The 288358-nt window shown below is 37.8% G+C and overlaps 3 protein-coding genes, 2 long non-coding RNA genes and 1 pseudogene across 6 annotated transcripts; 3 read left to right on the top strand and 3 right to left on the bottom strand.

Moving 5' to 3' along the window:
* Positions 1 to 18817: 18817 nt before the first annotated feature.
* On the bottom strand, positions 18818 to 19163 carry LOC106558205 (annotated as a pseudogene).
* An 18577-nt stretch (positions 19164 to 37740) lies between these two features.
* TMEM207 (transmembrane protein 207) lies at positions 37741 to 58878 on the top strand. The gene is made up of 5 exons (XM_038583272.1): positions 37741 to 37922; positions 39800 to 39837; positions 44856 to 44900; positions 45753 to 45895; positions 55319 to 58878. The coding sequence occupies exons 1-5, from the start codon at positions 37848 to 37850 to the stop codon at positions 55453 to 55455; spliced, it is 438 nt and encodes a 145-aa protein (XP_038439200.1). The 5' UTR covers positions 37741 to 37847; the 3' UTR covers positions 55456 to 58878.
* Positions 58879 to 65877: 6999 nt separating this feature from the next.
* CLDN16 (claudin 16) lies at positions 65878 to 139994 on the bottom strand. 2 transcript variants are annotated; one of them, XM_038583270.1, is made up of 6 exons: positions 139762 to 139994; positions 87592 to 87804; positions 75765 to 75867; positions 71793 to 71957; positions 68910 to 69101; positions 65878 to 68159 (listed from the first exon to the last, which is right to left on the bottom strand). In XM_038583270.1, exons 2-6 carry the CDS (start codon positions 87703 to 87705, stop codon positions 68026 to 68028), a joined length of 708 nt encoding a protein of 235 aa, XP_038439198.1. In that variant the 5' UTR covers positions 87706 to 87804; positions 139762 to 139994; the 3' UTR covers positions 65878 to 68025. The 2 variants fall into 2 exon arrangements, with proteins under 2 accessions (XP_038439198.1, XP_038439199.1); XM_038583271.1 differs by lacking the exon at positions 139762 to 139994 and having other exon boundaries at positions 71793 to 71918; positions 87592 to 88059.
* A 20777-nt stretch (positions 139995 to 160771) lies between these two features.
* On the top strand, positions 160772 to 176863 carry CLDN1 (claudin 1). The gene is made up of 4 exons (XM_038583693.1): positions 160772 to 161142; positions 170114 to 170278; positions 172441 to 172525; positions 174196 to 176863. The coding sequence occupies exons 1-4, from the start codon at positions 160920 to 160922 to the stop codon at positions 174356 to 174358; spliced, it is 636 nt and encodes a 211-aa protein (XP_038439621.1). The 5' UTR covers positions 160772 to 160919; the 3' UTR covers positions 174359 to 176863.
* Positions 176864 to 180277: 3414 nt separating this feature from the next.
* On the bottom strand, positions 180278 to 222134 carry LOC111093933. Its single transcript, XR_005383904.1, has 4 exons — positions 222016 to 222134; positions 192196 to 192273; positions 181822 to 181931; positions 180278 to 181499 (listed from the first exon to the last, which is right to left on the bottom strand). It is a non-coding gene; the product is annotated as an uncharacterized LOC111093933 (long non-coding RNA).
* Positions 222135 to 238972: 16838 nt separating this feature from the next.
* Positions 238973 to 288092, top strand: LOC119867446. The gene is made up of 5 exons (XR_005383555.1): positions 238973 to 239037; positions 241550 to 241615; positions 248443 to 248569; positions 286567 to 286625; positions 287223 to 288092. It is a non-coding gene; the product is annotated as an uncharacterized LOC119867446 (long non-coding RNA).
* The last annotated feature ends 266 nt before the right edge of the window (positions 288093 to 288358 follow it).

Below are 288358 nucleotides of genomic sequence, written 5' to 3'. Positions count from 1 at the left end.
CTCTCTCTCTCAAATAAATAAATATTGAAAAAATAATTAAAAATGAGAATGTAAATGGATCAAATCATTCATTGCATTAAGCTGTCCAAGTGATTTCCTTTCACGCACTGTAGCTAAAATCCAAATTTCTGCGTGTAACTTCAACCTCATGCCCTTAACTCACAAAGCACCAGCTCATATTGGTCTTTACTCAGTTCTTCTGCACCAAGTTCTTTCTTTCCCTGCCCTCCTTCCCCATTCTCCACTTCTCACCTACCCTGCACCCCTCCCCCAGAGCTTTTGCACCAGCAGTTCCTTCTCCCTAGAACACATTTCACATGAGTAGCACCTTCTTGGCCGTTGTACCTTTTTGGCCTCAGAAAGCTCTCCTCTTTGTTCTTAAAACCACGCTCCCCCTCTCCTTGTTATTCTGTCTAAGGTACATGTTTATTTCTTACCATAATTTGTCATTTGGGTGCTTTTGTTTGTCTCTTTTCCCATCTAATCTATAAACTATACAATCAGGGGCCAGATCTGTTTAGTCCAATAATTTATTCCATAAACCATAATAGCCATAAACCATATTGGGAGCTTAATAAGTATTTGATGAATTGATATATTTTGAGGTTTTCCTATTATTTTATTAACACATTCCTTGGGCAGGTTTTTGGCCTCAGTTTTACAACCTCATCCTGGATGCCACACTATGGAGTCCATAGAGTCCATACGGAAACATCCATGAATGCCTAAACTGCAGACGCTGCTTTGCAGCTAGTGTCAATGATAGAATCTCATTGAGTGGGCCTCTGTGTTCTGCTCAAGTGGAGTAAAAATAGGCACTGCTTAGCAACCAGCATTTCGTACTGAGCTCTCTCCTCAAGGAAGGCAGAGTAATGCTAGGGCTAAAACGGTGAGGGGATTTAGGAACTAGTAAGTATATTAAACAATTAGGGAAAAGTGCTTTTGAGAAAATGTTCTGAACAGTTGCTCCAGAAAATAACACAAACCTGACAGGTTCATGATGAATAGACCCCTTTTTACAGTAAACCTTTGCATCATCTAAATTAGGGAGTACACTCGGGTCAGATTACAAAAGGTTCTTCACATAAACCGAAATAGAACCATAGCACACAAATCTTCCCTAACTCTCCTGTTTAACTTGATTCATTGCTCCTATTACCACATACCCACCAACCATGGAGATAAAGTTAAAACCAAATTAAAAACTGAGCTTTGCTTATCTGGGGCTTTTACTTTGGGTTTGACTATTAATTCTAATCAGCCAGCTGGTATATCCAAGTCACAATTTTGTTTCTGCCACTTCATCTCTGTACAAACTTGAGTAAGTCACTTTTGTGCTCTGAGACCCATTTTCCTCAACTGTCAGGGGTCGTGATTCAGTGACCTCCAAAGCCTCTTTGACATCTAAAGGTAAGTGATGGAATTATCTTATTTTTTGTCAACAATCTAGCTTCCATAAGGAGCTATTAACATGTAATTTATTTTTAAAAATGTAATGATTTCAAGAGATATAGAATGAATACAATACATTTACATTTTCAGTACCAGGCACTCTCACTTATACATCTCTTTTAATTCTTCCAACAGTCTTTTTTTTTTCTTCCAACAGTCTTTTGAGGAAGTTTGCAGACAAGAAAACTAAAGCTTGGGAAAGCAAAATGTATAGACTTAAATCATATAGAGCTAACATCTATAAGTAAAACTAGTATTTTAATCCTGATTGCTTGATTCTTATGTATAGGGAACTTTCTCTCATATTACACCTAATTTACAGTAAAATTAGGAAAATAAGTTAGTAATTTATTGTCTTTCTGCTCCAAATGTATCCTTCAAAACATACTCTGATCAACACTGAAATTTTTATGATCATTTCTCCTTAAAAGTGAACACCAAGATTTCTCAGTAGCTCAGTAGAGGGCGCTAGTGGGACATTGGAGAAGGAAGAGGCCTCATCTGCTGATTGGGGATCTGCAAAGCAGGTGTGAAAACAGTCCTCAGCCATGACCCCATAAGACAGTCTCTCTGGGATCCTGGAGCCTCTGTCTGAGGGTAACCCTCTCTCAGACACCTGCCCAGATTCTGGGTGAGTCCTAACCTCCTGGGGCCCAGAGGCTCACACACCCAGCAGTGGTCGCATCTGTAAAGTGCTTCCCATCCTCAGCATGGCCTGCCCAGCTCTGAAGCTCGTCTGCCCTGGTAGTGCCCCTACACCACAGATTGCTGACTTCCTGCAGCTCACCTGTAAGCAGAGGATTGTCTATTGTTCGCCCTGCATCTTCAGCCCAGTTCCAGCTGTCTCTTTTTTTTTTTTTTTTTTTTTTTATTTATTTATTTATGATAGTCATAGAGAGAGAGAGGCAGAGACACAGGCAGAGGGAGAAGCAGGCTCCATGCACCGGGAGCCCGATGTGGGATTCGATCCCGAGTCTCCAGGATCGCACCCTGGGCCAAAGGCAGGCGCCAAACCGCTGCGCCACCCAGGGATCCCGCCAGCTGTCTCTTATCCTGTGGCTGAGCCATACCTTCTTCAGCGAGGTCTGAACTTGTTCCAAGTATGTGCTTTCTTGGCACCCCATCAGCCTCAGGGTACCATATAGAGTTTCCTTATATCTTGCACTTATTCCCTTATAGTGATTAATTATTTTTTATATTCGACTGCTCTTGTTTAATCTAAGTGGTTTCTATTTATCTCTTGACTGGACCCAGACTGCTCCCAGTGGAATTAATTGTGATACATTTCAGTGGAGTATTGTATTTACTGGAGAGAGGATGAAGCTCTCAATTATTTTAAAAAATAGCATCTTAGAGAATATCATAGTTTAGAAAAGATAACTTTCAATAAATATTGATCTCAGGCTCATACTAATGGAATTAATGGCGTAAAGAGAGAAGATTGTCAATGACAGGTCTAGCAACCAACACTAAGGAAGGGTTGAGAAGCAATTCGGGTCATTGAAATATGCATATTCAATTTGGTTCCAAAGCTCTGTCCCTTTGCCCCCTACTTTTAATATGGTGAAACCATTTTTAAAAGGAGGGTAGGAAGTATCAATACAATTAGGAGTGAAGTTGACTCCTCATCATCTTTAGGAAGTTTCTGTCTGGATATTTCTATCTTTTAGGAACTTGTATCTAACTCAACTGGAGAGAAGGTTCTGGTGGAGTGACACAGAAATCCATCTTGTGTCTAATTTGGTTCAATGTTTCTGCTACTGGATTAAAAATAAACGGGAAAGATTTGTTAAACTTTCAAATAACAGATGCTGGGAGGAATAATAGATGTATAGGTGTAGAATAAAGAACCACAAAGATCTGTGTGGAGTTGAAGCTAAGTACTCTAACAGTGCTAAATGAAAGCTAAGTCTTCTGTAGATTCATATTTTAAGACAAGTTCCTAAAAAATTTTTTAAGATTTTATTTATTTATTTGAGAAAGAGAGCACAAGCAGGGAAAGAGGTGGAGAGAGGGGGAGAAGCAGGCTCCCCACTGAACAGGGAGCCCAATGTGCGGCTCAGTCCCAGGACACTGGAATCATGACCTGAGCCAAAGGCAGACACTTAACTGCCTGAGCCACCCAGCTGCCCCAAGTTCCTAAAATTTTATGACTCTCCCCAAAGAGAGAAAGTTTACTATTTTCTCAATAAGAAATAATGTGTATTGCCTGTCTCTGCTGATTGCTTTTGGTAAATGTGAAACCCTTGATGAATTTTCAGAAAGATTCATAAATGTAAAGAATTCACGGTCCTGATCTTGTTTTCTTTTATCAGTTCCTAAGGATCAGACATAGATTGTGCCTACCCAAAACCATAAATCTGGTCAATTCAGGTTGAAAAGAAAAGCAAGTCAAATGAGTGGGAAATAAATCAAGGAGATATCAGTTAGAAAACAACTGACATCAGATGATTCAGTTTTTCAGTTTCCGTGTCCATATGAATGTCTCATGCAGTATGTGTAACCACAGACCATCTGAGGTGTGTTAATGGAAGCTATAAGAAGATAATATTAGTCCATAAGCAAAAATGAGCTACCATATGTATGTGCCTTAGATCAAGTCACCTTAAAGGATTTATAATAATTGAGAATAAGTGTAATAATAAGAATTGCTCATAATTACTGAGAGCACTCTATTTTCCAAGTACTATGGTAAACAATGTACTTGTCTTAAAGATTAAGTAATTTGTTAAGTTCATACAGATGTTGGCTTAAAGCTACTTTTCTGCACTGCCAGAGGTGAAGGGAGACTGGAGGTCATTTGGTCCACACCTCATTTTGTGGGAGAAATATTTCTGAAAGGAACAATGATGTGTACGACATGGACTCAGAATCAGAACTCAAGTCTATGTCTCCTGACTCCTTGTCTGTTACATTTTTGTTACATTTTCCATCACACAAAGCTCATAAGGGACATCAGATCCTCCTTGATGCTACAGAGTATGTATTTCTGAATCTGCCTATATACAGAGTAGGATAGGATGGAGGTGGGAGTGGGGGAAAAGAGGCAATTATTGAATGAATTTCAATCAGAGCCTATGGAGTTGATAATGTTCAGATATGGATAAGTAGTTCAATACATATCTTTATGCTTACTACAGGACAGTGACTGTGCCAGGTGCCATAGGAGAGCAATAAATCAATCAGATCTCAATCTTCCCTTCAAAAGAATTATATAAGGTATTTTAGCAGAAGAATATGCATCGATAAACTATTTTAATACAGGCAGCCTTGCTTAAGCCCACAAGAAATTTCTTTAGAAGAGTATTGGCTTGGGCAATTAACTATACTGTAAGTTCCATGACTAAAAGCCCAGTCTTTGAATTATGCTGCCCCCTGAGTTTGAATCCCAGATATTAAACTAGTCAGAGAAAGGCAAGAAGGAAGAAAGGAAGGAGAGAGGAAGAGAAGAAGGGAGTAAGGGAAGGAAACAAATGCCATCCAGTACAGAAGAGATACTAATTGATTCCAATGTATAAAGTACTCCTTGTCCCCAGGAAAGTCATGGAAGGCATCTGAACTAAGCTTGGAAGACTTTATAGAGTTTCAGTATGTGAGTAGGATCATCAAGTTCAAATTCTGTCTTATTCTCAGAGTTGTAAGAAATTTATAAAAATGAAAAGTCAATTGAAAATTTCTCTCTTTTCACCATTCTAGGTGGGTAGGTAAGACTTTGTATCTATCCTAAAGTCTAGGGCTGAGGGCACCAACTTCCAGCCTGTGGGCCAAATTTGGTCACAGATATATTTTATCTGGTCCATAAAGGGTTTTTAGACACTTAAAATTATTTGCCAACCTTTAAAAATCATTTCATACATTTTCATAAATGTAAACACAGCATTTTCTGTATCTCTAATTGTGGTAGAAACAGATATGCATGATTAAGATAATATAGAAATTATTGTCTAAGTTTTCTGGAATCTATAAGCCCTCCCAGATTCCTGCATGATCCTGAAAGAAGGAGGTGACCCAGCTGCCCCTCTAAAAATAGTGACTGAGATAACATTTCCTGTCAGTTTTTCTGGGCAGACACAAATCTGGATATACACCATTCAGGATAATTTAGTTTTTTGGCATAAAACCAAAAAAAAAAGAAAAAATCCTATCACAGGTATAGATGGAAGTAGAAGGAAGCATACTAGTTTGAGAGAATAGGCAACAGCTCAAAATGTGCTCAGTGAAAGTAAATAGGTAAGGAACAATTCTGTGGGGGTGGGATAGGTGATGGTAAAGGGAGAAATGAAGTGAGAAATGGAGAACTTGGTAGATATGTGTGGTCACATCACAGAAGCTCTGGAATGCCAAAGTATGGAATGTCTTCTAAGCTCTTTTCCCCTTCCTTATTCTTTTTTGAGAAGAAATTTCAAAAATGTACTATAACAATTTGAACAAAAAATAAAGTTAAAGAAAAAATATTCGATCATAATCCCATTTTCAATGAGAATTTTTCCCCGTAAGTTCTTGTCCATCATTTATTACAATCCCTAAATATTTTCTAAAATACATCTGTAAGGAGGGATGCAATGTGGATGAACAATTCAATCCCACAATTACCTCATGGTCAAATAGTGTTTTAGTGCTTGACTTTCCAAGTGCTTCCATACACATTATCATTCAAGTCTCACAACAATGAAAGGTAGGTGAAATTATATTTCCTACTAGATGGAGCTAAATCTCGCGTTTTGTGTCTCTAGGTCCATGTGTTATAATTCCCAGTTAACACCGTGGGACATTTGATCTTAATGCTCTGGGTAGCTCTGGGCACAGAAAGGCTATACTCCACGGTATAGGGCTTATGAGGACAGACTAACCTAGAACCAGGTGTGTTAACCAAGATGGGGCAGAAATTGAGCATTGGCAGTAGGCTAGGAGGGACCAGCCTGCAAATACAAGCCTTATATTTTAGGAGGGAAATGGGACAAGAGTGAGATATGCTCAGGAGTCCCACCTCTGTAGGGCGGAGGAGGTTACTGAGCAGACCCGTAGTCTATGTAGGAACCACCCACAAAGAGTAAGGAAAATTCTATATCTACAGCCCCTTGGGTATATGAGGAACACACGGATTCAGAATTGTAATAAAGATTTCAGGAAAAAGAGAGAGTCAAGAGTATTTCAAATGGCAATGCTTCTCAACTTTTCAGGTGCATTAGAATCACCTGGAGGTGTTTCAAAAATGCTGATTCTGATTGAATAGGTCTGGGATAGGACCTGAGATCCTGCAGCTCTCAGAAGCTCTCAAATATTGTGGATGAGGATGGTTCTCTGCTGAGTAGCAAAGCTCTAAAGCAAAACAGTCCGGACAGATCAGCTGCCAGGGGCCCTAGAGCTGTCTTAGGTAAGGATCCCTCCTGAAAACTCCAATGTCTAAACTAGCAAGTGGGGCTCATTCAGCCTCTGCTAGAATGAAAGAGCTCAACACAAGGCTAAGCTTGACCCAGCTCCCCGGGCTCTGTATGCTGACAGTTGTGATGGAGAAGAGTCTCAATTCAACAGGGAAGCACTCCTCGGAGCCACACAAGCCATGCAGGGCCATTCCAAAGTAGCCATTTGACATATAAATACTTTTAAAACAGGCTCTCATATCTTTGCAGAAGAACTGGAGTCAGTCATTTTAGACCCTGCTCTGGGTCAGGGGGAGATACTAAGTATGAGATTTTTATCGTTTAAATCCTGGCAGTAAATATGGGAGTATAGCTCAGCTTCCATAGCCTCCCCAAGAGAGCTGAAAATAGGATTCATTGGGAGAGAATATCATCTGCTGTGTTTGAGATTGAAACAAAAGCCAGATGGGCCCCAAAGGTAGAAGAGGTGGGGCAGATAGGAAATGCCCACCACGGGCTATATAAAAAGCAGGATAAGAGACTTATATTTTACCCTTTGAAACAAAAGGGTGTCAGGGAAGTATTCACCTTGAAATGTGGTGGTCAGCTGTCTAATGTCAAAAATAAAGCTAGATACCAGTTAAAACAGCAAGGACAGATCTTAATCAGTAATATACTATTGCAGTGACGAAAAAGTCCAGTGTGAAATGAATTCAACTTTGATTTGCAGAGAAGTGACTGGGCATTTAAAGAGATAATGGGGGTGGGGGGGGGGGCGTGGGGAAACGCCTGAGTGGCTCAGTGGTTGAGTGTCTGCCTTTGGATCAGGTCATGATCCTAGGGTCCTGGGATCAAGTCCTGCTTTGGGATCCCTGCAGGGAACCTACTTCTCCCTCTGCCTGTGTATCTGCTTCTCTCTGTGTGTCTCTCATTAATAAATAAATAAAATATTTTAAAAATAAATTTAAAAAAAGAGACAATGAGGAAATAAGAAGGGCTCAGCAGAGTCATGGAAGTAAAAAAAAAAAAAAAAATTACAAAAAGCAGGAAGGGGAGAGTGGTCCCTGTGGAACCCATCTGGATTTGTTAGCTGGTGCTTATCAGACTTAGACTCTTGGTTTCCAATACAGGCTGGGAGACAGGGGCCCTATTTCAGATGTTGGCCGGAACAAGCTATAAATTCTTTTGGCCAAGGCCTTAGTTTCCTTCAAGAGGACTTAGGGTCCTCCTAGGGAGAGAGACTTACGTTCCTAGAAACTCTGACAGTATTTTGTTCAAGTCCTTGCAGGCCAACGTTGAGGCCTAGGCAAGAAGAGGGCTCAGAGGAGCCTGGCTGGAGCTGGGTCAGGAGAAAATCTTTGTCACTAAATACTGTGACACTGGGGGTTTCGGGGAAGTTCCTAAATGGCTCCACCTTCGGGAAATTCTGAAGCCTGGATAATATGCCCACATTCAGCCCTTTGATATATGATATAATCAGAGCACCAAGCATACTATAAAAAAAGAATCACCAGCCAAATTAATAATAGCAAAGTAAATCCACAAAAGATTAGTGCTGGAAGGAGTCAAAGTGTCCATCAACACAGTCGCATCCTCACCATCCCCATCTCTGGTGCATTTCACAAATGTGGACAATGTGATTCAAGAAAAGGTCCATGTCATTCCCAAGATCATGCTTCGCTAGGGAGAGAGTCAGATATTTGTCAGAGATGTTTTAGGTAAGAAAAAAAAAAAGAGCTGCTGAAGCAGCGTGAGGAATTTGGTTTCACAAATACTAGGACTCTCCCCTCCTAAATGGAGCTTGCACTGCCTCCCCAGCCCTCCCCACACCCACATCCCCACGCATCCTCCTGCAGCATCCACAGCCTCAGGTGTGGTGGGAGGCATGAGTCCCGATGCCATCTGTGCTGCTAGGATGCCCTGGTATTTCCACCCTCCACCCCCTGCGTCTCATCTCCACCTCAAGATTTTCTGCTTAGAAAAATATGCACTAGAAGCAAAGAAGTGTTTGAGCTCATCTCTCTCCCCCTTTCCCTCCCTCGCTACACACACAAACACACATTTCTCCCTTGAGTCGGTTTGTCAAACCTTTTGTTGTTTACCCTTTCGTGTCACAAATAAGTCTGGTCTTGCCAACATGAACCACATTGCGGTATTATTTATATAGCAGCAATTGCTTCCTGCATCTGTGATTATAACCTAGGGGAAAGAACTAGAGCACCGGCTGGTCTTTCAAGTGTTTCCTTTTTGCTTAAGTCATTAATGTTCCAACATTTGGAGCAGGTTGTCCGCCTTGGCTTTTAGCCGCTAAACTAACGTTACATTAAAGTGATAAATGATGCTATAAAAATGAGGAACCCCAGCTGAGGGATTAATGTGAGGTGCCCTTTAAAAAGGATTTAGATTGTGTATTTTGAATGTATTTGTGATGAGATTTCTTGAGCATTTCAGTAATACACCAGCTTTAAACGCTTGCATTCTCATGTTGTCTGTTTAAACAATGTCAGATCAACTCTCGCTTCATAGCCACCAAAGATAAATCTTCTCATTAAATGAAGCCCTTTTGGTCCGATCCAGATAGAAGCCCATGGTAGGCAAATGATTAAGCGGCTCCTCTGAACTCATTACCATTCATTCTGTCCACACTGCCTTCCTCTTCCTAATCTCTTCCTTTCTCTTTCCCTCCATGCGAGCCAGCCTGCTTTTTCACACCAAGTGGGTGAAGCCTTGCTCTGACATCCTATCACAGGAGGGTGGTCAAGCAGAGGATAAAAAACTCTTCATTGTTGAGCACTCTGCTATCCAGTCTTCCTCCTAAAACAGGGCCATTTTAAACACAGGACTTGAATCCACAACCCTGAGATCAAGAGTCAGATGCTTAACAGACTGAGCCACCTAGGCAACCCCTGAAACAGGGCTGTTTTATGTTATCCTTATGTTATTCTGGACCACTTAGGGGTTAGTTAAATAAAAGCTCAGACATTTTTCCGGTTTTGTCATAGGTGGATTTATTATTTTTACATTTGTGGGAAGCTTTTAAAGTAAAACTCTTGCTCCACCCATCCCCCAAGTACAAGCTGTTATAGTCAATGCATCATAAGACATATGTGGTAATATTTGCTAGGAAGATAATTATGTTTCCATTAACTAAAATACTGACATCAAATTATTAGTTTTTTCTATTTTTTTTTAAGTAGCCTCCACATCCAGCATAGAGCCCAACATAGGGCTTGAACTCATGACCCTGAGATCAAGACCTGAGCTGAGATCAAGAGTCAGATGCTCAACTGATTGAGCCACCCAGGTGCTCCGACATTAAATTACTTCTTAGTGTCACCTTTAGTGAGTAGATCTTTTCCCCCTCATACCTTTAATCTTAGGTCATTATCCTTTTCTTTTACTAGCACTCAAAAACAGTTATGATACAGGATGACGTAGGTATAAGAGGTGTCATAGCAACCAGAAGAAGCTGTAATTATTCTGCAGTGCTATCAGTTTGGTTTTGCAAGGAGTTATGTTCTTTTTAAAAGAAAAAAAAAGTGTACTTTCTTTTTAAGTTAAGGCAATTAAAAATCTGTGCAGATTGGCTATTACATGGAACTTTCAAAAGCACATCTGAGCCCAGTTTCTCAGCTTCTTATCTGCAACACAGGTAAAGAAAAGTGGGGACTCAAGGGTTCTATTGCTAATTCAAGTCAAAAATGCTTTCAGTGATCCTTCTGTCTTTTATTTTTTCATTAACATTTTAAATGAAGGACTGAAGTCTTCTCAAACTTATCAGTTCTTCTTACCTCTCGAGCTTCCTTTCGTTCCTTTTAGATCAGAGTTGATTCACAACCTGGAAGATCATATGTCTTTGGGTACACACAAGACACAGGGGAAACTGTGTTCTTAAAAATTACATCCAAAAAATAAGTCATAATATTAATTCAAAGATGGCTCTTTGTCTACAGTAGGCAGACTTTTATCCTCTGCTTGACCACCCTCCAGTAGGCAAAATCGTTTTCCTGTATTAAAGACCCCAACTGAAAAAACCCATACAATGAGTAGGAATACAGCAGAAATACTGGAATCTGAGTTTTGCTTTTTGTGGATGGCCATTGTCAACTCCCCATTTCTCATCAATCACCAAAACCTTGTTTGAATTCACTACTGTCTAAAACCAAGAAGTCTCTACTCTAAGTAAACCTTTATTATACAACTATTTGCATCTTGTTTTTACCTTTCATATTTTAAAAAATACTGTATTACCACCTTCATTTTCCCCTTCTTTTCCATTCCCTACCTTAAAAGACTTCTAAGAAACCCTTAATTATGGAAATTATTTCTCAACAGTAAGATGTAATTCTCTTTTTTTTAAAGATTTTATTTATTTATTAAGCGAGAGAGCATGTGCAAGTGGGAGAAAAGGCAGAGGGAGAGAGAGAGTGTCAAGCAGATTCCACACTGAGTGTGGAGCCCCATGTAGGCCTCAATTTCACAACACTGACATCAAGAGCTGAGCTGAAATCAAGAGTCAGGCTCTTAACCGACTGAGCCAACTCAGGTGCCCCAAGATGTAATTCTTCAGATTATGAGATCTTCATTCTGGCCAAACCTATTTTCTTCCAGGGCTTTCCTTAGCCATCTTCTGAACTAGCTTTGGTTAGATCACTAGATCTAGGGATCAGATGTACTAATCCTTACATCCATCTATAGAGAACTATGCTCAATTCCCCTGGAATAGACAAGATGTAGATAGAATATAATAGAGGAAGGTAAAAGAATTTTATGAAGATTATTTATTGTATCAATAGTCACCGTTTTTCCCACAACTACTTATTTCTCCCCTACAATACTCTAATAGCTTCCTTCCTGGTTTCAGTCCCCCACAAAATAAAATAAAACTTTAGAAATTCCCTATTTAAAAAAATCTCATCAAAGGTTTTTTAAGGTGTGATCTTTGAACTCTTTAATTAAGGATTGTTTATAAGAAAGGTAGATTCCTAGTCTCTTCCCCAAGCTAGTGATTCAGAATCTTTATACCTTTCCAACACGCCCTGTTGGTAATTCTTAATCCATCAGCTATTAGTATAGAGAGAGAGCCTAAAATACCCAGCTTGCCCTGAGACATTCTCTAAAATGTGGCCTAATTGCTCACTAGTTTCCTTAGTCTCTGGATTAGCCAGCTTCTTTAGATTTGAGAATCTGAGACTCTTTCCAGGTTAGGTTTATAAGAAGGACATGTCAAGAACTGAGGTAACCCTAGGGACAAACCACTCTCTGACTCTAATAAGAACCCCATGGTTTCTCTTCATGGGGCTTCTAGCCCCTCAGAATGTTAATTTACCATGGCTTTCATTCTACCTTATAGATTTTCTTTCTATATCTTCTCTTCTAGCTTTATCTTCCACTGAAACATTGTGTTTCTAAGTTCAAATAGAAGGCATGTGATTGGCCTTATTCGTCTTTTTGACTAAGCCAATATATAGGTTTCTGACAAACCTGTGGAATAGGCATTGGAAACAAGATGGCATGGTAATGATCATGGCTACTTACGAGAAGAAGAGGCTGTATATGGTCAAGCACTGCACCCTCTGTTTCCTACCCTAAATAGACAGTGTATTTCCTAAAAACCACACCAGATTCTGCCTTTGTGTGTATATTCCTTTCTATCTGAAATGACCTACTTTTCCAATGTACATCTACTGAAGTCTTACTATTCTTTCAAGGTCCTTTCTCAAAGTGATTTCATGGAGGTTGCCTGAACTCTCTAAGCAGAAGTAAACTCTTCATGGTCTATTTTCTCTATACCTCTCCAAAATGCTTTTTTTTTTTTTTTTTTTTTTTTTTTTTTTTTTTGCTTAGGGCCTATATATGTTGCCTATAATTAATCTATTAGGGTAACTGTGAGCCACTGGAGGTCAAGAACTTTGTACCTTGCAATCATTGATGATTCTTCTGCAGAGTTAATCTCAGTGCCTGTAAGCAGTGAGCATCAAAATGGTGTTTTTGAATTTTATTTAATAATGTGGCTAATCCAAAATTATAAAGTTCAAACCATTATTTTGGGCTTTGGCTATGACTTAACATTCACTGTCATAGGTTCAGTTATATAATGTCAAAAAATATTTTCTCATATTATGTGAAAAGAGTCACAAAAACAATGCCTGTGATGTATGTTCCTTCAAAAAACATGGAGCTTCACAGAGATATTATGTACCTTATAGTTTATCAGATAAATCAATTAACATTGTAAACATCAAGCTTCATTACTTAGCTACTCTGGGTCTTATTTTCCCATTTATAAAATAAAGGAGTTTGTCTGGATTGTCTCTAAAATACCTTTCAGGGGTGCCTGGGTGGCTCAGTGGTTGAGCGTCTGCTTTGGCTCAGCGTGTGATCCCAGGGTCCTGGGAAAGAGTCCTGCATTGGGCTTCCCACAGGGAGCTTGCTTCTCCCTCTGCCTTTGTCTCTGCCTGGCTCTCTGTCTTTCATAAAGTAATTAATTAATTAATTAATTAATTAATTAATTTAAAAAATCTTAAAAAAAAATAAAATACTTTTCAGGTCTGACATCCTGTAATGTTAGGGGCTTCTTATATCACTACCAATATCGTTCAATATCAGTCAATATCAATGACCTTCCCTGGCATTCTTCTCCTTTTATTTCCCCATCCACTAAAATATTTTTTGCCCTTTTTCTTATTCCTCATGTCTAAAAATACAACGGAGACTTCCAAATTCATGGCCTGTGCAATAATCAGAGTCTACTTGTTCTTCACCTTCCTTGGGTTCATAATGGGACTTTCCTACTGACCCTATTATCTTCCATTTCAAGCTACATTGGAAGAAATGCTCCACACCGCAGATCCTTTTTAGTTTAATTTCCTTCAATCTAATCTTAATTAAGATGTTTAGAATATTTTGTGTAAGTACACAATCTAATTGTCACTACAAAATGCACAGGGACCTCCTGGAAGTTGGCTGGAGCACACACCCTGGGGATTCTCTCCTCTCCCGCCTCTCCTCAGGGAGCCCCAGCTGGTGAGTCAGGGCTGTGCTGACAGAACCCTTGAAAGAGCCTGAAAAATAAAATTCTTGAGAAGGGCAGATTCCTCTTCTCAGTGGAAAATGCCAGGTTGTAAAAACAGAGGCCGAATGACTGAATTTACAGCAGTAATTATCTCAGAACGATAATTAACTATTTTCTTCAAGTTTTCAGCGATTTAAAGCCTCCCACTTTGCTTTAACTGGATCTGTGTTAGTATGAGTGTGTTTGGATTTTCTGCTTGGATTCTAGAGAATGATTGAAAACTTGTTTTCCTCTTTCTTCCTAGGGTTTTTGCACTCATTCCCCACTTGCTCTCGTAGTCTATGATTGGAATTACTTCTGTGGAACTAGTTTGTTGTTGTTGTTTGTGCTTCTTTCAATTTAAATGACCACCAGTGAATGTATCCATCCTTAGACCTAAGCATTAAAATAATTGTTAGACATACTGGGACAGTCAAGCTCTCAAGCTTTTTGCATCAGATAGATTTGGTCTAGTTTGATTCCTGCCACACAGTGGTATATAAGCGGTGGGGTGGCAAGGGTGTCTACCTCAGGTGCAGGCACTAAGAGTGCATTGTTGGTAGTGAATTTATAAACAATAATAAAACTGACTATAATTCAGTCTGATTTTTATTACCACCATGTGCAGGCACTTCTAAAAAAGTGTCGGTAATAAAATACTCTTCCTTGAAAAAATTCTTTTTTGGTCCAAGTTCTAAACCAATGGTTCTCAAAGTATACTTTGACCTAAGACTATTGGAAATACTAGAGACCCTTTCAGGGAATCTGTAGGTCAAAACTATTTTTATAATAACACTAAAATATCATTTTCCTTTTTCTCTCCTATTCTCTGGAATATACGGTGAAGTTTCCAGAAGCTATAATATGACAGTACAACTGGATGATGAAGCGAATAGGAGTGTTTAACACTAGTGAAAATGTAAGGCAATGTACTTCCAAGGTAATTTTAATGTAGTTTTTAATTAAAAATATGCCCTTGTCATGTAATACTTTTATTGTTATTTTTAAATGAGTTATAACTACATACTTAAGTGTTTTCCAGTCTAATTTCTAATATGGTAAATATCACTATATATCACACAAACATAAAACATGTTTCATATCTCAAATGATTCTTAATAGTTTAAGAGATCCTGAAACCAAAAAGTTTGAAAATCACTGTTCTAAACAACTGCTGTGGTTAATTTTCTTTTTGAGAGCTGTGGAATATTCCCCTGGAAGGATGAAATATGTATTTAAGATATAATATAAATATACACAATTAACAAGTAATCAATTGCCGAACATTATTTCTAATCTTTACTATTATTAACAGATCCACAATTAATATACTTACGTACAATTACTCTTACACTTTACCTACATCTATATAATATATCATCCTGTGAGGACATCTTTGAGACTGGAAAGGTAGGGATATTTGTGATTGTTTTGGGACAAAACAAGTCTAAGCCAGGACTATATCCCAGTCAAACTGAGATGCATCATCACTCCACTTCTACGGCACCTACTATGTGGCAAGCGTTTGACATATATTACTAAGTTTCATAATCATGGCAACCCCATGAGATACTTGCTATTATCCCCATTAAACAAATTAGAAAACTCCAACATAAGGCATACCAAATAATTTCCCCAACACCACACACTTAATAAATACAAAACCAGGATTGAAATCCAAACAGTGTGACTCCAGCATCTATTCTGTTAACTTCCACAGTATGTTGTCTCTCTTTGAGCCATGTAGGAAATTACCAAAGCATAAATTCCTAGAATCATAATTGTGAGTAAAAATGTATGTGAATATTTATGTTAATAAATACTGCCAAATATCTCCACATAGGGTTGATCCAATATTCACTAACCAAGAATGCATAAGATTATTTTCACAAATTCTCACCAACATTGTGTACTATCAATTTTTATAAAAAATACTCACCATTCTGATATGAGAATAATTGTATTTCAGTGTGTTTGCCTTGCTTTTATGTGTCAACTTGACTGAGCTAAGGAACACCCAGGTAGTTGGTGAAACATTAGTGGGTGTGTCTGTGAGGGTGTCTCTGGAAGTGATTTGCATTAGCATTGGTAGACTTAGTAAAGAAGATCTCCCTCACCAATGCTGGTAGGCATTATCCAATCCACTGACAACCTCAGTGGAAAAAAAGATGGAAGAGGAGTGAATTTCCTCTCCTTTTGAGCTGAGACATCCATCTTCTGCCCTTAGATACTGACGCTTCTGGTTCTCTGGCTTTCAAACTCAGACCAGGGCTTAACCATTGACCCACTGCTTCTCTGGCCTTCAGACTCAGACTGAATTACACCAACAGCTTTCCTGATTCTCCTGCTTGCAGATGGCAAATTGTGGGACATTTTGGCCTCTAAAATCATGAAAGTCAATTCCTATAGTAAATCTCCTTTTATCTGTATCTATATATCTATCTCTCTTTCTACCTACCTACCTACTATCCTATTGGTTCTATATCTCTGGAGAATGTTGAATAATACACATGTACTCACATTTCTGTTTATAATTATTGCATTTTTTGGTTACATTGTTCATCTTTTGCATATTGATTTGTGGGAGCACTGTATTAAAGAAATCAGACCGATTATCTGCCATATATATTTCAAGTGCCTTCCCTCTTCTTTTCCCCATGCTTATATTACTTTGCCACGTAGATTCTTAAAAATGTATTTGTATAACTAAATTCAATACTCTCTTCTTTCCTAGTTTTTTAATTGTCTTTTATACTCAAATGGACAGCCTTACTCCATTTCTGGCTGTGTATTTATATATGTGTGTTTAACTTTCAGAGTTTCTTCTTGGTTCTTTTATAGCTTAATTTTCATATTTCAATCTGTGAATTACATGCCATGTGTAGGTAGGTGGTCACCTTTATTTTTATATTCTAACATTTTTGATTATTATATTGCCATAATATAAATTATATATGATGATGTTAGTTACCTTCTTATTTCTCTGCTTTTTCAAAAATATCCTGGATATTTTCTTGTCTAGTTTTCCACATGAATATTAGAAATCATTAATCTAATAATAAAATTAGAATTCCATTCATGCTGTTAATTGATTTCTCTATTATTCTAATTTATATAGATTTAAATTTTATAATAGTTCACTTGAAGAAACTGGAATTCTTTTTCATTATTTCAAGTCTTATTTGAGTTGCTCAATAGTTTCAAACTCATCTTCACATAGATCTTGTTTGAATATAAGAGGAATCGTTATTTTTACATAAGAATTTTGTGCATCGGAAACATTGAATTATAACACTGCAGTCAAATATGAATGCACAAACAATGATCAAATATAAAATAAATCTTTCAAAATGGAAGAGTAGAACAAAGTAAGCATAAAAGAGAAAAGATATCACTGAAGCTAACACAGATAATTCACGAAAAAAACTTCATATAAAAACAACACTAATCAGAGCCTTGGAGAGATTAGAAAAAATATTTCATAAATAAAACAAAAACAGAATACAATGGAAAATGGACAAATAAGTACAAAATTTCTTGGATTTTAAAATAACTTCACAGTTCAGCAGTTCAAGAATAGTGCTGAAAGACGAATTCAAGGTAGTCTCCCAGTTTTATGCAAACTTAATAACATTATTTTGGAAGGAAGGGATTTTGTTGGTGTTACATCTCTATATGTTGCATTTAGTTTTCTAATTCTAGTTTAACCTAACTGAAATAGGCAAAGAAATTTTTCAATATTATTGTAGGCCAAATAGGTTCTGCTTTGTTTTGGTTTGCTGTATGAAATCTTAGTTCTGACTTTGGCTTCACACTGATACTTTTTTCTCATATTCTTTTCAAGTACATTGTATTGTATTATGAAGTATCTATTTATACCTCTCTTTCACTATTAAGCTGGGAATTCCTAGAGAATAAAGACTTCCTGCTTAGACTCTTTCACACACATTCTGAAGAGAGCACTGCAAACATGATGGACACTAAGGATTGACATTGAATGAAAATGCAGTTTCACAAATGTTGACTGACCCTGCGGCAGACATGACACTACATATTATACAGAATCCCAGGTAAGCCCCAGTCCATGATACTTTCAATGTCACTGAAAGTAGAGAAGATAAAAAAGAAAACTAACAAGCTACAAACTAAAACTGGGTGTCTCCTTCTCAATCCCAACAGTGTTGATATTTTGGGCCAAATAGCTTCTTATTGCAAACTGCTCTGAGCGTTTTAGAATGCTTAGCATTCTTTTTTTTTTTTAAGATTTTACTTATTTATTCATGAGAGACACAATGAGAGAGGCAGAGATATAGGCAGAAGGAGAAACAAGCTTCCTGCTGTGAGCCCGATTCAGGACTCCATCCCAGGACCCCTGGATCACTACCTGAGCCAAAGGCAGATGCTCACACACTAAGCCACCCATGTGTCCTGCTTAGCATTGTTTCTGGCCTTGACCTACCACAAGACCCCCTCACAGTCATGACCCCCAGAGTTGTAACAGCCAAAGATGTCACCAGGCATTGCCAAATGTTCCCTGGTGGGGAATGATGCCCTGGCTGAGAACCACCAAGTTAATGTAAGACATGTTCAGTAAAGTAAGCACTTTGGAGAATCAAAATGAGAGACATACTTGTTAGAAAAATCAAGAAGGTTTTCATGAATACATTGTTTAAGATGAAACATTATTAGCATTATGTCCAAGGCATGTTTGAAATTTTAGCTAAAATGTTTATTCCTTGAGCTCTGAATAAGTATGATTTGTTAATTTTGAGTATGAATGTTAGCAAAGGGTATTTATAAAGTTGGAGGAAAATTAGGCTATGAATATTTCCTGATACATAAATACCAAGGAGATAATGTTATTCTTTATCTGATTCTGTGTGTGTGTGTGTATGTGTGTGTGTTCAAAATAAGCTCTGGCCAATACAATGAAAGAAAAATTTTGTGTGACTTACTTTTCACCAGTCTGTTCTGGCAAGTTTCTAATGTTATCAGAATCACCTGAATCAATGATAGCCAACGTACATACTCTGTAATATTTCCTACACACTGAGCTCAATTCAATATTATTGCCACTGTGGTGACGGACACCAGTTTGGGCCATCATAGGAAAAGTATTCTATTTCAGATTTTCTTGAGGCTTGGCAGTTGTTGGCAAGGATGACCAGTTTGGCTTGCCATATCTGATCATTTTCAGAGTCGGCTTATACCCAGCACATGCTTTCCACTTTCATAATGAGTCGGATCCTAGAGCTGATTGACTCCAGTGACTTTCTTGTCTTCTTTGCAGCCACCATCCTCCTGCCCTAGGTGCAGGATGGCCCCAAACAAAAGCAGCTGCCAAAATGGGTGGGAGAGAGGAAAGAAAGTAGCTGATTTTTTTGTATGTATATTTTCCAAGTAAATCGTTAGATTTGCAGGTTTTTTGCTTTCATCTTAAAAATGCAATTTAATAGTACTTTCTATTTTCTTGATAAATTATTCCTGTTTCATCATATAATGACCCTCTTATTTCCTAGTAAGACTTTTTTGCCTTAATCCCTATTTTTTTGTTAATGTAAACTAAGCATTTCTTTGGTTAGACATTGATATCTTTTCCCAGCTTCATAATTTCATTATTAATTATTTTATTACTTATCATGTAAGGCTTTTCTTCTGTAAATAGCATATTTTGGTGGTGTGGGTTTTTAATCCATTTTGAAAGTCTTTTAATAGGCAATATCATACCATTTATGTTTAACTGTCAATCTTAAACCATTTACATGTTATTTAGTGATGACTTTAGATTTATTTCACCATCTTAATTTTGTATATAGAAAAACTATAGTGGTAACAGAATGGACTCCAGACCCAGACTCTCTTGAGTTAGCTGTGGGAGTTTAAGCAAACTATTTAAGTCATTTGCATGCCAGTTTCATAATCTGTAAAATGACATGCTTATGATGCTTGTTGCCTGACATCATTGTAAGAATTAAATGTAAAAACACGTCTAATACACTTACAATGCTGCTTAATTTTTCTATAAGCACTCAATGGCTTTATTTGCATATGTAATTTTGTACTTTCCATAGTATGCCTTCTTCTTTACACTTTTTCTCTTTTCTGTTCTTCCATTAGATTAATCTTAGTGTAATATAACTTATTTCTTGTTCTTGTCCCTACTAATTTCAGTTTTACAGTGTCATTTATATTCTTCTGTGGTTACTTTTAACTTCTAAATTTTAAAGTTTAATCAATAGCTTTGCTTTCTGCACAAACAATACAAAAATTATACAATTATTTACTCACATATTTCCTAATATTTTCTTGCATCCCACTTGATTTAAAATCTTTCTTCCTGAAAAAGGAGCCTGTCAGAAGAAAATTCTCTCAGTCTTGTTTATCTGAAATTTGCTTCATATGACCCTCATTCTTGAGAGATTAGCTGACAGAGAATTATAGGTTGACAGCTATTCCCTTTCCACACTGTAAAGGTATTATTCCATAGTCCTGATTCCTATTGTTTTTGTTGAGCTATCTATAGTCAGTCTAATTACAGTTCTTTTTATGTAATGTCTTCTCTATTTCAGTTGTATTTTACATGTTCTCTTTGATTTAATGTTCTGAAGTTTTAATAAAATATGTCTAAGTGTGGAATTATTTATTTTTTATGGAGTTTACGCTTCTCGAAAATGAACAATTTTAATTCTGAAAATTCTAAACTATGTTGTTTTCCAATAACCATGTTGTTACTTTCTATATTGTTGGCTCTTGGAACTCCTATTTAATGTGTGTTGGGCATTGATTCAGTCTATTCTCTCTGTTTCTGACTTGGCTTCCAGGTTTCTATCTCATTGTCTCTGTGCTGCATTCCACATTTTCTCCAATTTATCTTTCAATGCTCTGATCGACTCTTCAGTTCTTAATAACCTCCCACAAACTATTTTAATTTGCAATATTTTGATAGATGTTCTTGTTATCCAATGGTGGAATGTCTCTTTAGAATATTTTTATATTTGCTTTGTTAGGTAGTCACAGATTTGGAATCAAATTTTATCTTAATTATTGAGATGAGAATCTCTCTATTGTATTTATTGGCAATTTAGACGCTAATATTCAAAGACTTGGGTTCAGGTTTCCAAGTTCTCCTTTTTCTTTTTTTTTTTTTTTTCCATCCAGAATCTAGGCAGGGAGAAGCTTCATTGCTATCTATCTGCTTCCTATGTCAGTGTACAGATTTTATTCTACTTTATTTTTTCACTGAGGTTTCAATTCCCTTAGGCCCTCAGTTATATGAATCAACTCATCTGTCCAACTTCTTACATAAATGAATTAAAGTTTGGTCATTAAAATCCAAGAACTAGAAACACTGAGTCTGATACTCATTGCTTTTATTTATTGTGTCCTATGGTTTCCAGAGATTCAATCCATGAACTTACCACTTTTCATTTCTACCACCTGGGGATTTGTATTCCATCTTGTTAGTTCAGCCACACATTTCATGTATTGTTGTATTAAATCCAACATCTCTTGTTGTTCATTGTGGGAAGAATTTTATACTACTTTAGCCTACCATTTTACCAGGATCAGACGGGCTAGCCCTGTCTATCAATTACAATTTGTATATGGAATGCTCACTGTGCACAAGACACTACAGGAAAGTACAATAATATTTTCAAAGAGCTTTTAATTCAAATCTCTGTAAATGGTAACGGCAACAAGATTTCTCTGTTTTCCAGTGATAGGAAAGCAGAAGGTTACTTGGTTTATTAAAACCATTCAGCTAACCTTACAACAGAAACCCAGACAGTTCTTCTGGCTTCACTTCTAGGACACTTCCTATTTCAAAGAGCAAAGGCGAATATGTAAGTCATAGTAACATAACAAATCATGCATTTTGGTTCTAGAGATGTTAATGCCACTAAAAAAAGAATTATGAGTAAAACATAAAGGTGGTGAAATTATACTAAAACTAGAGTTATTGAATATCTAAAATAAAAAGGAAAATAAATTATTCACAGCCATTGAAATTCTGAGGTTCTCAATAATAATTTTTGGTATTTATCATGCTTCATTCATATATACCACCTAAACATGAAATTTCAAATATACCATGCATTAATTAATTATCTTAAAGCAGAATATATTTTAATATTCATTGCTAAATGGCTTTGCCAAAGAAGTTGATCAGATAATGCTTCATGTAAAGTGCCAGGTATTATCATGAAATTTCAAATTCCAGCCTAAAAACTATACCAATACTTTTAAAATGGGGTAAAATACAACTTTTATATTTTTAAAAGTCATTTGCTTCCTCTCCCATTCTTTCCTTCCTAAGATTAAGTAAACTTAAAGCTTAAATCCCAAATAAATTATTTTAATCATAGCTTTTTACCTATATGCCAGTCACAAGTAATATCTGAATGCAAATTCTAATGAACAAATGGGTATGTTTTGAGGAATAAAATATAAAATAACTGCATGAAGGAGCAAATGTAATTTAAAAAATTGCTCCTTATTCATTTACTGAAGAGTAAAAAGCTTATTAAAATCAAAAATTATAGTCACCATGGTTTAAGTCTTAAATCCATAAATTTCAGATGTGTTTTATTGCTTAGCTATTCTTCTAAGTGATGAGAACCATAAAGAGCCTTCAGACAGCCTCTCTTACTGCAGGCTCATCATATTCTTAATTGCTTTCTCTAAAAAAATGAAGCTGATCTATAAGTTAATAAGCAGATAGGATAATTTCTAATTTAGATCCCTAATTCCAAGCCTGCCTGAAAACTAAGCAAAGAAAAATATGCTCAGAGGACATGATGGATCAGCAGACGGTGATTATTTCAGCTTCAACTAATGGGGCGGCAACATTGTAGACTAAGTCACAGATCAAAACCCAGTCTCTGCATGCTACTTAGGTTTCTCTTTGACTTTGGAAAAATGCTAAAATGCTTCTTAATAATCAAACATGCTAAACAAAATTATCTATTAAGAAAGCTGTGTCAGGATTCTGAGTATAATAACCCCTTATTTTCTGTAGATATGTAGAGTTTGTAAAGGATTTCTGCAAGGAGGTCTGGTAATACATTCTTAGCTAAATTGATGCTCTGAAGAGCAAAATGAGTTTCCCAAGCACAAACAACTAATTAATTTCAAATAAGAATACAATTCAGGCTTTCTTTCCTCTATACCATGAGGTAATCCCACCTAAAGTGTAGGATTAATAATTGAATAGTGCTTCTTTTGTCACACCCTTTCTCCTCTATAATCAGAACTATAATTCCCTCTGGAATATATGACCAAAAAAATGGGGCAGAACACTTGAAAAAAAACAATTATGTAAATTCCAGGTCTGGTATAGTTACATGAGCTTCCAACAGCCAAACCCTACTGTTGATAAAAGCTATAAAATCTAGGCAAAACAAACAAGCAAATCAAAGGAAAACAACTATAGACTATAGAAAGGAGTCCTGGTATGGAGAAGCAACACTATGGGGGTGAGTTTTTAGGTTTTTTTTTTTTTTTAGATGTATTTGAAGGTAAACTTTTTTTTTTTTTTTTTTAGATCTTGTTTATTCATGAGAGGCTCAGAGAAAGAGGTAGAGACATAGGCAGGATCCCTGTTGGGAGTCTGATGGAAGGACTCGATCCCAGGATCCCTAGGATCACTACCTGAGCCAAAGGCAGATGCTGAGCCACCCAGGTGGCCGTAGAAGTATTTGAAGGTAAACCACAACTTCAGATTGATACAGTGTGGAAGTTCCAATAACTTTTTTCTGTTCACAGGAAAGAAAAAAAGAAAACAGGTGGGCTGGGGATGTGAGCAAATGGCAGAGAGCAAAGGAAAGAACTGTTAATTCTGGGAATAAATTCTCATAAGTCTCAGCCCAACTAAGTACAGAACTGACTCAAACAAGGGAGTAACATTTTAAGAAACTGATCTGAAACTTGAGTCATCATCCTCAGAAAATGAGATAGAATTTATAATCTAAATATAATTGGATTGATTGATGAAAAGAGAGCAAAAATGTTTTCCAAAGAAATAGAGCAGAATCCACAGTATAAAAATTAAGCATCACAGTTTTCCTGACATGATCCAAAATTAACGGACATACACGGAATTAGGAATTGTGAAGTTTTCTAAGAGAAAGGCGATCAACAGATAACAACCTAAAATGATATTGATATGGAAATGATCAAATAGAATGTTAAAGTAGTATTATACTGAGCTTCACAGAGAAAAGAAATATATCAGAAAAGATAGGAAATCTCTGTAAAGAAAAAAAAAACAAAGAAATTTTAGACTTAGCAGGATGGAAATGAAAGAGGAAAATGTTAGTGAACTTGAACATAGACCAATAGAAATCACCAATTTGAGGAGAAAAAATAAGATTGAAAAAAATGAGTAAGTTCTCAAAGACCTTTGGGACAATCTTAAAAGGCTTAACATATGCATAATTGGTGCCCAGAAGGAAAAGAGGAGTAAAGACAGAAAAAAAAAAAAAGAAGATTAAAAAATGACCCAATCCCTTAAAATTTTAGATAAAGGCTATATATTTACAGGTTCAAGAAGGGCAATAACTCCCAAGACAAGCAAGACAAACCAAAAGAAACCCATGAGTATACAAATTATAATCAACCTAACAAGCAAAGATAGTGAGAATATCTTGGAAACAGAAAAAAATGACACATCACATATAAGATAACAATTTAAATGTCTGCATATTTCTTGGTACCATATGGATGAATTAACTTAAAATGAGTAGCAACAAAGTGCAGGAGTTAAAACTATAAAACTCTTAGAAAAAAACTATGTATAAACTTTGTATCTTTGAATTAGGCAATGCATTTTTTTTAGGGATGAAAACTAAAACACAAGTAACCATAGAGTAAAGATAAATTGGGATTCACTAAAGTTAAAAAATTTTGTAATTAATTTTTTTAACTTTATTTTTAAGTAATCTCTACATTCAATGTGGGGCTCACACAACTTTGAGATCAAGAGTCACATGTTCTTCCAATTGCACCAGCCAGGCACCCCATAAAATTTGTTTGTACTTCAAAGAACACTATCAACAAAATAAAAGAGGCAACCAACACAATGGAAGAATATGCTAGCAAATCATATACCTCATTTGGGAGCTAAGTAGCTAGAATATATAAAAACTCATATAGTAAAAAGGCAAATAAATTTTTAAAATGGGCAGACAATGGATTTGAGTAGATATTTCTCCCAAGAAGATACACAAATGACCAGTAAGCACAAGAGAAGATGCTAGAAGTCATTGGTCATTAGGAAAGCACTTCTCAAAACCACAAGACAATACTACCTCACACGCAATAGAATAGTTAGAATAAAAAACCCAAGATAAAAAAAAAAATTTTTAAACCCAAGATAATAACAAATGTTGGCAAGTATATGGAAGAGTCAGAACCCTTGTTCACTGCTGATGAGAATGTAAAACAGTACAGCTGCTTTAGAAAACAGTATGACATTTTCTCAAAAAGTTAAATATAAAGTTACCATTTGATCCAAGAATTCCAATCCTATGTATATACCCAACAGAAATTAAAACATATGTCCACGAAAGAATCTGTATATGAATGTTCACTGCAGCATTATTCGCAAGAGCCAAAAGGTGGAAGCCATCCAAATGTCCATCAACTGATGACTGGATAAACACAATGAGGCATAGCTCTACAATGGAGTATTATGTGGCCATAAAAAGTAGAGAAGTGATAATATTGCTAACATATTCATAAACCTTGAAAACATTATGTGAAGTCAAAGAAGCCAATCTCAAGGACTACATATGCTACAATTCCATATATATTATATGTTCAGAATAGAGAAATCTATGGCGATGGAGAGCAGATTGTGGTTTCCTAGAATAGAGGAGTTGGAGGGTTAGGAAATGATAGCTAAAGAGTGCAGAGTTTCTTTTGGGAGTAATAAAAATATCCTGAAATTGGTCATGATGATAGTTGCACAGCTCCGTTAATATATTAAAAAGTATTGAGTTTTACACTTTAAATGGTGACATATGATATGTGAGTTTTATCTCCATAAAGCTGTTACAAAAAAGAAAAGGATAATTGTTAAGACCAGTTAGAGATTACCCCAGAAAAGTTTGGTTTAACATTCAAAAATCAAACAACAGAGTGACATCAGCAAACTGGCATAATAGGAGATTCCAGTCCTCAAACTCCCACAGAAATACCAATTTTAACAGCCACCCAGCCACCCACAGATGAGAATACCTTTATGGGAGCATGGGAGTCTGGCTGATAGGTTCCAGCTCTCGTATAGCAAGAAATCCAAGAGTAGACGCATTGAAGAGAGTAAGAACAGTTTTACTATAGCTTTGTCGCCTCTTGTGTGGGAGAGGGGAGAAAAGGAGATAAGCAAGGAATGAGAATTATGCTATCTGAGGACATCTATGTTTCGGCCTCTAGTAATGGAATGGATGGAGAAATAACAGGGAGGATACAGAATAAATACCAGCTTGATATAAGATGATGTATTGTGGCTATGGTAGGAGTGGATATGTGTAGCTGGAAGAATAGATAGAAGTTCTAGGTAGAGGCCTCTATGGAGCCATTGAATATAAAGGTCTGCAGTTCAGAGTTTTCAGCTACAGCTGGAAACATTTCACATATAGATGATAGTTGAAGCCAAAAAACAAGATGCTGTATACAGGGCCCCTTTAGTGAACAAAGCAAAGGGCTGAGGATGGGCTCCTGGGAACACTGAAATCAAAGGGGTTAGTATTAAAAATTTTAAAAAAAGAATCCAGAGAAAAGTCAGGAGATTCTGAGAGGCAAGAAGAAAGCCAGAGAGAGAGATATTGTAGAAGCTCAGATAGGAAACACAACGAGAAGCTACAGTGGCCATTTTCCAATAGCAATTTGGGATCACCACATTTCAGGGGAAGCAACTAAAGTATTTCATCCAGAGAAGATAAAACCACAAGATAGAAGCAGAAATAAATGCAGAATTGGTTCTCTGATATATGCAGACTAATGATACATAAAATGGAGTAGCTTTCTGTGGGGGTTGGGGGTGGGGGAGTCAAAAGCCAGAACTGGAACCAATGTGTAGAAGGTTCAGAAAGAAAGATCTCAGCTCAGTTTAGGGGGGGAAAATCTGCATTTTGTGAGAATTATCCAAACGTAAAATGAGCTGCCCCAGTGGAGGTTGTTAGTGTTAGACTGATGGGCCTAGCACTAACCACCTGTTAGAGTATCAGGGTCCACGTAGAGAGATACCATATATCTGTCACCATTATCCAGAAGTATTTACTAAACAATGAGTTGAATAACATGTAATTGCTAATGTTTAGCTGTTTTTAACCAATAGAAATTATAATTTTATTTGGTTCAATTTAGAATTTACTGGATGAAAAAATGATTGAATAAATAAAGAATGAATGAATGAATGAATGCATATTGGACTAGGAAGTCCTTTTGATTTTCAGTGAATAGAAATGCAGATGCTTGGTTCTAAAAACACTAAGTATTTCCTGGAAATAACACAAATTGACTATAGAGTGTGCCAGACTAAAGAAACATGTTTCTTTCCACCTTCATGCAGATATTTTTTAAGGGGTCCAAAAGCAATATTTTAATTAAGTATTATGTATATATTTATTTGAGTAATTTTGAGTACATTTGCTCCGAAATATTGCATTGAATGTCCATTTTATAGACCAAACAGCAAAATTATTACTTTATTATCATTATTATTGTTCTTGATAATACCAAAAAAGAAAAAAAAGTTATCTCATAAATATGCCTCTGAATCAAGAAGTTCAATAGCAGAATTTAATATTTTTTTAAAAGGAGAATATACTATTTAAGAATTCAGCTTAGAGTATTCAATTTCCATTGGCTTTTATCATGTATTTGTAAAGATCTTTAAGCTATTCAGAAAGAAAGAAATTGCTAGTTGTTGATTTTTTTTTAATGACTCCAAGTTACTATGAGTATAATTTCCTCATGTTGTTGCTTGGGAGTCATAAATGTCACCACAAGTACAAGTTTTTGTTCTTATTTTGATTTCTATTGACTAAGCCTTTCCCTTTTCAGCCACTTAGTGTCACCCTATCACAACCCAAATTATAGTCTAAATTATAAAGACAAAGTGCTCCTTCCCTCAGCCACAGTGGAATGCAGACTCCATGGAGCATAAATTGTTCCCTAGGGCATGCAGTAGTCAATCCTTCATTTTCTTTCACAATCCTCATTCTAGAGAATTTCTGGCAAAATTACATGATAGGAAAATGAATATTTTGCTTCCTTGACGTTTTGGTACAATTTGCACATTTATAGTCTAAATTATTTTCATCCTGCTAGGAATCTGATTAATGATTAGCATGCCTAACTTCTGAATAAAAGCTAATTAAATGCAAGATTAATTATTAATAATATCCTGAAGTACAAGTAGCCACTTTCTGGATCTAGATCTTAATAACCACAAACACTTCAGTTGACATTTTCTCCAGTCAGAGTCATCTCTAGATGAGACACTGATCATAGTATTGTCCTGCTCAAAAATATTCTAAGCAGTTTTATTTCCTGAAGGTAAGAATTTGCACAATCTCTTTAATATTTAAGGCCTCCCCGATCTGGCCCTGCATCACTGGTTCTAGCCACATTGGAGTCTCTGGTTGCCAATCCCCAAATGAGTCTTACACAATCTTGACTATATACCTCTGCTCACTCTGTTGTTTCCACTGAGATGCCTTTGTACTATTTACCACTATGTGTTTTTCCAAATCCATCTCCAATATTGTCTCCTCCATGAAGTCTGCTATGACACAGACATAACATTTTAAACACAAAATATCCAAAGTCAGAAAGGTTTTATCATTCTCTGATTAATATTTTATAAGTGTGGAGAAGCATTTCCTATAATTCATGTCCTCTACAGCACATTGCCTTTCAGATCTCATTGTCTACAGCTGGGTCACATACCATGCCTAAACTAAATATTAATAAGGTGAATGAATGGATATTGCATATGGTCCAGCCATCCATGGGGATAGAAGAATGAAAAGCTCAAGAAAGCTAGTGTTATAAGAAGGGAGGCACAGATTTTGGATAGACTGTCATTGTTTTCAGTTCTTTTCAACATGAAATTAATTGCTGTGTCTATAAATTCCAATAGCATTTTCTTTATACAGTTATCAAAGAAAACCTATTCCAATCAGCCTGTGTTACAGATGAGAAACGAGACTAGAGATTTCATCTCTTTATCCCAGTATCTGGTACAATTGGGTACCAACAAAGTTCATTGGAAGTAAATCTTATTTAAGTGACCATTGCTGGTATTCCTCAGTAATATAACGATGACTCTGTACCCCATGTTTAGAAGGCAGTAATTCGGAATAAAAAGAAGAAGAACATTTGTATATTCATATTGCTGGTGGTTACAGTTGTCTGTTCTTAATCCTATCTGTTATTTCCTAGCTGTGTGAACTTTGGCAAGTTACATAAGCTTCATAGCTTTACTTTTTCCATGCATAAAGTGGAATGATTTTACATGAAAATACTTAAGTGAATTAATGTTTGTAAATTGCTCATCACAGTGACAGAGACTTAGTAATTAATGGTTGGTAATCTCCATGGACCACAAAGTTATGGCTATTTTGGTCAGTGCAAAGTATGGCAATAAAATAAGATACCTGGAGCATGTATCTATTCTATAAACCAAATTGAGCCAATTTCCATATAGATAAATGTGGCTAGCAAGACACATTTGCCTTTTACCAACTGTCATGGCAACAAATTCAGCAACACTGATAAACTGAATTTTCTCATTACCTTTTCTGTATTTAAAATAACACAACAGTTCAAACGTCTTTTTAATTACTCTTTTGATAGAAATATTGACTCTCATTTTTATATGAAAATAGAGAAAACCAAGCACCCCAAAATGAAGGTATAAGTAACATGAGATACTGTCACCGGTAGACCCCAAGACCTGAACTTTACTGCACACCTGCTGGTACTCACCAACTTTTGTCTTACATTTTTCCTTAAGCTCTTCTTTCTGGCTTACCTCTTAACTCAGGGAAATGAAACCTGAAACCATACCTCAGATGAGGTATAACAAGATCTCCCATAAGAACAAGACCCTGACAAGACCTCCCTCCAGTCCAGACTACCCAGATCATCTGAGCTAAACCCCTGACTTCTATCTGCACATAGACCATGAAGTAACCCCCTTGAAAAACCAGCAATTGCCTTTACCTCATTATAATATTAAAATAAAATCTCCACCCAAGGAGGGGCCTCCGTCTCATTTACATAACGTACAAGGTAGTTTAGGCATGTTTTCTTAAGGCGCGTGCGTGACCTTATGCCTGCCTATAGGTAAGATGACAAGGCTTCCCTCAATATTCAAAACCCTAAGCAAAAGTTACCCATTCACCCTCTCCGGGAGTCACAGCTGTGGAGGCCATTCCTCGTGATCTCCTTATTTGCTGCAAATAAAGTTTATTTTGTGTGACAACTCCACCTGGTATCTGTGACTCACAAAGGAGTAAACTCCTGGTTCAGTTAGTTTGAAAGGAAAACAAAAACTATCCCTCATGCATTCACAATGTTTTTGAGTAATGCTTTTTAAAAATAAAATTCAGAAGTTAGAATCCTAAACTTTTAATATCTGACAAGAAAAAAATTCCATTGAAGTTGATGAAACTAAGTAGAGTTTAATATCTGTCACATTACATTTACAAAGCAATAAACCCAGCTATTTAGCAACTGCAATGTTTATTCAATTGTTTTTAAAACACGACCAGAATTTGCAATTTTCAAGAATTCAATAATGTTAGCGGTTAATAAAACAACTCTCACTCACATCTAACCTAAGCATGGTTTGTCAATTATTACCATAAACAGTGGCACTTACAGCAAATGTTTAACTCCAAGTTATGTCAAAGCACTTTTCAGAGTGATATAATTTGTGTTAAATCTGCAAAGGACTATATTTAATGGTCCATTTCAGACATGGCCTCTTAGTTGCTGGTACAATCTAATAATGAATGTAGAACAAACCAATGTCAAGTTTTTTTCCATTCAAAAAGCAGCAGAGACACTATCTCCCCAAGCTGAACTTAAATTCATCCAATAACTGCATTTGTGGAAATTCTGTTTCTCTTTTTCCCCTCTGCATTGTTTTTCCTGGTTAATACCTTTTTAAATTTTTTTTTATTTATGATAGTCACAGAGAGAGAGAGAGAGAGAGAGAGGCAGAGACACAGGCCGAGGGAGAAGCAGGCTCCATGCACCGGGAGCCCGACGTGGGATTCGATCCCGGGTCTCCAGGATCGCCCCTGGGCCAAAGGCAGGCGCTAAACCGCTGCGCCACCCAGGGATCCCACCTTTTTATATTTATGTGACACTAGCTTGGTCAGTTAAATTCCAGCAAAAGTGACTTTGATGTGTGCTTATTTCCCGCCCCCCACCCCCGTTAGATCTGGAAGGTGCCTTCACTGTCGAATGTCTGGCCTTCTCCTACAAGCAGCTTCTGTCAGCCAGCTGTTTCTGATTCTCTGAGCTGGCTCATTCACTCACCACTTAACCAGTGGATTAGCTCCCTTATTCAACGCATATTTATTGTGTGCTTACTATGTGAAAGGCGCTGCGGTAGGTACTAGAGATATACTGAACAAAATAGCAATAGGCAAATTTCCTTCCTGTAAACAGAAAGAGTTATGGATTTAGAGTAAAAGAAAGACATGAGGGGCACCTGGATGGTTTTGGCTCAGGTCCTGATCCCAGAGTCCTGGGATGGAGTCCTGCATCAGGCATCCTGAGGGGAGCCTGCTTCTCCCTCCACCTATGTCTCTGGCTCTCTCTGTGTGTTTCTTTAGATAGATAGATGATAGATAGATAGATAGATGATAGATAGATAGATGATAGATAGATAATAAAATGATACAGCTTTCTTGACACAAGAGATGCTATTTTTGCACCCCCACCCCACTCCCAAGTATTTTCTGTGATCCAGGCTTTACCAGCTCTCCTTGCCTTAGCACACTTCTTGCAGAACTTCCTAGGAAGCCTCAGAACTACAAAGAAATGCAAAACTTTCAGTAGTTAAGGATTTTCAAGGAACAAAGGAAATGCACAAACTAACAGGTCTCTAGCCTAACCACATCAGAGACCATAAATCAGTGGTAAAAACTTCCAGGGTTGCTAGAAAAGCAAGCAAGGCCCTGCATTCCTTACCAGAAATAAGGAGCCCAGAGCCCCATCCAGTTTGTACTGGCTCCCAGAGCACAGGCACACCTTCAGTTAACTTTTGCTTCATTGTAATGTTAAAGTCTCTGCCTGAGGAGGAGCACAAGCTTCATTAACACAACATAGGATGCATTTATAGGCACATTTTTTAAATAAGCCCATACAACCTTTGCCAGCCTTTACAGATGATGACAAAGCTCTCCTTTCTGAATATTTATCCTAACCCTGAATAGATGGAACCCGCTCACCCCTACTCTCGGAAATACATGGCTGGAAGTATTCTCTATGATCCCCTCCCCCCCCCCTTTTTTTTTTGCTGCAAATCAAGTTTCCTTGTGTGACAACTCCACCTGGTGTAGTCTCTACCTGTAACTCACCAAGAAGTGAACTCATGTTAGTTCCATTACATTTGCTCTTGAAGGTTTCACTTCAGAGGAGGGAGAGAAACAATAGCATGACAAGTAGGCCTTTCCAAAAATTCTCTGGAAAACGTAAATTACAGAAAGAGTAGATAGGGAATGTTGGCTGGGGACAAAGTTGTCATAATATCAAATATAGCGGTTGAGGAAAGCGTCAATGAAAATGTGGCATTTGGGCCAAGAGCTTGAGGAGGTGAGGAAATAAGCCACAGGAGTAAATGAGATAGGTGCCTTCAAGGCTGAGGGAAGAACAAATGCAACTGCCCTGAGGCAGGAGAATGCCTGGGAAGTTCAAAGAACAGCCTGAAGTCCAGTGTGCTGGGAACAGATGAGTCAAGAAGAGACCTGGCCTGAAAGGGAAGAGAGAACAGGCTTTGAGAGGTTTTTATAAACTATTGCAAGGATTTGTTTTTTTTCACTTTGAGAGAAATAGGAAGCCACTCAAGAGTTTTGTGCAGAAGAGTGACAGGATCCAACTTATAATTAAAAGAATCACTGTGGTTGCTGTATCCAGACGAGAGTAGACAGTAGGCAGACAAGTGTAAGAACAGAAGGACCTACTAAGATGCCATCAAAATAATTCAGGGGACACGTGATAGTAATTTGGGTGATAAGTCACTGAAGGAGCTAATGAAAGTGATAGGGGTCTATATATACTTTGAAAGCAGAGATTACGGGATTTGCTGATTGACTGCAGATGGTATATGGAAGAAAGAACTAAAAAATGTTTTCAAGTCTTTTTAGCCTGAACAACCAAAAGGAAACAGTTGTAATGTACTGGTATAGATAGGAAAGGTGGATGGGAATGAAAGAGTAGAGGAGAGGTCGGGAAAATCAGAAGCTAGATTTGGGGCAAGTTTATTTGCTGAAGCCTAGTAGACATCCAAAATGGTGATATGGAGTTGGCAGTTGGTTCTACAAGTTCAGGGAAGAGACTTGGATTGGAGAGATGAATTCTGGAGTCCTCAGTTTGTGGAGGATGATCTATGAAACTGAATGAGATTCCTGAAGATGTGCATGTAAAGAGAAAAGGAAGAGGCCTGAGGCTCAGCCTTAGGGCATCTCCAACATGTCCAGTCTGGATAGACGAGGAAAAATCGGCAAAGGAGATAGAGAGAAGCAGTCAATAAAATGGGAAGCAAATCAGGAAATGTACTGTTCTGGAAGCCAGGTGAAGAAAGCATTTAAAAGAAAAAGTGATTGCCCCGTAAAGTTACTTGCCAATTAGGTCAAGAAAGATAAAGACTGAAAATTGACCTTGGTTTAGCAATCTGGTCAGTATTTCTTCTCAGTGTGGAGAAGAACCAAATGATGAAATCGGACAACCAGACATGCTGCCTCATTCAAAGTCCTCCTTGCATAACCCTGGATCCCATAGTTTCCATGAACTGATTTTTGAATTTATTTTATTCTATTATTCTCCAATCATCAATTCCTTATATCTATGCCTGGTCTGATTTTATGATTTCATGTTGGTATTTTCAAGTTGATTTCTTTTAAAAAATTATGTGAAAGAGACAAATTAATATTATTATCATTGTCTTATAGGAAAAACAGTTTTAAGAGAAGATAAATGTTTTATTGTTACACTTCTGGTTAGTGGCAAGGTAGTGACTTTAGCTCAGGCCTTCTGACTTCTAGAAGTTTCTCTTGCTCCATTAATTCCTATAAAGAACGTGATTGATGCCTCCTTCCTTTTCCTTTGGACCTTCCTTTACGCATTGCCCACTTCTTTTCATAACTTCTGTTTACTCTTACTTAATCCCTTGATTTTGGGTCCTTCAATTTTTTTGAACACCTGCATGCCATGACCTTTAAGGACAAATATCGATAGAACTTTAGAGCATCAGGGAATTTGGACATCTGCCAGGCTGCAAATCCAGATAATAGTTTCATACCACCTCATGACCATCCTTTCCTGCAGGATTTACTTACTTCTATTACCCAGCATCAAAGAAAGGCTGGGTAAATGACCAGCACTCTACCATTGAACATATATCTATCCATTCTCTTCTTACAAAGATAATGATTATCTAGTTCAACATCCAAGTACTCCATAAATATTGTATGATCTTATATACTCTTTCTTCCCAATTCTTTCCAAGGGTTTTCCTCCCTTCCATGCTTATATCAAATATAAGTCCATAGAATCTTAACAACATAAGACATCATGTTATGAGTAGCAGACAACCATCTTCAACTTGACTTCCTAGTGACAGCAACTCGCTAACATCCACACACATATGCTTGCATTTGGAAAAAAAATACTGGTTTATTCACAAGTTTTAGGCAATAAAACATAAACTACAAAAACCGTACAGGCAGTGGATTGTATCAGTATCAATTTCCTGGTTGTGGTATTATATAAGGCAACATGTTTCTGTTAGAGAAAACTGGGTAAAGGGTATTTGAGACTCCTGTTTTATCTCTTCAAACTGTATGTGAATTTATAATTCCCTCAAAATAAAAAGCTTAAAATTAATAAAGGTGAAAGGACATTCATGGGCAGACTTCATTTTCTAAGACCTTCAAACTGTCATAATGCTGAGAAGGGAAGGCACAAGGGGAACTGCTGTCTTAGGCAAAATCTCCCATGCTGGCCTTTGGAAGTGGTAGAAAAAGTCACAGAAGCCAACAGATAAATAGCAATCTGGCAAAGAGAGATGGTGATGAATGTGAATTTTTATTTTAGCTCCAAATATAGTCATGGTGTTTGCAGTATTATTGTTAGTATAGATTCCACCTCCAATCAGCTGCCATACTCCCAGTCAGCCACCTGCTGTGAAATCATGTGTTTTTTTTTTTTTTTTTTTTTTTTCACAAGAATGATTTAATCTATGTATCTGGCTGGTCATAGTTCCAGTTTCCAAAGCTATACCAGACATGTTGTCCTCATTTCCACTTCATCTCTTTTCTAGTCTTCTGGTTTTCCGTTTCCCTTCCCAGGATTTCTTAAGATCATTGACTCCACTGACGGAAGTCAGGCTTCTGACCGCCTAATAAATGAGTTCACCAGTGAAGAGCCTATTTTTCCTCCTGTTTAATTACAGGCTTCAGAGACACTCAAAATGGAGGGTGTCCTAGGGACAAATAATACTGTAGGCTTGGTTTACTTATCTCCTGTTGGCATTGGCACCAAGCCCTTCCTCTGCTTTGAAATTCATGGCTGTGTCTGTGGCTGCATGCTAAACAGAGGCCACCACACAGCCTGCTCAGTCTGTCCAGATGCAGCTCAACTAATCCATATACCTTAATGGCCAGTTCAGAACAGCAGTTTAGATAGCTAACACTGCTGGTTTGTTTCTACTGCAATCTAGGTATGCCATCATAAATAAATTCACGTATTATCCTTTGAATTGGATATGGTGAACTATCCAGGGACTTGAACGATCACATGCTTGGTTTGCATTCTGGACGATTGGCTTCAAAATTGACCCCTAAAGATGTACATACGTATAGAATGATTAGAATGACAGATTTAAGAATACAATCAAATATACAAGAAACTGAAAAGTAAATTTCCCTCCTACTCTTGTTTCCTTGGACTCTCATTCCCCTTATACTGAAAAACTCACTGTTGATAGTTTTAAGCAGAGACATTCTATGCACATATGAGTATATGTGTGTATCTTTCATGGAGAGAAAATACTACAGCTATATTTCCCTAATTATTACAGAAAAACTAGCAGGATGTACACAGTGTCCCACAATTTATTCCTTTTACTTAATGATAACTCTTGGGAGCTTTCATGTGCAGCATTGCAAACTGGTACCACTGCTTGGGTGCGTCGGGGCGGGCGGTGGGTATTGGAGGTAGTTGGGCGGTGGCGTTGGTCTGACGGGGTGCATGGTTGGTATGGCGGGCTTGCGGTAGTGAGTCTATTGTTTTGTGGAGGATGGGGGGAGCGGAGGTTGTTAGTATGAGTGAAAACATCACTCACGACGACACCCTTTCTGTAGTGCACGCCACGCTCACTTCCCTCTTCTTCTTTCACTTCCTTCCTTTCATTTAGGTAAGCTCTATATCCAACGTGAGGCTTGAACTCAACAATCCTGTGATCAAGAGTTGCGTGCTCTGTTGATTGAGTCAACCAGATGCCACTGCCACACCTTTTTAAACAGCTGCTTAGTATTTGTTGAGCGGATATAATCCTTTTGTATTTAAATAAACAGCCTCATTTTGATGGACATTTGCTGTTTCAAATATTTTATTATCAACATTGTTTTGGTGAACATCATTGCAGGTAATTATTTGTGCTACCTATATAGTATCTGTAGGATTTATTCCTGGAAAGAAGATTCCTGACCAACAGATATATTCAATTTTTAGGTTAATATGTGTTGCCTAACTGTCTTCCAAAGAGGCTGGACAGTATTCCCAACCATGTCAGAGAGGACTTGCTTCCCCATAGCTATCGAGATCTCTTTACTATCATTTTTTTTTTTCAATTTGCCATTCTAATTGGAAGCTATATTTTTTTAATTATGAGTGCGGTTAAGCACCTTACAAACAAGTTGCTACATTCTTTCCACCCAACCACTCAGTGCTTCATCATTCCCTGAATAATGTCCCTTCCTCACTGGCTTGAAGTGGCAGCTGAAATCTTTGTTTATTTTAATCTGTTTCTGAATTCTGTTCTATTATATTTGTCTTACTGCTTTATGTGTCTCTGTACCAATTGTAAATTTATATACTTTTCTAATAAGTCTTAATATAAAGTAACTTTGTGCCACTTTATTGTTCTTTTTCAGAATGTCCCTGGATATTTTTGCAAACTTTTATTTTTATTTTTTGGCAGCTGTGTTGGAGTTGTTTCATTAAACTTTGAAATATGCACTGTTTAAAAGTAGGACGCAATCATTATGAGACAAGGAAAGCTTTATGCCCAAGGTTGAGTTGGGCCGGGGACTGAAAATGATATATAGGGAAAGAAGAGCTAAAAGGGCCAAAAAAGGGAAGAAAACTAAATGAACATTCTGAGTACCAGGTTCTATATAAAACTCAGAAATGCCCTGGAATAAAACATGCTCTTGAATGTCCTGAGTTATTTAAGCAGCCAGCTAGTTTTCAGGTCAGCGTGTACAACCCTTGCTTCTCATGGCTTGACAAACACTGCCAGGGTTCTGACCTTACACTGAAATTCCTTGAACTCTGGGTACCTGTGAGCATGCACCCCGCATGCCTGCCCCCTGCGTGCACATTACCAATCACAAGGAGCATCATTAACGAGCAGTCTGGTAGGAAGCATAACTTAGAGGCTAACAAGTTCTAGAGAAAGAAGGAGATCAACGCAGAGGGCAAACCACTAGCTTCGAGCAGCTTGTTCCTTAAGTATGTTGGGATCCAGACCTTTTAGTTTTACTTCGGTGATCTCAAAAACAGGAACCTCATGTTTGCCGCTATTCCAGGTAACCATCTCTTTTTCTGGGAAAAGATTTTCGAAGGTACTCTAAGAGCCTGACTTGTCATAGATTTGTTCTTTGAGTAACTTAACTACTTTCACATTTAACAGATTTCCTTTAAGAGAATGCTCCCAGCGTCTTATGACTTATTATATTTATTGGTGAGGAATACAGATGACGAAATGGTCCACTTCATTAGTCTTATGTCTTCTTCATTAGTTCTATTGCTATTGAAGTAATATGACACAATTCAATCTTTGCTTAACTTTACTAGGCTGTAATTTTTCTTTTGGCTGTAATTCTTTTAAGATAAAAAAATGCTATTGATATATCAAAATGATGCAAGATTAATTTAAGACATGTTTACTGTTGCCTGCCACCATACTTGAAGCTAGATTGTTTTTGATGGAGACAGAACCATCTCAGAGTTTATTTTGGTTCCTCTGCTTTAGCATCTCATTCAGACTAATAACCTGCATCTCTGTATCTGTGTTACTTGAGTGCAGTGTATCCGAAAGATATCAGTCTTGCTCACCATTTCATGATAACCCCGAAGTCTGTTGGCTAGTGCATTGGCAGGGAGGTGGGAATAATGGAAGACTGTGGACTCCTTGCTAGGTAGGGGGTAGCATGTAAGATTAGGGGGGACTTGAAAGTGAAACGCGTGCTTTATTTGTTTATCAGTTAAGCTGGATCCCAAATGACTTCATCTACTCATAAATAAACTTTCTTTATGGACAAAATTTGAATGTTCATTTTCCTCTCAGTTAGTATGCAAATCTATTTGCAGCATTCTAGCAAAAGAGAGTGCAACTCATTTTCTGTGCTTATAAATTGTTCATTACCATGCTCTCTGATGGCCAATTCATGGCTCCATCTGCAACTCCACAAATCTCTTTGCCCAGATAAACTTGGTGGAGTAAATATGAGGTGCTCAAGAGGATGCATTAGGGATTAAAGGAGGAAAAAGACATATCTCACAAAAATTCCCAAGCCTATCATTTTAAATTTTGTAATTTCACACTTGTATTCATATTTGTATACTCCAGGAAAATAAATACTTCACTGATCTCATTAACCCAAGTTTTAGGACTACATATAAATGACATGTAAAGATTTTCTTGTTGTATATGAAAAGAGTCTCAGTTCAAGGGAAAAACAAACCTACCAACAAAACCTCTGGAATGGAGGGAATACTTTCCTCTGTGAGGTGAGTTATTGTAACCTGTAAGGCTCCACACGGACTACTAGGATAATTATATTGAAATGCTTACGGTTTGGGTCGTTTAAAACAAAGCAATCAAGGTTATTACTTTTTTCTCTCTTCTTTGATAAAGAGAGAAATGTAAATCTCAACAGGAATGTCATGCAATTTTAAATCGACCTTCGCCTTAGTGCAAGTTAAAGTCACTCCTTCATGCATATATTTAACACCCATTAATGCTAATGGTATAGACTTCTGTTTTCACATAGGGATCTTGATTTCTTTCTGTGAAAATAATACTCTCAAATAATGAACTTTCTTCGCTTAGCTAAAATGTGAAAACAAAGAAAAAATACAAGGTGCAAGAAAAGTCCCAAGAACAAGAAAAATCTGCCTATAGAAAGAACAAAAGACATTTTCACATCCATCTACGTGAGTGTGTAGGATAGGAATCTGGCTCACAACATATATCTCCTGTCACAGCTGAGGTAGAGAATCTACCAGGAGATTTTTTTTCAATTAAAATTCTGTGCACCAATAATAGACACTGCTACGGAGCTTTTAATTAAAAAAAAAAAAAAGGAAATGATATAAACCCACATTGTCTCTCAGCGCTGTTTTATTAAAGGATTAGACTGATGAGATGTTTGGATTTTATTGTTCTAAATATGTGTTTCAGTTGGTGCTCTCGGACCCACCATGTGAAGAAAATGAAATGTAAGTAAATAGCAAAAGGCTCCATGTTTTTATTTAGCATTTTCAAAATTCAAAGAATAAAAAAAGGCTCCAGTCATTTGAGAAGCCCCAAATGAGTCTCAAATGATGATTATAATCATGCAAGAAAAGTAAGAGCAAATTGTTTTTAAATGCAAATGGCTCAATTTTTCTAAAAGCAGGAAAAAGATGCTTTCATTATGATTAGCTTTGGTAAATATAAGGGGCCTCATTGATTTCTAGGTATTTTTGTTCCTGCTTTCTCCACCATAGTGGCGTCAAGGGTTCTTTAGGTTCATGAAAGCATCACAATGTCATTTCTGGCTGCGTCCACACTCATAAATCACAGTGTTGGTGGGCCACCGTTTTCTGAATATTCAGTTTGAAATATAAGCAAACTGACCAAGAGTCTCACCTGTATTATGTGTACCTTTCAAAGTGCGTTTGATATAAATTATATGAATAATGCCTTAATTTTTTCACTTTTTGGGCTATAGACTTAATCGTCCCCAGAATTATATTCAGGAGATGGGGAGAAGGTGTCATTAATAATGCTGCTGCTAAAAAAAAAAAAATAAAAAAAAAAAAATAATGCTGCTGCTGATTAATTAGAGCTGTAATGCCCTGCGACTTAGTACAGGTGTCAGAAAAGCATGTCTGCCAAGCGTGGTCTTCTCCTGGGTGCAGCCCTGACTGCCACCTGACTGTTTTCAATTATTATTGCCTGTTACCCTCAAGGCCAGGGTCTCAAGGCCTGGGCACTGCCTCCAGATTAAGAGGCCATGCTATGTGGAATGCTTTCCTTGGTGCTGGAACCACTCACCTGATTTGGTGGATCATACAAATAAATCATAAATATGATCATACATACACAGGCTTCTGTAAATTAATTGCATTCATAGATTCCTAATATATTATTGTCTTACCTGGCTTGAGAAAGTGACGTGTTTTGCTCAAGATTAAACAAGTAGGGATCCCTGGGTGGCGCAGCGGTTTGGCGCCTGCCTTTGGCCCAGGGCGCGATCCTGAAGACCCGGGATCGAATCCCACATCGGGCTCCCGGTGCACGGAGCCTGCTTCTCCCTCTGCCTGTGTCTCTGCCTCTCTCTCTCTCTCTGTGACTATCATGAATAAATAAATAAAATCTTTAAAAAAAAAAAAAAGATTAAACAAGTAAAAATGCAGAGCTTGAAGTATTTGGAACCAGGACTGACTTCCCGGGCCAGAATTTTATACTACAAAGTATGTGTATGTACCATACATATATGTGTACTAAATGTACTGCTACACTACTATATATGTATTACAATTTTGACTATGAAGTCATATTGTATGTCCAGTATTAAATAAAATTATACACTGGGTGAAATACCTGACAGACATATAGTTCATCTATTCTTCTAGATACTATACAACTTACCTCGGATTAATTAGGTCAAGGCACCAGTCTCTGGGTGATATGATAGAGCACCCGTCTCTCTCCCAGATTATTGTAGCTAAATTGCACTATTGCCTACCCTAAGGGATGCTTTAAAAAAGAGAAAGACCCATGAAATTTGTTATTGCATTTATTCTAAGAGCATATGAAAAACATCATCCCTATTGCCAACAGTATCCTCTTCGTAAAGCCCCATAGTTTGAATTCTTCTCTGGTGCCTACTCCAGGAATAGTTGTGCATCTGGTGAGTAATGCTGCATGATTTCGTTAATTTTAGAGGATGCTATATAACCAAATCTCTCTCTCATCTTATTAACTGCTAGAAGACCTAAGCCAGATCTCGAGTTGGGTTAAATTTTGCATATGGGGTTTACTCCATTCAGTTTTAAAACTGATCTCATTCTTGGCTTATTCTCTTTGTGTGATCTCCTCCATGCTTTCACTTCCATTATTTTTTGTATTTCTAATATTTTAAAGCATTTTAGAATACAGATATTGAATGCATTCAGGTAGTACTCCACATACTAATGTGAGGCCAGAGCTGGCTTTTACTGTTCCCAGTGCCCAGTGGTGGTGCTGCATGGTGGTAAGAGACACAGGCTCTGCAGCCACACCATTTGGGTGTGAAACCTGACTCTGTCACTTGTAGCTTTGTTATCTTGGGCAAGCTACTTCATGCCTGAATTTTCCCAATTTTACAATGAGGATTATAATATTGTGATCTCACCTCATACCATTGTGAATTTGAAAGTGAGTTAATTCCCATGCAGTTATATAACTGGTTTAGAAGAGTTCCTGGCACAGGAAGTTCTGGGTGATTCTAGCAAAGGGGACACTGGAGCAACTCTGCAGTTTTCTTCTTGAATTGATCAAGTTAAAGAATTTGTAGTTAATCCTAGATCCACAGGATCTCACCACCGAGAAGAATAATAAAGATCAACCAGGCTAATAATCCTTGTAGAGGAAGAATCGTAGGACAGTAGTCTTCTAGTAAAGATAGCAAAAATCCTGCAGTAACCACTTCCAGAGAACTGGTGGTGATTAGGAATGTGTCTCCCTTAGGCATCATAGTTGGTTCTCAGGTCTCCTGAATGTCTTTCATTTTTGGCATTATCCCAGTTTGACCAATTGTATATAAATCTCTGAGGAATAACTTCATTTTTTTAAAAAAGTAACTTTTCCTACACCGAACATCTTGCATCTAAAATCTGAGCAATTAAAAAAAATAAAATAAAATAAATTATAAATAAAGTCTGAGCAATTAGAAAGTTATTATCATTCAGATACTGGTTTTTTGTTTTTGTTTTTGTTTTTTTTTTTTAGACTTAAAGAACTGTTTAAGGGGCATCTGGCTGGCTCAGTTGGTAGAGCATGTGACTCCTGATCTCAGGGTCATGAGTTTAAGCCCCACGTTGGGTGTGGAGCCTACTTCAAAGAAAAAAAAAATGAATCTTTAAAAATTGACCTGGAGAAACACATGGAAATAATGGTAGGAGAGGAGGAAGCCTACAGTGAGAAGACTTGTAATCTGGTTTAAATTCTTTGACTAGCTAGTGACTTCCCCACCAACTTTCTTACTCTGGGTTTCAGTTGTAGAGTGTGTGTATTCCTGAGTGAACTAAATGATTCCAAAGGTGCCTGCAATTTGGAAATTACATGATCACTTTGCATTTATCCAGCTAACTCCTTCTTGGCCATTTTATTTATTGCATATCAGAAACTCTACCAGTGAGCACATAGGATCAGAAAGAGAAAGTGAAATAAGTCAATTTGGATATAACTGGCAAAAAATACAGAGCGTCTTAAAAATTAAAGAACTGAGAAACAAATTGAGGTAGTTAATCTTTAGAATTGACATTATGATGAGGATATGGTCTATTTTTAAATGTAGAGAGGGTAAGCAGAGATTTATAAAGGAGGGAGATGAAGCAATCCCCACCCCCCAGATTATGCACTTACATTTCAAGATTCCAGATAGGAACATTCTGCTCTTTTATTGGACTAGGACACCAAGAGAATTTCCCTACATCCATGTTTAAGGTAAGACATTGTCTGTTTAAGATTTATATATTTTAATATACTATTTAAAAATTTTATGACTATAAAGTGATGCGTTGTACAATCAAACAATATGGAAATAGGGAAAAGATAAAGTGCCTCATGATACCACCTCCAAGAGAAGTAAGCATTCTTGCAACTTGGTGTATATGAGTACACTACTACATAACGCCTATTTAGTGAAAGCATTTCATTTATGTAAAATAAAATATACAAACTAAGCCCTTTATATTATTTTCCTTCACAAAGCTTTTAATTATAAATATGAATCTACATTCTTTTTGATGACTGGATAATATTCCTTTATAAGGACATGCCATTAATTACTTTTAAAATCCTTTATTGATGATTGCTTGTCTTAGGATGCTTTTTAAAGGTATACTTCAACTGCCACTTTTTTTCCCAGCCATTTGTACCTGTGTCTTTAAATGAATCCACACACACACACACACACACACACACACACACATACACACAAAACAAAACAAAACTTGTTCTCTGGATTAACTTTCCTTTTAAATGTTTGAGGTAAAATTTTTACTTTGATGCCTCACATATGTTAAAAAGTCACTTCTGACTTATCTAATGATAAACATGATACACTGCCTCCTTGGAGATACTTGGAGCAATAAATGAGCTGACAGTTATGAGTGCTGTCAAGCTGAAAAGTACTGAGTGTTATTTTAACAAAGGCTGAAGTAGCTATGATTAAGTACAGCTCCAACTCAGAGGCTTATCGGGCTGTGGTGAACAGGTTTCCACTGTCTAATCCCAGAATGCTTCAACAATGGCTCATGCACTGAAGTAAGAAACAAGTCTATCAGCAAAATGTGTATTCCCTGTGCCTGACATAGTGAGGGACTCTGCAGGGAATGGCACGTAAGTGTCTACACCCAGGGAGTTACACCTCCTGAAAATCACACAACAAATTTTGTTTTCATGTGAGGATGCTTTTCAAAACTTATCCCAGGAATGATTGAATCATGGCTAGGCACACAAATGATTTGACCAGCCTGACGCAAGAAATCATCCTCTCTCTCCTTTGGTAAATGGCGCGTGTGGTCACATTCATTCCTTTCCCCTTTTCCCTGACCTCTTCCCTCTAACCAGGTCTGCTGCCTGCTACTCTCTGCCAAGTTATCAAAGGTTAACAGGGATCCTAAACCTTCCCCAGTGAATCTGCATTTTAAAGAACGCTAATGCCTAATATCTATGACACATTAGTCCTAAAAAGGTAGTCACCAGGCTCTCAATACACAACCGCATTTGTGACTCTAGAATCAAACCTATTACAGTGCAGTTATCTACGTACATTGTCTGACAGTCCCACATTTACCTCTATTCTCAGTGTCCTAAATGAAGTGGGCATACCTTAAACATTTGCTTCATTGTGCTGGGGGTGGTTTGCAGTGAATACATGATCGTTTTGGGGAAACAGGAATGGTCAGAACAAACATTATGGTTCAAGAGAATAGGCTTTGGTCATCTAGAGGCCCAGCATTAACTATTCTTCTTTTACCACCAGGTGTGTAAACTATAAAGATCAATACACAAACGGCTGGTATATCTGGTAAGGACATCCTCAATTTGTTATAAAACCTTCGGTGGTACATATACACTCTATTTCCTAAATAACTGAAATAATAATTCATTTCCTAAATAATATGAAATCATTCAGTTAAGGAAATTATAGGGATCATGCAATATACGTGGAAACATCACTTTCTGGTTATGGCTAGTGTTTACTTATGTACTTCCAGTGACAGGGACCGTAACTGTTTTTAGGGATAATAATTTACTCCCAAAATAGAGAAATTTAACAGTAAAATAAATGTTCTTTCTTTTGAAATCTCCTTAAATGTCTCTACTACTTATTTCAAAAGTCTTAAAAACCTTCAAAATAAGACTGCTACCTTTTTTAAGCTAGTCCTTCAGAAATTATAAGACAGTCATTATACACTCCCTACATCATGACTTCTGTATTTTTTTTAACTAAACATTATTAGTTCTCTCAATTAGGTGGTTAGCTCCTGTCTTGTCTACTTTTCAACCCCCAACCCCCACATCTAAAATCTGTTCAGTTGCTCACATACTGGTTGAATACATGGCTGGCTGAAAAGTAGGGATAGTAGATGAATGAATTAAGGGACAACGACACTGCTCCTCAGAACAACCCTCCAAGTTCCAGAGGAAATGATCATCATCACCTGGCAAGATTGACCCACACTGAGCAAAGCAAACATTCCAGGTTTACTGAGAATGTATGAATTGTGGTGGGGGGTTGCTTAAGGAGTTGGGCCGGACAGATTTCTTGCATCCTGTCTCGTGGAGCTTTTGCCCTCTTTCCAGGAAGCAGCAGGAATTCTTTCGGAACCCCCCTGGATGCTCCACCTCACTCCTTTACTGCTTCTTCTGGCATCAGGTTCTTGCTGCTGATTTTCCTGGTGGCTCTTCTCTGTGGAGTAGTGTTCCTCTGCCTCCACTGCTGGCTGAGGAGACCCCGAATGGATTCTCCAAGACGCACTATGGCTGTTTTTGCTGTTGGAGACTTGGATCCTGTTTATGGTGAGCTGTCTGAACACTTCCAGACTTCCTGTTTGGAACCTTGTGGTTTGTGGTGAATTGAAAAACTAACCTCTGGAAAGCAGATTTGTGAACTGAGAACAAGGCATAGTTTATTGGAGACTCAAAGGCATGCAGTGGGGAGAGAGACCAAGTGAGAAAACTTCAGAAGAAAGGAGACCTCAAAAGAAAAATATATATCTTAGGGAAATGACCCATAGTTGAGTAGGGGGATAGAACCTCAACATTTTGCTCAGTCAACATGCAAAAGAGAAGAGCTATACAGGGCCGGTCACTCCAAGTGAGTGGTAGGGTGTCAGGTATGCAAGAACCTCTCTGGGCCTTTAATAGCAGAATATCCCGCCCCCGTGCTCACAGTCTCATTTACTAAGTTCTCTATGCCTCATATATTTGCAATAACATTGAACCACAGTTTCCAGATTGTCAGCTACCAATGCACATGCCTGAAATACTTGGAATTGGGCAGGCGGATGTCAATATTCATGTCCTTTCTCCTCAGATACACGATTAGCAACCCCATCCTGCCTGCTTCTAACCCCCACCCCCACCCCAAACCATGCCCATCCTGTTATTTTCTAGTCTGCATGAGAGAGTAAGGAATGGAGGAAATCCAGATTTTAGAGTTATTTGTAACTACCAGCCTCGGCTGTAAGTAACAAAATTATCACTTACTGATTTCCGGGAGATCACAGATCATAGATTATTTCTTTGTGTTAAGCACTGTTCTCAAGCAGACCATCTGTTATGAAACTTTCCCTCTGAGGTGCTGTCTTGTACACCGTAATAGTGGCCTCAAGAGGGCTTGGTAGAGATTAACAGCTGCCCTTCAGGAACTTGGGTCAGCATAGATTTTCAATAGATGGAGCAAGGCATGCTCTGGGAAAACCAACAGCTAAATAAAAAGTAGGGTAAAAAAGAAAAAAAAAAACTTAAATGTTTTAATGTCAAAACTCGGTACTCTAAGATTTAGTGATTATATTTACTATTGGCTTTTTAAAAAGTCATTATTTAACAAAAGAAACACATGTCAATTTGAGAAATGGTTATTTGGGGAAGGATAATTAAAGTCTCCAATGAAAAAATAATCTTTCTCCTAAAATCGAACACTTTCTATTGAGCATAGGACGAAATAGGGTCACTGACATTCTAATAAATTATATTAGTCAAAAGGGTCCACATGGTCACATTAGTCTATTTTTCTTTATTTAACTGGAGGTAGTTAACAAATAAATGTAATTGTGATTTCTCCAGCTTGACTCAAGTTTCCAAGGAGGAAAATCCACTCTAGTCTTCTTAGCCCTTTACGTACTCTGAAGAAGACTCTTTTACTAACTATCCTAATCTTTAAAAACTTCTCTTCTTAATTTTAAGTAAACTATTAAGTTTTACTGTCACCATTTTTAAGGCAACCTATGTGCCACAGTTATATCCCTATTTATCTAATGTTTTTATATTTCCTGCATGGTGATCTATACAAATGCTTTTGAATGTGCCAGACAAGCCTGAACAGGTATGACTGGGAGAGAAGATGTCAAACGTGATAGATTACTGCAATAATCTGCGTGTAATCATCCCAAATGCACGGCATTAGAATCACATTCTCTATATTACACTGAAGTCACTGTGGACTGGAGAAGAATATACTTGGGAAGAAATTATTTAAAAAAATATAGTCACATTTTTTTCCCCATCTACCAAGAGCTAGGCACTAGATTAGAAGCTTCTCAGATATGATTTCTAGTTACTAAATATCAACCAGGAAATTTGGCTACTATTCCTCTCAAAAGATGTTATCTACTTTTCTCACTGTGCTAGATAAATATACCACATAGATCTTTGCTGCAAGCCAACAAACAGCCTTCAAATCATCTGCAATTGAGGATAAGGAGCAGGTGAAAACTTGGGCAGGGTACTCATGGCTTAGTCACCTCCTCTCCTACCCTAAGTATAACTTTTGTATCTCAAACCTCAGACATTTCCATTGGATGGTTCCTCAAAGGTAGGGATTCCTCTCCAGAATCCTCATTCCTTTTCTCATTCTATTGGTTCCTCCCTAATCCCACTGATATGCTCTGAATCTTATTTTGCTCAAATAAACATTGAAACTCTCTCCCAGCTTAAGTTGTATTACAAAACTCAGTTTTGTTGCTTTCTGTCTTAGGGCCAAGCCTCAGTTTCCCGTATTTATTTTTTAATCAATCTATCTATCTATCTATCTATCTATCTATCTATCTATCTATCTATCTTTCTCTTGCCTAGTTGGCTGTTAGTCTGTCCTGCCCACCATCCATCTGCCATCCTGTCCCAGGGATGTTCAGAAGAGCTATACGGCATTCTGATATGAATGTGTCTCCCAGAGTTGTGCTTCCTGACATTCCCATTTTTCCTCTCCAAAACAAAATATAACAGAGTAATTTAGGAAGTGGTATTCTCTGTGATCTTTAGTGACTAGCAATTTCTGGAAGTAAATTCTGGGGAGTCAATATTTTAAGGCAATCTGAAGCCCAGAGCCAAACTGGATTTCTTTTCCCCACTGGATCCCCATGACACTTTCATTTCTCCCAACAATTGATTCTTCTTCCCTAATATTTCTGTAAAAGGACCTTTTCTCCAAAAGGGAAGTGAGGGAAGCACTACAGGATCTTTTTTTTTAATGGCTACGGGGGAGGTAAGAGCCAAAATTTCCACTGTACCACACAAAGTATGTGCTCTTAGCTTCAAATTGAGTCCAGTCACTGCTGGATTCACACACCCACACTGCTGGTTGTGGGTTGTACCTCTGAGTCTTCCTCATGGTCACAGTTCAGAGGGGAGAGGAAAATGAGAACTCGCTTGAAAGACACTGGTGACATTAGAATATGAAATATGGTTTCTGGACTCCTTGCCACCCTTTGAGCACAAAGATAGGACATTCCCTCCTGAATACAGAATGTAGTAAATGGGTCATTTAAAGCATTTTAATGGAGAGACTGGATTTGCTTTATTAACCTTGGGGTTCTTCCTTGACCTTTATTTTATTTCTTCAAAAATTATTCCACACTATTGCCACTATTTGTCGAATCTATTAGTTGAAATAGCTCTGCTCTTCTGACCTGTGGGTCCAAGGTTTGACTCTCACAGTCCCATGGAAGCTGCCCTCACATGAAGAACCAAGAGGAGAATTTTGACAGAATTTAGGAAGCCAGGGTGGATTAAACTTTACTGCTGTTAAAGTCTATAAAATAGGAAAGTTCTTCCACTAGCAATACCAGGCAGTATTATTATGACTCAGGTTGTCAATTATCTTGATTAGAAATATTCAAGAGAGAAAGGTGAACACACGGCTTGGGATCCTCATAAACGGTGTGTAAAGAAGGCCTTGCCAGCCCAGCACATCTAACGCACGATGAGATTTCTATCTGGGAAGCGTCCTTGGGAATCTCATGCAAACACCCAGACCCTGGTTCCATCTAGTGGGCCAGTTGTCATGCCTTCTCACAATTCTCTGTTGACCCAGTGCTCAGATTTCTCAGGCTTCCTTCCCCTCTCATGGGATCTATAGTTCCATGTCCATAAGAAGTCACAGTGAAGCTCTTCATGCACCAAAAAGGGAACAAAAATGCCTTCAATACCCCCATGGAGGGTAAGGAGGAAGACGGTTACTTCTAGAGAAAAAGGGAAGGAAGACAGGAAAGTGGAGGGAAAGGGGAAGGGTGAAGGGCAAGACGAGAAGGAATCTACAGTTGGAGGCTGGAGGTATTTTGAGGAATTAAATTGGTAACTATTTATTTTATAAAAGCCCCAAAGTCATGTTACTTTGTTCTGTCTCGGGCCCACTTCTTCCTGGGCCCAGCCTCAGGGGCGGCCTCCCAGATAGTCCTTTCTTCCATTATCACCCTGTCTGCCTTCCCCACCCCAGACTCATCTCCTGGATCCAGTTGTCCCTTAGCATCCCTGCTGTCCCCCAGAAAGGACCTGTCCAGCCCTACACCTTCCTGAGTGGGGTTTTCTGTGAAGTGCTCTCTGAGGCTTCTTACCTCTTCTCTCAAGCCATCAGACCCTAACAATTCTAGAATAACTCCACACTTGGATTAGGAGCAAACATTTCTCTTCCGATATTTTCTTAGAACTTATATTACCTATTTTAATGATGCTTTTAGGATCCCTTTTATCTGAGAAATCCATAGAAAACAGGAGATTTGCAGGGCTCTCCTCCCTCAATGTATAAATGGAGAGAACACACACTGGGCCACAGAAAGTGAATTTTTAAAATAATGTATGCAAATTTTTAGTAAAGGTGGGAAAGAAGAGAACATTGTTAAAACTCTCTATACTCATCTGTACCCCAAATCGAATTCAATGCCCCCACTTTATAAGATCCAGGACTGTGAGGCAGGGTGAATAAGTAGAAAATACAAGTGACCTAAAAAAAGCAAAAGAAAAAGTTTTGATTTTGTTAGTTTAATGGTTTTATGTGTTAAATCTGTATTTGAAAAAAAATCAGTAATGACAAAGGAGTTGTAAAGTTGGCTATAAACAAAAAAGGTCTTTTGTTAATTTACTGAAAATAGGTTTTCATTGAAAATAAGGTTGTGATGCCGAATAAAAGCACTTATTTAGGAGATCCCTGGGTGGCACAGCGGTTTGGCGCCTGCCTTTGGCCCAGGGCGCGATCCTGGAGACCCGGAATCGAATCCCACGTCGGGCTCCCGGTGCATGGAGCCTGCTTCTCCCTCGGCCTGTATCTCTGCCTCTCTCTCTCTCTCTCTGTGACTATCATAAATAAATAAAAAAAAATTGAAAAAAAATATTAAAAAGCACTTATTTATGAGAAAATAAGGCATTTAAGGATAACGAAAAGCAAAAAGTTTGGGGTCTGGTAGGTGAGAGAAGGACAAAGGGCTTGAGGCAGAAAAAACAATCTAGTGTTCATAGAAAAGAATTTGAGAGCATAGAGGAGACATCTCCCCAATTATCTGTCCATACTCTTTAATAAAAATAATAAATTACTATATAATCTACATTGACTCATTTTCCATCCTATTAGCCTTACCAGGGCAGCAAACAGTTTCCATGCCATTCCTGAGAATTCCAGAGATACCCCTCCTGAGGCCACTACTCATCTTGGGGGCTGATCTCCTTGATAATGCTGCCTTTCAGAGATTCAATCTTCCTGACCCCATTTCTTCTTCAATTTCAGAGATAATCTTCCCTTTTTCTTACTTCAGGGTAAATAGAAATACTAGTCTTTCAGCAATGATGAAATGTCAGGGCTCTGAATTGGGAAGGGGAAGGAGGTGTGGATAGGGACAAAGAACCAGGCCTTTACTAGCTCCTTTCTCCCCCACCTCTCCAGGATCCTGTCTTATTTTAGGATCATTTCTGAAGTGTTATTTTTCTATACTTTAAGTTCTTTATGTAAATAGTCTGTGACTCATTTTAGGTAGGGAAAGAGGGAGCATTTCATTCACATACTTTCCTTTCAGGGCATGATAGTAGTAACAGCTCAACATTAATTGAGCATGTACCATATGCCATGCTCTGTGCTAACACCTGACATCTCTAGTCTCATTTCTTTTTCCCTACAATGGGAGGAGGGGTTCCCTATTATTCTGAACCCTCCAAAGATGAGGGAAGCAAGGCACCTAGAAATTAAACAGTTAGCCCATGGTAGAACTGTGAGTCATATTCAGGCACTGTTAACCACTCTCACAGAGAGGAAGGAATTAGATAAAGAAATGAAAAGAGGAGAAAGAGGCGGAAGGGCCATGTTCAAATAAGGGCCGGTCTATTGGACTGATCTTAATGATGTGGGAAATCTGAACTCTGGCTATAAAAACTCGGCAGTGAGTATATTGGTTTCACAAAATTAAACAACAAATTCATACCTTCGCCAACATTTCTGTCAAAACCATCGAATTCTTGCAGGCATTTGAACTGCATTTTTCCATGTTCTTAATTTGTCAAAAGATAAAAATAATGTCTGTTCACCCCACCACCGCCACCAATCACACGATACAGGTTTCCCCCTCTATCCAAAAGCAAGCCTTTCATAACCTAGAATGGCATAAAGTGGAGAATTAATTACTATTAATTTATACGGAAAATTTTTTGAGCGTTTCCAGACCTCAAAAATAACCTCTCTGTGGCTTTTGGGATTCCTAAGGACACATCTTGCTACTGGTGAACAAAGTAAGTCGAGATAAAGCACAGATAGATGCTCACAGATGCACTTGAAAGCCATGGAGCCTTGATGCTGAGATGCTGATCCAGTGGCCAGGGTAGGAGCTGAGTGGGGCCACTCTCCAGAGCAGGTGCACGCTGCCTCTATAGTGGCTGACTGCAAAACAAATACTGAATACTCGTCACTTTTCACCCTTTTTGGTAAAAGCAAAATCCTCTTCAAATTTCTTTTGGCTAGCAAAAACCAGTACTAATGTCAGTCTTTCATGAAAACGAAGTGAAGTAATGTGAACTTTCAAAAAGTGGGGGATACTTGTAATGCATGTAAACCTGTTTTGAAAAAAAAAAAAGAAAACTAAATAAATGTTTGATTTCACAAAAGCTTTCTGAACACATTTGGCTAGTTATGTTTATCGAATGAATGCCCTGTGGTTTTCCCAGCAGGCTTAAGAGCAATTGGCCAAATTTGTAGTAAGGTGATAACATAAAACTTTTCTACCACAGAGAGCAATTGCTAATATCCTCTTGCCAGGAGCACAATATTGATAATAGCAGCAGAAATAAATTTCAGCTAATAATTTTGTGTCGAGTCAATCTAATCAACCACTCCTGGCAGAATGATAACTAAATTGCCATTGACTTTGTACTGGATATACCAAGAGTAGGCCACCTAGGACAATGTCCAGGACCAGTATCCACAGTGGAGGGAAGTGCTGGGGCACATACACTATGCCCATGTTAGCTGTTTTATCAAATGCCTCAGACTTATCTTATGTGATCCTAAACTTACTAACTGCCAAGGGCTCTAAATCCACAAGCTATTTTGTTTAATAATCTCTATTATAATGTGGATAATGATGATTAAATAACTACTTAACCATTAATATAAAACAAATTAGAAAATAAAATTGTAAATAAAAGAAAATGCATGCATATTCTTAGCATAGAGTGGAGTTCTTGAAATATAGCACTGTTACTACTACAATAATAATAATAATGCTAAGTAGCTATTAATAGGTAATTACTGTGTACCCGGTTTTGTTTTAAGCACTCTACATTCATTTAGCCTTGCTTTTACAGACATAGTAATATCATTATGCTTTTATTGCATAGGAGAAAAATTGACGTACAAAATGTTATATATTAGCCTAGGAGTAGACTATTCAATTAAATAAATAACTCCTTAAGAAAAGTGCTGAACCAGTCTTCTAGTCAAAATTCTCTACCCTTCACAGATTATATTAATATTTGATTTATTAGACTTAGGTCTGCCAACTAGTGAATACAAATACAAATGTATGAAAATTCATGATTCCAAATAAACATTGTCCATTCCAACATAAAGATTCTAAGTAATCTACATATGGATTCCAGGGATATGGCCATTGCCTAACATCTAACTGTTTCTTGAATTGTTTTGATAATTGTGTCATTTTCTTTAGAATCTCTTTGGCGGTATCAAATCTTAATCCTTCAATAAGAGGTCACTAAACTTTTCTATTAAGGGTCAGATAGGGGGATCCCTGGGTGGCTCAGTGGTTTAGCACCTGCCTTCAGCCCAGGGTGTGATCCTGGAGTCCCAGGATCAAGTCCTCGGGCTCCCTGCATGGAGCCTGCTTCTCCCTCTGCCTGTGTCTCTACCTCACTCTCTCTTTCTCTGTGTGTGTGTGTGTGTGTGTGTGTGTGTCTCATAAATAAATAAATAAAATCTTTAGGAGAAAAAAAAGGTCAGTTAGGAAATAGGTTTTACAGGCCATTGGTCCTTCTGGGGGCTACTCCTTTCTGCAATAGTAGTGCAAAAAGACAATATGTAAATGAATAACAGGGCTGAATCCCAATTAAATTTAATATACAAAAACAGTCAGAGAAGGCAGCCCGGGTTGCTCAGCCGGGAGCCTTCAGCCCAGAGCCTGATCCTAGAGACCTGGGATCGAGTCCCACCTCAGGCTCCCTGCATGGAGCCTGCTTCTCCCTCTGCTTGTGTCTCTGCCTCTCTCTCTCTCTCTCTCTCTGTGTGTCTCTCATTAATAAATAAATAAAATCTAAAAAAAAAAAAAAACAGTCAGAGAACTAGATTTAGTTCAGGGGCTTATTTTTTTTTTTTTTAAAGGTGTATTTTTTTTTAAGATTTATTTATTTATTTATTTATTTATTTATTTATTTATTTATTTGAGAGAGACAGACAGAGAGTATGTGAGTGGGGAAGGGCAGAGGGAGAAGGAGAATCTCAAGCAGACTCAGAGTCTGAATGTAGAGCCTCTGGAGGGGCTCGATCCCAGGTCACTGAGATCATGACCTGAGATGAACCCAAGAGTCACTTCAGAGGCTTAACCAACTGACCCACCAGGCGCCCCTCTTTAAAGGTGAATTTAGAGTTGTTACTAGGACTCATAGCTGCCATTGTTTTGAAACAAAGCAATCAAATCATTTCAAGACAGCCAAAGACTAAGGTAGGAAAAAAAATATTTATATATATATAGAGAGGGAGAGAGAGGATTGTGGCTATGAAATATTACTGTTGATTCCTGTTGTAACTCAAAAACAGTAACAGTCTTTCAAGGAAATACTACAGATTTCCAAAAGAGCTGTGGGAATAAGTACATAGGTTCTCAAAGCATCAGTTTGGGGGGAAAAATGCTTGTTTTTGATATTTAGTGACTTGTGGTGTGCCTAATTGAGAAGTCAAATTTTTATTTCAAAGCATTTTTTTAAATTTGATGATTTTTTTCTTTATCACGTGTGTGTACTTTAAATGCAAACTTTTCACAAGTTAACATTTTTACTACTTATCATAAAGAAATATTTAATTAATTACCTTAGTTGTGGTTTGCAGAGCATAAATATAAAATAATGAAGTTCAGACATTATATTTAAATATTTCTATTAAAATTTCCATTTTCCATGATAGAAACATTAGCTAAAATACCATGAGTATTTATAGGAATCTTGCTTTCCAATCTACCAAAAAGGGCATTCCTCCTACTTTCAGCTGCTAAATTGTAAATGTTTCTTGATGGGTTAGTCAGTGATGATATAATCTGCTCATGAGAGCAAATTTTCTTGCTATCATGACTAAACTATCACTGCAGAGAGAGTAGGATGATTGTAATTTTTTTCTCAAGGGTACAAATAATTTTCTGTTGCTCCAGTGATCCAAGAAATGCCAGATTTTATTAGGCAGTTCATATACTTCCGTTTTATGCTGACTAGAAAGATTACAAGTCCTCATTTTTCTCTTTCCAGGGACAGAAGTGGCTGTGAATCCAACTGTTGGAATTCACCTTCACACTCAAAACCCTGAACTGTACCCTGCTCCATGTTTTGGTACTGTAGGCCCCCCACCTCCATATGAAGAAATTCTGAAATCAAGCCAATTTTAGTTCTGGATTATCAACTGGCAACATTAGAAATATTTTTCAAATTCTAAAACATCAAATTTGGGAACAAGTCTTGTTTTAGTGGGAATTCCCAGAATCGATTAATATAGTCTGTAAAGGGACAAATAGACAAAAGGATGTGAACATATAGAATTTTGGTCAGGGAGATGTTTTAGTAGTAAATTACTAGACCTTTAATGTACCATTGCTGTGTTATATTTTGTGCTACACACCCAAGTCAATGTTTCTCCGTCAATATTCAAAGGGACAGTCATTAACACATGGCGAGGTCTCCAGTAAGTTTAGGATTCCACTCCAGGACTCCAGGTACACATTGAAGCCTTCTCTGCCTTATTATCTCTGTGTTAATCTGATATCCCCCTTGTATAGAGTTAACAAGAAATATCATAACTTAACAATGGCTCAAGTGGAGATTCAGATGTGTCCAAACCCAGATTAGAATATTTTAATTAGGGTAAAAAGGCAAGAGTAGAAACCAGGGGTACTGAGAGTTTAAGGGTGAAGGGTGAATGAAGAGATTAAAAGTCCCAGTCAAAAAAGTTGCCTGTTTCAGCCTGAGGAGAGAGAAGTGTAGATAGAAGCTGAAGGAGCTCCCCTAAGCTGTGGGGCTTGTGTAATAGCAGAGTGTGGAGAAGGAGGCTCCCGTTTTGTATGGATAGATGTGGACTCTTGAGCCCACAGCCTTTCACTCTGGTACCTGGAGACTTGGCATTTCTTGGAGAACCACAATAAGAACCTTTGGCATAGATGTCAATGTTCTTATGGAGAACTCTGACTACATAATGAGCTACGAGACATTTGCAGCATTTTTGCAGTGGCCATGAGCAAAGGGGGCAGACAAAGACATCCATGGTAGATGCCCAGTGGTATTGAGTTGACAGAAAATTATTTCTATCCCTGTAGGATCAATACCTTTGCTCAAGTCTCCTTTCCTATGACTCTTGCCCTTACTTATTTGTTCTAGGAACACTGTTATCAGACCTAGCAGGTGTTAACCTTCCTGCATCTGTCCTTTAGGGTCTAGAACTTGCTATTTCTTTTGCCTGCAACACTCTTCCCCCAAATACCAACAGTTTCACCCTTTCACTTCCTTAAATTATCTGTCCCAATGTCATCTTCTTCATGAAACCCACCCCGATTACTCTACTTTAAATTGCAACCTCTCCCAGCTCCGAAACTCCCACCTCTTTGCCTCAAGTACATCTTTTCCACAGAACTTATCACCTACTCTACTACATAGTTGACTTCTATTTACAAACTGTGTTCATCTTCCCTTGCTGGAATGAAGATCCATAGGGGAAGGATCTTTGTGTTAATCACTAATTTATATCCAAGAGTCTAAAGGATTCTGGTGCTTAGTATATATTCAATCAAATTTTGTAAACAATATTACCTAGCTCTGGAAAGTCCCAAAAATAACTGGGTGAGATTTGATGGGGATAAGGGTTTATGACTGTGAATGTGAAAAAGAGCCAGAGACAGAAGGCTTCGTGCTTCTAAAATAATCTTATTAGTATCCACTGATGAAAAAAGCCCAGGGAAACTCATTTAATGTACTCTAATAATCCCAGGTAGGTAAGCTGGGTTTAGGGTATACAAACTTCTTTCAAATGTTTTTCTCATGACAATTTTGTGAACTACCTATTCCTAACTTCAAGTTATAAATGGTAAATTCAACATATCTGCTCCTTTCTGAAATCCACTAAGATTATAGTAAAAGAATAAAAATGTTTTTAATTTACAAGAACAAAGAGTGGCAAGAAGATGACAAAATCAACAAGATTTTCGTAAATGCATAGAGAGATATCTGAGATGGATGCAGATGGATATATCATAATTCACTGAGGTTTCAAGTTTCTCCATTTTGCTAAGTGTCTTCAGGGATAAAACTGAGAATAATCGAGCAAATTCGTGGTGTAGCAATATAGAGATCCCCAAGGATTAGAGGTAGGAGAGGCAAAGAGACTCTGGAAATGATGATGAACATGATCTACAGGAAGACAGTAACCCGTGGAAGAGCCAGTTCCAGTCAGAACATGATAGCAAATAGCTGTAGGATGATAAGAGGGATTACATTAAAAATGTAATGATAAATTAACAATTGGTAAATGGAAAGTGAAGGAACTGAAAAGACGACAGCAATTACAAATCTATGAAAAACAGAAGTTGGATTAACTCCTCCCGGCCTGAAATGGTTAAGCTATGAATAACGTAAACAATTAGTATTGAGTTTTACATTGGGCATTAGTCATATTGGCAAGCTAGAAAGAGAGAAGTATTTATAAGGAAAGGTGGCAGGGTTTAATAAGAAAGTGAAATCCTTATCAGATTGTGGGAAGTCAATGAATAATATCTAAAATTAAAAGAAAAATTTTTAAAAATGATAAAGTATATAATTTGGAAATTAGGCCATAAGTATCTGAAGCAAAATACTAAAACAATTGAAAATTATTGCCGGGATCCCTGGGTGGCGCAGCGGTTTGGCGCCTGCCTTTGCCCCAGGGCGCGATCCTGGAAACCCGGGATCGAATCCCACATCGGGCTCCCTGTGCTTGGAGCCTGCTTCTCCCTCTGCCTGTGTCTCTGCCTCTCTCTCTCTCTCTCTGTGACTATCATAAATAATAAATAAATAAAAAAAAGAAAAAAAATTAAAAAAAAAAGAAAGAAAATTATTGCCTCAAGAAATAAGCTTAGAGATAATGCTATGTGGGACTGGGTAGAGCAGAGAAGTGCTGGCTTTTATCATGAGCTTATGGTACTATTTGACTTAAAACTAAATGCATATGTGACTTTAATTCTTTCTCTCTCTGCATCTGTATATCTATATATCTATATCACTGCCTCATTTAACAGAGTAGAAAATTTGGATTCTGGAAGGGTAACTGACTTGCCCAATGTGCAGAGCTAATTAGCATGAGTGACAAAACCAGAGACTGAGCATTTTGCTCTTTCAATCCCTATTCTAGGTATTTTTCCACAATGATGGTCTAAAAGTGGCTACAAGGGGCACCCAGGTGGCTCAGTTGGTTGAGCGCTGGGCTTTTGATTTTGGCTCAGATCATGATCTCTGGGTTGTGAGATCCAGCCCCAGGTGGGGCTCCTTGCCCAGCAGGGAGTTTCTCTGACATTCTCTTCCTCCGTCTTTGCCCAGCTCCATGCTCACATGGGCTCTCTCTCTCTTTCACTCTCTCTCTCTCTGTCTCTCAAAGATTTAGAACTTCTAGCAGAAGCACTTTATGGTCCACTGAAAACTACTGAAAATAATAAACTAACTTGGATTATATGATTATTGTAACATTTAAAAGGGAAATTTAAAACTATAAACCTGTATTTTTTCTGTCATCTCACCTCTGAAAATCTTTACACATCTTAGTTCACCAATAAATTGTTAAAAATTCTATTTAACCTGGTGTCTTAGATTTTAATTCTAATAGGACTAGTTTTTTTTTTTTTTTCCCTTCTTATGTTAAAGAGCATTCATTTTTTAAATGAGACTTTTCTTGACTGCTAAAGGGTTTTTCCTTGAGCATCCAGCAGAGGGCATGAAAGCCTACCTATGTTTTTAACCCAATGCTAGATTTGATTTAATGATTAGATGAAACCATGAAGCTGGTTACTACTGATACCAGATTTTTTACAAACCTGAAAAGAATGGAATAATAATGATGTTCAAATTTGCAAAGAGGATTCTATTACCTCAGCTCATATTGCTCAAAATGAAGCTGAACATCAGGCAAGACACTTGGCATCAGAGACTAGAAAATCTGATGTATACTCCAGCTTCTGAGGATGAGACCTATGAATTTTAGTTGCCCACAAAGGCAGGCTAATGCATGTACACGATGCTCACATGGTAGGTAGCATCTACAGCACCGACCCCACAGGTCCAGCCTATTTTTTTTTATATCTGACCACATGTTCCCCTTTCATTTTCAGTTTTGTAGTTGCAAATTTGTTTCATCTGTGTTAGGAGCACAACTTTTATAAAAGACAACTTTAAAATTCAATATCTTTCACAGAAATGAAATAGAGTTGGGATAGAACTGAATATCATTCATGTGGACAATGAAATGAAACTCCAGCAGAATATTATATCTAAGGCAAAATGTGAAATACGTCAGGATCGTGTAAGAAAAAAATGAAACAATGAAAATGTGCTGGCTATGAGACCCTGCTTTCGACAGAGAATGATTTTTTTTTAAATTAGAACAACAACAAAAAAGAAAATATAATATACCTCTCAAAGGAATCTGTTACTTTTAAATTCATTTTGCTTTGTGATTTTGTGCAAAATAACTCTATACAGGTGAGTTTTTTCTTTCACATTTAAAGCCAGATCCTGGAAAAGCATATAAATTGCTTTGTTATTTTTACTAATTGTATTACTAGGAAGATGAAATTAAGTAATATCCCTTTACAAAATGGAATCATTTGGTGGTAAACAAAATGTAATTTAAAGTTGTGTATTTGGATAATAGTTCTTGGTTTCCTCCAAAATTATGTCAGTCTCCGCCTATCTAACTCATAAAGCAAATAAAGCATATCAATCAAGATGGCAGATTTTTATATTAAAAAGATGAAAAATGGTATTGCTCAGAAGCACTTAAATTTTCAATAAACTCAGGTTTCTTATTTTCATTAATTTGTTTATTGGAGAAGCCTTCCTTTTTGGAAAAATCTATTTGTGGAATGCAACAAACAAAACTAAAGAAACATTTTTTTTTTCTCTAGCAACTAATGAAATGATGTCTGTCTTTATATTTAATAGTTTTTCTTTTTCTCATTGCATATGAAAACTGAAATGTAAATTCAGATTATTTTCTCTTTTATGTATCTAAATCTGGGTAAATTTCTAATGTTAAAGAGTCTTAGGTACCACTAACTAATTGCCTTCTAGATTTACCTATTGTTTTTTCTTGAAGAATATTGAGAGACACAAAATAAGAAAGTCTAAGGATATATTTTATTTTATTTATTTATTTTTTAAGGAAGTCTAAGGATATATTTTAAATAATCAGTGAACAATTGTATACTTATCTGATGTCGTGGGGAATATTTGTTCACATGTAAATTGACCAAAAAAAAAAAAAAAAAAAAGAGCAATGCTATGAGAATATTGGATGAAGGGATGAGATACCAATCTCTTAAAGATCCCAAAGCATTACTGGGGAATGTTCTGCTAAGCTGCTAAGTGTAAGAGACAGCTACCCATGGGACACACTCAAGTGATAAGAAATGGTCACTAAAAAGGGTGAAGTTGAACCATAGGGCTTCTGCTTTGCTGCTTGACGTATACAGGTTCTTTTCAGTTCAGAACTAAACTGTGTAAGGCTTTAGAAGAGAGTTTGTTTACTTTAAAAATACATTTTCTTTTACACTGATTTTATTAGCGTAAGTAAAGGATTCCATGGAGGAAGGATCAAGAATTGACATATGCTCAGAACAGCCATTAATGGAACATTAATTCCATGTGATTAAGCCTCCATTATGTTCCTAGCTTCTGATTTTTATTCTCCGATAACGCATTTTTTTTCTTAGTTTCCCCTCATCTTTGTTTCTGACAAGGTTTGCTGACTGCTTCCGTTTCTGCTAGATTAACCACATTAGCTTGTTTCCTTGTTATTTACTAATCTCAAAGCTTTTCCTTCTCTAATAAAATAAAGTTACCTCCGATTTCCTCTTCTAACCAATACTTTCCATCCAATAGCTTTAGAAAAGAAAGGCATGGTATAGTGTTTGTAGTAATTTAGTAAGAGAGAAACTACGTTTTGCAAATAAAACATATCTCAACTCCTTCCCCTTAGCTCTCTGGGTTATGTAGGCTTAGTTTTGCATATAATAATGTAATTTTAAAAACAGTAGAGCAATTTGAGGTTTCAACAACCCTCAGTTTTTCTTCCACATCCAGCAAACTCCGGAAGATAATTCTAGAACCAGGTTTATTTGGCTTCATGTCCCTTTATACATATGAAGTAAAGCCTGTATCACAAAAGCATTCTTCTTTCAAACTTCCAATTTCCTTTTTGACTCTGGTTTTTCTTTTTCCTCCTGCTAAATATTAGCAACAAAAATTTAAGCTGTCAGTTTTGTGGAAGCAGTCAAGTTTTTGCAAAGGAAAACTTAAGGTACTAACATTTTTCAAAAATCTCCTAAACCTTGGGATCCCTGGGTGGCTCACCGGTTTGCTGCCTGCCTTTGGCCCAGGGCATGATCCTGGAGTCCTGGGATTGAGTCCCACATCGGGCTCCCTGCATGGAGCCTGCTTCTCCCTCTGCCTGTGTCTCTGCCTCTCTCCCATGAATAAATTTTAAAAATCTTTAAAAAAAAGTTTCCTAAACCTTGATACAAGTGGAGATTACAGAAATTAAAATCACAGTATTTTATTTGAGTTATATCAACAGCAAAGTGTGAACAATTTTGGGTTTGGAATTGGACCCAATCAAAAAATATTTTTTAGACAGTCACAACAAAAAATATCTTGAAGAATTTGATGCTAAGGAGTTGTTAATTGTTGATGTTGTTGACTAATGATAATAGTATTGTGGTTATGTTGTTTAAAAAGTCTTTATCTGTTATGCGTATATAATGAATTATTTATGAGTGGAATAATATGATCGCTGAGATTTGCTTTAAATAGCCAAAATAATAAATATTATTTTCTTATTTTTTGGCTCTGGAAATATCCTATATGTTGAAAAACCGCAGGCCCAATACGGTGGTTGACAGAGGTTCCTAAACTGGGGCTTACACAAAGGTTTCCAAACTAGGGGCTTAATGCCCAATCTAATTACAGTTTCAACCTCCTCTGAAATGCATCCTCAGTGGGTCAGTCATGAGCTATTTTTTTCCATCACATCTGGGTCCTCTCCAGCCCCCAAAGAAAGATGAGGTAATTAGCATGATGACACCATGCAAACAGCCTCCGCAAGACCCATCCTTTCCTTTTGCTAATAACTTCCTTGTCCCACCCCTTCCATTTATGAAACGCTTCCATTTTGTACAACTCCTCAAAGTGCCTCTCTACTTGCTGGATCTGGTGCTTCCTGATCCGTGAATTGTTCAATAAGTCAATTAGATCTTCAAATTTCCTTGGTTGAATTTTGTTATATAACAGAGCATATGTCCATTCTTCATTTGCTAACTCTAATCCTAGCTTGTGGCTTTACTTTGCATGAGCAAGTATGTTTAATAAGTTGTTTTATCTTTTGCTTAGAGTATATTCTATTCTAAGAATACTACATTGATTAAACCATTGTATACCAAAATTCATTCCCTAAATTTGGACCTTCTCATTTTTTGATTACCTGAAAAGTGTTTGTACTTATATTTTTATTTAATGTATTTTAAACCAACTCAGTTTCAAACTTAAATGTATTTTTAATGGAAACTTCAAATTGTGTTGTAAGTGGAAGATGTGCTTTTTGAAATCCATATAAAAATAGATGGCTATAAAATAAAACTATTTAATGTACCACCGAAATTTTTCAAATACCCTTGTTAGTAAGTTTAATATACTTTGATAAGCTCACCAATATATGCTTTGAAATATGGTATACACCATTACATGGGACTAAAAACCAAAAAGCTTATAATTTCCATTTACAGAAATATTCAAACAATAATAGGTGATTATTTAAAAAGTTGATCAACTGTGATCAATTTTGTTAAATAAATGCAAACCAAGGAACCAATATGATCTCATTTTTTACGCATAATATCGGTAGCAATATTAAAGATTACTAACATCTTGCATTGGCAACACTGTAGGGAAACAAGCGTTTTTATATACTGCTGGTGAAAGTGTAAATCTGTATATTTTTGGAGACCAATTTGGCTATAGGAAACAAAAATGTAAATATACTCACATAAATTCAGCATTTCTACTTTTAGACATAGAATGTAATGCTATAGTTACAATCCTGTAGGAAGGCAAAGGTATTTTTAAAAGAGTATTCATTTCCACGTTGCTAACAATAGCAAAAATGAAGATGTTGAAAGGAATAAATTAGATAATAATGGTTCATATGTACAATGAACTATGCAGCTACTGAAATTAATGAGGCGATATGGAAAATGCCAATAAATATATTTAACTATTGATTTTATTTTTAAAGGGAAAATATTGAGTAACAGTATGGTGTATACATTTTCAAAGGATCTATACACACCATAAATTGTAATTTTTTTGTTTGCTTGTTTGAAAGGATATAATAAATAATGAGAAGTGCACCTCTTAGAAGAGAGGTTGTAAGGGAGTTCCATGGAGGTGGGTAAGAGGGACATTAATATTTATATTTCTGTACCATTATATTTTGGAAAAATCTTATGTATATATAATTTTCTCTATGTCAACTCTCTTCTAGGTGTTGGAATAATTGTGTTTTTTATTTGTTTTCTTCCTTATCCTTTTTTATTTTAAACAAATAAAATTATTTCAATAAAAACATTAAGTGACAAATGACTAGGTTTCTTTTTAATGGAAACAGGGTAACCAATATCAAATTGTGCAATATATTGCTTTCAATTAATTGCTGCATATCAGGGGCTAATGTTATTTACTTGAGAACAATTACTTCTGAGCTCAAAAGCTGCAAAACTTGCTCCAAGAGTTATTTTTCTACCTAATTCTCATTTTATCTCCTTAAAATAAGATTGGAACTATTCTTTCCAGTATGAGAATGTTGAAACAAAGAAACAAAACCAAAAAAGTAAACAACTGACTTGAAAGAAGATTAAAGTGTAAAGGAAAAGATATGATGGGACGATTAACTGGGAATCAGAATTACACCTGTGATGGTGAAAACTGTCTTAATAAGACTTTACTGCATAGATGATTCCTCAAAGAAGCTGACTGTATTAAGGAAAACAGGCCAAATAAAACTAGCACCTTCTACATATAGGTTGTATATCTAATGATGGCACTGAGAGTTTTTAGCAAATATCTTCCCTTCGATTTTCCTATCTTAGAAAGAGGGGGAAATGTTATCTTTTTGTATTTTTCATTTTAAAATAATTTGTGAATATCAAAACCTCCTCCTCCCAGTTATGCTCTAAGAGCATGGAACTGTTTGTCTTTTTTAGCACATCAGTGGCCTTTTTTTGATCCTCTGTGCACATTGTTCTTTGTATAGAATTCTTTTTCCTCACTTGTTTTTGTCGAAAATCTTCCTCTTCTGCAGATTGGTTATGGTAACTACACAGACTAAAGTAAGGAGAGGTAGGCTTATTTTACAAATTTCTACTGCAGTTGTAAATAAAATATAATTAGAAAATCATCCTTCTAGAAACCCTAACCAATTATTGATTCAGATAAGGATTCTCAATTGTTAAAGGTGTTATTTTAAAATTATTATTATGGTTGATGGAGAATGGAATATTCCTACAGTTTCTAAAATCACTTGTTTTTGTCACTAAATGACAAATATATATAACTGAAGAATGGATGGATTAGATTGCCATCACCCTAATCCAGTGAACAATTTTAGCATAATTGAGGCTGAATCAACGAGATATTAAGTCTCCATATATGCTATCACATCACTATAGTGTGTTCTAAAAACTTTTTAATTTGAGCCCATCAAGTCTCTAAATTTCAATTTCAATTTGCTGGAAATACAAGGCATAGAGAAACAAGCTAAATAACATTACCAAACTAAATCCAAAAGGTAGAATATTATTAAAGAAAACTTGTACCCTTGTTTTATTTTTTTTTTTCATGGTCAGTGAATTAAAGAGATTTAAGAGGCATAACAACTAGAGAAATGCAGATTCTGGTTTGGACCAGCCAGCTGTCTAGTGCATTTTGAAATACTTAGGGAAATTTCAACATGGGTAATTAGATATAAATGAAAATTTTTTGCTACAAAAAGGCAGAGATATTACTGGGAAAAAAGTAGCTTACAAAGCAACATACGTGAAATTATCTCTTAAAAAGAAATATATGCATATGTGTGTCTTTGCATATATGTGTATAAATATAGATTATCTAGAAGGATATGCAGATATTTTATTTATTTATTTTTTTTTTATGATAGTCACAGAGAGAGAGACAGAGGCAGAGACATAGGCAGAGGGAGAAGCAGGCTCCATGCACCAGGAGCCCGAAGTGGGATTCGATCCCGGGTCTCCAGGATTACGCCCTGGGCCAAAGGCAGGCGCCAAACCGCTGCACCACCCAGGGATCCCAGATATGCAGATATTGAATGAGGTTTTAGGAATATTGATGCTCTTGATAGAGAGAACATCATGCCTTACTGTAAAATATGGAAGATAACTTTTTAATTATTTTTGTTCTTCACCTTTCTACAATGCACATATAAAACATCTATAGCAACAAAAGTCTAATTTCAATTAAAAACATCATGATATTGGAAAGTAAGAGTTAATGAAGAGAAACAAAGAAAATTGTAGTTTTTTACGTTTTATTTTTTCTTGTTGCAAGTAACAGGATATGATCAAATTTTGGCATCCAGAATTTAGTGAGCTATTTCAATATTTCAACCTAGTAATCTTGTGTGTATACCTTGGGCGTACCTTAATTCTTCTTTCTGGGCATGTTGAGTTGCCATCATGCCAATTATTACTTCTTCACTAATATTCCTTTTGTTGTCACTAGTTGCTATACAAAATGTATTTTTTGTTATGCTTTATTTTGGGAGGCTTCATTAAATAATAGTGAATGAGGAATAAACATTCCCAAAGAAATTTTTTAAAAAACTTAACATATCTCCCAGGATATACGGAACATTTTTATTGAGAAAAATTTCAAAACATTCACGATGTCAGTTATCACCAGAATCCTCTGAAATATTTCCTCATACAAAAGAAGTCTTAAAGGAAGGAAAATTTATATCTCTAAAATCTAGTGAGTTATTTCATTAATTTTACCCTGCTTTTCCCAATAATTTCAAGAGACTAATTAGAATATATAAAATATGACAGACAACATATCATAAAAGTGGAAATAAAAATGTTAAAAACCAAGGTTGTGAAAAAAGAACAATACAAAAGAGGTTTTAAGCTACATAAAATAATACCAGTATAACAAGTAAACATGATCTACAAATAATTTTTTAAATATCAATTACATGGTTAGTAATATCCATGAAATAAAAGTGAATCAGTTACTTTTAATTCTAAGATCCGATTAGAATTTCTCCTGAGAATACTGGTAGACAAATACCATGTGAAGTCATGAACACCATTCTCAACAAAATAAATACACATATTAGGCTTTCCTCATCTCATTTTCACATGATTTTAACTCTAATTTTAAAACACTTCTTTTGGGGGTCTTTGGAAAGTCACAACTAAATCTCTATTTTCCAAAGAACTAATTTCTAGTTCAGTGGATAGTCTGTTAAGGTACTGCAGGAGTATTTATGCTATTCATGTGATTTACAAGAAATCAGAAAACCCGAGATTAAATTATGTAACTTTTAAAAAACCCTATCATTTAAAAATTTAAGATGATTACATTATGAATATGACTAAAATCTCCATTAGCAATCATTCACTGATTTTTTAAGTGTATAATTAAACATATAGTTCTATTTTTTTCTAAAAAGTACACATTTTATGAGAAAAATTGATCCTATTTTCAGTAAAGAGTTGTGAGCCTTTATTTCTTCCAATCAAAAACTATTTGTCAAACGTTAACATCTGTCAGATATTTTGCTGGGTGCTGAGGATCCAGTGGTGTGAGGACACCTGAATCAATGAATTCTAATATGGTGCATTCTTGAAACATTTTTGAATGTCCAATCAATAAATGAATTGAATGAACTTCCTAGTTTAGCTATTGCTGCAGAAGTCTAACAACTTGGCAATATATAGGCAAGTTTACAGCAATGATAAAATAATACACAGATCTCTTATGTCGTTAATGAGAAAGAAAGCCACCACTGCTCTGGTATTAATTTAGCAGTGACTTTTGACATTCTAAGTGTGGAGGGGAAGAAACTTCTTATCGTTAGGTTCCACCAGTGGCTGGTATATGAAACTGTTACTTTATTTTTTTCTATTTTAATAGAGTCAGAGTAATGGTAGGGTTTGATATACCAGTTTAAATTTGGAAGAATCATCTTTTTCCAAGTTAGCAAATAACTCACTCGAATGAGAACACAAAGAATGAATCAAAAAGCCAGCGAAGGAGCTAAGAGACTGTCAATTCCTTTAAAGATTAGAATCTCCGGCCTCTTTCAAAGGTTGCTTTCTAGTCTTAAAGTGTCATTTTACTTGAATATCACCATGTCACAATCTCTAAGAGCAGTATAGAAATCACAAACAAACATTGGTATATCCTAGCAACCTTATCTGAAAATACAGGGAAAGTGTGTGTGGGCATGTGCAACAGGAGGGTAGAAAGGAGGGGGGCATATAAGAATAACAGAAAAGTAGCAGTGATACCAGAATCAAACTTCTTGATTAAGCTGAGCAATTAATTTAGGTGAACAAACATGAGGTCTAAATAAATGTTCCTGGATTAACCCGAGCATATTGAGCATTGATTGATGATTTCAGTAACATATATGCAGAGTGACTAGTGGCACTTTACACCCTCGTGTCCACAGCATACATTTTGGCGGTCTCTGTTCGAGGGGCTGCATATGACTTGGCCATGGAAGCAGCTGCTGTTGAATAGGCTTTCCTCATGGAATATGGATAATTCCTCTCAAGTCCAACATCTGTTGGAAAGAGATAAATGTAGTGATATAAAAATAATTAAGACTCAGCAAACTTTGGGGAGAAAATGTCATTTTACACATTCTTCTCATAAAGAGGCAAGAATATAAATATTCTAAGAAGGAATCTTCTAAGAAGAACCCTAGAAGAAAATCTGAGATTTTCAACTCGAAAGTTATTTTTAGATTGAAAACTTAGGTAATTTCCTATTCTTTCTCTCTTTATTTCTTTGTATCTCTTTTCCTTCATCCCTTTGTTCCTTTTTTCCTTTCTTTCCTTCTTTTCTTCTTTTCTTTCTAATGAAGAGATGGATTCTCTTGCTTTTTAAGTTATATTTTTAAAAACCCAATAATTACACATTACATTTTTGACAACAAATATTTGACTTGGATTTCAGTCTATATATTTAACTCTAGGTACAAATTTAGTAGATTGAATGAAGATATATATATATAAATCATATATATATATATGAAATCATGAACACATTGAAATCATCATATATTTAGAATGGATAGAGCTATAACTGTGGGTTTGTTTGTTTTTTTCTCCCAATATAACACTAACAAGGTAATAAGGCTTAAATATTGCAAATCAGTTGTTCTTGAACAACAGAAATTTTTAATGTGTCATTTATTTAATAGGTAGGGATCAAGTATTGCAACATTATTTTGTGCTAGTAAGATGTTTCCACAAGGCTGGGCAGATTGTTACAGGAGGCAAGGAAGTATGCTATTTTATTTTGTTCTTACCTTTGAAGAGGTATAAGCAGCATGTCAGGACAGCACCAGCCAAAAAGCAACCCAGAGACCCAGCCATTCCAAGCCAACAAGACCAACCAAATTTATATTGGATGCCAAGAAATATATTGTGCAAAACCAAAGAAGAACGTTCCACATAAACATCAACCGCATACCACACTGAACCAATGATTCCCGGGGCACCTGAAAGAAAGGAAAGTTGCTAAAAATAATGCAGGCCTTTTCAAATTTAAATTCAAAGAGATATAGCTGCTACCCAAAATGCATGGCATAATTTAGAGGGATAATAGTGATGCGATGGATTCAAGGACAACTCAATTTTTTTTTTTTTGACAACTCAGATTTTGTATACCTCTTCTATGTCTTCCTTTTGCTTCCTATTGTGTATTTATTCCAAACTATGTATCAGTTTATATACAGAGTAAACAATGCAGTGTTTCTCTGTTTGTTTGAACATAAAATGATCACTGTGGTTTTCTTTAATTTTCCTCTTTCCAAATTTTAAGTGCTGTATAAAACAAAATATGAAAAACAAAAGAAAAAAGGAAAGAACACTAAATCGAAGACACATAATACACAGCATATGTTCATTCTCTACTGATTTTCTAATTAAAAACACATATCTTTAAGAATATTCTATTGATGCTTTGCCCCCCCCCCCCCCCACCTAGACCCACAGTTAAAGCTGTATTAGCTACATAATCAGCTCCCATAAGGAAACTATGTTTTTGAAGTCAATAGCTTTAGTGTGTTTGGGTCAAAAAACAAATAAATGGAGTAAAAACTGTCTTTATTTTAAAATAAATTCTTGGGACTCCTGGGTGGCTCAGCAGTAGAGCCTTTGGCCCAGGGCATGATCTTAGGCCCTGCAGGGAGCCAGTTTCTCCCTCTGCCTGTATCTCTGCCTCTCTCTGTGTCTCTCATGAATAAATAAATAAAATCTTTAAAAAATAAAAATAAAAAAATAAATTCTTATCTACCACCCTCATACCATGTAAGAGTAAATTAAGAAATTTAGTCCATCTGTCAATTTGACTGGCTTGAAATGATACCAATAGAGTCCTTTCACATTTAAACATATAAACTGCACGTCATTGCTTAGAGGCAAGGAAAAAAGGTGAGGAACTCTGGGACAAATTATGTGAAAATGGTGTTCAGCATTTCATTGCATTCTTTTCCCAATTGTTTAATGCAAGAAGTTTAAGAAGGGCCAGATCGTGAACCTATAACCTTCAGGTAACAGGGTATAAATTGCTACATATTTTTTATAATATTGTAATCTATAAGTTTAAGATGGCTTTAGTATTTTATACATAAAATTATTATTTTATATAATTATATAAGGCATACTAATTTCAAATGATGGTTCCAAGCCTTTGGCCATCTCTGGAAATTTACTTTTGTCATTTCTTAATCCATTCCTGCAGGGATTTTTTTTCCCAGCAACTCATTGTTTCTTGGTTTTTGTTTTTAATTTAGTTTATTTTGTTGTTGTTGTTTTTTATCAAAAATGGTGAATCTGGTGATATTCCAAAGTATTCTGGAGCAAAAATGTATAGCATTACATGGTGTTTAAATTTGTTCAATAAGACACAGTAATACATACAAAATGTTATCACTAGGCTGGACATGGGAATAAACGTCTTAAAAAGGAAAACTTACTAAGTTCTTGTGACTTTTTAATACAGCCTAAGGATCATCAGGCCTTGACTCTGTGTGTGTGTAAAACTTCAGGAAGTCCCCTAGTTTTGAGTGCGTGATGGGTTAGGCTCTCTGCTATGGGCTTACTCTACCCACACTGGATCTTCATGACAGCATTTGAGTAGATTTTATTACTAGGGCTTCACCTTATTTTGCAGATCAAGAAAAGGAGACCAGTTAAGTAACTTGGCCTAAGCTCACATATCACACATTTATCTCCAAGTGTTTGTTTTTATTTTTTTAAGTAAATTCTAACACCAAGGTAGGGCTCCAACTCACCACTCCAAGGTCAAGATCACATGCTCTACCGACTGCGTCAGCCAGGTACCCCTACAAGCACTTTTGATCTAAAACCTTTATCTCTTCATCTTGTACTGCCTGATGAAGTTCCCAGTTACATTTGCTTTGCTAATTTTTGGTTGCTACCATCAAGAAAAAAAAAAGTTGTTTTTTTTTCTCTGAGGGGGTATGCTCATTGGTTTTTTATCTTCCTGCACTTTGAGTGCTTCAACAGTGTATTTTTTTCCCAACTTGCATTAAGATCCTAAGAAGACATCATGTTGTGACAGAGGAAGACTAAAGTGAGTTTAATGACAGACCTGCATGAAATATCACTTTTGCTCTTTCATCAATAAACACCATGTAAAGTGCTTTTTGACTGTTTATTAGTCATGCTTGATTTATTAGCCTTCAGGACTCCATTTATCCATCTAGTTCTTAAGTAGGGAGATAATCTGCTTATTGTTACATTTATGATCAAATAAATGGCTTGGCACATGAGAAAAGTCTCACATAGGACTTGGCACTATTTAGTTCATTGTTAAAAAGAAGTGGTGGGAGTGGGTACAAGTAAGGAAGTGGTGGTTTGGGACTTACTTTGGGACTTCGTGAATAATAAAAAAATAAATTATTTGAAAATTTTAAAGCATTACATAATTTTTTAAAAAGTAGTTTGAGGACTTAATAAACTTTGATCTGGGATATTATCAAAAATCAATTATCTGATTCCACAGCTGAAGAAAGTAAGGTTGGTGGATGTGCTCTTTGGTCCTTCAAACTAGAAAAACAAGTCACATATGTTCCTAAAATGAACTTTTTGACAACAAACACCCTTCTCTTCATCTCAAGATCACGGATGAGCATCCCTACCCCCATCACTAGTGCAGAGAGTACCTGCTATTAGTAACATGGTTCCAGCAACAAAGCAGATGCGGACTTTGATGTATGGCTCATCAGGGAGGAATTTCACACAGTCGAGACCAAGAAGCAGGGTGATGAATCCAAATCCAGCTAGAATATCTGCAGTAATCATCAATGCCCGAGTTACCACCAGCTTCACTGGAAGATCAGGGCATGTGGTTACATCATGGTCAGAGGAAGGAAACATGTTAAGGTACAGAGGTACACCCCAAAACAGATACTCACATATATTAATATATGCCCACTGAAAGAATTAGACTTCAAATTTGTGTGAATGTGGAATGTTTTCATAAAATGCAAAAATATCATGAGATGATTATTGATATGATTATTTGTTTAAGCACGAATTATTACTTAGTCTTGATGCCCCCCCCCCCCCCAGGAAAATGCCTGGCATATAGTGAGGACTAAGTAACTGTTTCCTTGTCTGTTTTCTGTTTGGGAATAAATCTTGTTCACAAGTATTATAGGTGAATATTGAATTGAAAGTGGAGTATCTATTCTGCAGAACTTACCCCAATAAACATTTAAGAACTTAACAATCACTACATTTGTTTGAAGTTCTATTGAAAAAATATATTTATTATAACTGGTTAAAATTTGGTATCGAGGAGTAGGATAAAATATTTCAAGATGTCACTTGCCAATTCAGGCTGGTGGGAGCCATTAGCAGGTTTTTAGAAGGAGAAGGAACTTCTGTTATATAGTAGAAAACTATGTGCAGAAACCAGATCATATTCTCTTTCATTGCTTAGGTGATGAGTCTTGGCCAACATTCCATATTAACCCTTTAACCTTGCACTGTCAACTGAGCAAAACTGAAAACTATAGCCATATGGGAATATATGGTAGAAGGTCCAAGGAAGAAGATATCAGGTAAACAAAATGAAATAGTAACAATCACTCTCTGCAGTGGAAGCATTCTCAACTATGAAACCTCTTGAGCTATGAATTCCAGTTATGTTAAATTAAAAATAGGAAAATTTTGTTTCAAATAGAGGGTTAATTATCTGATGTCAATGCTACTTTTATTTTAGCCACCTAATGATACAGTATTTTCTTTGTTTTATTTTCATAGTGATTGGGGTCTCCTTGTATTTTAAATAATTTTTCCTCAATGGTGAGATACATTTAGGGCTTATTTAGTAATAGTTTGCTTGTAAAATGTGGCCAATTTATTTAAATAAAAAAGCACTACTATAATCCATTTAAGAGAGTAAATCAATGCATAAAATCAGCTTCTGATTTTTTTTTTTTTTAAGTAGGCTTCATGCCCAGTGTAGAGCCCAACATGGGGCTTGAACTCACAACCCTAGATCAAGACCTGAGTTGAGATCAAGAGTTGATCACTTACCTGACTGAGCCACCCAGCACCCCACATTCTACCTAATCAATAGGTGATTATTTAAGATCTTAAAATGTGGCATTATTTCAAAATACTTAGACCTAACTTTCTAATTTAGGCCAAATCTGACGTCCATTTTTCTCAAAATTCAGGAAGGAGAAAAATGTGTAACTAAGTGGTATCAGTTTTCACATTTCAACAATCTTCTTGAAACTCAAGTAACATATTCAAGCGGGTCTCCAACTCAGCAGCCCAAGCCAAGAAGTCTCTCAATTTGGAATGCCTTCCTTAAATATTTTTAAGTCCCCTTTTGGAACCTGTGTCAAACAAGGCCAGAATTTCCACCTGAATGGGATGCCTTAATATCATGGCCCTGGTTTTCCCCTCTCCAACCCTCGCTACCACATGGAGTGTGATTTTTTTTTTTTTTAAGATTTATTTATTTATTTGTTTGAGAGAGAGAGAGAATGAGGGAAGGCAGAAGAAGAGGGATAGAGAAACTTGAACAGACTCCTCGCTGGGCTCAGAGCTTAATGTGAGGCTCAGTCCCACCACCCTGAGATCAAGACCTGAGCTTATGCCAAGGATCCAACCTTTAACTGACTGAGCCATCCAGGGACCCCCAGAGTATGATTTCTGATGCTCTGTAGGACCCCTGGAGTCAAGCCTATGGCGTCATCCAATCAGTCCCATGTCCAGCCCAGATCCAAGATGGCAGCTCTGCAGGGAGATGGCTAATGCTAACCAGTCAGGAATTTCTTTCTGGGAATTTCTTACTGGGAATTATCTGAGATCTGGCTTCTAGAGTAATGTTAAATATTCTGATTTGGGGAGGGGTTATTCAACAAGAGTCCTAAAAAAAATTGTCTGAGTCTGTATACCCTAGGTCTACAGGACCATGGAAAAGGTTATCTAATTGTGATTCTATAAAAGATATCAAAGACTAAAAATAAAATGTCATAAGTAATATGCTAACTTGGTATAATTATGTCATTTTCTAAGAATGCATTTTCATCTCTGTTGTCCCTAAACATAGGATAGAATTTTTAAAATAAAAGTAATGAATCTTTAGGATAGTGTTTGAAATTAATAGGTAAGAATAGATTTTAAAATGTGAGACCATATAGGCAAATGATTTAAAAAGAAATATTAAAATATAAACAGTAATTTTCTCTGTGCAGTAAGCTTCTGGGTGATTTTCTGTTATTCTTGCATAAATGTACATAACAGTATTTAGAAGTTTGAAGTATTTTATCTTTTTTTTCCTCCACTCTCATCATCATACTACATTTCTGGAATAGTCTAGTGTCCACATAAATTTACATTCCTACTGACCAAATCATGCTTCTTTGTAGGTAGAATTAGGTTAGCATAAGGAGGGAAAAAGAGAACGAATTAAGAGGCCTTAAAAAAATGAATTATGGGCCTTAGGAATTAAGTTAAAAAAACACTCAAATCCTGAATAGCGGATGTTTTAGACCACTGCTCCTTTTAAGTGCTTATCCCTGGACTGAAATAGCTGTCCAGGGGAAAAGTCACATTCCGAGGGTTTGCTTTTCATCTATCTTGAGAAAAGAAGTTGCTGTTCCCTACTGCACCCCATCATCAGCTTTGAAAGAGACCAAAACCAATTAGCTTTAACAACAGAACTGGTATTTCTTGGCATGATTGGATGTTCTAAATAAATAAATAAATGCTATGGAGAAAAACTGAGAGAATCAATAATAACTTTTTTTTAATCTATGAAATCTCTTTATTCATGGAAACGTGGGCCTTGCTAACACCTCTAAAATTTAAGCCTAAAGGTCAGGAAGATGAAGGAGCTGGCTTTACCATCCCTGCAAACCATGTGTCATCACCTACACAGATTTTCTTCATTCCCTAATCCCTGTCCGTGTGTCTGTCTTTGCCTACCTATCTCCATGTGTTTTTCTGTCTGCCTCTGCCCGTCTACTTCCACCTTCTCTCTTTCTCAGCAAACCTCCAGTTGAATTACTGTAAATCTATTTGACTTACGTCACAGCTAAAAGACATCTCTGAAATACTTTTCGTCTAATCTGTCGATTCTAATCCTTGAATCACAGCACCCTGAAGAATTCATTTCAATTTAAAAAATGTTTAAGTCTACGGTGTGTAAGATGCTTTTCCAGGCTCTTTGGGGGAGCAGAGATGAATAAATTATATTTTTACCCTGAAGGAATGTATAAATACATGGAACATGATAAAATGAGCTCAAAATGTTTCAATTCACATTTCCAAAATAAATTTCTAATGGAAACATATTTAAAATTAGACACAACTTGACAATAGTAATGTAGAAAAAGCACACACAGGGGTGCCTGGGTGGCTCAGTCAGTTGTCTGCCTTCAGCTCAGGTCATGATCCTGGGGTCCTGAGGTCGAGCCCACCTGGGGCTCCCAGCTCAGTGGGGAGTCGGCTTCTCCCTCTCCCCTCTGCTCATGCTATCTCTTGCTATCTCTCTCTCTCTCAAATAAGTAAAATCCTTAAAACAAAACAAAACAAAAACACACAATGGAAACCCAAGTTCAGCGTTGCTTGGTAGCCCCTCCCTGGCAAGGTGTCATCTAAGGTATACATACGGGGGTGTTCGGCAAGTATAGAATCGTACTCATCACAGGTGCGAATCCCATCAAAAGCATTCGTGACACACTCCCACCAGAGGCCTCGGCATTTTGTGCTCACCTAGATGTTGGAGAAGACACTGTGTGAAACAACTCAACGCAGACACACTTCAGTTCCCCTCGATCAAAGGAAATCTTTGACTGTTGTGCTTTTGATAGTAAAGTACAGTGGTTGTAAGCGTGACCAGAATTTCATTTGCAACAAACACAATGCATTTTAGAGTATTTTCCCTTAAGCACTAACAACTGAAGGCTTTCTCCACCAGGAAATGAATTCACTTCCTGATGGGGGGCAGGGGGTAGGAAGGAGTGGTACCTAACATAGGTAAAATCACAATTACGTATATGCAAATGCTTATGGCTGGTTCCATCATGGAGTCATAGTTTTGCATAGAGGCAATTCATTTTGCTTTCCTGTGCTGATATTTGATCATCAAAAAAGAGAAAAACATAAAAAAAATCACGTAACAATGGATGATAACTGTTGACATCCTGAGTCTGTTAAGAATGTACATTAATTTTTGCCCATCATAAACAATGAATTCCATGAAGAAAACTGTTATTATATACGAGGTTCATGAACTCACAATAATTGCCAAAGAAAGCTACAACTAAGGAAAACAATACATGAAATCTAAAGATGCACAACTTCTTCCTCCTTGCCCCACTGACACACTACAAGGATTTAAGCTATGATATGGATAGGAGCAAACTGAGCCTTAACTTCACTCAACCTGATGGCTGTAAACCATTCTTCCTTAGAAACTCTGTGCAGGTGATTCTAAGAGTCCACCTAGAGTTAAAAGATACCAGTGACCTGAGCCTTTCCCTACTTTTTCTATAAGCTGCAAGTCACAATAGATTTCTTAAAACTGTAAACATGCCAACAGAAAATAGTTTCAAATATTCTTGACACAGCTCATGCATATGGAGCAGAGCTAATATGACTGTTTGTCTTGACTCAATTACAGATTCACATTACCTAGGAATTCTGGGAATAGTTTAGTAAAATTTAACCAAGAATTATCTTGGAAAATAAAAACTTAAATTTTTCCTTAAAGAAAGAATAAACAAAGCGGGAAGAGAAATGAAAAAGCTGGGAGATCATAACTGGTGTGAAGAAGAAAGGAAGGAACATAAAACACTTTGATCTGCAAAAGCAAACCATATCTGGGAATATTTGTGCTTTGAAACGCTCTGCCCCACATTCTGCCTCGAAGCTTTGTTGTGAGCCAAATACAACTGTACCACTTGCCACTCCACCACAAATTTCAAAGTTGTGCTTCCATTATCACTTTACATATAAAATATTCCTAATTGGTAATAATTTTAAAAATCTACATCAAGTCTATACTATGAAGCAGTTACTATTTAAGGATATTATACTCTCAGTTATTTCTTAAAGGATCCTGTGAGATATCAATTATTATCAGTTATCTTACAAATAAGGAGAATGAGACTTGGGAAAGGTAAGTGATAAACCCAAGAAAGCATAGTGAGTAAGTGGAGGAGATAGGACTCCAATACAGCAGTCTGTGTGGCACTGCAGGATACTTAAAACCCACTTAAAAAAAATTCTAAATCCATTTCAGGCTAGCATTGGAAATTGGAAGACAGCTTTGAGGGATGTGTTCAGCCCTAACTTTAATATCATCATGTGGCTACTAGTCTGCAGAGCCTCACTTTGGCTTACTCTTCCTAAGGTCACATATGAAGGGATGTTTGGAATTTGGGAATATTATCTGCCTAAGGACTCACAGGGACCAAAAATTTAACTGAGAAGGTCTACCTTGTGAAATCTGACTTATCAATTTCTTATCAGTTTCTAAATAAGGACGTGGACATCTCAAGTTAGATGTGATTTAAGCTACGTTAAAAAAGTACAGACTTTAAATCTAAGTTGATACTTATTATTAGGTGTGTTGTATCCTTGGGCAAGATCTTACCTTTTTTGAGCCTCAATCGTATTGGTATAAAGGAGATGGTGCAAGGAGAGTTAGAAGAATTTATTTATTTATTTATTTTTTAATTTGTTATTTATTTATGATAGTCACACAGAGAGAGAGAGAGGCAGAGACACAGTCAGAGGGAGAAGCAGGCTCCATGCACCGGGAGCCCGACGTGGGATTAGATCCCGGGTCTCCAGGATCGTGCCCTGGGCCAAAGGCAGGCGCTAAACCGCTGCGCCACCCAGGGATCCCAAGTTAGAAGAATTTAAAACTACAAACACATGATATAAATGATTTGCTCATAAATGATCTTAGTAAAGTACTTGAATATCATAACAACCTCAGTAGTGTCTGTGTTCAACAGGACTAACAGTAATATAACAGAAGAAAGGTAGACATAATGGGTTGAATGATGGCCCCTCAAAAGATGTCCATGTCCTAAGCCCCAGAACCTATGGATGTGACCTTATTTAGAAAAAGGGACTTTGCATATGTTATAAAGCTAAGGATCTTGAGCTAAGGAGACCTTGGATTATTAAGGTGGGCCCAAAATCTGAAGACAAGTGTCTTGGTGAAAGACACGTAGAGCAGAAGGTGATGTGACCACAGAGGCAGAGATTGAAGTGATGTGGCCATAAATCAAGGAATGCCAATGGCCACCAGAAGCTGGAAGACACAAGGGATGGATTCTCCCATAGAACCTTCAGAAGGAGTGTGGCCTGTCAAGACCTTGATTTCAAACCTCAGGCCTCCAGAACTTCAAAAGAATAAATTTTTCTGGTGTTAAGCCACCAAATTTTGGTAATTTGTTATGGCAGCCCTAGGAAATAAATACAGTAGAGATTATTGGTGCGAACTATTATAGAAAACAGACCTTCTCATAGCTTATTGCCATTCAGTCTCTCAATTAACAGGAACATACTGCATCCAGTTTGTTCCAACTCGAGCTAGGTTGTGTGGATTCGAAGTCACCATTCTACAATCAGACAGTGATTGTCCATAGTTCCTGCTAATAGCCACTAAAACCAAACAAACAAACAAGCCCATTGTGGTATTTCTTGTTATACATGAGCTTACTTAGGAAGGAACCTGAGATATAGATGTGAGAATACTCATTTTACACTGAAAAAGAGTCTCTTGGCAAAATAATCCAACAGTGGTGTCATTTTCAAGGCTATTGATCATTTACCTGCAATGACCATATTTAGAAAAGCAATGAGCTCATTAGAGGAAACAAGGAATCCAATTTCATTAGGTATTAATGCTCAGGGGCACACTATGAGATTGCTTGGTATTCACACTTGGTTAAGGTACGTGAGAATAGTGGCTGTAATTAACTAAACTTCTGTGTTAATATAGCACTTACTGGAGACACCCTTAAAGGTGCCTTTGTGCACAAAACACAAGGTTAAAAGATTTTATGTTATTTGTCATATTTTGGAAAGCCCCTCCTTGTCTAACATATAATCTTCACTTACTGATCCCTATGTTATACAACGGCTTATTAAAGAACTTCCTAAAAGGCAAGTAAATCTAAATTCTGAAAAGTTTTAAGACAAAGTTCTGTTTAAAAAGCAGACTGAGGCTTAAAATATTATGGTTAACCTTTCTTAAAGGGCAAAAATGCAAAATGTTAACTAATAATTCTTATCTTACAGGGTCATTCAAAATAGAAGATGCCAAATTTAAGCTTACTCTTTTAACATGCAATTTATATACTAATAAATGTAGATAATGATACAAGAGGAATTATTTCAATGAATATCTATTAATCCTGAAGTGAAGAGCAGATTAACTCTTTAATGGGGAGAACTTAGTTTATCCAAGATGTAACAATAAAAGTACAAGTCACAAACATGAGGCCAGCATAAATCTCCTAATATTAATTAATTGAAATAATAAAACATAGAGATCTTACAGAACAGTCCAGATTTCTGGCTTCTGTTGGAAACTTGGTCATTCTGGCCACCTAGACTCCTCAATGCCATGTATCAATAAGTAGCATCAGCTGAGTGACTGCTCCCATGAGGTGGGGCTTCTGCTGATGGGTTCCTCACCCCCCAACCCAGTCTGCGTCTCTCATGGATGTTGACTTTCGGGTTCATTTTGTGCTCCTAACAGACTGTACAGACTGTACATTTTCTGCTCCTGGTTTATAATAAAATTCCTACCCATCATTCAAGTCTCACTTCACAGATACTCCTTCTTCCATGACATTCTCACAGTTTCTCCAGCTGGAGTTAATTTCTTTTTAGATCATTCCATAATTTGTCCATCGTCTATAGCATTTACAATATTGCATTATTATTTTTATGTGCCTTTATGTACATCTATCTCCCAAGTCTGTCTCTTGTCATCTCTCAAAGTTTATTCATTGAATGCCTGTCATGTATTAGTCAACAAACTAGCGAAATTCTGGGATACAGCAATGACCAAGACAGGTATGGCACCTTGCTTTCAAGGAGCTTACAGAGTCTTCTTCTTGAAACATAGTAGATACTCAATAGATATTTATTGAGAAAAAAAATTGATCAAGTTTTCAAATCCACACATATTAACTTTTATTTGAACTCTGGCATAGATAATGGTTACTGATACACTCTATGCATAGTTGATGCTTAATATGCACTTTTAACTTGACCAGATAAACAAAACAGCTGAATCTGGGAGTCAAAGAACTATGACTTAGACTCCAGAGTTTATACTGATTTGGTGTCAGCCTGGACCCTATCTACACAAGTGGCTCTGGGAAGTGTTTCCCATAGGACTCAGGCTGAGCAGGATACCACTCAGAAAAAGCCTTAGGAAACTGTATTGACCATGACTCTTCCCCATTGAATTTATAGTATCTTAATTTATTTCCTTAATCTTGGGATTTCTTACACTGATCTCTTTAGGAGTATTCCATTAAGGCCTCTCTACTCCAGTCTTTGCTAATTTTTCTTTCCTTATCATTCAGGAAATGTCTACAAGCAGCAACACACAATTTTGCCTACCTTGTCTTGTTTCCTCTAGTTCTGGATGTGTTTGTCTTGCCTCCAAGTATTTTATATATCTTTTGAGAATTAGAGAAACTTAAAAATACTTTAATTCATTGGCATTTATTTTTCTCCAGCTACATGTGAGGAAAAAATACACACACACACACACACACACACACACACACACACGTACACAATACGCTTAGCAAATATTTATTGTGGACTGACCACTATCAAATAAGATTTTCTTTGTCAATATGCATTAGATTATAAATGCCTATGCAGTGTGATGTATATGTAAATACAATACATATAGGAGGAAGTGTTCATAAATCAAAAGAAGAGTAAATCATGAAGATGTATTGTTTTAAAAACCACCTTGCATACACATATTATAGGAATTTATACTTTTCACATCACCTTACCATTCTTGTGCTAATGTACTTGAACACTGACAATACAACTTACCTGTTTTCAGTATCTAATTAAGTATATGTATTAAGATACAAAAGTTGTAATAATACTATAGTAAATAGCATGTTTTAATACTAAGACTTAAAACAATTTTGATTTTAACATGCAATGCATTTGAATTTTTTGGATTAGGATTATGAAGTTTTATTTGAATAATTTATATTATTCTGTTTACTATACTGGGCTAAAAAAATACAAAAAAGGTATTTATAAGGATAAGGAAGCAAAATTAAGATAAACATATTAGGTGTTACCTTTCCGTTCTTCTCCATTTAGATGCCATGAATTTATCTGCTAACATACATTTGGTTTAGCTCTATTTACTTACTTGTGGAAAACTGGCTAAAGGTATAAATGGCAAGAATGATATAATGCATTCTTAGTAGATAGAATAATAACTTTTGTGGCCTTCATGGTTATATTACCTAATTTATATATTTGAACTACTAAAGATTTCAGATTTAACATTTCTTGCTTAACTTCTTTAAGCCACATGTTTAATCATTTTAGAATGCTTATGAAAGCATAGTACCACAACTTTGCAATGACTGCCACATCAGTTGTGACATATCACAATACACATTGAGTGCATGACAATAAAATATCAATTCACTTTTTTCTCTCTCCCTTTCTTCATTCTCATCTTTATGTGAAACACCAGGCAAAAAAGCTATATTCTCTGGACCAGAATACCCTCTTCGCCAACCTTATTATACATCCCAGAGAATTAGATTTTTAGTCCCATGTTATTAAAAAGAGGAACCAAACCTATATCTTGAAGTTTAAATTGTAGTAAGATAAGAAATCTTGCCTAGGAAAAGGTGGTAGTCTCCCTACTGAGATACTTCTCACTTATGGCTCAGTGTGTGATTTCCAAAGATCACCTCACGTTATAATTCACTCACTTATTCATTATTTTCATAGATATGCCAAGTATCTTAATAAGTGCCCAATAAATTCATGTGAATCATGAGTTCCCATGATTTGGAAGTTGGTGCTATGTGCAGTAGGAGATCATGAGATGAACAAGAGAATATTTGCGACAATATTGTTGTCACAGGTGTGTGCTGAAGGAGTCTGCAATGAATTAGAAGGTAACACTAGTATATGAACAAGCAGACTACGTGCTAGGTATAATAATTTTTATACTTATTTCATTTCTGAAGCAACTGTAGCATCATTAATGTGATTAGAAATCCCAGGAGAGAACATGATTATGGGGATAAAATAAATCCAAGTATAAGACACTTTCATTTAAGATAATAAAATTCTAATCATAATAGTGTTTGGTATATAACAAGTTCTCAGTAAATAATTAACACAAGATTAACTGAAAAATGGATTAATCTTGTGAAAACATTCTTTCCTTCTGATAACTGAAAGACCAGTAACTTTGTGAAGAAACTATTTTTTATTTCAGTATCCTTAATGAAGAATTATGTAACTTCCAATTTAGTTCATATTAATAATATTATTTATTCATGATTTCTTTTTCTTTTTGAAATGTATTTAATGAATAACTAATGCTATTTTCTCTCTATTGTCTGCCTTATTCCCTGGTTAAACAAGAAGGAAGCAGTCATAAGTAAAAAAAAATGGGCAAACCACAGCTCAGCCAAGTAAACAAAATTTCTCCAAGAGAATCAATAGCGAAAACAGGAATAGAACTTAAATCTCATATCTCTCCCTTCAGTGAACATTATACAAAATGTAATCTCCTCCTCCAGAACAAAAACAAAACAATAAACTGCAAATAGACAATAATGTATCTCTCATTTATTGACTGATTTGTATTTGCCTGGTACTGTGGTAAATGCTTTAGGTACACAAGCTCATTTAATCCTCACAAGACACTTATGATGTGCATATTATTCTTTTACAGAAGAGGAAATGTGCTTTATAGCAATTTAAATGTCTGCAATTTAAATATATGTAAGTATTGCCTGGCAGTGTGGGATTTAATCTCAGGTCCTCTACCATCAAGTCCAACCTGTAAACTTCCTCACCATAAAGCCTTGTATTCCCAGTCGCCTTGAGGTGCTATATAAAAATCTAAATGAGGACCAAATAGTGAGGTGGTCCAGGCATATTGCTGCTTGATATCTTGTGTATAGAGACTAGTTTTTCTCCATTTACTCTCTTGGTAAGTGACTCTGCCATTCTTCCAATTGCCTAAAAACAATAAAATGGATTTGCACCCTGACTTCTCCCTAGAATCAGCTCCTTTCCCCACATGCAATCATCAACCCTATTGATTAGAGTTCTTTAGAGCTTCCCATATCTTTACATGCCTCTCCATGCTTGCTGCCTTGATAGGCCAGACCACCGTGGCTTCCTTTCTGTTCTATGGCAAAGACCTGCCAATTAGTCTCCCTACACTTCATTTTACCCTTTCTAACCATACCTCACAAGTAGCCAGAATAACCAATCTATGTGAAACACATGCATGCTTTACAGCAAAGGACCTTTCTCCACTGTGTAAGATCTGTTTTACGTGAGCACAAAGCCTTTGATGACCAAGCTCCTATATTCTCTTCCCTACATTGGAAATTCTTACCGTGCTGAGATGGCCCAAAGCCACAGATATTGCTCTCATACCTGGATCATTGCCCATACTCTTTCCTGTGCTTGGAATACTCGCTACTTCTCCCTCCCTCATCTGGTCTTCAAGTCTCAATTTAGGTATTTCTTCTTCCAAGTTGCCTTTACTCGTTAGCCAAGATTGGGCAAGCTGGCTGCTTGGAGTTATTTGTTATGATGGCACTTGCCACACCATACTGTAACTATGAGTTCTCTTGTCTGTCTCCCTCAGTAAGCTGGGAGCAACCTAAGGTAGATCCAGTTTGCATCTTCTTTCCTAACTGGTACCCATCACAGCACAGGGGAGACCGAGGTATCAAATGGTATTTCTGGAATGAAGGGAGAGAAAAAGGAAAGAAAAGGGAAAGAGAGAGAAAGGGAAGGAAACAGATGAAGGAAAGACTAGCAGAAAGAAAAGGAATGAGAGGAAAAGCATAAGAGATGGAAGAGAGAGGGAAGGGAAAAGGCAAAAAGGAAGGAGGGAAGGGATAAAAGAAGATGAAGGGAAGGACAGGAAGAAGAAATTCGTAAGGAGACAAGGAGGATGGAAGAAAGGAAGGGTGTATGAAGTTACGGAGAAATGGAGAACGTGCGCACTAGGTTCTTAGCGGAAGTTTTGAGGGGAGAGGCTGTGGTCACCATGGATTCTTCAGTGACCCTGAAGTGACAGTCATAGCCAAGGAGTCCTGGGGTTAAAGAATGTGAAGACTGAGGAAAAAAAAAAACAACAACTTTAAAACAATGCAGTTTGCTTTGTTTTGTAGTTGAAGAAGCTGACCTGAAGGCTGAGCCAGGGCTTGCACGAAGGAAGACAGGAAAGATGTGAACATGGCCTGGATTAATCTTAAAGCCCAAGTTCTGTCCACCGTGTGGGTTTTCCCAGAGACACAGAAAAATCAGTGATGATGGAGTAGAATGGGGACTTAGAGCCACTGGTCCCTGGTTTGGGGTTGTGCACAGTGCCATTTGTAGGCCATTTCTTTTTTTTCCAAACATTTTTACTTCATGCAAAGGACTTCTCTCTTCAAGGGAGGCATGAGGAAGGCAATATAATATGTTACACAATTTTGAGTATTCTCCAGTAAGACAAAAGAATATTTGAGCTCTTTCTGTCTCTTGGCCCCGCTTATTCACCTTAATCCTCTAACAAGCCCTGACCTTCTCTCATTCTCTACGTTTGCCATGTGTCCTCTGGTCTGGAAATCCCCTGCTGCCATCTCTACCTTTTGAAATCCTTTGTGTCTTCTGGAGGCTTTGCTCAAATGCCTTTTCCTCCCTGAGGCCTGCTGCAACAAGAGATAATCATTCTACCTTCTTTGCTCCGATGGCATATTGTTCATTTCTTTCTCAAATATGAACTGGCCTGTGCCTTTCATTATAGTTTCGTGGGTATCTTTTTTCTTCACTAAATGCCTACTCCTGGAAGACAGGACTCACTCAAGCTTTATCTTTGCCTCCTCTGGTAAGATCAGCACAGTACTCTTTATATCCATACATTTCATATTTGTTATGTTGAATTGAACTGCAGAATCTATTTTCCAACTCTGATGCCTACATCCCCCTATAAGATTCACAAAGCCAACGAAGCTAAAAATTCATAATACTGCTTTGTGTTTAAATACTCCAGAGGTTAAAAAAAATACTCCATAGGTAAGTGTTTTAAAGCACTTTTGTTGCATCAACTCTTGTCCAGTAGTGGTTTAAAGTGAGCTGTTAATATGGACCAAAGATGATACACCCATAAGGAAGGAAGCAAGGAGAAAGAAGAGTAGAATTGAGACAGTGAGTATCAGAACCCCCAAATCTATGGATAATTATACACCTTTATATACTGGCCAACTGACAGAGAAATTATGAGAGATCTCTGTCCTTTTAAAAATATTAATAAATAAAGAGATTGTTGGAGACAAGAGATCTCATTTGTCCCAGGGATTTTGTTGTAATGTGGAGGCTTCTTGGGAAATGTTTGTGTAATACATTTCAAGTATGAGAAATAAGAAAGAAGCTAAGAAATACTAACTATTGTCCAAGGTTAGCAAAGATTTACTTGGGGTGAATAAGCGGGGCTGCTCATTCCATTCATTTTAACTAGCAATGTTCTTGCACAGAGCAGATGGCAAATTGGTTGGATGCTGAAATCAAAGCAAGAAGGCGCTTTAAATGCCAGGACTCTCAATCTCTCTCAGCAAGGTCTGACCCTTCCTAAACTTCCATTTCTTATCTAGTGAACTTAGTAATGTTGTCAGCTTAGGCAGAAAGATTTTCAAATTGTTTTAGAAAATATTTTAATAGTGCTTTTAGATAAGATTTTACATATTTGTAAAAAAAAAATGATTTCTACTTTGCTGGAGCCCAGCACATTTGGAAATTAATCTCCTACTACTGGTAATCCCGATTCTGGTGAGCTAAGGGCAAAAGACATTTTTATCTGTGCTTTTCTCTGAGCGCTGTTCAAAGAGCGTTCTTTTTTCATTCACCATTTATAGGCACAGCCAGATAAAATACATCACTGGACTCAGATATAGCAGATATCCTTTGCAGTATTTCAATTCTGTCACAATTTTGAGAAACATAATTTTCTGGTGCTAAAGAAGTATTTATAACTAACTCTGTTGGTTTTGAAATGCCATGTAGAAGTCGGAGGAAAATTAAAGGCCAAAATAATAATAATAATAAACGCAAAAATAATACACAGCAAAATGGAAAGGTTATTACTTTTCATTTCTGCCTCCAGCTTGAGAGTCTAATAAATAAAATCAGGAGAAGAATACATAAACTAGCACTTGGGTAGCTTTCCTAAGTCATAACGGTGACAGTAGAGCATTTGTAAGAACTAAGTGTTCCCCTCAGGATGTACATGAGAGAGCCAGTTGGGTTGCTATAGTCTTTTAGTTCCTGATACATTGTCTCTTTTTCTTACCTACACTTTCTGGAGCCTTATTAATGAATAGGAGCTGATTTTTTTTTATTTTTTTTTTATTTTTCTTTTTCTTTTTTTTTTTTTTTAGGAGCTGATTTTGAAGATCGGATGTTTTTACTCAGTTCTACCTCTCTCAGATTCCTAGAGCCACAAGAAATAACTGTAAACTTCAAAATTGCTTCTTCTGAGCTTCTGCAGTAAGAAAAATAAAATGCTTCAAATGTGAACCACTCACTCATTTCTTACCTAACAGTTGACTTCCAAGAACAACTTATATGTGAGAGGGTTTTGTAAATCCACATCCGCCCCCTGTACCTCAGGACACACTGCAAAGAGTTGTCCTCCCTCAGAGTACTTGTTCCTACTCAGAGACTCCTTAAAAATAATAGTTTTCTCTTGCACAGTAATTGGGTAAGTTTGATATACCTTGAGTTTGATTACTCAGTTTCTTAAATTATCACTTAAGAGAGGGCTCTCGTGTTACTCATAATGTTCTCCTCAAGATTAGAAAGTGTTTGGTTGCCAGAAAGGATGTCACGGGAATGTTATTCAATTTAGTATACGCAGCAGTGGAAGAGATGAATTTCTGGGGGACTCAGTGGCAGGGGTTATGTAATTACCCTTGTGTGAACTTATCCTCACGAAAATAGAGGGATTATTCAGTTACCTCATCTATAAAATGGGATAACACCACCACCTACCTCATAGATCAGCTGTGATGATGGAATGAGCTAAGGTAAGACTCAGTAAGTAGTAAGGAAAAGTCCATCCATGTTGGCTATTATTTCTTTCATTAATCCTGATAAAATTTCCTGAGACAGTGGGACTAAGAGAAACTTTGCACAGCCTTGGGTCAGAGAAAGAAGGCGTTGACTTCTTACCTCCAGGGAATCGTCAGCATTCACCATCCAACAGTCTGTCCAGGTGGCCACGACCAAGAACCCAGTAGAGAAAAAGGCAAAGAAGCAGGCGGTGTACTGGAGAAGACCTCTCATGTTGGCGAGCAGCCTGTCTGGAAGGGACACATGGGCAGCTGTCAGCCCTGGGCCCCCTCAGGTAGCTGGAACGCTGTCCGTCTTCTGAGCTGCTGGTACCTGGGGATGTGAAAACACCAGGCTTTTACTTTTCCTCCCACCCCACTGCAGACGTCTTAAGTTGTAGTGAGAGTAATGCGAACAGGCTGTAACCCTCGGAGGGGTCCTGGAGGTCATTATCCAAAGCACCCAGCCTCCAATCAGAAGCCAGGGCAGAGAAAGGGCTGAGTGTGTTCTGGGTGGGGGAGAAAAGGAGCCCTGGTAACATGTTCTGCCCAGACTGAGGGCTGATGGGAGATGATGGTCACCTGGGGCACGTGGCAATGCCAAGATGGGGAGAAGGAAGAAGGGTCACACCCCATGCTGACGCCTGTAAACTGATCTTTCTCAAGCCCTCCAGGGAAAGTGAGTTATTCTCCTCCCTCCTCGGTAAGGAGGCTACACGGTTGACTGCGTGCTATTTTATTATGAGGACCATTTTAATATGCGTTGACTACCTTAGACAGACAGGCCACTGGTGCAACTATGCTAAATAAGTGGTAGCTCCAGGGAGTTTGCATTCCACAGTGCTGGACAGGACGGCCCCTTGAAGGGGTTCCAGTACCTGGCCCCAGGTGGAGCCCAGCTCCTGACCTTTGGGCACTGCAGAGTGGGAAGCCACCCGCATTCACATCCACTCACCTCTGCGTGGAAAGCCTGGCTCTGAAGCTGAGGGGCTGAGGGCACCTGCGCTTTGCTCTCTGTAAAACTGGAGGTACTAATGCCATCTTCATGAGCTGTTTGTGAGAATTGACATTGTGTCTGTATATCATTTAGAAGAGTAGTTGACAAAAGTAGCTGAATGGTAAACATTAGCATGACCAAGAATTCTCTATAGGATTATTTTTCTCCCATGGACCACTGAATGAATATATTTCAAAAAAATCCACCTGCTTATATTAGAAAAAAATATTTTTAAAAAAGATTTTATTTACTTATTCATGAGAGACACACAGGGTGAGGCAGAGACATAAGCAGAGGGAGAAGCAGGCTCCATGCAGGGAGCCCCATGCAGGACTCGATCCCGGGACCCCAGGATCATGACCTGAGCTGAAGGCAGATGTTCAACCACTGAGCCATCCAGGCGTCCCTAGGAGAAAGGATTAAAAAAAAAAAGTTTTTGATACAGCAGCAGCAACTGGAGTTTTACCTATATCTGAGTGCATAGTCTTATTGAGTATAAATACTTGCAAAAGCATACAGGTGCCCATTTTATCATCACCAGACTCCTCTAAACTAACACCCAAAATTGAAGTGATAATAATGAAAACTATTTTATATGGTTCTTAATCCGAGAGAGAGAGAGAGAGAGAGAGAAGGAGTTGGTGAGGAACAGAAGAAGAATTACAAATAGGTCATTACTTTGGGAAAAATCAGCAGAGAGTTATTTTAGGAATAGCTCAAGGAAGGATTACTTTCTTTTCCCAACTTAAAAATAATTGGGTTATACTATTTCAGGTAAAAGGCTAAAATCAGTATTGATACAATGTCCTTGGAGGATATATTAAAATAATAAGCTTTTATGACTAAAGTTTGTATTTTCTCATCTTAACTCATTTGTATTCAAATATATAAAGTGTAAATTTAAAAGTGACCTGAAACGTAAAGATATAAAACCATATGTGGAATATAAACCTAGTTGTCACCATAAACAAGGTTAGGATATATATGTTTTATATATATAAATATATATATATATACACACATATATATTTGTTTTGTATATATATTATATAATATAATTTAAATATATATTTGTTTTATATATATTTGTTAAGGTAGTTATCATTAATTTGTAAGGTGCATTAGAGATGCTTTTAATTTTACTTATTTTATTGACTTATTTTACTTGACAATTGGGAAAAATAATGTTTGTTTTTTAAAGCGCTCATTGAAAGAATGGAATTATCTATGGTGAAAGGCAGCCACAATGCACACATGCTACTTTGGTGAGTCACAAATCTTTCCCTGTGCCCTAAAATCTAAAATGTTCACGCTCTATTGATCTGGGAGAGGAAACCCATTCCAAAAGCACATAACCCATTACAGGAAAAGTCCCGGACTTAGCAGTGAGCTTTCCACCCAGGGACTTTTCCCAATGACTATTCCTGCTAGGAGCACACCCAGGGCAATGGTTCTCAAACTTCAGTGCACACTGGAATCTCTAAAGCCATTTCTTATAAGTGCAGAAGTAGGAGTTCCATCCTCAAAGATTTGAGTTCAAGAAACTGGGCATGGGGACCAGGTGTTAACATGTTATAAATGTCTTGTATAAAATTCTGATTCTGAAACACATGACCATGCTTTGAGAGACTCAGAAGGACAGAAGAAAAATCAACATTAAAACCAGAATATGATTTTTCGGAGTCAAATACTATAGATCACAAAGAGAAATATCAGAATTGTATTTTTGGTGCTATCACTTCCCTAATAAGTACCAATATCAGGTCCCAGATCCCAGTAACAGGATTTTTTTTTAAGATTTTATTTATTGATTTGAGAAGAAGAGAGAGAGAGAGAGAGTGTGTGTGTGTGTGTGAGAGAGAGAGAGAGAGAGAGAGAGAGAGAGAGGGCATGAGCAGGGGCAGAAGCAGAGGGAGAAGCAGACTCCCTGCTGAGCAGGGAGCTCATAGGGCTCAATCCCAGGACCCTGGAATCATGACCTGAGCTGAAGGCAGATGCTTAACTGACTGAACCACCCAGGCGGCCCCAACTGTCAAGACTTCCTGGAGAGGATGAAACGAGGGAGAAAATCCTGAGCACACATATGATTTTACATGCAAACACAAACATGTTTTGTCTCTCATGAAATCAGAGACTCTTCCCCAAGAAAGGTATAGACGGTAACTTAATTTATTTAATTCCCCAAGTTATACTGGACATTGCATATGGTTGAAGCTAGAAGTACTATTCCTGCAACTATAAGAGCATTCCAGAATCAAAAGTTTAACACCTTTAGAGAATAACCTAAGACAATCAGGTTTAAATATTTTTTCTGGGGCTGAGGCCATAATATGAATGGGGATCTAAGAAAAGAAGAGCCATATTGATTAACAGAGTCGGAAGGACTTCATGGTGGAATGTGTGTGCATTTCTAAGGAAGGTTTAACTGTGCAGGCAGCTGCCAGGATGGAGGGTGTAGAAGCAGCACGAATCACTCGCAGTGATGTACAGGCATATCCCTTTTGCTCTGGACTGCAATAATTAACTTCATCAACTCAATCCCAGTTCGGTTCCGCTCCGCACAGCACACATTCATGGACAGCCTACTCTGACTTCAGTTCTGTGCTCGGTTCTGGGGACACAGCTCAGATGGAAGATGGAAGACCTAGTCCCCGACTTTGAGAAGCTGCAGGGAGTGGCCCAGAGCCAGGCTCATGGTGGGAAGGGAACAAGTCCATCAGGTAACTCTGAATTCAGCCTTAAGTTACAGTTCCACTTCCAAAATCAGGGCCCAGCACATGAGCTAGAAACACACAGGGCTTCCCAATGTAGTATAAGCACAAAGGACAATTCTGGCCACGCATGTGGCACAGCAGTGTTGACAAAATATTTTCAAACACATTATCTCATCTGAGCTTCCTGAAGACAGCTTTGTTTTGTTCACCAGTGCATCCCGAGTGATAAAGATCCTGTCTGGCAGCCAGTAGGTCTTAACAAATCTAAGCTGAATTTAATTGACTCCTCCCAGCTCCCACATTTTACAGAAGAGGAAGTAAGGTTGGACTTGCTCTTTGTGAACCATCCAGGGACCCCCAGGATCAGTGCTGGGCTGGCCGGAGCGATGCTATGATTTTTGCAACTCCGGAGCTCTCAGTTTTGCAGGAGCCCTAGGGTATTTTGGTGCATTCATCCATAGTCTGGGTCCCCCTGGGCCCACACTTCTGCTGGTTGAAGCTTTAGAGCCACCTGGTGAGGTGAGGGCCTCCCCTGCCTTGCAGCTGGGCAGCCCGTCTGTGAAAGGAGCTCATTGTACCAAGGGAAAGACTGCATTTGTCCCGTTGGCCTGTAGGTGGAAGCAGCTCTGCATTGGGTTGAGAAAGCCAGCAACGTGTTTTCCTCTTAACTCTGTTGTTCCTGTTAGTGTCACAAACTGTTCCTTCTAGCTATGCTCTTTATAATGACACAAGTCCTTAGACGAATAGTTGATTTATACCACAGCTTATGAATGATTTCCTCATTCCTTTTTAATTGCCCAGTACCCACTGGAAAAACCTAGACAATAAAACCAGTTGTTGCTGCCAAAGGCCATGCCAACTACAAGGAATAGCAAAAGACGTCGGTGGTTAAAAGCTTAGACCTCAGAGTCAGGCAAACCCGAGTTCAGGCTAAGCTACTTAACACATGTGAGTTCCTGGGCAAGCTACTTAATTGCTTGCTCAATAAAATGAGAATTATGAATTCTGCCTAAGATGGCTGTGAGGAATAAATAACATTTTTCAAGGTCTTAATACAGTGCCTGGGAAGTAAGAAACAATCAATGAATTATGATTTCAGAGTAGATGAGACGAATGCCCTTTCCCTAGGCTTAGAGTGAGGTGTGGGAACGCTCACCCTTCTCCGTGGTGACAGGGAAGTGGGACTTAATACATACCGCTGGCTGTCTCCAAAAATATCTCCTAATAATTTATCTCCCTTCTTGCCATTCACTGGGTATGGTGCTGGGAGTTGGGGTTGGGGGGCGGTGAGGAGGCAGGGCTGAGATACCTGGGCCACTACGAGTCGTGAAACAGGTTCTAAGACACCTCTTTTGCAACTTCTGCCTGGGGTCTCTCTTCTCATCGTGGAATGTGGTCCTTATTGTCTAGTGACCTCAGCTGAAACTGAGACTACAATTGAAAAAGCTAGTATACAGCCTTATGTGATATTAGGCTGATTTCTAGTATTTATCCTGGCTAGATCATGCTTGGATTTGTTGTGTTTACTTCTGGATACCACCTTTTAAAGTAAACTGGAGCCCTCTTCTAGAGGAGAAGCTTCTAGTTATTGAAGTTAGTGAGGAAGTTGGTAAGCATCTCCTAGTAGGTATGCCTGCAGAGCATTAGGGTGAAGAGGGCATTTTAAATCTAAATAAAGGAGACAGCAAACATGATAGTGGGCTTTAAATAATAGGAGGAGGGGATCCCTGGGTGGCTCAGCGGTTTGGCGCCTGCCTTTGGCCCAGGGCATGATCCTGGAGTCCCGGGATCGAGTCCCACGTCAGGCTCCCGGCATGGAGCCTGCTTCTCTCTCCTCCTGTGCCTGTGCCTCTCTTTCTCTCTCTACATCTATCATGAATAAATAAATAAATCTTAAAAAATTTTTGAAAATATATTAAAAAATAATAATAAGAAGATTTCCACTTGAGAAAGAAATGATGATCTTTCCAGGAGGCCAGGAGGCTTCAGAGAACATAACTAAATATATATATATATATATATATCCTGCATAGAAAGGCAGGATTATATTTGATTGAGGGCAAAAATTACAACAATTAAAACTCACTGAAGGAAAGTGGTCTGGTCTGGTAGGTTTCCTGACATTGGAGATATTCAAATCGAGGAGGGATTACCACTGTATAGAGTTCATGCATCAGTTTATGATGGGATACTTGAACTTTCCAATTTGGAGAATTCTTGGGAGAGCATGAAGTCCTGGAAATTTTATGTTCTTGATTTATCTCTTACCTTACATAGAATGTGAGTCTTACTTAAGCCAAGTCTCAGAGGTGACACAGTGAATCATTCATCAAAATTCACACCTCAGTTCAGCAGCAATGCATACATCACTACTCATTCTGTAACTTATTTCACCTAGAAAAACAAGACTTCCATCATGGTACGGTGCAATTCAGCTTCCAAGGGTGCTTTGGGTGAACCATGCTGGAATAAACCTGGTGTCAAAGGTTAGCATTTTACTCCCTCTGAACTTAACACATCACTCACAAAAGCCATCCCAACATGAAACTCTTGTCTTGAATGGCCCACACCCCTCCATATACATCCTTATGTTCAGTATCAAATTGATATTATGTGAATCTCACAAGGTGAACTTTTTTTCAACTCACTCAAACACATTCAATTTGCTATTACTAATGTTTTCTCACCATTTTTTATTTCCGTCTTGCTTTATCAGCACATATATAAGTGTTCACTTACAGAATCAGTCTCAGCTCCTCTTTTTAAATTGCAATGGCTGTGTGAATGGCGACTGTGCAGTGTGCCCTTAACCTGTGCTGGGCAAGGAAACACTGACATTGTCAGGGAACTGTAGGAGATGCTTTTATAAACTGTCAGGCTGTGTCCTTATCACTGCCCTTGTGCCCACATTTACAATCCACTGGGCTCAATTAATATAGCCTTTGTTCAACATTCTGGAGGGACAATTGCATAAAGAAAGTTCCTATCAAGACAGTGGATTGCTAACTTCAATTTCGTTCGATACACTGGTGCTAAATGACATCAGTGATAATACAATGTTATCAAGGGTCTAGAGGTAGAAGAAAAGGTATAAGATGAAGAAATAGCCAGCGCTCTGCTATATTCATAGTTCAGTATATGTTTAGGACAAGAGAGAAAAATGAAGCTGGAGGGGCAGATTATAGTCACATTGTGGAACATATTCAATTCCAGATTGAGGAGCATGGATTAATTTACTGTTTATTGAGTCAATGAAAGTTTTAGACAAGAAAGAAAGAGTGACCAATTAGCAGGGAGATCAGAGAACATCCCTTTTTACTGCTACCTGGAAACTTAAATCCTATCTGCCCTATCCTTTGGCCTTTAAACCACAGTGACCACCAACTAGGTCTGGGGAAGCATATATAAACAATGCCTAGTCAATTAATTATATTTTAGGAAATTACCTTCACTTTTTCCCTTGCTCTTTGCCCTACATCACCCAGTACCTGTGCTTCGTCTTCCAATGGCTTTTGGATTCAGTCCAATGGATTCAGTCCAATGGCTTTTGGACTTTATCTGTCATTTAAATCCCACTACTGATCCCTTGAACTTGCAAAGTGACCAGATGCCCTAGTTTTTACATTTGGTTGTCCCTAGGACCTGGCTTGTACTCCCCCCTCCCGGCCTGTCTGAATAATCTCTCCTCCATCCTGCTCAACTATGGTCCCTGGAACCCCAACTTGTATTGTTCATTTGTAAACCAGTTTCCTTCTGCCCACCAAGGAGAAACAACTCCAAGCTTGCTTGGCCCTCTGATTCCTTGGCATGTGACTTAAAACCCTACTGATTTAGAAACAAATTCATCAGCCTTGTTCTTTTTTTAGATTTTTTTTTTTTAATTCATAGAGACAGAGAGAGAGAGAGAGAAAGAGGCAGAGACACAGGCAGAGGGAGAAGCAGGCTCCATGCAGGGAGCCCAACGTGGGACTCGATCCAGGGTCTCCAGGATCAGGCCCTGGGCTGCAGGCGGCGCTAAAACGTCGAGCCACCTGGGTTGACCCCTCGTTCTTTTTTTAATCTCCATAATTTGTCTATACTTTTTTATGTCCAGTATTATTTTCACAGTCAGCCTTGTGCTGGAGAAACAGTATGAAGTGAACAGAGAACAGAAATGCAAATGACTTGATTTTTGTTTTTCAACCCCTCTATCCCTAGAATAACCCTGAGTTGTAATAGTTTTTCTCTTTCATAGAGAACATGGAGACCTAAGTGTTTTGGTAACCAATCAAGCCACAGGAATGTTTTATTAGTTAGAAATAGATATAACACAATGTCCTCCAGCACCCTGGAGGATTGCTCGGGGCAGGGCGGAGGAGCGAAGTATGGTGGGAGCATTTTGCTATTCCCTCTCCATATCCTATGCTTCATGTGAGTGAACCATTTCTGGAACCACAAGTACCCTGACCTTTCCTAACTTGTATCTTTGCTCATATTGCTTTGTCTCCAGGAATGATCCCCACTAAAGCCCCCATTCCACTAACCCCAAACCTATGTATCCTTCAGGATGCCTTTTTCAGAAAACCTGTTATTAATAACATGGAACAAAACTTTTCTTTCCTAATATTTTCTCTGTACATCTTGTGATGGTTAACTTTATGTTATCAACTTGAGTGGGTCACAGGTGCCCAAGAGGTTTAGGAAAACATTATTCTGGGTGCCTCTGTGAGGATATTTGGAGTGAGGTTAACATTTAAAGCAGTTTACTAAGTAGATTGTCCTCCTTAATGTGGGTGGGTCTCATTCAATCCTCTGAAGGCCTGAATAGAACAAAGCTAAACTTCCTCCCAGAAAGACAGAATTTTTCCATCAGACTGCCTCTGAACTGAGACCTTCGCTTTTCTCTTCCCCTCAGACTTAAACTGAAACATTTGCTCTTCTTAGGTCTGGAGACTGCCAACCTTCAGATGAGAACTGTATCATTGGTTCTCAGACTTGCAGACTTTGGACCAATTCTTCTGGGTCTCCATCTTAAATATATATATATATATATATATATATATATATATATATATACACATATCTCCCACATCCTATTAGTTCTGTTTCTCTATAGAACCCTGACTACTAATATACTTCTCATAAGACAACAATTTATATTACCCCTACTTTGCTTGCTCAGTTCTTATCAATGCAACTCCCAGTCTAGTCATTATAGAAGTTTTTTTTCTTAACCTCTGGCTATTTCTGTCTCTGAATATATGGTTATGCTCTTTCTTCTGGCTGGGATGCTTTTTATTTTTCCTTCCATTTATTATAATTTTAATAATCATTAGCTTCATGAAGCCTGACTTGATATGGTTAGCTCACTCTCCTCTCTATCCATTGGACTTGTAATCAATAGCCACATAGTATAGCATGTCATTGTTTCAAGTTTTCTATATGTAAGTTTGATGTCTCCAGATGATGTTTAACAGAACAAAACTCTCCAGTAGATAGTGGGTGTTAGGCATAAGATTAGGCTTGATATCCAAACATCAATAAAACATCATTCAAGAAATTTGCAGTCAAATGGGAAAATAAAGAGAAGAAGATGATAGATTGATCGCAGGATCTTGTGTTGAAATATATGTTTCTGAAAAATGTTTTACGAGCATGAATGATGGAGTGATTAATATCTCTAGGCAATCATTACTAATTCTTTATGGAAGAGAGCATTGTTGATTTAGTACTCAAACAACAAGAATTCGCTGAGCTCAAAGATGGAAAAATAGTGTTACTATCAAGAGAACAAAAGCCCAAAGGTGCATCACATTATTGAGGAATGAGTTTGTGACAACCATCCTATAAGCAAATGGGGCAGATATTTTTTGTTTGTTTGTTTGTTTGTTTGTTTTTTGCCTATGCTTTAGATGCTCAAAATGTAGGGTGCCTGGGTGGCTCAGTTGGTTAAGAATCAGACTCTTGGTTTTGGCTCAGATCATGATTTTAGGGTCATGAGTTTCAGCCCCACATCGGGCTCCACACTCAGTGCAGAATCTGCTTGTTTTTCTCCCTCTGTTCCTTCCCCTGCTCATGCTTTCTCTATCAAATAAATAAATAAATAAATAAATAAATAAATAAATAAATATTAAAAAATAAATAAATGTATGACAATGCTGAGTACTGTATTCTACAATCTCACATGTTGGGGTTGTTTGTTCAAGAATATAAGCTTCCTGGAAATATAAATTGTACCTACTTTTATTGAATTCCAGGGTTCAATAAATATATGTTGAGTGAATGAATAGAGTAATAAATGAGTTCCACGTGAAGGCATCGTGTTGGAAACTCATCATATAACAAAATATTCCAGTGGGGGAAGAATATTCACTAACATTTAGACTCTTAACAGATATTTACTAACTTTCAGAAAAAGATACAAGTTTACTGTGCACATTCTAAATAGATCCTTCCACAGTGACCTGGTCATAGTATAGTTTATTTAGAATATATTTTACATTTAAAAGGCAGGTCATTTTAATAGGAGATATTAGAATTCCATATATTTGGTTCAGTCCCTTTGCACTTTAGATTTCCTTAGCTTTTATGATAATGAGGAGCTTTAATAATTGTCCAGTAAATTCGATCATTGTAGATAGTCAATTTATGTAACTGAGATACAAAACAAAATTAAGTAAATTTCTTTACCTATGCTTCAAATTAATAAAAGGTTTATCTATATACCAGTTTTTAAAGAATTAATGGAAAGAACTCTGTATCGACTTAACTTAGTTATATTTAACTGGAGTTCATGACCATTTTCACTCACATTATTTCATTTTGTATTTAAGATGTAATGAGAAAGGCGTTGTATCACCATTTTGCAGATGAGGAAAACGAGGACCATGTGTCAAATGACTTAACCAAACTGACAGAACCAGAAAGGTGCAGAATCAGAGTTTGGATCTCAGACAATCAAAGTGGAACACAGGCAAGTGTCCAATGGAAACTATGAAAGCCAACGGAGATGAGTCAGGGAAATGGAAGTCCTTCCGAGGAGATTAAGGCCTACTCACAGCTGGCAAATATTCAGGGATGCTTCTACTCCACCTGGTATCTATCCAAAATCCTGACTCCATAAAATCCTAAGGCGGGATTCAGATGTTAGATCAATGTAATATTGAATAGGGTACAATTCAGGTCTGGCACTCATAATATTTGGATTATCATCTTGGTACTGCATAAGCTCTCTACTGAAACTATGAAGCAAGTCACGTTACTCATTTGAATTTATCAGTGAAATAGTTTCAACCAATCTGCCCTCAGGGTAGCAGGGAAATTGAGTGACATCACTCATGAAAGGTGGAAGGTTCTATTGTACATTGTATCCTGTTTCATACATACGTAGAAACTTTGTATAGAAACATTGTAAAGTTCCACCCTCCTTTAGAAAGACCTTCCCCTGCCACTCAGGCCTTTTCCCTCTCTCCCAAACCAACCCACTGAAATCATCTTCATCTTTAAGGAACTTCTCAAATGCTATCTTCTCATGAATACACTGTGAGGTCCCCATTTGTGTGTACTCTCTCCTTTGAATTAATATTAACTCTTGGCTTATAATGATAATATATATGACATATAATGATAGTAATAATAACAATTATTATTATTATCATTACAAACATTTATTGAGGGCTTATTACATGACACAGACTGAGCTCATTGCTTTTCAAATATCATGTATTTTCATTCTCCCAGAGATCAGAAGAGGCCATTGCTATTATAAACACACATTATGGATGAAGAAATAGGTGACTAGAGTGATATTTTAACCTATCCCAATTTTTACAACTGCTAAATAATGGACCTGTGATCCCAGATCAGACCAACTCCAGAGAACATGGTGCTAATACCACTATGTGATATAGACTTCCACTTTGCATTAGAACCGTACTTTTTCATACTAGATCACTGACAACCCATGGTTAAAAGCAGAAGGAGACCTTAGAGATGATCTTGTTTAGCCAGGTCATTTTACAGTTGAAGAAAAGGAGATTCCAGGAAAGTATCTTACCTAAGGTGACACAACTGTTAACGAGACAAGACCAAAATCTCTTCCACTTTTCCCTTTCCACCATGTCTGTAAGATTTGTAAGGGCATAGAGGTCACCTTCTTCATCCTCTTGCCACCTGCAGCATTGCACACACAGCTTCCTACAGCAAATGCTTGAAAATGATTTTTTTTATTTGTTTCTATAATCAAAGATCACTAATTAGAACACACAGGGATATCAGAGCATGTTATGTTTGTTAATGGCATACATTAAATGCAAACTACTGAGTAATGTTCTTGCAAATATAAGAAGATTTAAACAGATGATCAAAACTTTGGTGAATAATGTTTTGTTTTTGTTTGTTTGACTTTATTTTTTGTCAGAGATCAACTAAAGATCAACCAAATTCTATTAAGCCAAACAGATTTACAGGGATGAAACTAGCTAAAAGTGATAAAGCCAAAAGTGGGGCCTAGAAGTGAAAGTTCTTATGATTAGAAGAAGACAATCCTGTGACCTTCCATTTTAGTGAAATGTTCCAACCACCAAGTTGAAACACTGAAAAAAAAAATTTCCTTGAGGATCAAATGCATTAGCAGGAATTTCTTTGTACCTCCTTTACCACATTGTACTCCTCTACCCTTTTAAAGGCTCCCATTATTATCAAGAGAATATACAAAGAATTTAGCATGCATGCAAGAACTTTCCCCATCTGACCCTTTTCTACTTCTCTAGATCCACCTGTTATGACTCCTTAACATGCATGCAGTTCCTTTGAACAAGTAACATTCTCTGGCATCTGGACAAGGCCTTTTCCTCTGTCTGGAAGATCCCTGCCCTTCCCCTCTCCTTGCCACTTAAAGGACTCCTCTTCCTTCTTCTAGATGCAGGTTTTATTATTTCATAAGTTATGGACTTTTAAAACTGTTTGATCATCAAACAGTCTCCATCAACCTGAGGAGTTGTTATCAAAAGGCAGATAGCTACAGAGATTGTGATTTCCAGGCATCAAAATTTCTTAAAAGATCTTTGGAAGATTCTGGGATATCACTGCCTTAGACTCCTCAGAGCCTATCCCTTCCAATGACATCAGTTATCAGACTGTAATTGTGTGTCTCCTCCCAACATGGTTGGGAGCTCCTTATTGGCAGAGATGAGCCTTCTATTTCTCTAATGCCACCTAGCATTAGGTCATTAATCAAAGTTGTATAAATAAATGAAGTTGGTAAATCATCAGCTCTTTTCTCAAATTGTTTCCTCTGCCTACAATATAAGCATATTCATTCTTTTATTTTCTGATAAGCTTTTCAGATCCTCTTGGTTAAAGTTGATATCTTCTAACTGTATATTATCACTGTAGATGTTTTTGTTTATTGTTCTTTTGCAACACTTTTTAGCCTGACCTACATTTATGTGTTTGGGCATCTCTCCCATTAAGCTCTGAGCTTCTGAAGTCAGAGTTAGCCTTTTCAATTCTGTGATTCTTTCAATAATCACCAACACACCCCATTCGTACTTGTTGAATTAAAACAAAATTGTATATTTCTTAAATTTTCTAATCTCTCCTATCACTGAGGTTCCCAGAATAAAATCCTTATGCCCACATAACATTCCACAGAAATACATCTAATAATCTTGAGTTGATCTGATATGTAAAAGCTTTTGATTCTCAAGCGAAAATCTAGGACCATACTAGTGTGTGTGTGTGTGTGTGTGTGTGTGTACCCAACAGGAAGAGAGATGAGTTTTGAGAATGTGGGAGTACAACATAATTAGGACAAAGACATAATCTTCATCATAAATAAATCTGTAATCGCTTTCAGAGAAATTTATTCTGAAGTCAGTGATGGGGTTAGTTTGTAAATTGTGCCTCAATCACCCAACTCCAATGTCCCTTCAATTCCGAGCTCTTTCCAGTGGGACTTGTCAGGAAAAAGCAGTGCATGGGAATGGATGTGATGCTTAACAACATTAAAGAGGTGGTTACTGGAATTATTATTCCCAAAGTGATGATGTGAAATCCAGTTGCAGGGATAACAGAGAGAAATTTAAAGCTAGGTAACTAACAGGAAGAAGAATAAGAATAAGAATAAGAATAAGAAGAAGAAGAAGAAGAAGAAGAAGGAGAAGGAGAAGGAGAAGGAGAAGGAGAAGGAGGAGAAGGAGAAGGAAGGAGAAGGAGAAGAAAAAGAAGAAGGAGGAGGAGGAGGAGGGAAGGGAGGGAAGGAGGAAGGGAGGAATAAAGGGAGGAGGAAGGAGAGGAGGAGGGTGAGCAGGGAAGAAGAAATGGACAAGGATTAGAGAAGGCAGGTGACCAGAGGAAGATAACATTAAATTAGAAAAGCTAATACTTCTAGAAATGGAAAACCTATTGAGTACTCATTTTGAATTAATCCACAAATACTTTGTTGGGTAGAAGAAAGACTCTTGAAATAAATAAATTGGAATCAACTGTATACACTGCACACATCACATAAATGATGAATGAACAAATGCACAAAAGAACACCTGGATCAATTTATGTCTATAATCTTAAGTAGTGCCATCATTCTTTATTCTTTCAACCATCTGCCATCTTCTTTGGCCAGAAATATCTAATTCTCTCAAATGTAATGGGCTCCAGCACACACACACACACACACACACACACACACACCCCTAGTTTCTTCCTTTATGAGTCACATTTATGTCTAAAACATTCCCTCTCTCCCACCATGTGGGTCTTTCAGCTGAGCTTTGCAATGGTCAATGGCTTTCTCTAGTAGAACCCAACTCAGATCTATAATGAGGCTATGCTCATAGCTCTGACATTCCCAAGAGCCCAGGAGTTGAAGCAAATTAAATGCCAAGTCCGTAAAACAAAATGAAACAGCCTAAATCCCCTTGGTCAGTTAACATTTGCAAAAATGCTGTAAGTTATTAAGCAAACACTACTTATTTGACCTTCAGGAACTGTATGTGGAAGGCAAAGGTAGGACTTATCATTTATCCTAAAATGCATCTCACTACCTGGAGTTTGAGCATCCTTTCTGAATATATAAAAATGACAAGGGTTAGTGTAGGAAGGAAAGAAACAAATACAGTCCTTCACAATAAGACATATGATATCTTTGAAGGTTTTTAAGCATATGCCCCTCTTTTATAAATATATATAGTCCAAAGACCTATAAATCTAATGCTCTCGAAATTTATTTAACTATATCCTACTCTGCTACACTCAATTTGAAGATGTCAAATGCTAAGATAGACCTAATTTATCTTTGCTAATATTCCTAGTAATGATGCTTAAAATTAAAGCAAATATAGTATTAGAACTCAGCATATATGTAATTTTTTTAAAAAGTTCTTCTAGCTATTGCCTTTAAACAAAAAAAGACTTTTCTGTTTAACAACTGGTATTACTTTTTGTTTTTTATTTATTTTTTGTTTGTTTTTTAAATAAGTATCAACTGAAAAATTAAGTCTAGTAAGTGATATGCCTGGATCTAGCTAGATAGTTAGTATCTGAATGTGGGAGTGAATTCACAGATCTTACATGCAGAACTTCATGTGCTGCACGTATTAGGTTCAACCACAAGAGGATTGTTTTCCAAACAGATGGCCAAAAACGCGTCCAGTCCTGTAGAGTGAATGAAGAATGGAGTGTTTCACAGTGTTAGAAAGGTCAGGAAGAGAGGGAAGTAAACAGTCGGTTTGCCACTCCTTTAGATGGCATCCTCCATAAGCTGCCAACTTTATCTGAGCTAAAGCAATTCATAATACTCATTGATAATTTACACATTTGGCCTTGTACACATTAAAGATCTCTAACTCTGCCAAAGTAGAAACTACAAAAAGAAAGAAAGAAAGAAAGAAAGAAAGAAAGAAAGAAAGAAAGAAAGAAAGAAAAAATAAAAGAAGAAGAAGAAAAAGCTATTTTCAATGTTGGAGGGAAAATAGAGAAATTTTGCTGCTCCAAGTGATTCATGGCCCCACCCCTCGTATGGTAGACCAGACTAGAGTTTTGGTATCTGGAGATTTTTACTTGCTTTTTGATCTCTCTAAAACCTTCCTATGTCTGCATTCCATGATTCTATGAGATACATCCTAAGAAGATTCACTTCTGCTGCCTAAAATCCTTCCTCTTAACTTTTATCATCCATAAGGGAAGATAAGCATCTGAGACAGCCCCTGAGAAGTTTCTTCTTACAAAAAGAAAAGAAAGGAGGCAGTCAGGGGTTTCCTAGCAAGTTCCTAATTCCTGGAGAAATGTTTAAGGATCTCTCAAATCCTGTACCAGACTACCGAGGAAATATTATGCCTGTCTTATAGTTTTAATGTATGGGAGCATTATGGATTGTCATGTATGTTCTATGTCATGGATTGATTCTGAAGAACAAGGAACATATTTTCTATATCGCTTCTTGGTGCTGAAGAATTTATTCATAAGTGATCCCTGGGTGGCGCAGCGGTTTGGCGCCTGCCTTTGGCCCAGGGCGCGATCCTGGAGACCCGGGATCGAATCCCACGTCGGGCTCTCGGTGCATGGAGCCTGCTTCTCCCTCTGCCTATGTCTCTGCCTCTCTCTCTCTCTCTCTCTGTGACTATCATAAATAAATAAAAATTAAAAAAAAGAAAAGAAAAGAAAACATGTTGCCTGAGCACTGTACTAGATATTAAATAATCAAAGGTGACTAAGAATCTGTTTTCTAGGGATTCACAATCCACTCTGAGCAAAATAGCTTTAGGGCAATGTAAAGTAGTTAAATACCAGGCATTACAGCTATATTTGAAGCCTATCTACTCCCCACACTTAGGAAGTTCAGAAAAGGAGAGTCTTCCTTAGAACTTTATGCTGAAAAACAGAATAAGGTCAACATTTCTCTCCTTAAGCTTGTCAAGCGGATTAGGAATTGGGGACTGCATTTCTTTTTCCTAAATAAGTCACTCCTAAAAATACAACACGTTCTTAAGCCCATATGCTTAATGGAATAATTCTTAAAATGTTTCTTTTATCGTAACTATGAAGTGAGAATTTGCCGGCTAATAGGCTCAGTGACCTTCTAGAAATAGAGGTAGGTTATGGATGAGGAATAAGGAACAAGATGCATAAAGTCTCTCAAAAACCCAGGTGTTAGCCCCAACTCAGACATACAATCATTATTTTAGGAAAAAGTATTTCACTACTTTCATTTTCAAAGCATGGGGAGGAAAATCAGGGATCTCTCAGCTTCTTAAAAATCTTATTTTAAGTTGGATTTCCTAATCCCTCCAGATGCCAAGGAGAGAACACTAAGAAATAGAAAGAGTTGGGCTGATAATGTCAGGGATGAGAGGATGGAACAAACCAAGGGTTACATTTTGAGATTCCAGCAGATATCAGCACACACAGTAAGGTCTGAGGTGAGGGTAGAAGCACTAGTGGTAAGAAGGCCAATGCTAATAATCAGAAGTAGGAGCTGGCAGGATGGGGCAGGAGGCAGGCCCTGGCAAGCCATCAGGTACAGGTTGGGTAGACCTTGATCCCCAAGGCAGACCTTTGCCAATCCCAGCCTTTCTGTTTCCCTTGAAGGAAAGCAATGGAGGAAAGCTAATTTGCAGATAATTGTTACATGCCAAGGGCCATATTAAATGCACTTCCACAAACTCTTGCTCTTTAATTCCACTTTGCTTTTGAGGAAACAGATTCAGAGAATGTTAGTAAGTTGCTCCAGGTGTAGGGAACATGAAGGAGCTTGATACCCATCCTGCAAGGATCTGAGGATGAGCCCTTCAGCTGACAATGAGCCCTGCCTGTTTTTATAAAGCTTTTCAATTCTTTGGGTTCAAAATGAAAAAAAAATCTCCAAATGCTGTCCAAATGCAAAATCTTTCATTAACAGGCTTCAAGTACAATAAGCACTGTTAGGCTATGGGCTACCTGGGAACTGAGGAAGCCTGAGATGTAGGGCCTGGGACCTAGAGATGAGATGGATGTATTTCACACTAGAGCAGGTGCTCAGAGCCAAACTAAGCCTCTGAGAGGTCAGGGCAAACAGCTCAGGAGGTAGCACAGAAACAAAAGACTATGGTGACCATAGGCAACAGCCCAGCCAGAGGGATGTTCAACTACCTAGGGCAGCAGGCCTGTGGGCTCCAGGGTCAGAGAGTCTGGAAGTTGGCAACATAGACAACAAAGGAAAATGGCGGAAGGTTTAGGGCAGATGTCTGGGTGCCTGACCTCAAACCAGGGTTCAGGAGTAAGCAAAACCCTGCTGCCAGTTGAACTGGACAGAATTGAAGAGTGCTCTATTCAGTAATCAATAAATCAATAATTACTTCTTTTGCACCTACTGAATTTGAGGCTTTGTTCTGGTCTAGAATTATGTCAGTGAAAATAGCAGACAAGACTGCCTACCTTCACAGAATTTACTTCCTATTAGAAGAAGGAAACTAGCTAGTAATTCAGGTTTTAAGGAACAAGGCATGAGCGTAGCTTCAAGAACAGGTATTAGCAGGCAAACGGAGAACATCAAAGAGTCTGACTCAATTCTCTCTGCCTGAACTATTAGCTTATGATTTATCAGCTTTCTTTGTAATGGAGAAACACTTCATCTCAAAGCCTGGAGTGGTATTGAACCTGCAAATTGGCTAGTTTGGAGGGATAGAATAGAAGAGTGGCTAATAGTGTCAGAGGCTGTATTAAGGAAATTCTCATGGGCAAAGGTTACCCTCCCATATATAGCTTATTCATATCTAGCTGATTGCCTGTATGAGAATTCTCATGGTCACAACAGAAGTGTATGCAGATTGCACATTACATAAACCTTGCTTAGCGTTCATATCATAGTCTTTGTGATTATATCCCTGCAGATAGTAGGGCACAACTTGAACAGTCAGATCTAGCAGCCCTAAACTTTTACCAAGAGAGGTAATGATTGATATTAACTTGGTAGTGGTGTTAACCAAGGTGTTTGACACTAAAATCATTCATTAAAATTAGGTTTCAAAATAATCAGTCAAATTAATCCTTTTAAATTAACTAGCATGTTCAAAAGCAAATAGCTTAAGATACAGCATACAGAAAATTTCATAGTTATTCTTTCTTCTACTTAAAGGAGGAACTTTGGGACAAAATAAATACAACCAAACAAGCAAGATCTCCACATGACTCTCTATGTGTTTTGTTTTTTAAAAACTTATCTATCTTTCCACTTAATCTGAAAAGTTTATAAAATAGCAAAGATAGAATATCTCTAAGAGATTTCTCAAAAGGGAAACAGACCCTCCCAAAGTTATGTAAGTACAAGCACAGTCCTAGATTTGGAAGCCAGGTTTCCTGGAAGGCGCATTTACTGCTCCGTCCATCTCTACCACACTGTCATGCTTCCATATAGAAGAGTATCAGCAGTGTTGGGTGAAGTGAAACATTCTCTGTATGCCTCTAGTTTTCTCAGAATATTAAATTTGCTTTGAACCTTTGTCCCAATTCTGACTCAGTTAACAGAACATTTGCAGGTTTCGTCTACCCACACCTACTTTTATTTGAGCAAGGGCAAATAACATTTAGTTTTTCCTTCCAACAAACAAGTCTCAACAAAGCCAAAGTTGGTTTAGTCATTTTCCTAACCATTCTTTCATAAGATTTTGTTTATCATAACAAGCCTGAGTCACCATTTTCCCTAAAGACAGGCAGAAAGAAAGAAAGGATAGAATGATTATTATGACATAGAACTCAATAAACAAATTAGCATATTTATTTTTATCAACATGAAGAGATATTCATGATACATTTTTTAAAGATTTTTTATTTATTCATTCATGAGAGACAGAGAGAGAGAGAGAAAGAGAGAGGCAGAGACACAGGCAGAGGGAGAAGCAGGCTTCCTGCAGGAAGCCAGACATGGGACTTGATCCTGGGACTCCGGGATCATGCCATGAGTCAAAGGCAGATGCGTAACCGCTAAGCCACCAAGGCGTCCCTCATGATACATTTTTAAAAGATAAGAAGCTAACTAATAAACAGTAGGGACTCATTTTGTATGTACTTTTTATTAGAAAAAGGCTTGAATAAGTTACATCAAAATTTATAGCCAAAAATAGTCACAAATTTCCTCTGATGGATGTATTTCAAATTATTTTAATGGAGAAAGTGGTTTGCTTATCTAGATTTTCTCATTTCTCTACAATAAATATTTATATTTATATAAATATATATAACAAACATGATAGAATGATCAAATTATAGCAATTTTTCACTTCATATTTCCCTACAAACATAGAACTATAGTTAAAGAAGACTTTTACAGGGGTCTGGGTGGCTCAGTCGGTTGAGCATCTGCCTTAGGCTCAGGTCATGATCCTGGGATCAAGTTCCACATCTGTTTCTCCACCTGCCCCTCCCCCATTCATGTTTGCTCTCTCTCTCTCTCTCTCTCTCTCTCTCTCTCTCTCAAATAAATAAAATCCAAAGAAAAATAAATAAAGATCACTTGTATGGATCCAACATCCATTTACTGAGCATCTACTATAAAAATGAGACCTATACACAATTTCACCCGAACCTCATCATATCTTTGTGACTCAGTTTTAACTGACTTTTAAGATGTGCCAGCATTGGGATCTTAGTATTCATCACCAGAAAGAAAGGCAAAGGTACTGTCAGGTAGAATGAGCCAGTAGAATTGGCCTGACTTTGGGACTGGCTCCTCTAAGGCAATCATTCTCTGGGGGTGGGGTCTAAATTAGAGAGTAGCATATGGCAGGAGGATTTGCTACCCAGTAGAGGCAATCTAAATGAAGAGAACAACAGTGTTATAAAGAAAGGAGTTCATCTGTCAAGACTCAAGATGGTATAATCAAGAGAGAGGGAAAGGATAATTAATCAGGTTTTCAAGATCTATGACCAGGTGCTTGAGATCCGTAGAATCAAGGGTATTTTACAAGATTGTTCTTTGTTCTGTAAGAATACAATATAAGCAAAGATGACTGTTAAGATTTAAAGGCATAATTTCTGCCTGTAGATACACTGGGGTTTGTTGGTTTTATGTTTGTTTTTGGTTCTTTTGCTAGCAAGTGACAGAAAAATCAAGCTAGTTTAAACAACAAAAGGGTTCGGTTGGCTTGCATAAGTGAAAAGGCATAGAAGCTTCTGGCTCTTTTCTCCTCAATTCTTTATGTTCTACTCTCTTCAAGAATGGCAGCTTTGTCTTCCAGCTGGTTTTCCTCATCCTGACAGACTGGCTCCAACACTCACATACACACATTTCACTATCTAGGAGATAGGAAACTATCGATGTACTAAAACCCCCACTAAAAGTCCTGGAAGCTATTCTGAATGGGCTCACTTAGGTCAAATGTCCTACTCTATTCCTATTACTGTGGCAAAAATAATCAAATGCACTGATTGGCTTAAATTATTGCAGTAGGTATTTGCTGCTGTATAATAAATGATACCAAAACTTAGTAGCTTCAAACAAACAAATGTTTGTTTCCATGGGTCAGGAGCACAGGGTCAGCTTAGTTGGGTGGTTCTGACTCAGGGTCTCTCGTGAAGTCAAACTGTTGAACGGAGCCACAGTCTCATGATGGCACAACTTGGGGAGGACGTGCTCCCACTCCACTGTTGTTGGCAGGCCCCAGTTCCTCACGGGTTATTGGCTGATCACTTCAGATCCTCATTATTAGGGGCCTGTATTATTATTGCCAATTGTTCTCATGACATGGCAGCTGACTTCCCACAGACTGAATGGTCAGAGAGTCAGAGAGTGCACTCCCAAGAAAAAAGCTGCAATCCTTTTATAACCTAATATGAAAAATACTATTAATTCTGCCAAATTCTATTGGTCACACTGACCAAGTAAAATGCAAGGGACTACACAAATTATGAATACAAGGAAGAGCAAGAATTTTAAGGATTATTTTGGAGGCTGGCGACCACAGACAGCCCTGTTGATAACTTTGCAGCCATGAGCTGTATCAGCTTCCCTAACATTGCATGAAAACCTGACATAAATTAAATTCTACTGTGTTCCCATGAAACATAAATTCTAACAAATTATAAAAAGTTCCACACGAAAGTGCATTTGGTGGCCAGAAAATTTCTGGCAATAAAACAAAACTAACAAGCTTCTTTTTGGATAATAGAATTCTTTCAGAACAAAGCATTTTGTATGTCCTGTTTTCTGAAGAATACTCTGGCAAATATTATTTGGACATTTGGAGAAAATTTTCACCTTGATCCTCCTCTAATCCTAATGTTGACTCCTTGCTTAGTCAACAAGCATGTACTAAATGTCCTCATGGAGAAATTCACATTGGAGTAGTGATTTTGAGTCTCTGGTTCACTGGGCGAATTTCCTTGTTCAATAGGTTTCAACTGGTGTGTGGTTAAATTTCTGAGGGAAGATACTTTATGCTATAATTTCAAGTCTTAAGCATCATCAATTTTCCAAAAGGTCACAGGATAGAAAGATTGTCTTATGGAAGTAATAATGATATATATTATCTTGCTTTCTATCACACTCTACATTTTCACCATGCACTTTTATATCCATTTTCAAATATAAACTTTTGTAGTTATCAGGGCAGAAAGTATTATTCTATCATAAAAGAAAAAAGGAAAAAAAAAAAACCTTTTCTTTCATAATGACAAATGAATCTTTCTACTCAAAAGGAAGCAGGATATGAAAGATAGTCTTCACTAAAGATAAGGACTTAAAAATAACCCACGTTTTCAAATTTTGAGTTCAAATGATAATTTTGGATGCTTATATTTGTCCTGTTCCTTGAACACTCCCACATCCTGCTCTGGAGCAATTATAAGGCTTTGGAAACCCTGAGACATTCTTATTTTTGGAGGCTTCAGCTTACATCACATTAAATATAGTGGAAGCTGTGGTATGTTGTCCAAATTCTCCTGAAGAATAAGTCATTCATTCTCCCAAGAGTCTGGGAGTGTCAGATACTGGTGGATCACAGTTGAGACCATCTTCCAAGTACTGCTTTCAGTTATAGGGAACTTTCCACCCAAGCATATACTCCCTCCTGAGAAATAACTCATATCTCAGAATGTAGAGAAACAAGTCCTGGCTCTCTTTCCCAATATGGGATAACTCTGAAGAGTCATTTTAAATCAAAAGCTCTACATGGGATTGACTAAATATTTGTTGCAAGTGCATCACAGTTCACCTTCTCTCTGTGTCCAATCTTGTCCCTTCACCCTCTTACAGATGTGTTCCAATGAGCACTTAGGAATAAATCTGTTTCCAAATCTCCATCTCAGAATCTTTTTTCCAGGGAACTTGACTTAAGACCTTTGATATCCTAAGAAATAGATTTTAAAGTGGGAGTTGGAAGCCAGATCATTTACCAGTGGAGTATTCATAGCCACTGATGTGCTATATTAGTGAAAGTATTAAAATTTTCACTGGTGAATAATTCGAAAGGAATAATATTGGAATGGAATATCCCAATGGTGCAATATATCAGATATTGGGGAAAAAGAATAAAAGACTTAAGGTTATAATATCCTATTTAAATAATCAATTTAAGATAAAAGTGGCAACATATAAAGTTTTTTTTTAAAGATTTTATTTATTTATTCATGATAGTCACACAGAGAGAAAGAGAGAGAGGCAGAGACACAGGCAGAGGGAGAAGCAGGCTCCATGCACCGGGATGCCCGACGTGGGATTCGATCCCGGGTCTCCAGGATCGCGCCCCAGGCCAAAGGCAGGCGCCAAACCACTGCGCCACCCAGGGATCCCTGTATAAAGATCTTTATCTCCCATAGCTGGAGAGCCAGTCCCAGGACTCAAGAGCTCTATAGAAAGTCCTGAATTGCTATCTGACATGTCTCCTATAACAAAGTCAAAGCACTGATTGAAAAGGAGTCATATCCTTTGGCTTGCAATGAGAGACAGGAGTTGGGAGAGTACGTAGAGGACTAAGACTTAAGAGTGCTAAATGAAAGAAAGTAGTCAGTACTCAAAGCTGTGTAAGGAAGAGTTGATTGATATGGGATCACTCTTCTGTAATACAAGATTTAATACTCAACCAAGAACTCTGGTAGAGAGTATTAATAGGCTTCTAGAATGGGTCTTAGTAGCTCAGAGAGAGATAGCCCATATTAGGTGAAGTGGAAATCCCAGAACTCTTATGAAGGATGGTAACAGGAGATACCAAAATGCTCAAAGAAGTGAGCATGTCTGAATGGTTATACTACCTAAGACTGGAAGCCCACCAGACAATTACTTGCTATGGAAGAGCCCAAAAGATGCTCCATTTACCAATACAATAAAGAATGCAATGGTGAATTCTGGGGTATCAGTATGGTTGAAAAGATCATTCATGGCTATTATCAGTAGACCAAAGCTGATGGCAAAAGAGGCTGTTATAGAATAATGGAGGTTCCCAGAAGAACATAAGCCTTGCTCCAGATGACAATTCATCATCTGAAGGAAGGAGATGTGATTACTGTAAAGGTCAGGGTGGCAGCTACGGGACAAGAGAAATGTGCATACTTATGGTGATAGTTAATAGATCATAGCATTCTCAGGCATGATATAGATGGACAGCCGTAAAGAGTGTTGCTTAATAGACACAATAAAAATAAACCAAGGACGGAGAAACAGGAGCCAGTGGGGATAAATGTCCCAGTAAAAATTCTAGTTTCCAGATCTGAGTCATTTTCTAAAGCCTGAACCCATTGGCTAAAGAAAAAAAAAAAAAATGAGAGCCGAGGTCCCAGTGGGGAAAAAAAAAAAAACTAAAAATATTTGGAGACCTGGGCAGCCCGGGTGGCTCAGCGGCTTAGCGCCACCTTCAGTTCAGGGTGTGGTCCTGGAGACCCGGGATGGAGTCCTAGGTCGGGCTCCCTGCATGGAATGGAGCCTGCTTCTCCCTCTGCCTTTCTCTCTCTCTCTCTCTCTCTCTCTGTGTGATGAATAAATAAATAAAATTTTAAAAAAATACTTGGAGACCTGTCACATCAGTGAGGTTCTGAGGGATTCTGTAGTGTGTAACTTACTAATACTCCTCACAAACAAATACTGGATGGGCCTCTTTGAAAGTGGCATACTTCACATTTGAGAATACTTTTACTTACTTACCAAGCAACACACAAGGCTGCCAACTTTGAGGGGTCCTAGGACACTGCTGTGGATAAATCTAATATAGTGCAGGCAGCCTTGCCACTTGAGCCATATGACCAAGTAAATTCTAAGATTACTTAAAGTATGATTATGTCCCAGCAAAAGAATCACAATATAAATCCCGAGATTTATGAAGCAAGTTCTAATGCAAGGCCATTCATAGCATCTATGGCAGAGAAGTTAGCAGCATTTGAAAAATAGTCCCTGACATGTTACTGGGGCCTGGTAGAGATAGAGTATCTATCCATAGGACAACAAAAAAACACCTGGTCAGAGCTATCCATCATCAAATATATTCTATCAGAACCACAAAGTCATAAGATCCAGCATGTCCACAGCAATTTATTATTAGATAAAAGAGGTACATTAATACGGTATAAACAGAGCCAGCTGGTCTAGACTCCTAAGTCATACTTGCCTGTCATACTGGTCCCTCTCAGCCAAAACCATGTTCATGTGGGGGTTTCTTTATATCTGGCTGGATGAAACAGGAGAAAGAAAAGACACACTTGGTTTATAGATAGTTTGGCTCAATGTGTGGTAAAAGCTAAAGATGGACCATTTCACACCACAGCCTCACTTAGCACAGCACTAAAATGAGAAGAAATCCTCCTACCAGTCAGAACTTCTAGTGGGACAACTGATCACTCACTGGGTGTGGTAAGAGAAATAACTCTTGGTAAGAATATTCACAAACTCAAGGACAGTGGCAAACATTTGACCAGGAGACTAGAAGAAAGATTCAATGTAGGAAAAGGAGGTCTAGGACAGAGACATGCAGATGGGTCTATGGGGCTGGTACAAAGTGTGGTGTTTGGATCACATGTTAATGTCCAGCAGAGAGTATCCACTACTAAAAAAAAACACTAATCAATGAAATCAGAGTTGAAACCAACCAGTAAGTATAATTTATTTGTAGATGTAGCACCAGTTCAACCTAATTCTTAGAGAAATGTAACTCATCAGCACTGCATCCTAATAGCCAGATGGAAAAGAAACAAAACAAAAAGATTATACTTTGATCTTCATTGTCTTTTTCATTCACAACATATGAAATATAAGTAAAAAATAATTTAAAGATATAAAACAAGAGAGAAATTGAGTGGGAAATATCAGAGAGGGTGACAGAACATGAGAGACTCCTAACTCTGGGAAACGAACAAGGGGTAGTGGAAGGGGAGGTGAGTGGGGGGTTGGGGTGACTGAGTGATGGGTACCCAGGGGGGCACTTGACAGGATGAGCACTGGGTGTTATACTATATGTTGGCAAATAGAACTCCATTAAAAATATAAAATAAAATAAAATAAAATAATAAAATAAAATAAAATAAAATAAAATAAAATAAAATATATAAAACAGTCAATGAAGTAAAAACTTATGACTAACAAACTAAAGAAGATATGGTTTACAGAAGACCTCCCACAAATGGCACAGACCTAATCAGTGGAATTAGCAAAGACTTTAAAGTAACAATTAGAAATATGCCAAAGTCTTTAGAGGTAAAGATAAATATAATGAGAGAAAGATAAATGCAAATTCTAGAAGGAACCAAATGGAAAGTCTATAACAGAAAAAAACAATATCTGAAATTACAATATTAATTGCATGAGCTCAATAGGAAATGAGACAGCAAAAGAAAAAATATTAGTGAGCTTTAAGATAAGTCAATGAAGCACCTAATCTGAAATAGAGAGAGAAAAAAATGATGGAGGTAAGGATTAGTGACCTGTGGGTTAATATCAAATGATGTAACATGGATGTAACTGGAGTCTCAGAAGGAAAAGAAAGAGAAATTGGAAGACAAATATACATTTTAAAATTATTGCTCTATTTTTTAAATTTGATTTTTTAAAAATTTGATTCAATAAAATCCATTTACAAATCCAACAATTCTAATAAACCCAGGCAGGAAAAATACAAATAAAAGCACATGTAGACACTTTATCAGTGAAAGCCAAAAATAAATGGAAATCTTTGAAAAAAGTCAAGGGCAAAGAAAACAAAAAATAAAACAAATAATAAAAATAAAATAAAAATAAACATAAATAAAATAAAGAAAAAACAACATATAATGAATAGGGAATCAGAAATGCAAGAATGACTGATTTCTCATGAAAAACAATGCAAGTTTGAAGACAATAGGACAATTAAAAAACTCAAAATAAAAGGAAACAAATCAAAACAAAAAGTCAATGTATAATTCTGTATCCAATGAAAGAATCCTTCAAGACTGAGGTTAAAATAACGATTAAATGAAATAATACATACTTACATGCTCAATTGACAATGGATATTTCACAGATAGTACAAAGACTGTGAGTTGTCATTGTCTATTAAGTAACTTGCATGTAGTGGACACTCATTAAATGTTGGCTGAATGAAAGAATAAAATAATCTCATACATTTAAGTGTTTAATATTTATATAATTATAATAATAGATGTGTGCTCAAAAAAAGTGAAACAAAGGTTTTTCAGATAAACAGACATTAAGAGAATTAGTTTCCCTCCTAAAAGCCACACTAAACATGATTCCTTATTTTTTTTTAAAAAATGATTTATTTAGAAAGCATTTGATTATTTAAAGCAAGAAAAGTGACAATGTATTGCACATTTTGATGATTCACATGGTTTATCACATTTGAAAATAGTGCAAAGAGCAGAAAGGATAAATATATTTTTGTAAAGGTCTTCTTTTATAAGTGAAGTGATATAATATTATTCAAGGTTAGATGATGGTAATTTAAGGATGCATATTTTAATCCCTAGAATAACCACTAAAAATAAATAAATAATAAAGGAGAGATAATCAACATGGCAATAGAGGAAATTAAATTGAACTGTAAGGGAAAAAATAGGTTTATCTAAAAAAAGCAGAAAAGGTGGAACAAAGGAATGAAACACAGAATGGGGAAAAAAAAACAAGACAATAGGCTTAATTCCAACAATAGGCATTAATTCCATTAAATAGGCTTAATTCCAACAATAGGCATTAATTCCATTAAATATTAATGGACTCAAACTCTAGCTATATTTTGTTCTTACCTTACCTGAACTTTCTATTTCCTCTTTCTTATTATACCAGTTCAGTTTCTTATTATCTCCATTTTAATGATTGAAAAGGCTTTCTAAAATGATCTTCCTGCTTCAACTTCCTCACATGTCACACCAATACCAGATAAATCTTTGCCATATGAAGCCTTATCACAGAACTCAGCTCATGCAATCCTTATTATTGCCTTACTCATTCCTTTTCAACCTAGATGTAAGGTTCCAGGTCTCTTATCTACAAAAGAGGGCCTGGAGCTGACTATTGGAATCCAAGGAAATGTCCCTATTGACCTCCCTAGAAATAATGTACACCATTTTAGGGCATTTTGCAGACCCTCTCCCTTGGACTAAATTTCTGACTCTTGGCTCTGGTTCTTTAAGCATCTATACTTGGTTTACAGGGTTTCTTTGTTTCTTGTTTACTTTGTCCTAAATATTGTGGTCAGTTTCTTCTTTGTTCCACAATTTACAGGCCAATGTTCAGCCAAGTCACAATCCCAGCTCAACCTAATCCAACATAGGCCAGCCCAGCCCAGTTAAGAATCTCAGCCTTTGTTAGAGACATTGGTTTGTCCAGAAGGGGTATTCAAACACTTAGCACTGTCAAAACTTGAGCGTACAATTGTCTTTTGGTTCCTGGGCCCAATCCCAATGCGTATATGAAGTCGTCCTCACATCAACAAATAATTCTCAGATATCAGCAGGTTTCAATTCAACTCAATTCTGATACTAGCCAGAGATAATAGATGAGCAGATTCCACAGGTAAGAGAGTTACCATCAGAATCTCACAAGACTGGGATCCCTGGGTGGCGCAGCGGTTTAGCGCCTGCCTTTGGCCCAGGGCGCGATCCTGGAGACCCGGAATCGAATCCCACATCAGGCTCCCGGTGCGTGGAGCCTGCTTCTCCCTCTGCCTGTGTCTCTGCCTCTCTCTCTCTCTCTGTGTGACTACCATAAATAAATAAAAAAAAATAAAAATAAAAATAAAAGATTCTCACAAGACTGCCCTCTACCTCAGATGCCAATCACCTGTACTTCTGACTAACTGGCTATAAATCAGAGATTCCCACAATCCTCTCTTTGGGTGTGACTAATTCGCTAGAAAAGCTCACAGAACTCAAGAAACCTGTTTACACTAGATTATGGATTTGTCACACAGGATGTTAAAGGCTATGAATCAACAGCCAGATGAAGAGATACATAGAGTGAGGTCCAGATCAAAGGAACTTCTGTTCCATGGAGTTTGGGGCCCAGCTTGGTGGCACATGGAAGTGTACTGGTTCCCCAACCGGGAAGCTTTCTAAGCCCACTCCTTTTGGGTTTTTATGTATGCTTCATTATGTAGGCATAATTGATTAATTCATTGGCCATTGGAGATTGATTCCACCTCTAGACCCTCTTCCTTCCCCATAAATCAGGTAGTAGGATGGTAAGTTCCAGCCCTCTATTTGATGTTGCATCCCCTGGCAATTAGACCCCATAGTTAGGTGCTTTCCAAAAATCATTTTGTGGAATGCCTGGGTGGCTCAGTGGTTGAGTGTCTGCCTTTGGCTTAGGTCATGGTCCTGGGGTCCTGGAATCAAGTCTCACATCGGGCTCCCCACAGGGAACTTGCTTCTCCCTATGCCTATGTCTCTGCCTCTCTCTGTGTGTCTCTTATGAAAAAGTAAATAAAATCTTCTTTAAAAAATCATTTGTCAACATAAACCCAGTAGTAATGAAAAGGAGCTTGTTACCCAGAAAAGACACCTATTTCAACTTTATGGCCCTCAAGTATCATCAGGAACTGAGGATAAAAGACCAAACATTATAAGAAAAAATGTCCTAATTGCTCCTATAGTTCCAAAAATTCTAGGGATTTTGAGCTTGTGAGCCAGGAACTGTGAATAAAGCACACACACACACACACACATATATATATATATATATATATATATATATATATATATATATATATATCAGTCATCTGAATGGTCAAAGGTATATATTTCTTATAAATCACAGTATTGCAGATTTCCTTCACATCAAGCCCCACAGCTCCTTCTTAAGCCATAGGTTACAGCTATCCCCAAAATTTCAGAAATTTCCTAGACATGCCTTTCTCTATCATTTGTTATTTTATCCCTCCCTTTTTCTTTCTGAAATACCCTATTTTCTCTGCTTTCAGAACTCTTACTCATCCTTTAAAACCTGGCTCAAATCTCAGAGACTGTGAGAAATGTTTCCCAAGTAGAACTAGCCTGTTTCCTGTTCCTCAGTGGCCTCAGTCTACTTTGAACCAGCACAGATCACAGTGAGTTATAAATACTGTGCTTGCTCCAACTATTTATCTGTGAGGAACAAGCTTTTATCATTGTAAGAATGTAGTCACACTGAAACAGTGACATAGGTTATTCATGAGTTTGAAATAACCTTCACAGGAAGAAAACTAAAGAGTATTTAAAAACAAAACACACTGAGAATCCTAAAACATGAGACTGAGGCTGAAGCATCCCCCTGCATCTCAGCCACCAAGACAGACTGCATTAGAAGGGCAAGAGAAATAGCCCTGTTGATCATAGTGCCCCTTTCCCATGCCAGTGCAGCTTCCCTGCTCTAAAGAGCACAGAGAATAGGTTTCCCTAGTTTCCCTAGTAAGGAAGAACTTACTGAGGTACAACCAGCCTCCCCATATAGCATAGAGTTGTTTAGTGAGAATCCTTACTCTGATCTCACATCATAGGAATTGCAGGGGAATCTGTAGACCTCAACCACTGAGAATCTGACTATAATAGAGCAGGTGGGTAGGGTTTGCAACAACCAGCACACAGATCTTGGCAGACAGTTCATATATGCCGTGTCCAAGTAACGCCAGTCAATGGTTTTGTTCATCTGCAGACCGAAGTCAGGAGTATACTTGACCAAGAAACTCAGCAGGGTGCAGATCTGCCAAATTTGGATCCTCAAACAAGAAATTCTGCTAGCTGTAGGGTCTGATTTGCTTGTCCACACCAAGGCAGAAGTTGAATCATAGCTCCACCTGCTATGGAGAATGTTTTCTACCTCCATCTGACCAGAAGGGCTGGCCACAACTCCTGGAAACAATGGGGCCCAGTGGTGCTTGAGCCAAGAAGCAGGCAGGCAAAGTTGTCACCAGAATAAACTCAGTACTGGGCATGGAGTGTTCCCATGCTATGCACAGGTAGGAGAATTGATTCTTAGTTAAAGCTGAAGATAGCTCCTGACACTTTCTAAACAGAGAGCCCATTTGGAAAACTGAGGGCAGCCTATAACAATCCTTTTCTATTCCACTTAAGCAAGGAAGCTGAGAGACAGTCCCACTGTAACTGAATTATACAAGAATTCATCAATCCAATGTGCAGCAAGCCAATGGAAAAAAAAAAACAACTAACATTGAGTTTCTTCAGGAAGAAAAATAGGCTAATTATTGGTGTGGTACCACCTAGGATAATGAAAAGCTAGAGCTCAAAGTCCTGAACTCCCCAATGACTTACAAGTAAGGGTTCTGAAAGACAAAAATTATTTTGGGTCTCTGGGTAGAGTAGCATTTAATGATTGGTGGAAATTAAATCATATTCTTTAGATGTTATTTGACATCCAGCATGTCTGGTTGTGAGGAGGTTTGTTCCACTTCAAAGACTATAACTTCAAAATATCTCTATTCTTCATTAGTGAGTTAATAAAATATAATGTATTGGGTCATTACATTTTATGATTCTTATCAATAGTAATCTATTATATTTAAGTGATTGTATAAGGATTCTCTAACTATTTAGGAGTACATTTATGCTAAACAACATAGACCTAAAATTCTACCACAGTTATCAATGGTGGGCTACATGTAGTTTAACAAATGCAACCTGTGTTCTGTTATCTACTAATATTTTTCCCAGATGGTTTTGTCATCAGCTGTGAAGAAAATCTTGTGCTATGTGACCAGAAGGGCTCAAGACAACTCCTGGAAGCAGTATGACTCAGCAGCTCAAGTGAAAATCCTTTAGTAATTACAGAAAAGAACATAGTGAAAAATTAAAAGCATACTGATACTAGAAGACACCAAAACACACAAAAAAAGATAGCAGGATGAGAAATAAAAAACAGCAGATCTACAAAACATCCAGGAAACAATTAACAAAGTTTGTATGATTACAAAGCAACACACAAGCAGTCCCAAACTCTTGTTACAAGGCTAGAATTACTCTGATAACAAAACCCAAAAAGAACATTACTGGAAAGAAAACTACAGGCCAATATCCCTGATAAATATAGATGCACGAAAGCTTGATAAAATATTAACTAATAACTCAGCAATAGAGTAAAAAGATCATTCACCATGATCAAGTGTGATTTATCCATGGAATGTAAGGATGGTTCAATATATGCAAACCAATGGATGTGTACACTACATTAATAGAATGAAAGAAAAGACTTCTGTGGTAATCTTAAAAAATGCAGAAAAGTTCAACATCCATTTGTGATAAAAACTCTTACCAAATCAGGCATAGAAGAAATATAGCTCAACATAATAAAGCACATAAATGACAGGCCTGCAACTAATATCATACTCAATAATGAAAAGTTGAAAGCTTATACTTTGAGATCAGAAATCAGGCCAAAGACCCCACTTTTACCACTCACTCCTAGTCAAGATAGTACTAGAAGTTCTAGCTGGAATAATCAGACAACGAAAAGATATAAAAACTATCAGAATTTGAAAAAAAAGCAGTAAAATTCTCTTTATTTACAGATGACATGATCTTATAATATAGAAAATCTTAAAGATTCAACTAAAAATTGGTAAAACTAATCAATGAATTCAGTAAAGTTGCAGGATGCAAAATTAAAATGCAATAATCAGTAGAGTTTCCATACTATGACAATTAATTTTCTGGAAAACAAATAAAGAAATTCATCTCATTTAAAATGGCATCAAAAACAATAAAACATTTTGGAATAGATTTAGCCAAAGAGGTGAATGAGTTCCACTCTGAAAACTTCAACACATTGATGAAAAAAAGGGAAGAAGTTACAAATAAATGGAAAAATATCCTGTGTTCATTGATTGGAAGAATTAATATTATTAAAATGTCATTACTAAAAAAAATAAAATAAAATAAAATAAAATGTCATTACTATCAGAAGCCATCTATAGATTCAATGGAGTCCCTATAAAGATTCCAATGGTGTTTTTTATAGTAGAAAAACACTCCCAAAATGTATTTGGAACAACAAAAGATCCTAAATAGCCAAAGAAACTGTGAAAAAGAAGAAAGCAAGAAGTATCACAATTACTGATTTCAAGCTATATTATAAAGCTTTAGTCATCAAAATGATATGGTATTGGGATTAAAAGTATACAAAATGACTAATGGAACAGAATTGGGAGTCCAGAAATAAACCCAGCCATATAGGGTCAACTAATATTTGACAAGGAAGCCATGAATACTGAATAGAGAAAAGAAAGCCTCTTTATTAAATGGTGTTGGAATAACTGGATATTCACATACAAGAGAATGAAACTGGACCCATATCTTATACCACTAACAAAAATTAACTCAAAATGAATTAGAAACTTAAAAATAATATCTGAAACCATAAAACTCCTAGAAGAAAACATAGGAATGGGTCATAGTAATGATTTTTTAAGTATAACATCTAAAGCACAAGCAACATAATAAAAATTAAACAGTTGGGGGTACTTCAAGACAAAAAGCCTCCGCACAACATAAGAAACCATCAACAAAGTGAAAAAACCTACAAAATGGAAAAAAATACTTGCAAATCACATATCTGATAAGGAGTTAACATTCAAGATATATAAGGAACTCATACAACTCAATAGTAAAGAATAAATGATCAGTAAAAACAAAACAAAACAAAAAAAGAACAAAGGATCTGAGTGGACTTTTCTCCAAAAGAGATAAATGAAAGGCCAAGAGATACACAAAAATATGTTCCACATCACCAGTCATTAGAGTAGTGCAAATTAAAACAAGATGTCACCTCATACCTGTTAGAATGCTTAACACCAAAAAGACAAGAGATAACAAATGCTGGCATGGATATAGAGGAAAGGGAACCCTGTATAGTGTTGGTGGGACTGCATATTGGTATAGCCACTACAGAAAATAGTATGAAGGATCCTCAAATTAAAAATAGAACTACCAAATGATCAAATAATTCCACTTCCATTAATATATCCAAAGGAAATAAAAACATTAAACTGAAAAGGTATCTACCCCCACCATGTTCATAGCAGCATTACTTATAATAGCTAAGACATGGAAACAACCTAAGTGTCCATTGATGGATGAATGGATAAAGAAGCTGTGAGATATATATGTCATATATATCATAATATAACGGAATATTATTATACATTGTGAGATATATAATAGATGTGTAATATAATCATATATAATATACAATTTACATAATGGAATAATATAAATTGTGAGATATATATATATAATAGAATATTATTCAGCCATAAAAATGAATAAATCCTATCATTTGTGACAACATGCATGAACCTTGAATGCATTGTACTAAGTGAAATAAGTCAGAGAAAGAGAAATACTGTATGATCTCAATTATATGTGGAATCTAACAAAACAAACTCATAGAAAAAGAGGTCAGACTTAAGGTTATCAGAAGCAGAGGGTGGAGGCGGGGGGAGTTGGAGGAAGGCCATCAAAAGGTACAAACTTCCAGCTGTAAGACAAAAAAGTACCAGGGACATAATATACAACATGATAACCAGAGCTAATGCTGCTGGTTTTCCCTATGATTACATAGGGAAATTTTTGAGAGTAAATCCTAAGAATTCTCATCACAAGGAGAACATTTTTTTCCTTTTTCCTTTCTTATCTTTTTATTGTATCTATATGAGAAGATGGATGTTAGCTGAACCTGTTATGGCTATAATTCTACAACATATGTATATCAAACCATCATACTGTATACCTTAAATATATACACTGATGCATGTCAATTATTTGTCAATAAAACTGAGAAAGATTGTCAAATAAGAAAAGATCATTGTATCATCCTTTTGCACTTAGTACTAATGCTGATATTTAAAAGATTTTCAGTAAGTGATATATTTAAGAGAACACATGGTTCATTAAAATCTAGAACGAGAAACCTATCCAAAAAAAGTTTGGAGATTTATACTCTTTCACTGGTTAGAATCAAATATAGGATTACAATAAAGTTGCACTGGATTTACTCATTTAATCCAACTGGAATTTACTAAGAACTTACAAAGTGTTAGAGCTAAAGAGTACGTGCAAAGAACATATGGTTAATAATATTGAAGAGGTAGAAGGAGCAGGTCAAATTTGGGAGTCCTTCATGCAAGGTGGGTGAAGTCTGAACTTAATTTAAATGTTAGAGCTGTTTGTTCAGGAGCAAAATTTTTGATAATCTTCAGCAAAATTTTTGCAGAGATAAGGCAAATTTCAGTACGAACAAGATGGAAAGCACTGCTTAAAACACTTGAATTACCAAATTCTAGCACTTTACAAGTACACAATTATATTCAGCAAATTGAGAGCTTGATTACACATCATACTACTGTGTTATAAGAAAAGTTCCAAAAGTATATTAATTAACTTGAGTAAATAATATCCATCAAAACAATAGAATATTAGAAAGTTAGCCCAGAATGAGACCATCATCAATTTGTAAAGTTTCATCCTTAAAAAATTAATAGTAATAAATTAGTTTTCAGTAATGCCTTAGATCATGAATATTGTTCAAAGCCATAAGGTCTCTTATTTAGGCAAATTTACCTCCTAAATTAACTATAAATTTCAATAACTACTGAAGTATCTCCAAGAATGACAACTGGAAGAAAAAAAGATGATCTGCAGCAGAATTGGATTTAATTAAAAGACTATGCCCATTGAATTTCAATATAAGCAGGCCAATACAATGGGTCAGAGCATCATCTGTTTTTTGTTTTGTTTTGTTTTAATGCAATCTTCACTTGCTGAAGTCTTGAGCAATGGATTTGTATTTGAATTTTCCAGGAAAAAGTCACTGTAGGTACTAATTATGACATCCTGAGAATAAGCAGCTAGCTCTCATTTCAAAGCCCCACACAACTTACAATCATATTACAAATGCTACCATTCCTGGAGGTGCTCCTACTTTCTATCCTTAGAGATATTTATGGGTGAGGTTCTGTGCCTGGCTGACCCATTTGTTTGTAATCAGAAGGAGTTCCCCGATTTTTATTCTACCTTATGTATTCAGTTCTATGTGGCATTTCTGCTTTGAAAGCTGCTGAACAGGAGAAATGAGTGCATTAATGGTTGAATATCCTTTTTATAGTGTGAGAGAAAACATGTTTTGTAAATCATACTTTATTTCTGGTTTATCTTTATAGCATCTCTCAGTGGCCCTTGTTATGTTATAAAATGCACAGAGCTACACTATAGGCTTACAAAACAGGAATTTGGCAGGAAGAAAATAATGTTTTCCCTCATCACAAAGAAAATTATATGCAATATCATTTGTAGCAGAAATGTAAAGATGAGAGAATCCAGGAAACAAAGTTCAAAATCTGATTCCCAATCTACAGCTTTCAGGTCTCTGTACTGCTTCCTAGGACTCAGGGAAGATGCAAACTTGATCTTGAGAAGATGTGAGCCTTGTATCAGAGAGGTAAAGTAATGCTGATGTGAATTAAAGTTTAATAAGAGCCATGAGACTAGTGTAAAGTGCTGTAAGATCATGGAGAAGGAAACGTAAGTTCTGGGAGACTCAAAGATGGCTTGGAGCAGATGGAGATGTTTGAACTGGATTTTAAAGTCAAAGAATTGCAAATGGTAAGAAAGAGAGACTTGTGATCCAAACTGACAGAGAACCATGAGTAAAGCCTCAGAACAGGAAAATTTAAAATGTCATTCACATACCAAGGAAAATAAGTTTTGTTCATGTTTGTGAAGCACTTTGAGTGTAATGTGAAGAAATTGGACTTTAGCCTTTAGGAAATCAGAGGCCCTTGAAGTTCATGCTTGGAATTTTAAAAGATCCCTCTAGAAAAGTGTGAAAAAAAAATAACTGGAATGAGAAAAGGAAAACAAAAACAAAACAGGGCAAGGAAAATAAGGGCTTGTTGTTTTAGTAAGCAAAGATAAAGAGCAATTGCATAGCACAGGAAGTTCTAACCATAGAAATGAGGCAAGAAAAAATATAATAGAAGGCAATCATATTGGAAGGAAAGAGGTAAAATCATCTCTGTTTGCAGGTGATATGGCCTTATATGTAGAAAACCTTAATGGTTGCACACACGCACAAACACAGAACTAATAAATGATTTCAGTAAACAGCAGGACACAAAATCAACACATAAAAATGAGGTGCATTTCTCTATGCCCAAAACGAACAATCTGAAAAAGGGAATTACAAAAACAATTCCATTTACAATAGCATCAAAAAGAGCAAAATACTTAGAAATTAACCAAGAAGGTGAAAGACTTAAATAATGAAAACGATAAAACATTGCTAAAAGAAATTAAAGAAGACATAAATAAATGGAAACACATCCTATGTTCATAGAATAGAAAACTTAATAATGTTAAATATCAATATTACCTAAAGTGATCTACAGATTCAATGCAATTCCCATTAAAATCCCAATGATGTGTTTTGTACGAAGACGAAAAAACCCTAAAATTCATATAGAATCTCTATGGACCCCAAATAGCCAAAACAGTCTTGTAAAAGAACAAAACTGGAGGACTTGCCACAAAGCTACAGTAATCAAAACAGTGGGTACTGGGAATAAAGACAGACATATAAATTGATAGAATAGAAGAGAGAGCCCAGAAATAAACCCTCACGTATACATATGGTCAAATGATTTTTTACAAGGGTGCCGAGACTATTCAATGGGGAGAAAGCAGTCTTTTCAACAAATGATGCTGGGAAAACTAGGTATGCACATGCAAAAGAATGAAGTTGGATTCTTACTTAACACCACGTACAAAAAAATAACTCAGAATGGGTCTAAGTTCTAAATTTAAGACCTCTAACAGTAAAGTTCTTTGAAAAAAAAAAAGCATAAGGTTAAATCTTCACGGCATTGGATTTAGCAATGATTTTTTGGATATGACACCAAAGGCATAGGTAACAAAAGAAAAAATAGACAAATTGGACCTCATAAATATTTAAAAATTTGTGCATCAATAGACACTATCAGAGTAAAAAGGCAGACATCAGAATGGGAGAAAATATTTGTAAACCACATATCAGATAAGAGACTAATATCCAGACTTTATAAAGAACTCCTGCAAATAAAGAAAAATAAAACAAACATCCCAATTCAAAAATGGGCAAATGACTTGAATATACATTTCTCCAAAAAGATATGCAAATGGCTAACAAGCACATGAAAAGATGGTAGATGTCTTAATCATCATGGAAATGCAAATCAAAACTACAATGAGATACCACCTCATACTCATTAGATGGCTACCATTAAAACAATAGAAAACAAGTATTAGCAAGGATGTAGAAAAACTGAAGCCCTCACGTACTATTGGTGGGAATGAAAAATTATACAGCCCCCATGGAAAACGGTATGGTGTTTCTCAAAACAGCAGGATTACCCACTAAAAGTAGGATTACTATATGATACAGCAATTTCACTACTGGGTATATCCCCCCAAAAATTGAAAGTAGGGTCTCGAAGAATATTTGTTCACCCATGTTCATAGCAGCATTACTCACAATAGCTGAAACATGGAAACAGTCCCAATGCCCAACAAGGAATGAATGGATAAGCAAAATGTAGTTTATACATACAATGACATATTATTCAGCCTGAAGAAAGAAAAAAAATTGACACATGCTACAACATAAATGAAACTTGAGGACATTATGGTAAAGGTAGCAAGCGAGTCTCAAAAAGACAGATACTGAATGTGAGATAATCAAGTAAATGCATATTGGTCTTTGCTGTTCCTGATACAGGGCTCTGAAAACCATTGTAAATTCCTAAGTGATAAGAGCATTAAAAGTATCTCTTGTGCTAATATTCGTCTTTCATTCCATCCCTGACACAGGACTCTTAAGAGCCTTGTAAATTCTTAAGTGATAAGAGCATCTAGCAGCATCTTTTGTTTGAATGAGTTGACTCCAGGTGCTCCACTGGATGGCTCCTGAATGGCACTGATCATCACAAATGCAGCGCCATGATTGGAAGCTTGGAATTTTCGGCCCTATCCTCCATGCTCCAGAGACAAGAAGAGGGGCTGAAATTGGAATTAATAATTGATCAAGTCTACATGAGAAAGCCTCCATAAAATCTCAATAGTACAGGGTTCAGGGGGCTTCCAGGTGGCCAAAGACATCAACCATGTTCATCACCTCCATGTAATGAACACCACAGCAATGCTGACAGAAGCCCCAGCACGGGGGACCCTCCTAAACCTTACCCTCTGTGACACTTCATCTGGCTGTTCATCAGTAACCTTCATCATCACTTTTAATAAACTGATACATATGTTTCCCTTAGTTCTGTAAGGTGCTCTAGAAAATTAATTAAACCTAAGAAGGGGGTCACTGGAACCTCCAATCTTTCTGGTTGGTCAGAAGCACAGTTGATAAGCACAGGTATCTGAAGTATATGTTAAGGGGGGTGAGGTGATGAGTGCTCTGGGGCTGCACCCTTAACCTGTGAAATCTGATGCCATCTCTAGGTAGGTATTCTCAAAATGAGTTAAACTGTAGGACACCCCCCCATGGGGGTCACAGAGAATTGCTTGGTGGATGTGCAGGGACCCCCATCCCACCCTCACTGCCACATTGCAAATGGGTTTTAGAACCTTAGAACAACATGACTTCAGTTATGTGAGGTACTTAGAGTAATTAAAATCAGAGACAGAAAGTAGAACTCTGGGTGCTAGGGGCTGGGGGGAAAGGTGACACGGAGAGTTATTATTTAGTGGATATAGTTGCAGTTTTGCAAGATGAAAAGAGTCCTGGAAATGTACTATGGTGATGGTTGCACAATATTATGACTATATTTAATCCTACTGTCCTGTACACTTAAAAATGGTTACGATGGCAAATTGTATGTCACATGTATTTTACCACAATTAAAATATTTTTTGATGATAAAGAGCACTTGAACTAAAGTGTTGGCTGTGAGGAAAAAGAAGAGGCAATGAATGTGAACAAAATGTTTAGATACACAATTCAGGGAAGTTAATCATTATGGCTTAATGATTAAGTAGAGTCAAGGTTATCTTGGTTCTAATCCCAGCTCTGCTCTTGACTAGCTGCATAGTCTTGGAGAAGTTTCATGTCTTAGAAGTACATTTCCAGAATTCTGCCAAAATTTGACGTTGGGACATACCCCATGAAAGGGTATTCACTCCATATGAACATCTTCTGTAAAAACAGAAGCAATTTCTTTTTAAGTTAGAAAAAAAGGGGGAGGGTTATGTTTAGGTTGAATGTCTTTAAAGTAGATACATTAAAAATAACTTTGCATAAATCAGTAGGCATTTTTATAATATGAAACATTAATTTTATCTTTGAGAAAATAAGATCCAAGACTATGTATAATATAGCATAGAGAATCCGATCCTAGCTACACTAATAGCCTTCTATATTAATCCACAGAAGATAAATTCTCAATTTGGATGCAATATTGTATAACATGCTGCATGATTGAATGATAAAATATTTTCAACCTTAGTGATGAATATTATCTGCAATCATTAAAATTTAAAATTATATAAATGATTCATAGTTGTAATGATAATTATTGTTTTCTTTTGTAGCACTGAATATTTCAGCAAGACTTTGGTGTAAAGGAAAGCTATAACTATGTTCTTCAAATCAAAGAGCCATCTCCATACCACTTATAGAATATCATATCCCTACTGCTTTTAAATGCCAGCTCTGTAACAAAATAAATTATTTTATATGTGTAAGTATGAATAACATTGGGTTTTAGTGAGACTAGGAAAGGGTTATCTAATTATTTTGGATAAACACGCTTTTGGTTTACCACAGATAGGTAATTTACTACAGTGTTATTTGTGCATGGCAGTTAAAAATTTCCATCAAGATGTACATTAGTCTGAAAATGTACATATTCACAGACATGATGTAGCTAATGCTCCCTGTATACAAACATTTTGTTACAAATATAATCATCTAAATTTGAAAGTTAGTATACCTTCAAGATCACAGTATATTTACTTTAACAGTATTTTATCAACAATCAAAGGAGAGAAATTTAAAAAAGGAAGAAACACATTCAAGCTTGTTGTTTGCTAATTTCATAAACTGCCCTTATAATGATAGCCTAAAGATGTAATTATTAATTTTTTGCACTTGTTTGTTACAAGAACTTGTACAGAAAAATGATTTCAAATGCCCAGCGCACCAAGATGGTTTTTGCTATTATTTTCTGCAAAAATCATATTGATTTTCCCTTCGATTTCTTTAGGGTCAGTTTACAAACCTGAAGGTCTTCTTGTGAAAGATCCTAAAAGGTAAAAATTGAGGAACTCCAGATGTCCCTCAAATATATATATATAGTTTAGTGGGTATAGTTGCAGTTTTGCAAGATGAAAAGAGTCCTGGAAATATATATATACATTTACTATTTACATTTACTATATACTATTACTTGTCTCTGTTTCTCCCTATCTGTTGGCTTCATTTTTTAATGGCAGAAACTCCATAAGGCCTGAGATTATATATATATATATATATATATATATATATATATATATATACACATATGCAAAGGGAGAAGCAGGCTCCATGCAGGGAGCATTATATTATATTATATAATTATAAAAAATTGGAAGTCTAATGATGGACCTGGATATTGCTCCACTCATTTTTGTTTGTTTTCATAACTAAGCTACAGCAATGATTTATTATATTCCAATTTTCCCTTTATATGAGTGATTTCCTGGCATGGAAGATGTGCATGCCACTGGGATATTAATGAATGTGAACACTATTTTAAAATGGTCTCTATTGATTCTCACGGGATTGTAAGGAATTTTTTCTTTAGAAAAATTATAACAGGGCAGCCCGGGTGGCTCAGCGGTTGAGCGTCTGCCTTCGGTTCAGGGCATGATCCCGGAGTTCCGGGATCAAGCCCCACGTCGGGCTCCCTGCGTGGAGCCTGCTTCTCCCTCTCCCTGTGTCTCTGCCTGTCTCTCTCTCTGTTTCTCATAAATAAATAACATCTTTTTTAAAAATTATGACAGTACACATATTTACTATTAAATTCCTGGATAACGATATGTAAATCCCACAAATTACCCATTTTTCTAATATTCTGAGATCTGATGTGTTCCTTTAAATTATTATTTTTAAATTGTCCCAGAGAAAAGGTGTAGATTGCTATATAATTATTTCTTGGGACTCTCAGGACACCTGGATGGATCAGTGGTTGAGTGTCTGCCTTTGGCTCAGGCAATGATCCCAGGGTCCTGGGATCGAGTTCCACATCAGGCTCCCTGCATGGAGCCTGCTTCTCCCTCTGCCTATCTCTCTGCCTCTCTGTGTGTCTCTCATGAATAAATAAATAAAATATTTTTTAAAATATTTTTCAAGTAGTTTTCATTAGAAAATTTTCAAAAACTAATGAGTAAACAGAAGCACATAAGCACATTGCCCTTCTATCCCTAAATCAAAAGTTTAAAGCATTAGGACTTGATAGTTTCAACAAGTCAGTAAGTCTTTTAGTGTTTGACTTAAGTGGGGTAAAGAAAGATCACAGAAATCAATTTACTGGTAAAAATAAAAAATACAAAAACAACAAAATGAAAGGCATCAACAAGTCAAAAGCAAGTGAGTCTGAGTCTAGCCATGGCAATCCCTATTTATCATAGACATGTAATTACCTCTAAACATGTAATGACGATGTGAGAAAGTGAAGCCAGATTACTAGAGGTTTTTTGCATGGAAGAGTAAGGTTAACACAAAAGAGTTCTAAAAATAATTTCATAATGATTTATATATGTTTGAGATTCTTTTAGTTTCTTTTCTGCAGGGAAAAATAATAGTATACCTTCCCCCAACAAATACAAGACATTTGGAATAATGCTTATTTATTGAACAACTACGTGAACACCTTCTGTGAACCAGTCTACTTTGTTAAGTACCCCAGATGTGTTCAAGCAGAACTCTGCAAAATGTATGGAAATCCAATTATCCACTCCAAAGAGAAGATTTAATGAGCTGACATGAAAAAGTTTCAGAAGGGGCATGGATAGATCTAGTTTTGGGGACATCCAAATCCGGGGTAATAAATCCTTGAAAATTTCCCATCTCTTCTGTTTCTCCCTATTTATTGGCTTCATTCCTTAATGGCAGAAACTCCATAAGGCTTGACTTACCATTTCAAGTAATCTGAGGCTTATGTCCTCCACAATCTCAGTTAAAGAAGATAAAATAGCTCTCTACTGGCATCGTTTTTAAAAAGTAGAAAGGGCTCTTATTTCCCAATTTTGTTTGTTTTTGAAGATGTCATTGGTTTTATTAAGCATTTCATGAATTGGGCAGCATCCTATCTAACGAGTAGAAAAATGGGAAACTAAGAGCTGCGAAGCTCTTAGTTTCTCAGCTTTAGTCACATGCCAGCACAGACTATGGCCTCGGCATCAGGGTACAATGATTGGTCCACTTGTCTTGCCATCATGGGAATAAGAAGCCTTGATGGTCAACACAAAACACATGGAGAATCGTTTCCCAAAGAAAAAAATGTGTGTTATCATCAGAAGTGAAGATGTCCACCACAAGGGGGGAATGAGACAATGATAAAATGTAGCGGCCTTACAGCCTCACAACCAAGTACTAAATTCAATAAAAACGTACTATGATAATGTGATAAATGTGCTATACCAAAGGAACATGCAACGGCCTGTTGGAAAGAGATGTGACAAATTTCAGCCATACTAAAAATGGTAGTTGGCTGAAAAGGATTCCCAAAGAGGTCAGAACTGGTTCTTGATTAATAAGAGGGAACTTAGCAAGTGAAGGGAAACAGGGCATTCTTAGAGAAGCTGTTGAACTAGAGTTTTAGAAAATATGGAAAATAAAACTCTACATTTGGATATCAGGGAGTGTTCCATCATTGTTTGAATAAATGGGTCACAAAGATGGGAGGTGGATAGGGAGAGTGTTCCAAAAATAGGTTGAAATCACATTGTAGAGGTCCTTAAATGTCATGGTAATGATTTCAGATACTGCTAGATCTGCCAGACATCCTAGTTTTAGGTCAACTAGCCAGAAGTCAAACATGAGTAAGCAAAGTACCCTAAGATGAATAAATTGGGAGGCCCACAAGGCCAAGGGGGTGACAGTGGTACTGCCTCTCATTTATTTACATTGAGAATATAGCCACATATTGCCATTGGCATGTATCCATATCAATGAACAACTTTGTCTAGTTTTAGCTATCCTAATTCTCACAAAAGGCTTTATGCTGCTATTCTACTACTAGTTCTTGGTTTAACTAACAATGTACCACCAAGCAGATGGCTTAGAACAACACCTGTTTATTGCTTATTATCTCACAGTCTTCATGGGTCAGGAGTCTGTGTATGGGTTAGATGGATCTTTTGCTCTGGTGTCTACACCAGATGGCTACAATCAAAGTGGAGACTGGGGCTTCCCTCCTTTGGGAGCCTTACTGTTTTCTTCCAAACTCTTTCAAGTTGTTGGCAGGATTCAATTGCTTTTAGTTGTAGAACTCATGGCAGCTTCCATCTTCTTCAAGACCAGCAAGAGAAAATCTCTCTCAAGCTTCAGAGTGCTTCCTCTTTAAGAGCTGCTGCCTGGTTAAGTCGGGGCTATCCAGATAGTCCTCCTTTTGATTAACTCAAAATAATCAGATTTGGGACCTTAATGAGCAGCTTCAAAATCCATTTGCCATGTAAGAAAATAGAATTACGGGAATGAAGTCCAAATTATAGTTCCATCTATACTTAAGGGGAAGGATTTACACAAGGCATGTGTACCAGGGAATGGGAATTTTAGGAGCCATTTCAGAATTCTTGCCTATCCAGGCTTGTTAAACATATCCGCAAAGAAACTGGGGTAGGCTGAATAATGTGCTCCCTCTCTACCCCCAAGATACCTATGTCCCAATCTCTGAAACCTGTGACTGTTACCTTATATGGGGGTGGGAGGAATAAAGGACTTTGCGGCTGTGGTTAAGGATTTTTTTTTTCTTTCTTTCTTTTCTTTTCTTTTCTTTTCTTTTCTTTTCTTTTCTTTTTTTTTTTTTTTGTGGTTAAGGATTTTGAGATAAGTAAATTATCTGGAATCATCAGGGTGGGCCCTAAATGCAATCACATGTATCGTAATAAAAGCGGGTTGGAGGAAAATTTGATACAGACAGAAGAGAAGGCAATGTCATCATAAAAGCAGAGAATTTGTGATCATGAACCAAGTATTGCCAGCAGCCAGCAGAAGCTAGAAGAGGCGAGGAAAGGACTGTCCTCCAGAGCATGCTTCCAGAGGGAGTTGCAGCCCTTGCCAACACCTTGATTTCAGCCCAGTGAAAATATTTTCAGACATCTGGCCTCCAGAATTGTGAGAAAATAAATTCCTATCCTTTTAAGCCACCAAGTTTCGGGTAGTTTGTTGCAGCAGCCATAGGAGACCAACACAGCAGGGCTGTCACCTTTAATATGAGAACTGGCTCTTTATCAGCAACTTTGTAAATTAAAATGCAAGCAGGTCTGGTAGAGTCAAACCAAAAAAAGTAAAAAAAAAAGACATATCAAGAGGACTACTTGATACTTCAAATATTGAATGGACTTTATTCTATGCACACATCTTGGCATGAATATTACAACAGACCCACTATGTTTAGCAAAACCTTTTAAACTAGCGTACATTTCATCTTGATCAGATTTTTTTTAAGGTTTATTTTTAGGTGTTTGTAATGTAAGTAGTATGACATCTTAGTGGTCCATGGATATTATAAATAAGTAATTGTACATATTTTTGAGGTACATATTTAATTTTTTAATTTTTATTTTATTTTATCTTTTTACTGTTAGGTGTTTGAAGGCCATATCCATAAAAGATGAGACATTCATGGAGGTCACAGGCTTGTCATGATAAATAGAAAAGTAACATGGCAGTACTGTGGAAAGTAGGGGTTGAAGATTAAAAGCAGGGAGACTTCCACTACGTGACCCAGTTACGGGTGTTATGAGTTAAGGATCAAGGTAACACATCTTATGTTTAATATCACTAATAACATAATAATAAGCAACTTATAGTATTGCCAAATATGGGGCAATCTGTGTGCCTTTGTATGATTCCTTGTGGTAATTCTTTGGGGTACCTGCTGTGTTGATTTCATTTTATAAAATCATTTACTCAACAAATATTATTGAGCATTTACTATGGGCTTAGTACTTTATTAAGGATTGAGGAGGAAATCTAGATGAAGTTGGGGTCAAGGACCCTTCTTAGGCCACATAACTTCTATATGCTGAGCCGGGACCACACTCAGGTCTGTCTGACAACTATTTTTGAAGGACAGAGAGAAGGGCAGAAGAAAGAGGAAAGCAGATCAGGAAATAACAGCATTACCATAACTTTAAAACCAATGATCTACCTATTGCCTGGAGGCAGTTGTTATGAGAAAAACAGCAAAGTCCTGATGAACTCTTAAAAGATGCTCACTGGAGGTCCCAAACTATTCTGAAAGCAATAGAGCATTTCAAGGTCTTTTAGATGTCCTGGAATTATAGCCTTCACTTATACCAATGAGCCACTAAAAGAAGAAAGAAAGAAAGAAAGAAAGAAAGAAAGAAAGAAAGAAAGAAAGAAAGAAAGAAAGAAAGAAAGAAAGAAAGAAAGAAAGAAAGAAAGGAAGGGAGAAAGAAAGAAAAAAAGAAAGAAAGAAAGAAGAAAGGAAGGAAGGAAGGAAGGAAGGAAGGAAGGAAGGAAGAAAGAAAGAAAGAAAGAAAGAAAGAAAGAAAGAAAGAAAGAAAGAGAAAGCAACCAAGCCATCACATTCAAATATAGCAGTTTTTTGTGCAACTTTTCTCAACCATAGCTAATTTGATTTCTAATTATATGATTAGAAGCTAACCTGATTAGCTCTTTCTGGGATAAGTAATTTAAACAGCACTTTGCTACATAAAATGGAATTTACGGTTGGATTAAACATTCCAAAATAGTGTCATAAATATTCCTAAAGCTGGGAATGACCTTGAATGTTCAACTTGTTCATCATTCTGCTTTCATCCTTCCACCTAGATTTGTAGGGCGGATCTGCATAAAGATTATCCCAATCCTGTACTCTATATATGAAATATTCCAACATAATTAAATGCAACATATTTATTGAGAATTAATGTACTAGGCACGATGTCTAAAAAAAGAAAAACTAAACTCCCTTGGTAATCCTTTCTTATTCTTTAAACATATTTAATTACGTTTGACATAGAAAGAAGTGATCCTGAACTCTTTTATTAAGTTTTATTAAGTTATTTTCTTTGAGGAAAAAAACCTCACTCCTTCAGTTGCCCTCCATTTTCAGTTTCAGACAAATAATGTTAAGTAAATCATGATCCCAAATTGTAATCACTGTCAAATGAAGATCATTAATTACCTGTGTGCTCTCAACCTAAGCAAAATACAGAATGTAGGTAATTATCGGGATAATTCAAGCCAAGAAAAATATTTTGCTGCATTTGCGAGACCTCTCCCTGACACGCTGATTTATATTTGGGAGAAGATAGCCCGGTTTAACCTGAGTGCTCTTGAATTTTTCCATAATCAAAGAGCATTGAATCTCCAGTGGCTCTGTAACACCAAAGCCAGGTTACTTCACCCTGGGATCGAATACCATCTTTCACTTTAGATGGCCATTAGATAAAATAGCCTGAGGCCTTGATGATTTTTTTGAACTTTTATATTTGTGTTAATTGTACATATAGCTTGTTTCCATTTTTCATTTATTTTATATCTATTTCTTCCTAGTAGTCCTCAGCCCAAGATGTGCTAATGTGTTTCATGTTTCTGACTCAAGAAATAATAACCACCCCTTAAGGAGTAATAATAATAATGACATGAATAATGAAAGGTTGCATTAGTTAATTCAACCTTTATAAAAGCCTATCAGTGTACAATTTTGTTTTAAACTTATTGGTTCCTTTAAACCTTATTATAATACTATGGAATAGGTTCTCTTTTACAAGTGAGGAGATTGAGACTCAGGGAGGCCAGAGCGTTATTCTGGGGTCTTTAAGAAGTGGCTGCCAAGACGCTATTAAATGTGCAAAATATTTACTAGAGAAAATGTTTGTGTGGAAGAAAATACTGAGGGAGATGAAGGAGGCAGACCATAATACAAGTTAGACTCAGAATGAAGGAGGTGATGAGGTGGGAGTAGGGGTTGGGTGAGTAGGGGTTGACTAGGGGTTCATCCTAGCTTGCCTGAAGTTTAAGGAAGTTTTGGCAAAATTGTTGAGAGCCCTTGAGCCAAAGTGATTGACAAAAGAGAAAGGGTTAGCCAAGTATGTTTGCCATTCTCAGTCATTGGCCTGAGCAGCCCATGGAAGGCATGGCTTCAACCCAAACATGAGAAAGGATTTCAATCCAGTAGCCAGAGCCATTAGTAAGCTATGCTCCCTGTAATTTCAGGAGGTGTGTTCTCATGGTGGCCACAGCTAAGTAAGCAGAGAAGCTGAAATTCAATCTGGTATATCTCTGACTCCAGACACCATCTCCTTTACTATTAGGCTTATTATATTTTTCATGACCATTGAATGGGTCTCTCAATTTTCTACTACTTTTTTCAACATTTAAAATTGGAATTAACAATTCTGGGTTGCTTTTAGAAATAGGCTTTGCCATTTTTCTTTTTTAACATTGAGTAAATTGTTTCCAATATCTTTAAGAAGGTAAGTAATTTAATAATGTAATCCAACATCTATAATTCAGTTTATTTGTCATCATAAATGATGATTCGTAAACACCAAGCACTGCCCTCATGTAGAAAAGCTTAATCATTTTACCCTAGACCTTGGGTTAATTTAGCAGGCTTCATACAGGGAATAAGATGAATCATTTCTCAAAAGTATGTTCCTTTCTAAACCAACTCTGCAGATATTTCTACTGGACTCTTAGGACTTCTATGAAATATTGTGGATGTTGGAGATGACTAACTGCTTTTTCCATGCCCTTCCCTGACTCACCGATCAGTACCTCATTATCCTATAGCTTGTCCAACCAGGTCACCACTTCAAATACTGGTGAATCAGTAGCTATTGCAGTGTATCAAACCATCCTACAACTGAACAGTTTTAACACCAAACCTTTGTTTTCTAACTACTATGCCTGTGAGTTGACAGGGCTGGACTCATTTGTATACCTGCAGCTTAGCCAGGGTCCTTTGCTCTGGGATGGGCTTGATGGGGCATCATAATAGAGCAGCTGTGCTCTATGTATTTCTTTTTCCTTCTTCCTGGGTCTAGCTAGGGCATGTCTTTCTCAGATGATGGCAGATATGGAAGAGTCTAAGAAGAGACACACATTCACATTCACACTCAGAACTGGCACACTCTTAGTTTACCTCATGCCACTGGCCAATGCTAGCCACACAGTCAAACAAACCCTATGAAATTCAAGGGTTGGGAATTCATACTATATTACTTTCATGCAAAAACCAGTAAAGTCACATAGCCAAGGATGTAAACTCAGGAAAAAAAAAAAGAAGAACTTTATACCATTGATGAAAAATACCACAAATGGGGGTCCTATCTTGTCTTTGTTCTACTATTATCTTTCATCTATCTGAAATTAATATGTTGAATATTTATAGATATAATTTTGTACAAGACACTTTTTGGCACTTTGTGGGCACTTTCAATTTAATAGGGGAAGTAGACATGAAGGTATATTATTTCCTATTTTATGGTCTGACTGCCTCTTCTTCATGAGACATATAATGGTAAGCCTTTCTTTGGCCTCAGTCTGCTTTCTCTCCCCTCTCTCTGTTAGTGTCCCCATTCTCATGGCTTTATGTTATTCCCAAAGATACACACATACACACACACACACACACACACACACGGGCACACATACACACACACAATTTTAAGAATTCCTACAGACCTTGATGTATTGGCCTCATCTCCATTATCCTCCCTCACTCCTTTGATACCCTATGCTTCGACCATGCTGACTTTCTTTCTGTTCCTCACAAACTACAAAAACATTTTTGCTTCTGGGTTTTTGTACACTTAGGCCCATGAAGTCAGCTCCTGTACATTACCTCCTCAGAGAAACCTACTTTTTTTAAAAGATTTTATTTATTCATTCATGAGACACAGAGAGAGAGAGAGAGAGAGGCAGAGACACAGGCAGAGGGAGAAGCAGGCTCCATGCAGGGAGCCCAACGTGGGACTCGATCCCGGGTCTCCAGGATCAGGCCCTGGGCTGAAGGTGGTGCTAAACCACTGAGCCACCAGTGCTGCCTGAGAAACCAACTTTAATCATTTAAATTGAAGAAAGTAAACTGTACCAATCATAAATCTTTGTATTACTTGTTTTTATTGTCTACACTTCACTGATTTCTATTTGAAATTGTCTTATTTACTTTTGCTGTTTATTGTCTGTCTCCCCCATTAAGAATGACATTTCCATGAGAGCAGGAACTTTGTCTTTTGTCCTAGCTGTGTCCTTGCTGTCTATAATGGTGACTACACTTGTTAGATACTCATAAATATTTGATAAGTGATGAAGGAATGATTCTATTTTTTGATGATCTAGCCCAAATCTTTCTCTTGGACTCTAGATAGTTATATCCATCTACAATCAGATGCCCCATGGGTACCACACTCAACATTGACAACCCTGAATCTATCCGTTTTTCTCTCCAAACCTACCCTTTGGCCGGTGCTCTCTCTGGTTTGTAAATGATAGAAATTCCATTCAGTTGCTCATGTCAGCAACTTGTAGTTTTTCTTTACTCCTTCCTCTTATTTATTCCTCACATCAAACCTTTAACATATATTATTCATTCTAATTTTAAAATAATTATCATGATGTGCCTGAGTGGCTCAGTTGGTTAAGCAACCAACTCTTGATTTTGGCTCAGGTCATGATCTCAGGGTCATGGGATCTAGTCCTAAATTAAGCTCTCCACCTCCTCCTCTCCCCCCCACCCACCAACCTGCTCAGGCTTTTTTTCTCACTCTCTCTCAAATAGTTAAATAAATCTAATAAATCCTAAAAATATTTATCAGAATGATCCACATTTCCAGTCTCACTACTATCACCCCCATCACTTTGCAATAGTTTCCTTACTGGGATCTCCTTGCCCACCCACCTTGGTCACATATTGACTTTGTGACCTTATACATGTTTCTTAACTTCACAGTGCCTCGGTTTCCTGGTGTCCCAAATTGGGTTAACCTTTCACAGTTGCTGTGGTAGCTTAGATAAAAATAAATTCATATGGATTCAGAATTGCAGAATGGGATCATTTGGAAATAGTTTTGGCAGATGTAATCAAGATCAGGTCACACTAGATTAGTGTGCATCTGATAACAAGGGAAATTTGTTTATTTATAAAATATTTATTTATTTGAGAGAGAGAGAGAGAGAGAGAGAGAAAGAGACAAAAAGTGAGGGGGGAGGCAAATGGGTGGGGGAGAAGCAAACTCCCCCACTGAGCCTGATGCCTGGCTCAAGACTCTATTCCTTGACCTTGAGACCACGACCTGAGCTGAAACCAAGAGTCAGAGGTTTAACAGACTGAGACACCCAGGTGTCCCAACAAAGAGTGAAATTTAGATGCAAAGGGACAGAGGGAAGAAGATGTGAGACACATAAGAGAGGGCCATGTGAAGATGAAGGCAGAGATTAGTGAATCTACAAGTGAAGGAATACCAAGGATTGTCAGCCACCACCGAAAGCTAGGAAGAAGCAAAGAAGGGTTCTCCCCTAGATTCTGTAAACAGAGCATGACTTTGTCAATATCCTGTTCTCAGACTTCTAGCCTCTGGAACTGTGAAAGAATAAATTTCTGTTATTCTAAACCATTCATTTTGTGACAATTCATTGCAGCAGCCCTAGGAAACTAATATGGTCATTTTGAGAATTAAGTTAGATAATTTACAGCTGTGCCTATAGTAAGCATGCAGTAAAAATTATTTTATTTATATATATATTTATATATTTTTATTTATTATTTTATTTATATTATTTTATTTATATTATCATTATGAATCTAGATTGAAACTCTTAAAAATGTAGATATAAGCAGGGACTGTCCCTACTTAAAACTTTGCAAAGGCTCTTTGTTGCTCACAGGATAGAGTTCAAAACTTTAAGGTCATTCAGAATGCCCTGAACAAAATCTAACCACGTACCTACCTCTATTTCCTTCTTGCTTCTATATTCTTTCTTCTCCAGCTATCCAGACTTTCTTTCAAATCCTTATTCTCTCTCGTCTCCAGGCATTCTAAGATGTTATTCCTTGTCTGGAGTATTCTTCGTTTCCCTTCCCAGGATCCTCTCCTTTGGGACTCTGTCTGAAGTTCTTTAAGGAAGGCTTCCCTGATGAGGAGACACTCCTCTGTCTTGCATCCCTGAGTACCCTCTACTTGTATCTTCTGCTACCTTCATCACACTTGTGAATGTTCATTTGTAGTCCTAGTTATACAGTAAGCTCTAAAAGGACTGACCACGATTGTCCTGCTCTTTGAGCTGAGCCAGTACCTGGCATATAGTCAGCACTATCTTAATAAATATGTATTACCTAAATAAATGAATGAGGTTATTTAAATACAGTGCCACAAATATAATAACAAACATAAAATCATGATCCATAAAGGATGAATAGATGGATCCACTATCAGAACTATTAGGGTGAACTAAGTGTCCTAGAACTTTACAGATAGGAAAGTTGCTAATGTGCATTTATTTCAGCCTCTTCCTATAGTTCACAAATGAGTAACCAGAAGCCCAGAGAGATAAAATATTTGCCCAAAGCTGAACAGCCACCATTGGCAAAACCAGAACCAGAATTCTTTTTCCCTTCCAAAGAGTTCTTCCAAGGCATTCTGCTGCTTTCATTAAAGAGAGACAGGAACAGGACATTTAAAAAATAAATGAAGGAGAGAGAACAGAACTGAGGGAATGGACTTGGGGAGAATGCTAGATTTGTTTTCAGAGGACAGGAATAGTGATGAGAGGAGAGTATGTTCAAAAGATTTGCCAAATAGGGTGATTAAAAAATGATAGGAAGTAACTGGAATTCCTTAAGTGCAGTGAGAGAATGTGTAACTAAGGGAGGAGAAATTAAATTCCTGCAGTGCAATGAGTATGTAATCTCAGGAAGAAGAGAAGAAGAGAAATTTCCTAAATTGAGATACACCACAGAAGGAACAGAGAATTTGCAAAGGACCTGTTTTCTAGTAGTATCCACCCTGGGTGCCTGCAGAGTGGGTAGGAGAACAAGAGACTGGAACTGACAGTGCGGTTTCACCTGGATAACAGCAGGTGTGTGTGCCTGGGCAAGGAGGGATGTCCTTAGATTCCTTTACCCACCAAATAAATCCACAAATTCCAGGGTCGACACTGGCATTGGGTTAACTTTTCCTCAGAACCTACAATTCTGCCTATTTTTCCTATATTCTTTTCTCAGCAAAAGCCAATCTTCCTCTTCCTATTTACTCTACTTACAGTTCTGGGTAAGTTGAATTATATCCAATCAGTCAACCAAACTGGAAAACTCACAGTAACCTAGATTCTCTGCTATATTCAATCAGCCACTAAGTTCCAATGACATTTCTAGCATAGACAATAAGGCTTTCATAGCTTAGTTAGCTATCCTACAACCCTCTCTTTAGACGTTTATCCTCATACCCACCATACCTTAGAGCCACCCTGTTTTCCGAAATCTTCAGGTATTTGTTTACATTTTCATATTTTTGCTTATTACTCATTTCTAGAGGAGCAAAAGATAACCTAGTCATTTAATTCTTTATTTTGCCAAAATAAATACTTGGGCTAAGATGAGATATTCATATGCAATTTCAACATATAATTTTAATATATTTTATATTTTCACATATACAGAATACATAATATGTAATAAAATATATGGTTTGTGTAATTATGAAGTCTACATACATAGCCTATATTCATTACTCCACTATACTTATATAAAAATTTAGAGTTAGCAATTATATACACATTAAACTCATCAAATGCCAATGACTGTTCAAATAATATTTAATAGCAAGTTCTTTGTAATTCTTTTAACACCAGTAGTGATGGTGATTAAGATAATTAAACAGCCTCTGGGAGATGAATGCTAAATATCCACGTACGGCTTTTGAGGTAATTTTAAGGAGTTACTCAGATTTGTTTGGGTAATGTAACAATTTCTTTGAAGATGTGTTTAGCTATAGAAATTAGGCAATTTTGTACTTTATAACCTTAGAACGATGGCTATCCCTTTTTATGCACTTTCACAGTCTCTTGCCTAGAACTCTAGTATAATACTCATTTTGTTTTGCCTTGTATAATAACTATCAGAACAGGCATGATATTCCATTAAGACCACAAGCTCCTAGAGGATAAGAGTAAATTTATCTGAAGAACACAGTTATTATTTACCGAATTCATAAGACAATATATGTGGTTTTAGTTCTCTCAGTGTTAGGACATTTTCATCTCTAAACCAATTTTACTGCCTTGCTGTCTCTCAAACATACCCCCAAAATGCTATCTCCATGAATACTGAAGTTTGAACACTTTCAATTACATTCTGGATTATTACAATAACCTATAAACTGCTTTTTTTTTTTCAATCTCTCCTCCATACTGCTGCCAGATGGACCTTTCCAACATAAACCTGATCAGATGACTCCCTGCTTGTCCCCATCTAATTTGTCAGGATTGCGACAAGAAATTAATGTCACAGAAATGGGGGAATTGAGAAGAATTAAATGAAGGGACTGTTTGCAAAGAGGTGAACAAGACTGAGGGAATGGGAAAGACCCCAGGACTATCAACAGGAAAAAAGCCACCAGCATGAGGCATATCCTACTGGAAAAGGGGAAAAAGCCTTTTATTAAACTCCAGCAAGAGGCTGCAGCTACGGGAAATGACAGCCAGAGGAAACTGTGGTCCTTAGTAGAGGGATGAGCCATCAGCACAGCCATCAAATCTGGTAGCCTAGAAGCAGAGGTAAGACACAGAGTCCGCGCAAGTGATTTATGAGGGAGTACTCAGTTGAAATCTGGGAGGGAGTAAGAAGAGGGAGAGAAGGCTAAAGGCAGAGCTTGTCAAAAATCCGATTTCAGGACGAGTTAGGCTCACTCTAATCCCACAGGAGGCTGTACGTAGAACAGATTGTAGCCAGAGGTGTTCCTGCCCAAAAGAGGAGGGCTGCATTGATGTGTGCATTAGTCAGACATTAGCTATTGGTTGACCCAAGGGGGAGGAGACCATTTAACTTCTCAGAAATCGCTGGGTGTGGCAGCTTCCTGGGGCAATTCCCCAGAGTAACAGGCCAGTTTGAGCAGTTCAGCTAAAACCTGCAGCCACTGGGGTGTGAGTGCACTGGCTCAGCAAAAGGGCATCGGGAGAGGTCCCATAGCTTTTGCTACAGCCCATCACTTGTACTTCTCAGATACATGTGCTTCTCACAATTAGCATTTCCCATCTCTTCTCAGCCTCTTCATAGTTTGGGTTGGTCTCAAGTTCTAGGGAAACTTGGAAGAGGAGCATTAGCAGGATGAATTACTGCCTCCTTTGCCGGTATTAGTTTCAAGTTTGTAAGTGATACTCATCATTTCCTTCTCCTCCCCTTCTAAATTCCTCTTATTCCCACCTAGAACGTCAGATGGCCTAAGGTACCTTGTTTGGTGAGATGACTCAGACTCTCACCCCTGAGCGTTGATACCCTGGCTACCATTCCTTTACCGTGATTGGTGCACTTTCCTTTATAATTAAAGTTCATCCTGGAAGTACCAAGAGATATCCTGTAGTTCACCTTAGCACCCAACATATTCCTCTTGTTAAGTAGCAGCAACCCTACCTCCTTAGGATAATCGGGTTAAGATACCCCAGTGTGTATTCAAATACCCCAGTGTATACAATTGTGTGAGTATACTAACTCCTTGTTTTGCTTGTTGGTCTATTTGAAGAGCTTGAAGTGATTAGATATCAACCATAACTAAGTTGAGTGGCACTTCTGGCATGTCTCTGAGTAGAAGAACCCCTTCTCTTAGAAAAAGAATCTCTAGATCTATAGGATCTAAAGTAGAAGAGACAGGAAATACAAATTCTTTCAGGTAAGCCCTGGAATGATGGCTAATTGGGGTCATGCCTTCCTCCATCTCTTCATTTCTGAACTCATGTATTCTATCTCTTTGGGACACAGTACCATGTAATGGCCTTGGTTTAGGACAAATGTAGTCCTTTCTGAGGACTAGTGGCCCTAATACAGGGTATCATCTCTAAGCTGGTCCTGAAAGCTATACCTTAAAATGGGCATCTCCATCCTCTGTCAAGTCAGCAGCCTCTAAATCATTGACTATATGGAAGTACCAGGAGGATTCTTTTGCCATGTTCCCACTACCACACCCCCTTTGCAATAAAGAGGATGTCTTGGTCTGAGGTGATATTATGTGGAATCCGATCCAGTAGACCACTCCGTGAGCTCTTGCGTGTGGTTCTGACTGGGATATTGCTGACAGATAAGGTAAATACATACTCAGACTAGGTGTCACTTTGTTCACAAGTTACTACCCTTGATGGGGTGAGAAGGGTCCAGTATTATAAGCTTGCCTTCAAGTGTCCACTCGATTCCCTCAAAGGATGGTATCATATCAAGGGCTCAGAATCAGAATTTGTTTCTGGATAGGTTCAATGTTTAGCTATGGCACGAGCTGGATCAGCTTCCATGAGAAAATGGAGTCCATGCTATTGGGTCTATAGATAATCCCCATCACTGTCACCATGACTACTCCATTCATGAGTCCTTTGAGTAAGCACAGAGGTTGATTTATAATCTATCAGACCAGTCATCCTCTGTACCTTGTGGTTTTATGTCTCTTCAATAGTGGATGCTCTCTGAACTGTGTTAACATATGCTGGTAAATTCCTCCCACTTTGTGCCTATTCCCATATGTCTATTTGCATTCTTCTTCCCTGTACCTCCATGTCCTGAATATGCCAGTTTTTCTCCCTACATATCTCCAGCAAATGAGCCAAGGCATTCACCACTGTCCATAAATCTGTTATGTTTACTTTGAGACATGTGTTGCTCAACAAAATTGGATAATACTGAACAAAACTCCACCTACTTTTTCCTTATTACTACTATCTTTCACGGCTGTCCATGAGTAAGGTTATATTGTAACAGCAGTGGATTTGGGGCCCACATTAAAATACAAAGCAGAATCATCTAAGGATGTGTTCTTCTTCTAGTGAGAATTCACCCAACAGGTCACATTTGTGAGCTGTATGACTGGTATCTGTTGAGACTGTGTTAGGTGACATGAAAGTGTGGGGCACTTGTTTGTCCAGCTTACTTATGCCCTTTGGATCTGCTTAAGGCTCATCCAAGGTGCAATCTTTCCACTTTAAGAATAATTTTTTAGAGCTGCTAAAATGTATGTGTTGGTCAGCCAGACAGCTACCAGTTCACAATGAGAAGCCCTGGTGTCTTGGTTACTTGATGTCCTTTGGCCAATATTTAATATCCCTGTGATCCCTACTACCAAGGAGAAATTGGACCACTACTCCACAATGGAAGTAAGGAAGAGTATGCCTGGAATACAGGAGATTCTGTAGGGCATCTCTTATCATTACCATGCCTTGTGATTAAGGTCAATAGAAAATTACAAGTCATTCCAGGTAGGACTATTAACAGCCCAGACTCTTCAGGAATGAAGGTTTGGGTCACCCTGCCAGGTAAAGAACCATGACCACCTGAGGTGTTCATTGAAGGCAAAGGGAATACAGAATGGGTGGTAGAAGAAGGGTGTTATAAATACCAGTTATGACCACATGATCAGCATCAGAAATAAGGCATAGAACTATCATGAGAGTATCCTCCTAATTTTTTTATGAATAAGTTTCTCTGTATATATACACATATTAAGCAAATATCCTTGTTTTCTTTCATCTCATATTTCCCTGTTATATAACATAGAATTTATTGACTTTACATCAGTATTTAAGTATTATTAATTTTATAATATTTCAGTTATGGGATGTGAGGAGAAGAGTATACATCACTCAAGGACTTCATCTCTTCTGGAGAAGGGATTGGGCATTTTCAGTTATATACAGAATAGTTATATCATGTAAGGTGGAATTATGACCTTCTTAATGTTTTTATTTGGAGATTAAATATACTTCAAGAACATGCATACAAATGCCAAGTTGACAAGAGGTAAGCCTGTGATGAATAATTTTATATGTCAATTTGACTAATTTAAGGGATGCCCAGATAGCTGGTAAAATATTATTTATGGGTATGTCTGTGAGGGTGCCTCTGGAAGAAATTAGCATTTGATCAGTAAACTGAGGAAAGAAGATCTCCCTCACCAATGGATGTGGGCATCATCCAAAACATTAAGGGCCTACATAGAACAAAAACGCAAAGGAAGGGTGAATTTGTTCAATGCACCTAGGACATTGGTGCTCCTGGTTCTCTAGCCACTGGACTTGGAATGAGTTATACCACCAGATTTTCTGGGTCTCCAGCTTATAGTTGGCAGATCATAGGATTTCTCTCCCTCCATAATTGTATGAGCCAATTCCCTTTATAAATATGAATAAAATTCATATATTTTACTAATAAATAACTTTTTAAAAAGATTTTATTTACTTGAGAGAGAGAATGAACAAGTGCAGGAGGAGGGAGAAGCAGACTCCCCACTGAGCAGGGAGCCCTACTTGGGGCTCAATCCCAGGAGACTGAGATCACGACCTGAGTGGAAGGCAGATGCCCAACTGCCTGAGCCACCCAGGTGCCTTCTCATAAATGAGTTTTATGTATTATTGGTTCTGTTTCCCTGAAGAACCCTGACTGATATGCCATGCTCAACAGCTGCATTTTGAATGCTGTTCTCTACTGCGGATGGCATAATCTTGTTCTAGAATCTCACTTACTGGCTTTGAAACTCTTCTGTTGGGTCTTGCCAGTGACTCCACATACATCTTTATCTCCTACCGACAACTCTTACACTATTATAGGATCTTCTGGATCATAGACCAGGTAATAGGACTGGGTGTGCCCTTTCTTGCCTAGGGCTTCCACTGAAAACTGGCAGCTTTCCACATCACTTACTACATCATTCAATGATATATTCCCAAGCGTGGCATATGCTGCACTTTGCTTCTTTTTAAGTGGTAGGATGGATAAGTTGCAATAATTTTTACCTTGGAGGAGTTGTCCCCTAAAAGTGTCACAGATGTGACAAGTCACTTAATTTTTGAATGGTTTATCTCTCCCACTCTCTGAAGCACACTTGTCCTATCATGGCATCCAGAGTCTTACCTAGGCTGTGAACTCAGCTTCTATGAAGTTCTCCCATCGTCACATTAGGTCCTATGTCTGTTCACCAGCTCAGTATGCCCTCCAGGTATAGTGATAAGAATCTGCCAAAGAGGGGATCCCTGGGTGGCTCAACGGTTTAGCGCCTGCCTTTGGCCCAGGGCACGATCCTGAGGTCCCGGGATCGAGTCCCACATCGGGCTCCCGGCATGGAGCCTGCTTCTCCCTCCTCCTGTGTTTTTGCCTCTCTCTCTCTATGTCTATCATAAATAAATAAATTAATTAATTAGTTAATTTAAAAAAAAAAAAAGAATCTGCCAAAGAGGACCTCTGGCCTTCACAGTTAGTTTTAAATCGATGACTACTTATTTTTTCTTCTGAATGTGCAGTGGGCACCCATCAATTGCCACTCAATTCCACATTTTTAATTATATTCTTTTCCTGTATCTCTCAAATGCCAGAGCCATTATAAAAGCTAATGTATCTCCATCATCTCAGTAATTGTACTGCCACAACATCCAAGGAACTATCAACACTTCACTTATCACAAGGGACAGAGTCTTTACCGCCACCCGGCTAGCGTATGATCCAACTCCAAAATTAAAATTCTAGAGTTTGCTCTACAAGACAGTTTCTGGTACCAATTATCTTAATTCATGCTCCCTGGAAGCAGAGTCTGAGGCCCAGAATCTTATGCAAATGATTTATTTAGGAAGTGCTCTCAGGAAAAACCTTTAAAGGGGCAAGGGAAACAGGTTAAGGCAAAGGCAGAAACTAGACAAGGGTGTAGTTTGAGGAGAGATTCAACCTCAGCCTGAATCCACTAAGGGCTCTGCAGTCTCGGTTGTTTACAGAGGTTGCGCTACCCAGATCCAAGGGTGCTGGGCTGTCAAGATCCTTGCTTCAGCCAACCACTGGTTACCAGCCACTGCTGAAGTAGAGGGTTGCATAACTTCCTAGGCATCTCTTAATAAAACAGCCCTCACTATCCAAGGCCTCTCCTCATTGCTGCTAAAATATAATGCTGGCAGCCAACACCTGCAGCATCTGGGGGATGAGTGTACCATCCGGATCAAGAAGATGGGGCAGGGCATTAATAGCAGCTGCCACACTGCTGCCACTCCCCTCCATCTCTCTGATTTCCTAAAGCTGCTGGTCAAAGCCGGAGGCCAAGAAAGTCCACTGATGCAACTATAAGGATTGACCTCCTGGGACACAGAGCAGAGTGGAGATGATTACAGAGTGGATGTATAGTAGCCCACAGAAAAGGTGCTTATACATAAAATCATTCAGGATTTCCACGTAACCTAACAGATAAAGCCCTAAATCCTCAGCATGGTGGGATCTTCACAGGGTCTTTCTCGCCTGCCTTGAAGCTATTTCCTGCCTCCCTATCTAATATAGCATATGCCTTGACTTGTATTTTTTTCTCTTTTCCTTGTCTTTCTTTCTTTCTTCTTTCTTTCTTTCTTTCTTTCTTTCTTTCTTTCTTTCTTTCTTTCTTTCTTTCTCTCTCTCTCTCTCTCTCTTTCTTTCTTTCTTCTTTCTTTCTTTCTTTCTTTCTTTCTTTCTTTCTTTCTTTCTTTTTCTTTCCTTCTTCTTTCTTCTTTATTAAAGAAGGAAATTTCTCTTTTTTAAAGATTTTTATCTATTTATTTGACAGAGAGAGCATAAGCAGGGGGAAGAGGCTAGGAAGAGGGAGAAACAGGCTCCTGGCAGAGTAGGGAGCCCCACTTGGCTTGATCCGAGAACCCTGGGATCATAACTGGAGCTAAAGGCAGATGCTCAACTGCCTGAGCCACCACCCAGACACCACCTGACTTCTATTTCTGAAACAGTTTTATTCTTTCCTGATGTTCTGCTTCCCAATCTCAGTACACCTCTTGCCCTACCCCTACTGTGCCAAACTCACACATGTAACTTTATCCTAACAGCAGTCATGTTATACTGTAGTTCTTATAAATCTATTTCATGGGTCGATTTTGAATTGCTTGAGGACAAGGGTGGCTTTTTTTTTTTTTTCACTGTTTGAGACAGAGCTGCAATAAGTGAATGAATGCAAGAAAGAATGAATGATTTATTCATATCCATCAATATTCAGTTTTAAGTACCATCTTTTTAATGCCAATTCTTTCTTCTCCCTCCTGTATCAGGTTTTATATGCCCCTCCACTCCGTTTCCATAACCTTTTACCTACATTTTTCATAGAATTTACCATATCACATTATAATGGTATGGCCAAGTGCCTGTCATCCACACTGGGATAGGAGCCTTTCATCATTATATTTCTAGTGCCTGGGAAATAACAGGTCCTTGAAAAATATGAAAGATGAATAAATGGTTGAGTGACTGTAATAGACAATGAGAAACCATATCAGCTCCAGGAGAGGGAGCTTCTTTTTCTTTTTTAGAATAAGAGGAAGAATTGCAAATTATAATAGGATTTTAAGAAGTGTGGCATGTTCAATGGGATGCACAGTATGTCACAGAACTTCACAGACAGATGATAGATTATACATAAAGAAAGAAGTGTGGATACAGGTGATTATCATATAATAGCTTTATCTAATTAGTTTTCAATCCTTATAAGGGAAATTTTCCAGTTGATAGTACGTGTAATTTTATCTATAGTCTTTGAGTAAGGATACACTTCAGTTAGAGTGTTTTAAGGTACTCAACACTGTTAATTTAATAAATTTAGACCATCATTGGCTCAATGAATTCTAATAATCTGATTGATCTTTAGAATAAACACCCTTTTAGACAAAATGATTAAAATACCTTGATCTGAAATTTGTGGTTCTTCAGAGTTCTCAAACCCAGGATGTATTTCTGTCAAAAAGCTTCTCCTTGTAGAATTTTATGGAAAAAAATGCCTTTACCTCATTCCTTAGGATGATTTTTCAGTGAGCACTTGCATAACATGTAACAGACATGTTAATGCCTCTAGCATAGAGAGTCTCAGTTATTTATGAACTTTGATGAGTACAAAAGTGTGTTTGGGTAACATCTGATAGCCTTTGACAGAATTATAACTCTCCTCATGGCAACAATATCCATCTGCTTTTCAAAACATCTGCTTAAAATAAAGCAAAAAAATGAAAAGATATTTACACATGTTTCAGACTAATAATTAATGTCAGTCTAGCCCAACTGGAAATACAACTGTTCGTTCCTTTGCCATTGCTCCTTCTAATCTTGGTTCTTAATAAAGCAGAGCTGATGCAATCACAGTTCCCAGACTCTGGCTGACTATTTTTACCCAATTTCCCTACTTCCTCAGTCTTAATGCATCTTATCAGTAACAAAAATGAAGACACGCTCTGCTATCTCTGATTAAATCACCTCTGTTTAATTTGTACCGACTGTTGTGCTTTATTTTGAATATGAAGCAATCCTGCATTGCTTAATGTTGTACCGTCTTAGAGTTTTATCTTCCCTTCCACCTTAATTCATAAAGGAAAATTTTAAGGGTTGGAAGGCACCTTAGAGAGAGTTTTATCTGGTCTCTTTTTTCCACATGAAAAACTTAAATCCAGAGAAATTGCACAGGTGAGTAAGGTGGCTATGCTAGGGAGAGAACCCCAAGTTTCCTGATTGATATTCACCAAGTTTCCCTCATTTATCCCACCCTACTCTTAAGGCGCTATTAATGCCTTGACTCACTCATCCATTCATGAGTCCATACATGTAAGCTCTTAGAATCTTGGACCTGGATGTCTGGTGCCCACAGCATCTATTAATATCGTATTTTTCTTGTAACTAAATATTGTCTCATTAAATTATTTCATTGGGTATAATCATATTTTTTGTTAAATCAGACATATAAATAATTATAATTTATTTATGTAACTCTCTCTTAAAGGGAGATCACTGTACTTTTCAAAACATTTACTCATCAAGACATGTAGAATAACGGCCTCTTCCAAAGATGTCTGTGCCTTAATTCCCCAAACCTGGGAGTAGGCCACATTACTTGGCAACAGGGAAATTAAGGTTGCTATGAAGTGACTTGGAGATGTAGAGATTAACTGTCATTATCCCAGTGGACCACATTATCACTAGGATGCTTATACGTGGCAGAGGGAAGCAAAAGAGAGGGGAGTAGAGAGCTGGTAGTGAGAAAAATATTTAGTTCAAAGTTGTTGACTCTGAATATGGAGAAAGAGAGTCAAGAGCCAAGGGATGTGGGTAGCCTCCAGAATCTGCAAAGAAAAGGACCACCACCTCCGGAAAGGTACAAAGCCCTGCTGACGACCTAATTTTAGCCCAGTGAGACCCAGTTCAGTCTTCTGAACTACAGAACTGGGAGATAATAAATTCATTGTTTTAAGCCACTAACTCAGAGGTAATTTGTTACAATATCCATAGAAAAATAATTCATTTTTAGAGGGATATAAAAAAGAACATTTTTAAAAGCACAGAGCCCATGTTTTTTGTCAGATGGGTTGCAGAACCGGGACCAGCACACTCTAGTACAGTGATAAACAATAGCAAAATCTGAGATGATGGAATGTTCTACATCTGCAATTGTCCTGTGTATGGGCTGTTCACTATACTGAGTGCTTGGATATGGCAAGTACAACGGAGACAATGAATTCTTAATTTCAATTTTAATTAGTTAAAATTCAACTAGACACATGTGGCTCGTGGCTCTGAAACTGGAGAGCACAATTATTCTCTGAATTATAATTAAATGCTCCCCTATATTCTCACAGAATAATAATGGAACAAATCAGAAACAAGCCTTTGCAAGTTCCAACTACTGGATGGAGCCCTGTTTAGTAAACAATGTGCTCAGTAAATATTTAACAGAGCTTGTGGGAACGTGTGGCCACCACCGTCAACATTAAGTAGGTGGAGAAGACAGTTATTCAGAGAAAGATACCAACTTTTTGGAGACAAATTCCAACTGGCCAGACCTCTGCAGCCAGCAGTAAGGCCAGGGTTATCCAACCAGGAAACTGTTCACACCTAGCGACCCTGACCCCCAAAATGTGTGTTACTGCAAAGGTCAAAGTTACAGAAAATCAGTTTCAAATTTGCTCCTAACTGGGGGACTTTTGCAATGCCACATTCTTTGTCCTTTTCCATTTTCTCATGTTTACTCACTGATTCTGCTTCCACCCGGTTTAACCTCTACCTTGTGCAACTTTCATAAAATAAGTAATCTTTTTGAAGGTTTTCTCAGACTCGGGGGGAAAGTAGGATGGGAGTGAGAGCTGAAACAATGGCAGATTTTATTTTCAGAGTTTTGTTTCTAATTTGAAGGTAAAAGTATATACATATCCATGTGCTTTTGGAAATTAATTTCAGTTAGTTTTGATTTTTTATATGGGTTCTGGGATCTTAATTGTTTATGTGTAGTTCATTTTATGGCACAATAAGGCAGCTTCTCCCATTGCAAAAATCTCTCACCTCCACCCCATTCTCCATCCTCACTCTTAGGTGCTGGTTCAAATCCTCATCATATTCCTCCCACATCTTTATTATAAGAGATAAGACTTACTGAAAGTTAATACGGCCAGCCCATTTTCTAAACATGTTCCATGTAACATCGCTCTCCTTACCACCACCTGGTGATGACAATAATACTAGTATCCTTATTTTTCAGGTGAAGAAATGATCCAAAAGACGGTGAGCAACTTGCCTAATGTTACACAGCTAGCAACCAGCAAAGCCAGGGTTGGAATGCAGGAAATCTGGAGATAAAATCCCTGATTTTTGTCATTTTTGCCACATTGCCTTCAACAACTTGATTATGACACACAGCCAGTGAGTATCAGTTAGAAGATGAATGATAACTCATTCGTTAGTACTATAAAATAGTGTAGTTGGTATAATAAATTAATAAGTAGTTTATTCCTTACAACTAAATTTGTCAATGAGAGTATAGTTTTTCAGAAAATAGAGGGAATTTAAATTGGTGTTTTCTAAAAGCCTCAGGCAGAGGACCTAGAACAGTGAGCATACAATCAGGACTTAATAAATATTAGGTGTTATATTCTTGAATTGGGAAATATTTATAGCCGAAGCACCTGGAATTACATACAATCTTGCTTTCTGACAATATATGATTGAGGGGGTAAAGTTGAGATGTTTTTCCTACAATATTTTAATAGTCCCTTGATCAGGAAGTTAACTAATCTCCAGCATACCAATGACCTAATCCCATCCTACTGTTTTAAGCAATTATTCCCATTTTTTCTCCCAATTTGGACCCCAGATCCTGGCCTCCAGGGCTCCCCCCGACCCCAAGTTTATAGTCACACCCTTCTAACTGGAGTTCACTGTTGTCCGAATCCACAATCTCTCTCCGTAATCCATTCTTCCCTCTCCTGAGAAATGTTATTAAAAACATTATCACATAAACCTCATTAGTCCTAAAACTTTTTCGTGCCTTCCTATCGCCCTCAAGAAAAAAATCCAAATATCCCCAGGTGGAAATCATCCTTCACATCTACATATTAGTTGGAAATAATCTCTAATACCTATTCTTCCTCACCAATCCTCCTTGTCTTAAGGCTTATTATTCTTCCACACAATAGAGTGTGTTGCATTTTACAGACAATGATCATGCATAATACAATTGTCTTTGAATATCTCATAGGAAGGAGCCACATTAAAGACATATATCCTGTGTAAAACCAAAAAGTCCAGCTTCCCTTCTATCTTTGAAATGGTCAGAACAGAGAGAGGGAGAGTCCTATTTGCCATCTAAAATTCTCCTTCAAGGACACATGTGTCTCTGCCTTATGCTGGTGGACAAAACCATCCAGCATTTTCAAAAATAATTATCATAAATTATAAATATGTAAAATCACACAAAGGTGTGCAAGTTTCATCTCCACCCATCTCTGGCAGGTCCTCTCTCTCTCTCTCTCTGCCTCCAATGCTGCTGACTTTGACTTGGTTCAAACACTCTCACCAACCTGTTCTTACCCTATGAAGACAGCCTTTGGATTAGCTGATTTCTCTCTCTGCCTCCTGCAGCCCAGAATAATATAAAACACAAATTCATTCATTCAAGTCCTCGGTTAAAAGTCTGTGATCACAGGACACCTGGGTGGCTCAGTGGTTGAGTGTCTGCCTTCGGCTGAGGGAATGATCCTGGGGTCCTGGGAGCAAGTGCCACATCAGGCTCCCCACAAGGAGCCTGCTTCTCCCTCTGCCTACGTCTCTGCCTTGTTCTTTGTCTCTCAAGAATAAAAGAATAAAATCTTCAAAAAAATAAGTCTGTGATCACTTACTGCCTAATGGATGATAAATCCCACACTCCATGGCAATGCATGCAAGCCTTGTCAATTCAACTACTTATACATGCACTTCCTGTGTGTACATTGGCCCTCAAAGCCTACAAGGTCCAAAGAAGTAATATAGGAAAAGCAAACACTGTGGAGAATTGGGAAACCACAGAGCCCATGCAGAGCTGCATGATATTTCCATCTCTTTTTGACCAGGCTCTAGATATTTTTTAGGATAAATCTTCCAATTTTTCAAAGCTACAGCTAGTTTAGTTTTTGAAAAATTACTGGGAAGTTCAAACAAAATGCATATTCAGGCCAAATCTGAGATGCAGCTTGTACATTTGTACCTTTGCTTTGCATTTCAGTTCAAATTCTTTCCTCTGCCTAAAATGCTTTCTCTTGGGAGTTTAGTTCAAATATTTAGTTCAACATGATGAAATCACAGCTTGCCTATCTCTGACCATGGGACGATCACCCAGGGTCTTGCAGTACAGCTACCACTTATCATATACTTCCCATGTTCTGGGTACAGGGCTCAGCACTCCACAGGCATTATGTCATTCAACTCTGTTAATTTTTTATGACACTGTGAGTTACGTATATTTATTTTAGTTACCGATGGGGAAAAAAGAGACCCAGAGAGATTAACAGCCTTGCGTAGCATCATGTCTACTGCTGGAAGAAAGCAGTAACTTATCCTCAATTCTGTCTTAACCTAAAGGCCAAGGTATTCAGAACTATGATCTTGATCACATTGCCATTTATTTTGGCTTGGTGTCCCCACCACCGCCACCACAGGAGCCAGGATCTCTGTCAGTGTCAAAACTGCTTTTGCTTACAGTTTGTTTTGTGGAGCCTCAGATGCCTAATCACCAAGATTGGACCCTCTGTTCACCTGTTCACCTAATTACTACCCTTACTGCACATCTACCCTTCACTCTGATATGACTCTGATTTGGGGACGTGTTGTGGAATCAACTTGTGGCCACCCACTTTCTGGGTGGTTTTGAGAGTTGTGAAGAAGTGGAAGGGAAGCATGCACTGCAGGTTAGCACAGGACACCGCATAAGCTGTTTGCCCGGGGAGCCAGACCTACTGAGTTTGGATGTCAACTCTTCCATCTGTGTTACTTGGGTAAACTCCTTTCCTTACCTAGGCCTCAGTCTCCACATCTATAGTAATTGTTACCTAGCCCCCTGGCTTTCTGATTACTAAGTGACGCCATGGAAATAAAGCCCTTAGAATCTAAATAATCAGAAGGCACTAGTTAGTGTGATGATTAACTTTATGTCTTCACATGACCAGGCCCTAGTGGCCTGTTTTTTAGTCAAGCACCTGTCTAGATGTTGCTGCAAAGATATTTTTTTAAATATGATTAACATTTAAATCACTAGGCTTTGAGTAAAGCAAATTACCCTCCAACAGGTAGGTGGGCCACATCCTATCAGTTGAAGGCCTTAAGAACTAAGACTAAAGTTTCTGAAGGAAAAAGGAATTTTTCTCAAGACTGGAAGATTTCAAACTCAAGACTACAATATCAACTCCTCCTGAGTGTCCAGCCTGCTGGCTGCCCTACCAGTTTCAGACTTGGCAGCTCCCACAATTGTGTGAGCTAATTCCTTAAAATTAATCTAGCTTTTTGTCTCATTCTGTATCTCCCTTCCTCTGCCTCTGTCTAACATCATGCCTAAAATCTTGTCAGGTGCAGAGATGTATACATAGGGAGATAAGAGAGAGAGAGAGGTGTAGATGCAGATGCATACATAGCTCTTATTCTGTTTCTGTGAGAGCCCTGACTGTATAGTTGGAATTACATTACGGGGATTAAAAGTAAAATATCATTCATAATTCGGCCTTAGTTCTCGAAGATGAACTTAGTGGAGTGTTTCTAGCGTCCCTAATGATTACAAGGAAACTTTTCCCCAAATAGGATGCAAGCAGAGGGGTAAAATAAGGGAATAGTCCTTCACCAACTTGCTTCAAAGTGAATCGTTATAATTCAAAGAGTAGATTTTATGGCAGAAATTCTGCTTTTCCTCCTTTTTCTGAAGAGACAGAGCAGCCAGCCTGGGAGCTGAGGGGTGGGAGCTGAGGGGGTTGGTGTAAGGCAGAGCTGTGTAGCCACAGGATCAGGCAAAGACTTAGTAACCACCTTAAACCAAGGATTGTTCGTGCTGGCCATCTGAAGAGCCCTGACCATCTGAAGAGCCATTCTGATCTGCAAGAGACTTATTTTGGCACCATGTGAACATCCTCCCTCTGCTTTTCACCCACCTGGGTGTTTAGTTATCCCAAGGAGCCCTTGGGTCTTTAGTCAACACCATGGAAACTATACAGAGGGGAATGCTGTCCAGGTCCAGGAGAAGGGGCTTGAAAATCTCATCCAAAGCCCCCATTCCTCTCCTTGCTGCCTTGTCCATTTCCAAATACAAAATTGCATCTGCCGGCTAGAAACCCCGCATATCCTGTCACCATGATTTAACTGTGACATTAAGTGGGATTTTAATAGAATCCAGGCAAGAGAAGGACTTTCTGAACAAATGTGAGGATCATTTGTAAATGGCAGCTTTAGAAAATTAGATATATCTGTTCTGCTTGAAATAATAATAAGGAATAACCCCATTCCATGTGCTTGCTATTGACTAACTACCTTCCAAGTAATGCACGCCTATGAACTTGCTTAATGGTCATAACATGATGAAGTACAGTTTCAGTTATTTGAAAGAGAAAAAAATCTAACACATAAGTGTGTTGTACAAATGTTCCAAGGTTACTCAATTAGTAAAGGATAGAACTAGGGTGCAAAAGTTTGTCCTTTTTTTTTTAAGATTTTATTTATTTATTCATGAGAGACACAGAGAGAGATAGAGAGAAGCAGGCTCCATGCAGGGAGCCCGAAGCAGGACTCGATCCCGGGTCTCCAGGATCACACTCTGGGCTGAAGGCAGCACTAAACTGCTAAGCCACCTGGGCTGCCCCAAAAGTTTGTCCTTTTAATCATTTACACCTCACTAGCCCCTCAAACACTGCAAGAAGATTCAGAGGGCTATTTCAAGCAGCTACAATAGGTATGCACCCATGGGTTTTGGTATTGGTAACCTGCACGTTCGAAGACTAAAATTCGTGCTAAATTTTCACATTTGTCCTCTGAGCCCTCTCTCAAGCCCTATGTAATTACACAACAGATCATTTAGTTAGAAATGTGTCCTTCCCTTCTGCTTTTACCGTCTGAGAAGCCTGAAAAGTCGGTGTTAACGAGCATCTCCACTAAGGGATAAATGTACATTCCGATGCCTTTCTTACCCTTCTTGCTGGTTTCTGAGAGGCTCTGCACTGCCCCTTGGGCGTGTGCTCCTTTGCCAGGACTCTATGGCCCTTTGTTTCACCTCTACTCTCATCTCTAGGTGCGTTTTATTTCTGGTTCTCGGCATGGTGGCTGAGCCCAAGCATCAACCACAAGCGGACTCAGGGTAGACCAGTAGACTCTGCTCTTTTCAGCCATTCCTCCCTCCCCTGGCAGCCACACCTCCTCTGCAGGACCTGGAGCCCCCAGGTGTGTGGATCTTCCTGGGCAGAAGAATGATGGAGAAAGGCCAGGAAGGAGCTGGAGAGCAGTCCCTGGATGGAGCACCTCACTGGGGTAGAAACACACAGCAAGATGGTTAAATCTACAGGCCAATGGTCCTCAGTTGATTTGGTTCACACAAGGACCTGCTGTAGGACTGTGCGGAATGGCTTGTGCTCTAGGCTGAGGTGCATAGTTTGGGCTCCTGGGCTGCCATTTACTGAATATGATCCTGGTGAGTGATCTGACATTTCTATATCTCTGTCACCTTCACATAGGGGATGGAGCATATAAAAGTCTGAGCTCAATGCCCGGTAATAATAGTATGTTACCCACAAGGGTCAGCTATTATTACTTAGAGTCATAAAGCTTTACACTTGGGTGACCTTTTAGAAAGCCAATTCCTAATTTTTATTGGTAGGAAAATTGAGAGGAGAAAGGAAGTAGTTTGTCTAAGGGTACGTAGGAGATCTTCCCACTCAACAGGCCAGGACATTTGCCATGCCCTTCGCCAACATTTCTAGAAACTTCTTGGTCACAGTTCTGTCTCCATTGTTTATGCTCAATATATTAGAGGCCAATGTTCGTCAGCTGTTTTTCCTTTTAAGTCGATGGATTTGTGCTAGACCATGATCTCAACTAGCTGCACTGAGAGAAGAACAGAAAACTAGACAGGATTAGGGATGCCAGAGATGGGCCTGGAACATAAGAGGAGCAAACAGCAACCACCACAACCTCACAAACAAGGCTGTGGGCAATGAGGTAATCAGCCTCACACAGCCCTGGTATAAAACAAAAACAAAAAACACGGGGCCATTCTGACCACAAAATTCATACTTTGAGTTCCCTGAGAACTGTAGGCTGATAGAAATGGGTCCTACAGCAAATTAAAAGGATCTGAGAATGAATCTATTCATTGAACACAAATCTTGCTTTCATTAATCCAATCTGAGCAAAAAAGAAAAAAAAAATGTCAAAACCAGTTTTACTTCTAAATTGACTAGAACAACACCAACAAGAGATTACATGATCCACATGGTAGTGGTCTAGCCCTATAGCAAATTCTGAGGGCCTCCTTTGAGCTAAATATTCCGGAGGAATAGATAAATCAAATGTGAGTGATGCCCCCTCATCCACACCCACAGGCGCCCACAGAACATCCACCTGGACCTAGAAAGGTTTACCCACTTCAGGCTCAGACTCTGGGGACTCAGCCTGGATGTGGTCCTGCCCTTCAAAGCTGACTGGGGGAGCCTTCCTGACTGGGTCTGGGAAGACTTTGAGAAGAAGGAGAACACTCACTGGTTTTAATCTGGTTTACTCGGAATGACACCTCCTCAGCCAGCTCATGTGGTACCGTCTTCATTACCAGTCCTCAAATTCCCATGCAGATCTGTCCTTTCTCCTTAAACCTTCAAAAGATACCTGGAGAGAGCCAGGTGGAATGGGAGGTTGGCGGGGATTTTGTTCCTTTGTGGTTTTTTTTTTTTTTCTTTTGTTACTTTTATATAGACTTTGTTTTAAGGGCAACTTTAGGTTCATAGCAAAGTTGAGCAGAAGGTACAGAGATCCTCATGTACCACCTGCCCCCCACCACGTGCCTAGGTCCCCCCATCAGCGTCTCCCAAGTGTTAGAGATTTTGTCATTCCTCTCACTCACATTCCGGACTTTTTATCCCCTGCTCCTTCCTTGTTACAAACTGGCAGTTTTCATAGTAAACATGAGAACATACCTTGTTTTTTCCTTCACATATTTATTCTGCTCCTGATGGGTTTCTGTTTTTACTAAGATCATGGAAGCTTCTCCCTCCCGCCACACTCAAACCACACACCAAACGCAGTTGGGAAAACATTTTAATTATTCCAAACCACGAGATCACTTCTGAGTAACTACAAAGAAGGAAGCTTTAGAAACCCATGGAGGGAAACTAAAGGCTCAGCTAGACTAAACCCGAGGGGGTGCCCCCCTGCCCGCCCGTCACTGCAAAAAAAGGAACCAGGATGCTGACTTCCTAAATCCCAGTCCAGTTCTCCTTCCTCTGGGGGAAGACTTTTTAGATGTTCTCACATTTAATGAATGATTGTCTGATAATTCATTAATAAGGCAGCCTTTGGGGCATGGGGTGCACCCATTGGCCAGATCCCTCTGAGAAATAATCACTGCTCTAAGATAAACTGCTGCAGGGAAGAGACGTGTGTGTGTGTGTGTGTGTGTGCAGGGGTGGGGGAGGGTGGGCTGCATTTTCAAGAGGCTGATGACAGATTAAAGGGCGTCTATTCCGGTGGGTCGGAGATGTAGTGGGAAGCACAGTGGTCTGAGCACCAAGTGCTGGAGACGGTACTAAGTTGCTATGGGATCTTAGGAAAACCGCACTTCCTCTTGGGGCCTCAGTTTCCTCGTCCTTCAAGTGCAAAGACTCCTTACAACCCGTGCAGAAATACATGATTCCAGGAGAGACCACGAAGGGAAGAAGGCGACACAAGGAGGGGACGGTGGAGGGACGGATGAGCCAAAGAGAGTCGAGTGTGTGCGAGGGACAGGAGGTGTCACGGGGATGGACAGCGAATGCCTTTTAGTGAGATAGCGACAGAAGTTGCAAATGAAACCGTGGGTCTCTTGAGGCCTCTATTTCTCTTCTGTACGGATTGTTAGTGTTTCCACGTACAGAGTCATTTGGGGGTAAATGTAGACTGAACCAATGGGAAGAGGAAGAAGAGGGAGGATGCAGATGGGAGGGGGCGAGGCCCTGATCCTTCCCAGGGGTCGCCCGGGGCGCAGGGGCGCGCGCACACGCACACACACGCGGGGTCCCCGCTCCCCGCTCCCCGCCGCTGCCCCCGTCCGCCGCCAGGGGGCGCTGCGCTGCGCTGCGGGCGGCGGGCGGCGGGCTGCGGGCGGGGGGCGGAGCTGCTTTAAATCGCGGCGCCGCGCGGGTCGGAGCGCAGTCCCGGAGCCCGCGGCGCGGCTTCTCGGTCCCTTCTCCGGCGCCCGCCCGACCCCGGCCCCGACCCCGGCCCCGACCCCGACCCCCCGCTTCCGCGCGGGCGGCTGGCCGCGGTACCCCCGTCCGCCCCTGCCGGCTCCTCCCCGTGCACCTGCCACCTGCCACCTGCCTCCTGCCACCTGCCACCTGCCTCCTGCCTCCTGCCTCCTGCCACCTGCCAGCCGAGCGGCGCGGGCGCGGGCGCCGGGCGAGCCATGGCCAACGCGGGGCTGCAGCTCCTGGGCTTCCTGCTGGCCTTCCTGGGCTGGGTGGGCTCCATCGTCAGCACGGCGCTGCCCCAGTGGAAGATCTACTCGTACGCCGGCGACAACATCGTGACGGCCCAGGCCATCTACGAGGGGCTGTGGATGTCCTGCGTGTCGCAGAGCACCGGGCAGATTCAGTGCAAGGTCTTCGACTCGCTGCTGAATCTGAACAGTGAGTCCCCCCCTGCCCCCGGCCCCGGCCCCGGCCCCGGCCCCCAGCCCCAGCCCCAGCCCGGGGCTGCGCTCTGGGGGCACTGGCCACCGCTCGGCCCTGCGGCATCCTTACGTGGTCCTGAAACTTCAGCAGATCAAGCCTCCTGACCATGCGCCTTGTCGTGAGGAAGCAGGAGCAAACTGTGGTTCTGGGGGGGAGAGATGCCCTGGTTTTTCCTCTAACTCGCAGGTGACACTTCTGCTCTAGGTGTGGTCTCCTCTCAAATCCCCATGAAAGTGGGGTGCAGATTGAGGGGGGAAGGCCAGCCTCCAGCCTGGGCTCTTAGGCTCTCCCTGAATATCCTTAAGATTCTGTGTCCATTGAAGGATGGTGGGGTTTGGCCAAGAAAACAATCCGCTTTGAAAAGTTTGGTGCCTGGTAGCTTTTCTGGATTCTACGATTCATACATGATCCTAAAGTCTTAGGTAGATTGTGAGGGGGGGGGTGGGGATTTAAATCTATCTTTACTATGAATTTTCATAGTAAAAGTTACATTCCTACGTGGAATGTCCCAACCTGCTGCTCACACTTGAGCTTGAATCTTTCAAAAATCAAAAGTGATTTTTAACATCCTGTAAGTATGGGGAGGCTCCTTTCCATCCTCTTCCATGACTCCTTGAAGAAGCCTCTTGAGATCCCCCTGGACGGTTTAGTTTTTCAAGCCAGGGGCCTGCAGAGGAGGCAGATTGCATAGTGTTGTTTTGGAAAAAGAAGGTGGATGGCAGATGGAAAAGGGTGACGGGAAAGAAAAGTTCTAAGCAAACTTTTACGAAGGAGAATGAGGGCACTGGAGAAGATGCAGCAGGGGAGACTCAGCTGATGAAGGCAGAGCTCAGCCAGGGAGGAAGGTAGAGAGAAATGGTGGGTCTTCTCCAAGCTTCCATCTTCCTTAATGGAATTTCTGGGCAGCACATGTCTGTTCTTCTGTCAAGTTGGAAAGAACTATGTAGAGAGAAATATTTCTCTCTTTTTAAAAAGATTTTATTTATTTATGATATACATAGAGAGAGACGGGGGCAGAGACAGAGGCAGAGGAGGGAGAGGCAGGCTCCATGCAGGGAGCCCGATGTGGGACTCGATCCCGGGGCTCCAGCATCGCACCCTGGGCCAAAGGCGGCCGCTAAACCGCTGAGCCACCCGGGGATCCCCAGAGAGAGAAATATTTCTAAGAATGATGGGAAGAAGGATGATAGGGTGGCCTTCTTACTTTTATTTTCTTAGGTAAAAGGTTTTGAGTGCCTTCTTAGAAACTCATTAAATTCCCACTTACTTAGGTCATAACCGTTCATGGCTGGAGTACCTTCCTTGAGATGCTACATCAGTTGTCTTGCCCCAGTGTCTCTCCTGCCCTGGAACTAACCTGAAGAAAAGCTTCCTTCGTCTTTGGCTGGATAAGCAAGCCTGTCCACCAGCCCACCTGGTGCAGAGAGTGAGCCATTGTTGCCATTGCTCAAGCTTCCTTCCGTCGCCCTGTCCACCTCCTCTCTGTACTTTTGTCAAAAGCCATACAGCTGAGAGATATTAAATCCGTTCTGAAGCTGTTTAAACAGGTCGAACACCTGTTGGGATTTGGTTGGTCAGTGTGCATGGTGGTTTGAGTGTTGTCACTCCAACCTTTCAAAGTTCCCACATTAGGATCCCTTTTTACCATATATAAGAAGTGTATTAAGTACTTCCCTGTATATAATCATTGAATCTCTCCCCCACCCCATGAAAAGACAAAATGCGGGTAAGGAAATGGTGTCAGGCTTTCTGGGTGTCATGTCGAGGACTTGGCAGATGGAGAAGGTTTTAAGGCAATTCCAGAGGTCCCTGATTCTTCTGATCAAAACAGCTTATTTTCAATTTGGTTAAATAAGTTTCCTTTTATTTCTTTAGGTGACCAAATAGAATCCATTTGGGACCCCTGGGAGGCTCAGTGGTTAAGTGTCTGCCTTCGGCTTAGGGTATGATCCCGGGGTCCTGGGATCGAGTCCCACATCGGGCTCCCTACAGGGAGCCTGCTTCTCCCTCTGCCTATGTCTCTGCCTCTGTGTGTCTCTCATAAATAAATAAATAAAATCTTTTTTTAAAAAAGAATCCATGACCAGATTGAGCCATGCCATAAATACTCCCAGCAGGTCATCACTGTACATGATAATGTGTTAAAATGTTTTATTTTCATTTATTCCTAGTTAATATAGTTGTTATAGTTTTTGAAGCTGTAGCGGAAGAACTAAACAATACTTCTCTCCCCCATACGCATTTTTTTAACTGATTTTTTTAAACTTCAGATCAGATTCCTCTTTTTGTTTTGGTTAAAACCAGGATTTATTCAAAGTGGAGCTGAGTCCTTTCTCTCAAAACTGATTCCCAGAGGAGGGAGTCTTGACTCACAGGTGCTCTCCCAACCTGCCCATGACTCACTGGATGCCTTTTGAATGGAGCCCAGAGAACCTGTCTCTGTTTCTCTGCCTGAGCAGTGGTCCTCACTCTGCTCTGATGTAGAGACCTGGGTTTGGTGGTTTTGTGCAGTTTTGTGATTCATTACCTGGTTTTGGTGCAGTTTTGTGATATCTAGAAGAGAACAGGATTGTCTTATATGTAAGTAGTTTTCCTTGTAAAGGGTTACATCTCAGAAAGTGCTTGTAGCTGATAGCCTGGCTAGAAGTTTCCTGAGATTGTTCCTTGTTCTCTTTGCCAGTGGGGCCCACTTGGCATCTTAGAGAGGAGAGACAGAAGCACTAGATGTGTTAAAAGCCCTTGATCGCCTGTTCTAACTAGTGTCAACCATAAAAAGCACATGACATTCATAAAAATATCTAAAGGGTGTTTAAACCAATAGAGGAAATGGGATACAACAGGGCTCCTTTTAGGTGGGTTTCTTGCAGAACCGTTTATAAAAATGTAACTGAGAAACTTCTCTGGGGGAGACAAAATGTTATGCTGCGTATTGTGAGACAATGTCATTTCCATCCCAAGTATGAGATGTTTATTTACACTGATGACTCCTGCAGCTGGGAGTTGGCATCTACAAAGCGGAGTGCAGTAGACTTTTTCTAGATTAAACTGTACATCTTGCCCTGTTGATCCAATTCTCAAACTTTTGGCAAGCTTGTGCCTATTTTAGGTACTTAGCCAATTGTTTCTCCTTGCTTGATTTTAATAGTTAGAGCTGTCCAAAGATTGGGCTATCCTAGGAGGCTGCATTGTGGGAGGTGCGCAAGCAGAGAAGTAAGCATTTTATAGGAATGTTGTAGGGAAAATCCAAGCACCAGACAAATGGAAGGTTAGGCCAGACTCTCTCTAAGTCTCATCTAACCTTGAGATTCTGTAATTTGTTTATAAGCTCCTCTAGCCTGTTCAACTTGCTTTGCATGAATCCACATGTGTGTAGGTGTGCTTAATGAGTATTGGTTGTCAGTGAGGTTTCCAAGCACTCTCCCCATGATGTCAGGCTCAATCAAAGAGACGAAATCACTGACTTGGATTTTAAACTTTTCAAAGTCTTGAAAACATAGGCAGAGAGGAAGGTACCCACTGACACTTCCCCAGACTGCATAATGCCTGCTACATCCCAAGGGTGTTCAACGGGCTATTAGTGTTCAAATCTGTTTCATGAACTAGTTTTGACTCTTGGAATGATGGAAGTAGAAGAAAACAATCCAAGCTTGAGATCAGAAGTTCTCAGTTCTGACCCTGGTTTTAGTAATATACATACTAACCAGCTATGTATTATGGCAAGCCACTTGATTTCTCTGAGCTGAAGAGAAATAAAATAAGACTTATTTTACAAGCCTTACCTATATAATAGGGCAGGGTAAGAGGAATGGGGAGATGAATCCACGATTCATCCATCCACTCAACAAACGGAAGCCAGGCCTTATTCTTGCTCCCAGGGATGTCACTCAGATGATTTATAAGGTGGCAATGGTGATTCCTTCCAGTGTCAACATTCTTTGTTACTAACTGCCGTGATTGAACATGAAGAAGCAAGTGGTGGGGTTTAGGTTTCCTTGATTGGAGTGATGAGTAAGTGGTACTATAGAAGCATAAATTTAATCACGAGGCAATTTCTCTAAGGAAAAAAAGAAGTTAGCAAAACCACTCAAGACATCCTGAGAACTGGCAAGTCCTGCCTCCTCCCAAACACTTCAGTTACTGACTATAGTGGTGTATTGAGGTCATACCCAGCGGCCACCAGCTTCTGCACCAGTACAATGGAAATCCTAACAATGCGAACTTGCGAGAAACTTTGAACTTGAGTCAAAGTGAAAAAGCCATGGGAGTATGGTTCTGTGACAGTCTGTGATGAGCTCATCTAACTGCGGAGAAGAAAACGTTTTAGTTCTAGTCACCCGATGCTCAGTTCATTTACTTGTCTAATACTTATTAAGCAACCACTCATGCAAAGGGGGGCTACATGAGGATGCAGATTTAATTAAAATTGCATACGACATAGGGTAATAATATAGCAATATGGCCAGTAAGTTGCATAAATGATGTCAGGTATTTATAGGAGATTCTAGTACTAATATAGTAAGACTTTTAAAAAACCATTAGAAAAAAAATTGACATTCTTGTCTGTGCTTGTCTTTCTACACTTATGTTGATTAACCCAACTGTAGTAGATCAGTAACTTCTTACTCATTTCTTGTCTTGTAAGTAGAGATCTTTGTAAGTATATTTTCAAATTATACTTTCAGGTTGAAAGTGGTGAGAACTCCTTAGGGAGTCTTTAATCTCAAGATTATCGGTCTAGCTAAATGTAATTAAAAGACTGCCTCCTCTCTCTACTGCTGAATAATGACGAGAAACAATACTGTCGGTTTTTGAATGTTTGCTAACCATTTTCTCCACAGACAACTTTAGTCAGTGATAATAATATTGTAGCGGCATCTCCAAATTTAAAGGGCCAGGAAAGGAACATATTTGCTTCTAGAGTAGATCTAATTAGACAAGCTCAGAGTTAAAATTCAAGGTTATTCTGTATCTCTCAGGCTCAAAATGTTATTTTGTGGCTTGCAAATATTTCTCAATTTCTCTACCCTGCTGAGCATCATTCCACTAGGAGAAAAACTTTCTCAGAAGCTCATCTGATGCAGAATTTAAAAATTTTTGAAAATTAAAAAAAAATAATCAAGTTAAGCAAAATGTGTGATCTGTTCCCTCCTTGTATAAGTTTCCGACGTTTAATGATTGAAATCAAGTCTGGCTTTATATAGCAAAATTTTATTTTGCTGAGGCATTTCTCAGTAGTATATCAAAGATTAAGCTAACCACAAGAGAGTATTTTTTCCCCTATTGTATTAGTGCAATTTTGAAAAAGTAAAAACATGTTCTAATTTGAATTAATTGAACACAGATTGAATAATCATGTAGCCTGCCAGGTATTATTCTTAGTGTGTTTTGGATAGAACAAATATCTGGCCCAAGACATCAAGGAGCTCACAATTACATATTTTAGATCTCTGACTTAAAAGACTTCCATAAGACCTTAATTTGAAGGATTCATCTGGTTCCAGTTTAAAACTGTGCAATTTAGATTCTATCTCTACATAAAACCCTCATAACTTGTAATACAACACTTGCTTACTCTGACTTTGTAATCCATTGTTACATATGCCTGACTAGTGAGTTTTGATGTTGTTCTAATTCTCAGCCTTTTTTTTTAAATATCCCTCCTCCACCCCTACATATCACTATAGTTAAGAGTTCATCTAACTGTCTCCAATGGAGCAAGATGAGATTTTGTGTTTGAGGTCCATCCAGTATTGTAAAATACAAAAAAAAAAAAAAAAAATTTGTAAGTCAATGGATGCCAAAATGTAAATGAAAAATATTACTTTGCAAAATAATGCTATTTCTTTATCAGATTTTTAATAATAAATTTATTTTTATTGTTCAATTTGCCAACATACAGAATAACACCCAGTGCTCATCCCGTCAAGTGCCCCCCTCAGTGCCCACCACCCAGTCACCCCCACCCCCCGCCCTCCTCCCCTTCCACCACCCCTAGTTCGTTTCCCAGAGTTAGGAGTCTTCCATGTTCTGTCTCCCTTTCTGATATTTCCTATCAGATTTTTAAAGATGAAACACGGTCCCCTGATCTATATAGCTTATATGATTCCTAAGGATTTTCCCCCCCATTTTCTCCATTATTTTTTGTACATGATACAAATACATCACATTTTGTAAAGAAATAAAACATGGGGGGTTGTAGCAAACAGAACAAAATATCTGCCTCCCCCTCCCCTTTGGAAACTTTGTGAAAGAGGTGGAAAGAATAAAATGGATATGGCATGAATCCCCTGTGCTTTCCTGGCGAACTTGAAGAGAACAAGATTAGAGATGGGAACTGTGAATGTTAGATCATTCCAGGTGAGCACAGATGGAGCCCTGGTGTGGTTTATCTCTGTGCGCTCCCTGCCTGGGTGGTTTTATACAAGTCTGACTCATGAGACCGAGAGGCCCAGGAGACTAGACTCCTCGTGAGGAATACCTTGTGATCCAAGTGCTCAGACCTGCTGGGCTGGTGGCCTGCTGTTTTTATGTGAAGTGCAGATCAGAATAATTATTATAGGAGCTGGGTCAGGTTGGAAGCCCTACAACTCAAACAAAGTGGAAAACTTGGAGAGAGATCAGAGATTAACCATAAAGGTGATTAATAAAGGTTGGAAAACTGAACGTTTATGAGAAAAACAGCGGAAGTGGCCGAGAGATGTGGAAGACTGAATATATCTGAAGGATTATCATAGGAAGAATATTTACTAATTGTGTTCCTTGTACTGAAGGCAAAAATCCTGTTACCCCTTTTTTAAAACCCTACAATGACTTCTGACTATGCTTAGAATAAACACATAACACCTTACTGTAGCTTGCAAAACCCTGTAGGGCCTCTACTTTCTGATCACCCTCTAAATGCACCTCATTTTGTCACATTCTGACATCCTCCAGTAGAGTGGCCAGCTGTCCTCATTCGTCCAGGATTCAGGTTCTTCTTAGCAGGTAGGACTTGTAGTTTTAAAACCAAGACAGTGCCAGGCAAACAGACGGGCCGTCGTCTTATCCTCCTGGCACATGGATTATCTTTGTGATTTTTAGTTATCTCTTCTTCCAGCATTCTTTTGCCTGAAATGCTTTTCTTCTGAGTGGCATTTAGGACCAAATCTGAAATTTGTGTTTCGTATAAGAGCTTAAGTTATTTCACTTTTCAATCTCCTGTTACGTAATGATTGTCTTTGCAAAGACTATTGGTAAATCAGAAGGAAGGACACGCCATAACGGTGGATTCTTTGGTACTTTCCTCTTCTTACCACAGTATTGTTTGTGATCCAAGGAAGAAGTCTTAGGCTAATCTTATAAGCAGCTTCAGTTCCCAGGAAACCCACAGTCCATGGAACATGTGTTTTGATTCAGCAATTCTTATCGCCTGGAATCTTAAGAGAAGTGTGTAGGTAGGGTGCATGTGCACCCACACAAGTTTACGGGAAGCTGGATATGTAAGGGGATATGTATCTGTTTTGCTGTTTACTTAAATCAAATAAAAATGCATCTTGGCTTCCAAAATATCTCTCAAGTACAGTAAAAAAAAAAAAAAAAAAAAAAGCTTTTGATTCTTCTTAGAAAGAGGTCATTGTGATTTTAGCAGAGATTGTCTGGTTATGGCAAGGATGTAAGTATTAAATTAAAATCGAATGTTTTAGAAACCTTTACAGTTCATTATGATTGGAAATGTAAGTTTTCAACCCCGAACATCATAGGACTGAGCTTAGATATCAATTTGACAGTGAGATACAAAGCTTTTCCATCATGTCAGCCACTTTCAAAGACCATCAACAAGTAAGTTGTTCCAACTTCCTGGTTAGAGATATCATCATTCACACTTTACATAATAGAAACTTGGTCCCAAAGAATAATAAGTAGCTTACCCAAGATAGCACGGTTTGTTACAATGTAAATAATAGTTATGCATGCAAAAATAATTGTCACATGTTAACACTGTCAATAAGATAATGATCTTTATCTGAAGGAGGAAACAAATCTAGAATTAATCAAACTCATTTACCCAGAGTAGTTTCAGATCATTTTTTTTTTTAAATCTGTGCCTTTATATCACAATGATGGTGTCATGTTTATATTCCATAAGAAACATACTGGCATAACCTCCTGAAGCTGACTCTACCATGATTTAGTATACCAACGACAACAACAGGAAATGAGAAAATTAGTGGAATCTTGAGAAATACTGCATTAATTTATTGTCAGCTATTTTACAACATGACAGTTTAATAGTTTTGAATACTAGTGATATCTCTAGTATGAAACTACCCTGTTCCAAAGTAACATCTCAAAGGTTATTTTTCTTTGTTCTAAGAAAATAGCATTTATATCCCCCAGCCCCAACCCAGTCACTGGAGATGCAAATATTACTTATCCAGCCATGATAATCTTTGAGAAATTCATTACTTATCTTCCAAATTTACTTGTTTTTTTTTCTGAAGCTTGATGATTGGAATATAAAGCTGTTGACTATTACCAAAGTATCTTGTAAGCCATTTTAATTATAAATGGTTTAACATTAAGGATAATGCATATGATTGTTATTTCAGAATTAAAATACTCTGTTCGTGAGGATTAAAGATGTATTAGTTCTGCTAAACCTATTCAACCAGACCATTAATTATTTTTCCAGAGGATTTGAAGTTCATATTGAAAACAAAATGTGAGGGCTGGAGGGCTTCTTATTCATCATGCAGCCAGGCATTTATTTTTCTGGAGTGGAAATTGTGTTGGTCACCTGCAGAAACATCACTAGAACTGGGGTCTCCTGACTCCTCGTTCTTATTTATCTTTTCCATTCAATATTAAAATATACATGGCCTTCAGTCACCCTCCTCTTGTTGGCCTAGGCATGTTTTTTTACGTGTTCTAAAATGTTTCCCACCAGGTACTTTGCAAGCAACCCGTGCTTTGATGGTGATTGGTATCCTGCTGGGACTTATAGCCATCTTTGTGGCCACTATTGGCATGAAGTGTATGAAGTGCATGGAAGACGATGAGGTGCAGAAGATGCGGATGGCTGTCATTGGGGGAGTGATATTTCTTATTGCAGGTAAGAGAGGCCCTGTCCCCCTTTCACCTTCCTTGTCTGTCTCTGGCATGGGTAAAGATATAGTTTTCAGTTTCTGTAGGTTTTGTTGTATTTGTTGTACCTGGATTGAATTTTTCAGTTTCTTTAAAATCTTGAAGACATAGAAACCTTAAGTCTAGTTGACTTTGACATTCTCAAATAGGATCCAAATGAAAAACTGAGATCTGTGCTCATGGTAGGCAGGTCTATTCATTGAGGTTCCAGGTGCCAACTGATTTGCTAGAACCAGTCTTCCAGGTGAAGAGAGATAGTTTCTATTTCGCAAACACTAAGAAACTATTCTATAAAATTCAGAAGATTTCTGTAGTGTCTCCACAGGCATTATGTGGCAAAGATGGGGAGTTATGACAGAGGATGTGAAGAATGTGTGAATCGTACAGGTCTGTGAGGAATGGATGGAACTGGGATTTGGGGAGAAAAATGAGGACAACATTTCAGGTAGACAGATCTGATTCCAGAATAAACAGGATGTATTATAGATACAAGAAGAGAAAGGCCAAATGGAGTGGAGGTAGAAGGTTGGAATGACAGAAAATTAGGTTAGATGAGTTAAGAAAGAGAAAACTTTGGTAAAGGAATGAAATTACATTTTCCATAGAAAATACATATGTGTGGGCAGCCGGGGTGGCTCAGTGGTTTAGCGCAGACTTCAGCCCAGGGCATGACCCTGGAGACCCGGGATCGAGTCCCACATGGGGCTCCCTGCTTCTCCCTCTGCCTGTGTCCCTGCCCTTCTCCCTCTCTCTATCTCTCATGAATAAATAAATAAAATCTTAAAAAAAGAAAATACATATGTGTTCGTTTTATTCGAGTGCTGATTGATGAGTTACATATGTGAACTTTGAGAAAACGAGTACCAGAAAAAGACATGGTTGGTTTCATTATAAAACCATATGATAAGGATTATATTAAATAATATAGTATGTATGTATGCATATAAAATAATAAAGGGATCAGTCTTTCAGTTCACTCAGATTAACTCCTATCAGGAAAAGCATGAGCAGCATTTTATTCCCAACCATTTGGTCCCAAAGGCCATGAATAAACATACTGTGTAGCATCCCTCCCTCGCTTGCCCTCTTATAACTCCTGTAAGTGACTGCAACACCCCCACTTCCATTTCAGGGACTTCCTAGGGAGTGAGGGCAGCAGGTTCCAGAACATTCTCATGGTCTGAGCAGCCAAAAGCAGTAGTGTTTTCTGTCAAGTATTAGAGGCAATTAGATTAGACTGGGTTTTTGTTTTTGTTTTTGTTTTTGTTTTTGTTTTGGGGGGGAAAGAGGGAAAGAGGAAATAGCATGGAAATATTTAATCTGTTTATATTGATGACTTTGTATGATTACTATAAAAAGAAGTTATTTAATTTCCTTAGATAAGAGATATTGAGATACTTTATACTTCTTATAAATGATAGAAGTAATTATGTTGGCAGAGTAGTTTCCCTAGTAATACTGAAATAAGAGATGCTTGGAAATTGAGAGTAAGCTGTGTAAATTGATCCAGTATGGTACCTCAGCAAATCCCAAGGCAGTACCTGGTATGTCTGACCAGCAGGACAGTACGATTTGGGTGGTTGGATTTGTACTGAGACAGGTCCTGGTCTTCCCTGCTGTCTACTTGTTTACTTTCCTTTGACCCCACAGAAATGTAAATTTTGAATTTTGGTCAAGATAAATGTGGAAGGGTTTTCATCTTCCCTTTTGCAAGGATCTCTGTCTATACTAATACAGACATCTGTTTTATCAAAAGTTGCTTAGTACATTATGTGCAAAAATATCTTTGAAGATCTTAACTGTTATCAACCTGTTGAATTGTTTCCAAAAAAGCATTAATTGTGCCCATGACCTTGGACCGTAAATGAATAAGGTGACATGAAGAGTATAAACCTTGCCCAACTTCAAACTGATTTTTTTGTCTGTCTTTACAGAATATTTGGAATAAATCATGTCCGCATCTCGCATCTTCCTAAGTTAAAATTGTCTAAATTAAAACTGACTAAATTTAAAATGTCAGCACTATTGATGAGATTTAATTCTTGTAAAATGCTTTTATATTTAATGGGCTGTGTATTTACGTTCATTGTTTCATAGTGATTAACAGTCTCTTGTTTTGAATTTCTGTAGGTCTGGCTGTTTTAGTTGCCACAGCATGGTATGGCAATAGAATTGTTCAAGATTTTTATGACCCTATGACCCCGGTCAATGCCAGGTAATGCTATTCATGCATAAAATAATTTGTTCTCTGAGAAAATACCCTTTCTGTCTCCTGCCAAGTCCAGCTAGTGCCATAACTTCTCAGATTTGCTTTCTAGAACTTTATGAAATTTTAGTCAAACCTGAAGATAGTCTAAAAGGCCTGTGACTCATGTTAAAATGAGCTTCGTTATTGCTTTAACAGCCTATATTGATGACAAAATGTACTTAAAAGTAGAAAATTTCTAGGCCCTGTACTTTCCAACTGTGCACTGGATCTTTTTTCTTGTTCATTTTTTTAATATCAATAAAGATGTTAACATATTTAACATTTCTTTTTTGAGGTATGTCCTAATACTTACAACACTTAATTAAGTGATTTGTGTGTGTGTGTGTGTGTGACTTAACACATGGTTAATGATTGATCGAAAAAATAACACTACTGTAGGGGTTGATGAATAATACTTCATTCCCAATAGATTAATTTTATTTAGGAAGACACAATTTAACTTATTTATGAGAAAAGTAAGTTGAAATACACTTTGAAACTTTATGCTCCATCACAACTATAAAATTGGCTTTGCTAAAGTCATTTTTGTTTACATTGTGAGTTGTAGAAAAGAAAGAGCTGATTCTGGGCTCTCATGTAACAACAGTCTTTGACCAGGGTCAAGGCTCTTTGTCTCACTGTGTTCACATCATTAAAGCCTAATAACTTCATTCAGAGTCAGGATGTTAAGGTGTAATTATTGTTTGTTGAGTGCTAAGAAGAATCCCTGTGGTCAAGAGATAAGACATGCTTCTCTTCATATAACCGCCCTTACCAGGAGAACATATCCTGCAGTGATCATGGTCATGTTGGAGCCTATTTCCTAAGACTTACAACATAGGAACAGAAACTGCAAGAGGTCAATAGGCTACATTTTTACCAGTAATGGATGTGGAAGCACTTTATAAATTGCTTGGCTCTATATTTGTGTCACATTGTCTCCCATGATCCTATAAGCTGTCCAGTGAGGCAGGTGGAATTATTGTGCTTTAAGAGAAGCAGAAATTTAAGGTTGGGAGGTGGCATTACTAGCCAAGAGTGCAGCAGTAGAGAGTCTGCATCAGGACTCAGGGCCAGGCCTCCCCTGGTCTGCCATCATTCACAGAGCGTCTCCCCAAGAGTCCGGCTCCATACATCCACATGTATCAGCTTAATCTAGAATGGTCTATGGATTGTTTACAAGTTGTTTTTTATGAAGCCATACATTTCTGATTTCAGTGTGTAGGTACCTAGGATCAATTATTGAAAATTCTAATAGTCCCCATTGCTTGCCAGCAATTTATAGGACACCATTGCTACTTGGCAATAGCATAATTGTTAAGTTTTAGCCTGGGAATCATAAACATGCTTCACAATTGTTCTCCATGTGGTAAAGTCTTTGGAAATACTGTGTGATTAACCTGGTGCTGCCTGCCATATTGCCTGAGCTACTATTGCAAAGTATCTGCAACTGCAATGTAAACATTCTGGTGTATCTGTAGTCATGAACCTTAGAGTGCTTCCCCAAAGGGATCATGGGGGATTTTTTTTTCCCTAGTGGAAAAATATATAATGAATATTATATCGATTTCCTTCCTTAATTATATTACAAAAGTTCCCAGTGATTCATTAATGAAACAAATGCATTGTCTTTGCAGGTATGAATTTGGTCAGGCTCTCTTCACTGGCTGGGCTGCTGCCTCTCTCTGCCTTCTGGGAGGTGCCCTGCTTTGCTGCTCCTGTCCCCGAAAAACAACATCTTACCCAACACCACGGCCCTATCCAAAACCTGCGCCTTCCAGTGGGAAAGACTACGTGTGACATGGAAGCAAAAGGAGATGACGTTGTTGACACAAAGAGGAAATGGACATCGAAATACTGTTATTGACATTAAGACCTCAGACTCTTGACTTTTGTAGTCTGAACTGTGGTATTGCAAACAACAGACAAATGCAAAAACAAAACAAAAAACATATTTTTTTAAAATATGCATCGCTAAAAATGCCTTAGTCTCATTTTATCTCCTTTCCTCAATATGGGAGGGAAGTCTTTTCCATTTTTGTTACTGTTTCCCACCGAGTAATCATCTCAAACATGGGGAGGGGGAGCTCCTTAAATATATATATAGATATGTACATATACATGTTTTTCTATAAAAAGTTAGATAGCAAAAACTCTTATCATTATGTTGGTACCAGGATACTTAAAATATATCTAAAATAGAAAAAAATATTTAATTCTATATTGATTAAAAAAGCAGTTTATTGGCATATTTCCCTTCTTCTATATGGACATATATAATAGGTCAAATATAATTTTCCATCTTTCATCAGCTGTTAGTGTCTTCGACAAAAGACCTAACCTGCTTTACCAAGTATGAGGTTTTTCACTTCTTCATGTGCTTCTTTTATATTATTTTTATTACAACCTTATAGCATGTGCTTTCATCGTTCTTCGTGCTTTTTTTTATGAGGCTGAGCTTAAATCTTGAATGTGATAACACATTTCATATGCCTACGATATCATTCCTGGGGTCAGGAAGAGTCTCTTATAAATCAGAGCTTTGGGAGCATGTCTTTCTGCAAGACCAGATGATCTATTCTTGTTGACCTTCCCACACGCTTTCTGTACTCTGACCTACAAGGCTCTTATTTGCTTTGAAAATATTTGTCTGATTGACTTGCTGTGTGCTGCTTTCCCAGGTGTTGTAACACAATTTTATTGATTGAATTTTTAAGCTACTTATCCACAGTTGTATATCCCTGCAAACTATCTTTTCTCCCCCACCCCCCCTCCACTGTATTGTTCTCTCATATGTAATTATCGTATAGTTTACCTCTTTCTAGAGAAAAAAATGGCTCACGTGTCTGTTTGTCTGAATGAAGTACTAGACTTCCTGTAGTGATAATCTGATGACAAGTATTCTCTCTCAGGCTGTAAGCGAGTCACTTAATCTTTCTCCTCTTTTCCCATCTGTCAAATTGAGATAATGATACTTAACCATCTGGTAGAGGCGGTGTGAGTATTAATTAGTTGATATTATGCTCATTCTTTGAACATGAACTATGCGTAAGTAGTGTTTTTATTTGCTCAATTGGCTGTTAAGTCACTGAATCAAACCTATGCACATATTTTTATATCGTTCAGCACCTTCCTTTCTTCAGTGGCCTATTTCCTTTCTCTGAGCTGTGTCCAGCCTAGCTCTTGGTTCTCTGCTCCATTTGAACAATTGCTCTTAGTTTTCCTATCTGAGAAATTGCTACTTCACTTGAGCAAGATGATGTAATGGAAAGGTGTTGGCTTTGGTGTCTGGAGACCTGCTTTGAGTCTTGGTGCTATCAATTACTGTGTGAGTTTGGGCAAGGCACTTGGCTGCCCTAGATTTATTGTCTCATCTGTAAAAAGGGGATTGTAATTCTGGACCTGCCTACCTCACAGGGCTGTTGTGGGGATCCGGTAAGATGCAATACATGTAAATGTCATTTTATAAGGTTAAAAAATAAAAAGTATACTGTATGGAGGAAAGGGTTAAGGATTTAAGTGCATCAGTTTGGGATTACTTTTCAAATCCCCGAAAAGAGAGAAGTTCTAAGAAATGGGTTTCTTGCCTTAATCTCTCATGTGATGGAAGACTAAAGTGAAATACAGCTTACTAAATGAAAAAAATTCTAAGGAAATCTTAGTTTCTTCAATCAGTATGGCCTGATGCTTTTTGTGGCTAAGCTTTTCTCCTTTCAGTAATGCAGACTTGACCTAGGACAAGTTTGCAGGTGTAATGGGTAAAACAGAAGTGTAAGCATCAGCAAAGCCAAAGTATAGAAGTTTTTTTTTTTTTTGAATTATAATAATTTGAAGGGTATACAAGGTGAGTTTCTGTTAAGTGATGCTATCAGAGTTGTAGCTATTAGCTGGCAGTTAGCACCTCTCAAATAGGTAGTTTGGGAATAGTAATTCATAGTGAACCCACATCGGGGGAGTTATCCAAAGGACTGCATCATGTGATGATAAGAACCAGTAAATTTTAGTATGTCTACCGAACCTGAGACTGTATGTACCTAGAAGGTATAATTCAAACAGCCTTTGCTTCATACAAAGCTTCTAATGATGTCTGAGTATAAATGCATGGTGGCTACTAGTTGCTAAGCTCTACAGAGAAATTGATAGTCCAAAATGGCCAACAGAATTGTTACACCAGAATTTATCCAATTTTGATATTTTTGTACTCTGCTTCTGTGCCTGGAAACAGACAAATAGATATTTTGGAGTTTTGTAATGGGAATTTGTATAAAGCATTACTCTTTTTCAATAAATTGTGTTTTTTTTTAAGATTTTATTTATTTATTCATGAGAGACACACACAGAGAAAGGCAGAGACATAGGCAGAAAGAGAAGCAGACTCCCTGTGGGGAGCCCAATGCAGGACTCCATCCCAGGACCACGGGATTGTGACCTGAACGGTAGGCAGATGGTCTACCACTGAGCCACCTAGGCGTCCCAAAATTGTGTTTTTTAATAAAAAACAAACAAACAATAAATCCTTAGCTTGTTTTTCTGATTATTTCAAGATCACCATGCTTTGAAGATGATATGGTTTGGGATAGGATCTGACTCACTCTATGTTCCTAGGAAAGCACTCTTGTGCCTCTGGGCCATCTGTCCCAGAGTAGTTGAGTGACTCTGCCCACTTGAATGTCCCTTTTTTTCTCTCAAACTGAGTTTCTTTCTCATCAAGGCTAGTGATAGAAGAGAATGCCAAGAGAAGTTACTTTATTTTCCTCATCCACAAACAGGGGATATGCTACAAAGAATGACTAAATAGTAAAATAGCTGGAAAGCATTGTGCAAGCTTAAGCTGGTTGTGTTCCTCAGAAGGTGGAAGAGTGACAGACTGGAGGCTAGAAACCCATTATCCTTTTTGTAATGATTATCATCAAAACCACCTTGGAGGAAAGCAAGTGATGAAGCACATTTACGCACTATCTGAAAATATCAATAATTGATAATGCTTTAATTGTAATCTCTCCCTGGGCAATTTTCCTCTTAACAAGAGAGGCTTGTCCACAAAAATTGCAGCTCTGTGTGCAATTTCAGGCATCAGCAGACTGGGTGAGAGAGGGGCTAAGTTCTGTTGGATCTGAACTGTTAAGCAGTTGCATCAGAATCCCCACTTTTCCTGCAGAATTTAAATCTCTGGGGGTGGGGTCCAGGCCCATGATGTTTGAGAGCAAATAAAATGCCTAAGTGCTCCTGCCAAGAACTCTTAAGGGAAAAACATGGATTGTAAATTATGTCAAGTAGAATCCTCTTCTGGGTGAGCTCATCCTTGCTGGATGCCTTTATTCTGGGCACTGTTTGACTTTCCCTTTCCTCACGTAGCACTTCCTGTATGGATGTGTGTCCTGGTTCAGAGAAAACTCCATGCCATTTTTATATTTCCCACTTTTTCAAGCCTGTTGCTAATCCTAATAAAGTCTGTAGTGAATTCTCTCCCTTCTCCTAGCAAGCGCAGAGGGGTAAGATTTCTGCACTCCCTCCTCTCCCACACCAGACATACTCATGCCCCCAGCCTGCCCTAAAATCTCAGCAATTAGCTGGTACCATGGAAACTGACAGAAGTCATTACAGATTCTTAAGTTGTATGGGAGCAGCTTGTTGAATCCAAAAATAATCAAAACCTTCTCAATGCTCTAATCTCTGCAAACCTCATGGCATTTTGTATACTTGACTTCCATCAATAGGTTTTTCCAACATGGCCAGTATGAGCGATTGGACACGAGATTGGAACTTATTCAATTAATATTTACTGAATATCTATAGTAGACCCAGGGCCATTAAATGCAGACAAGGCTAAACGATGTAGGAAATGAGTAAAACCCCCTGGGACTGAGCATGGTGAATGATGTTAAGTGGAAAGAGAACTGAACTAGCACTGGTTTGGCCATTGACTTGCCACAGTGAGCTATGGAGATCCCCATCCTTTTTTTTTTTTTTTTTTTTTTTTTTTAATCTGCAAAATGAGGAGCTTGGCCTCATATCGTGGTGCTTATCCATAACAAAATCAGAATCACCTGTGAAGTTTTGAAACTACCCAATTCCAGGACCTACCCCAGATCACTGAAATCAGAACCTCTGAGAGGGAGGCCCCAGGTAGTAGCTTCCCAAGACATTCTATAATGCTTGATCTGGACTATAAACCACGGGGCCATGTCATCCTTCAGGATCAATGATGCTCAAAAACTTTCCTGGCTAAACACATACCTAAGTACTTCATAGATTACAATGTTGTCTAATTATCCTTTCTCCGATTTTGCAGTTTTATTTTCTGACTTTAGGGGTTTTTGTTACTGTTGTTTGTTTGTTTTGGTGAGGGGGGAAAGAGTTAAAGGGAGGTTATTTTCATAGACTGTTCTCATACTTCTTCAGTAAATAATCTTTTTTTGTCGTTTTCTATTATTTTTAAATTACCTCCCAAAATAATCATTAAGACAAAGCAAATTTGGTTTTAACAAGCAGCCTTCTATTTAATAAATAATATTTTTTCAAAAGGATAAGTGATTAAAAAGCAGAGCCTGAGTTATTTTCTTCTGTTATGTGAAATTTTCACGAAAGTCCTTAGCAAAACCATAATCTTGATACGTTTATTTTAAATTAATTAATGATTTTATTTCATTTATTTCATCATCTCCACTATATTGTTAAGGCATTTATATGTAAGAAAGAACCCTATGGAAAAAGAAAAGCATGGGAATGATAAACACAAGATTCAATGCAGTGTTACATGTGGAGGAAGACAAGTGTTGGGATAGGTGAAGAGCTTAGAGGCCTATGGATGTTGTTTGGCTATGTTCTAGTCATGGGTTAAGTTAGAGGGTTCACAGATATTCATTACATATAATTATTATTCTTTAAAATGTGCATTACTATATATTCAGGTATAATATAGCAAATGGTGTATCAGAAAAGACAATAAAGAAATATGTTGTAAAAGGAAGAAAGTCAGTAAGCTTCCACTTTTATCCATAAAAGTGGATAGAACGGTGTTCCCATGGTCACATTCCATAGCAAGTTGGGAATTTTAGTTGCGCAGATGAGCACATCGCTGCCCATAAATAGCAGATTTTGCTTGCCTCGTTAGTTATATCACCTCAGCCAACTTACTAATGTCTCTCAGCCTCAGTAAGAATTTGTGTGTGACTTAACCCACACTTTTAGTAGGAATAAAATGACATAATATATGGGAATATCCTTTATAAACCAAAAACACTGAACGAATGTAGGGGAATATGGGTCCCAGGAATAATTCTCTTGGTAAAATGAAAGCCATTACCTTGACAATTTCAAGTGCACAGTTGATTGGGTAGGGTCTTTGCTCTGATTTCATATATTCGCCTAGCTCTGGGTCTGTCTTCAGGAATAATACACAGACTCAAAATTGCGAGACCCATACGACAGAATTAAAAAGCCAGGTTATCATTTCATGCACACTTCCTAATGATGTGACTTTTAAAAAATGATAAAACATAAAATGCACATGTAATAAAAATGCCTAGATGCAGCCACTTTACCATTTTACTTCTTCATGAGATGTTGGAAGGGAAGCAATTTTGCTGAGATGCTATCAGTTGAAACTATCCTTTCCTCAATTTAGTGCTTACTCTGTGCCAAATCCTGATCCAAGCAGAAATTACAGAGATGAGTAAAACATAGTCTTTGCCTTAGGGCCACTTTTTTCCCCCCAAGCCCCAGAATGACGTTCCCCAGGTGGTCTATATGAATGATGTCCCCTAGAGGGTATGCGGTGGATAGCCCAGAAGCCCACACCAGTGGCCTCAAAAAACAGAAATTATGAGAAAAATAAAAAAATAAATCAACAAGGATACAAATAAGGTTGTGAGAAAAACCTAGAATAACCACTAGGAATCAGAGAAGCACCCACAATTAATATTCTATTCATCGGAGTAGTAAAAGTCTTAAAACCTAAAAATACCAAGTGTTGGATAGGATATAAAGATAATGGCTTCTCATTCTCATAGATAAATTGGTACACACTATGTATTAGAGAACCAATTTTGAAATAGCTAAGAAAATTGATCCTTTCACTGTGATCCAGAAATACTAACTTGGGCTAGAAATCCCTGAATATCTTGGTGGCATGTATGATAGAGATGAGGCTTTTGGTGGTGAGTGCTAAGGGAGGCCCAGAGGCAGGGAGCATGTAAGAGCCTTGCAGGGTCTGAGAAAGCAGATAGAGAGGGAAGCACCTGACTGAGGCATTGCCAGGAATCTGCCAGGTGGGCAAAAAAAGAAAGACATTCCCAGTGGAGAGCAATGTGGGAAAAGATAAGAGATTTACACAGTGCAGTGAATGAAATGCGAGAGTTATGCCAAGTGACCCAGAATACTAAAAGCAAAAATGGAAAAGAAAATGTAATAAAGATGAGACATATGCAAAGATTCAAATTTCAATTAAGGAACTTGGGTAGGTGCTTCATGATCTACAAAGATTAAATAACCTTTTCTTCTGAGAATTGATGGGAAGATACGATACAAGCTCTAGAATTCGAGAAAATTTTACACTAGTCATCTTTTGATACCAGACATCTTTAGTGATTTTTTTTTCATAATGTCCAGTATTCACTCCCCCTTCTAATAAGAGCACTACAGTTTGTTTCAGAGAAATATCCTACATTACTCTCTGTAGGTATGGTTTGGATGGCCTGTCCTGCCACCCAGCAGGATAGGAACGTTGGTGTATAAATATTTACAATTTTTTGGAACATCAATATATTCCATATTCTTGGCAGAGCTGTAATAATCATGATGAATATTATTATAGAAGATAGAGGGAAAATAGCCAAGACTTCCTTAGACATGCATATCTAATTTTCCATCTCCATTCCATCCCTTGGAAGCTTGGTGTGTATAGTGGATTCTTCTTATATTATGATTCTTGGTCTTTCTCCTGAAGAAAGATATTTAATCCATTGGTAAACCCTGTCAACTCTACCTTCAAAATTCATCCCGAATCAGACCACTTCTCTCCCTCTTCTACTGTAGTCCAAACCACAATCATCTCCTATCAAGACGAGCAGAATAATCTCCCAAATGATCCCCTGCTCCCAGTCCTGGGCCCTATAGTCTATTCTCCAAATAGTAAAAAGTCTGGTCTTTTGAAAATGTAAGTTAGATAATTCTCCTGTCTTTACTCTTCACAATCCTCCAAAATTTCCAATGAATTTAAAATAAAATCTGACACTAGCTATCTTCCCATCCTCGTCACTTACCACTGTGCTCCTAAATCACATTGCTCCAACCTCTGGTTTCCTGGCCAGTCCTGTGACACAACAAGCAAGCATCTTCAATTTATTGTTTTGCTCCCAGTTTTTCTTTTCTCCTAGAAGAATCACATATCAGAAAAATCTTGTCTAATCATTTTCTATGAAAAAGTGCCCTATCTCTCTATTCCCTTGTCCTGCTTCATTTTTCCTAACATGACAAGAATGGCAGATGTTATATTGCATATTTACTCATGTGTTAGTGTATTGCCTGCCTGTCCCTCTGATTAAATACTCATGAAAGCAGGAGATTTATGTATGTATATCTTTATATACTCATTCACCACTATATCACAGATGTCTAGGACCATAGTGCCCATCCCGTAGTAGAACTCAAGTAGTTATTAGTAAGCAAATTAATTAAGCAAGTGGATAGGGACTATAAGGCAGAGCATATGAACCAAGTTGAACCAATGAGACTTCATTCTTGTTTTACTCTTTATTATAATTGTGAGAAGGAAAAAAAATATCTCTTTTTTCTAGAATTTACTAGATGAAGAAAGAAAAACCTAGGGCCAAAAATAAATAAATAATAAATAAAGCCCTCACTATGAGGAAAACAGTTCTGCAGGATGGAGAAGAACAGTGCCTAGTAACACAATTCCAGCGCCTAGATGCAGCCATATCTAAAGTTAGCTATAATTCTGTACTTTTGAGGTATGGGCACCAGTAAATTTCTTATTCTCTTAATGCCTTTGTCTTAAATTTTTGCCTTTTGCTTCTGAAAGAATCCTGACTAATTTAATCACCAACCTCTTAGATAGATCAAGGTATGGGGGGCATGTTTCACCAAACTCACAAAATTAATGATGGAGCCCAGACTTATGCTATAAGAATGTCTGAGTCCGAATCCTGGTCTTTTTTTCCACTCTGTTGCTCAGCTGGCTGTACAAACAGATTCAAACCCCCTCCTACTCATGATCTCAGGTTGTTGGACATTTATAAAACAGCCTTGTATTGGGGCCAAGAATCCTAGGAAATTAAGTAGATTGAGATGAAGTTTCTTGTGTTATTTAATCTTTTAAAATTTAAACTGCTACCTCACCATGGGGGAGTCTAGCTCAGAAAAAAGAAAAAAAATTCCTCTAAAGAAAATATCAGGATTAATCCTCTCAGTCAAACTATACATTCGCTAAAGAAAGGAAAATCGCTTTTATAAAGGCTCGTTTTTTTTCTCAGAAACTTGTAACATTCATGTTTTTTTTTTTTCTTCTGCTGGGTTTATTGCACGTCATAAATCTTTTAATTCCCTGAATCCGGTTGAATGTAACTGAATCATTGTTTCTGTGCACTACTGTGGACCTGCCAACCCCCACAAGCTTAATCTTGGGACTGTCAGAGAGTCTACGAAAGTGTCCAGCTCAGTATCTGGCACATGGTGGCATTTGATAACTTCTACTCTTTAAAAATAAACATGAGTGTGTCTTTTCTATAGTAATGTGGAAGTTTGTAGGACACTTTTCCAAATTTTTGCAATTTTCAAGCTCTGAAACCATCATTTCTATTGGAGTCCCGTGGTTTTAATACATACTAGAAGAAGATTAAAATAAAGCTATAAAGGAGCAATCCCTACACTATATTCTGATTTTACTGGAGAAGAGAAAACATGAAATTTTGTAGATGTTAGATAAAATTCTTTTGAAGAATTTTTGTTTTATGTTTTAAGACTTTATGTTTTAATCCTCATTACTTTCTTACTGAATTTTTAAGCCATTTTCAAAAACTCTACTTAATCCAATTTTATGAAAAATGCAGTTTCTGGGTTATAGTCAAATATTTAATATACTAGGAGAAAAGTAAGTAACACCTGAATCTGTCAGAACCAATGACTTGGTTGATGGGATAAAATTAGGTTAAAGAATGTTTTTCTTCATGGGACGTCTGGGTAGCTCAGTGGTTGAGCATCTGCCTTTAGCTCAGGGTGTGATCCTGGAATCCAGGGATGGAGTTCCCACACTGGGCTCCCTGCATGGAGCCTGCTTCTCCCTCTGCCTGTGTCTCTGCCTCTCTCTCTCTTTGTGTCTCTCATGAATAAATAAATAAAATATTTTAAAAAAAGAATGTTGTTCTTCAGGTCTACATTAGAGTTGATCATTTTAAAATAAGGCATATAAGTAATATTTATTGAATATATAATGTGTATGAGCATACCAATTCGTATGAAAATACCAATTTTTTAACTCTTGAAGGAGAATATTTAGTCAATTGTTTAAACAGGGTGCACTGAAATGTTTTTACTACTAATGGTTTTTTAAACTCTCTATTCAGAAAGTATAAAATGTTATTGAATTAGTTCATATTGTGCATTGAGGTTTTGTAGCTCATGTATTCACTTTTTATTAATACATTGTGCCCTTATACTAATCAGCCTTTTATCAAACCAAAATTATTAATTGAATGCCCACAACAAACTATATACGATGTGCTCTAAACACTTACCTAACACTAACAACTTAACTTATTATCATTTTTTTTTAATTGAACTGTCTGCTCTGACAATCATAAAGCCAGAACTTCCCTATACAAAAACTATGAGCCAGGGCTTTAGACTTCAAGTAGCTTAAAGGGTAGTGTTTTCAGTTAAAAACAAAACAAAACAAAACAAAACAAAACAAAACAAAACAAAACAAAAAAACTGCCCTAGCTGAAAAATCCTCCAGGGTGGGATAAATCTGAACAAGAACAAGTCTCAGAATAATACTCATCCCCTTTTGGTTTCTCCTTCATTGACAGCAAATGCTGTCAATTCCTTCCGGTGAAAACCATCTGAAATTTAAGACTTCAGGCTCAAATTGTTTCAAAAACCCCAAACTTGATATACAGCAATTGACTCAACATTTCCACCAGGAATCTAATAGAAGTCTCCAACAAAACATGGGCAAAAGCAAATTCTTGATACCGAAGCAAACCAAGTGAAAACTTGAGAAGGCCTCTCCCTTTGCGGTTTAAGTGTGACTGGTCTTCAGGGCGCTGGGCCAAAGTCTTAACTATACTTCTGACTGCATTCTTGTCTTCACACAGTAAATTCAGTCCATCATTGAATCCTGCTAAAATCTTCCTCAAATCTAACTACCTCTCACCACGTGACTCCAAGTCCCATAATCTCTCATTTGGACTACTGATGTTTCATGAGACCCTTTCAATGCTCACTGGGCTTTGACCCTCATCTACTGATGGACTAATTTCTAGGCAGCAGCACAATTATCTTAAAACCCAATTCATATCATATCATTCTTCTGCTCAAAACCCTCCATAGCTTTGACATCTTACTCAGAATAAAATTCCAATCCCATACCTTGATCCTTTGCCTATAAGGCTCCATATATTATACAACCTTTGTTTCCCTCTCTGATGTCATCTCTTCTCCCTGGATCCTTCTTTCTGAACCACAAATATCCTTCACATACAAAAACCATATTCTCAACTGAAGGACATTTACATTTGTCATAACACCTGACTACATAGCTCCTCCCTCAGATTCACCCCTCATTTACACTCAGGTTTTAGCTCCAATGTCACTTTGTTCAAAAGGCCTTCCTGACCAACCTAAATGCAACAGCATATAACCCAAACTCTAAACACTAATGTCTTACCTGCTTTTTACCCATCATTCTTATCACAGATAAATTATATACATATCTGCTTGTGTGCATGTCTTTCACCTCTCCAACAGAATGCAAGCTACTTAACAGTGGAGGATTTTTCTGTTTTGTTCACTGTTATATTTTCGGTGTCTACAACTGTGCCTGGCCCAGAGTGGGTATTCAATAACTTCTTAATCAATTAATCATTAACTTTTCTTCTTTTCCTTTCACACTGTCCTAGAGTTTATTCCATGGATTCCTGACAAAAAAGAACTGGAATAATTCTGTATGTCTGATTTTTTTTTCCATACCCCCTGTATAAGATGCAGTATTATATTTCTGTTGTAAGCTACTTATTGTGAGATGGCAGAGGTATGGAGTAAAAGATGAAATGTCCCACTTAGTTACATGTTTTTGTAGAATTCTAGGCATGAACTGACTACCAAGAAGGGAGCTTATGGGGATGACAGTGATGAGGAGGAAGGCAGTATGTTTTCTTTGCTCAAAATCCTCCTCCACATAGCCCTGAATAAGATCTTAGAGGTCAAATATGTTACAATCTAGAGGAAGCTGAATCCCTCCTCCAGCCTCCTACACAAGGGATCATCCCCTTTACCACCAAAGGCAAGAAACTCACCCATGGATGTCATGAGTCAGAAGCTCCGCCCAAGTAAACTCTACCCTCTGGAGTATCTTTCAGCACATTATGAGATTATACTCGATTTGTCACTAGAGATTTTTTTCCTGCCGAGTCCCCCCAAAACTAACATCCAGATCCTCTGTCAGTCTTGATCTTTAACCAAGTATAACAACTGTCAGCATTTCTGAAGCTCAAATCAGGCCCTACTCTCTCCGCCCAGCCTCCAGGCCTTGTGGCAATGTTGTCAGGGTTTCTGTGACTGTGAATCAGCTCCCAGAGCACAGGAAAAAGACACTGGTGTCTGAGGACCTCCTGGGAAAGACTCTTTTGTCATGAATGCGCATGAGGGCTAGATTATGTGAGGCTTGTCAGTGCCGGAGGACAGTCATGCCAGTTACAGTTCAAAGAATGAGGAGCCACCTACTTTGACATGAGCTTTCTTAACTCTCTCTAACCAGTTCTGGAATCCACAATGACACTTATATAGCTTTATGATTAAGCCTCTTCCCTTTATTACTTTGTGACCTTGGTGAGGTCATTAACCCGCTCAAAGCCTCAACTTCCTCAGCTGTAATTGGGAATTGTGAGTACCTAATTTACTGAGTTGATGTTAGTATTAAGTAGTTATACTTCTTGCTCATAATAGTCACTCAATTAACCTTACCTACTATTAGTTATTCTTTTCTTTATAATGGCATGGGGAAAATAGTATATAGGCCCTATCTTCTAGTATTCTTTGCTATCGGTTCAGCAAAAGCTTCCCCCTTAAATGTAACTAAAAGGTAAGATGTGTCAGAATTTGTAAAAAAAAAAATTGAATTATTGATCATTCAGATAAAATTTTTATATTTTGAAAATATATTATTCTATTAAAAGGTAACCAAGTACTTGAAGACATTCCACTTAATAGTATCATAATTACAAAAGACATTTTATTCAATTACTTAGACAATTTGGTAACTTTCAGTTACACTTATCTTTTCTTGGCATTATTATCAACATTTACTCTCCATGGTAACCCTGAGTCTCTCAGATATAATGAGATTGGATTTTTGCACAAGTGGGATGGTCCCGTCAATGTGTTACAGGAAATCATAATATTGAAGTTTTTTCTAGTTCTGCAGCACAATCACCCAGATTCATAGGTTTTCAAAGTTTGATGTTATAAATCATAATATTGAAGTTTTTTCTAGTTCTGCAGCACAATCACCCAGATTCATAGGTTTTCAAAGTTTGATGTTCCTATGGAGGATCCTGAGATGTGTTCAGGTGTTCCCTGAAGTCAAAATCAATATGCCTTTTTGCCAATGGTGCAAAACTTCCGGGGTATGAAGGTGAATCAAGGCTCTGACATCAAATTGTATTCACAGTCACTGTATTCTTCTCTGCCACATCAGTTTCATCCATTCATCGAAGAATATCCTTCAGAAAGTGCTAGGAATTATTGATTCTGTTAAACCTCAACTCTTGGCAATGTGCCTAGCTAACGTTCTGTGTGATGAAATGAGAAGTATGCATAAAGCACCTCTACTGCATGCCAAAGTATGATAGGTGTCTCAAGGAAAAGTATTTGTATGGGTATTTGAGTTGAAAACTGGACCAGCTGCTTTGTTCATGGAACACTATTTTTACTTGAAAGAATGACTAAAAGACAAACTATGATTATTCGAACTTGAGTATTAGGCAAATATTTTTTTGAAAATAAGTGAAGTGAAACTGTCACTTCACAGAAAACAACTAAGAGTATTTGTGGCCAGTGTGTGATTTGCACTTTCAAATGAAATTGTATATCCTTTTGCAATTTGTAAAATATGGATCCACCCCCAGGAGCTTGATGGCTTACCAATACTTAGACTTCTGATGAGATTGATTGTATTAACCAAGATGGTTTGTCAGTATTGTGGAATGAAACTTACTATCCCCTGGGGAGATCTACATAACTTAGTGATCTTAGTTATCTACATGACTACAGTATTTTCCATCATAGTTATGCCAGTTTACATTCCTACAGACAGTGTGTAAGAGTTCCTTTTCTTCAATTTCTGGACTGATTGCTGGACTCAGGGCTTGCAGCAGTATGTTAAATAGATGTGTCGAGAATGGGCATCCATGTGTTGTTCCTAATTTTAGAGGAAAATTTTTCAACTTTTTACTATTAAGAATGATGCTCACTCTGAGCTTGTCATTTATGATCTTTGCTATTGAGGTACATTCTTTCCATATATAATCTGTTGAGCATTTATTTAAATCATGAAAGGATGTTTAATTCTGCTAAATGCTTTTTTGCATCTATTGAGATGATCATAAGATTTTTACTCTTCATTTTCTTAATGTGGTGGCCACATCTATTGATTTGCATATGTTGAACTATCCTTGCATCCCACAGATGGATCTTAGTTGCTCATAGGGTATCACCGCTTTAATGTGCTATTGAATTTGGTTTGCCAGTATTTTATTGAGGATTTTTGCATTTATGTCTTTTCTGTTTTTTCTTAAAGGTGGCAATCATATCCCCATTCTACTAGACCAGGAAAAAATTAAGTAATATCTCAGTCCTCTGGTATAAATCAAAATATCAGTATTTTGCTATAAAGCCTGATTAGTAAATAACTAATCAAGAACATCTTGAGCCCAAAAGAACATCCTATTTCTACCCCATAGAATTGATTTATGCACCTAGTCATAGGCAGGGGAGTTGAAAAATCTCAGGAATTCTCTGCAGGAGGAAGGCCTGTCCCAGGATGCTAACCCATAGGAGGATGCTGGAGAAAAGAATGGCTAAAGCCTGAGACTTGGTCAGGACCCAGAAAAGTGAAAAGGCTAGATTTTACATGTGCAATGACCTCTTTTCTCCAAATCACTGATCAGATAAATCACCTATCTCTCATGAGTAGGGATGAATGAGGGAAAGGGAAAGAGGTCAGGCTTCGCCACCCCCCCCAAAAAAATTCCAAAATGATAGAAGTTCTTTTATGAGGTGCTGCAGAAAAGCAAGCCAACAGAAAGAAAGATGCTTACCATACTACCATCTGGTGACTGTCCACGGACAGATAATTATTTTTCTTTTCTATTACCAGAATATACCTTTAATTTAACGTTCTGTTTATTCCATTCAACATTTATTATATTAATATTTTTCATGGTTCTGCTTAGTCTCCATAATCATTATTTTGTAAGCTAATATTGTCCATTAAAAATGAGACATATTTCAGTTAAGTATTCTCTTAAAATACACATTTAAATTGTTTCCCATTTTCAATTTGGTGATGATCTTCTTGCATGTAGCCTCTTTCCAACTTTTAAATTTTCTGTGTTGCATTTACATAAATGGGATTATTGACTATTTTTATAATACTTCATATGTATTACTGAATTGGTATTTAACAGATGATGCACAAATGCCAGACTTTGGCCTAAACATCACGAGATAGGGGTCTCCAAATTTGAAAATAATGTTTTTTCAAGGGTGCAAATTTTTTTAAGTCCCCTCCCTACCTCAAATATTCTACACCTTTCTTTCTGTTATCTTCTTTCTCCCACTGACCAGCTTTCCAAAGCTCCAGAATAGACAACATCCCTTAGACTTTTGTGGAGTTGAATAAAGCTGGAAAACCGAAGCCAAAGTCAAGAAATTTTCCAGAGAAAGAGAATTGAACATTACTCTGAATCTACTCAGGAGCTCCACCCTTTCCTTTTTTCCTCTCCTGCTTCACTGTCCAATAAATCCTTTTGACTTGTGGATCTGCTTCTTGCTTCTTTAGAATGGCAGAATTCCTGATTGGACACTATCAACTATCAACTATCTTAGACAAAGTCCTGGCTCTATCTGTAAGCTTTTAATTATCTGCCAACATAGCTCTATTGGTTTTGTATATGTAGATTGCGAGTTAGATGTTAATACCATCCAAAAAAATCAGTGATCTCAATCTCAATAGTTTGATCAATTTGCCCTTCATATATTTTCTATCAAGAGATTTATACCCTATTCTTCAGGTTCCCAGCACTGGCAAGTCACCTGATTTCCTAACTGATTTTCAATTATTTTCCTTTGAAGATGATCCAATTTTTTTTATTATTATTCCTGGTATAGAAATACATCTCCTATAATTATCTTGTTGGTCTTTAGGGATCCTATGCAGGTCAGGAGAGCATTTGGGGACTTTTCTGACATGACTAATTGTTTAATAGCTCCTTTGTCTATCTCAAACTTCTCCTTTGTTCTAGTTTGATCATATCCATATTATAATTATCTATTCAAATCTTGCAACCCCTACACATATGTCAATTTTTTCTGATTCAAAAATTCATAGATTTGTAGATTCATAGATTTTTTTTCCAAAAATGTGGATGGAAATTTCAGTATATATGAGATCTCAATATATACCAGGAAGGTGAATTTGTTTGGAATTCAATGTCATTAGACCTAATAAATTATGTTACTAAAATTAAAAATGAAAGGATTTTGTTGTAACTATGCTGAAATTTGCCCTATATTTCTTTGTAGTCCTTTCAGGAGCTAGTCTAAAAAGCTCTGCATTCGGTAAGTACTTTAATATCTCTTTACTGAGCCATAGAGAGACTTTATCATTATACACTTGGACTATTATTAATAAATTGCTTCAATTATCTTGCTCACATTATTACTAAAGTTCAAAATTTATAAAATAATAGTAATGGAAGCATTTCATGTCAAGTTTCTGGCTCTGCATTGAGGAGTTAGCAGGCAACAGCTGCTGACAGTTAGTCTAGGGACTACTGAACTCTCCTGTCCATTCCACTTCACTCCCTTACATGCAGAGGCAGCCCCATGAAACAAGTCTGCAGCCATTAGTGTTTTGACCTGTGAATTCCTTAGTCACACCTTAGTCTCCACCTTTGTTCTGACACCTTGAATTTAAAGCCCTATTTTTGGACTGCCTAATTGGCTCTTTATAGAAATTCTCAAAGTACTTTCAAGTACTTAATACACATACCCCCTCCCCCACTCCCCCCCACACACACTTCCCTGGCAATTATTACCATTACTTCTTGCTATAGTATCCTCATTTTTCTAGTGAGTTGGTCTTTATAACCAGTAAAACAATAGTGCTTTTCATCCTAAAGAGTGATCCAGGAGATGTATTATTCTGCAAATCCTCTGTTCTTCATTTATACAACTTGCATTCTCTTCTATGTCTCCTGATAACAATAACCAAGGACAATAATCATGATAACCCCAGCAGCAGCCAATCTCCATCTTTCTCTGTGGTCCAACCAATTACTGACCGCCTTTCCTTGCTTATTAATAATTGGAAAACAGTGTGGTCAAACACTCAGGGATTATTTTGAGTGGCAGCCTTATAATTCTGCAGAAACTACAAAACAAACCCAATCAATGAGAATGGTTAAAGTCATTCACAACACTTTTTTTTCCTTAATTCTCAATCTAGTCTGTCAATAAGTCATGCTTTTTGTCCCCTCATAAATATACCTCAAATCATCTATTTTTTTCCATTTCTCTGCCACTACCTTAGTCTAAGCCACTGAACTATTTAAATACCTTCAAATACGCAACCCCTCACCTGTCCATTCCCACCTTCTTTGCCAATCCCCTTAGATCAGTCCCTCCCTCTTCCCATGTACTGCTTGACATCCTAGGAGGCTGATAACCAGGCTATGTGTCAGGTGGCTTCCCACTGGTTCTGCTACAGGAGATAGTGGCAGGAGATTGGAGGATGAAGGAAGAGAGAAACAAGCTATTTTCCTCTTCCTTCCCTACCATGGGCAGCCTCTCCGGCATGGTTCCAGCTTCTGCTGGGAGACCCTGGTCCCTAATCATGTTTACCACCTCCTTCCTTGGTCTCTTCAGTCCTGGCGTTTTAGAGACTTCTAGCTGTTGCTAACTCTGGGGTTACCTTGTTGTCACCGATTGTCTTTTTTTTTTTTTTTTTTAATTCTTATGATTTTTTTTTTTTTTTAAGAGAAAGAGCACATGAGCAGGAAGGGGCAGAGGGAGAGAGAGAATCTTAAGCAAGCTCCATATCCAGCATGGAGCCTCACATCATGACCTGAGCCAAAATCAAGAGCTTAACCCCCTAAGCCACCCAGGAGCCCCGTCACCTGTTGACTTTTCATCCACTTCATTAGCTGTCGACTGTCGGCCGACTCTTCCCAGACTGGAACTGTCAGGAGAGAAATCTGACAAATATAATTGAGGAATTTTAGAGTCTAGCACTGTTGTCCTCTACTTCTTAAGACCAAGACTAACTCCAGTGGCGCAAAGTAACAAAGCTATTATCATAGATTAGTTGATGAATGTCCTTTGCAAGAGCCAAGACTATAAACCCACCTCTGAAACTGAATAAAGTCAAGTCAGAAGGAAAAATCATCAACAACATAAAACAACAACAAAAAAAACTGACCTTGAACTGTTACTCCCCACATAGACCACTAATGATTGTTTATCATGTGGATTCTCTCTGACATTTAACTCTTTCTTTTTGAATATGATGATTGGTGGGGGCATCTGCATCTGAGTAGACAGACTGCATGAAGGTAGATGCAGAGGCAGCAGTCCACAAACGGTGTTAAGATGAAAGTCTCTGGTGAGCAGAGTCTTTCTTCTGTTGTTTGTACAATTACTGAGCAAAGAGTACCAGTATGGGCTTCATCTTTAATTGCCAGACTTCTCTGCAGTGCACACAATTCCCTTTCTGCAATCTTAGCAGTTTCTCAGCAATGCTGGTGGTCAAAAAAAGCCCTGTATCATTCAAACCCTTTGGACCACTGCGTAATTTTAAAATGCACGGGCTTTTATATTTATATCCCAAGAAATCATACTTTGAAAATGGCTAGTTCTTCTTTCCTCACAGACTTAATTTCCTATAAACTCATTGCAGCTAGGTTGGAAAGAAGCAAAAAGGCCTTGAAACTATATTCAATCAGATGCAACATAACATTTATAATTTGATAATTATGAGTTGGAAACATTATGGTCTCTTTTCATGGGAGCTCTGACTATATGACTACTTATCTTCAAGCTGAGTTTCTCAGAAACACGAATATATAAATATTTGGAAGACACACTCCAGTCCTTAAGAAGTTCAAAAGGAGACAATTTCACAAATCATGATGCCCAATTATTTTTTTAGAGTTACACTAGAAATACAAGAAATGTGTTAATGTGGTTTGCAAATGGTTGAAAGAGATCACATCTGGCTAGAAAATTTAGAAAGGATTTCCAGGAGGAGTTTTGAAAGGTAATTATGGTTTCATCATGAAAAAATAAGAACAACAAGAGCAGAGATATCCCAGGAATGTCCGAGATATTTGTGGGGAGTGCAGAATAGTCTATTGTCTTAGGCTTCTCCTGAGTAGAGGTAATCAAGCAACTAAAAATGAGAAAGGGATTGGGGACCATTTTGTTGAAAATTCAGAACATCAGAACGAACAGTGTACATCTGGTCTGATAGCCAATAAAGAAATTTGTAAGGCAAGATAACAATGTTTATTATTGTATTTTTGTTTCTTGCCATTTACTTTGCTGCCCAGGTTCAAATTCTAGAATACTTAGACATGAAATATAGCAACACTCAAAATCCAAGTATAAGACCTAGCCAATTCTTTTACTTAAAATATGAACATCTGGATTATTGCTTGAAGATTTAAGCAGCCAAGGTTTTTTGTGCCTTAAATTCTTTGGGCACAAAAGTAAATATATTCAGGCAGCCTGGGTGCATCAGTGGTTGAGCACCTGCCTTCAGCCCAGGGCATGATCCTGGGGATCCAGGATCGAGTCCCACGTTGGGCTCCCTGCATGGAGCCTGCTTCTCCCTCTCCCTGTGTCTCCGCCTCTCTTTCTGTGTCTCTCATGAATAAATAAAATATTTTTTTTTAAAGGCAAATATATGGGCAGCCCCGGTGGCTCAGTGGTTTAGCACCGCCTTCACTCCAGGGCATGATTCTGGAGACCCAGGATTGAGTCCCACATCAGGTTCCCTGAATGGAGCCTGCTTCTCCCTCTGCCTGCATCTCTGACTCTCTGTGTGTGTGTCTCTCATGAATAAGTAAATTTTAAAAAAGGTAAATATATTCATAACTGTATGTTTGCACATGTGCTTAGTTTCATTACAAGCCATGAGACGTGTCAGAATAACTCAAGTCACATTCTCCTATTTCTCCTAAACATAAAGAGAGATTCAAGGGTTTTAGTTCAATTCACTTGATAGAGAATTGGGGAATTCCAGTCCTTTTATGGAACTTCAAGATGAAAAAGAAGATTGTGTTCTGTATCATGTGTTAGAACATTCAGGGCAAATAAATACCTATTTTTTTAATCAGGAATTTAAAATTTTATGAGGGGTATCATAAATTCAGCTGCTATAGTGAATCCTTGTGGAAAAGTGGATCATTTATAAACAACTGCTTTGCAAAAACAAATACAGCATTTGCTAACCCAAATTTTCAAAGACATTGCTCAAGGTAGCAATTTTTTCTTCATTCTATCTTTTCTCCCTTTTTCCAAGCATTAAAGTAAAACAAATCTGTTTTCCTGCTTGTCTCTCTCTTCCCTTGCTAATCTCACCAATGATTAACGATTTCATTAGTTTTTTTCCAACAATCAACATTTGATTTTTTGGATCCTCTCTACAGTATAATTGTTACCTATTTCACTGAACTCTGTGTCCTCTATCTTTTGTTCTACTTTATTTGGATTTAACTTGTTATTCTTTAAGAAAAGGAACTTCTTGAGATAGATGAGCTAGGGGTCATTGATTTCCTGCTTGCTTTCTTTTCCCTTTTTTTAAGATTTTTACATTTATTTATCCACGAGAGACACCGAGAGAGAGAGAGAGAGAGGCAGAGACACAGGCAGAGGGAGAAGCAGGCTGCATGCTGGGAGCCCGACGTGGGACTTGATCCTGGGTCTCCGGGATCATGCCCTCAGCTGAAGGCGACACTAAACCACTGAGCCACACAGGCTGCCCTTCTTTCTTTTCTAATACATAAATTTAAAGATAAAAATTTCCCTCTAAGCACAGATTTCCCTGAATCATCTAGGTTTGGGATCATAGTATTTTTTTTTTTTAATCATTCAGTGAAACATATGGTGTAACTTCCGTTTTTATTTCATTGCTCTGTGAGTTAATCTGAAGCTCTTTTTTTTTTTAACAAGTTTAAAAATCAAGTTTAATTAAAACAAGTTTAATTGAGAAAAAAAATATATGGGGCACTGTTGTAACCTATAGTCACAGTGCTGTGCATTATATCTCCAGAAGTAGTTATCCTATATAACAGAAACTTTGTGCCCTTGACTCTGGTAAGTATCACTCCACTCTTTCTTCTAGAAGTTTGGCTCTTTTAGAATCCACACATAAGTGAGATCACACTGTTTGTCTTTCTGTGTCTGGCTTATTTAGCATATTGTCCTCCAGGCCTATCCAGGTTGTTGCAAATAGCAAGATTTCCTTTTTTCTTATGCTAAGCAATATTTCCTCATATGTATATACCACATTTTCTTTATTCATTCATCTGTCAATGAACGCTTGGTTTGTTTCCATATCTTGGCTATTGTGACTAGTGCTGCTACAGGAGCTCAGGTATCTCTTTAAGATCCTGATTAATTCTTTTGAATAAAAACTCAAAAGGAGAATTGCTGGATCATATGATAGGTAGTTCTATTTTTAATGTTTTGAAGTACTGTTTTCCAGAACAGCTGTACCATGAAGTTCATTGTTAAATTTTTTAAAATGTGACAATTTTTATTTAGCCAACTCTCTTTTAAATCATTAGTTTTTGTTTTAATAGCGTTTTGTCAAAGGATACACACTGCGATGTCAGTCCATTGAACTTTCTGAGATTTACTTAATGATATAGAATATAATCAATTATTATAAATGTTTTTTCGGTGATTAAAAAGAATGCACCTTTTGAAGTTTGGAGCTTAGTATTTAATGAATGTTAATTAGATCAAATTCTTATCTATATTTTTCAAATATTCATAGAGGAATTTTCAGTGTTTTGTTTAATCACTTTTATCTTATATAGTTTGAGTCTGTGTTTTTATACAGTGTGTTATTTGCATATGAACTTAAATTTATTATATCTTCTTTGTGAATTAAATCTTTAATCACTTTGAAGAGACTGTTTTTATCTCTAGAAATGTTTATTTTGCCTTAAAAGTCTACTTGTCTGATATCATAATAGCTACACTGGCTTTCTTTTGATTAATATTTGTATAATATATATTTTCCATCCTTCAACTCTCATTCTCTTATAAACAGTATAAAAGCTTTGTTATTCCAGCTTGATAGCATTATCTTTTAGTTGCAATATTTAGAATCCCATTAGATTTAATTTAAATTTAATGTCATTACTGATATATTTTATTTAAATCTTTATCTTATAATTCATCCCAATCTTTTTATTTTCTTTATCTCCCGTTCAGTTCATTTGAATTTTTTAGATTTTATTCCATTTCCCTGCTTATAGTAACAGGAAAGTTATATATTCTCTAACTCTTCTTCAAGATACTAGAATATTCTTTTAGAGATTCAAATATGATTCCTTGATTTATAAAATCTAATACCCATTTGCTTTTTAATCTTCATCTTCTACAAACACCAAAGAACTTTTTAATTCCATTTAGCCCCTTCTGACTTAGATACCATTGTTGTAATGGTATGGTAAATACAACATTTCAATCCTATCTAGAGTATAAACTCAGAAGATACTACTATTAATGGGCCAGTATTCATTTATATTGGTGGTGCCTGGGTGACTCTGTTGGTTAAGAATCCAACTCTTGGTGTTGGCTCAGGTCGTGATTTTATGGGTCTTGAGGTCAAGCTTGGCAGCTGGCTCCATGCTCAGTGAGGAGTCTGTTTGGAGATTCTCTCTCTCCCTCTCCCTTTGCCCCTCCCTCCCTCCATGTGCATGCTCACACTCTTTCTCTCTCTCTCAAATAAATAAATCTTTTTAAAAATATTCATTTATACTGACACCCATATTTTTAAAAATTTATTTGTAATTTTCTACCTATATCTATAGTCTTTGATTTGAGATGATTTTCTTTCTTTCTATTTGAAGAACATTCTTTCATATTTCCTTTACTACATGCAGATCCACTGGCTTTAAATTCTCTAATTTAATTTTGTTTTTGTTACAACGTCCTAATTTTTGTCATTATTCTTGAATGATAGGTCTAGAATTCTATATAGGTAGATATTTTCTTATACAAAATTGGATATGTTAATTTTTATTAAAAAGTCAACTGTTAATTTCTCTGGAGATTATTTTTTTAAAGATGTTATTTCTTTATTCCTGAGAGACACAGAGACAGAGAGAGGCAGAGACACAGGCAGAGGAAGAAGCAGGGAGCCTGATGTGGGACTCGATCCTGGAACCCCAGGATCAAGCCCTGGGCCGAAGGCAGGTGCCAAACTGCTGAGCTACCCAGGGATCCCTGAAGATTATCTTTTTCTGGCTTCTTCTTGATTACGTTTTCCTAAAATAACTGAATAGATTTATTTCTGTTTTCAGATTTTAAGTGGTTGAATTTTTTCTTTTTTTCTTTTTTGGTTGAATTTTTTCTAGTTAAATTTTTGAAACTAGTATTTCATGTTAGTGCATTATGAATAAACATAGCTGTTCATTTTCACTTTTGCAGTATTGTACTTTGATAGTCTTATATGTGATTAATTTTTATAAATGTTGCATGATTATTCAAAGGGAATGTATACTTTCTGAAATTACAAATATGAGTATGTATCTGTTTAACCATTTTATAATTTTGATTCTCTTTATTCTTACTTAATTTTGCTTGTATTTGTCAAAGATTATGAGTCTTTCAGTACTATCATCATTTTATGTAATTCTAATTCTTTTTCCTTATGTTCTAATGTTATTCTATTCATAAAGGTTCTATTTAGTGTGGATTAAATATTTTTCAATATTAAATGATGATTTTGATCCAGCATAGTTCTTTTTGTCTTGAATTGCCATTATTTTGATTATTATTTGCCACCTCCCTTCTTATTTATCTTTGTCTGATTTATTTATTATAATTTTCATCCTTTTATTTTTAACCTTTGTATGACATTTTGCTTTAAATTGGTCTCTTGTATAATTAGATTTTATTTTATTTTTGAGTCTTTTGTTTTTCATAAGGAATCTAACCTACTTACATTTCTTATTTGTGCAAAGGCACAATATTTCTGCATAATACTAACTCACCAATGGGCTACTGGAAAGTAAAAAGTGTTCTCAAATATCTACCTGTTCCTTTCAAAATGGGAAAGCCTAGATTACTTGATATATTAAAATAAGTGCTATCATATATTTAATAATATTTCTATATATTTGTATAGTAATTCACAATTTATAATGTATTTGTGTAAAAGTTACACTAATCATTATATAGAAAGTATCAAGCAAGATGTTTGTAACATAACTCATGTTAAAACATTCTGTATTAGCTGATCTCTTATGATATTGCTTTGAGTCATAGTGTAAGTTCTTCCCAAAATCTTATGAAGTAAGCAGGACACTTCTTATCTGATTATATAGAAGAAACTGGTCACAGAAATAGCATGATATGTACAGGAATGCACAAATTTCAATAAAGAGGACTAGGACTCAAACCCAATTCCAAAAATCTCAGGTACATTGCTTTGATCTTGAAATCTGAGTTTTAGTTCTATTTTTGTAGTTTTTATTAATGCATATTTTCTCATTTAGATGTCACTGTATAACAATATGCTGATCTAGTGTCATTGTTCAAATTTAAAAAAATGGTTATTTAAATAACACTGCCTAGCGTAAAGAGGCCTAAATAAAACTCATATTGTTTGTTCAGCTTCTATGAAGATAAATAAAATCAAGTATGTTGTTTTCTAGTTTTTAATCCCTCTCAATTGAATGATTCTACTGTACTCCAACATATATGGAAAAGTGGCAACGAGTTCACAGAAGTCAGATGTCATTAAAAAATAATAAAATAAAGGCTGAGCTGCAGCCTTAGTCAGGCTTTTTAGGAAGGTGACTGGCATTAGCCAGCCTCTTCCATGGGGTTGGACAGCAGCTGGCCTCAGCTTTCCCGAAAGGACAGTAACAAAGTGGCAAGCTTTACTAAGACATAGAAAGGATTTCCTAATTCCATTTACTATCATGTTTATGGATGAGACATGCACAGAATCATTTTCTAAAAGTGATGTAGAGAAAATTCTCAGTGCTACAGGTTTCAGCTAACTTCAGTACTACTGTACGTTGAACATATAAACAAGCAGATGTTTTGATTGGAATATTTAAATACTTAAATGCTTTGAAAGTCTCTTCCTTTTTAGTTTAGTGCTATTTTAAAAGCCTAACTTCTCTGTGACAACTGGTCAGATACATGGAGAAAGAAATCTTAGCTGTAAAAAGGATGGCAAAATTAGAAAATTTCAATGCATCATAATTGTCTCTAATGCTGAGTGCATGGTGCCTACAGTTCTGTTCTGATAGTATTTTCCCAAAAGTCCTTGAGGAAATGCTAATAGATTTTGTTTGTTTTTTGGGGTTTTTTAGATTTTATTTATCTATTCATGAGAGACATAGACAGAGAGGCAGAGACATAGGCAGAGGGAGAAGCAGGCTCCCTGCAGGGACCCTGATAAGAGACTTGATCCCAGGACCCCAGGATCATGATTTGAGCTGAAGGCAGATGCTCAACCACTGAGTCACTCAGGTGCCCCAACTAATAGATGTTCTTATAAAGCAATGGTGAGAGAAGTATTTTCCTTTTATAATTAATTTTAATACCGTATTTAAAAAGTAACAAAGATATTTTGTCTCTTTTTTTTTCTTTTTTTTAGAATGAGAAAGCAAGACAGCACAAGCAGGCAGAGAAGGACAGAGGGAGAGGGAGAAAGAGAGAATCACATGGATCCTGTCCCTGGGCTCAATCTCAGGACCCTGAGATCATGACCTGAGTGGAAATCAAGAGTCAGACATTCAACCAACTGAGACACCCAGGTGCCCCTGTATCCTTCTATTATTTGAAAATGCAATGTCTTTTATGTTTATCTTGAATACTTACAATAACAGATTCTGTGGCTAAGAGGAAAAAACTTTAAAAAAAAATCTTAAGATTCTCAAACTGTGACCGAATGGAATAAGCAAAAATCAAACTTCCCCAAATTCAAACTAAGCAACTAGACACTTTTTTTTCTTTTTAAAAAAGGATGGGGGAAAAATAAAAATAAAAATAAAAATAAAAAAGGATGGGGGGATAAAAGGTTGGTGGGGATAGTGGTGGTCTTTCCAAGATGTTAAGTATTGACAATGTTGTTTGAAAAAGCTTAATTCAAGTCTATCAGCTTATTGCTAAGTACTTCATTTTTTTCTCTTTACTATAATGGAAATGTATATAATAGGATTTTTCATATTGGGTACTCAAATAAATATAAAATATTTTGGATTCTCCATTTTCCTTTGTTATAAGGGAACACATTTGAAAATAAACTTTTATCATTTATTCCAACAATTCAGTTGTGAAATCATTTTTAGTGTCTACTGTATTGAAAATATTTATTATAGCTCAATGATTCTCTGTTGGGTTTCTGTCAATACATTATAACATTAAAAGTATTTCTATGGTCTGAAAAGTTAGGAAAATGTAACTGAGATGTTGGGAAGCATTTATATATAGGAAAGAAAGGGGGAAAAGTATATATGAGTTTATGTATATACACACACATACACATACACACACTTTGGAATCAGACAGTCCTAGACTTAAATTTTAGTTCTTCTAACTAGCTGTATGGTCTTGGACAAATATATTAACTTACCCAAAAACCTTTAGTCTTTCAAGGAACACAAAGATACTACAAGTGGGAGCATTGCCATGGACTCTCAGGATTAGAAGCAACATCAAGATAACTCTTTCAATACTTTGATGCTGGAATATTTTTTTAATGACATCTACACTTCAAGCAATATTGCTTGAAGTTCACTGATAGGTCAAGCATCTACTGATTGAAAGAGCTATGAAGAGAGTATCTATCTGTAAGACAGTTATTGAATGTATCATATCATTCACCTTTCACAAAAATGATATTATTATTATGCATTTAGGCTCTAGAAAACTAGATTACTTGATCTAAATCATAAAAGTGAGAGAGTAAATATACAAATGGACAACAGCCAGACCATATATAAAAATAGACCTCCTGATCCACAACTTGCAGCAACTTGCCCAGGAAATCAACTTCTTATCAACAATAAACAGTCCAGAAAGCCAGCCTGCTATAATGGAGACTTGTAGGAAGCCAGATTTTTATCTCTAGTAATAATCCAGGAAGCTAAACAATAACTCCTATAATAATTGACTCCAAGTGACCAAGACTCCATTATTAATTGACAGCTTCCTTAATTTTTCCCACTTCCAACTTAAAACCAACCAGAGAAAGTCAAATATGCACCCCTAACCAATCACATAGGATGCCCTGCTTTCTAGTTAGCCCATTTGTAGCATCCCTAGGTCAATAACCTACAGCCATGATACAGTTGAAGTCTTCCATTTTTTTCTGCTGTAAAGCTTTCTCACTCTGCATGTCTTTGAATCTCTATCAGAATGCAAGTGATGGGATCCCTGGGTGGCGCAGCGGTTTAGCGCCTGCCTTTGGCCCAGGGCGCGGTCCTGGAGACCCAGGATCGAATCCCACGTCAGGCTCCCTGCATGGAGCCTGCTTCTCCCTCTGCCTATGTCTCTGCCTCTCTCTCTCTATGATGACTATCATAAATAAATAAAATTAAAAAAAAAAGAATGCAAGTGATGTTGGCTGACTCCCTTGCTGTAGCAAATTATCAGTAAATAGGTTTTGCTTTTCTTATTTAGTTGGTCTTCATTTATTTGCACAAAAGTTAATAAAAAGTATGATTTAAGAAATTGTTGTATGTGTACAATAGGCTACCTGTGTGAGAACATTCATTGTGACATAGTTTATAATACACAAATATCCACTAATAAAAGACAAATTGTGTTACAGCTATATACCAGACAACTTTACAATAATGAAAAATGAACAAACTGCAACTATAGACAGCAACATGGATGACCCTTTCTTTCAGGGAAAAGATATTTGTGATTATTAGGAAGGTACAAACAGGGTGATTACAGCATGCCAGCAACTGCAATTTATTGACCCGGCTGGAGGTTTCATTAGATTTTCTTCATTCTCAATCCAGACTCCTTGGCTAGAATATATTCCATTCCTAGAATAAAATTCACAATTATTTATTGAACTTGTAGTTTGGGTGCAAAAGGTATGACATATTCCAACTCCTAGGAGATAGTTTCTTGTTTTATGCTAAGAAAAAAAAAATATTTTCTGGGACCACCACTTCCCTCTAAACTCCACTCCTAAATTCCTGTCACAAACCAGATTTATGCATTTCCCATGGCCAGAGTTTTCTGCTCCAGAGCTGCTGGGAAAGAATGACCGCTAAACAAACTTGCTCTGGGACTCATCTAGATTCCTAATGAAATATTTGTTTCATTTATTATTGAACATAGGATTCCAACATAAAGCTACATTCTAATGAGCAATTCTTGCCTTATTAGGAATTTTATCTCCATCATGAAGAAATTCTCTACTCCTCATGTATTTTTCTCATCTTCTTAGTCTACATTCTCTGAACACTCAGAAATGCAGGATCTTGCTTCCCGAAAGTTAGAATCAGCTACGTTAAGATCCATTTCCTCTCTCTTGATCTTGGCAGCATCTGGGATGTTCTCTGCCAAAATTCCAGGCAGCTGTGTAAAACATGGTGCTTGGGAATGAACAGACACGTGAATTAAGTGTGTGGGTGCTTTTTCGGTGAAAATTTATAGGTTTCCCTTTTAAGATTCAGATTTATAAGCAGCATGGATAATAATGTGCTTGGTATAAGGTTATAATTTTATTCAAAAATGCACATCTAATGCTGCAAAATATTATCAAGCTTTCACATTGTATAAATGTCTTCTATGACTTATGCAATAATTACATTTAGGAATATTCACTGATTCTGATGATTAACTTAATCATACCAGTTTATTTTTTTTAAGATTTTATTTATTCATGAGAGACACACAAAGAGAGAGAGAGAGTCAGAGACACAGGCAGAGGGAGAAGCAAGCTCAATGCAGAGAGCCCAATAGGAACTCGATCTCGGGTCTCCAGGGTCATGCCCTACCCCGAAGGCAGGCACTAAAATGCTGAGCCACCCAGGGATCCCCAATCATACCAGTTTCTTGATGTGTTGGATGGTTTGTCCCTTTCTGTTGCCTCAACACTAATACTTTACAATCTTGTGAGCTTGCACTCTATTCTGGTCACAAGGCTATATGCAAAGTTGAATAAGGTACAACACACATATGTCACTTTTCCTTTTTTCTTTAAAGATTTTATTTATCTATTCATGAGAGAGAGAGGCAGAGACACAGGCAGAGGGAGAAGCAGGCTCCATGCAGGGAGCCCGACTTGGAACTCTAGCCCACGTCTCCAGGATCACGTCCTGGGCCAAAGGCAGAGCTAAACCACTCAGCCACCCAGGCTACCCCATATGTCTCTTTTCTAAAGATACTCATTCTACATCCAACAACTTCCAACTTTAGCTCTGACAGTGTAAAGAGCTTAGAAGTTACCACTCCTGTCCTTACAACAACAACAATGACAAAAAGATAAGCAAATTGAAAATCAATTATTTTTCTTGGACCCATCAGAAAAGTGAAATAACAGGCAAAATTACCACCCTGGAAAGACAGATAACTTCAGAGAGAAACAGCTGAGCCACTTACCTGAAGTGGAAGGTACTAAGCTAATAGGAACCTCTACTTTTTTAATGAATTGCTAGAGGCTGAGTATAAATGAGCTTGAGAATGAGACAATCCTGGGAGTTGCAGCCTTGGGAGATTCCAACATTTTTGTAGGTTTTACTTCCAGGTACCCCACCAGGCTCTTAAGTTGAAGATCCAAGAAAGATGCTCTCATGTCTTTGACAGAAGGAAGGGAAGTATAATCATTGTGAAATATACAAACATTCCCCAATAACAAAGGCCTACTCTCAAGGGGAAAAGACTATTAGAACCTTATTCCATTTGAGGGAGATCATTCTTTCCACTCCAATTCCCTCTAGCCTTCCTGTATCACCTGAGTGGGGGGAACTTATATCACTGAAGAAACTCTCATGAAGGTCATGGCCCAAAACAAAGACCCATTGAAAGACTGAGATTTAATCATTGGATTCTAGAATGTTTCCCTTCCCCCACACTTTACTACCAACAAGCTCCAGCATAATAACAGTGGATTAGAACTGAAATTGCTACAAAACACAGGCTCTTTCTGAGGAAAGTACTTAGGGAAGCCCAAAGTCAAGACAGGAGACAAAACAAGCACAGGACAGAAACTGGAAGCCTCTGGAACTTACAACTGCAACAAGCATTAAAAATAGTCTAATTCCTAGGTAGGTTAACATAAATCCTTACACTAAAGTACTGCTTACCTCACTTCCTATTGTGTGATACATGATATCCAGCTTTAAACAGAAAATTATAAGATATGCCAAAAAGCATGAAAATTCAGGCTAAAGAGGCAAAACAAGTATCAGAACCAGACTCAGAGATACCCCAGATGTTGAAAGTACCAAAGAATTTAAAATAACTATGATTAATATGTAAGACTTTAATGGAAAAAGCGGACAACATGATAAAAACATATGGGTAATGTAATCAGAAATATGGAAATTCTGAAGAATCAAAAGTAAATAATATAAGTAAAAAATATTGTTACAGAAATGAAGAATGCCATTGATGGTCCTATCAGAGACTGGATATGGGTGAGGAGAGAATCAGTGAGCTTGGCAGTATATTAATAGAAAATTCCCACACTAGGGCAGCCCAGGTGGCTCAGTGGCTTAGCGCTGCCTTCAGCCCAGGGCCTGATTCTGGAGACCTGGGATCAAGTCCCATGTCGGGCTCCCTGCATGGAGCTTGCTTCTCCCTATGGCGCTCGCTCTCTCTTTCTCTCTCTCTCTCTCTCTTCCCCCCTCATTAATAAATAAATAGAATCTTAAAAAAAAAAAGAAAGAAAATTCCTACAGTAAAAAGCAAAGAGAGAGAGAAAGCAAAAAGAATTACACAATCACCCCAAAACATTCAAGACGCCAAACAATTTCAAATAGTGTAAAATGTGTGTGATTGTAATACCCCAAGGAGAAGTAAGCAAGATGGTAAATTGTTCATGTATGAGGAAAGATGTCAAGGTCCACTCTGATGGCACAGAGGAAGCCATAGAGCCTTCCTTAATGAAACAGAAACAATGGGATCCCTGGGTGGCTCAGCAGTTTGGTGCCTGCCTTTGGCCCAGGGCATGATCCTGGAGACCCGGGATCGAATCCCATGTCAGGCTCCTGGTGCATGGAGCCTGCTTCTCCCTCTGCCTGTGTCTCTGCCTCTCTCTCTCTCTGTGTGTGACTATCATAAATTAAAAAAAAAAAAAGAAACAAAATACAACAGATCAAAAATGGGATAAGGAGATGTGACAAGATTTCTTTATTTTTCAACACATTTCACAATCTTTTTTTTTTTTAAATTTGCAAGTGAATGGCTATAGGGGCCTGCTAGAGTAAGAGTCAGAGGCTTTCCTCATGATATCTAAGGTTCAGCCCACACAGGTTGGGCCAAAGTTTTATAGCTTTGTTTGTGCAAACACCTGCCATCTATAACATTCTTCTCTGTTCCCTCTTGCTTTTCCCTATCAAACCAACCTTCTCCAGAGACAGAATAATAGCTAGGATGAGGAATAAAGGAAGCTACAAAAACAAATACCTTGCCTGGGCCTTTCTTAAGCACCTTTGTTATCCTTTGAATATACAACACAATCCTTAGCCATACAGTTGAGAAGAGAGTATGAGTTTTTCCAATATTATTATATCCTATATAAAGAATTTCCTTATCCAGATCCCTGGCCTGAGTTTCAGGGCCTGCTAGACTACATTATTATTGAGCATAAAGTAAAGGCTTTTTAGCAGCCTTGTTGAGAGTGGCTTTTGGGGAGTTAAGACAGGCAGTGGTGCAAGCAGGAAATATAGAAGTTCATATGAAGATGAGGAGGGTCTGAGCTAAGACAGTGGTGATGTTGAGGACAAGTAGACTGAGGAGGGAGAGAGGCCATGGGGCCAGAATGAATGCTGGGCTGAGATAGAAAAATAAGGTTATATTTGAGGGCTTTGTAAATGAAATATATTTCCTAGCAAAGGCACATTAGTATTATTGTTTATAGGAAATGAGACTTACAAACACGAATGGAACAATGATGAAGTAAGCCTAGCGAGATCTGAGTGTATATTTTAAAGAGTCAGAGAAAAGTTTGCCAAAGGTAAGGGCAACGGGTTATGAAAAGCCACACAGGTTTGACGTATTTGATTGAACCTGATGCCACAGACAGAAAGGAGCCAATGGAGATGCTTGAATGACATCAGGCAGCAATTTGAAGGATGAGTAGGAGGAGGGGAAGTTGGAAATAGAGATTAAAAAAGCCTTTGCAAGATCTCAGGCTTGTAGGGATCAGCATTAAAACCAGGTAGAGGAAAAAAATCAAATAAATAAATAAATAAATAAATAAATAAATAAATAAATAAATAAATAAATAAAACCAGGTAGAGGAAACAAAGACATTGAAGAAGACTCTAAGATGATCAAAAGCACACAACATATACCTCTATACCTCGGTTTCTCACCTCTGAAGGAAGAGTGGTAAGCCTATTGTCACATCGTTACTATAAAGCCCAGAGCAGCAGTGCAGCAGAAAGCATATGAGTACACAATAGAAACCAGACTTGATGAGTTAAAATCCCAACTCTGCTACCTACTAGCTGAATATCCTTGGGCAAGTTGCTGACCCTCATGTGCCTCCATTTCCTCATTTGTAGACTGTAACTTCAAACAATACCTACTCCATAGGCTTGCGTGAAGGTTTATGGAATGTGTATATACAAAGAACTCCATTCAGTGCATAGTAAAGGCTATGTAAGTGTTGGCTATAATGATATATAGAGAGAAAGTACCTTGCTCAGCACCCATGCCCAATAATTGATATAGCTTATATTTTTGAAATGTAATAGTTAGGAAAAAGTATAACAGGTAAGGACTTAAAGCCCACTAGTTTAATTCCACCTGAGCCTGTGCCTCTAGGACTCCCATTACAGCATCCTTGTCTCACACTTGTCTAGCTTCTCCTTGAACAATTCCAATAGCAAGGAACTCAGGAATGTGCCCAAACTCCAGGGGAAGGCTCTCTGCCTTAACCTCTCTCTGGCTTCTGGCTAATAACCCTGAGTCATTGCCCAGTTACCCTCATTAGAGATCATAAAACCAAAGCAGACCACAAAAGGACCCTGCCCTTCCAACAATGGTTGCAGCCCTATTTTCTGTAGCCTGTGAGTCTCCTAGAGGCTGAAAGGATCTGCCTCTTTCATTTTCCCTGTGCAGGTCTGTTGGACATTGAGTTTGATCCTCTGTTTTCTATCACAACTCTATGAAAAGTATAGACTTCCATATCCTTATCTAATTAAGCAACTTTCTGCTATACTAAGCGAAGATGATTTATGTAAAAAGTCTAGAACTTGGTAATTGAAATAATTCAATAAATACTTTCTGAGCATACACCAAATATTAGGCACTGAGTTAGAAGATGAGACTAGAATTAAATAAAATGTCAGCCTTTCCTTCCAGGACCTCAACTCCTGTTGGAAAGACAGACTCCTATGAATAAATAAAATGTAGGGCAGGTTTTGAAATCAATTTGCCTCTAGACTTTCCCTTCCAAGACTCCTGATGTTCACTTCTCTTGCCTTATTCCGACAATGGCCACGCAAATCCTAGAACAGGTAAAAATAATAAGATTTGCCTGAGAATTTGAATATCGACAAGAATACCCATTGTGGTCTTTAGCTTGGAGCATTAGAAATACAATTTTAAAAATGTTAGAAAATATATGGTTGCAGTGACATTAGAAAAGTTATGAGTTTCATTTGGGGAAATGTTTACCCTGAATTTAAAAGCTGCACTGAATACCCAAAAATTCTTCTTCTACCATTTTATTTAACTTATGAGAAAATTGAAACCAATACCAAGGAGAGACTTGCCCAAAGGTGTGTGGGTGGTATGCCAAAGCAAGAAGAGGTAATGAGGTGACAATGGGGCATCTATGAAAAGCTGTGCTACAAACATTTGGAAATCTGTATCTAGTGTACAGGTCAGAGCCAGACAGGTTGTGATGACATCTCTTGAGCACTGATGTAGCTAAAATTCTGCCAGTGAATTAAATCTCCACAGGGCAATTGTTTAGAGAGGGGAAATGAGAGACAAAGGCTGAGTTATGTGGTAAATAATCATGTTTTGGTGAAAGAGGGAAGAGAAACTTGCAAAGTGGCAAAACAAATTTTCCTGTAAAGTAGAAGAAAAGAGGGTGAGAAGACTTTCATAGAACCTCAGAGATACCATATCTCTAAAAACATTTTTTTTATTTTTAAAGACTTTATTTATTTATTTACAAGAGACACAGAGGCAGAGACACAGGCAGAGGGAGAAGCAGACTCCCTATGGGGAGCCCGATGCAGGACTTGATCCCAGGACTCTAGGATTACAACCCGAGCCAAAGGTAGAGCTTTCAGAAAGAAATGAATTGTCAACAAATCCAATCATTTGGATAGGCCCGGAAAATCGTTGACTGAGAATTGACCAAATGAAGTCCCTAAGGTATTTGGAAGTCATTTCAGAAGAGCAATGACTGCAGATGCCAGAATTCAAGGTACTAAATTAGGGATTGAGGCTTGCCTTTCATAGTAGCAAGTGTTATTATCACTCATCTCTTTGGACAGGCTAACTGGGAAGACTGGGGCAGGACCTTTGACCTGCTGCCAACATAGAATGACTACTCTTTACCTCAAAGGGAGAGCTTCAGATTTTATAGAGCTTGATGCTGCTCTCTGCTACCAGATTGCATGGCGCCTTTATTTTAAAAGACCCTTGATTGCTCTACCTAAAGTTAATCTGTATTCTTTTTTTCCTGGAGGTTTCCAACTGGACCCGTAGGTTCTATTACCAATTGGTGGTATTTTTTGGACTGAGGATACTACTTAAACCTTGCTATTATACTCAATTAATAGCCTTTTGCTGGACTCTGTGTGTTAGGCCCAGTGCCACTAAAAATATAGAATTTCATAAAGCATACCCCCCCGACTCATGGCAAAAAGATGCACAACAAATATCCAATGAGTTTGTACTGATGAATGCAAAGTATTGAAAGCACACAGAAGGTAGAGATGAATTGCTTGAAAGTTTGTCAACAGAAATTGTATTTTCTTCAGAGAGGCTCCCAGTCCTGGTCCTCCTGCTCCCTTTGCCCTCCCCCTTCTATCTACACTAAGCTGTAGCAGTTCGTGGGTAGCAAGTGTTTCTATACAGGTGGAAAGACGTCATTTTAGGAGTACATTCCTGATTTTCTTGACTTGCCAGTTAATGCTCCATCTGACTCATGATGCCACAGGTATTTATTGCTCAACAAGCCAGGTGTGATAGCTCTAGCAGATCCAAGTCCCACAGCCATAATAAAGGCTAGAATTTTCGTTTAGTAAACAACTTGGTCTGTAATTTGGGGTTTGTTTTCTTACTTGATTGAGCTGTTGCCTAGAAATACCACCTTTTCAAAACACATATTTTACTATAAATTTATTTCTAGAAAGTCTGCCAGCTTAACTGCAAAATTTGGAATAGATTTTCTTTTTCTATTTTCTTGAATGTCTAATTAGATGCAGTGTTTCTTAGGATCTTGTAGTATCGGTATAGGAGTCAACTTTAAAATGAGCTAATCTGGGCCTTCTATCTGATCCTTGAATCAGGTCTTCATCACTTCTACCATGTGGACATCTGGCCTTCCAGTCACTCAACAGTGGGTGGCATGTAACTAGATTTATGATCACTCCTTAATACTGGGCTTTCTTTATGAAATGGCCTATTACTTATTTTGTGTGTTATGTTTTCCGGATTTTAGAGAAGACGCCTCATCATAGCAATCCTATTATCTCAATGTTGCTCAATTTTCAAATTGCTTTCACTTGCATTTCCTCACATGATTCTTAACATTACTGTGAAGTGGACAGAACTGGTATTACCGCCATAGTGCCAGGAGAACAGCCACCCAGGTCCCCAGTCCTATTTTTTGTGTACTACCTCATACTACAATGACTCTCAAAATCTTTTTCCACATACCCACATGACTGTCTCAGGGACCTTTATTAGCACTCAGCTTACACTACTGCAGATACCTCAGGGACAAATGTTTAAATTAATCTGAATTCTTCAGTGTGGTTTATGGAGTTGACTAGGAAAAAAAAGAATTATATACTCATGCTATTGTTTCTCACCATCTTTGTGAGAAAAATAGCACTATTAATTTTCCACTTGGGAATACATTTGGATCCTTCAAGAGGTCAAAACTTTTAAAGAGTTGCTGGACTTTAGGCCAGGAGTCCTTTCAAATAATATCCACCGTCGATTTAGTGCCTATTCTGTGGCAGTCATTGCGCCAAGTTCTCTGTACACATCACCTCCCTTCAAGATGAGCTAATGACCACTCTGTATTAAGTGTCATTATTTCTATTTTATAGTTGAGAAAACTAAAGCTTAAACGGTTTGAACAACTCACCTAATGGTGGCTAGCAAGGGACTCCAGGTTCTGGGACTTAAATCTAGACTTATTCTAACTTGAAATCCTGAGCTCTTTAGCTGCTATGTTGGTATTTCTTAAAGTGTGTTGTCCACACCATGTACCTTGAATCACCTGAGTTATCTGTCAATAAATCAGTTTCCTGGACCTTTTCCCAAGGCTATTGAATGGCAATTTATGGCCCCCGCATCTTCATTTGGAACAAGTCTTCATTTGGAACACTAAGGTTTGAGAACAATTCCATTCTATGATCCTTCCTCTAAAACACTTTTATAAAGGTGAGAGAAGGATTTGGAGAAGCTTTGGCTTCATTGTACACATGGGTGCTGCCACATAGTTATAATTCTGACCAGTGCTTACTGGGTTTATAGGCATCAAAGGGTTTGTACTTGGCTATTTTGACACTGCACAAGATGTCATGAATAAAGTATATGGAATTAGAATATGGAGAGTTTTTGCTGTTTTCCACCCCTATGTCAGATACAACGAAGATACATGAAGACTTAAAATTTCAGAACTTTCTGTTTTGTAGAAAGGCTGCACAAATTTTTAAATGGCATCTCTTCTTCTTGTTACAAGGTCTCTATAAGTATGTTCTTACCATTCTCCTAGGCTATTCCTGCTAAAGTGCTTTCTCCAAAAATGGGGAAAAGAATGAGTAGACCTCACTAAACCATTGAGGAGTGTTTATTGAAGAGAGATTTTGTAATTTGCATTTGTCAAGACAGTAGTGCAATGTAGAGAACACAACTCCTCCAAACTTTAAGAAATATACAAAAGGAAATGTCAGTGGGGGTGAGACATAGGATGCCACAGTATCTTCTGGGTTTAGAAACACGTTCAATATCATACATGAGAAGCCTTCATAGTGAGCCCATCTGCCATACTTCTCTGCGACTCACCAAGCCCAAGGGCAGTGAAACACACCCAGTTGGTTGTTTTGTTGATGTTGATTATGAAAACCCGTTGTAATTTGGGTACAGTGCACTTTAAAAGGGAGTGGAGAATATATTCAAAAGTTGAAGTGGAAGGAGATCTTACTCTTCTGTAGATATACATGGATCATCTATGTATCTATGTATCTATCTATCTAATTATCCTATCAGGAGGGCTGCCCTGTGTAGTAGCATACACCTCATTTTTACTGATGAGAAAATATGACTCTGAGAAATAAAGGCAATTGCCCAACCCAATATAGCTAATGCCAGAGTCAAAACAATAATTTAAGTCACTCCAAACTGAGGGCATTTTTGTCTTCAAGAAACTTCCATGGGAAAAAAAAAATAATTCTTCAAAGGGGGATGGAAAATATAAATTACCATTGTGAGTGCAGGACGTTATTGATATCATTATGCCTCATGTTGAGGAGCTTCATTCCTTCTTAAATGCTGAGGCCTGTGCTAGAGACTCCATGATAATAAACTGTAAAAGATTTCCTGCTTCTGAATGTTTTGAGATTAAAAGTGCAAACCCTACTTGCGGGGCTATGTATTGTTTTCATTTCTTTTCCGTGTGGGTGGTCTGCTCCGATTCCCAAGACCACCACTATCGCAGAGCTGGAACGCTGGCTGATGATGCACTAGGGAATTTAGAACTGTTGTTTTGCCTTCCAAAACAACAGCTGAGCCAGCCAAGCCCAGGTCAGCAGGCACACAAACACACACACCTGCACAGAGATTAGCCTCCAGCTTTAGCTCCACCCACTCAATCCCTTCATCAAAAGGAGCTCCCCTTGCCTTTCCGAGGCTCCCGCTCCCATCTGTAGACATCTAGAAATGTATGCATGCTGACATCAAGACACCAGGGACAGGGTTACAAAAGGAAACCCCAAGTCAGTGATCCAGATTTCTCAAACAGCAGCCTGAGCATAGGATCAGAGAATTTACATTTCTCAGTATAGTTGGTTCTGTTAGCTTGAAAATGCATCTACCGGGGATCCCTGGGTGGCTCAGCAGTTTAGTGCCTGCCTTTGGCCCAGGGTGTGATCCTGGAGACCCTGGATCGAGTCCCGCTTCAGGCTCCCTGCATGGAGCCTGCTTCTCCCTTCGCCTGTGTCTCTCTGCCTCTTTCTCTGTGTGTCTCTCATGAATAAATAAGTAGTCTTTAAAAAAAAAAAAAAGAAAGAAAGAAAGAAAATGCATCTACCCCAGATTCAACTTCTGCCTTTCTGTCCCAGGACTCTTGGTACGCAATAAGCACAAAAAACAATCCTGCCATTCATAATGATGTGCTGCTGTCTGGCTATTTGACATGTGCCGGGTGTACTCAGCAAATCAGAGGCAGGCCTGGAATATGCCCAGCCTATGGACTCTAATTTTTTTATTTCAATTTATTGTCTGTGCAGCTCTTTGAAGAGAAGGTCTACCAATAGCTACCCATAGAACTTTCAGAGTGTGTCACTTGAAAGCAATGCTCTTGGTAAATAATGTGCAGTCCCCAGAGGAGATCCCAGGTTGCTGTGGGAGTTAGTCATATTTCAACATTCCACGTGAGGGAGAACTAACTGAAGAGTGGTGAAAGTACCTCTGACATGTTGGTTTTAGACAAACTTGAGTTGAAAAAAGGCAGTTGTATTTTCCCTTCTTTTGTTTGCCCCAGTGAACTTTTGTTCCATTAGAACTGTTCTTTCTTCAGACTCTGGCATCTGCTGTTCAAACCACCCCCTCACGCTCAGACATGTTTATGAACTTTTCTCAGAAAATTCTGACGTTACCTCTCTGGGAAATTTTGTCAGAAGCTTTTCCATGTGGCCAGACTTAAACGAACTCACAAAGACTTTCTAGCCACCCAGGGCCTCCTTCAGAGGTTGTAGTGATTGGGGTCAAGGTGGTCAATCTCCACCTTTTAAAAAAAGCAATGGAGGAACAATAATGATCTTGAAAAATCAGTCTTGGGCTTATTCTTAGGATACTCTCCCACGAAAGGTGCAGCTTGGGATGTATATAAGCTCACCCTAAGTTCAGAAATTCCACTGGGAATGGAGAGAAGAGGTGAGTAGCCTCAAAATGTCATAATAGAGACTAGGGGAAAAGGTTAAGAAAGAAAAGAATATAGCGGGGCACCTGGGTGGCTTCCTTCATTAAGTGCCTAACTCTTGATTTTGACTCAGGTCATGATCTCAGAGTTGTGAGATCAAGCCCCACATTGGGCTCTGTGCTGAGCATGGGGACTGCTTAAGATTCTCTCTCTCCTTTTCAAAAAAAAAAAAAAAAAAAAGATTATAGCAAAGAAAAACATAAGCAAGTGTTTGGGGACAAAAGCCAAGCCATAGGGATAGCATTGTAGAAAAGAAAGAATAACTCATATCTCTTAAATAGCTATTATGATTTAGGTTCCTAGGGTATTTAGGGAAAACACTTTAAGCATAGACTCTAATCTAATTGTCATAAGGAAGATTGAGTTATTTCCCATCACCTACCCTTCTGGTTCATCTGTTGAAGTCCTAAACCCCAGTATCTCAGAATGGGGACTTCCTTGAAAATAAGGTCATTTCAGATGCATTTAGTTAAGATGAGGTCTTTTGGATGGACCCTAATCCAGGATGGCTGGTGTTCTTATATAAGGAAAAAATTAGTTCTAGATACCCCAAGAAGGAAGACAATGTGAAGTGACAGGGAGAGGACAACTAACTACAAGGAACATCCTTCCTTCACAGCCCTCTGGAGAAATCAACCCTCCTGACACCTGATTTTGAACTTCTTGCCTCCAGAACTATGTGGCAATATATCTCTTTGTTAACGCTGCTATTTGTGGTACATTGTTTACTGCAAGCCTAGCAGACTAATACAGAAAGTGTAAGGGCCAAGACAGGCCACCTCAAGATGAGCCACTTCGGCATGAAGATTATTTTGAGTTAAAAGCAATCAAAACCTAGCAGATTTGGAAAAAGCTCTTCACCACCCCACAACCACCTGAAAAGAATTGGGATAGAGGACCTGCTCATTTTGCCTGTCTTTGAAATTTCCATGTGTCTGTGGATTCCTTGTACATACAAAACTAAATTTGATTTTGTCCTGTCATGTCAGTTTGATTCTTAGTCCACCTAGAAGGACCTTGAAGTGCAGAGAAAATTCTTCCTTCCTCCCTGTTATCGTTCCACACAAGAGGAAACTAAGGCTTGAAAAGCTGACTCAGGCTCACTCATAACAAGTGAGTTGGAATTTGAACAGAGATCTGCTTGAACCCAGAGTCTCGTAGTTTTTCCTGACACCCATTTAGAGCTTGATGCTAGAATAAAATATGGCCCTCTTTGAAAAGAACATGATAATTCTGTAGTTTTCAGATGTTTTGGCTAGAGACACCTTTGTTCACAGTGTAATGAAGAAGTTCTGTGCACTAAAACTCCAGTGGCTGATTGATGTCAGCCTCTTGTGACTGTCTCAAGTGACCTCAAGGAGAAATAAAAAACGGGAAGAACTGGAAAACCATTAAGCAGATGCACAAGCAGTATTTTTAAACAATCCGAAGTGATAGAAACACAATGTGTTCAGATGACCTAAGGGTCTTTGTCCTGTCTATGCGGTGGAACAAATTATTAAAACCGTAAAAAATTAGATCATCTGGTGACATGCAAGGATTTGGAGAACTGCTTGCAAACACATATACCCCTTCCCCTTTTCATATATAATCCCCTGTAGCTAACAAGCTGTGAAGCAGTTCTTCAGAGCAATGAAGCAATCTGAAAGACTATCTCCTGGGCTATTGCCCCCAATAAGACAACAAATAAAGAGTTTACTAACCCACTTTGAGGTTGATTTTCTTTCAATCGACAGTTCACTATGTAAAGCAGCTAATGGCAAAGATGTTCCAGTTGGAATGGGGATGATGCCTATGATCTGACCTGTTCATCCCTCTCCCCATCACCACACTGATCATCTTTAAGAGGCCCATGAAACCCACTGCTCAAGAACACTGCTTGGAAAGCACTATATATAAAGGGATACTAATGGACACTAACATAGTACTAACATTAGGCATACCACAAGAGAGCAAAAAAGGTCATTATTAACTGTTATGAGATTCATCATATAAAAGTAGACATCATACCCTGGGGTACATAAAGATGCAAAGCCTTAAAGACGTCTCCACTTCAGGTTGTTGGATTATGTCAGAGAAGAAAGAGCACTAGACGGGAGGAAATGTGCCACTTACTAGCCATGTGAGGTGGGCAAGTTCTTCCCTCTCAGACTCTCTTTCCCTGCCTGTAAAGTCTAGGTTATTGTGTATGACCTGTGTACCTCCCAGGCTCAGAGAAATGACCAATGGTGTGAGAAGAGCCTTGCAAATCATGGAGCAAAGTGACCCAACATGATGAGGATTTCTCTCTTGCTGAATTCTCTAAGTATAAAAAAATTCTGTTAAGGAGATCAATACTCAGTCAAACATGCCGAGGAATCAGGGAGGGACCTTGGGGTGAAGGCTCCTGATTCCCAAGCCAAACCAGTACAAGTTGGGATAAATATCATGCCTGGGAGAGTCAGCACACTGTGAAATTATGAAGTGTGATTGTTAACTGGACCATTCTGCACAGGCCTTCATCTCTGCATTCAGTATTTTCTTTGAAGTCCATGACCTTCTATGTGTCACTGAACTGCTGAATGACTACTCTGAACTGAATCAAGCATCCGAGCCCACCCTGCTGATGTAATCAGACAAGGTTCACCCCGCACAGTCAGAGTCCCTGGTCTGCATTCAGCCTAGCAATTCAAGTGGAGCGCATCGGGGCTATTAAAACATGTAAGAGCTGCACTCAGGCATAAGCCGTAGACCTCAGGAATAAGAATGACCAACCTATGATTCGTTTTTGTTCTTCTAGTCCTGTTGGAAACTCTTGGTGATTCATTTATTTTTAATGGGGAGTTCAACTAATACTCAGCTAATAACAATGAAAGGGCACCATTTCACTTTATGGCTAGATTTCAAAAATTCTAGAATTTAAGAGGAAGGGAACTTAGAGGTCACTTGGCCCAACTCTCTCATTTTATAGCTGGGCGAACTAAGATCCCAAAAGGGATACTGACTTTTCAAAGTTCGCTCAGTGGGTAAGCAGGAAAGTACGTTTTAGAAGTCACGTCAATGATCTCCCAACCTCAGGTTGTATTTATGGACTATCAAAAGAATGAGCATATTAGTATTATGGGGCTGCTGGGGAGGCGGAGACAGTGAGATCTCATTTGCACAACGTATTTGGAAACTCAACAACCACAAAGACGTAGAAAGTGCCTAAGCATGTGGCTCTGTGCTGGGCATAGAAATTGTAGGTTGTGTTCGCTAACGGTACTTGTGAAATAACGTTTTAAATATACATTTCGGGTGGATGCATATATCAATAAGCTTAAAATAAAATATTGCACAGCTCAATATTAGTGCATATATATTCATAAATTGCCACCTGATGACTTAGTTTGTGACTTCCAAACTTTGATAAATCACATAAAGAGAGCTTCTAAGACATCACCGTCATGCTAAATGAATTATATAAAAATGCAGCTTCTTGCTAGAATGAATACCCCTCTATGTGGGTAAGTCTTCTCTACGTATGCATCCATGTATCTATAGAATACATCTCAATGGCACTTTAGGAAAATCTTTATAAAATAAAGTTTCACTTCTTCACATTTTATTCCAAGAAACTGAGATGTGAAATGACTCATTTGGTTCTTACACTTGCTTGCCACATAACTATGGGCAGATGCCTGAACTAATCTGCACCTTAATTTCCTCCTGTGTAAAATGGAGACAGTAGCTCTACCTGCCTCATAGGACTGTGCTAAGTGAAATAATGCATGGAGAGCACTTTTTAAGGATGAACTCCCTTTATCATTATCCGTTAAGTTCACACAGAGCAAAAGTAGTGTGCCTAAGACCGCAATCTGTGCTTTCTGCCTCTAGTTTCTCTGCCCTTCCATTCTTCTGCTTTTCCTTTTAGTCTTTGTCCCACTGAAATGTTTCGAATTCTCAGTAGTTTGTGGCTATGTCTTCCCTCAGAGAATTTCTTCCCTTCAATTTGGGGCATCAATGCCTCCCCATTTCCATTTTATTATTTTTTTAAGATTTTATTTATTTATTCATGAGAGACAGAGAGAGATAGAGACACAGGCAGAGGGAGAAGCAGGCTCCATGCCAGGAGCCCAACATGGGACTTGATCCCGGGACTCCAGGATCGCGCCCTGGGCCAAAGGCAGGCGCTAAACCACTGAGCCACCCAGGGATCCCCTCCATTTTATTTTAAATGAGACTTCATTTTAGAAGTAATTTAAACAATTCTAAATATCTAAATAATTAAAGTATTGCCAACTTTCATTGTGCAGTTATAAGCGATGATCTGAACTCTTGTATTTTAGAAGGAAATCATATTTTACAGTTTTGGAGTATATTACCAATATAAGATGCTCTCATATCCATTATTTAATGTGATTTTCACAAGAACCCAGTGAACTACATACAACACACCTTTGATGGTTGAGGACCTAAGGCCCAGAAAAGTTAAAGAACTGCGAAGTATCAAACAATCCTAAGTGGCAGACTGAAGACTAGAGTCTAGTTCAAGCACCGTGAACTCAAATTCCTAAAAAGTCTGTATGGGAGCAATACAACAGGGAACAGTGAAGTCTGTGGAAAAGTAGAGAGCTATAAACATAGAAATAAGTGTTGGCTCAATATTCCCTGACCTTCCAATATTTAAAGAGAAGCCATAAAAAATTTTTAAAGATTTTATTTATTTTTTATTTGTTTTTAAAGATTTATTTATTCATGAGACACACACACACACACACACACAGAGGCAGAGACATAGGCAGAGGGAGAAGCAGGCTCCATGCAGGGAACCTGATGTGGGATTCAATCACGGGACCCTGGGATCACGCCCTGAGCCAAAGGCAGATGCTCAACCACTGAGCCACCCAGGCATCCCAAGATTTTATTTATTTATTCATGAGAGACACAGAGAGAGGCAGAGACACAGGCTGAAGGAGAAGCAGACTCCCTGAAGGGGAACCTGATGCAGAACTCGATCCCAGGACTCTGGGATCATGACCCGAGCTGAAGGCAGACGCTCAACCACTGAGCCACCCAGGCATCCCTCAGAAATATTTTTATGTGAGATCCAATTGTTAAAACATTTTGAATTCCAAATATGACACATCCCTGGGCCACCAGAATGCAATGCTCAATTTAGACTGATAAACTTTTGGCCACATACCCTCTTTCTCCTGCCCGGACTGAATTTATTTCAGAATATCAAAATGTGTCTTTTTCTCTCAGGCTAGAACAAGCCAAGTCAACTTTTTCTAAACTCAAAACCTAGACTCAGATGTCTAACAACCAAGTCAAACTTAACATAGCACTCCCTAGTCCTCTGAATGATACCACCGTCCACCTGGTTTCTCACATAGAGACCCTAGGAGCCATCCTGGATATCTGTCCTGCCCTCACATCCCACATGCAACATAGAAGAAGGTTCTGTTATTTGTCTCTGAAACTAAGCCCTAGTCCAGCTCCGTCTTGTCATGACAAACTGCCCTGGAACTACATTTAGTTCTACTTGTCCTGTGACAGCAACACTCTAACTGCTCACTCTGCCTCACTTTTGTCCCCAAGAATTCATCCTCTGTACAGCAGGGTGACCATTTAAAGACACAAGGCAGATGACATCACACACACCTTTGCTTAAACCTCTCCAAGGCTTTCTCTCCAAGCAGAATAAAGCCCTATGCTGCCCTGCATCATCAGGTTCCACCCTAGCTCTTTTGCTTCTTCTCTCCCCGTTGGTTGCTGGGCATCATCCACATGGACGTTCTTTTGGTCTCGCAGACACCCCACACTCACCGTCTGCTAAGACCTTCACTATTTCTATTTCTTCTTCCTAGACTATCCTACTGGCCCAGCTTACTGAGTGATGCTATGGCGTAAGAGTGCAGGCTCTGCTGCTGGGCTTCCTAGTTCAAATTCCAGCTCTGTCGCATCGGGCAAGTGGTTTCATGTCTCTGCTTCAGTATGCTCGTGTGTAATATGGAGAAAATAAATAACAGGTCCTCCTCCCAAAGGGTTGCCATGAAGCTTGAGCTAGCTCATAAAAGTAGAGAGCTCACAGCCCCTTGCACACAGTAGGCAGCCGGTTTATCTTCAAATGCTTTCTGCGCATCACTCACTGACTTCCTCTAACTCAGGTCTCAATTAAAATAGCACCTCCTCAAAGAAGCCTTCACTGATGGCCTCCTGAAAGAGCCCCCCATCCCAGTCTCTATCGCATTACTTTTTTTTTTCAATAATACTTCTCAGTAGCTGACCTTTCTTATTTACTTATATATCTACATGTTTTTAGAACATCTCTCCCCATTGGAATGTATGCATGCTCCAAGAGGACAGGGATTCTATTTTTTCAAATATTTTTCTCTTTAAGCAATCTCTGCACCCAACGTGAGGCTGGAAGTCACAACCCCAAGATCAAGAATCACATCAAGAGACTTAGACAACCAGTCACCCAGGGAGTCTATTTTTGATAAGCACCTGAAATGCTGAATTCAAAATGCCCCCATACTAACAAAGGTGCCTGGCACATGGTGGGTGCCCCACAAAGATGTGTTATGCCTGTCCTCCCTACATCATGGACACACAGAGGGTGCTTAGTGAGGATTTGCTCAAATGGATGACACTGAAATCCATTTAAGCATACTTTCCCACTTAAGAGGAAACTGACCCTTGGGAACTTTAGAACAGCCTGTTCTTGATTCCCTAATAAAGCCCAATCATCCCATTAGAATGTTACCCTTCTTTCCATAGTCAAGTCGGGAACAAAACAACATGCTAGGCTCTTTCACACATTAGACATAATTGCAGCCTGAGTGTTTGATGCTATGAAGAATTCTACGTAAGAAATGTGTTCTTAGGCTTTCCCACTTTATGTTACAGGACTCCAGTTTTCCACAGACTTCAAAGAAAAATGCTAAATTATTCATTAGTAAGATATTAGCAATAGGAAATCTTCCTCAACTAAGACCTCTCCATCCGCAGTTGCTATTACTCGGAGATGTTCTAAATTATATTTGAGGGCAGTATCTAGCTTTCAAAAGTGCCAGTGACTGTATCTGGTTCTAATAAAATTGTGTATGTGGACGTTCAGCAGAGGATTACAGCAGGAAGGACATTATGGGTCCAACCCCTCATTTAGCATAAGAGCAAATGAGGTCCAGAGAGGGCACTACTCAGAGTCAAGACCACATTCAGGTGTTTTTGTTTCCACTCCAGGATTTTTTCCACTATCTAAACAGAAATCACATATTGTTTCTTGTTTCCCCTTTTGCCACCCCATTTCTTACAATAAAAATTTTCAAGTAAATGAAAAAAAGAAAAGAGAACAGTGTAATGAGTATCTTTTTGCCCATAATCTAGATTGGACAATTGTTAATATTTTGCTATATAGACATAATCAATTTTTTTGACTGGATGATTTTTTTTAAGATTTTATTTATTCACTCATGAGAGACAGAGAGAGAGGCAGAGACACAGGCAGAGGGAGAAGCAGGCTCCATGCAAGGAGCCCAACACGGGGCTGGATCCCAGGACTTCAGGATCACACCCTGAGCTGAAGGCAGACATTCAACCACTGAGCCACCCAGACGTCCCAACTAAAGTGATTAAAGGTAAATTATCCATAATGCAGCATTTTGTCTCTGTCATATGTTGCTAAAAATAAGGATATGTCCTTATGTAACCACAATATCACTATAATGCCTAAACAAAATTTAGAATAATTCCTTAACATCATCTAATACCCAAATCATATTCAAATCCTTCCAAGTGCTGTCATAATTTCACTTATAGCTGGTTTGTCTAATTGGGATCCGATCAAAGCATTGCCTCTGATAGTTGTTTTTTTAACTCTCTTTTAGTTTAAAGCATTCTCCCTTTTAATGTCATCACATACTATTTTAGTTTATTATCTGATTTTCAAAATACTGACTTGTTAAAAAGACAGGCAAAGTATTCTGTAGAAGTCTATCTTCTGTTGGCATAAATCTTCCTTATTGGTGTTTGATTTGTTCCTCTATCCTCCATATTTCTTATGAACTGGAAGTAAGATCTAAAGACTTGATTACATTCGCATCAAAGTGCCTTTATTTTTGAAGATAGAAATTAGCAGCCATTTCCCTATTATAATTAATTGAACAAAACTCTGAGATTGACTTACAAAAAATAACAGGAAAGGCCAGCAGATGATGTGGGAAGGAGGAGACTATCCCAATTATATTACTGCATTCCAGGGTCCGGTATTTAGCTGTGGTCCTCAGAACTTGAACGGATTTCAAGGGACACACAAAGGGAATGAAATGCAAACCAGAATGTTACCTTTATGATTTGGAATGAGATATGTATTAAAACTACTGGAGTATTAGCATTGGTAAGACTAGTGTATTTCCCCCATAGGCAGGATTTTGGGAGCCTATTTGCATATCAGAATCATCTAGGACTCTTAAGAAAAATAGCACCCCCGTAGGTTCTGATTGAATTAGACTTGAGGGAAGAGTGGGCATTAATACTCCTTAAAACCTCCCAAGGTGGTCCAACAATGTTACCAGTGCTGGGAAGCACTGCTGTAGGTAGGTCTAAATGAGAAGCCAAATTGTAATCAGAAAGTTGTTTTGGAAACATAAAACCAGAATCTGAGACGTTAGTGATAAGAATAAAGAAAGTCTGAAGAGACAATAGCAGCCAGTGGTATTCCAACATCTGTGCACATAAGAGTCATTGGAATATGCTTACAAGGAAGAAGAAAGAAGAAAGGAAGGAAGGAAGGAAGGAAGGAAGGAAGGAAGGAAGGAAGGAAGGAAGGAAGGAAGGAAGGAAAAGAAAGAAAGAAAGAAAGAAAGAAAGAAAGAAAGAAAGAAAGAAAGAAAGAAAGAAAGAGAAAGAAAGAAAAGAAAAAGAAAGAGAAAGAGAAAGAAAAGAAAGAAAGAAAAAGAAAGAAAGAAGAAAGAAGAAAAGAAAGAAAGAAAGAAAGAAAGAAAGAAAGAAAGAAAGAAAGAAAGAAAGAAAGAAAGAAAGAAAGAAGGAGGAAAGAAAACCTAGAAAGCTGGATTTCTGCTTTCCACTTCATTCTCCTCTTCCCATCCACTAGGGTGGCGCCCAGATGCAGAGGCTACTTTAGCAAACAACAAAGGTGGCTCTGATGTAGGTAATCCAACTCCTCCCCCCTACTAAGGAATACTAGTCTGTATCCTCTGGGCTACACTTGCTCTGAGGAGTAGATAAAACCAGTGTTGTTCTCAAACTTAAGCTGCATCGGAAGGAATTGCAAGGCAGGTTGAAACTCACCCCTTTCCCCTAGCTTCTGATTCAGTGCGTATGGGTGGAGCTCACAGCTGGCATTTCTAACAAATTTAAGGAAGTAGTTCCTGGCCCTGGGAGATTTTGCCTTCTAGGGGACATTTGGCAGTAACTGGAGGCATTGGTGGGGTTTTGTTGTTTTGTTTTTTTAAGAATTAACTTTTATTTTAAGATTTTATTTATTTATTCATGAGAGACACAGAGAGAGAGAGAGACAGAGACATAGGGAGAGGGAGAAGCAGGCTCCATGCAGGGAGCCCGAAGTGGGACTCGATCCTAGAACCCTGGGATCACACCCTGGACCAAAGGCAGATGCTTAACCACTGAGCCACCCAGGCATCCCTAAGAATTAACTTTTTAGAGGAGTTTTAGGTTCACAACAAAACTGAGTGGAAGGTACAGAGATTTTTCCCTGGACCCATGCTCCACACATGCATAACCTCCCCCATTATCAGCTACTCCACGCAATATTTTGTCATTAGAAGCTCCTCCTTCTAATTTCTTTCATCTACCTTTAAATCTCAGGCTTTTGGAGATCTCTTCAAAGAACATCCCTCCATTTCTTCCTTTTCGGAATCCTTTACATAGCTCTTACGTGTAAAGAGATTTGTGTTTTCAGTATCTACTCTTGGAAGCCATTGCCCTTGTAAGTCCTAGTCATGAAATAATTGCTAGTTTTGTTCAAAACTGTTTGGAATGCTTTCATCTATATAGCAATGTAAAAAAAGAACTTAAAATACAATTATTTGAGACAATAATAGTATTTACAATCATATTTATTCTTTTAATTTTCCTGATTTTTTTTCTTATACCACAGCCATAATACTGATTTCTTAAAGATAAGAAACATCTTCTTAAAATCTAGTGCACATATCTATGTTAATGTTAGAGCATGATGTTAGGTTTCATAAAATGAGAAAGGGCGGAACCTCTTTTGGAAGTGAAGAGCTCTTTTCAAGGAGGCTGGAGAGCCAGTCCTACAGGTTTGAAGACAGCCCCTGGGGTGCACAGGCAACCTCAAAGGACCACAGGATTTGAGGGTTATAATCATGACATGCCTCCTCCAAAGGGCAAAATCAAGGCCTGACATTTTTTTGTAACCTTGAAAGAGAGATTCCCATTATGATTTATTATTGTTCTGATTTACTGTTAATGCTGATTTATTGTGGCACCCACACTTCTTGGAATGAGTGAGAAATAAGTGTTATAAGAGCTTGTAAAATCACACCAAGAAAAACACAATCTAGTAAATCAGGTCGATAGGTGCCCAGTGGGAGAGATTGACCATTATACAAGTAACTGAAACAGACGGAAAACCCAAGTAGACTCAAGCTATGTATGAATACTCAGAAGAGGCTTCACAAAGGAATTGCTTTGAATGGTGTTGGGATTTTAAAAGGTAGAACTCGTGAAGAACACTTTCGGCTGAAGGAACAGCAAAGATCTTTAGGTATCTGAAAATAGATAGTACAACAGTGCAAGAGTTCAGTGCATCTCCTAGAGCTGCTGGGGCTCCGGTGACGAATACAGAGGCTTAGTGGAGAATACGATGGAATTTCTCATTGCCACGAACTGAACAGTAACAGCCATCTGACTATCAATGCTCATTTTAAGAATGATTCTGAGTCTAGTTACATAGTGGAGGATCTCAGTGGGTAGGTTGGTTTAAGGGTCTCTAGACACTGTTATTTTTTGTGCTGCATCCCTAGGATAGAGAGGAAGGGGGGTGAGATATTGCAGGCCCGGGTCTCTCCACCCTGGAAATCGAGTTGAGCTCACTCTTAAGGAACACAGTTAAAGCCTCACCTCTGGGTAGGACTACAGTTTGCACACTTGTTATGCCAGGGAGTATCAAAGCACAGTCTTCCTGCCTTCATTATTCGTTGGGTTGTTCATTTTGGGGGTTGCTTTCTTCTTTAAATCTCTTGCTTACGTATGCATGTTACATTAAATGGAATGTTGCTAATCCTTCAGATCTCAGCTGTAAATACATCTTTTTGAACCACTGCCTATTGACTTCTATCCCAAATGGGTTTTTTTTTTGTGTGTTTTGTTTTGTTTTGTTTTGTTGTTGCTGTTGTTTGACAGGATTGGGAATCTGTTCATCTTGCTGATTCAGGGAGATAAAGCAGGAGGACATCCAGTCATATTTTTCAAGAACCTTCAACGTAAGCAGGCTCCTTGTCCAAGTAGCCATCCCGAGGCAGCCGAAAGAAGCCTACTCAGCCACCGGCTTTGAGCAATCCCAGGGGTGGTGCCCTGTAACAGTGGTATTCTGATGATGGAATCAGCTGAGAATGAACTCCCTGAAAGATCTCAGAAAGTCTGATGTCATTTAAGATCTCAATTATCCAAGTAAAAGAAGAAGAATGTGAAGTGGCAATTTCCCGTCAGCTCCTTGGCACAGACCCCAAAGGTCTGAATGTGCCACAAAAGGAAGCAGTTCTTCCTCTAATTCAATGATGTTTCCTTCATCAGGCAGGGTTATGTGAGTGGAGTACCTTAGATATATTAGTGGATCTTTAGGTCAGAAAGGATTGCTGGAGATCAGATCTGGTTTCAGCCTAGGTCCTCATATAAAATATTTGGGAGCCCTCAGATGGAACAGAGGAGGTCTGGGATGGAGGGATCACAGGCTTTTGAATCAGAAAGTTGGTGTTGAAATCCCTCAGCCACCACACCTAGCCATGTCACTCTGGCTTAACTTCTCTGAGTTTTACAGGAAAATGGAGCTTGGGGAAAGCAAGGTATGGATGTCCTTTGTAACAATATGGTTTCAAAGATCAAATGACATAATGTATCTGAAAGTGCCCCGCAGGCCAGTGAGTTTCAAACTTTAGTATGCACACAAGGTTACCCAGAAACTCGTTAAAATGCAGATTTTTATTCAGTAGGTCTGAGGGGGCTGGGGAATCTGCATTTCTACCAAGTTCCCAGGTGATAGTCTGTGAGGCTGGTCTATAGAGCACATTTTGAAGAGCATGGTGGTAGAGAGTAAAGCGTCAGATAAGCAATTGGTTGTTTTTAGCCTATTTTAACAAGTTTTCTGGGAAGGATATTCTTTAGTCTATACATTTTTTCACTTCTTCCCCTTCTTCCCCAAGCCAACCCCTCAACCCACACACTAGTAATTATACAAACGCTCACTTAATATAATGAATCCTGCTCAAAATGATAACCAACAGTTTTCACTGAAGAGTAGGCTTAGGGGAAAACTGGGTTTTCACTATGTATTTATGTACAATAATTCACAGTTATCTCTGAGTACATCAGATATTTGAGAATTATGACAAGGACAAAAAATTTTTTTAGCAAGTACTTGATAAGTTGCCAAGGAGACGGAGGGGATTTTATACCAAGGGTCCCTTGGAAATCATTATATGATATTTTTATATCATGTATATTGGTGTAATCTGTACATTTGTGTGATATTAAATATAAAATTTTACCATTTTCAGGACATTTTCTCATATGTGACCTCATTTGTTATTCACAAAAGGGGAAGATGGGCAGGTATGATTAGGCCCATTTTACAGATGACGAAACTGGAACTCAGAGAGATGAAATGAATCGCTCAAGGTTGTACTCAGTTGCTACAATACTAAGACAAAGTCCCACTCTTCTGATTCTGAATCCAGTGCTCTTTGCTTTGTGTCCCTGTCCACAGCACGAAAAAAAAGTTATGGTGTGGTTCACTGAACCCTGCTTATGAACCAGGTTCCAGGGAGCAGAATGTGAAAAGTGTCGGATCACAGATTTGGTTACTGTATGTTCACTCTCAGCAGGGAGCCCAGGAACATGGGTATCTTGCACACAAATCACATGAGAACCTACTCCAACTGAATTTTCAGATGATTCATTTGCTTGTTCCATTTCCAGCCAAGAATGTAATGTCCTTTTCGTTTTGGAATGTTTACAGACGGGAGTTAGAGCCTAGGGGGGAGGACAACTTGATTATTACAATCATTTCAAATGGTGTCTGGTTTTTTACTCTTCCAAAATATTCTTCTCACCTCCTCTATGATATGCCCCTGACTGCTCCAACTCATAGTGATCTCAAACTCTTTTCCCCTGTTCGTATGAACTATGTTGTGAGTAACACTTATAAGGCACTTGGCATCATATACTGGTATTTTGCCTGTGGTGATGTTATACGTGTGTGTGTGTGTGTATGTGTGTTTCTGTTTGCTTGCCAAATGAAACTGAGAGTTCTCTGAGAGCAGGGACAAACATTTTTCACGTTTCATCTTCTATTGAATGGTGGAAATGAGAAATGGAGATATATGGTGAAAGCTATATTGAATGTGGAGTCAGATCATCTGGATCAATTGCTTATTAGCTACGTAATGCTTTTTGAAAGACTCTGAAACTCTGAGCTTTTGCTGTCTCTTGTAGAATATGAGAATATTAGTACCTATCTCATACTCTTGTCATGAAAAGTAAATGAAATAATCTATGTGAAAGTCCTCTGTGAACTCATTAAGAGCTGTATGAATGTAAAGAACGTATCTGTACTTACTTTTAGAAAAATGTGCATTAAATAGGAGTCTGCGGGCACCACCAGTCATATATAATGCATTTGTTTCCTCCTCCCAGAGCACTTTATATTTTTATGTCTTGCTATGCAAAGAAATATAGCCACATGGAAACAATATCATTAATTGCTTTTGCAAAAGTGGAAAAGATAAAAGATCTATGATTCAAGGAAAGCTGAGATAATCCAGTTACCAAAAATGTTCATTATGAGCTGTCTACATTGTTGTTTCATGGACCCCAGATCCTAGAAGTTCACCTTTTGCTTAAGAAATTTCCTTTTATTTTATTTTGTTTTATTTTTTAAAGGTTATTTATTTATTGGGGGGTGAGAGAAACAGTTCATGAGTAAGGGGAAGGGCAGAGGGAGAGAGAGAATCTCAAGCAGACTGGCTGCTGAGTGTGGAGAGCCTGACTAGGGACTCGATCTCAGGACCCCGAAATTATGACCTCAGCCAAAATTAAGAGTCGCACGCTTAACAGACTGAGCCACCCACGTGTCCCTGGAAATTCCCTTTTAAATTCCCAGTACTTTGGACTATTAAGAGAAATGGCATAACTACCAAAACCTCTAAGAAGAGGAAAATGATTCACTCTCTAGAATGGGGATGCTAATATACGCAGAACACGTATGCCTACCAGCTCCTCTGAAAGTGATTCTGAAAACCCAACCAAACCTTCCCTTTCTACTTATCTGCTTTTTGTTGGTACCACATCAAAATGTTTCCTGTTTCTGCACCCAAGACCATTCCATAGCATTCCCTCCCCTCTCTTACCCTACCACTCATGTAATGACAGTTGCCATGTATGGAACATCTTCTAAATATCATGAGCTACATTGATGATCTTCTTATCTGACATCTTCAAATATATCTTGTAATAAGGTGCTCACTGTCCCCATGTTGTAGAAATCAAGATCCTAGGAATCAAGTACGTTGCTTACAGTCCTTTGTGGATCAGGGTGCGCCAGAATTCAAACTCAGTCCCTGTGATACTTTGCCCTTATTCTAACTCGCCATATCCATGATTTCACAAATTTAGAACCATTTTTTCCCTAATACTCATGAAACTTACAGCATAACTTGAAAATGTTTATCCCTGTGCTCCAAATCCTGTATATCAACAACTATATACAAATCACGGTTTGGGAAACAAATCTCCCAAAGGCTACCAGTGTTCCACAAGCACACCTATCCTCATAACAGAGAAGACAAGAGTAGCCTGTGAGGGAAAGTCCAGGGAAGATGAAGCCCACACCCTGTCTACACACTCTCCACCTCCCAATTTCCTTTCAACACCTGCCCAACTCACCAGCTCTACCCATCTACTTACTCCATTCTGGAAATTTCCACCACCACCCAGCCTCACCTTTCAGAATCCTTTTCTGTGTGTGGGCAATTCTCTTTCATGTCCAAACACATCAAAGACCAAAAAAAGCAAAGTAAATATAACTTTAAAGAGCATAGGGGTTTGGTTGTGCCCAGTCTATAAACTACTTGAGGAAGAAGATATTTCCTTATGGTGGCGGGGGAGGGGGGGGCGCTGCATATTCTTCTTCTGGACATCAGAACACCCTAAGCTGTTCACTCCTAGAAGTCATTCTGGCCTTGGAAACAAGACCTTATTCCCTCTTCTGGTTGCTTGGTAGTGTGGAGGAATGAACACTGAGCCAGCCACAGTCCTCAGTCTCCCACTTAGTGGCCTTGGGTCATGAACAAGTGATTTTGTAGCTCTATGCCCCACTTACTTACGAGTAAAATGAGGAAATAATTTTTAAAAGTGTTTTTTTGTGATACTTAAATGGAATAACGTGGGTAAAACGCCTTGCATAGCATTTGGTAGAGTTCTTATCAAATGCCATTTCCACTTCCAGTTTCTAAAACCTGGCTATTATTGCTGGTTCCACTCCACAAGAATACTTGTCTTCTTTAGTTACATTTAAACTCTATTTCTTTCTTTGCTCAGTGAGAAGCACTGTCCCCATGAAGACCTCTCTATGTTATGTTGGCTTCGTTGGCAAGACCTTTATGCCAAATACCTGACTTCTGAAGAACTTGCCATTTTGCCTCTGGCCTATAAGAAGCTAATTTAAAAGCAGAATTTCTTTGACTTATCATGAATGGTTAAGCCCTTTCTAACTTAAAAATCCAAAATTCCTTTCTGATAACCTATTCAAGGATACACCATGACTCACAGGAGACAAAATAATTCACATGTTCAGTAGTGACAATATCCACTCAAATATCTGGCAAAATCTTAACATTTATCAGCAGGAATATAATGGCATATGGAGGCTTATGATACCATTCTGCTCTGATGTGGTTTGAAAATTTCCCTGCTAAAATGTAAGAGGATTATTTTCTTTTATAGATTTCTAAATTACCAGTTGAATCACTCTAAAACTACAAGTGTTTGTCCTACTACCTCTTACCTCCTACTCTCTCCAAAATACCTTGCCTTGCCCCCACTCCTATTCTTTATTTGGACCAGAACATTTATTTACCTTCCTACTTAAGTGAAGCAATTGACTTGTCTCTAGAGCCTGCACATATTCTTTCTCTTCTGCATGGCATGCTGCCCACATTCCTGGCCAATGAATGGAACCACTTTTCTTCTGAACACTGCTAATGATTGTTTCTTCCATGAAGGGTTTGCACTGGATGCTATGGATTGAGTCTAACTCTGTGTGGTTAGGACATATAAGGATGTGTGCAATGTTTCTATGACAACCTCTGCCTTCTTTGTTTTTCCAAAAGAATCGGTTCCACTTTCACTTTAGTTTTAATTTCCTCGAGAACAAAGACGATGTTTTCTACTTCCTTAAGAATTTGCCACAAAATCAAATGCAGTGTCTTCTACAAAGTGAGCCCTGAGGAGATGTAAATTCAGAAACGTTTGTTTTCCTGTTTGGAGATCTGAAGAAATCTGTGACTTCTCCAGGAAACCAAAGTGACAAATTTCATATCATTAAGACCAGGGTAGAAGTGATGTGGGGGTCTGATGTCTAGAGAGCTTATCTGAGAAAGGCCATTTTCTGACCTTATCTTTCCTTTTACTTTAAATGTGGGAATTTGTTTTTGATCCCATCTCGTTACTATAGTCACCATTTGTTCCTTTTTCTAACCCCTATTCCTGCTGATTTAATAGCTGTTAGCAGAGAAAAGAGAACATTTAATATAAAAATGATAGTAACTTGAAGGTGCTTAGAAGGATTTGCTGAGCAAAGAATTGAATTGCCATCATCAGCACCCCACACAAAACTCTTGTTTTCCTTTGAGAAAAGGTGAGTCTTCTGTAATGGCATCGGGAGGTAAAGCTACATTTGGTATATTGACTATAAGGAGAAAAACACTCTCTGGAGAGGGCAAGAAGCAGTAGAGCTGTAAAGGAAAAAAAAATAAACTGTTTTCTCAGGCTGCTGCTACATGCCTGGTCAATCGGGAAAGTCAGATTTCTGATGAACTCTGAAACCCTTAAGACTTTGGTCCCAAAAATCCAGGCAGGAAAGACTAGAGAAGAATATCTACTCTACAAAGATCCCTTCAAATATAAACTCTGACTCTCATATTTTAGAATAAAAATATATTTCAGTAATTTTATTATTAGGAAGGAAAAAGGGAGAGAGAAAGAAGGAAGGAAGAAACATTTGGGAAAAAAAACAAGGAAAGAAAAAAATTGAAAAAGAAAGAAATAACTAAGGACTAGTAAAGAGAAATTGGCTTCTCTGTTCAAGAGAGAAAAGAATGAGAGAGAGAGACAGAGAGAAAGAGGGAGAGAGAAAAAGAGAAAGAGAGTGACAGAGAGAGAGAGATCTCCTTGGAGATGATTTAAGGTTAAATAAATAATTAAATTAAGTAATTCAAAAAATTATGTTCATGGGGCTCCACCTATAGGCATAAAGATTGTCTTTCAGGTCCTTAGTCACCAAGGCCTTTGAAGTGACTGCATTTCTGACAGTTTAAGCCTTGGAGCAGAATTAAGAGGGTTATACTCTCCCAGGAAAATGTGTTATACCCTGCCCTGAAAATGAGATGAACTACTTAGATTATAAATATTGAATATCTGTGAAATCACTACTGACTTTATTTTTAAGAGCTACATGAAAAGACCTTGTATTATTGAGACACTGTAATAAAAACTTAACAAGACCACACACTCTAGAGGCCATATTAAAATACGATTTTTGTTAGGATTTCTTTGGAGCCCATTTTCTGCTGTGCTGGAAATAACCAATAACCATAAATATTTATAACAAAATAACATCTTTTATGGAATGAAGATTTTATGAAGCCATTTTTTATTAGTTAATCCTATGACTAGAGCAGAATTACAACAATTACCATCCTTTCAAATGAATAAATGTCAAAACCAAGACACAAAGAGAGACCATTATACTAATTTGAATGCAAATTAGTGGCTGAGGGGCAGGCTTCACATTGACACAGAACTGAAGAACTCCCCATTGAAGAATCAATCCCCTTAGTTGCCTGAAAGTGCCTGAAATGTTTTTCTCCCATTTTGCTTCTGAAAATTATAATGATACATCAAGGCTCAGATTGATCACAGCGTTTCCATCATATTTCCCTGATTTTCAGACTCAGGAAGTAACACTTTTTCAAATCTATATTCCTATCATGCTTTACCTATACATACTCTTTTATGATCCATTTAATATTTACATGTGATGATTATTGAATTTATATTTAATCTGTGATCTCCTTGTGGGCAAGAGCCCACATGTTCTTATTTCTTGGCTGTCCCAAATATTCACTGGGATGACAAGGGGTATCATTGTCATCCCAGTGAATGTTAGTGAGTAACTAACTCACTACAGGTGAGTTACTTCATTTACCCTGAGTGTCTCCTACAAAGCTTTGCATAGCTCTCTCTCCTCTGTTTCATCTTCCAAGTCTTTTTACATGGTTAACCAACTTGATAATAAACTCATGTTTTACATTTTTTCCTGTATCTACTGTATCCGTCAATGTTCTCTAGAGAAACAAAGCCAATAAAATATCTGTGTGTGTGTCTACATTCATAGTGAGGGATGGGGGGAAGAAAGAGGGAAAGGAGTAGAGATTTAAAGGATTTGTTGCGTAATTGTGGGGGTTGGCAAGTTTGAATTATGTAGAATAGTCCAGAAGGCTGGAAATGTAGGATGGATTTCTATGTTATAGTCTTTTTTTTTTTTTTTTCTATGTTATAGTCTTGAGGCAGAATTTCTTCTTTGGAAAATCTCAGTTTTTGCTCCTAAGGCCTTAAACTAATTGGATGAGGCCCACCCACAGGTAATGTCCCTTAAAGTCAATTGACTATAAATGTTAACCACATCTACAAAATACCTTAGCAGCAACATCTAGACTAGTGTTTGACCAAATAATTGGCACTCCAGCCGACCCACATCGACACATTTTAAAATTAACCATCATATCTACCTTTTCTCAGTCTCTGGTTTTAGAATAATCCAGGCTCAGAATTTGGTAATTAATATAAAAAGAAACCCACTATCCTGGGTTGTGTGTTTTTTTTTCCAGCAACAGGAGGTCAAGGAATTGGCAGATGAGAGCTTCAAATGTCTCCTTGGATGTTGAAGACCTCAAGAGTAAATCTTTGGGGTGCCTGGGTGGCTTAGTCAGTTCAGCATTTGCCTTCAGCTCAGGTCATGATTCCTGGGTCCTGGGATGGAGCCTCAAGTCAGGGTCTGGTTCCCTGCTTCTCCTTCTCCTTCTGCTGTTCTCCCTGTTTGTACTCTCTTGCTTTCTCTCTCCCTATCAAGTGAATAAATAAAATCTTTTTAAAAAGAATACATTTTTATATTGAGAAATAGGATACATAGTTTGGAGCATAGGCTCCACAGCTAGACTACAGGGGTTCAAATGCCAGTTTTGCCATGTACAAGCTATGAGACTCAAAATGAGTTGGCTACCTTCAATTTGAATGATTTTTTTTTGTTCTTTTCAGAATGGGGATAATAATGATGTCTTCCTCATTGAGTTGTGTAGGAACTACATTAAACCATATAAAATGCTTACAACAGTGTCTGTTACATACCAAGTACATAACAAGTGTTACCTGTGGCAGTAATTATGAGAACGATGAGCATGATGTGATGATGGTGATGATGATGGTGATGATGACCTTTGACAAGAACAGGAGAGAGTTATTCAGAAGATAAAGCTTTTCATCAATAGGGCCAGGAGATGCTAGTTTTGTGGAAGCCTTGTGAATAACACAGACAGATGGTATGAACCTGAGAGGAACCAAACTTCTGAAGAAGAAAGAAATCTTTGAGTTATAATTCTTCAGAGGAGGCAGGGAAAACACTTCACCTGAGCTTCCTAGAAAACAGTCTCAACACTTTAGTGTCGAGATAAACAGGAATGTGAGATATGTTGGAATTAGCCCAGATAATTTTTCAGAAAAAGAGGATTTAGACCAAGTGGGTAGCATTCTGAGAACTTCAGAATGATGACTCTTACTTAAAGCTTTCTCTGTGGTTGGAGCCTGGTGGCTCAATCAGCTAAGCAATTGACTCTTGATTTCAGCTGAGGTCATGATCTCAGGGTTGTGAAATAGAACACACACACACACACACACACACACACACACACCTGCCACCTCCCCAGGGACTCCAGCTCAGCAGAAATATGCTTGAGATTCTCTCCCCCTCCTTATGTCCCTTCACCCCCTCAGTGCACAGGCAAGCACTCTCTTTAAAAAACTAAACTAAATTAAAATAAGACAAAATGAAACAAAATCATTCTATTTCTCTGTTGTAATTAAAGGAAGTGAAAACAGGAAGGTAGTGTGCATGCGTGCATGTACATGTGTATGTACATGTGGTTGATAGAGAGAGGACAAGCCACATGTACAGGAGCATAAAGAAATGACTCTTTCTCAAGTAATTACTGTCATTATTATATTTGAAAAATGAAATTGAAATAATATTTTCAATTCAAATCTTGCCTTTTCATTTAATATTACATCTTGATTATTTCATTATGCCATTATTCTTCAAATTTATTATTTTATGAAGGATGTTATATTATACCAATGTTTCACAAGGTCTTTAAACCAGCTAGATATTTTCCCATCTTAAATCATATAATTGATGATAATTAGATAAATTCTGATCACATTTACAGGATAATTTTCTTCAGTAGTTTAAATTGTTTCCAAAGCTTTAGGTTAAAAAATATCTTGTTATTTTTATTGAGTTTTGATTTTTAGGGAGATTGAAATTTTATTCTATATGTTCAATTGATAAGGCATATTTTTTAATTTTATATCTTTTGCTTATTATTCAGTAAGAGAATTAGAGTATTTTTTCTTGATATAAATGGGCTTTTTGTGTGCTGATTATATGGACATTTCATCCAATATATGCATTCCAAATATTCATTCCTAGCCTGCATTTTTCTTTTTAATATCATCTATGAAGTTTTAATACCAATCTTCCAATTGTCTGTCCAAACATAGTGATATTTTTACATACTGATTTAATTTATTACTTTCATATTTTGTAGAGCCTCCTCTGTCTTGTAAAGGTAAAGGCAGAGGTAATTGTGAAAGATGAGTAAAGATAATTTTAAGGTGTATTTTAATGTTATAGTAAATAGAGTAGTGTGATAGCTTTATGAGACCTTCATATATCACTCAGATCCTAGTCTGAACATCTGTCTAATGCAGAAAGCAGTTGAATTTCTGGTATGTAGTTATCATTTATCAAATTTTTTCCCTATATTTTCTGGCTTCTTCTGTTAGGTTATTTCTATTTGAGTAGGGGGTATATATTCCTGGAAAATCTAGAATTGATTTTTATGTTTCAATTGAGTAATGCAGGCTCATTTTTTAAGAAAATTTATAATATTGCTTTTGAACTGGACTACACTTGTTTGTCCAGGGGTTCTATACATTACTGAAGGTATAACAGTCCCCTTTCTGTTCATTTCTGTCTCTGAAAATACCACATTTCTGTTTGTGTCACCTTAAAATAAATGTGAAAAACACAGTACCAATTAGGGACTTAAGCATTGTCTTAGCATTGCACCTTGTAAAGCTTTGTAGTAATTTCTTTGTAACCCAGAAATGGCTTTATTGCTTCTATGCAGCAGAAGGTCCCTATCTCCAGGGAGGCAGGGAGAAGGGTACTAAAATTTCTTACCATTTTCTTGGTTGACTCTGTTATTTTGTTTTATTGACATTGTTTTAACTGCTGCTATCATTAATATTCAATATCAAAAGCACTACAGAAGTCAAACACAAAAATTTACTCTGCTTTTGTAAATTTCTGTCTTGTTTTTACTTTGATAAACGTGCAAACAGAAATGCATGTCCATATCAAAAAAGTAGCCATTTCCCTTTTTCTTTGACAAATACTATCTGGTTGAGATGTCACTCTCTGGTATTTTTTTTTTTTAACATTTATCTATTTATTTGAGAGAAAGAGTGAGAGGGAGAACAGGGGAAGGGGCAAAGGGAGAGGGAGAGAGAATCCCAAGCAGACTCCCTGCTGAGCATGAAGCCCAATACGGGGCTCAATCTTGCAACCCTGAGATCATGACCTGAGCTGAAACCAAGACTCCATGCTTAACTGACTGAGCCCCCCGGGCACCCCTTGTCTCGGTACATTCGTGACTCTTCACACTGACAAAACAACACTTATAACCTAATGGTCACAGTGTCTGTGGCAGTGCATTTAGAAAGATGTTTTCCATCTGTGGGTTTCTACTTCTCTATGTGTAAGCTGAGGCTATGTCTACCCATGGTTCTTCACCACAAAATGGGGAAGAAAAATGAGATAACGTCTGGGAGTTAAATATCTAGAACTCACTGTCCAGTAAGTATAGAAGAGATCATTGGGTATGCAAAATAAAATAAAAATTATTTGTTTTTTAATCAATGAGACAAAGGGGAGAAAAAGGGGATGAAACATTAACTTCCATTCATTTATTCATTTATTAATTCATTCAAAATGTCATGGACAGCCTATTCTATCCCAGGCATTGTATGGAAATTGGAAAATTGAAAATTATATAGCCCTTTACGGAACTATCTAGTGGGAGGAACTGATATAGATACAAAGAACTGTAACAGAACACATGATGTGATAAGATTGAAAGTGACTATCACCAGTACAGGATAGGAAAATAGTTGTATAAAGGGAAAAAGGAAGTAGGAATTTGTTGCAACTTTGCAATTTTATTATGTAAAGCTATTGGCAATACATTAATCTCAATGATAAATGAGTAGTTTTGCTAAGCAACTTGTGGAGTTTTTTTTCAATTACAATTATTTCTTGGGAATTTCTGCATCCTTTCATCACCTTTTTAAATCACTATTGCATAGAACTGCATGATATGATTTATCTTTTGAATGGGGTATGGGTGTCTGAATACCCAAGGTTGCTAAGCTCATAGATTTTCCAAGAATGTATGGGAATGGAAAAAGGAAACAATTTCTAAATCTTTGACTTTCAAATAAACTTTTCCCTGAAATTGATTTGCCCGAGAATGATCCTATTGTCTGAAAGTCCTGCTTGCCTCCCCTTTTGCAATCAATTCATCAATCAATCAATCAATCGCCATTCACCTATGTAACAGCAGAGAAGAGCACCTCTCACCAATCCTTATTATTCACTGTGATGCAATTGCCTCAAGATAGAAATTATTTTAAGGTGTAAATCAAAAGATAGTCGGGAATGTGTAGCCTCTGGGGGGGAAGGGGACAGGAAGAACAAGGCACAGAAAGTTTGTTTTTTAAATATTTTATTTATTTATTCAAGAGACATAGAGAGAGAGGCAGAGACCGGCAGAGGGAGAAGCAGGCTCCTCACAGGGAGCCCGACGTGGGACTCGATCCCAGGACCAGGATCACTCCCTGAGCCAAAGGCAGATGCTCAACCACTGAGCCACCCAGACGCCCCAAGGCACAGAAAGTTTTAACAAACTGAGAGAGAATATTGATTTTATCATGCAATTGGAATAGCTTAGAATTGGTTTTCCCAGTAATTTATATGCTGTTTGAACTGAAAACAAAGTAAAACATTTTGGGCACAAATACAAGAACTATCTTTGCTATTTGGATTATATGGCAACCATTTTCTATAAATTGAATGAGTGGATTTACAGCACCTAGATTTAGATGAAGATGTATTTAAAGCATTTGCACAATATTAAAAATATCAGAAATCATATATTTTGTAATAAAACATTATTTTCTTAAACATTTTATTTATTTATTTATTTATTTATTTATTTATTTATTTATTTATTTTAGAGAGGAGTAGGCACGAGAGGGAAAGAGAATCTCAAGCAGACTGCATCCTGAGTGCCAACAAAAGGCTCAATCTCATGACCCTGAGATCATGACCTGAGCTGATCTCAAGAGTCCGAGGTTTAACAGACTGAGCCACCCAGGAGGCCAACAATAAAACATTATGATTAAAATAAAGTCGATGTCATAGTTTCTCAAAGGGAGAGTAAAGGCTGAAAATAGGCCAGGGAGCAAGTGAAGAAATACAGGCAGAGGGTATGGAGGTGAATGGGCCCTAAGCCATGGTTATCTCTGGAGCTGGAAGATTTGGAAGGAGGGCGAAGTGTCCTGAGTAGGGTGAGTCAGGAGAGAGCTTAGTAGTGGGTAAGTGGGAAGGGGAGAAAATCAAGGAGAGGGAGTGTTCGGAGGAGGGGAAATGACGTTCAGGTCAAGGTTATACAGCTTTGTAAAAATGCTGGCTTACTGTGAGTGAGATGGGAAGCCAGTGGAGCATTGTAAGCAGGAGAGAGACAGGATCTGATTTTCATTTTAAAAGAATCTTTCTATCTGCTCCTTTAAAAGCAGATCACATTAGGGAGCAAAACCCCCGGACACCTGTTAGGAGGCTGTTTCAGTCATTCCCATAGGAGATGGTGATGGCTCAGAATGGAGGAGGTGAGCAGTGTTGGCGAGCTTCAATCTTCGTATGTCTTGAGACTACAGACACAGTAGGGCCCTACGAATTTCTGGCAAGTTGAATAGAGGATATGAGAGAAAGTGTTTCCAATTAAGCCTTCTAGAATTTTGGCCTGAGCTCCTGGAATGATGAAATTTCTATTTTCTGAACTGTAGGAGGTGGAGGCAAGGACAGGTTTAGAAGAGATCAAGAGTTTGTTTTTCAGGTCATGGGTAGAATGCATATAAGGTACAGAAAAAGAGATGTCAGCAAGCATCTGGAGGTCAGAGGAGGAGCCAACGAGCTTGGAGCATAAATCAAGTGGAGAGTCGCAGATGTTGAATCAGAACCAAGAGGCCAGAGGAGGTCACCAAGGAAATGAGGAGGGATGGAAAGAAGGTCTTAGGATTGAGTCCTGAGGAGGTAAGGAGTAGGAGGAGATGAACAGGAACGAAGTCTCGGTGGCCATGGAGGAAGGGAGACAGCTAGGAGATCGCCAGGTTTTGGAAAGTAAGAGACATTAGTTTGCTTTCACATCTTTACCATTTTTCACTCGTATTTTTAACAAAATGAAGCAATGAACATAAATCTTTGTGAACATATGTATTTCCTGAGGATTCATTCCAGAAGTAGAACTGCTATGTCAAAAATAAGTACATTTAGAAATTTTATAGAGTCTGCCAAACTGCCTTCCAAGTCGGCTTTACCAGTTGATTCCTCTTCTAGAGTGTTTGAGAGTGTTCATTTCCGCGTGTTATTACACACTCTTAGTATTTCCAAACCTTAAAAATAAGTAAAAATACCTGATTTTGGTTTGCATTTTTCTGATCAGTGTTAAGCCTGAGTATCTTTATCAGGTTTGGTCCATTTGTATTTCTTCAGTGAATCCTGGTCCAAATCATTCACCCATTTTTTATTGACTTGTTTTTTTATTGATGTGTACATGGAGAAGCACTTTTATATCCTGAATGTAATTTCCAGTCTGTCACTTGTTGTTTAACTTTGTTTATGGTGTCTGTCATCGCAGAGAAATTGAAAATTTTTATGCAGTTAAGTGTGTCAAACCTTTTCTTTATGGCTCTGGGGTTGTGTTTTGCTTGGATTTTCCCCACCATATGGTTATAAAATTTACCCTGCATTTTCTCCTTAACACTTTTATAGTTTTGTGTTTTACATTTACCTCTCTAAGCCATAAGGAATTTATACCAATATATGGCTTGAAGTTGAAAATGACTATTTTTTTTTCAATATGCATAACACATTTTGGTAACACCATTCATTGAATACTTGCTCTCTTTTCCCCACTGATTTGAAATGTCACTTTAATCATCAGCTTAATTTCAATATCTTTCATGATTTTTTTTCTGGCCTCCGTGTGCTATTCAGTTGGTCTACAGATCTATTTTTGCATAATTTTACATATTTTAATAACTATTATTTTATGATACTTTTTAACCCTTTAAATAAGTTATTTACCTTATCTTTTGAGGGGTTATTGTTTCACATTTTCCCTTTCATTAAAAAACACAAGAACCGATTTGTAATGTTCCAATATACAAATAAACATTTTTGAGATTTTCCTGGGATTTTGTTTAAATCAAATAGCTAAAGTTGAGAAAAGTGTGCATATTTATAATAATGACTCTTCCTTTGATAAGCATAGCATACCTTATCACTCTTCCATGTCCCTTGACAGAGTTCTAGAATTTTCTTCATGACTGTCTTACTCACTGTCTTACTCACTGAATGTTAAACTTATTTCTAGCTAATTTACAATTTTTCCTAGAATTTTATGAGAAGGGATATTTTGAAAAGGTGTCCAAATACAACTGTAAGAGGAGAGCCACCTAAGTTTTTATAATGTTAACTCTATTAACTGGGCTTCAATATTCACATAGCATTTACAGTAATTAGAATGTGTCTTTGGGTAAATTTGCTGGTTTTTCCGATCCACTGCTTGTCAACTTACAGCTGATGGTGTAATAAAACAGACCACTAGATGGCAGAACAAGCCATCTTTCCTGGAGTTGGGTAAACATTTTTAGACAAGAAACAGATTCACAACCCCGGTGAGAATAAATTATTTTGTAGTCCACAATGCCCTAGCATACACTGGTGATTTATAAAAAAGAATCAATATAAATAGATCGATGATCCCTGACTCCAAAACAATTGCCATAAATTATACTTTATTAAAGTCCTCAAACATGGTGTGTTTTTTTTTTTCTTCCTTGAATTCATCTTTCTCATTCCACTGCAGAACTTTAGGTATTCTGTAGAGTTCAGTTTTTTACTTTCTGCTTCGTATGGTTTTTTTCTACCTCCAAATAACTACTCCAGAGTCTCAATCGTCATCTCTGTGCCCAGAACCCAACTGAATTCATGACTCTGAACTCACTTTTATCCTCAGGTGTCATATTTTCAAGAAAGAGTCAACATGTTTCATAGGCTACATGAGATTTTCCTCCTCCTCCAAGGCAGATGGGTTGTTGGTACTTATTTTCCCCCAGTGATCATTTGGCCAATACTTTTTAAGCAGCAGACTATATCTCCTTAGTGGGCTGGGAAATTAATTTATTAACTGTGTCTACCAATATAAAAAATGAAATATAGTAGAAAAATGTTAGAGTGTAATGACCATAGTAAGGGAAAATATCCCTTTTATGAGATGTTTGTGTTAGCTAAATATATTCGTCTATTTGAGTATGTGTACTGGATGGTGATAAAAAATGTGTTTTTTACTGTGGGTCATAGTCAAAAAAAAGTTTGAAGAAGAAAAATAGAAACTGTACTGGAATCTCCCAGACTTTACCTTATCCAATATAATGGAGGAACCCAAGGCTCCACTTCCTGAAATGTAACAGATGACTTGATGCCTAGCCCTTCGGTCTTTGCACAAATATTAAACTCCTATACTATGCCTCTATGTGCACAGGACCACGGAATCTACCAAGGGTTTTTCTAAAGATGTAGAAGTCCTCACCTCTCTATAGCTGCTCAGGTATGTCAAGTTCTCTCGTGTCTCCTGCCATAATTAGCTTCAGAGTTCCTGCGTGCTGCACTCTAAGCACAGCCATAGGCTGTCTCCTTGCCTGACTTCTTTACAGGAGTAGATCTAAACCCTATCCATGTTGCAGTCTCACTGGACATTCACTTCTATGTCTTACTGTCACTTAAAAGTGAATACATTTGAATCTTAACTCATTTTATTTGTCCCAGATCAGCTCATATCTCGATTTTTATATTATTAACAGCTTTATCTATTTGGTAATCACTTAGGTAATCACTTAACATGACTATTAGGTTAGATGCTAAGAACATTCTCTTTGGACTTAGACGAATCTGTCTTTGAGGTGCCTGGTAGTTTCAGTAGTTTCAGTAGTTTCAGTGACCACCTCTTGATTTCTGCTTAGGTCATGATCTCTTTCAGATCCTGGGATCCAGCCCCACCTTGGCTCTGTGCTCTGCACTCAGCAATGGGCTCTGAGTTCAGCATGGAGTCTTCTTGAGAGTCTCTCCTTCTCCCTTTGCCCCTCCCCATCTTAAATAAATAAATAAAAATCTTTAAAGAATCCTTCTTTGAATATCAGCTTACCACTTTCTCTCTGCGTGTCTGTATGCAAGTTACTTAGCCTCCCTAACTCTGACATCCTCATTTCTGCACTGGATAGAATGATGGTGCCTATGTTATAGAGGTATTGAGAAGACCAATGCTATGATGCTTTCAAAGCTCTTAATGCTGTGTTTGGCAAATAATGAGAACACAGTAAATGTGAATTGCTGTTTTTAATAGTAGTGGCAGTGATAGTAGCAGCAGCAATCCTGAAAAAAATCAACAGAATCCTTTATTCACTTTGGTATGATCTGAATTCTCTCTCTTTTTTTTTTAAATCTAAATTCTTTTGAGTTTTTGATCCTGCATAGTACCTAGCTTAATGTCTACTGTATGGAATGTGTTCCATAAGGTATGCCTGTGATAAATCTTTTTTATTTCAATATTCCATAATTATTCATTTTATTCAACTAATCTTTTAATAGTGTTTTCCTCAAGTACTTATTTTGCCTTTTAATTAGAGAATTACTTTTTCTAAAAATGCTGTTTATATTCCACAATTTTGTAGTGAAAATTGGGAGGTATTAGTGTGGTTCCTTAAAAAAGAAAAAAAAAAGGAAAACTATATGCATGCCTTGTGTTTATAGAGATGAGATTAATCCATTTTTTTTTCATTATGAAGTTCACATTATAAATGTAAAATGAGAAGAGTCAGAGCCTAAATGTTGTAAAACTACTCTCAAGTGACTTAGAGGTTTTCCCCATCCCCCAAATACTTGATATATTTAGAAAAATTTAAATTATCTTGTTCCTTTACATTCTCAAGATATTATGGCAAGAATATGCTTTCAATGTAGCAGAAAAAGAAATAAGATATTTGGAGACACTTTGTTCCCTACGACATCCCTACATCTAATTCAGTACCTGGCATGGTGCTCAACAGTATTTACTGAGGGAGAATGTAAATAAATAAAAGCAATCACAGCCTGGACTTGGACTTGCTAATTAATATCCTGGCAGTAGTGATTTACTTCTAGAATATAAAATGGGGAAAGACTACCTTATAGGTCTAGCATCATGTAAAATGAGAACTGTATGAAAGCGTATGACAGATAGTAAACATTATCATTAGTTTCCTCCTCCCTTTTGTTGATGTAATGATAAAACTTATCTACTTAAATGGTTGGGTTAGTCTTATTAATAGAGGTTTTAATGTTTTGATAAGGCTATAAAAGTATAAATGTAATTCAAGACTGCAGTGTAAGCACCGAATATTACTGCTAGCTCTAGAAAAGGATTTTAGGCCGTCTATCCTATTGCTTTATTTCATAGATGAGGGAACTGAGGCACAGAGAGGTAGAGGTGTCTCTTTCCCAAATTCCTACAGTAAGTTAATAACTTCAGTGGATCTACATTCCAAATATCTTAATTCCCAGTAAAACACAAAATAATCTTCCCTCTCAATCTCTCTCTCCCTCCCTCTTCCCTGCACCCCCACTCCTTTCTCTGACTCTTTCTCTCTCTCTCTTTCGTTTCCCGACCTCTCCCTTTACCAGGCAGCTTCCCAAGCTTGGTGTCAGATGATCATCGGCCAAGAGGGACCCACGAGAAAAGCCAGTAAGACAGCAGGCAAAGTTAAGACACAGCATCTGTTAATGTTTTACTCTCATGTTAAACATCAGCTAGAAACTTAGGAAGAGCTCTCTGGGGTGGCCAGAGTTGTGCAGCTCACGTGCAACACATGCCAACCACTCTGGCCTTTGAGACTCTGGAGCACTGATGGGAAGCTACAGAGAAATGCAAGAGTGAGCAGTTAATCAAAGGGCTTCTCCATATGTTGCTGGCACCTATGTTCAATAAATCTTTAGTCCTTGCATTTGTTCCGTGCTTAGATTATTTCATTAGTTTTTTCCCTTCAAAATATTTATTTACTTGTATTTATGTCCATTATTTCAACTATTTGTCCCTATATTATATTTTTAAAATATTTTAGTCATAAAAATAGTTTCTAAGAAATAAGTAATTTATTTCTGTTCATTTAAAACTTTATCTTTTTATAATTGTATTGATGTTTTAACTGAAGTATGTTTTGCTTATTTAACCATCTCCCTTCTTCAAATGTTTAAAAAAAATCATTGGCATCTGTTAAAAAAAAGATGTTTGTAAAAATATATATATAGTTGATATCATCTTTAAATATTATTGTTTCTATTTAAAAATCAATAAATTATCATTAACCTTCAAAACTACTGAGTAGGTAAAGTTATATCATCACTCTGAGAATATTTAATATATTTAGGAACTGAAATCTGACCTGAAAGAGTGTAATTAATTATATTTTTAAATGCCAATCATGGGGGACCTGGGTGGCTCAGTGGTTGAGCATCTGCTTTTGGCTCAGGTGGTGATCCCGGAGTTCTGGAATCAAGTCCCATATCGGGCTCCCTGCAGGGAGCCTGCTTCTCCCTCTGCCTGTGTCTCTGCCTCTCTCTCTCTCTCTGTGTCTCTCATGAATAAATAAATAAAATCTTTTTTAAAAATGCCAATCAGTTAGTCAGCCTACTGTTCATTTCTTATTTTCCAGGCCCATACTAAAGTCTGTTACTGTAACACTTGTTACAGAAAGGCTTCATAGTGGGTATTTTTGGCTCCATATTCCAAATGAGTAAACTCATATTTAAAGAGGCCCAAATCACATGACTAATGAGAGGCAGGGTAAGATTCAAATCCAAGGTATTTGGGGCTTCTTCCATCATCTCATGAAGTCTCAATCAACTAAAAACTTTCAGCATTTATTTAGCAGCGGCCATGTGCTAGATGCCGTTGTAGGTATCCTCTGTTTTTCTCACACCACCTCACTCAAGGCATTATAACAATCTGAAACAGAATTGCAAAGGTCAAATTTACCTTCTGTAGAGGGATGTTGATCATTTGAATCTCAGTCTGATTTTAAATACTCCATACTTCTATAGGAGTTCTTAGGAATGTGAGATAGAATTCAAAAGGCCCATTAACCTGGATCAGAAAAAAAATCATCATTTTCATACTAATATTTAATAAGACTTAACACTGTCATCAACTATGAGTCATGACTAAAAAGAATTACAGTATTACAGACGTCCAAGGTAGCCGAAGGTGTCCAGGAGGTAAAAATGATTAAGATTCAAAAACTTCCATACTGACTTTCAAAAAAGTCATTATGCTTAGCGTTGGGGTTCATAAATCAACAGAAAAACCTACCCCAGTGAGCTCAGAGACTTTTTAAGGACATAGATGTGCAAACATTAAACACAGGCAGAGTTCTTAGGGGCTGTAGTGGAGGTGGTCAAAGATAAAATCACCAACTTTATTCCAGACAGCTCCCCAGGAATAGAGGCAACCAGGAGGCATTTCTTTTTCTTTTCTTTTTTGTAAGATTTTATTTATTTACTTATTTGAGACAGAGAGAGAGCATGAGCAGGGGGAGAGGGAGAAGCAGACTCCCCGCTGAGCAAGGAGCCTGATGTGGGGCTGGATCCCAGGACCCCGAGATCATGACCCAAGCCAAAGGCAGATGCTTAACTGATTTAGCCACCCAGGTGCCCCTCAGGAGGTATTTTTTAGGAGTTTCTTGAGCAATATCTTTGGGAAGAATAGCAACCCACCCTGCAGCGACAGTTCAGGCAATAAGTACGAAATCTTGGTAAAAAGAGAAATTGTGCAAATGCACTGAATGTGGGTGGCAAGGAGTGTTTGGAGAACTGAACACTGTGCAGGACCAGTGGGCTGCAAGATGCATGGGAGGCTGTAAAGCCAGGCAGGGCCTGGTCATGCTGGTCACTCCGCCTTAATACAGTGTCGAGTTTCCAGAAGAGGGGAAAGCTTTGAGAAATATCTATTTCCCACAAGAAATACCAACATGTTTAACAAATAAGTGATCGGGGCTGATCTCTACAAGTCTTTATTATTCCCTGACTGTAAACCTTGTTTTGCTTCAAGCCCACCTTGAGTTTCAGGTGCTTGGTTTCTTGGAGGGGCAGCAGAGATAGCTGAGGTTGATGAGATGCCCCTGAGAGAGAGCGAGAGAATGAGAGCAGGGTCCTCTTAGTGTGGGGTCTTGGGCTCTGGAATGTTAACCAGATGTTCAGACAGAGCTCCAGTTTGTTTTCCTTCTGACCAGAGTTCTCACTTTGTCTGGGAACAGAGGCTGGAAACGAGGGGGCTTGCAGGAATTCTAGGAGCCATGAAGGCAGGGACATGAAAGCGCTGGCTCCTTAAATCTGGACTTCCGTTCCAGATACCAGTGCAGATCTTCCCTCACTGCCCAGAAAGCGATCCACAGCTTCAGTTGGAAAAAATAACCTTTTCCAAAGCTTTGAGGCAGCGCCGGTGGGACTAAAGTTGGGACAGAATGGGCTTGTGCACCAGTGGGGGCCAGAGATAAAATTTATTGAGTAACAGCCCTTTCTGTGTGTCAAGCACGATGCTAAACATTTTACAAACATTAGGTCATTTTTTTTGCCTCACAGTAATTCCATGAGGTAGGTATTACTTTTCCTAGTTTGCTGATTAGAAAGTTGTGCTTTGAGAGGTTAAGTGGTTTCTCAGACTTCACCCTACAGTTTGCCTGTGTAGGAGCCAAGATTTATACTCAGCTCTGGCCGACTCCAAGCCCGTGCTCTGTACAGCAAGAGGCAGTTGTACATAGTGGAAAGAGCACTTTTTAAAGAGTCAGCCTGGATCCAACTTCTCACTCTGCCACTTAATTTGCTGCGAAACTTCGGTTAAGCCATTTCCTCTTGTCTCTTGGATTCCTTATATGCAGAATGGGATTAATAATAATTTTATTTACCACAGATACTTCTTGTGGAAACCAATTGAATTCGTGTGTATAACAGAGCTTTTGATGTGGTCAAGTCCTATGTAAAATAATTTACACATTTTTAATTTCCTTCAAAGCCTCAGTTTCGGGGATCCCTGGGTGGCTCAGTGGTTTAGCGCCGCCTTCAGCCCAGGGTGTGATCCTGGAGACCCGGGATCGAGTCCCACGTCAGGTTCCCTGCATGGAGCCTGCTTCTCCCTCTGCCTGTGTCTCTGCCTTTCTCTCTGTGTCTCTCATGAATAAATAAATAAAATCTTTAAAATAAAAAAAAAAAAGCCTCAGTTTCTTTACCCATAAATTTGGGATAATACCAGTGCTGCATATCTCACAAGGATGTTGGAAGAAACAACTAAGATGATCTATGGGGAAGTACTTTATAAGCTGTAAAGTATTATACAAATGAGGTAATGTGCAAGCGATCACCTTATAATTCTAATAGGCTGTAAGGGATTACAGCGATTACTGCCAGTTCCTCTGAGACTAATAACATGTATCACTGGTTAATATTCTCTTGCTTTTATTAGGTTCCTTCGATTGCTGTGGCATATGTATGTTCCAAGGAACTTGGCATCGGACTTCATCCTATCCAATTCTCCCCCTCCCAGCCACTATTCAACAAGATGACGCTGCTATGAAAGCAGCAGCCTGTTCCTTGAAAGACCTGCCCAAGTCAGAGCTTCATGTATTACATATCCTAAGATCCGCACATGCATTAATACTATAAAAGAGGTTTTGTGCGAGAGACAAATACAAACACCATGAGGTCACTTCTTCCAGAGTATAACAGGATGCAGACTCTTGGAAGAAAATAGTATAAATGTCCTTTCGGAAAATTTTGTCTCTGAGCTCAGAACACATTATAAATTTTTCCAGAACCCTCCAACATACAGTACATCAAACAGAGTGCCTTTTCTTTTCTTTCCTTTATTTCTCTCTCCTTTTTTTTTTTTCTCTCTCCTTTTAAGTACTATTTTCAGAGAAAGGAGGAAAAGCTAGGAGGAGCTTTTAGTGGCTAATGATAGCCAATGTCAGTTTGGCCCTTTGACCTCATAAGGTTCCACACTGCTTGCAGAGAGAACAGTGGGTCCAGGATCAAGGTCTCAGTCCCACTTTCCCAGCTGGGTGAATAGTTCAATTTTTCAGCCCTCTTCATCTGCCAAGGAGGTCAGTATGACATGCCATTAAGTAAATATTGAAGTGGAAATCAGGAGAGCTGGGTCTATTAAATAAGTCTACAAATAATTGTAGTATGACAAAATAACTACTTTTAATGAGGTCTGCTAAGTTCCTGACATGACTTGTCAGAAACTTAATAAACAGTTTTCGAATGATGAAAAAAAAAATAATGGTATAAAATACTCAGTAACCAGTAAGCAAAATTTCAATGGAGGCATTCTGCTCACTGTGCTTATAGATTTCTGGAGGCTCTGGCTGTAGCATATGACTTGTTTCTGGACCAAGAGGGCTGACTCCAGAGAAGGTGTAAGAGCCGTGAGTTGCACACCAGTGATTCCCTCCACTATGCAGTGCTGCCTCCTATGGTGAGTGAATTATCCTCTGAGCCTCAGTTTCCCCATCTGTAAATGAATCTGGAGAATCTAGTCTCCATCCAGCTCTGGAAGGTCACTTCCAGCTTTGTGAGTCTACTTTTCTAGTACAACGCATAACATTCAACCCTAGACCTCAAATATGCAGTAAGCACTTAAAGCCAAGTCCTCGCTCCAGGAAGAGACATCAAACACACAAGAGGTTGTATAGTCTCTCCTGACAGAGTAGAGCCATCATTTCCTTTCATGTCTTACTGAAGCATTAGGCCATTTGATTAACTGTTGACTCCCAATCCCAGAAATACTAAGTAGTAAGTTGACATCATTTGCTCTCATTTCACACCCTGGGTAATTTATTTTTATTAATTAGCATTGATAATTGATTATTACTTCTTATTATTGATGAATAATTAAATATTAAATTTTATCAAAAAACTGTAATGGTTGATCTTCAGTCTTTTCTCTCTAGACCAATGATTTTTATTCATAATTGTACATTAATGTTATGCAGCTTTTAAAACAGAGGGATGGTGGGGTGGGGTGGGGGTGTCTGGGTGGCAGTCAGTTGAGACTCGGCTTCAGCTCAGGTCATGGTCTCCAGGTTTTGAGATCAAGCCCTGCACCCAGCTCCTTGCTCATTTTTTTTTTTTTAAGATTTTATTTATTTAGCCATTAGAGACAGAGAGAGACAGAGGGAAAGAGAGAGGCAGAGACACAGGCAGAGGGAGAAGCAGGCTCCACACAGGGAGCCCGATGTGGGACTTGATCCTGGGTCTCCAGGATCACACCCTGGCCCGAAGGCAGGCACTCAACTGCTGAGCCATCTAGGCATCCTGGCTCCTTGCTCATTGCAGAGTCTGCTTGGGATTCTCTCTCTCTCTCCCCTGCCCCCTCCCCCATTCTTAAATAAATAAATTTTAAACAGAAAGAAGGATTTGGGGCCTATTCAGTGAGACTCTGATTTAATCAGGGTGGAGTTGGGCATTTTTCTTTTTTTTTAAACTATTCAAGTGATTCTACTATGTAGTCAGGGTTGAGAGCTACTACACTAGAGCAATATCTTAAATTTTCTGTGCAAATGAATCAGTTGGGAATCTTGTTCAAGTGAAGATTCTGATTCTATAGATCTAAAACAGTGTCTGAGATTCTATATTTCTAATAAATTCCCAGGTGATGTTGATGCTTTGACCCTTGCCACTAGGAGTATGGTCCATGGACTAGTAGCATTGGCATCATCTAGAAGGATGTTAGAATGCAGAATCTCAGGCCCCATCCCAGATATACTGTGTTAGGATTAGCCAGAGGAACAGAACCAACAGGAGAAATATACAGATAAAGAGATTTCTTTATAAGGAGTTAGCTCATGTGACTTTGGAGGCTGTCAGGTCCCAAGACCTAGGAGAGCCAATGATACAGTTCCAGTCTAAGGCCTAAGAACCAGGATAGCTAATGGTATGGTTCCAGTCTAAAGGCCAGCTGGCTGAGACTTGGAAGAAAATGTTTCAGTTTGACTCAGAAGACAGGAAAAACCAGTGTCCCAACTCAAGGCAGTCAAGGTTGGAAGAGTTCCCTCCTACTCTAAAGAGGATCAGTCTTTTTGTTCTATTCAAACTTTCAAATGATTGGATGAGGGCCACTCACGTTAGGGAGGGCAATCTACTTTACCTAGTCTAGGAATTCAAGTGCTAATCATATCCAGAAATACCACATAGAAATACCCAGTATTATATTTGATCAAATACCTGTCCACCCCTTGGCCCCGTCAAGTTGACACATAAAATTAACCATCACTTCTACTGATTCAGAGTATGTGTGTGTTTTAAGATATTGTGCATATAATGCACAAATGAAATATGAGAAACACTGAACTGTAATAATAATTCTCAACTATTTGTTCCATTGACTCCTTTACACTCTTAAAAATTATTGTGGATCCCGAAGTACTTTTGTGCTTTTGTTTATATGATTATATCTACTGATATTTCCTAGATTAGAAATGCAAACTGGGGGACAGTCCCAGTGGCTCAGCAGTTTAGTGCTGCCTTCAGCCCAGGGCCTGATCCTGGAGACCCCGGATCAAGTCCCACATTGGGCTTCCTGCATGGAGCCTGCTTCTCCCTCTGCCTGTGTCTCTGCCCCTCACTCTCTCTATGTGTCCCTCATGAATAAACAAATAAAATCTTAAAAAAAATTTTTTTAAAGAAATGCAAACTGGGTTTTTTGAAATTATTTTAATAATTGTTTTAATTTAATTTTTAAATTGTTATTTTAAATAACAACCTATTATATGTTAACATAAATAACATATTTGAATGAAAAATAACCATATTTTTGAAAAACAAAAACTCTGTGAGTAGAGTAGCATTGTTATACATTTTTGAAAATCTCTTTAAAGTCTGGTTTAATAGAAAGCAGCTGGATACTTGTCCTGGCTACTTGCTTCTGATTTTATTATGTGGCAGTATTGTACATCATGTAGACTCTGGAAAACTGCACTCTATTCCCATAAAATAATGAGTGAAAAAAGACAAACAACACCTTAATATTATTGTAAAAATGGTTTTAATCTTGAATACTCCCTGAAAATGTCTCTGGGCTTCCAGGGTTCTCAGGATGACTCTGTAATTACTGTTATAGAGACAACATAGAGAATCTATACAACTCCTTCCAAAACAGACAACTTTGGATCTCATCAGCAAACATGCCACAGTTCTACTGAAAGTTGGGGCAATTATAGCATTTTCTGGAAGAAGCCAGCCCCTTTTTCCATCAGCAAATTACATGGTACTGACAGCAGGTTCAAAGACCAATGATTTGATTGTCAGTTTTGCAAGCTTACTAACCCCTCAGCACTGAGGGGTTGAGTTTTCTCAACCTCAGCACTGTTGATATTTTGATTCAAAAAATTCTTTGCTACTGGGGTCTGTCCTATGCATCGGAGAAAGTTTAATACCATCCTTGGCCTCTACCACTAGATACCACCAACTTTTCCCTATTGTGATAACCAACAATGTCTCAAACATCACCACATGTCCCCTGGAAGGCAATATTATGCCTCCCTGAGAAGCACTGCATAGATTAAGGAAAACAATGGGAGAGCTGAGGGTAGGATACAAGTTTTGGGCTCTGAATTTTGTCTTCTATGTCTTCTATGGAGCCTTTAACTGAAATAGGGAATAAAGGGGGAAGAAAACTTTTAAGAGGAAAGACAACAAATTCAAATTTGTGGTGTTGATTTGGAAATATCCAAGGTCTCTCTCCACATGGTTGAAACATGAATAGAGTCATAAAAGGAACTGCTACCAAAGGACGTTCTCCAGAGACACAATGTAACTTTCAGAGAACATCCTGTGATTGGATATAAAAAAGAAATTCTTTTCATTTGTTTATTATGTTCCAGACACTTCATAACACTTCTTATAAATTGCTGTGATTCTAGTCAGTGTGACCTTTTTAGCATGAGAAACTGTGATTGAGAGAAATTGAGTAACTATTCAAAGTAAAAAACTCATAAGTCAGACTTTGGAGTCTTAGGGCTTTCAATAACCCCTTTCTTTCCTCTCTCTCTTTTCTTTCTTAAGTTCACCAAATATAAATGGCTGCCATGTTGTAGGAGATATGTATCCTTCTGGTATACACTAGGGTAATGGAAAGATAACAGTCTTTGTCCCTTATGGAGCTTTCAACCACACAGCAAAGACAAAAAATTAAACAAGGGATAGATACTAAAGTATGTTAATTGCTATTGTCGAGGAATCACACACAGTGCCATAGGATCCTGTCATAAGATGCTTATTCCAGTTTCCAAAGGGGACGAGTTCAGAAAAGGCTCTATATATAAAGTGGCATTTAAGAGAAAATCATTTTTTAAAAGATTTTTAAAATTTATTTGACCGAGAGAGAGAGAGAGAGAGCGCGCACACAAGTAGGCGGAGCAGCAGACAGAGGGACAGAGAGAAGTAGGCTCCCCATTGAACAGGGAGCCCAATGAGGGGCTGGATCCTAGGACTCTGGGATTCTGACCTGAGCTGAAGGCAGACGCTTAATGAACTGAGCCCCCCAGGTACCCGTAAGATAAAATCTTAATGATGAGTAAGAATTAGAAGAAGAAGAGCAGAATGAATTCTTGAATCTGAGTGAATACTCTGTGTAAAGGATGCCTCTCTCAATTTTTTGCTGTTTTTTTAAGTCTAAATTCTTCTATTTTCTTTCATCTTTTAGCTCAATGACATTAATAGCATTTTGTTAAATATAACATGAATACGTGGTTATATTTATTGAAAGTACCTTTTTCTGAATTTCCTTTAAATTATAGCAGGAGAAGCAGTACAGTGTGGTGAAGCTTTGAAGCCTAGATTCAAGTCTCAGATCTATAACATTCTGGAAGTGAGACATTCAGTAAGACATTTCCCTCTGAATTTTCACTTGTAAAACGGTAACAGACTATGATAAAGACCGTATAAGATTATATATATGGAGATGCTCTTGTAAACATAGACTTTTATTAAAAACTAGACTCGTGTTCTGCTAGGGGAAAGGATCAACATGAGGAAAGTCAAGAAATGTGAACACAAAAGTCATGTTTGAGAAAAAGCAAATAATTCATATTAGTTGGAGCCTTGAGATTTGATGCAAGGAAAGACTGAAAAGCAAGTTTAATCAGTATGGTTGTGGGTCTTAAATATCAGAGGGCTTACTAAATTTAATAGGCAATTTATCCCATGTAGATTATCACTCTTTACTGCTTTGACACCAGAGCAAGAGCCAATATTCTCTGGGGAACTTTATTGCATCTGGAAGTATCTATGAAGCCTTTATAAATAACTATATATTATATGCTGTCATTTTCACAACTGATTCAGAAGCAGTGTAAATATTTCTTCAATTTCCAAGTATGCTTGATTTGAAGTTGGGCTCTAGAAAACTGCCTAGCAGATGCAGTAACATTTCTAGGGTGCAGAAAGAGAAATATAAATAGTAAGCTAAATTTAGAAATGTTTTAAGATTTTTCCAGACTGTGATATGTAGTGGTCCTACCAAGCTGTTTGGTATGGGGACCGGAGGTGAGAGGGTCACAACAACCAGAGCCTCAACTGACCTTGGTGAAGTTGCACTATGATAATGTAGGACACTGAGGTGAGCACAGGTGAATATCTGGAGAAAGCAGCTGTGAATCAAGAGTCCCCAGAGAGAGGACACCTAGAGGCCATAGAATGTTCTGGCCCCAGACACAGAGAGATGATCTTATTGGAAAGAACCTCTTAAGAAGATGTATAGTCCAGGAGGGAGGCATTGCCACAAATTCCGGGGTAGTTCTCATTCACAGGAGACCAGGAATGCATCTAGTGTTGTATAAAGAACCCAGGTCCTGTAGGCAGAACATGTGCTTCTGGGGTCTAGTAACTATCAGCTAAAATCTTCCACAGGTCACTTCACCACCCTGAGACTTATTTTCAGCATCTGTAAAATGAAACAAAATCAGAGCCTTATCCATAAGGTTGTTATGAGAAACAAATAATATTACCTCTTAAAAACACTTCCATGCATTTGAGGTATTATGGAAGATATAAGCTGCAGATGGGAGAACTCAATAAACAATGTTATTAAAAACAGGAAGTGATTGATTTTATTTTAACTTTTTAATAGTATATATGTATTTTCAGTATTTGGAACACATTGGCTTCTTAGGATCTAAGCTACCCAAATTTTATCCTAAACACCCATAGTTTCTTTCCAAAAAAATTAGAAGAAAATTCCCACTTGAAAAGTATAATAAATCTCAAATAAAAAGATAATTCAGTAATTTAAAAAGAGGAGCATGAATTGATGGCTCACACTACATGTTGAGCCAAACCCAGGATTCAAAATGCCCAACATACAGTCCTTGCACAAAGTGTGGTTTAGAATTCTCCACCAAGGAGGGCACTTGATGGGATGAGCACTGGGTGTTACACTGTATGTTGGCAAATTAAATTTAAATAAATTTTAAAAAAATCAGAATTCTCTTTCCAATGAGAGAGAGGAAGAGCCTAAAATTCAGAAAGTATTTAAAATTAACTTTAAAAGACCCTTCCATTCCGGGAATGTACATTCATTTTGCTGCACTTCCTTCACTGTGAAGTGATTTTCTGGGACAGTCAGAACATAGGGCTATAATATTTTCCATCAAGAAGCTAAATGTCTGGAAGTGAATCTTCTGAGACAAATAGTATAAGGCATTTATTAAAGTTTTACATGCCCAGTCATACTGCTCACTAGAAAGCTTTGACTATTTTAAAGTCTCATTAGTCCTAGAGAATGTCCACTTACTCACTGCCTTGCCAACATGGAATATTTAAAATCTTTCTTTAAATTTTAAAATTCTACTAGAGTAGAAACAGATTCTTACTATTATATTTTGCATTTCTTTTAAAATAGATGGATTTTTAGCTTTAAGAATGTTGATAAATGTTGTGAATAAAGCTATTTGGTCAGAAGGTATTCACATTCTTCACCTACAAGATATTTACAAATCTTTCCTCACCCTTTTGCAAATAGTATGGAAGTGTCTGTTTTCATGCATCCTGAGTATTATGTTTCCCAATCTTTACCTCAAATCTTAAAAAAAGAAAATCTTGTAAGAAAAAAGGTTTAACTTCTTTCATTAGTAGATATTTGAATGAAATTTGGATAAACATTTCTAAAAGTTAACTTCTGAGAAATAAAAAGGGAGGGAATTAGACTATCTGCAGAATGAATTAATATCTGGGATGGGTAGGATTGAAGGTAAATATAGATAGGAAGTTCAAGGTGAATTTAAAAGGTAGAACTTTTTTTAAGATTTTATTTATTTATTCATGAAAGACACACACACACACACACACACACAGAGGCAGAGACATAGGGAGAGGGGGAGAAGCAGGCTCCATGTAGGGAGCCTGATGTGGGACTCGATCCCAGGACTCCTGGATCACACCCAACCAAAGGCAGATGCTCAACCACTGAGCACCCCCAGGCATCCCCAAAAGCCAGAACTTTTTAAACCAAGACACAGATCATATAGTACTACAAGAAGCAGAATTAAGAAAATGCAAAAGCAGAATTAGGAAAAACAATAAAATGGAGTATCTACAATTTGTTCCTGTACCCGATAACTAATAAAAGAAGGGTACAATACTCCAGTACTAGATTCCAGGACCTTTTCTTCTTTCATGATCAGATGCTATGCCACTTTCCATTCTGCACTTAACCCTTGATTTCATTTCCATCTTGTGACCTCTCTTCTGCCCTTTGGGCTTGGCATGGGAAGTTGGATTCCTTGGCTTTGAACTCTGTTGAACACTGAAGATTTGACTCATTCTCACCTTTTCAATTCCATGCTTGGGTAATATTCTGTGGGTCATAACTTTGCCCTTATTTCAGACCACAAAGTTCATGTGCAGCACTCACATTGGGCTGCCACAAGGGCGTATTGGATAGTTTGGGTAAAGGAGGTAGTGATAAGTAAAAGCATGGGACTTGTTGATGGAAAAAGACTACCTGAGCCTTACATCTTTTCTTCATTTGTATTCAGACATATAGATCACAGTGACCCTTAATGTAGTAGTTATCTTTCACAATCCCCAAACATGACGCTGTTTCTTCAACACATGATATTCTAAATGCAAACAAAGGCCTTCAACCACACATTTACTCAACTAGATCCTTCAAGATATAGCTTGAATATTACCTCCTTTATGAAGCCTTCCTTGGTTCATCCAAGCTGTTAATTATTCTCTTCTTTGTCCTTCTACAGTTGTTTAAAGAAATGAATAGTAAGTGTTGTGTCATTTTGTAATGTTGCCAATTAAATATCCATCTCCACAATACCTCAAATTCCTTCTGCTTTGCAAAACCTAGAAAACTGCCTTGCATTTCATAAGCCCTCAGTAAATCCTTTCTAAATAAATGCTTAGTGATGCCAGTGACAAAAGCAAAACAAGAACTATCACCTTCATTTATTAGAATGGATGAAGTAATTGAGGCATAAGAGACATAGAAGCCTGCCCAAGGGTCACCCAGCTAGGCAACATCAAGTCTGAGACTCAAGTTCAAAGTCTCTGAAACTCATCTTGGGAATATTTTTTTTTTCTCTTCAAAATACAATCTTCAAATCAAAATGAAATAATAGAAGACTTAAACAGGGTAATCATAAAGAACTAGTGGCCAAAAGCTTAGACATGCTGCATCGGGGCATGAAAAGTGCTCTGTGTTTCTAGTCCCAAAGCAGACATTTCTAAGGTTAACATTTTACTTGCATTTAATTACATATGAGAAAAAATTATATTCTCCCCTGAGCTTGTGCTGAGGGATGAGGTAGTAAACAGTCTGTAAAACTCAGGACTTGTGGCTTCAAGGAAGTTTCAGACTGGTAAAAAGATTCGCAGATTAAGAATCTTTTTTTTTTTTTAAGTTTTGCAAGTCTGTTATGCATTTATGGCTATGTTCACTTTGTATAATGTTTTATATGTATTTTAAATGGAAATTCCTTTGGAAAGCTGTACAAAGAAGATTAATCTAATATTTCTCCCACTTCACAAATTAAGGAAAAAATGCAGAGGTTATAGAGCAACCCAGGGCCAGAGTCTTCATGTTCGGATCTTTCCTTGGCTCACTGATCTGGATAATCGGACAAAGAGCTGTTTTATGACTATGCTTCCTTTTCAGTCCACGTGCTTTGCAGGCTCTTGTTCACTGCAATAGAGCATATTCATTTGAAAATGTCTGTGCAACATTCAGAGTGGAGCTGGTGCTCTCACAGCGTGCCTTTGAAGAGCAACAGCCCTCCAGCCTTCAAACAACATCCCCACATTGAGATTAAAGCTCTGCCATTGATCTCTCAACTACTGCTGTCCACTCCCTGATCCCCCAACCCCTGCATGTCTTAAATTTCCTTTCAGTGAACTCATAGGCATAACTTGTCCCAAGACCCAACATAGGTACCATCTTAGACCTATTTTCCATTCTAAATCCAATATTACATCAATCCTATTGCTTTTCCATTCTATATCCAATATTACATCAATCCTATTGCTTCTCAGCACTTAGCCTTTCGAAGCCATCCTTCCTTTCTTCCCGTCTGTGACCGAGTTCAGGTCACAGTGCTTCTTTTGGGCCTCCCGCCTTTGTTCTTGTCCCACTCCAACCAGTTCTACACAGTTCAGCCAGACTAACAGAAGTGAGACTGTGGCTATTTTGATGCTTTAAACCTCTTCAGCTCTTTCTGGTTGACATGTACCTTCCCTCCTACCTCACCCAAATTTCTTTTACCCATTGTCTAGGACAGATTTCAGACACCTTTATATGACTCAGGAGACCTTTGTGATTTGTCTCTGTGTCTCATCACCTTCATTTTTCCTCAGTCCTTTTTATGCTATGTGTTCCATCCAGACTGAATAACTTACAGTCCCTTGCTGCTCTCCAGCTCTGTTCTCTGGCACGTAAATACAACTTCCTCTACTTGGAACATCCTTTTATCCTATTCCCCATCAGTCCTTTCTCCTTGCACTTTTAGCCTGAATAACTTCTATTTATATTTCTGGCCTCAGCCAACATACCAATTCCTTCAGGAAGCCTGGTAAGCCCTTTAAGCTGAATTAGGGCTCATGTGCTGGGCTCTTTGACAACTGATATTTACTCCTAGTTAATAATACAAATGGCATTGTCTTAAAATTGCATGCTGTTTCTTCTGTTATACTATCAGTGATTTGAGTCCAAAGATCATGCCTTTTAATTTTTTGGGTAAGTCCACAACAGTTAGCATGATTGCACATAGTAGGCCTTCAATAAATATTATTTGAAAAAAAATAAAGGGATCTAACTAGTGAATAAAGGGTTAATATCATGGAAGTCTCAGTAAAATGGAGTTATATTAAAATTATGTATATAATCTAGGAGGATTAACATATTTAGAAAGATTGATGCCCTTGCCTAGCACATCTCAATATCAAAGGTTAGGGGACTTTGATCACCTTATAGAGCCTTTGCAAATGTTTGTTTTTACTGTTTTTCATTGGGAGTAGAGCTGAAAATCACAGTGAAGCTCTGATGAACAAAGCAGCTCAAAAACAATTCTTGGCATTTTTCTCAATGTCAGGTTTTACTCCGACTTTGTCTTTAGATGTTATCAGCCAGTGGAACCCCTGCCCAAAGTGTTTTGGCACTGGCTAAATAACCACATTTTTATTAAATGGAAAATGAGTCAGAGTCTATAAATTAGTTCCTGGTAATGGTTTAGGGACATGCCTTTCCAACTTTAGCATGCATAAAAATTCTAGAGAAGCCTGGAGATTCCCTAGTCCTCACGCTCAGATACTTGGGATGTGTCTCATGAATTTTTATTTCTAACAAGCTCTCCAGTGAAGCAGATGCTAGCAGTTCACAGACATCACCTAAAACTGGTTAAGCAACAATCAGCAGTTATTTATTGAGGGCATACAGTGTGAGAAACACAACAAGTAGGGCAAGATCCTGCCAAAAGGATATCCAATCAATTCTACAAATATTTATTGAGTGTCTATGTGCCACCAAGTGCTGGCCTACACACTGGATTCAGACATAAATAGAAAGTCGTCTCTGCTCTCCAAGGGCTCCCCATGTAGTGACAGAAGCTGACACTGGTTAATGAGATTCTGATACAGACTACGGTTGTTGAGATAAGTAATTTGGCTTTAGCAGAGCACGGGCTAATGCATATGATGGGCAAAAATAGAAAAAGGCCTTTCAGACCAGAGCAGGAAGGGCTTCAAAACTCATCTTAAGGAACATGTTCATGCTTTTGTTTGCCATGGAGAAAAAAAGTTTTGGTGTTTTTTTGTTGTTGTTGTTTTTGTTTTGTTTTTTTTTTTTAGAGGGGGTATAATATTAATAGTTTTTTGGAACACTGACAGTAATTTCTAATAGCAGTGTTTGTTCATGGTTATATGGAGATACTGAGAATAGAGACAGAGACTGTAAGGAGAGGATTGCTATTGCTCCAGCAAGAAGTAATGAAAACATAAAGCATGGAATGGTAGTAAAATTGCAATTTGAATACAAATATACAGCCCTCTTCAGGCACAGTGATAGAACTCCTGGGGCTTTTCGTACTCTTCAAGAATATTTCAGGCCCTCTGAAGGCCTTGTAAACCAATTTGTTGGTTCTTTCTTCATGCTGAAATAAAGGGAGAAGTCAAATCCATTTTGTTTATTAATGTATTACCGCACATAATAAAGTTCCTGGAGGCACATGGGTGCTAAATAAATATATACTGATTGATTGCCATACTGGAGAAGGCCCTACGTGTCACCTAAACTCAGCCATTTATTATTTGTTCATGAACAGTGAAACTGGGATGCCTGGGTAGCTCAATGGTTGAGCATCGGCCTTCAGCTCAGGGTGTGATCATGGAGTCCTAGGATCAAGTCCCACATGGAGCTCCCTTGGGGTGCTAGGATCAAGTACCACATTGGGCTCCCTACAGGGAGTCTGCTTTTCCCTCTGCCCATGTCTCTGCCTCTCTCTGTGTGTCTCTCATGAATAAATAAAAAAAATATTTTTAAAAATAAAAAAATAAACAGTGAAACTGAGACCAAAGAAAGAGGAATTTATTAAAATCATACATCTGGTTACTAGTAAAAGCATGACTAGAACCCACATGTCTTGACTTCTAGTCCAGTGCTTTTAAATATCACAGCAAGCACCAATCAGACTTCTATTAAAATTGATACTGTGTTAGGGATAATGAGTTACTCCTGCATGACCTCATTGTTTTCTATTTGTCTGCCACATGCTATGGTCGGCAGATGACAACTCATTTAAGTCATCTGCTTCCAGCCAATGGCATTCCTGACTAAAACAATAAAATGTGTTTTTCTCCAATCTGTATCCCTCTTCAAGTGGTTTGTTTTTCTCTATTCTGTATTTCACTACAAGTCATTGCAACTTAATTCCACAAGCCTTTCACATGGAGAAAATAAAGTGGTTTAACAAGCAAGAACTGCTGAGAGATATTAAATTCTCAAACCACATCTTCAGTGAAAAAAAAAAAAAAACTAGCACATGGAAAATGCACTGGAGACTCTTGGCCAAACCTTGTAAAATGCCTCTGTTGTGAATGTCCCTGGCCATGTCCCCAGTAAAGCCCCTCAATAAAAGTACTGCCCTCCCCCACAAGATGTGTTCTGGAGAGAATAAAGAGGAAGGGAACAGTAGTACTGGAATTCTCACGGGAAAATTGGCCAGGTTCCTACCATTTGCAGTTCTCCATCTGTGCAGTGCTGTGGTTATATATAGGCTTCACAGTAATATAGAGCTTCTCATATCTAAGATAATAAAAAGCACTGGGTTATAATTCCAAAGTCATAGATGTTGTCACTACTGACAGAGTGTGTGACCTCAACTGTACTTTGAGCTCATTTTTTCATATATTAAAAGAAACAGTAATGTCTCACTGATTCACTAAGAACATTTCAGAAGAAAATGTATATGAAAGTACGTGGAAAGTATATGGAAGTTTTGAAACAGTCATGTATTTAAACATTTACTAAGAAAAAATAATATTTACCTAGATTATTTCTATTATTGTCTTATCATTGATTGTAGGATATGAAGGTGGACAATCTTTTTAGTAATTTGTCCAAGGCTTTTTAGTATATGTTTATGTTTCCTTTTAACATAGATATCTAGTGCGATAAAATTCTCTTTAAAAATCACTCTAGTGGTATCCTACAAATGATGAGGATGTTTTGTTTTTATTCAATTCAAAATACTTTCTAATTTCCTTTTTGAAATCTTTAACCTCTGTAGGCTATTTAGAAATGTATCTTTTGCAGATATCGTTCATTGATTAATATCTAATTCAATTCCATTTTAAATTTAATTTTATTCCACATTAACATATATTATAAGGCTTGAATCCTTTTAAATTTGTTCATATTTGTTTTACAATCCAGAATATAGTCTACTTTAGCAAAATTTTTGCTTATAACACTTCTGTCCTTTTTAGATAAAGTGTTCTATATATGTCGGTTAGATTAATTTGCTTGATAGTTTGAATCTTATATACATTCACTGAGTTTGTGTCTACTTATTCTATCAGTTATTGAAAGAGGTGGATTAAAATCTTCCACTAAATGTGACTTTGTTGATTTCTCCTTACCTTCCTATCAGTTCCTTTTTTCTTCTTTCATTTTGAAGCTATGTTTTTAGGTACATAAATATATAGGATTGTTGTGTCATTTTGATTAATTTAACCCCTTATCATTATGAAATAGCCTTCATTTTCCCTGGTAATATTCTCTGCTCTGAAACCTAGTATTTCTGGTACTAATGTAACCATTACAGCTTTCTTCAGATTTGGTATTAGCTTATTAAATATATCTCTGTCATTTTTTCTTTATATTTAAAGTTAATTTCTTTTAGGCAGCATATAGTTGGCACTTATTTTGTATCCAGTTTTACAATCTCTGCCTTTTAATTGGTGTACTTAGACTATTTATATTTAATGAGATTGTTGATATTTTCAAACTTAAGTTTTCCAGCCTGCTTTTAGTTCCCTATTTGTCTCATCTCTTCTTTGTTCTTTTCCCTTCATTTTTCTGTCTTCTTTTTGGTATTTATTATGATTCCTTTTTCTCTTATTTGTTGTCTTATTAACTACAACTCTTTAGTTTGTTATTCTAGCAGTTGCTTTACCTTATTACAATCTACACATTCCAGTAATATTATACCATTTCATATATGAGAACTTCATAAAAGTATAATTCCACTTCTCCTCTCCTGGCCTTTATGTTATTGTGGCTATACACATTATTTATACACATACTATAAACACCGATCTACATTATAATATTTTTGTTTAAACAGCTAGTTATCTTTTAACTAGAATTAAGAGATAATCTCATAAAATTACATGTATTTAACTCATATAGTTACATTTCTAGACTTCTTAATTCCTTTCAGTGCATATAGTTGTTTTTTTTTTTTTCTTCTTGAAGAATTTAACATTTCTTGTGCACATCTACTGGCAATTAATTCTTTAGCTTTTTGTACATTTCAAAAAGCCTTAATTCTGAAAGATATTTTTACTAATTATAAAATTTTAGGTTGACATATTTTCTCTAAATACATTCAAGATGCTATAGCACTGTTGTCCTCTTCACATTGTTCCCTAACAGAAAATTTCTGTTAGCCTTCTTTGTTCCTCTGTACATAACTTGTCCTTTTCCTCTGGACTTTAAGAAAATTTTCTTTTGTTATTGGTTTGGAGCATTTGATTAGTATGTCTTGGTATAGCTGTCTTCATGATTCTTATGTTTAAAGTTTACTAAGCTTATTGAATCTGTAAATTTATAGCTTTCATCAAATTTGAAAAAGTTTGGTTATTATACCTGCAAATATTCTTTTTTGTCCTGTGTTTTCCCTCTTTTGGGGCCTTGAATTATATGTAAATTCAGTAGCCTGACATTCTCTATAGCCCGCTGATGCTGTGTCCTTTTTATTTTTTTTTTCCTCTTTGCATTTCATTTTTATAGTGTCTATTGAATTCACTAATATTTTCCTCTGCCGTATCTAATCTTTCATTATTCTGTACAATGTATTTTTCATCTCAAGCATTGTAATTTTATCCCTAGAAATTCAATTTGGGTCTTTTAAAAATATCTTCCATGACTCTACCTAATAAAATCACGATTTCCTCTAGCTTTTGAACACGAAACAATTATAGTTATTTTAATGTCCTTTTTAATAATCTTAAAACCTGTGTCAGTTCTGGTTTGGTTTTATCTTCATTATGGATCATATTTTTCTATTTTATTTTGTTTTGGTCTGTAGGCCAGATAATGTTTGACTGGATGCCAGACATTGTAAATTTTACCCTGTTGAGTGTATGTTATGAGTTTGTGTTCCCCAAAAAAGATATGTTTAAGTTACAAACCCAGTACCTCAGGACGTGACCTTATTTAGAAAAATATTTACAGAGTCAATCAAGTTAAAATGAGGTCTTTAATGTGAACACTAATGCAATATAAGTGATATTCTCATAAAAAGAAGAAATTTGAACACAGAGACAGAAATCCACAGAGGGAAGACAATGTGAAGACACACAGGGAGACACCCTGTGAAGACTGGCCTGAAGTGATGCATGTTTAAGCCAAAGAACACCCAAGGCTACCAAAAGTAAAGAGAGAGGCATAGAATAATTTCATCTCTATCATCTTCGGAGAAAGCACAACCCTGCTGATCCCTTGATTTCAGACTTCTAGCCTCTAAAAGTGTGAGACAATTTCTATTGTGTTAAGCCACACATTTTGGCACTTTGTTATGGAAGCTCTAGGAAATGAATATAATGCTCAATATTTTGTATTCATATAAACATTCTTGACCTTTGTTCTGATACGCTAAGTTAGTTGCAAATAGTTTGATCTTTTTGAGTTTTGCTTTTAAGCTTTTCTAAAAGAGAGCAGAACACTATTTATTCTAGAGCTAATTTTATCCTACTACTGAGATAAGACCTTTCTTCTATGCACTCCACCCAGTGCCCCATAAATTAGGAGTTTTCCTAGTCTGGCTGTGTGAAAAAAGGTACTTTTTTTTTGCCTTTTGTAAACTCCAAGTACTATTATTGCTAATCGTTTCAGGTGTTTTTTTTTTTTTTTTTCCCCCTGGCCTCAGGCCATTTACTCATAAGCATTCATTTATTAGTACTCTGCTGAATACTGGAAGGAGACTGCAGCTCTCTGGAGCTATCTCTGTGTATAGCTGTCAGCTCCCTGGCTCTCTGCCATGCAAACTCTACTGACAATGTCTTCCCAGACTTTCAGCTTGGTCTCTTCAGTCATGGAGTCTGTGGGCTCCTTTGGTGCCATAGCCTGGAAACTCTCAAGGCAGTAAGCTGGGGCAATTGTAGTGCTCATTTGCTTCTCTAAGTGATTGCTGCTCCTTATTGCTGAAGTCCAGTGTGTTGAAAACGTTTCACTTTTTTTTTTTTTTTTTTTTTTTTGTCATTTCTTCCAGATGCTTAGTTATTTCAGATGTATGTGGTAGAGGGAGGAAAAGCAAATTTAGCCTTGTAACTACAGTGGCCAGAGTCAGAATGCAATCTTTGCTCTAGCATGATTGATCACTTTGTTTTCATTATTGAGTTTGAAGAAATTTCTTTCAACTTTATAACTCAGTATTGGATACATCAATAGATAAGGACAATTCAAGGTCATATCAAGCTTTCGAAATTGCCTGATATGTTGTACTAGGTTACATAATTGTATGATCAAATAAGTACTATATTACATACACTGACTTATTGATGGAAAGATGTAGATTTGTCACAGGAACACTTTGTGCTTCAGGCCATTTCTCTGGGTCAAAGGCAATTTTGCATGCTGTTTCATCTGGAAGCTTTAGACTTGTCAGGGCAAAGTGAAACAGAAATGCTAAGACATGATTCCATATGTTGGAATATATCACATGAATATTCACTCACAGATGTACTTGTTATTGTAGTACTGCTACAGATTTATCCCACTATACAGAGATATATTATGACACATTCTATTTTTGCACAATTCCTAACCGAATTTTTAAACAATGATGATATTTATAATCACATATCCTGTAATATTAGTTACCTATGTTTTTTATATTAGGTATATTTCTGTAAGGAGAGATTTCCTTTTGTTCAGGTGTTGATGAGAACTTACATGTCTGTTGTATTTTACACATCTGATGTCTGAAAGAATTTCCTACTTACTATCTTCTGTAAGATGCATTTCATACCTTTCATACCTTGTTTTGCCTTCTACTCTGCTGTATGCCATGTGCTGAGTGTTACAGGATGCATTTTTATGGCAATATGAGCTTTGGTCCTGCATCTTTATTCTTCATTGCTGGATGGGTGGACATAGTTGTAAGAGTTTGCCTAAAAATCACTCCAAGGGAAATATTGGCATTAGCTTACTTTTTCTTTTAAAGCTTTTAATTTGGAAATAACTTTAACTTTACAGAGAAGTTTCAAAAATGGAAATTGTAAAAGAACAATTGTATATACCCTCTGCCCCAAATCCCTTATTATTAATATTTTACCCCTTTTGCTTTATTATTTTTCAGGCTTTCTCTCTTTTTCTGCAATTATTTACTTATTTATTATCCCATGAGCTCATGAACTTCTTGAGTGCACATTTCTGTGTGTCATTGTACATGACCCTATACTTTTTTTTAGCACTTCACCTTCAGGAGTAACAAATTGTCTTCCGGGTCACTTTGACCTACCCCAACATTGGTCCATCCATAATTTTGGCAGCCCCAATTTCTGCTAGTGGAGATGGTACTAAAGGCCAAGATCTTTGTGCTGGGAGTGCTCATTGCTAATGGTGTGTAGCACTTAAATATTTTTAACTGAAGTAATGGTGTACTGCATAAATACATTCCACTGAACCCAAATTAAATGTGTCCCCAACTCAAATTCCCCATGGCCACTCTAACACCACACTTCATGAATGGAAGTGTAAAAGGAAGAAATGGAGCGGAGATAAAATTTTGTAAACTTTATAGCAACATAAGACCATAGGGTCACAATGCAAGACCTCCTCCTAAGCATCAGGAAGACTCTATAGAAAGTTTTCCTTTATAAGCTCCATGGTAAGTTTGCCTTCATCTGCTGAAAAGTTGATTTCATCCCTTATTATATAGGGAAGGAAAATGTCAAGACAAGAAATCTGGAAAAAATCAATAAAATTAGATCAACCAATGGATTTTTATAATGTTTATTCCACATTTGTGGATTGCTGTAAGCTCTTCACAGCTTCTTACTGTTCACCATCTTATCTTTTCACAATGGATCACTTTTCATCCAGTATTTTATTGACTCTTGCATGTTCAAAATTACTAAGAGAAGATAAAAAACTTGAAATTATTTCATAACAACACTATTATGCAAAAATATGCTTTTATGAAGTTTATGGTGACAAGAGCATAGGCTTTGGGACCAAACAGGCCTGTGAACAATTGTTAAATAACTACTGCCAATCAGAAGGAAGTAGTTCAAGGCCTAGGGTGCCCACCTAAGATGTCCATCACTTTGCCCTTTATAACCTTCAAGATGATAGGTGTAACCATTGCTACTCTGTCAAAATGCTGTGCAATGAATACAGGAGTTAAGAGTAAATGTTTAAAGACATTGCACAGCATTTTGACAGAGTGATTTCATTTCTTCTGGAGGTGTGATAAAGCATGGAGCCTATGTTTTGTATATCTTTTTTCTAGAAATTCATTTTAATTTTGTTTTTCTATAAGCATCAGTATTTGACAAATGGGGAGGGGTTCAAACAACAAAAATGTGGTCCTGTACACAGAAACACAGGGTCAAATGGTCCCCAAAGAGCCATTTTTTTCTAATATATTCTACTACTTTATGATTCTATGAAGCATCGTTATAAAAACAGCAATTGTCTAACTCTCACTTCCCTCTCCACTAAGCAATTTATAGGTGCACAGGAAAACACAGCTTTCGCCAAAGTTCTTGCTGTTTGCCAACCAATTTTGATTATGAAAGGCTGTCTGGGCTCTAGTCATGTAGTAGCTAATTTGGACCTGTCCAGACAACATCAGAAAAGGAATTATGAGGCTGGCTTTGGTACGAAGCAATGAATAGAACACGTGCTATGTTTCCAGTTATTTCAGAAGAAAACTTTCTTTAATTCTAGTTCAGGAAGCCATGCCAAATTTCCAAAGGGATCTGCTCGTTAGTGTTTAATGCAGACAGAGTGGAAAGATATTCTTGACTAAATATAAGAGACCAAGTTGCTCACATGCTCTAGCATTCAAGAAATTAAAAATGTATGGATATTTATACTTATGGTGCCTACTCTGAGTTCTATACAAAATAATCTTATTTTAGTGTGTAAAATAATATGAAGACTTCTAGTTGGCATAGGTATTACTTAACAGAAAAAACGCCAGACTGAAATTTAGAAAACCAATTCTAGGTCCATTTCTGTCAATTATACTTAATTATCTACCTCTTCAGGATACAAAGGGAACATACGTTAAGTGAGGGAATTAAACAGATAAATCTAAAATGCCTCCATTTCTAATGATTTGTGTTCCAAATTATCTAATATTCTGTTTCTAAAAGGGAACATTTTATTCTTTTTATTAGGCTTTAACAGTAATTGACCCATGTGCCATTAGAAAATAAGCAATTAATCAACAACAAAAATAGCTTAATCATTCTATTTTTAATTCTTTCTAAACTAAAGCCCAAAATAAAAGTACCCAAAAGTGGCCCATTTTTGTGATTAATGTTGGTGTTGGTGTTACTAACCATTGCTCATAGGTTACATGCTCATTCTTTTTTTTTTTTTAAGATTTATTTATTTATTTTAGAGAGAGGAAGAGAGAGTGTGCAAGCAGAGGGAGGAGCAAAGGGAGGGGGGAGTCTCCCCACCGAGAGGGAGCCCAACACAGGGTTCAGTCCCACAACCCTGAGATCATGACCTGAGCGAAAATCAACAGTAGGACACTCAGCCAGCTGAGCCACCAGGCGCTCCTGCATGCTCATTCTTATAGTAGAAATGCATTCAAACAGATGTCAGAACAGGGGGCAACCAAACATGTAACTTGTCCTTGAAATTCTCCAGGAAGCCAAAAAAAAAAAAAAAAAAAAAAGGCCAGAGAGTCTACCATACACTGATGGTAGAGTCACTGGGTGCCATGCTCTCAGATCCTTTGGGATCAGTTGAGCTACACTCATCTTCATTTAATTGGCCCTTGAATGACTGCTCTCTGCCAGTTCCATAAAGACCGGAGACTACATTTGGATCATCATCCCCCTCAAAGAAGGCATACAGGAACGTTTTTGAGATCACCTCAAAACACTCACTCCCTTCACTTGAATTAGTGGAAGAGAATTAAAGAAGGACACTGAATCAGCAAATTTAGCCAAGCTGCTAAGTAGTATAGTTATCATATTCCATGCTCCCAGACCAAGCTACAAATAGAGAAATATAATTTATTTTTAGATGAGGCCCCCAGAACCCAGAGAGGTGAAGCAAGTTTATAAATAATTCATGATTTAAAAAAAAAAAAAAAGTAACTAAGGCAAGCTCAAAGACCCCTGACACCCAGAGTAGTGTTCTTGCTACAGTGTAGGGTGTGGACCAAAGAAAAAATTCTGTCTCGGCCAAAATGTCACTCCAACAAGTACCAATATCACTCAAACAAGTGCTCTCAGGGTCCTTGATTGTTTATTGCAAATCCTCAATTTTCCTGTGAAGGAGCCAATCTGTGTTACTACTCCAGCCAAGGTGACCCACCCTTTGGCAGGTTCACCAGAATCTTAAGGGTGCAGTTACAAAGGGCTTCTGTTTACAGTAGAACCATTCAAGAAATCTGGTTTTACTTTCACAAACAAATAAAACTCTTTTTGCCTAGAGAGTGTGGATTAAATATTTACTTATTTATTCATTATAAATGAGAAATAGTCAACAGAAACCTTTCTCCACTGGGTGAAGAGCAACTTTGTGCTCTACTTTTCTGGTTAGTTTGAGCCTCTATATTTGACTTCTCCCTGGAGTTGCATGAATAGGCTAATCTTCCCACATCTGACCTCCAGTTCACCTCTGAAGTTTTGGGACTATATTTACAGTGTCTGATGTGGAATTGAATCTATCTAAATACTGTCCATTATCCAGTAATGTATAGTGAGTATCTATTTGGATTCTTGCAATCCTTCTTCCAGATTAACAATTCAATCTATCTTCTGTATCACCAATATTATTTTACTGAAATGTACCCTTGTGCCCTAAACTTCTTAATAGGATATTCTGAACTCTTTACTAAGTGGCCCAAATTTCTAGGTCCATTTTCTGTCTTTTGCCTCTACCATCCATATGATCCAATAACACAATACTAAGCATTGTTATTCAAAATGTCTTCACATTTTATATTTCTATGCCTTTTATTTGAATATTTCTTTCTTTGCCTGCTATAAAACTTTTTCTGGTGGCCAATCTAAAATGATCAATCTACACTGTATTTTTTTTTACTCCTCTTCATTAGCAAAAATTAGTATCTTTTTCAAATGTATTTCCATAAGAGTTACACTTACCTTTATAAGTGTGCATGTGGCTGCTTTTTAGATAGTTTGAACTCCTTGGGAGCATGAGCTAAATCTTGTTGTCATTGACATCCTCAATATCCTATATGGTATTTGATAAATTGAATTAATAAAATTGACCAGCTATTGTGAAGAGATCTTGTGGTTGATCTTTTTGTTTGCATATTTGTTTTTGGTTGGTTTAAGATCAATACAGCTAAAGAAAATATAAATAACACTCACGAGCCTACCAAACAGATTATAATATATCATATGTGCTTCAGATTTTTTTAAATAAAATGTTACACATCAAGTTGTAATACCATCCCAAATCTCAATTCTCTCTCTAGAGGCAGTCATTCTGTGGATTTGGTGCATATGCAATTAACATTTTAATATATTTTCTAAATACATACATGTGTCAATAAGTGAAATATGTTACTTCTTCTCTATGTTTTTAAAAGCATTTATAAATGCTACTAGACTGCATGGATCCTTTTTCAACTCACTTTTCCACTTATTACCTATAAATGCCCATTCTTACAGTCTAAGTTGTTCATTTTCACACATGGTTTTCCCTCACATAAATGTATCATAATTAATTTGGTAATTCTTCAGCCATTCAGATGATTTCTAACTTTTCACTTTTACAATCAACATTTTAATGAGCATCCTTGAAAATGTCTTCTTGTGGACAGATGTAAGAATTCCTCTAGGAATTATATCTAGAAGTGGAATTCTTAGGTCATTTTCTAAGGCTTATTTGCTCTTCAAGGGAATTTTATAAACTAGCAGTATGTAACATAGTCACCACACCAGTATTTGCCTTTTTGTATTTTTTTTTTTTATTTTTGGTCAGTATTATGGCTTATTGTCCCTTCTAACTTTCCTGGCTTATAAGTAGTAACTCCATGGATATGATGCCATCAGATCCCTCCCTGAGAACAATGACTCTCTGAAGTATTGTTTATTCACTTGGTCTCAACAAGTTTTGTTTTTGTGTTTGTCTTGGTACCTCTGAAGAATTATCCTTTCCCATTTGCTGCTACTACACCTCTATTGCAAGCTAGCTATGGTTGATCATCCTATATAATCCTTATAGTTCCACTTTTGTTGAGTAGCCTGAGATCAAACATTATCAGCAGATATCCCTGGACTGAATTCTTTTTCCTCTCTACTAAAATGTGACCAGATTCTGATGCTCCCCCTCCTACCTCATTTCCAGTTCCTGCTCTGCTTGCTTTCCCCACCAAGAGTACCATGGAATACCCATCTACATTCCTGTCACACTTCTTCTGGGCCCTAACAGGTCACTAGCCATTCCCTCACTTCTCCATTCCCCTGATGTTTTCCATAGCCTTTTCCTGACCAAAATCTGGCACTCCCACAATGATTAGCTGATTCATAATCTTTTCAATGTCTGTTCTTTGGAGCCTCTGGGCCATGGCCCAGGAACAACAAGATTCCCGCTGCTGCCTCCACCCACTTTTAGTCATCAACAGCAACCATGGCTCTCAGTGTATCCAGCCTACACAGGCTCCTGACACTCATGTCCTGGCAGTTTAAACCCCTATGACTTCCAGGGGTGTTGGTCTTTTAACACCTGGATAAAAAATGTGGGTGGAGTGCACATACTGTGGTTCATCTCAGACCAGGCACTCCCTAGGGATGACAAATACCTCTAGGAGACTCCAGTTATGTGCCCCACTGACAGTCTCTAGAAGGAGTAATCTTATAGTACACATATCCTAGCTTCTTCCTCCTCTCCCCTCCCCCCATCCCTACCACAGATGGTATCTGCTCCAACTTGACAAAACCACTGGGTGACCAGATACATATAATTTCTGTGGCCTGGTTTCCAAAGATATCTAGGTCATTGGTTTACTACCCTGGCTGAACATTAGAATCACTTGGGAAACCTTTTATAAATTTACCAATACCAAATACCTTTCCTAAAGATAAATGCTTAATGTTTCAATGTAGGGTAAAGTATATATATTTAATAACCTCCCTCTTCCAAGTGACTCTAAAAACACCCAGCACTGAAAATTGAGAATAGAAAACCATCTAAAACATACAGTTAACTGTCTAAATTAACATAACTTTAGGGAAATCCAGTCCAGGAAGATGAAGTTCCAGATGACTTTATTGTTTGTTTCAAGAACTATCACCCAGATCCATTTATTTGAACAGCAGACTACTCAAGTAGCTCTCCTTACACCTTCTTAGGACAATAGGTAACTTCATTAAGTTTATCAGAAGATTGTTTATTCAAGACTCTCAGCCCCTTGCCCCTTTTTGTCTACCAACCCTAAATTGTTATGGCACAAACTTATCCAATCTCAAGTTAGCTCGACATTGAAAGACTTGCCTTAAACTAAACCTCCAAATCCTCATATAAATCTCATCCTTGCCTTCTCTCTCTTTGAGATGCTACTGTGACTGCCAACATATTATGTTATTATTATGTTAAGCAGTAAACACCACTTTCTTTTTTCAAGAAGTTACTTTGGTGGTCAAAAGGTTATCTTAGTGGTATTTCGAAGGAGTTGACAGTAGATAGGTCACTATCTGAGGCAATTTATTGTCTCTCTAATCAAAGAGACCTGGAGACTTTGGTCAGCTGAAGGTAGGTGCTAGACCTAAGACCTCATGTTGTAGAGCCAAGGATCATGGTCACAGCAGATCATGTGCAATATAAATATGCTGAGGAAGCTGATAATCAAGAGAATTGAACAAAAATACACAGAGAGAAAAAGCAATGGGAAAAAAAGTGTGGGCCCTGAGAGATGGTCTTCGCAGTATCTGGCATTCTGCTGTGTGTAAGGCCCGAGTATAGCACTTTATTTCCTCACTTGGAAATCTGGTTAAGTGCTTGTGGTATTATGGCAGGGCAGGTAACTACCCATATATCTATGTACAATGCAATACTTGAATAATTAATGCATAATAATAATTCATGAAATTACTTGAATAATAAGTTATTGTTCTAGGGTATGTAGAAATTTCTAAGGCACTTAATAAAGATTGACTTTAAGCTTTAAAATAACCATAGGAAATAAATGTATTCATCTCCAATTTACCAACAATTAAATGAATGTCCAATATTATAACTAAAGTTGAGCTTGAAAAACTTGCCCAAAGTCAGAGAGCAAGGTGAATGAGCCTGACCAAGTCCCCAGTCTCCATATTATCATCCACACCTTTGTAGGGCTGTTCATCTTACTGACTGAAGTAGGCAGGAGGTCAACTCCACAAGAGGATAGATCCAAAGTTCCAGCATGGCTGGAACACAGCAGTTTGTAAAGCCATGCTATGAAGAGGAATTAATGGAGAATTATGAGGGTTAATATAACTTTATTCTTCATGGCTTAAAACATCCCCAAAGTTTCAGATCTGATGAAACTTAATAAATGGAATATTTTGGCTTTCAAAAGAAAAAAAAACAAAAAAAGGGAAAAGCTTCTTCACTATTACTTTCTCTTAATGATTACTAATGCTTTTAGCAGCTGCCTCTATAACTGCAGTAAGTATCCATTTGAAAAAAATAATTCCATTGTTTTTGAATGTCAAGGAAATCAATTTTTTTCTGTTGGAGTGTCTTTCAGTCCCAGTTAACTATACTAATACAATTAATTATATTCTTTTTAAGGAATGAATGTAATACTAAGACTTCTTTATGAATCAAAAGAAAAAAATAATGTAATTGTACTATATTTAACTCTACTGTAGTCTTTTATCCATAGTGATTATAAGTACTACAAGGCAATTATGATTAAAATGCTTTCTAGTTTTACATCTTTCAATCTTAATCTCAACAGTTTCATCATCTAGCTAGTATGATCAGCTGTGAATTTCCATTTTCAGTCTTTGAGGTTTAAAGCATAATGGTCGGCTAGAGCCATCCAAGAGCAAAGGGGAACAAAAGTTACCTCCATTTTTTTTACATTGATATTATTTCAGTAAATTACCCCCATGGAATGATTATAAAGATATTTGCTTTTCTTTTCAAACACAGCCTGGTATCATTAAAGATCTAGTAGAATCCAATGTTTCCTTAGTCTGTTTTTGTTACAAATTCTTACAGCTTTAATAGGAAAATATTGGCGCAGTCATGTGTAAACTGTGCATATTTCTGTGCTCTTTTAGAGCTTTCAGAGACTTGTTTGCTATTCAGGCTTTATCCGTTCATTCATCTACCTCAGCAAAGTCGATCATCTACCAACACTATTTATTTTTCAGTGTCTAGCCATCCTGTCTGTCCTGCCCATTTGTTCATCCATCAAACATGTTTGGGAAACAAAAACAAATAGATTGAGGTCCCTGTCTTGAAGAGTTAAAGGAAAGAAGACATGCATATGAACACCTATTTGTAGGAACATGATACATGAATTTGAGAACACAAAGGGACAGAATTCACTACAGTATTTTGGAAATACTGAGGAAGATATGCTTAATATTGACAGGATAAATTAAGAAAAATTTGTTAAGGGAATGTCAGTCAAGTTAAGTTTTTCTCCTTTTTTAGTTTCTTATCTTTTTTTACTGAAGTATAATTAGCATGTAACATTATGTTAGTTTCATGTCTACAACATAATGATTTGACACTTGTATGCATGGCAAAATGATCACCAAAATAAGTCTAGTAAACATCTATCACTATATGTAGTTACAAAATTTTATTTTTTCATGGCAAGAACTTTTGAGATATCCTCTCTTAGCAACTTTCAAGTATGCCAAACAATTTTTGAGCTACAGTCATCATGCTTTACATTACTTCCCCTCGACCTATTTTCTAGCTAGAAGTTGGAAAGAGAAATAATAACAATTAATATTTATTGAGTTCTTAAAATAAGCCAGATATGTTTGAAGACTTAACATGCACTAACTCATTTAATCATCTCCACAACTCTATGATCTAAGCGGTAGTATTGTTCCATTACCTCATTTTATCTTAAATGTGGGAAGATCGCATAGTAGTTCAACAATTAGCCTTGTGTCACTTAGCTAGGTATCACAGGAAATCAGAATGGGATTTTCCCTGCTTCATTTTGACCAATAAGGGGCCAATAAGATAAATATTAGTTACCAAAGTATAAAACAAACCCCTTCCTATCAAATTTTTTTTTTTTTTTTTTTTTTTTACATGAAACGATACCTGGGCTATGGGATCTCTTGGACAGAGCAAAAATAAAAACACCGAAAGAGAAGGTGTGATCATGGGATTTCAGAGAATTTTCTATGGAAATACATTGTTATGCTCTAAATCTTTATCCCATCCATTTGGTGTAGGGAAGCTGTGAGCTTCTTACTGCAAATGTAGGGGGAGGGATTTCAAGACAATAACTAAAAAAGCTTTGGAATGTGTTCTAAAAAATTGGGCATTACAAAGCACTGTGCTTGTCTCTTTCCTGAGAAAGCTTTATTAGGCTGTAAACTAGGAATGCTAAAGAACAAAAACAGGCCTGGCTTTGGGGGTAAAGCCTGGACAGGGCTTCTGCACTATGATCCACTACTGCCCAATGGCTAAGGGATGCTTGACTTTTTCCAAGAGTCAGATAAGGGTCACATGAAAGAAAGCCCAGCAAAGAGTCTGTCCAAAGGGCCCTGTCCAAAAAGTGTTGCCTGGAGGAGGGAAAGGCAAGAAACTCTATGTATAACCCTGGATAACCACATGCCAAAGAAAGAATTACCTGGAATAAAGATGTCCAGGGCATTTAAGAGAGTGATCCAGCAAAGAATTTCCACAGAACTCACAAAAACTTCATCAAAAGAAAGATTTGAATCTTATCATTCATATCCATAGAGCAGAAAACCATCCCATCAAGTAAAAAGTGTCCTACTTGTCATCTTTCCTTTTTTTCTTGCTTAGACTCTGGTAGGAAAAGAAACCTATAAACAGCTAGGGAGTAAGTGAAAAAGCCAGAGCAGAAGGATCTTGTCACCCTTGGCTCATCCCCTTCCCCACTGTAGGTTTCCAGCCTCAAGTATCCCAGAACTTGGCCAGGAGAGCCATCAGCTGCTGTATCAGGTGCAGGAATTTCTCATATCTTGGACAGGCAGACATAATGTCCAAGTTGAAAGTAACCATAAAACTATAGCTGAAGAATTGAAGCCACAGGGGCTATGTATGTTCATCCAGGACCTGGGAAGACTTACCTCACTGATGAAAATTTACAGAATAGTGGGAGACACACATACAGTTTATTTCATTGATGTCAAAGGTTCAACAAGCAAGGGATACTAGTAAAAGTTAGAGTCATTGTTCCCAACTGTCCTGGTCCCTGGGAAAGACACTGATCTCCAGATGTTTGTAAGGGCAATATCAAATGGCAACTCTGGATGAATTTCCATGTTTCTCTAAATCTGACTTTTCTGCCTAAAAATCCTGTTTCTTGGAGAAGGAATACTGAACCCCAAACTAGGTAGGATCAGAGCGATTTCAGTCAAGCCTCTTGTACATCTTGGTAATTCACTTAACATCTTATCTGCAAAATAGAACAAAAATCTGTCTTCCCTACCTTAACCCTATGCCTAACTTATAGGGTTAGCTTGAAAAGCAAATGACAAAATTTGGTAGGGTAGTTTACACAATGCAATGATGTGTGTGTGTATACCCATATGGATAAAACTTAAAAGAGAATTTGAAATAAAAATAAAAGGTAGAACAACATGCATAGTATAAAATTTTGTACAAATTAAAATACCCACCTGACACAAAAGACCACTATCTGTGTATTGCTCATGGAGAGATATGTGCATATACAGTAAGTGGGCATACATTCAAGGTACATGTGTGAAAGTGCATGAGGAAAATGGTCATAGAGGACTTAATTTTGGACAGAGGGTATTCATTCCTTTTTTTATAAAAAATGACAAAATGTTAACAGTTATTAATACCAGGCTGTGAGAACTCAGAAATTTATGTTTTCCTTTGTCCTTTTGTTGCATTTTTTGGAAATTTTTTTTTAATAAAATCCAGAATCAGAGAAATACACATGAAGAATGAATTAAGAAACAGATGTGACAGTGGTGGACAAATTGTAAAAAGCTTTAAAAACCTAAGGTACTGTTCCAAATATATTGTAACTTAAACATTTTTATTTTTTATGTAAGTACAGTTGGCATACAATATTATATTAGTTTCAGGTGCACAATATAGTGATCTGATAATGCTATATGTACACAGTGCTCACCATAATAATTATAGTTACCATCTGTCATCATGCAATGTTATTACAATATTATTGACTATATTCCTTATGCTGTGCTTTTCATTTCCCTATCATAGTTTTAATTTTGATATTTAAACCATGTCTAAGGCCTTTTTTCCATTCTATTATAAAAAATAACAAATATTAGGAAAACTCCTGAAATATATGCTTGAGAGACTAGTTGACAACTTCTGAGTGAAAAGCATTTTAATTGCAAAAGCTAATATATCCTCTGTGAGTTAGTTACATCTGGGCATCTGTGCCATGCAAATATTAGTCCAAGTGTCTAATCGTGGGCCTCTATTTTTGAACACCCTCTTCTGAGCTCAAATCATTAAAGAAATTTCATACTTTATAATGAAATAGCATGCCCTTTCTTCTGTATTAAGAGTAATCAAGATTTGTGGAAGATTCATAAAACATAAAACTAATATGTGCCATGCAAATATTAGTCCAAATGTCTAAGTGTGGGCCTCTATTTTTGAAAACCCTCTTCTGAGCTCAAATAATTAAAGAAATTTCAAATTTTATAATTAAATAGCATGCCCTTTCTTCTGTTTTAAGAGTAATCAAGATTTGTGGAAGATTCATAAAACAAAGTTGTAAAAAATTAAAACAACCCATAATTCACTTTCCAGAGATAATTTCCTTCAAGTATTTTTCTATAAATATACAGTTGATATTATTGTTTCAGGTATGCTTATGTGTTTTGTTCTTACCTCAGCTCTGACACCTGTCATTCAAATTCCGTGAAAGCATGCTTTTGCTATGGGTATTCCAGTGTAGTTGACATCATTTATCTTATATTTTTCTCTTGATGAACATTCATATTATTTTCAATTTCTTATTATTAGGTTTAACATCCCAATGAATGTTCTTAGTTAGAAATATTTCTGCATGTTACTGACTACTTTTCCTTAGAATAAGCTCCTAAATGTATTATTATTAAAGAAATGTAAAACCTAAGATATTAGAAATATCTGAAAAATTGTTCTCCCCAAAACTACAGTCCAGGTCCACAATCCCTTATCCATAGAGTTATATATGTTTTGGAACTTAGAAATTTGGGGATTTTAGAATGGTAATAGGTTACATTAACCATGTAGTGGGTAACATCCTTCTTTAGGTATAGAGAAATGCATGCAATCAAACATATTACTATCTCTGTAGCAAAATGCATTTATTCTCATTAGGTAGAATAAATAAAAACAATAAGTATCCTCCTATCAGTTCAATTCCGTTTTGCTACCAAAAAGCTATGAAAAATTTTTAAACGTTGGAAGTGTAGATAAGGGACTATAGATCCATGCCAACTCGCACTCCTTTTCAGTGTGGATAGGCATAGTAATTCATAGACTTTTCAGCCACTATTAGTTTCAAATTTACAACTTGATAAGCAAAAGTAGAATATTTTAAGGATTTCGACACTTTTTAATATGCATTCATTTGCATTATCTTTCTTTTGGTCTACCTATTATGTCTTTTGGTCTTTTACTGTTGAAGCATCCATTTTATTAGTTTACAAGAATTCTTTATATTAAAGATAATAATACTTTGTATGTAATATATGTTGAAATTTTTCACAGTTGATTGCTCATATATGATTTCAATATTTACAAGTATGTAATTAATTCTACTAATCTCTTACTTTGTAATTTAGTTGCTTTTATGTTTCTGAAATTCCTTCCCACTTCTAGATCAAAAAATGACTTTTATTTTTCCTTGTTCCCCTCATGGCTATCTATTTTATTTTTAACTTTGATTCTGCTGGGGGACGCCTGGATGGCTCAGAGGTTGAGCATCTGCCTTTGGCTCAGGGAGTGATCCCGGTCCCGATATCGAGTCCCACATTGGGCTCCCTGCATGGAGCCTGTTTCTCCCTGTGCCTATGTCTCTGCCTCTCTCTCTCTCTGTGTCTTTCATAAATAAATAAATAAAATAAAATCTTAAAAAAAGAACAACAACTTTGATTCTGTTGGAATTTTATTTGTTATATGTTTAAAAACTGGGAGAGATTTAAAATTTTTATTTTTGGTATTAAAAATGGAGTTATTTCAAAGGACCTTTACATTCTAATCTTAGGCTGTCTTGGCATGTGTGTAAACCAAAGCCCCCAGGTGTTTGATTTTTAATCGGTTTAATGGAAAAAGAATGTTCAAAAACAAAACCTGAATGCACAGATGTAAGATATTTGCAAATGTAAAATTCTTACAATTTGGTATCATTTATGAATATTTGTATTATCAATTCAAATTACACTTTATGTTTTCCATGGATTTGATTCAGCTAAGTCTGGATAATAATAAAAATTCCAGCTCCACACAAAATATCAAAAATAAATCTAAATCTTTTTTTTTTCCAACTCCTACTCTCAGTTTGCTCTAATTTTTGTTTTCTATTATTATTAATATCACCTGACTTAGGTTGAGTTTTCCCAGAAATAGTCTCTGAATCAAAGATATGAGTACAAGCAGCATATTCGAGAGGTGATTCCAGGAAGAACTGCAAGGGAAGTGAGGTAGGGAAACAGTAAAGGAAAGGAAGCCTGTGAAGGATGTGTTCTGGAGCATATTACTGCCATAGCCAGTTGAGGCTCAGTTCTACTGGAGACATCTCACAGAATGGAGAACATACCTGAGTTTTCTTACAACCAAGACCTAATTTTGCTCTTTTTTCCTTTCCTTCACCACATCCTACTTTGGGTGTGTAGTACCATTTTCTAAGCAATTGCAGTAATTATCTCAGTAATATCTCCTCTTCCAGGGGTTCAGGGTCTCCCTACTTCATACAATTATTTTTCATGCTCCAATCTACTCTTTTAAATGGACGACTGCCATGAGCAAGAGCTTCAATAGTTGACCATTCTCTGTAAATAGAATATAAACCTTGAGATTCAAAGGCATCTAAAAATTGCTGTCATCTCTCCTTTTAGCTATATGTTACTGCTTCTCAAAACATATGGCCCCCAAAAAACTGGGCTCCTTTCTATTTTCAAAGTATGCTCCATTTTTTCTAAAAATGTACATCTTATCATATTCTTTTATCTCCCTAGAATGCTCTTCTCTCTCTCACATATCACTGTACTGAAATCCTACCGACCCTACACAGTTCAGCTCAAATATTTCCTCTTTCATGAAGGTCTCTGTCTCTCCTAAGCTAAAAATAATATGGTCCTTTGGAATTTCTTAAAGTACAAGTCATCTTTTACCTTGAACTCTGTTTGATTTTATGACTTCTAGGTTGTCCTTTTTGGAGACAGGGTCTATTATTTATTCTTTCATTCTCCATTAAATCAAGGAAGTCCCTTGCACATAATAGACACATAAGAGATATGTATTATTATGAATCTTGCTAAAGACAAAGAACTCAGAAACAACAAGAATTGTTTTCAGATATTGTCAGAGATATCCAGCCAATGGACTTAACTTTTTTCTTTTGTCATAGAGGATGATGAAAACAAATTGATGGAGGTTACAGGGGCCATGGAGATTGAAAAAGAGGCCTTCCATAAGTTTTTTGGCTGAATAAGCTGAATACTTGTTACATTTTATTTATTGATGGATTTATTGGCTCCTTCAATTAATTAGTCAATTGAATAGTATCGATATATGTCAAGCACTGTTCTAGTTTCTGGGTAGATAGTGGCAAACAAAATATCTGATTCCTACCTTTGGGGAGCTTGTAACTTAGTAAAGGAGAAACAAAAAAATAAACACAAGCATATACATTGTGGTCAGTGCCACTAAGAGAAATGGCAGTGTGACATGCAATATATTATCACGGGGGTTTTTGTATTAGGAAGGCAACAAAATTCCACCTGAGAAACTAACATTTAAGTTGGCAATTGAGGAATGAATGGGGGAGAATTTCAAAGAGAGAAAGAGTATTATGGGGGAAGCATCTGAGATCTGGACAAATTTAAGAAAGTAAAAAATGTCCTGTAAAATTGAATAATAAGTAGGAAAAAATTTGTGAAAGATAAGGCTGAGTTTGGCATTGGCTAGATCATGAATTACCTTGTAGAATAATCAAGGATTTTGTGTTTTCTCTCAATTTCGGTGGGAAATCATTGAAGAATATTAAGCTGAGGAATGACATGATCATATTTACATTATTTTAATAATGTTAGCCGTTGTGTGGAGAACAAACTGGAGGTAGACAATCATGAAAACTGGAGACCAGAAAGAAGACTATTGCAATTTACCAAGTGAAAGATGATGATGATTTGTTCTAGAGTGGTGGCCTGGACTGAAGAGAAAAGGGTGAATTAGAGATATATTTTTAATTTAAAATAGACAAAGATGAGTGATTAGCTGTTGGTTATGAAGAAAACTAGATCTCAAGAATAATTTTAATTTTTTTTGGTTGAGTAACTGGGTGGGTATCGGTGTATTTAATGACATGCAGAAGATGAGAGAAGTCAGATGAGACTGAGAGGAGAGACTTGAGATAAAGAGACACTTCCTCTTATCTCTGGTATTCCAAAAACAATTTGGTCAGATCTACCCAGTGGCTCTGTCTTTGTTGTCTCAAGTTTCTCCAATTTGCCTTCTGAGTATAAAACTATTTGTTCAAAGTCCATCCCTGACCTTTTGTTGAATTTCCACTGTGTTTAGACCCATCTTCAGACTCTATAGGCCTGCTGGATTCAGATTCAGATCCTTTGCTTATTTTGACATATAGGCTAGAAGTAAACAATATCCTCTTCTATGGAAATCTGAGCATATCATTAATGAAATGGAAAGTAAAAGCAAAGCAACTTCTAACATCTTGTGCAGTTGAATGATACTGATATTTTCAACTTTGAACTTTGAGAAATTTTGTATATGTTTTCTTCATCCTCAGGAATGTCTTTCTGCTCACATCTTTGCTGGACTTTCATGAGGATATATTGGTTGGAAGCATGGCATATTTGAAGTTAAAGTTTTTCAAACTTTCAAAGCTGCAGTATCGTTTTTTTTTTTTTCTAATGCATTATATGTAAATAAAATCCAAGAGCTCTGGCTGAAGTGGTAACAGGGATTCTAAAATTCAGGGATTGTACAGCACCTATAAAGATTTTACAGATGGCAGTTCAATGATACTTTTAAGGAAATCAGTGAGGAAGAGCTCAAAACTCAACCTTGGTAAGGTCATTTGCCCCAGGGAAAAGCGTTGTCTACAAAAGTGTTGTTTTCATGCTAGTTCACTCACCAGATCACTGTATGCTTGTATGCTCACATGTCACTTTTCAATCTAGGCCTGGAGGTCTTCAGCTGAATTAGGGATCTGCCCTAGAGGATTTTAAAAGGTTCTCTCACCCTAGAACATCTTTTGAATTTAACTATGCAAGTTTGTCTCTGATTCATGCTCATGGTACCCTCTTCAACTTTCCTTTTGAAGTGTAAGTCAGAGTGTGGTTGTAAGGGGAAGAGGAGGGAGTGGGAAATTTGGATACGCATGGGAGTAGGAGGCTGTGTGATTTGGCTCACCACATAAGAAAGCTAGGCACTGAAATCTCATTCACTGACTTAGTTCCAGGCTTACTGTGGGACTGAGGATAAGGCAAATCCTTGGGTTTTGATCTGTTTCATTATCAGTAAAATTTGAGAAGTTTTGATCTACATTCATGGGAAAAAGAACTGAGATTATGGGTAAATACATAATTTGTCCTCATTGTTCTGTCTTTAGAATGTCAGATGAGAAGCCCTCCTAAGAAGAATGTCACTGTAGAGAAATGAATAAATGAAAAACTTTATCCCTGGGCCTTAATATTTTCAAGGCTTGTCAAAAAGCCTTAGTATTATGGCATAATTTTCCAAGGAAAGGGATATAGATTTTGCCAATTAAATGAGGAAGCAAATGTAATACAAGGATAAACTCCTGTTTTCATCTGTTCTTTTCTATTATCCTACAATAAGACAGAAGCAGATCCCTAGAGAATTTCAAATTTTGTGCGATAGAATCTGAGGTCTGGCAGTCTTTCCACTGGAGAGTGTGGAAGTTAGTTGGTCTTATTTTCTTGTGGGTATATGCGGAATGAAGTGAGGGGGAAAAATAGAGGAAAGAAACATTCAATAGAAACTCTTTCATATATCCCCACATTTGAGAATCATTTTGGTTAAATTTATCTCTCGAAGTGCAACAATACCTCTAGAAAGTTAAGTATATTGCTTTAATAAAATTGTTTCCCTTCTAGTTAAAGTTTCAATACCAACAGTATCAAATGAGTTTGTGGAAAAAGAAGAGGGACCGATTAGTTTGAAATATCTAGTCCCTGGGTGTGGGTGAGCAAGTTGTCTTTGGTTTGCTAAAAGCTGTTCTGGAGGTGAGTGAGATCTTGGCTCTTCCACTTTGCAGTATAACCCAAAGCCCTTATATAGGGAACACCCAGGATTCCAGACCAGGTGAGGAAACATCTATCATCTTACATGTGTGGAAGGGCTTTTAGAATGATGAAGAGCTACAAAAATTAAAGTGATGTTATTTCTTGAAAACCTGTGATTAGGGATCCCTGGGTGGCGCAGTGGTTTGGCGCCTGCCTTTGGGCCAGGGCGCGATCCTGGAGACCCGGGATCGAATCCCACGTCGGGCTCCCGGTGCATGGAGCCTGCTTCTCCCTCTGCCTGTGTCTCTGCCTCTCTCTCTCTCTCTCTCTGTGACTAACAAAAAAAAAAAAAAAAAGAAAATCTGTGATTATTATTATCTATGAAATGAGCATGCATCAAAAGGAATGCTTCTGCCTCCTTAGAAGACTGGCTTCAGTCAATGAAATATTTTTAAAGAGGGGGACTCTTTATCTTTTGAGAGAACACTTGACGTCAGGAAACATCTTTGCCACGCCACCAGAAGTTGTGTCCAGGAAATAGGTTAAGGAAGGCTTTTTTTTTTTTTTTTTGGTAAAAATTCAGTTTCGATTATAAAATAATATGCAAAATATCTCTGCAAATCCTTCCCAAAGCATTGGTGTCAAAAATGGGATCAGCATGTGGCATCCCAGGGTGTCTCCTTTGAAGGAAGTTGACTATACAATTTCTTTTGTGTTTATTTTAACAAATCAACCTATGATTATAGTTTGTGGGGTAGAGCCTGTGGTCTGGCTGTCGCTCAGATACCAAATATTAAGTTAGTGGTCCATGTTTTCTGTGGATATATTAAGATTGAAGTGGGGAGAAAAATGGAGATATTTTATACAACTTGCATCATCAAGTAAGAGGAAGGAGTTGTCTAAAAAGTTTTTAAGCATATATGTATATATTTTTACCATACCTTAAAAATAATTATTAAGAGTTTGGAAGTGGTTTGAAGATAATGCTAATTTTTAATTATAAATTATCCCATCCTCCAAAAGTAAATCAATCCAAGTCACTTTACTGCTTACATTCTGACTTCCTCCAAATACACAGTGCTAAAGGAGTAAGATTCAGTAGAAAAGAAGATTTAAGATATGTCTTATTATTTATTAAAGTTTTTTTCCCCCTTGAGACACTTCACCACTGCGTGTCTTATCTTCTCCATTTATCAAGTGGGGTAGGAAAGTAGGGTAGCTGTCCCTACTTGTTTTCCCTTAATCCTGGATTTTCTTCATGATTCTTTCCTATGGGTAAAGACAGGACAGAAGGAGAATACACATGCTGGACAGGCTGAGTAGGAGATTCCCCAGGGAGCTGGGGCATATGGATCAACTCTGCGGTGCCTGGAATCATTACTAAGCTATGGGTTGTCTCAAAAACAATAACTCCAGTCTCCTGCTCTACTGGATGAGGCTGACTGATATTTCTAGGCAAAATCAACAAGCTCTCTGTAAGCTGAGACTTTTAATGACCCCCAGGGAGCTTGGAAATTTGCTTGGGAACCAAAGTTTAACTTTCTCCCAGAAATAGATGTGGGGAGAGGGAAAGTAATGCTTTAGGGGACTATGAGAAATGTGATGACATTGTATTTTTAAAATGAAAAGATCAGAGCGTACGGAGAGCTGAAAGGAATTTCAGGGGTCTCATTCTATACCTTCCTTCACTGATGGGGGTAAAAGAGGCCCAGGATATAACAACTAGAACAAGGGAGAGCCAGAACGAGATGGGGGTGGGGTGGGATATGTGTGTTAATTCTGATTTCCCGTGCAGGGTTATTTTATGTGCATGTCTCTTTTCAAATAAAAATTCATTCATTTTGTTCACTCATGCAAATAGCATTTTCTAAAACACAGACATGGTGTTGAGATCTAGTAAATCTCTTTCCTCCCAAGAGACTAAGAGGATGATGATCATGAGATATCTCTTTGAGTAAGTTTCCATTTGGGCAATCTGAATATGGTCAGCTACTGCAAATAAAAGATAATCTGGAAGTGAGCACAGCAGGAGTGGGCTGGAGATGGAACAGCATGGTTCAAGAAACCACAGGCAGGCACCCAGCCAGGCTGGTGAGGAGGAACAGGTGGTCAGGTAATCAGGAAGCTGGAATCTATTTTCAGGGGCATTAAAATGAGTAGTGAAGTCAGAATCTAAAGTATTGAGGCATGATGAGTGACAAGTTCTCCAGTGGGGGCACATTGTTGATTTTATAAGGGTACTGCCAATGTTTTTGAAAGAATTCCTTAAAATCACTGTGATAAGCAAAATAATCAATTTTAAAGATATGGTTTTGGTATTTTAGCTTTGATAATTTTATTTTCATTACCAAGGGTTTTTTTGTTTGTTTTGTTTGTTTTTTAGAGTTTGAAAGTTTTTGTGGAGAACATTTTGCTTTTTTTCTTTTAATATTTTATTTTATTTATTCATGAGAGATGCACAGAGAGAGCGAGAGAGAGAGAGAGAGAGTGAGGCAGAGACACAGGCAGAGGGAGAAGCAGCCTCCCTGCAGGGAGCCCTATGAGGGACTGGATCCCAGGACCCCGGGATCACATCCTGAGCCAAAGGCCGATGCTCAACCACTGAGCCACCAGGCGTCCTATCACACCTTTCTTTATTCAAAAATAAAGCTAAACTATTTTTCTTTCTTTCCAAACTTTTTCTCATATATACATGTGAGAAAATACATACATATACATATATACATATGCAGTTTTATATGTATATGCAATTTTCTTTTTAGCTAATTTTCTTTTACTCCATAGTTGATAGTAAATCAGATGGGTTATTAATTTCCGTGTCTACAAATGAGATTTTGGTAAATGACGAGGCATTGATTTTTAGATATTCTTCAAATTAATATATTTATATATATTATATATATCATATATATATGTATATATATAAATGATATATGAGATATCATTTTATTACCTCAAAAGCAATTTATCCTAGATGTGCCAAGGCAAGGCTGTTCATGAGATGCTGAGATTTCTGGGGCTAAGATGGGGAAGGATGATATATCTTCTTGAGACATGGAGAGACCTTATCTTAGGCAGGTTGGATGGGCTGCTAGTACCTATCAGACACTAGAGAGCAGAACAGAAAAGGCTCACAGTGCCAGTGGAGGCACATTTAGTTGCTCTCCAGAGAAGTGGGGATGCTAGCGTGCAAGGTACCATCTGACAATTTATGATGCAGACAGTGTTAGAAATGTCCTAAAAGAAGAAAATGGTGGTGTTGGCAAAATGGACTCGAATAATGAGAGAGGTAGGCACCTAGCTCTAGAATTAGGAGCTCTTAATGCTGAGGCTTTACTGCCCTAATATCTGGCTCTTTTTATTTCCCTGTAATCCCAGCAGAAGATGATCTGGAGGCTACCAGAAGGTTGGAGAAGTCGGCTAGAACAAAGCCTCTGTTGGTAGGTGCTAAAAAGAATTCATGTCTTGAAACTCTAATAGGAGAAGAAAGGGATCATGAGGAAAGTGGGCCTTTGGACTCAGATTCAAATCCTGCCTCCTTAACTTATTTCCTCTGTGGACATTTTTTAAAAAACAAACCAATGGGGGATCCCTGGGTGGCGCAGCGGTTTGGCGCCTGCCTTTGGCCCAGGGCGCGATCCTGGAGACCCGGGATCGAATCCCACGTCGGGCTCCCGGTGCATGGAGCCTGCTTCTCCCTCTGCCTATGTCTCTGCCTCTCTCTCTCTCTCTCTCTCTCTCTCTCTCTGTGACTATCATAAATAAATAAAAATTAAAAAAAAAAAACAAACCAATGAAAACAACAAAAAGCCAATTTTTTCTACCCAAATTTCTTTATTTGTACAATTCATAGAGCATTATACCTTCATTTTCTCCCTGTCTTCTAACCCCAAGGATCAAATAAAACCATTAAATGTACCCAGCTAAGAATCCTCAACTGGTATTAGTTGAACCTGAACAAAGATGAAAGTCTAAAGCTATAAGGGAATTTAGGTCAACTTTCTATTAGCCAAGTAAAATCTCTATATTTCTTCCAGATTATTCTGTATGCAGCTTTCCATCTAGTTCCCCAGCAAAATGTGGAAACTGTGGCAGCCTATGTCTTTGCTGGAAATGGGTACAAGATATGATTCAATGTGAACTGGTCTTCTCCAAACTTCCCCCACAAAGCTGAGGCCAGAGAGATGGGGAAACCAAGAGCTCTGCTGTAGCCAGATGGCCTAGGATGGGCCTCAGGGCAGAGCGTCTGCTTGGAGGGCACCAAGAGCAAGGCAGAGCAGATCCAGAAGGAAAGTCCTGACAACTGATCAGAAGCACTTTGGTGGACCAGAATGAGGGACACAGAATCAGCAAACAACAGATAAAATTCAGCCAGATGACCGTAGCAAAGTAGCCATGATCGGGGATGACAATAAAACGAGACAGAGAATGCCACAGTGGAGAAATGAAGCTCCCTCCCCAGGATTCCGCCAAGAATGAAGTGCTGGTTCAGGCAGGTTCCTAGCATTAGTGATGTCTGACAGCTGGAAACAGGGAGTTAGTTTGGGATCTCAGTTACAGAGAGCAGGGGCAAGGTAGGGCCCCAGTTCAGGGGAACAGGGGGGGATCATTATTCTACTTAGATAAGTAGAATGTTGGAGGTGAGCCCTGTTTTCCTCATCTGGCTTGCTGCAGGTGCTTCTAGAGTAGTGCTCCACAAGTTCTCTAGCTGAGTATAGGCAGATGGGTTGGATTTGAGGGTGTGGGTGGCAAAAGTAATAAAAAGACCATTTACTGCATATTAAAACCCACAGTCTCCAAACCTGCTTTTCAGCGATGAAGGTAATATTTGGGTATTTATTGCTTCCATTTCAGCATCTACTCAAGTGGTTCTAAAATTGAAGTTGGAAAAAAATAAATAAAATTGAAGTTGGAGAATTGATTAGTCATCAACCTTAATATCCCAGCAGGAGAAGACATGGGTTAAGTTTCTAAACTAGATTTCAAGGGCACAGCAGGCCAGTAGGAGAAAGTCAAGTCGGGCTGACTTTTTCTGTGGGAGAAAACATGCTTGCATTACTGCATGACTGGGCCCAGACTTAATCTCAAGAGCTTGCAGCAGGGCAGAGCCCAAAATGTGGGATCGGGGAGTCCTTGCTATGGAGAGGGAGATGGCAGGGGGGCTCAAAGATAG

This window comes from Canis lupus, chromosome 34 (genome assembly GCF_011100685.1).
Source record: "Canis lupus familiaris isolate Mischka breed German Shepherd chromosome 34, alternate assembly UU_Cfam_GSD_1.0, whole genome shotgun sequence".
NCBI lineage: Eukaryota > Metazoa > Chordata > Mammalia > Carnivora > Canidae > Canis > Canis lupus.
This window is presented reverse-complemented; position numbering and strand designations above follow the sequence as displayed.

What these genes read in the sequence shown, in the direction of transcription:
- CLDN1 (XM_038583693.1), top strand. Translation starts at nt 160,920, where the DNA reads ATGGCCAACGCGGGGCTGCAGCTCCTGGGCTTCCTGCTGGCCTTCCTG. An exon ending in AGTGATATTTCTTATTGCAG is followed by an intron (nt 170,279 to 172,440) that starts GTAAGAGAGGCC and finishes GAATTTCTGTAG; the next exon opens with GTCTGGCTGTTTTAGTTGCC. An exon ending in ATGACCCCGGTCAATGCCAG is followed by an intron (nt 172,526 to 174,195) that starts GTAATGCTATTC and finishes TTGTCTTTGCAG; the next exon opens with GTATGAATTTGGTCAGGCTC.
- TMEM207 (XM_038583272.1), top strand. Translation starts at nt 37,848, where the DNA reads ATGTTGGGATCCAGACCTTTTAGTTTTACTTCGGTGATCTCAAAAACA. An exon ending in CATGTTTGCCGCTATTCCAG is followed by an intron (nt 37,923 to 39,799) that starts GTAACCATCTCT and finishes TATGTGTTTCAG; the next exon opens with TTGGTGCTCTCGGACCCACC. An exon ending in CCATGTGAAGAAAATGAAAT is followed by an intron (nt 39,838 to 44,855) that starts GTAAGTAAATAG and finishes TTTTACCACCAG; the next exon opens with GTGTGTAAACTATAAAGATC.
- CLDN16 (XM_038583270.1), bottom strand. Translation starts at nt 87,705, where the DNA reads ATGAGAGGTCTTCTCCAGTACACCGCCTGCTTCTTTGCCTTTTTCTCT. An exon ending in ATGCTGACGATTCCCTGGAG is followed by an intron (nt 75,868 to 87,591) that starts GTAAGAAGTCAA and finishes TCCAACATCTAG; the next exon opens with GTGAGCACAAAATGCCGAGG. An exon ending in CTGCTTATACCTCTTCAAAG is followed by an intron (nt 68,160 to 68,909) that starts GTAAGAACAAAA and finishes TCTTTCCAACAG; the next exon opens with ATGTTGGACTTGAGAGGAAT.